The 288,358-nt window shown below is 45.7% G+C and overlaps 3 protein-coding genes and 1 non-coding gene across 11 annotated transcripts in view; 1 reads left to right on the top strand and 3 right to left on the bottom strand.

Moving 5' to 3' along the window:
• Positions 1-66,017: 66,017 nt before the first annotated feature.
• LOC124057104 (nuclear factor 7, ovary-like) lies at positions 66,018-67,660 on the bottom strand. Its single transcript, XM_046385234.1, has 2 exons — positions 67,544-67,660; positions 66,018-67,435 (listed from the first exon to the last, which is right to left on the bottom strand). The coding sequence occupies exon 2, from the start codon at positions 67,416-67,418 to the stop codon at positions 66,033-66,035; it is 1,386 nt and encodes a 461-aa protein (XP_046241190.1). The 5' UTR covers positions 67,419-67,435; positions 67,544-67,660; the 3' UTR covers positions 66,018-66,032.
• A 20,364-nt stretch (positions 67,661-88,024) lies between these two features.
• On the top strand, positions 88,025-243,191 carry LOC124057097 (metabotropic glutamate receptor 7). 3 transcript variants are annotated; one of them, XM_046385220.1, is made up of 11 exons: positions 88,025-89,255; positions 142,361-142,577; positions 168,740-168,875; positions 169,102-169,256; positions 185,814-185,951; positions 193,756-193,956; positions 199,807-199,946; positions 215,460-216,395; positions 237,191-237,437; positions 238,649-238,671; positions 242,501-243,191. In XM_046385220.1, the coding sequence occupies exons 1-10, from the start codon at positions 88,740-88,742 to the stop codon at positions 238,651-238,653; spliced, it is 2,691 nt and encodes an 896-aa protein (XP_046241176.1). In that variant the 5' UTR covers positions 88,025-88,739; the 3' UTR covers positions 238,654-238,671; positions 242,501-243,191. The 3 variants fall into 3 exon arrangements, with proteins under 3 accessions (XP_046241176.1, XP_046241175.1, XP_046241177.1); XM_046385219.1 differs by lacking the exon at positions 238,649-238,671; XM_046385221.1 differs by lacking the exons at positions 88,025-89,255; positions 238,649-238,671 and adding an exon at positions 106,035-106,329.
• Positions 243,192-261,426: 18,235 nt separating this feature from the next.
• On the bottom strand, positions 261,427-261,509 carry trnal-cag. Its single transcript has one exon. It is a non-coding gene; the product is annotated as a tRNA-Leu (tRNA).
• Positions 261,510-279,743: 18,234 nt separating this feature from the next.
• The window catches only part of LOC124057096 (E3 ubiquitin-protein ligase RNF123), an 84,984-nt gene continuing 76,369 nt past the window's right edge, over positions 279,744-288,358 (bottom strand). For 5 of the 6 annotated variants that reach the window (XM_046385216.1, XM_046385217.1, XM_046385214.1 and 2 more), the window contains one exon: positions 287,760-288,358. This exon is cut by the window's right edge and continues 804 nt beyond it. The gene's annotated coding sequence lies outside the window, so the exon portion shown is untranslated. Of the gene's footprint in view, positions 279,772-287,759 lie in introns of those variants that run through there. The other variant, XM_046385215.1, reaches the window with a different exon arrangement.

Raw genomic sequence — 288,358 nt, 5'->3', positions numbered from 1 at the left:
CATCATAAAAAGTTGCACATATTTGTCTGACTATCGGATTTAAGCCTTTAGAGCTCGTCTCAAAATTAACTTACTGATCTGTGCGGTTCTGATGCAGTTTGGTCCACATAATTAGTAGGCTGGTTTTCCACAGACTCTGGAAGCTTTTGTGGGCCTTCATCATAAACTCATGAATGAACACTCACAACTATTAAAGCCAATACAAATGCTGACTGATAGACGTCCTGTTACACTTCTGCAGCTCACGCTGTGGGAAACACACAAAAATCTATGCTCTTAAAAAAAGTTAGAAATAACATCAAAGTAACCTGCAAATATTCAGAAAGAAAAAATCTATTTTATGGGTATTTATGGACAGCAAGTGAAACAAGTTTTGTCATCTTCACAAGATGGCTCAAACAGCCAGGCAGATCACTGTGATCCCTGAACTGATCAGGGATCAGACAGTTTTGGTGCACCTTCACCAGATGTGGTGACCAGTCTGACTTTGTGTAAACCTGCACACACACTACACACAGATAAAAATACCTGCAAACAAAAAGACACACACGCAGTACACACAGCAGCAGGTGAGTCCAGCTCTGCACACTCACCTGTTGGAAACAAAATGTGTGGGTTCTGCCAAAAGAATTCTTTGGACTAATGTCTTGAACCTGAATTCTAATGTCATGAATGGGCCACAGTTGGTTCCACTAACTGCCTGACTTCCTGTCAATCCTTTTATCTAAAGTCAGTTTCTGATTGACCAACTGAACAATGATAACAACCCTCCACCAACCCTTTAGCCACCAGATTCTTTCAGCCATTGTTATTCAAACGTTTTGCCTTATTATTACACAGGCGACACATAAAGACACATGTAGGGCGAAATCCTGCCAGAGCCCCTTTTCTTTGCCCCGGTACCCAAAACCATCGGTGGATCACACAAAATACTTACTTCAACACAGAGAAAATGAAAAGACTGTCGACAGAAAGAGTCAGGACAACATACAAAACAACACTAGATTGCAGTTAAGTCAAACTATGCCTCAAACTGAAGGAACATGAAATTCAGTTTCACTCTGGTTTCAAAACATGAACTGAGTTGTTCTGTGTTGTTGTGTTACTTTGTATAATCTGTAGTGTGTGCAGATTATTGGTTTTAACCACAATGTCCTGTCATCGGAGTAGTGATCTCCTTTGGTCTTCTGTAACACTTCAACGTTTAAAACAGAGTCCACAGTTCAGCACAGTGACTGAACAATCAGCTGAACTTCAGCAGCTTGTACGAAAAAGAAGAACTACACCTGAGTGGAGCCCAAAGATGTTCCACAAAATGGTGGGCACTAAATGTCAGGCTGCTTAGTGATGCTGCATACTCACTGAAGTGGAGACTGAAAAACGTGAAATCTCCACGCAGAGTTTGGGCTGCTGTTTGCTGCTGTCTTTTCCTGTGTGGGCTTAAAACAGAAGCTGCTGCCACTTATGCAGGTTAATGAGAGAAATCCTGATTTAATCATCCTTTACAGTTCTCTTATTTCATTTGTCTGTTTAAATTAGTGAGAGCGAGTGAGAGGCATTTATTATTGTTCTCTAGTCAAATCAGAGGCAGCATTCACAGAAACACTGGAGATGCAGAGAAAACACAGGCCTCGAAAGCCGTATGGTAAACGATCCTCGGGTTTTGAGCCATAAGGATTCATTTGGTCCGGTCCAGTTTAGTTTGCCCAACACAGAGACGGTTTCGCTTTGAGTGTCACGTCAGTGTCAGCAGCCCAGCCTGCGTCTTAGGTCACCTGGATTTATGAAGAAGAAGAATCAGCTTTATAGACAGTATATATATGTTTACATACACACACTGAATTCGTCTTCTGCATTTATCCCATCCTTAGTTGAACACACACATGCAACACCCGGCAAATTACATGCAGTGAAACACACACAGGAGCAGTGGGCAGCATCAAGCGCCCGGGGGGTTAAGTGCCTTGCTCTAAGGCACATCAGCCGGCTAATGGAGGGGGGAAGGAGCATTTTTCTCATTAATCACTCCACCACACCCAAATGTTTCCTGCCCGTCCGGTGGGGGAATCGAACCGGTGACCCTCTGATCACAAGCCGCTTCTCCGACCTCTAGGCCACGGCTGCCCCCCAAGTGCTGCTTTTGGTTGATGTGTCTGGCATTGCGTAAGGCCTTCCTGTGTGATTTGAAATTGAGATCTCGATATCTCCATTTGCTTCCTGGTTTTTGTGAGGTTTGCTTTAATGTTGCTGCTTTGAGTGCAGGAATTTTTTCCTAGTGGACTGTAGTCAATCAAAGGAAACTCAAAAGTCATTAGATAACAGTCAGTCAAAAGAGGATTCTCTGGAAAGTCTATCTTGTTCAATTTTAATGCCATGAGTCAGAAGTCAGAGAATTGGTTATTAGAAATGAGCAATTTGGTGATTTACACACTTTTCTGTTTGTTGAAATAGCTCTTAATTATTTTTTAATTCCTATTTTGTTGGTAAGATGGCATCATACAAAAAAATTCAGCACTCCTTAATATTTAATCACCCAACTATCCTGAATTCATTTAAGGAAGCTAGAGAGACATGGTGCAGGAATTTTACAGTTTGTGTATTTCAAACTAACCCACCACTCTTGTCTGCTGGTCCTGCTGGATGATTTGTGTGTCTGTCCATAAGAGTCAGCGATAAAGTCCGAACTGGCAGAGTCAGAGCCATGCTCCATTACTTCAGCTCTTTAGGAGTAAGAAAACTTTTCTACTTCTGCTGCCCTCAGTCAGCAGTTGTTTTTGTCCCTTTCACACAACCGAAATGCATTCTGTCCTGTTGAAAAGATGAACATATGTCAAGCTGGTTTGTGATTCTGAATTCCTGATACATTAGTCAGACTGCATTCTTCCCAGACAACAACATATCTTCAATTTTCTTTGCTGAATTTACAAGACTGGATTATATGAGGAGGTAAAACCACATCAGCAAATTATTACTGTCAGATTTTGTGAGATTAACATATTTCATGGGGTAAAATCCAAGTGTTGTTTCAGGTTTCAAGTGAGCCCTTTGAATAAAGGCTGTCTAACAGCCTACTGAAGGCCTTATTACATGACAAAATGTTCATTTGTGTGTGTGTGTGTGTGCGAGGTGAGGGTGAGTGATCAAACCCTTAGAGAGAATGCGACAGCCATTCACAGCGGTTAAAATGAGATCTCACATTATGCATCATCTTCAGGCGCAGGATCAGAGTTGTTCTCATTTTCCTCACAAAAGCAGGGTACAAGGCAGTCTTCAACAAAACAATGTCTCCCTGCTTTCTTTTCAGTTTCACATTTCCTCTGATCAAGAGGATGTCTTAAACTCCTGCAGTTCGGCACTGTTTGTGAGGAGCGGCAGTAATTGCCGTCAGGTTGTGCAGAGCTTTCGTCAATGGGACAAATAAGACTATTGTCTGGTTTTAATGAGATGTCCCTCATTCTGTTGTTGTGGGCTGATGTAATATTTAATGGCCAATCAGAGAGTTGCTAGGCAACAGTGTGCATAGACGGACTGTTTAAAAAGATCGGTGGTGAGTGGACTGGATGATTACATTGATCTCATTAACAGGCTTGTTGGAATCATTTTGTCCGGTTTGTCTGACTAAAGTGGGATGTTTGGGACTCTGCATATTAGTCGTTCTTACTGTGAATGAGGACAAGTTTGGCTGTTCATTACATGTTAAGTCCATTTATTTAACACAAAGTCACAAATTACATATTTGCCTCAAAGGCCTTTACAATCTTTACAGCAACACCCACTGTGTTTTGAGCCTTAATTCAAATTAAGAGAAAACTCCAGATAAAAATTTTTAACAGTAAAAGAAAAAGAAACCTCACGGAGAAGACACCATTCACACAGGGGGAAAGGCAGCAAGGGCACCGTTCACACAGAGAGGACACCATTCACACAGAGGAAAAGGCAGCAAGGGCACCGTTCACACAGAGAGGACACCATTCACACAGAGGAAAAGGCAGCAAGGGCACCGTTCACACAGAGAGGACACCATTCACACAGAGGAAAAGGCAGCAAGGGAACCATTCACACAGAGAGGACACCATTCACACAGAGGAAAAGGCAGCAAGGGCACCGTTCACACAGAGAGGACACCATTCACACAGAGGAAAAGGCAGCAAGGGAACCATTCACACAGAGAGGACACCATTCACACAGAGGGAGAGAAAAGAGGTTAGACTAAGTCACTTGGAGGACAAAGATCAAGTTCATACAAGAGATGTATTGTAAAAACTGGATCATGGAATCCAAACTGGCCCTGCTTAATTTGAATTTGAAAACTCACTGCCCAGTGAATAAGCCAGATAGCTTTCTAACTCAAGGGTTTGCTTCCATGTTGCCACTGCACATGTACTTGAGCCACAGACTTTACCTTGGGATGATTTCAGAGGTCACCCAACCAAACAGGGAGAGCGAGTGAGACAACGGGATACTCTCAGCTTTTCTGTTTCCATTCCCGTGCTGCTCACAGTGTATTTATATTCAGCCTAATTAATATGTAAATGTGGTGACATTTACCACAGAATGTTGTTTATTCAAGTGCTGGCATCTAATGACTACACACATCAAATGCTGCTCTGCATTTTGTACATCAAATTCCCATATGTAAATTTTAGTGAGGCAGCAAATGAGGCGTCATGAAAATAATGTTGACTAATATCAACATGTAGATTAGAGCCTGGGCTACTTTGTTAGATGTTTTGACTTGAAAATCGAGGTGGGTATCTCATGAATATATGAATACATTCACACATGTGCATACAAACTCATATGCACAGTTGAACAGAATTAATCAGTGCCTCTGATCGTGAAGTCCACAAATAGTCTGCTGTGAAGATGTGCATGCACACCTGTGACGCATCTTTCTGACTTCTTTAATGACTCGTGATTACAGTGACACCCCCATCCATGTCTAGTTACACCTTAAGGTCCATTAAGGTACTCAATGAAACTCATCTTCAGATCTTTATGGAAGATGGTGTCGCACGGTGAACTAGCATGCTTACACAAATCAGTCAGTGTCTCAGTGTTTAATTCTCTGTGCTGTTCAGTTGACAACCCACTCCCACCTTCCCACCCCACCATTTCATTCACAGGATGCGCCTTTCACTGAATGAAGAACTAGTGATGTGAAGAAAGAAGAAGAAAAGTCTTCTAGCCTGCTGTGACTCCCCTCAAGATCTGAGGTCATGGTCCAGGTAAACTTGGCTCCAAAACAAAACAAGATCCCCAGTTAACTGAGCTAATGACAGCTCAGGCTATAGCTACATCCACAGACAGAGAAACAGCGAAGTGAGCCGCAGCTGGCACTTAGTCTGGTGATCTGCTGCCCTCTTTAAGCTTTGGAATTCAAAGCCACTTTAAGGAACAACAGTGGCAGACCATCAGTCAATAACATCAAATCATAGCTACCTGACAGAGGACGTGCATAAACTAAAAACTAGCCACATTTATATGATGTGTAGTACAGTTTGAAGTAAGTTTCATTTAACATCTGTTTGTTTAGAGAGCAGGATTCAATGTGCAACGAACAAATCAAAATACAGCCTGTCACTTAGTCATCTCAAATACTGAACAAAATAATGTTTGAGAGGATGTTAAGTGGTTTCCACCAATTCATTAAGTATGGCTCATAAAGCACCATTAAAGCTTTTATCTCACCATTAAGATTGCTTGCCCTTCACAACCCAGTCACATGTGAAATGCTGTTTAATTCCAATGCATTACATATATATTTTGACAATCTCAGACTTGCATAAGACTCAGACTCTCAGAGTGGAAATATTTGAAAAATTTTTGAAATAATTGAAGTGATCATGATCCAATGCTGGAACAAATCTTTATAGTTAAAGCAGGCAGACATCCCTGTTTGTATGTGAATGCTGAAGAATTACATTTAAAAAGTGAGATGCTGTACATTAAAATACACAACAGCTTGTTTGAATCTCTGTGCGCTAACTTTATCTGTCATGTCAGTCAGTTTGACATGGCACGTTTATATCCACTGACTTTGTGGTCTCTTAAGACTGAAAATCTTCACTTTGACTCTGTAGGACCAATGGACTTGGCTCATCCTACAAAGGACATCAGAACTCACCTATTACTGACTTCTCAAGGAGAGGCAGAGATAAAGCAGAGTCACATGGGAAACGGTGATGCAACAGGCTGGAAATGAAGAAGACAAAGAATCTCTTCATCTTTCTTTCTTTCTCTCTTCTCTATCTCTATGAGTCTGCTGGAAAATGAAAGGCTCTCTGAAGACTTGCCGTGCCATTAAAGTTAACTCAACATTGACTTTTACGAAAGAGAAGACCAATTTAGACTCAAAGTGCAGTCACATCACAAACGCCAAAGACAATTTGAATCTTGATTCCCCACTGTTGACATTCACTTGGGAACTTTGCAGTTGTAAAAGTGAGTGCAGAAAAGTCCCAGAAAAACCATCTGTTAAATTTTTTTATATCTCTCGTTTACCAGGAGTCTGAAAGTCCTTTTTGTGAAAGAAATGCTGCTTAAACACGTTGCTTTTCCATCATGAAATGGTGTGTTCGCCTTGTGTCTGCTCTGACTCGATGGGTCATGCTAACCTGGTGCCTCCATTGTGGAGATTCAAGCTGCGTGAGCCTCCAGCTTTCCAAATAAACATGAATCATTTGTCTGACCAAAGCTGAGCACAGAAAGTAGCATCCTGGAATGAAGGCTCACTGCACAGGGATCTGCATCTGGGTCACAGTTTCTGTCTGAAACACACACCACCTCACTCTGAATGTTCACAGCCAGGCGCCATGAGTTCCTCGTTTCTGAAAAACATTGAAAACATTGAACAACTGGGAACTCATATAAGCCATTAACATGCATACATTCTCATACAGTCTCAGCAAAGCTCTTCATTAGACTTTATAAAGTGCTTATTAATACCACATTGACCAACACCAGGCCACTAACCAAAAGCTTCCCTCAATAATCTCTGCTTAAAGGTAGGAAGTAGGGAAGTTATGGATCTTGTATGATTTGCTCGGGATCAAATAAAATTAAATTTAATGGTTTTCCATAAACCTTTTTTTTTCTCAAATTAGAACAATTACACCAGGCACTTAAAACAGTCGAATGCAGATTATTTAGTCTTATTGATCTGAAACCTTTTAAAGACTCCATGAAGGAAGAAGCTGCCTACACTTCAAACACATGCAGTCTCCTCTTCATGCCTCCATCGTCCCATATGAGCAGAAGTCTTTCAGTCCTGGCTTGATATGTTAATTCATTTCCTCAAGATGGGAAGCTTCAAAGACTAGGAAAAGAAAAAAAACAGCTTTGTCAGTTTTATGGAACTTTTCCCCTTTCTGGGCAAAACAACAACAAAAAACTTTAGTCTTAAAAAATAAAGCTGAGGGGGAAAATAAATATATTCAAAAGATTTCATATTTACTGTTACTTTACTGAATTAATTACTGAAGGGACGGGGGTTTTATTTCTGAACTGCCTTCAGGTTTTTGGAAGACGACTGATGTTATGTCTTATCAGCAGCTACACATTGTTATTATGAACACACTGTCATAAGCGCTCCAATACCTTCTATTCTTTTTTCTTCTTCTTGTGTTTATATTGTCACCTTCAGTGGCATCCATCAGGGATCTTGGTCTGCCAACACTGATCAGGTATCACAATATTGTGCAACTGTATCAGCCTACACCATCCTAACAACATGAAGAGTTCATTAACCCGAATCGTTCGTGATCCATCCACCGACTGTCACTGCCCTGCCGGGCCGTGGGGCGTCTGCGGCCAGCTGACAGCAGGCGACCGGCGGGTTACAGCCCGGACAGGCCACCGTTCAACACACGGCTGCCATGTGGAGACAAGCAATCAATCACAGTCACATTGACACCTACAGGTCATTTAGAGTCAGTAACCTGCATGTCTCTGGACTGTGGGAAGAGGCCGGCACACCCAGAGCAAGAACAGGGACAACCTGCAAACTCCACACAGTTTTCTTAGCTGCACAAACTTTCAAGGAAAGGAAAGGAAAGGAAAGTGACATATCTTGTCATTGGAGGGAACTCACTCCAATGAAATTTGTTCTCTGCATTTAACCCACCCAAGTGACGTGCACACACACACACAGCAAACCCGGGGCAGTGGGCGACCGCGTGCAGCGCCCGGGGAGCAGTGGGGGTTAGGTACCTTGCTCAAGGGTACCTCAGCCATGGACACCGGGACGGGGAATCGAACCAGCGATCCACCGGTTACGGGTCCGACACCCTAACCGCTGATCCACGACTGCTTGATGAGTGCCAGCTGACACCTCCAAACTGCTGTGTAATAGTATGTAACTTTTACTGGGAAGTCATAAATTAGTCATGAGTACCAGGAAGAGTTTGACAGTGCTCTGCTCAGAAATCGGCAGACAGATTTAAACACATTTAACAGCGTTTTGCCCTCTGAAACGGTTAGCTTGAAAACATTAGTACAGTTGCTAACGACTGAGCAGAGACGCGCTGTGACACAAAGTGGACACAGTGTGACACCGTTTGTCGGACCTTGTGTGCCGTCACCCGCGTCCATGTGCATTCTTGTGCACTGCGTAAACAAAACAGGGACCCAGTCACCAATACTTGGCTCCATAGTGCTACGAGTGGAATAAAGCGGACTCCTGCTAAAGCTAACGCCAGGCTTTTATTGTGGTGAAGTCACAGGAAACGCACTGTGCTGTGTACGTGTCAGTGAGGTTAAACACATATAAACACAAAGAGTATCAACGAGTGTTTGATGTTGTGTTAAATGTGTTGTTACCATGGTAACCACCAGTGTTTCCATACCAGTAGAAACTCTGAAAGTCAAATGAACAGGCTGCACCTCACACCATCTCTTACTGTTGCTAAATGCACTTCATCATCTCCGATGGTTGAAAACATTCACTGTAAGTGACTTTAGGATAAAAGCATCAGCTAAATAAATGTAATGTAAAGTACATGAGCTGCTCAAACAAGCAGCCCTTTAAAACTCTACTGTAACGTTATTGTCAGAAACTTAGCCATGGAACCCAGCTGTTAAAGCCTCTCTGAGTGCAATAAAAAGGCACTTTGTAGGATATATCATTGCTAATGTATGTGACCATGTCAGCACAATTTTATCTGCTGTACTGTATACTTTCACAAGAAGAGATCTGAATGACGAGGAGAGAAATGTGGATCAAAAACACATTCCTCATTTTGATGTCGATGTTTAATTATGGGACACAATACAGACATCTGGCACATTCTGAAACATTGTTTTCCCAGCCAAACTGATGATGCAGAATCAGCTTGCCCTGTTATGTAAACTGGCCCATTTAATCTTCTATCCCATTTCCTCCAGCGTCAGTGAGGATTCCCAGGCCCCGAATAGTCTGGTGGTGATGGCGGTGATGGGGGGAGCTAAGTGAGAGCAACACAGGAAGTGACAATGAGAAAATAACTGAAAATAGTCAGATGAAGTGAACAAAGAGCATCATCCAGTGAGAGACACACAGAGAGAAAGAAGGCTGTGGATGGAAGAGTCTGATTGATGGTCTGTCTCACAGGGCTCTGCTTGGAGGAGGGGGGTGGGGCTCTGGGCTTCAGCCACAGGCGTGTGTAATGACTGCTGAGGAATTTCAATAACCCCAAACCCCTCTGAAAAATCCACCTTCCTCGCCTCTCTCCTCCTCCTTCTATTCCACAGAATCCCACACTTCTTCCTGTCCCTCCCTCAGCTGTTCCTGCTCACCCAAAGTGATCGTCAGGGTCTCGCACTGCTTCAGAATGTGCTTTCACTGGCATCAGTCGCCTTTCACTTCACCAGGTGTCAGAGCTGAGCGCCGCAAGTCACATGACTCAAGTCAGACTCACTGTGAGACATCAGACAGACCAACAGTGATAAAAGACAAGATATTCTGGACTGAGACAGATGAATCGAAAGGACCTGGCTTGCACTGACATAGACACTGAGATGGGTTTTTTGCTGAAACATGATTGGATGATTTCCAGTGCAATGTGTGCAAACTATCACAGAGGAGGGTAGACCAAAGCGAATGACATCTGGATTACAGGATGTCGATGATGATAGTGTTTGACTTATGGACTTGACTTTCTTGATCCTCACATTATTGGGGACTGTCTTACTCCCACCTCCGCCACGTTTACAGAGCGCTCCTATTGGTCAGCGTCACAAACGCATCTTTAAATCTGTTCTACCCGGCAGGAGGAAGTCAGACCTGCTCGCCGCTCCACCGGAACACCATGAGGAGAACCAGACCGGGTCCAAAATTAGCACCTGCCAAATGTGAGCAAAAATCAGTGTTGACAAATAGAATGAATGAGGTCAGTTGCCACTGGCTGACCGGGCCACACAGGCCTTTCTATTGTGGCCAACTGCATCGTGTAAAAGTTTTTATTTTCAGATTTATTGTCAGTTCCAGTTCATGGACACTTCAGCTCTGCAGTGAACCCGACACAGAACAGAAATCTCTCAGCGTCTTCTCTTCTATAGATGCTGTCTGATTCACTCTGCCTTTATCTCCTTGTTTATTCTGTCCTTTCTGTCTTCAGTTCAGGGGAAGTAGTTAATGTCACTGTTACTGCTAATAAGAAGGCTTGGCTGGCATCAGCAGCCACACATGGTAGGAGACAAAGTATCACTGCAGCATTTTATTCACTGAACGTCCACTGACACCACTGACACCACTGACACCTGCTCCCCATTCATTCAGCTTCATGTCTGCAGTTAAATCAGCAGTGCCGCCCTGGCCTTGTTTATCCTTTCTTCTCATGTAAAAAGGACAACACAGGTATGAAAATGACAGAGGAGGAGGAGAAAACAGATGTCTCCCCAAACCAACAGCAAATGCACTGTAAATTCACACATGAAAAGCTGCACTGATGTATTTTAAGAGAAGATCAGATCTGACTGGTGTAGCGTAGCTGCTGTGGCGGCGGCTGTGTTTGTGCAGCAGCGAGCGCTCAGGAAGACGCGTTAGCGGTGACACATGCAGGGATCGTGTCTTCACATCCCGGAGGCTGCTGTCTGTTCTCATGCTTCTTTATCTCCATATGAAATGCACCATGTCTCACCACAATACAACCTCTGTCTGTGTGTCTGACAAACAGAGTTTCTCCTGATTGCCGCTTTTCACTAATGACTGAATGTAAATCGTATACACGCTGAAAACTCAGGGTTGTAACTTGACTCCGCTTGACTCCGAGTATGCATTTTCACTGAGTGAAAGGAAACGACCCAGTGGCAAGCGGCAAGAAAACATTCTGCCGTATGTAGCTGTTTGTTCCCTCACACCTCTGAGTCTCAGGTGTCCTCCTACCTGCCTGCTGTTGGTTAAACGTGTTGTTTGTTTGTTTTTAAATAACGCTGTGCTCCATGCTAGCAGCTATGTGAGGCACCACAGAGCTCTGAGCTGAACGCTAACATCAGCATTCTAACATGCTGATGTGTTGAACTTTATTTATCATCTTAGCTTAGTGTGTGGACATGCTGACATTTGACAGGAATGTCATTATTTTTCATTCTTTCATTCATCTATCTATCTGTCTTTTGTAGCACAGCTTTTGAAAAGTGCTACATAAATGAAAATATTAGTTTTGCAGGCATTTGGACATAAAGCAAAATATTTGACAAACTAAAGCGCTGACCTCTGGATGATGCTCCAGATAGCCTAAAAAGCTCAGCAGTGTTTTTACCGCTCATCCTGAAGAACTTGAATGTCTGGTGATTCTTTAACACCACAAAGACAGAGAAAAGATGACAAATTTGGCTTTGGTTTTTGAGCTCAACAACTAAATGCAGCTCAGATTCATCCTGTTGCAACCACGAATATCACAACATTTCATGACAATCCGTTCAGCAGGCAGACGCTGCTATCCCTGCAGCCTCACTGCTAGCATCACTGAAGAGGTGGGAGAGAGTGAGAGCCAAAGGAGGACAGAAGAGGAAGGTCATTCATCATCTGCCGCGATCCGGTCAAACTGTCCTTTAGAGATAAAGTGAGCCTCCACAGGCAAACCCACTGTGAAATGCTCTTAATAGCTCTCATGATTTCGAGAAGCATCTCACATCCCCCCGTCCTCCACTTCATCTAATTCACTCTCTCCACGGTGACAGCGAGCCAACGGCACAGCAGCTTCTCTTTACGAACTCTTCAGCTCTTATTTCTTTTCTCTGCAGGTCTTGGTCATGTGACCTCTGGCCACAGAAGTGCACTCGCTCGCCCTCCTCATAGGTTTGCTGCACTTCAGAGCTTTTTATTCACACATTGTGCTCATTTTCAGCCGTTTTTCATGAGAGCTCAAGCTAAATGTAAATTTAGGTGGAAAAGAAATATAGAGAATAAACATCAGCTGGCAGAACAGCACTCAAACAACTTAGTTTATCAAATTATATTAATAATTAAAGTGCTATTTTGTTTTTCTCATTTTTGAGGTATGAAAGTATTGTTTTTGTTTCATCCACAGTGTTTTCCTCATTTCCTGATAGTATTAGTTTTAATGTGTAGTTTTGATGACCATTCTGTTGAACAATGTTTGATATTGATTTAAACTGGAATTCATTTTTCTATGAATATTACTTGGATTTTCCTGTGGTCCTTGGTTTACATGTGCTGCACACGGGGCCAGTGTATCACCTGCAGCGTTTCAGTCAGTGCTGTGCCTGTAAAAACATCTGATGACTGTTAGCTTCTCAGCCTGAGGAGGAAAGGCCCCTCATGCTAATTTGTTAGCTCGGTGAGCTAAGTACAAATTCACAGTTTATTAAAAAAATGTGTTTGTCCCCATCAACTTGTGTTTTATAATTCTTAATGAACCATTTCTCTGCTGTGGAGCAGTTTACGCGTGACACAGATGATAGTCTCTGATAGTGCAATAATTCCACCGATCTTCAGTGGATTCACTATATATGACATATTTGCAAACAGTTCCGAAATGGAGCCCACACGGAAAGGAACTATATGAACACATATCTAAATATATGCAGAATATATGCAGAATACATGTAGCATGTATGCCATATTTAGGGTCATATATGTGCATGTATGTGGATATATAGGAAATAAATGTGTCATATATGACTTCTATATATCCACACATATGCCACAGTCAGGTGCATATATGTCATACATAATGCCTATATCTCACTTTATTTGCAAATGATGTAATGTGCACATATGTTCAAACAAAACGTATTTATGATTGTACTTATTTTAATTCAATGCAGATTGAGGTTTGCAGAAGAAAATTCAGTGTATAAGACAACAGCTTTTGATTGTTTTATTGCATGCAGCAGATTTTAAAGTGGCCTCACACTCTCTCATCAACTCGATCCACACTGCGTGGAAGCAAAGCCGAGGACCTCGGCTGGTCCTGGTGTCTCCATGTGACTGGCCAGCGTTCACATTCAGAACAGTTTCACATCACATCACGGCCTGACAAAACGCGTTCATTATGAATATTTTTCATAGTGTTGTCTTATATTCCCAGCAGTGTGTGATAAAGAACATTTTAAAAAATATCCCCATATGGTTGACAAAATAGAAGTATGTTCCCATATGGAAAGGAAATATATTAACATATATATTTTTTATCTGTGCCACATGTATTTTCCAACTTATGTGCACATATTCACCATTGGTCCCTTACATATATGACTTTCAACTACATGTGCATATATATCCACATATGCACACATACATTATATGTAAATATATGTATAAAAATACATATATTAATATACTTTCTTTCCATGTGGGAGGAGTCGATTGTACAAATATTAATCCTCTGAGGAGCAGTTTGTCACCCAGGCTAACAGCTAACACACTACAGTGGATTGGATTCAATGTTCTCTCAAAGCTCAGCACTTTCAACAGGGACTGTTGTCTGAGTAATCCTGCAAATCCATTGGTCAGTTCAGTAAAATTCACCTCTGTGGTTAAAATATACAAGTTTCTATGTTTTATGCTATAAACAGGAATATTTAGGTGACCTGTACACCTTTCAAGTATGTGATACAGTAAGAAACAGGAAATAACCATCAGTGTGACTTCATCCCACAAATGTCTGAAGAAGAGTGTTGCATGCACACACACATTGACATTCACAATCACAGTCATACTCCCTCCTCTGATGTATTACAAAACGTACACCCACACACACAAACACATCAACACAATGTCACTTATCTCGCAGAGGGTGAAAAAGCAGATTATTTCCTCCTACACCAGACACACATTTGTCATACCTGTTCACAAATCCATCTGCTTGTATTCAGTCTATAAAACACACTCTCTCACACACACACACACACACACACGAGCATCCATATAGTGAGTTCGTGGGTGGGGATGCGAGGCCTCCTGAAGCATGATGGGATTCACACTAAGGCACAAGCCGTCACTGTGTAGCACAGATCTATAAGCTAAATGGTGAATCACAGCAGCCGTAACATAATCCCCTGCGCGCGCACACACACACACACACACACACACACTATCTAATCACACAGGACCGCAGTGGGGAGTCCATTTTCCTTTTAATAAACCTTTAAAAGCTCCTCGATTGTCATTTATTCTCCTGCCTCTCGTCCTTTATGGCTGCATAAGCTGTCGCTGAGTGTTTTACAAAGACGTACGAGTGTCATAAAAATGTGTTTAGGTTTTCTTGTCACTCGTATTGCCTTTCATGATTGTAATGGTGCTAGTGAGACACTGCTGTGATGTTGTCTATAAAACAGGCATTAGTCAAGTCAATACCAGGCATCCCCACACACGCATGCATTCACACACACACACACACACTCACACACAAACACACACACACACACACACACACACACACACACACACACACACACTCACTCACAACACACACGGCCGTGGAAGCCGTGCTGCTCTTTTGTTCTCACCATCTGCTTTCTATCTCCTCCAATTTTCTCCCTAACACAATGTCAGAATCTGGAATATCATACACATACACAGATTATACAAATTAAACACATCTGTTCCAAGGACAGATGATGTTGAATTCACATTTCAGAAGTGAACACAATGAGTAGAGAACAGCTAAGGCTTCGTCTCAAAAGCCGACTCCATTATTGCTGTGACTCCATGCTGTTGTGTTTTACTGGGTTAGTTGTGTCGAGGTACGTTTTACAGGTGCAGGATGACACCTCCTTTGAGTCCTCCTTTGAGTCACATGAGCTGAGAACACCCTGTAATGTTCCTGACATGACAGGATTCATCATCCACAGGGAAAGTAGAAAATGTTGGCCGTCATTTAAATGATCTCACTACATGAGCTGTGAGGAGCACAGTAAAGTGCAGACGGTTAATGACTGTTTCATCCAATTGTGTCAGAAGATTTAAATAATGAAGCTACCTGCTGAGTGCAAATGATGCGCTGTGCATTAAAAATCTGGAGACTGCAAAGGCAACGTGTTGCTGCCGCGGATGGCTGCAGGTGTGTAACTAAACCAGGCTCCACCCCAGACCCACTAAACCCACATCAAAGGACTCCTGTCTCCTGTGTCAGGGACAGAAAGCTGCACCTGAACACACCACAGAGAATAAAACCGATGGCTAACGGCACATACCTTCCACACCTGAGGGAAAGGAAATGACCCTCTGTGCCAGCAGGTGGCGGTAGTCTGCATTCGTCAGCTCTCTGGCGCTTCTTTGCCAGGGCACATTGTGGGCACGAGGCCAGCGGAGTCAGTCGGGCTTCACGTCCCCTTTCTGGCGAGGAGGATGGATGTGGACGCCCCCAGAAGACGTCTTCTTCCTTTGCTCTTTCAGTTCACACTGCTTTTGCTTTTCCCTTCGTCTCTAAATCCTCTGCCATCGTCTTGCAGGTCAGCTCTCCCTCATCTTGTCACGTGATGAGTTAATCCTGAGCCTCACTAGTCTGTGCTGCGACCCTGCTGCTTCAGTTTGGAGCTGCAGCATCTGCCATCTGACTAAGCATTGATGTGAAAAAAGCAAAGCGACAGTGAGGGCAGTGGGCAGGTAACGTTATCAGCTGTTACACCGTGTAACACCTGAGCTGGCGGGAACACCAGTAAACGTGATGTGTTGACGACATGGAGGGCATCACATTGTAGGAAAGATCCTGCAGAACTCACCCTGATGCTTAACTGAGCTGAAATGAATATTAATGTGCTGTATGTTGCATTTGTAATGATCCATTTATCATTATCAAACTAAATGATACCTTGGTGTAATTACCATAAACAAATGACTGATAGCTTCTGTCTCACAGCACCGGGGCAGTCCCTTCAAGTTAAGACCAGCTCTGACATAAAGTCTGTCTCCTTGATGTCATTTTCTTTGAAAGGCCATGAAGACAGGAAACAGGAGACAACTTCTTTGTTTATAAACCAACTTCCTGCTTCATTTTCAAAAGCAGTTTGGATGGGTTTATTGTCAGATTCACAGATTTTTGACAACCAAATAAGAAACAAAATCTTTGTCAGTAAGTTTGGGTAACCTCTAAAAGATCTAAATAAAAAGCAGAGCATGTGAAGTTAGACTGACTGATGATGACAGAGTATTCATTGAGTAAATGATGCTCCCTCTACAGAGCATCTGTGTAAACAACCAGAAAATTGTGCATCAGCTTGTGATTTCTTGAATTTAGGAAAACGTATACGCTGCAAGCAATCTTTGATTTCTGATTTACTTTGTTAAACAAAATGATACTGAGGAAACTTGATTTTCTAAAGTGCAGGATGAGACAGTCGACAACTAATCCCAGTCATCAGCTGAACTTTCCAAGTGCAGCGATGTGGAAGGTTAATGCAGGCCACAGGAAGTGAAGGAAGGCGAAGGAGAACATTTCTGCTGGGACTGTTTAATCCAATGTTTGTTAGTAATGACTGAAAATAAATAATGATTGAAAACCACGTGGAAAACCTGATGGGAACTTGACACTTGACTTGACAATCCCCAGCATCTCAAACAATATCCACCTGTGTTCACATTACCAGCATTTCCACTCAGACACAAAGTGCACAAACTGAAAACGCAGACTGAAATGAGAGTCTGTAGAGTTTGTATTCAGGTTTGCAGTTCTGAGTGATTTTTTTTCGGATTACATTCATCTGAGCAAGAACCTTTGAACTGAATGTTTTCAGTGGCTTCAGTCTGCTTTATGGGGGGGCTCCGTCAGGTGAATTAGAAATAAAAAAGAAAAACACTGAGAGGTTTATGATTTGGTGGAAGTGGAAAAATGGGCATTTGTATTTTATGAGGATTGAAATTGTACCCAGCAAAGTGGAATTTGAATCTGTGTGGATGCAGAAGTCAAATGAAAGCTCTCAGTTTGTGTCACATTTCACAATAAATCGCATTCAGAAGTTGCGACCAAAAAGGGAAAAGAAATCCAGAAAGGATCCTAATACACACACACACACACGGAGCTGATTAAAGCCACCGGTGCCAGCCTGCCATCTGCACCTCTGCATGTCCACAGTCAGGAGACATCAGACAGGACACGTCAGGACCACAGCTGTGTCCAAACTTCTGTCCTCCAGAGTAAAGACAAGAAGCCTGATGAGACAACATGATCTGCTGTAATGTGTGGAAATCATCACCCTCCTCGCCCAGTGTTACCAGTTCACCACCATCACCTTGTTTGAGGCAAAGCAACTCCAGCAGGAAATGAAGGCATAGATCACAAAGCTGGTGGGGAACAACATACCGTGACAGCACTGCAGACATCTCATTTGGGTTAAACGAAACTGCAATATGGTTCAGTAGCACCGCTAATGACTAGACTGATAGCGCTGAGTTTGATGGATGGGACCAAACTTGCACTGATTGGATTGGTATGCAACAACGGCCTGGATTCCACTGGTGGGCCGACTAGGCCTCGTATCCAGTTTAACTCATCATTTCTGTGATGCACTTTCCCCCCCAAAACAAAAGAACTGGAAAATATTTGACATCTTGTTGCTCACAAGCAATTTAGAAGCAGGCTAAGAATTTGAATAAGCTAATGCTTTGTGCCACTTGCGTATGGCTGTGTGTGTGTGTGTGTGTTTCACTGAAGCTCCCGCCTACTGCCAGTGACTGAATCCAGTTAATCCAGTGGTTGTTGTGCAGCAGAGATATCTACTGAAGTTAGCACGCTAACCAGCTAGCCACGGCCTGTCCTGACTGTAATACCACTTTGTACCTCTAGATGTCCCCGTAGTTTCAGCTGGGAGGTGAATACGAGCGGTGATGTCTGAGAGTTTAGTCTTGTGAGGAAACTAAACAAACTCAGAACAGAAAATTACAGCCATACACCCTTTGAACTGGAGTTCATCTCATTCTCTGAACTAAGACGAGCTGAGGGGACAGCAGTGGTCTGGCTGGAGAAGCAGCTTGTGACCAGATCACGGTTTGATTCACCTGACCGGCAGGAAAACCAATTGAGTGGCAGGGGCTGAATAATCAACGCTTCCCCCTCTCCTTTATTATTGGCTGACTTACCCTTGAGCAAGGCGGGAGTCTGACATGCAGCCCACTGTTCCTGCGTGTGTGTGTCCACTGCATGTAATTTGATGATCGTTGCATGTGTGTTAAACCAAGGATGGCTCAAATAGAGAGGAAAGATTCAGTGTATGTAAAAAGTAAAATATCCTCGTCCCCCCGGGGTCATAGTCCTCGTCTGAGCGGCTGTAACTCACCTCCGTCCTGCATCCCTTGTCATCAAACTGCTCTCCTTTGGTGTCAGGCTAACGAAGCTAATGGTAGCTATGGCTGTAGCCAGGGAGATCCGCAGTAACGAGTTGGCAGTTGCTCTAAAGAGGCTGTGACTTTTACAAGGGCACTACTGTAAGTTTCTTCGTGGTTTAACAAAGATTTCACCTCTTGACCTTGTGGACCAGTAACTTACTGGAGTCGCTGCTGCTCAGCTGGTTTTGGCCAAAAACGTCACAGTTTGTTGTGCTTTATTGGTATATCACGTTATAGCGGTATACCGTATAGCACGAAACACAAGTGTCCTACAGCTGAGGCTGAGCTGAGACACATTAGAATGTTGACCTGAAGGTGGCGCTAGATGAAAAGTCACCAAAGGTATTACAGGTCATCCTGAGGGGAACATGAACGTCTGAACCACATTTGACCGGAGTCCAGCTGAAGGTGTCTGTCTCGACCGTCCTCTGTCCATGTTGTTTCCCCGTTCATCAGGAGCACTGGGACATATTTTAGGACCAGTAGTTTGATTCCTTGTGCTTATTTTAACCTGCTCTACAGCTTGCAGGAAGTCAGCACAACACGTTTGATGTTGGGTGTGTGCAGACTTCAGCCCACAGTGCACCATCTTCTGACTGGGGTTTCTGTGGTAGCATAGCAACAGTTGCTGCACTCAAGAAGGGAGTGCCAGCTCATCACACACACACACTCACACACACACACATGCACACACACACGCATACACACAAGCACACATGTGCACACACACTCACACGCACGCACACACACGTATACACACGTGCACACACACACGCACAGAGCTGTCTAGGTTCTCCTATAGTGGCTGGAACAAACAGCATTATATACAGCTGGTTGGACAGATGATGAAAAACATGAACTGCAGCTGGAGGGCAGGATTACAATGTTTTCATTGCATTTTCACACATCCTTCATACAACGGACCTTTGTGTGAAAACAGTCTGGATGAAAAGGCCTGCGGTGAAATGGCACCTAGTACAGAGACTCGAGGTACTTTATCGAGTACTTCCTTTTTCTACTGTCCGGCGTTTGTACGTCTGAGAGGAGAATACGACACCTCACAGCTCTGTCATTGGCCGACCACAATGACAGCAACAACAAGCCGAAATGCTCTGTGAGTACTGTGCTGCAGGGTCGCAGTGACTGTAAGCTGAAACTCCACGATAGACAAAGAGCTTTGTGCTTCACCATCTTAATTTGGAGTTTTGTTTAACAGACTTTGTAAGCCCTGAGTCGTGTCTGCAGGCGTTCCCGTCTGACTGCATACAGGACCGACTGTCTGCAGGACAACCGTCAGAAAATCAACCTGACACTGGGATCTTTCTGGATATTTTCATCCACCTCCCCATGTAGCTTGTCAAGTAACTCCTTTTATTTCCTCATTCCTGCTGTGTTCACATCCTTGTTCCCCTCTCCTTGTTCCTCCCTCCTCTCGACTCTCCTCCTTTTCGAGAAAATGATGAACCTCCCCCTCATTCTCACCTTTTACTGTGAATAAATGCTGCTTTCATTCTGGTCGTGTGTTGCAGAATGTGCATAATGTTGGCCATAGAGGGCAGTGCTTCCTGCTGAAGAAGTAGCTCTTAAAGCTTGCTCTTCCTCCTCCTCCTCCTCTTCTTCTCTCTCTGCCCTGCTTACATGATTTTATCTTCTTCAACTGGTCATGCTGGTCTGTCTGCATCTTTCCTGTCCTGAGTTTTGTCTTCTACGCATGGAGGAAGTATTTTCACATGAGTAAAAGTACTAATACTACGCTGTAAAAATACCCTGTTCCAGGTATAATGCAGTAATGCCTCATACAGCTCAACTCATACTGACACATTTCAATCTTTTCTGGTTGTTTCTGGTATAATAAACAGTGGAGTGAAAACACTGCAGACTGCTGATATTTTTTTTATTCACTTCATTCAGATTAAAAAAAAGTGAACTGGTGTTCAGTCGACAAAGTTCAGATGTTCTTCAGCAGCATCATTCCTCTCATGGCCTCCGTTGTTCCTGTGTGAAGATGATGTCAAGCAACAGAACATCAGGACCAAAGAAAATAAGTAGATAAAATTCACATTCACAAGTAAAACTTCTTGGAGATGAACCTCATCAAGCGGACGCCCCGGCTGGCCATCTTTCCTTCCTGCAGCCGGTGACCAAATCACAGAATTTTTTGCAATCTGATTTAGCAATGAGGAAAGCATGGAGATGTTTTGTCTAGGACCACATCCAGACCATCAGGAGGGAGTCGGCCTGCTGAGGAGTTCGCTAACTCACTGATTGTAAACTTGTGCACGTTTGTGTGTGTGTTCATTTGCAACTGAAGCCGTCCAGTTCATTGCAGTAAAAGTACAACATTTCCCTCCGAGGTGTGAGTGAGTTTAGGTAGAAAGTGGCATGAAAGGAAAAGGCCCAAGAAAAACACCCCAAATTTGTACTTATGTACAGTAGTCCTTGAGTAAATGTACTGCAGACTTCACATCATCTCTCGTTTTCAATCTGCTAATTCACCAACGAACACGTCATATGTCACGTCATACGAGTTTGGACGCAATTTGCTCAGTGAAATGTGATGAAATGCATGAGAGGATTGATCTTTAGTCCTTCTGTTAAAGAGTGAGGAAATCGGGAAGGTTGGACAAGCGGCTTGTGATCAGAAGGTCAGCCCACTGCTGCTGTGTGTTTCACTGCATGTTGCATGTGTGTGTGTGTTTCAATCAGTGATGGGTTAAATGCAGAGAAGTCATTTCCCAGCTTGGGATTAATAAAGTAACTTAAAAGACTACTCAGCCGGGTTCAGGACAAAAGATCATAGTTTGGGTCCAGACGTGAGGGGGTTTTCCTTGTTAAATGTACATAAGTTAAAAATGTAATGCAAGTTGAGTTGACTTTAGCTCCTTTGGTCTGTAATCCCATAATGCACCAGTTTATCACACCGAGTTGGCTCTGTGACCACGACTGTGTTTTCGTTCATTGTCACTCTTCGCGCCCCTCCTTTCCCTGAGTCGGTCCGTCCCCTGGTGTCACGTCTGTCAGATCAGCGATGTGGGTCAGATGAAAGGAGGACAGAAGCCTCCAGACAAACACATTAGCGCAGTGAATTGGGTTAACCCAGATGATCCATCATGATAGGCTGAACTAAAGCTCATCTTCAGAAGGCGCACATATTGAAATGTCCTCAGGTGCAGACACAAAAATCAGATACACTAAATCTCCTCCAGATAGCAGCCAAAAGCAGAAAAATCCCAATTCAAGCTCCTCGTGTGTTTCCTGTCACGTAGCAACTGAAAGCATCTGACAAAAACAAAATACAAAGCAAATGCTGAGGGCAGGTCCCTCCTGACGTCTTTCCTGCCACATATTCAATTAATGAAATCTGAAACAATGCTGCTAATTATGTAGAATGGTGCAGAATAACTCCTGGATCAGAGAGGCGACCGTGACGTCTTCATCGTCTTCACACTGTGTGGCAACAGGAATAATTTGAAAAGCTGCTGTGCCAATGAGACGACTTCCTTCACTTCCTTAATCGGATTTCTGTGTTCATGCAACATTTTAGCTCTTCTCACATGAATATTCCGTCTTTACTTGCATTGCTGAATACAGAGGCAGTCAGTGCAGCGTTTTGTGTTTCTGTACGAGTGCCGTCATGTTTCAGTCTTTGCCCTCTCGTCTCTGAATGACATTTTCTCTGTGACCTGGTCAGCGCAGGATGAGGACCATCGGACGAGTCGGCTCACCTCCTGCTGCAGCTCAGGCTGCTGAAACTGACGCAAACAAACAGTGAAGGGTCAGGCGGTGAAGATGATGCATGCCTTCATCAGCCTGAGTACAGCAGCATAAACAGACTCACAACAAGGACAGACAACGTCAAGAGCTGGACTAAGAGGGCCAGAGACACAGAGGAAGACAGAGACGAACCTCAGGAAGAGTATTTGTTCCATTGGCTGCAACATGAATGAATAACAGACAAGAACACAGCAGTCAAACAGGCGATTAAATGTTTCTTTGCATTTTCAAGTATTGCATTAGAAAACATAAATAGAAACAACAAAATTCACCAATTTCTTCTTTGTGCTAAACAGGCAGACATGTTTAGCACAAAGAAGAAGAAGCCGTCAGTGTCTTTCCAGATATCACCATTCACAGATTCATTTCCTCATTCCCTCGTAGGTAGCCCAGGCCACGCTGTTTCTTCTTGGTTGAGGTTTATTCGCAGATGGCAAACACCCGTTCCGTTTTGTTTTTTTTGCTGGAACATTTTTTGCATGGAAATTCAGTTTATTTGTATAGCGCCAGTTCACAACAAAAGTCATCTCATGACACTTTCCAGTTAGAGCAGGTTGAGACCAAACTGTGTAATTCAATTTTGTAATACAGAGAAGCCAACATTCCCCCATGAGCAGCGACAGGTTTTGTCTCCAGTTTGCGACCTTCTGCTCTGCTTATTACAGGTACAGTTAAACTGGACAGGATCTTAGAGCTGCAGAACTCACAGTTTTGAGGTAATCCACTGAGGGCTGTCTGTACATCTGTGGCTACACTGCTAACATTAGCTGCTAACATTAGCTGCTAACATTAGCTGCTAACATTAGCTGCTAACATTAGCTGCTAACATTAGCTGCTAACAGGAGCTGCTAACAGCTAACCCAGCAGACGTTAATATAAACAAAAGCAGGCTGAAACCTCACTGAAGCCACGGCAGGTGTCCAGTTTGATGTCCCTTTCATTGGAATTTTTTTACACGTTTTTTCTCTCTTTAAAGTGCCGACAGGAATGACTCAGAGTGATCATTGTATTCGCTGTAATGCAGCTTGTTTTTGCTCTGGATTTTGTTATTTCCTACTGGAGTGTCCTAGCCGTCCTAGCCGGCCAACCAGTCCCCGAACGCTGTGCCGAGTATGAATTGTGTGGAACAACACAAGCTGTCTGTGTGATTTCTTTATTGTGCCTTGTGTGGATGCGTGGTTCATTCGTAAGCCAGAAGGTCCTGAAACACCAACATCATCAGACTGATCATTTTCTATGACCTGGTCAGCTCAGTCCACTAGGTCCACTCGGTCTGCTCAGTCGGCTCGGTCCACCCGGTCCACCAGATCCACCTGGGCCACCAGGTCCACCAGGTCCGCTCAGTCCACCAGATCCACAATTACAATCTCACCCTTCTTGCACTGGTATGGTTATGTCTCCAGTCTCATCCTGTGCGGTTAACGGATTCGTTGTGGACGTCATGTGTCCGATGTGACGTCATACACTGCATGCAGTAAAGAAGACACCAGGATTTGTCTTCTCTGTGTTTTTTCTCCTCTTGTTGTCATACCGACTGAGTGATTTGTATCTTCCTCACATCGCACGTGATTTAAACACAGGGAACACAAACTGCATCCCCCTCTCCGCTTTCTGTCTCTCTACACAGAATGTGATGCTGCGAAGGCCCCAGAGATTCAACAGAGAGATGCAAAGAGGACATATTTTTAGCTGTCTTCTTTGAATTTCAAATGCTGCATCCATCTGGTGGCTGGTTGTTGATGATCATCAGCCTGGTGAGTCGACTGATTTAGAGACTGGATGCGGCTTTGAGCTGAGAAGGCTTAGATAGCTAGCAGTTTCTAAAAGCTTGTCACCAGACACCACAGTGCTGTTTCTAAACGGACTCAGATGTGGTCCTGATAGATGTATGAGAATCTTCTTTAATGTTGCTCTTTTTCCCTCTGTGACATATTAATGAAGTGAATCTCTGACAGCTGATGGAGGAAGCACCCAATTACATGGGGGATGTAAAGTTCAATGGAAGCAGTTATGGAAGACTTCCATGATGTTAGATGCATTTAGAAGCTATTTATTACTCTTAAATGTCAAGGAGATCCGTGATAAATCACTTTGGTGTCACGCTGAACCTGAAGTGAGATGTTTCCCTTGTGAAGGAGGTGGTCTGTAACAGCACAGGAAAACCTCTGATGAAACAAACAAAATGAGCTCTGCAATCTTTTTCTTTAGCACAACAATCAATGTCAGTCAACATTCGTGAGGTTCAGGAGAACATCCAGTGACAGGAGGATCTCATGTTGTGTCCCAGAAGGTTTCAGGCCTGAAGTGAGGATTTCTTCTGGTGCTCCTTTTGTTTCCAAAGGTGCGTCAGAAGGCCAGCATGGTGTCGCCTTGGAGCTAAAGGAGGCAATTCTTCATCCTTAAACTCAATTCAGAAAGTCGTTTTTCAGCAGTTAGATGCTCTGTGGGGCAGCACGGAGGTGCAGTGGTTAGCACTGTCACCTCACAGCCAGAGGGTTCCAGGTTCGAATCCCGGTCTGGGCCCTTCTATGTGGAGTTTGCATGTTCTCCCTGTGCCTGCGTGGGTTTTCTCCGGGTTCTCCGGCTTCCTCCCACAATACCAAAAACATGCACATTAGGTTAATTGGCTGCTCTACATTGCCCCCTAGGTGTGAGTGTGAGAGTGTGTGGTTGTCTGTCTTTGTGTGTTGGCCCTGCGACTGACTGGCGACCAGTCCAGGGTGAACCCCGCCTCTCGCCCGTAGTCAGCTGGGATAGGCTCCAGCTCCCCCGCGACCCTGACGGATAAGCGGTATAGAAAATGGATGGATGGATGGATGGATGGATGGATGCTCTGTGGTGCATGTGAAAAACTCAAGGCCTGCACTCAGAATCCAACTGAATTCAGCACTCCTGCTGTATGGGCTCATGCAGAAGTTATGCTGAAGATCCAAGTCATTTTAAGCCTGGACGTCAAAGATTCTGGCTTCCAGTGCTGTATCATATTCTCGTTATACGTCCTGCTTGGTTTGGCAAACTGAAGAGCAGCCTCACTGAGATTTTCTATGGGAGCCAAAAGTTGAAGTAAGAGTGTGAAGAAGTTTTTACTGTTAGACGTTTCTGTTCCGTGTGATCTGCTGGTTTCTGTCTTGAGGATTTAATTTGTGCATCTGGTGTAAGACCAGTCCTCATTGTCCTTACGCCACCTGAACCTGAGGAAATATCCGCCTCTTCAGGCTGTGAAGGCAGGTGCTGCGCAGGACGTGAGGCTGGGAGGGCTGAACCTAAATCGAAGCAGCAAATTCATCTGAGAGACACAAAAAGCTGCAGCTGGTGATGTTTCTCTGTGGGTTTGTCACTGTGATTGACACCTTTCACATCACACAGTCTTACCAAAAACGTTTATTTTTAAGTGCCGTTCTCAGTGAGGTGTGGTCTGTGTGATACAGTGAGAGGTGTGGATAAGGTGGGAAACTCCAGATGTCATGACTAACAAATGACACAAATCTACACGTTCGTGCATGAGTCACTGACTGCCTGCATATTCGTGACAAGTTTGTATGACTCAAAAACAGACGAGTATCTTCGAGGTCCTGTGGGGAGAGCAGGTGTGTGAGTCAGCAGAAACATCCGAACCCAGGTGATGTCACTAAGTCGCCAAGGCGGAGGAGGTGGGTGGAGGCGGGAGGAGCACGGTGGACAGGAAACCCGCATCTTGTCATCGTGTGGTGTTGGTTAGATAACGATGCCAACGGCAGAAAGAAAAATGACAACTTTTTCACAGTTTTATCAACTTAGTTTTAAAATTTTGTGCAGCAAGTAGACAGAAATATGGAATAAAAAGAAGCCAACACTGATTTCCTCAGTGCACATCAGCACTGATGCTGTATTGTTGAATTTCGTGTTACGAAACCTCAACAATTCTGCTCCAACTGGATTAGCTGCTCCACCCACTTAGCTTTGCATGTCTGACGTCTGATGTTACTGCTGGTCACACATCTTACAAAACGGTAGATGGAATAAAGTCACTTAACTGAACTCATTTCTGAGAATGGCGAAGCCTCAATTCAGCTTTTTGGCAGCCGGTAAGGACACCTGGAACAATCAGTTATCAGTAACTCTCACAGGTTGTTTTTCCCCGTTTGTCATTAATTTTGGCAGCAGTTTGGTTCAGGAGGCGATGCTGTCGGGATTTGATGGGTGATTTGTGCTGTTAACTCATCTGGTTTTGTCTCTTTGTGGGATTGTTGGCTGGGTTTGTGTGTTGATTCCCTTCATCGCTCTCAACCTCCTGCTCAGCTCCAAAATACAACAAAATTTTGCGAAACCGAAGCGCAGAAGGCTGGCTTTAGGAGCAGGAGGCACCCTGGCCCCCGTCCGCTAAGGTGGAGCTGAGGTGGAGCAGGTCGACGGCTTCAGGCCTCTGACTGTCCTGTAGCTTGAAGACAGACCTGAAAAAACTTTTTCTCTTTGTGAGCAATCATTTGCTTCTGTCTGCACTCTGTAACCTTTTATTTTCTTTCTCCTTAATATTCCCGTCTGCTGCTTTGTGCACACACACACACACACACACACACACACAGCCCATTCCCAGCACATTGTCTCCTATAATTATAACTGAATTATCGTCACAATCAAAGGCTCCATTATCACTGTTATGACTTTGGCCTCTTAATTGCTCCCTCCGTCTCTCTTTCTCGACGCCTCCCCCCGTGTTGCCTCCCCTCTGTCTTTCAGCTATTATCAGCTCAGAGTGAGGCATGGTGCTGGGAAAGATGGACGGATACAAAGATGGAGGGAGGGGGAGAGAAACAGACCCACACACACACACAGACACACACACAGACCGTGTTCTTGCCTGGCAGATTGTGGCAGTAATGAATGAATGTGATTCCACAGCACTCTGGTACTTCTGGCATTTTAATTGAATTTTTTATTTCCAGACTTCAAGAGGGCTTGGAGGGACAGGATGAGTCAGGCTGTGTGTGCGTGTGTGTGCATGTGTGTGGGGGGGTTATGACTCTGTTAAATATAGTAAATCTGGTGAGCAAGTTGAGTTGGTGTGTACACGACTCCTCTGCTTTGCTAACTGAACAGTCGCTGAGCCCCGCCCCCGAGCAGTGATTGTCCAATCAGAAGCAACAACTAACAAGCACAGCATGTGTCTAATAAATGTGTCTAAATGCTGCATTTAAGCAGTTTGAATGGTCTGTGTATTTTCCTCTTGCCTCTGGTGTAAGGAGTAAGGAGGGGGTTAAACAGCGTGTTTGTCTTCTCCAGTGTTAGCTGCACTGGCTAATCTGGCTAATTACTTCCCGTAATCATGAGTTACTTTAAAAGCCAAGGAGCAAAGTTTCACAGTCAAATGACAGCATGAAGTTTCAAGGTTGTCTTTATTATAGCAGAGTTTACGTATATAGTGCCAAATGGACGGAAACAGATTAAAAACAACAAGAACAAAGGACGACTGGGGTCAGCCTTCTTTCAGGTTCTTCAGGTTCTGTCCTCAGCCGTCTCAGGTGAGTCAGGGTTGCACCTGAAATCCCTGTACAATCCCCTGAAAGCTGTTTCTGCTTTTGAGGCTAAGTGACCCGTACCAGCTAACAATAGAAAAAGTGAGGATTGATTCAATAAAACAAGAATAAACCATTTTCATAAAAGTGCTGTCAAACAGACACTTGACGCTCCAATCACGTCAAGACACAAACACTGCCTTATCATGACAGCTCTTAGGCATGAGCAGTGAGGCCAGTGTCCTCGACACATCCACACAGAGCACCAAGAGCCATTGAAATGATGCTGGAGAGGAGAGTCTGAGATGGTGTAAAGGGAAGTGAAAGGGGAAAAGCCTGGAGGAGAGGTAAAAGAGGAGAGGAGGTGAAGAAACAAGCCCACAGAGTAAGAAAGACTGGAGACGGCAAGTACGAGGAGACGGAGAGAGATTAGAGTTTACGACGCTTTTAAAATTCCTGCCTGTTTGGCATCTCAGTGGGTCACATTGCACCCAGGTGAAATTTACTGAGTGGAATCTCAAACCCTGACTGTTGAGTTTCAAGATATTTTCCTTCAAGAGTGTGAAATGACTCGTGCTGCAAAATCTCAGCAGACTTTTCACGTCAGGCTTCATCACACTTCACACACGTCACATGAGAGTATTTTCACTTTGAATGTGGTGAATTCACGGTTTATTTCCACCAAACCAGACAGTTTGTCTGGTTTTGTCCTGTCTACCTCTTCTTCTCCTTTTTTACCCAGCCTATCAGCTGGATGGTTCTCCCGTGCGATCCGGGTCCTGCTCAGGGTTTCTTCCTGATAAAAGGGAGTTGTTCCTTGTTCGGGGGTTCAGGCTCTGGGTTTGTGTAAAGCACCTGGAGACAATTTTGATTGTAAAAGGTGCTATATAAATAAAAATAAATTGGCAGTTTTATTTTGTTTTCACTGTTTGAATGAAGTGTGTTTTGAAATGATTGTTTTTGTCACTGGAGTCTGGTGGCTTCGAGCAGAGTGACTGTTTCTGGCTGAAAATAAAGTGTCCTACGCTGTAGGAATCCTTTCCATCATGTCAGACATTCAGGACAGCAATCTGAGCCTGTAAGTGGACATATGTGAGAGGGGGAAGCCACAAAAAAGAAATGGTACAAACTGAGGTGATGCACCTCAATTGAAAAAATGGATGCGATAATTTAATTTAAAGCCAATTTGATTAGAACAGTCATGACATGATGAAAACACAGCCGTGTGTTTATCGTTTTCCTCGTCTTACATTCATCATTCACAACACAAAATTGCTATTTACCATTTGAGGAAAGTGGCCTCAAGGGTGGAAATAACAAAAACAATTTAAAAATAATCACTGTGATAAATACACGCGAAATGAAAAATTGTCAGTTGATTTGATAAACTCGCTTAATCAGTCTGCAAACTGCTCTGGTGATGCTGGACACAAAACACTTCTAATCGGCCTGCGTTTGGCCACATGCTGTCATTCACGTCACACCTCGCGTCCTCTCTCGCAGTGCGCCTGGGAACCAGTCTTTGCATGTCCGATCGGTCCTCTGCAAGAATATCAGGCGATCAGACGGGTGTTTATTTCCTGTCTGTGAACTTAACCTTGAGCTGCCGCGGCCTTTACGTCACAGTAAACCAGCAGCATTACATTCACACTGGTGCTCACAGTGTTGCAGAAATGTTACGGAAATGTTATGGAAACGTTGCCATCACAACTTCTGTGGAAAACTGACTCACTTATTCAGATAAAATGCCTTTGACATTATTCTCTTTATAGTTTTGTGTATGAGTGTCCAAACCTCAGTGTGGTCTTGAGAATTAAGCGTTTGACATTTGATCTGAATACACGCACCAGGCAGACATTTTGGGCTTTAATCCTCCTAAAAGGACATTTTTTAAAACTGTGGCCAGAATTTAAATGTGGCAGCATATCTTCAGATTAACTGTCAGCTGCTCAGTTTGCTGTGGTTATCTTTGGCTACAGCTATGGCTACCATTAGCTAAGTTAGTTACTGAGTGAGGTGTGTTTGACAAAGAGTTAACGAGGCAGTTCAGCTCGTCTCTCTTTAGTAAAAGAGAGAAACTTGAGTTCAGCAGGTCGACTTATCTTCCATTTGGTAAGGAAAATAGGTGGGAGAATATTTCCTTTCTGGACATTTTGTTAGTTTGTTTTATTTCCTTTTTAGACTAAACTCTCAGACATCTTGTGGAACTCAGTGAACTCACCGCTCGTATTCATCTCCCAGCTGAAACTACGGGGGCCTCTAGAGGTACAACGTGGTATTACAGGACAGGACAGCCGCGGCTAGCTGTTAGCATGCTAACTTCAGTGTTTGTCTCTGCTACACAACACAGAGACGTCTCTGACAGAACGTCAGCTCTGTTGTTGATGTCCTGAATGTTTTAGACTGTAATTAGGAGCATGTCTACAGAGTACATGTTTAACCTGAAACAAGATCTTCACCCGCTCTTCTGTTGTACATTTGTGGGTGTTATGAAGTCTTTTAGAAACCTCGTGAGGAAGATGTATTTTTGCGTGTGACAGAAGCGTAGTAGCTCAGAAAACCAGGACCCAGGTTCCATCGAGACCCTGCTGAGCTCTGCCAGGAACTCTGGGGACCAGGGCCACACATTTTCAATATGGGCAAGTGCAGGAGTCTTTGACCACCACGTGGTCTCGGAGGGTCAGGGCCATACAGCAAAGTCCCAGAGGAGAGAAGGTTGTCCCTCGTTAACATTGCTTTGAAGTTTATTAAGCAGCATAACAAATGGAAAGGAAGCTGAGTCGCTCCTGGAGTTTGGGTGAGCGTTGACAATCTGGTGTCCTCTTCTGTCACGTCAGCTGGAAAAGTGATGTAATGGCTTCAACTGTACAGCTGTGTGTGTTCACATGTGAGCATTCTTTACACGCCTCACTGTGTGTGTGTGTGAATAAGCAGTAATAAATGTCTGAACTGCACTTGACTGTAGCCATAGCAACACGGGTTGAGGTGGGTAATGATTTGAATCGCTCTGTATCCATCAGGGAATACGGCTTGTATTGATGTTTACGCGCAGTAACAGATCTCACATTGTTATGTTGGATGCAGGGGCAGCGGCAGGCTCAAGTGTTAAAGCAGGAGTTTTAATGGAAAAGTTTGGCCCTTCGCTGTTCTGCTCAATGTGTTGACTCTCTGCGTGGTCAGTGATGAGGCCTGTGAGACACGTCTGTGATGCGTGATGACTGCCAGAAGGAGCGAGCAGAAATGTGGTGAATTAAGTGAGTAAGACTGAGGGTCAGTCAGCCGCTGACACATTTTAGGTTGACAGGATAAACGCGGTTCATGTCTCCACTGTTTTATTGTCACTGGTCTAATCTTATGTTATTGAGGGGATGATGTATTTAAAAAATGGAATATTGTTTGTATTTTGTAAAATTAAAATTATTACCTAAACAATTCAAATCAAAAATTTTTAAATCTATGTTTTTAGTCACCAGCTTTCATTCATTTATTTTTTTTTCTGATTGTGTCCTAAAAGTTTAATCTCTGGTTCAACCAATTGAACCAAACTACTTTAGTGTGAAAAGCGCTGGAGAAGTAAACCACTGCCTCACGGTCACTTATTTATGTATTTAAACTTTACTTTTCCAGTCAGATTAAAGTCTCTCTCACAAGAGCTGATTGGACGGTTTACGTGATGTCATCCCGGATCATCGTGGACCGGCGTTGCTGCTCGTCTGTCGACTGACAGCAGGTCAGTCTACTTTACCGAACCAGACTTCACACTCTGTGGTCCTGCACTCGTTCACATTCGTTCCGGTACTGAATGTGAGCACACAGTGCTGAGCGTGAATATGCTCACATGTGGTCATCTGAATTTTCTATTCATTTTGCTCTCTGTTCAGTTATTTGTTCATCTCGCGCTCCCAGTCACACCTCCTTCTTCGGCCAATAGGATTACATTATAATAATTGTCCTCCTCTTAAAAGTGATGATGAAAAAACAAGATGGCAGCAGATGTCATCGTCTGTCTCCCACCAGTCAGAAACTAAAGGTTGGCGTCAGCAGTGTGCACTGATTGGCCAGTCCAGATTCACTTTCACTTCTGCTTTCTTTCACCCTGACACGCTGTGACCCACAGCAACAGAATCCAGTGCTATCAGTAATTATAATCCTTAAGATTTCAGTCCCAGTTGATTTGGAGACGTCTGTGGTTGCCATGGCAACAGCAAACGGTTTAACAGTGCAGTGCGGCTGGTGGCCACGCAAACTGTTCGAATAAAGAAGTTGGTGGTTGATAACAACTTCCATCTGACGTCACTCCGCACATGGAGCCTCATGCAAGTCTGGAAAATACATAAAGCGTGGGAACGGCGGACCCTGGCACCAGCCATCAAATGCAACACAGGACTGCCTCAACATATTTTTATTAGCTAAGGTGTTATTGAATTAAGTTAGAAGTTCTAAAAGCAAATCCGTATCATGAATAGATTAATTTCTGATTCTGACTACTAAAATCTTTTTGTTTGTTCTTCCTTTGACAGCAAACAAGATGCTGCTGGGAGGACACACGCTCATCAGCTGATAGAAAACTGGGAAAAGACAACAAGCTGCTGCTGAAGCTGCAGGATTTCAGTGGTTTGCTGAAGTGGAAGAAGGGACGGAGAGTGAATTGGTATGAACCGACGATGGACACCTCATCTTTTATTTAAGTTGAGCTGCTGCTGAGAAAGATGGAGCTGAAAAAAGAGGAGCAGGAGAGGAGACAACAGAGAGCAGGAGACAACATAAAGACATTTAAGAGGTTAACAAAATGAGAGAAGAAAGCAAAGGCACGATGAGGAAAAGAGAGAAAAGTAGAGCGAGCAGAAGAGGAAGAATAATGAAGGGAGGCAGTTGTGCACCACATTGACTCACCAGTGGAAAACTTTTCATGTGAAGCAGCAACAGGAGGAAAGATTAAGCTCGATATCATTAGCTTAGAATCCATTCAGCTACGTGAACTAAAGGAAGCTCAGAGGATAAAAAGACTCCAGTGCACACAGGACTTCCTGAAACAGCAGTGGACCAGGCGGGTCCGGCCCAGCGAGCCTCGTGGTCTCATCTGCTGTGAGTAAACAGATGGTTTATTAGTGACAGTGAGTCGTTCCCATGGAAACAGATGTTTCCTGGAGGATTTTCACTCAGCACTTTGACTGTCCTTATGTAGCCTTCATTAGCACGACATAAACCTTTAATAAAGGGTTCATAACTGTCAGCAGCCATAAGGACTTGGTGCTCACTTCTGTTTGTTCCATTCACAAAGTGTCTTAAACCATTTATTAAACACTTTTAAACAGTCCCCCAGGTCAATGTGTCTGAAATGTAAACTCTGTCAGTTCATGTTCAGGGCCAACATGGTAAACTCCTCAGCACTAATAAGATCCCTCCACGCAGACTACAGTCTAAAGTCTGGTTAGGCCGGGAGACTTGGCCCTGTTCTGACCGCTCAAACAAAGGGAGTGTGTGGCTCTTTGGCTGCTGAACGCTGCTTTGTGTTCACTGACGGTCTGCTGTTTGGTGTTGGCCACACAGTGAACGCCGGCTTCATCAGAGCTGGAAGCTGAACGAGCGTCTGTGCTTCTGTCACCACAGACGACACGTCCACACAGCGCAGTGTCAGAGGATCAGATGTCATAACCTTCAGGGTTCGTCCACATGGACACAAACTGTCCGTCTGATTACGTTTCTTCACTATTTCACAAACTGCCGTCATACCGCATTGTTTCCCAGCACACAGTCAATAGGTTCATTGTTAATAGATAAATATTGCTTGGAGCAGCTGGAAGCTTTGAGCTGGCTAAGGAACGAGCGGTCGAGGTTTCATTACATGCAAGCATTCAGCAGCAGATTTCATTTGTTTCATTCACGCTCAAAAACCACTGAAAAATATGAGTATGATCAGATACCAAAGTGTTAGCGGCATCAGCTGATCAGACATATCATATCAGAAAGGAGGAAAGGAATTAAACAGCTGATGGCTCATATGCTTTTTCATATGAAAGTGATGTGAGAACCGCCTTTAAGGTTTTAAAATGCTTTCCAGGAAAGACCAATAAAGACTCTTATTTTATTTTTTAGTTTATTTTTCAGGCAGAGACAGTGCACCTCAGCAGCAGTCCCCTTACATGTGATCCTACACAGATGAGTATATTTACTGCACAGCCAGCAGTGTGCTGTGCACCTCACTTATCTGTATAATGTGAAGAAAAATGCAAAAGCAGACGAGTGGAATGTTTGTCAAGTGACATGAGATTATTGTAAGCTAACCAAACAGTGGATTTCTTCATCCCTCATTCAGTGTGTTGTCTGTATTCTTGAATAAAGTGGAAATTATTCATGAAAGCAAATCAACGAAAGGCTGTTTCAAAGCTGTGTAATGTATGCATGCATCCACCCCACGCTGAGTCCAAATTCTCCTGCTGCAGCAGTTCCACACACTCCTCCCTGCACAGCAACTGACACACTCAAACGTTCAGTAACTGACATTTTGCAGGAACAAATAAAACATGTGACTTTGAAAGTATGAAGAGGTCAGCTGGTCCGCTGGTGTGGCAAAGAAATCCAGAGGGAAGATCTGCACACTGGGATCAATACCATGAAGTAAGAGATAGAAACTAATTTCAGGTTGGATCATTGGAGTGGAATGAAGGAGTTATTGTATAAATCCTTCAAAAGTGACGTTTAAATTTCACGCACTGACAGCTGAGGAGATCTTTTCTCTCAAAAATGAGTCATTAGTCTGGGAACTGGAGCCAAATGGTGCATTGAGTTGTTAGGCTTTAGGTAAACTGCACTGGCTTCCTCATCACGTCCTCAGAGCTGGGCTCCTAAAATAGAGCTTCCACAATAAGCCCTGTGCTCATTTACGTTCAGAGAGCCAGACAGTGTAATGAGGCGGGTTACGCCAGCATCACTGGACTTCTCTGTGAAGGGCTGCACTGCCTAACTGCACAGGCAAAGTTCACCCAAAATCCCACAGACGCACCCACACTCCTAACGTTTACCTTCTTAATGACCTTTGCTGTTTTAGGAGGGATGTGTTGCTTTTAGAGGCACACCATTCAGTCGGCTGCTCTGGGAACAGATGAATCTTTCAGTCTTTAGCTGTGGGTCTGTTGTCCAGCAGCGATGCTCAGCCAGGGCCATCCAGTCTCCTTCCCGCCAGCTCACCTGCACAGCTGTCACTGATCACCTCATCAACTCCACCTCCAGTCTGCAGTATGTGAAGAAGCGCTTCGTTCGTCCACTCTCATGTGGCCTTTCTCTGCACTCATGTGCAGCCACACGACTGATCCACAGTGAGCACCTGAAGGTTCAAGTAGTTCATAAACAGTGACGATAGTTGGCTCAACTAATGGATGAACAGTTGAAAAAGTTATTTAAACTGACCAGGAAAGAATCAACACTTCATTTCACACTTTGGCTTTAAGCTTTCCAGGCACTGAATGTTGATTTGTATCTAATGGCAGCTAGGAGAGATATGGACTCAATCAGAACATCCACATCTCCATCAGAACACAAATAACGTTTCAAAATGCCAAACAGGCTGTGCACTCACTTCACTTCATTCTCTCTTCTTTTTTACAAAGATGAGTTGACGTCAGAGCCATTCACCAGCAATTCACCCGACACGTTTTAATGCAAGAAAAACTTGCAGGTTGTCAGCGTGGCTGATAAATCTTGCTCTTTGTGGTGTAAGTTCCACTTCCTGTTCCTGAAAACCTCCACAGCCTACGAAGGCTGAAGCCCGAGAAAGCGAACGTGTTTTTACTCTTATGTACGAATAAATCAGGATCCCAGCTTGAGAGGTGTTACGTGAGAGGGTTACGTCGACTTTTAGTGGCTCACAAGGTCGAATAAGCTAATTAAAATTCTTACTGAGATACTTATGTGGATGTTCAACTGAGTGAAGTAAACGGGATTAAAATAGCAAGCAATTTAACAAACGAGACCTTGAGAGCATTTTATCCCCCCCATATAAACTGATGATAAGAGAAATACACATGAAAGGTTGAGCTTCATGAAATGGAAATGGCTGCCCGGGCACTCACCTGGAATTAGCATTTTGCTTGCTTTTATTAGTCATCATGAAAGTGCATCACAGTGGTTTCCCTGCCAGTACAGACGAGCTCAGTTTAAGTGCAACAATAAAGAAATGTCATCTCTGCAATCAGGAGCAGACGCCTCAGCTGATTACGTTTCCATTTTCCATTTTGAACATTTAGCGGATGTTCACATTGAGGAGTAAAAGCCCAGATGACGATATGTGATCCGCGATATGTAGATGGCTGCTGAGTGAGCAGTACAACTCTCCTTTACAGCTAATTTATCGATGTGTGTCATCATCCCGCAGGCCGCGATGCGTGACATCCGGCTTCCTGGACTGACAACAAACTTCAGTCAGTCGTGATCAAAAAGGAGGCAAAATGGAAACTTTTGAACAGAATCTTCCCCTTCATTATTCTTAGCACATCACCGTCTCTGTTGGAGCAGCTGGACCAGCTTCAGAACAGCAAGTCCAGGCTCATCAGAGGACCGTTCGACATCTGAGTAAAAACGGGGCAAACCAATTGGCTCTCACTGAATGCTGAAAAAAGTGTGTTTAAATCAGTGAAACAGACACCAACACACCTGAGCTACCTGGCAGAAGGTAATATGAGGATTTGCACATCAGTCCCTATTCGTCTGCCCCGCAGTGTTCATACTGTATTCCCAGCAATTACAGGCTGACGGGGAAAATTAGCACGTCACAATAATACAGCTTCCCTGCTGCTGATTACTGACTGTAGCTCCTACGGGAGGTGGAGGCCGACAGATTGAAACTGTACCCATCAGTCCCTCCGCCCATGTTTCTCACATGCACGTTTCCCTCCAGCCTTCCAGAGCTGCGAATCACAAGGCGTGAAGGCTCTGATTAAAGATAGTAGATGTGACATTGACAAGTTGGCACCTTTTGCTGTCTGGCATCTACCAACTCAGACTTGTATGATTCCTGATTTTAAGACGCATGCATGACTAAAAAACCCAGTGTACCTCTGCAGTTGTCCCTATTCTGTCTGTAATAAATGCAAATGAACTGCATGTTCCAGAACAACCGAAACAGTAATTGCTGCACTAACTGTGAAGTCCCAGTGTGATGTGAAATTTAAGGAACAAAACCAAAGTAAGCAAATAATCCACAGGAATAACGATAGACTTGTGCAGCTGGCTCTTTAACTGTCACAGCTCATTAAGGCCGGCTTAATCAAAATTCAGGAACCATACTGGGCTCCCAACAAATTACCAGTACTGCAGCAGCATAATGAGAGCAGAAACAAGGTGTTGCTTAAAAAGCAAGTTTTTAACAATGAACTCTAGCCGTGACTGTGGAGCTGCAGACAGCCTGGAAGTGCTGACCTGTTGGCAGGCCTGCCAGTGTGCACTGTTAGATTTGCATTGCTGGTTTTAAGCCGTTTACTCTTTTCTTCTTACAGCTCAGTGCCAGTACGTGAGTGCACTTGTTGCTCTGCGTGACCTCCCTGCGCCACACAGGAAGTGTCAGAAAACACATACACAGCATGTTTTCTTCAGAGACTCTTCAGAAACCTGTGGGGCACGAAGACGACGTCCTTCATTAAGATTTTTCTATGGTCCGTGAATGTCCACAGAATTTACTGCAGATCATGCATTCACTGCACACAGATGATGTGGATGATGAGGTCAGCTCAGCTACATGCATTAAATAAAACCACAGACCCACATTATGTTTCAGCTTGACCTGGACGGATCAAAACGTGCTCACATGCCAGACTTTGAGTGAGCATTAATGTGGGGGGGGGCTGTTGAGACTGCAGCCATGACCAGTGAGCTGAAAACACAAAAACCGTTCAGCTCTGGCTGCTCTGTGCTAAAATGCAGCCAATAATATTCACAGATGGTTCTGGGAACTGCAAAGCCAAATACAGGACTGCGATCCTAACAAGGACACACACAGAGGCTGCAGCGAATACGAGCAAACATAAATCCCAGCAGACAAAAGTAAAGGTCATCCTTGTTTTTGGAGAGAAGAAGGTGTTTTCTGAATTTACAGTAAGCTACACAAATCAAAGAGCCGTGTGATGTTGCTATAGTTACAAAGATCCCAGAGCTCCTGAGATCAGAGGGCAGATTCTTCTTCCTCTTGGACTTTATCGCACACTCCCAGCCCTGTGGGAGACGGCGCTTGCCTTGGGATGGCAGCAGAGTCCCCCTCTCTGCTTCTTGGAGACAAAAGCTGGGCTATTATATTATGTAAATGTGAGGTCCGTCTGTCGGACTGCTGCCGATGATTAATTGCCATCTACCCACGAGCCACGGAGACGCAGAGGTACGATGGGACAGGGAGCTCTTTTATTTCCTTCTTTCTCCTGGCAGTGGCAGATGGAGCGGCAGCAATAGTGTGAATGTCACTGTGCTTCAAATGTGAATAAGAGGAAGCACTTTACAGTGGACCTCAAACAAGAATCAGACTCATACATGTGGGTTAAGGCAGTGTATGTTGAATCTGAGCTGGAAAAAGAAACACAAGGAGAAATTTACTTGTCTGCATGAGCAGAGGAGAGGAAAGCACCGCGCCTCCTTCCTGTGTCTGAAATCTGATCTTTACGCACAGACGTGGACGTCCAGCTGCTTTAATGTGACATCTTTCTGTCTGTGTTGACAGAGTGAAAGCTGCAGTGCTACCTGAGAGGACACTTGCAGACAGATGTCCTATAGGACTTTCAGATGGCAACCGGACAAGATGTCCGAGTGCTGCTGCTTGGCTGCTCTCGGTGCACATGAGCATGCAGTCCTGCTCATTCTTGTGTATGTATGCACGCTAAGCAGCACAGGTGCCAACTCTTCATTCTCACATACACGTGTATTAAAGTCACCATCTAAACACATGAAGCCTGTTTTGGTCCGTGTGTTGCCTTACCTGTGCTGTACTTGTGTGGATCTTCTCATTGTGTCACTCAAACCCAAAGCGTGTCACCGGCTACTGAGCGTGGATTAAACAAAGGGACATTTGGCTTCTTGTGTTTAAACCTTAGACAACACTCTGTGGAAGCCAGCTTGTGTGCAGGGCCGCTCAGCCATTACAGCCATCCTGTGTGGATCCGTCACACTCATGACAATCATGTGTTTTCATTTTTGGACTGGTGATTTGTCTAGTTCCATTATATTTAAGAGTAGGCAGGCGTCGCTAAAGTCGATGTCTGCAGAACTCTGCAGCTCTCACCAAAACTATCTAGATGGATAAGCAGCAGTACAGGGAAGAGAAAACACATGCAGTTTGAATACATTTTTATCCTGATGGTTCACAGTCTCTGAGGATTCTGAGGATACCACCAGAACAGCATTAAGTGGGATTAAACCACCTTGTGGGACTCTCAAAGGTGGTCCATTGGAAACATTACCAGCCAATACACCCAAAACAAAACAAGCCAAAACAGGCTGCTGATGCAGCTGATGTTAATTCTCTGCAGGCTTTCTGTCACTACAAGCGACTCCTTTCACATTAGTTATTTTACTGAGTGTTTAGATATTAATGTGGTTGATTTTGTGTACCTCATACATAATCACAGATTTGTCTAGTTTTGTTTGAGAGAAGCAGGCTTGTTCTGACTTCCTCACCAAGCTTAAATGATTGCTTATTTCCATGGCAAATTATCTGTGTGCATTCAAGTGTGAGATTTTCAAATTATTGCGTGATGTTCAGGGCCAACAAGCCCTCGTGTCAGCCAACCAGACCAGGGATTCAATCTGCACTGCATGGAAATGGAGGACTAATAGCCCTGCTGGGGACAATCTTAACACGCATCTTCAGACAGTGAATGTATCACTGTACCTTTCTCTGCAGTAGCTTTTCAGTGTTTGAAGCAGAGTTTGAGAAAATAGCGCAAGCATTTCTGTTGGACAGTAAATCCTACCAACCTGTTGGTAAGTCAAACGTAAGATAAGACCATAACAAAGACGGCAATATGATTTATTTGGAACAAAGGCAGCTCAGCTAAATCTTTGACCATCAGAAGTCACTGGGTGTCCTCAAAACGAGGGGAAAAGCTGCTTTCAGGTGTATCACGCTGAGAGTATGGCAGTAAAAGTTTGATGAATGAATGGATGGTAATTTATTTGCCATGTGTGGTCGTGTTTCAGGCCACAACATGTTAACTCCACCTAATTAGTACGCAAAAAGATCTCAGTGTGATGTGATACTGCAGAGTCTGACCAGCTCACCAGAACCGTGATCTTTTCCTAGACCTATCTGAGTAGCTTTGGTGCAAAAAACTAACCAAACTGCAATCAGTCTTAACAGTCTTGAAGGGGAATTCCTGTCTTTACATATACTATATAGACAAAAGTACTGGGACAGACTTCTTTATTATTGAATTCAGGTGTGGTGTGGGGCTGTTCATCAGGGTTTGTTCTCGGCCCCTGACTTCCAGTGAAGGGAAATCTTAATGCTTCAGCACACCAAGACATTTTGGACAATGCTATGCTTCCAACTTTTCTTTTCCCCTTTTCTATTCCAGCATGACTGTGCCCCAGTGCACAAAGCAAAGCTCCATAAAGACATGGTTGGATGAGTTTGGTGTGGAAGAACTTGACTGGCCCACACAGAGCCCTGACCTCAACCCCATCCAACACCTTTGGGATGAACTGGAACGGAGATTGTGAGCCAGGCCTTTTGGTCCAACATCAGTGTGTGACCTCACAAATGCTCTACTGCATGAATGGGCACAAATTCCCACAGAAACACTTCAACATGTTGTGGAAAGCCTTCACAGAAGAGTGGAAGCTGTTAGAGCTGCAGAGCTGTCTGTGTGTGTTTACAATGAGACGTCATTAAAGTCCCTGTTGGTGTGGTGATCCAGCAGACCACCAACAACTAGGTAGTTTTTTTGCTACTGTGGATGGAATCACCATAAACTGAAACATATTCAAAGATGAAGGAAGTATCAACACATACTGCATTCTTGATTTCTTAATATGTGATTCAAACCTGTCCATTAAAGCCATCCCTCTGTTTTCTGATGCTGATCTGAGGTCAGGTTACAGTGGCAGCAGGCTGATGACAAAGTGTCCTAGTCACTGTGAAGACAAACCCCCCTTTCATCTGTCCTCAGGCCAATATGGTGAAGTGACAAAGGTTCAGGTGTAATAAAGCTCTGTGCGCTCTGCAAACACTGAAACATCTCGTGCAGCCACATTTAGACAGAAATCACACATGATTTTCATATTCAGATCCACAAACATCAGCGGGGCTTCATCTCACCTCGCTGTGCAGTCTGATACTGGGGTCGTATTTGACTTATTATCACAGGTGTTGTTTCTCTCATTAACCTGAAGGCTGAAGACGGTGTTCTCTGTTGCCTCTGGATTTAAAGATGACACTTATAACCACTGAACTGAGATCCAAGCTCGCACATGTGGTGCAGTACCAGTGTTACCAGTGTTACCAGTGTTATCAGATGTATTTTCACGGAAATAAACGTGAATCCAATGTGTACTTGCAACTTTATTAGCAGCGTCTTCGTAACATCACGCCAACAGCACAACATTAGTAACATCCTCTCTGCCCTCAACGCTGTCTGGTCGCTATGGTAACGTTTAAACGTGCCTTCGGAATAAGATACACCGCAAAAACAAAAAAAATGCATGAAAATGCAACTCACCATAACGCTGAATCAGTTTCTCTGTAACGAGACTGTCCCATCCAGGGCCTTTCCCCTTTCCAGAGACGTTTGTTTTTGACTCATTTTGCTAGCTCGTGCGTTTATTTTTAGCGGTAACGTATCACGTGACCGAGACGAGCATCTTGACATGCGTCAAGAGTGAGTCATAGATGGATGTGACGGACATTTTTCAAAATAAAACATCGTTCAGACTCAGATAATCAATAAAACAGAAATAATGGAAGTTACTTATTCTTTCTGTGCGACCCGGTACCAAATGACCCGCGGACAGTACCGGGCCGCGGCCGGGGGTTTGGGGACCCCTGCTCTATAGATCAACGTCAGCTCACTGTGTTGTGTGTGACTCAGGTAAACGGAAACTGACTCGGCCAAAATGATCATCATGAAGTGACATGACACTTATAACCACGACAAGCAAGCAGGAAACCGAGTGATGCATAGATTGTCTATCAACCATTCGATCAATCCGTCAGGAGAGAACTCTTTCGATCAGTTTGATGAATATCAAAACATCTTATTGAGACTGAGGGCAACATCAAGCGACCATGTGGGTCTCCTCCTTAGACCACAACCGCGAGGCCCAGCAATCACTTCATGTTTTCCTAACGATCAGTTTTGCAGTTTGTAGATGTGGAAACTGGTTTTGTCATGTTTGACTCAGCGTGTGAAAATCCCCAAATTCTATTTAAAGGACAACATTAAATAGAAAACAGTTGTTAAATGTTGCTAAAACATGGCTAATTAGCAGAAGTTACGTTTTCTTTTCAGAACAGGAAACCGACCGAGTCAAAGTGACTCGTAGCTGCTTTCATGTTCATCAAGTCGCAGGACATGCAGTGAAACCAGCGTGTGATCACCAGCGAAGATGTGATGTGTTGGTACATGGTGTGGTAGCCAACGTGATGCTGCTGATCATGATACTGTAATGTAATTGGTCACTGAAACTATGGATTTTAATTTGATGTTTTTATTACACGAATGCTTGACCACATATAAAAAATAAGAAGCTTTGTAAATTACTCCCCAAAAATGTACGTCAGTCTAACCACCTGACAGTACCGATGCCCCTGCTGCCCCCTAGAAGGCGCTGTGAGGCCCAGCAGGAGGCCACGGCTGGTGACAGGCTGAGGACAGCTGCCCGACATTCAGGTACAAATCATCACCTGTTACCTGTCGCTCTTCAGTTATCCGCTACCTGACCGAGTTCTTGTTTACAGCTCCTGGTCTGTGAGTGAAAAGGCAGAGAACAAGAAAGGCAACAGTGGATTCTCTGCGACACACCTTACAAGAGGATCTTTGGTCCAGCTCAGGTGAGTCTCGACACAGTTTGGAGTCGGTGTCCTTGACCGCCTTCACATTAGCTCAACGGCATTGACGGTGTGGATTACGGTGGGCTCTGCAGCCATCTGCTTCCTGCTTTACAGGGACTTTGTTCAAACCCTGATGGACCTCAGCTGACTGTTAATTAGAAAGGAAGCAAATTGTTGCCTATCAAATGGTCACAGATGGGAGCTGCAGAATCAAGAGGACGTCCAGCTGATATAATGGATTTCAATAATTGCTGGTTTTTCTTCCCCTCGACTGAAGACAATGTGGAGGAAATGGGATTTTCCAGTTTTATTTTATTTTTATCCTTCTCATCTAAATCTGCAGTTTATTTGAACTGAATGTGATTGAGTGTAATATCATCAGCTTTGTGACAACACTTTGATCAAAAAGCCTCCATGTTGTTGAAAAGAATCACTTGAATTTGTGAACATTAAATTTTCACGTTGACTGTCAGAGAGACGCAAGCTTTTCTTGATGAGATGACGTTTTCACTGTTGGACCACCTGCTCGGACCACGTAAAACTTTCCTTCCCACAGGATGATGTGAGCGATGAAGCAACGTCCACAGGAGGAGAAGGGAACTGGATCGCACCTGCTAAAGCATTAAAAGATGAAATAAAAATCAAGACTCATCTTCAAGCTCTTTTCTCCCAGACTTCTTCTCTTCAGACGTAATAAATCAAAATTGATTTTTTTGTGAGGACTGATGGAAACTAATAAGGTTTGGTGATGCCGATGGTGAATTTGTGGATAACCTCTGATCAGGTCTTTTCCACAGAGGCTAAATGTAGCTTCTAGAAACACACTTTCAGACTCCAGGTGTCAGTCGTAGGTCCTCAGGCGAGTCTGAGGTCCACCAGAGAACTGCAGGCCGAGTGAAACAAGTCGGCCAGCTCGTGTTTCATTTGCTCTGGCTCTTCCCATTCACACAGATTCTCCTCCATCCTGTTTGTGACGAGCCAATCACAAGCATTTATACAGTACTGTGTGGGTTTGATACGATGACTGACTGAGGAGCTCTGATTGGTTGGAGGTCTGTCCAACACCCATTACAAACCAGAAATGAACTGAGAGCTTCAAGACACATTTTGTCAAGCAACACGATTAACCACATGAGCAGGAACAGCTAATCAAAAAACAAGGGTTTTACCTGCTTACTTGTTGTTATGTGATATACACAACAACAGAAGTGGAACAAAATTTATTGTTTTCCTTTCCAAACATCAGATGGCAGAGAAAGAGGACTCAGCAGGGCAGTGGAAACAAAAAGAACAGTCAACAGAATACAAAACAAAAGTCACCTGGAGACAGGTAACATCACCAGGCTTCGAGCTCTCTGCTGTCTCTACTCAGCTGCGTCTGCTGTTACAACAGCCTAGTGATCCAAGTGATTCCACTTCCTTTGCAGCAGCACGGCTTTAAGCAGCAATCATAATGCAATGTTTGATGTAGTTTTAAACTCTTCCTCTTCCAGCAGCGTTTCACTGACAGCGACAACACTTGACTGTTCGGCTCATATTGTCAACATTTAAATGAATTCTGCTTTTCACATCGATGCTTCGGGCAACAGATATGCTAGATTAAGTAAGAAAATAAATGGAAATAATAAGTCATAAACTATTGCTTCTGACAATAGCTAAAGCAATCCACATGCTAAGCAAGATGTAGCCCAGAGCCCTTCAATTAACTGAAATGAGCCGTGTGCATTTAATAATGTATTTAAAGTGAGGGAGCGCCGCTCTCATTTACTTCACACTGAGTTTTAATGTCATGACGTTCAGGCCGCCGCCACTCGGTCCGCTAAACGGAGACTCTGAGACTGCAGTCAGTGTCTGACCAGAATGAGTAATGAAAAAAAACTGCAGATTGAAACTCACGCAGTCACAACCTCCATCACTTTAAGAAGAAAATGTGCTTTGTGTCACAACAGTTGAGCACAAACCATTTAAGGAAAACTAATAATAAATAATGAGAAGAATAACTTAATATCCAGAGCAACTTTAAAAGCAGCATTTACAAAACCCTAAAAGCAAATGCAGAAAACTCAGAAGCAGATTTGATGTTTGATTTGATGCATGAACACAAAAATGAACCTTCATCCTTCCTGTTTCCACACTAAAGCAGAAAAACATCCTCAAGTGCAAGACACAAATTAAAAAATTAAAAACGTCCGAATAGGATTGGAATCTCCAACCTACTGAGCTGTTGCTGACCAAACCGAACAGATTCATCACGCAGCGACCAAACGCAAAGCTCATCCTCCAGTCTGAATCAGTCTGATCTTCTTCCTCTGATGATGATAGTTCAGTGGTGAAGAATACTGAACTGAGATCCAAGCTCGCACGTGTGGTACAGTACCAGTGTTACCATGTGTACTCGCAACTTCACGCCAACAGCACAACATTAGTAACATCCTCTCTGCCCTCAACGCTGTCTGGTCGCTATGGTAACGTTTAAACGTGCCTTCGGAATAAGATACACCGCAAAAACAAAAAAAGTGCATGAAAATACAACTCACCATAACGCTGAATCAGTTTCTCTGTAACGAGACTGTCCCATCCAGGGCCTTTCCCCTTTCCAGAGACGTTTGTTTTTGACTCATTTTGCTAGCTCGTGCGTTTATTTTTAGCGGTAACGTATCACGTGACCGAGACGAGCATCTTGACATGCGTCAAGAGTGAGTCATAGACGGATGTGACGGAGAGAATCCGGTCATTTTTCAAAATAAAACATCGTTCAGACTCAGATAATCAATAAAACAGAAATAATGGAAGTTACTTATTCTTTCTGTGCGACCCGGTACCAAATGACCCGCGGACAGTACCGGGCCGCGGCCGGGGGGTTGGGGACCTCTGCTCTATAGATCAACGTCAGCTCACTGTGTTGTGTGTGACTCAGGTAAATGGAAACTGACTCGGCCAAAATGATCATCATGAAGTCATGTCTGAGATTCACAGAGCCTGAGGACATGTCTCAGATCCAGTGTCTCTCAGTCCTGGTCCTGCATGTTTCACATGTTTCCCTGATTCAGGTGAACTTCTCGTTATCAGGCTTCTGCAGCTTCTGCAGCTTCAAGACAAGCTGATCATTGGAATCAGGTGTGACACATGAAGCACAGCGAGGAGGAGGAGCCAGCACACTGACTGATTGGTTAGAAAGTGTTCATTCTGCATCAGCCAGGGCTTAAACCCACAACCTCAGACACCAAGAGCAAATCCTGAATCAGCTGAGCTTCCTGCCAAGAGAGAAGCCACAGGTGACTCCACAGTCAGCGGGGCTGCATGGAAAGGCTGAATGTGTCACATATTCAGTCATCCAGAAAATCGACGGACCTTTCGTACAAAGTTTGCTTTATTTTCATGCATGGGAGAGCAGATTTCACGCTAGGAGGAAGAAGAAGACTGGCAGGAATATATTGTATCAAATATTAAATGTACAGCAGTCAACATGACGCACAGAAAAATAAGGCAAATGCATCATTTGTTATAATAAATGTTCAACCATAAGAATATAAAGAATTAATTAGTTTGAATTACACACTCTGATCTCCGTGTCCAACCAGTCACTGCTGAAACTGAACCAAAGTCTGTCAGAGAACTGTAGAGACATGTAGACCCTGTAGAGTACCCGGTTTGAGCGACTCCAAGCTGGCGTTCTCCTCACCAACACCTTTTCCTGTGTGCTGTTCGCCTGTTGCCGTGCACGTTCTGTTCTTAGCTGTAGCAGCTTGACAGGAAGCGTCATGTGTGGGTCACCAGCTGGAACACGAAAGGCAGACAGGAAAAGTGGAAATAAAACAGTGAAAAGACCGCAACACCAACAAACTCGCTTAAAACACCAAATCACATCGACAGAACAGACGCAGTCAAGAAGAAGTAAAAGCAGATGCCCTCACGTTCACCGAGTTTCACACGTGATCTTTGGCATTGCTGTTTGTCAGTGAATCAGCTGTTGAGTGAGTGTGTGTTGAAGCATCTTTAACTTACTGTTAACTGTTCTGCTCCCGGACTGCCTGTTTCTCTGAGTCCTGACAGTCTGGTATAAATAAAACCCTCTGTTTGTACACGTAGTGCTCCACTTTCAGTTTAGGTTTGAGCACACAGAAATGAACAGAGCGTACATTTCAATACTTCAGTTTTGAGCCTGTTATATGTTGTTGAATGAACTTTGTTCTCCATCTTACACGCTCATTTCATCATGTGATATAAATAAGACGAGACGGAGAGCATCCCCCAGCAAGCGTCATAAATAAACCCAATAAAAAGAAGAGAGAAAGAAATAAACTCATGTAGCTTAATGTTAGTCACAGCCATACGAAAAGAGAAAACACACAGTGTTATTAATTTAAGCCATGTGAACATCAGTTTGTGTGGGAGCTCATGTGAGCACACTGAGAGGATTCTCAGATCAGGTTTCACCGTCATCACTGAGATGAAGCTGGACTTTCCTCGTGTCGACTGAGAAATGTTTAAGCTGACAGATGTTTAATATAATGTGACAACACATCTGTTGTTTCTGCAGCAGCAGCAGCCAAAGGCCGAGCATTTTCAATCATTTCATTACTCTGCTGCAGCAGTAATCATCCATAACTGCAGCTTACAGGTTGCGTTTCAATAACGTGGACATATTGGGACATTAGGTCTTTCACAGTTGATTATTGACAGTCTACCTGTTGTCCAGGCAGCATGTCAATGATGCTGAGCCCTGCGGAGGCTCGTGGCCGAGTCAGCCTGAAGCTGCTCGTTCTTAATCAACTGACCGACTGTGTCACCAAGGAGCAGTTATCATTCGAACGTTTTGACTGGATATTCACACCTTGATCGTAAAACCTTTCAAGGTTTCATTTCGTTCGGCTTCCTTTCATTTGATCTTTTTTCTAGTTGTTTTAGCTGCAGTGTTTCCAGCCTTATGTATCTTATATCTTATACTTTGTACTCCCTGTGCCGCTGTGGCTGGCAGTCTGTTGATTTTGCTTTAGCATTTATGCTGCTGAGGCTTTGAGTCAGCATGTGCGGACATTGGCTGCACCTCCAGTAGGTCTGATGGATTTAATGAATAAAAAGGATCATATATCACCTTCCAACCAGTCCAGGGAACGAGCATCACTGCTGCACAATGCTAAACCACGACAAGCTGAAAGCCCACCAAACCAGCATGAGAATGAAGGACATTCAGCTGCTCGGCCCCCCCAACTATGGAAGTCAGTCCCCCCCTGACCTCCATAACATCAGCTCTCTCCCACACTTTAAATCCCAACTGACAGCTCATCTGTTCAGACTTTCCTGCACTCTATGAGAGGGAGCCTGAGCAGCTGTCTGGGCAGATGATGCGGGCGGTTGATATTACCACTACTGTCCATGTTTATATGACTTTTGTTCTATTTTATTGTTTTTTTAAATTGGATTTTATTGTATTTGATTGTGTAGCTTTTATCTGTACGGTGATGTTGAGTGTGAAGAAGGGCGGACAGGACTTAGCACAGGGTGAATGAGTTATTTGGTACATGTAGATAAAGGTTTTGAAGAAGCCTCTTCATCTCCGTTGTTCTGGGTCTCATATTCGATGGTGCCAGGCAGGTTCAGGTGGGTTCACACTGCTGACAAGCTTCAAAGTCTACCACTAAATGAAGAAGACATGGCAGCAGGAGTGAAGAAAGAAGTGTATGCAATGCTAACCCTGACCCTGCTTCTTGATTTTGTAGGTTTTTCTTATTGTTTTGTCTATTTATTTTCTAATAAATTATTTTCAAGTCACAACGGCAGCTGACGTGATCTCAGGACACAAAGAATAAATTCATCCACTTTACTACCGGAGGGCCCAATTACTTGATCTGGCTCCGATCTGAGAGTCATCACATCCAGCTGACCTTCAGATCGTGCCTTCAGTCTGCTTCTCAGAGTTTACGGTGGACCCTGGGGTGTGGGTTTATATCAATACATTGACTCACATGAGCCTTGGGAAGCCCCGTTTGGCGCGCAGACAAAGCAGGAGCTCAGATGATCTGCAAAGAGTCAATAAACCATCTACCACCGAGGCTCATTCTGATGGGTGAAGCTGTGGAAGACAAACGGATGACAAAAGTCTGAGCCTCGGTGAAACGGTTCAGACATCAGATTCTGTGGTTGTCTGTGACTTTGTGTGGGGTAGAACCAGAGTCCTGCACGGATCTGTCACACAGCGGTGAGGTATTGTCTCGTTTTGGTTTTATGTCTCGTCATTTCCTGTTTTATTTTGAAAAGTAACTCTCCTCTCGTTCCAGGTCACTTGCCCTTCCTCTTGTGTCTCCGGTCTGATTGTCTTCCCGATTACCTGATTGTGTCCACCTGTTCCCCATTATCCCTTGTGTTCAAATAGTCTGCGTTTCCCTTGTCTTGTGCCAGTGTGTTATCCTCCTCGTGCGGTCACTCTAGCTCTTTCCTCGCCGCAGCCGCAGCTGCAGCCACAGCCACAGCCACAGCCACAGCCACAGCCACAGCCTTAGCCTTAGCCTTAGCCTTAGCCTTGAACGTGTTCTCTGTCTGCCTTTTTGTTCTTTCCTCTGTACAGAGTGTTTTTTGTTGTAAGTTTTTCGCCCATAGATTAGTGACAGGTTTTTTGAGTTTTTGCTTTCGTTTTCCTCCAGAAGAGTGATTCTTAGTTCGATAGCAGTTTTCCTTTTTGATAGTAGTTTTTTCCTCCTCCTTGCGAGTGATTTTTTTGTTCTCCAGTAAGTTCTTTACCTATAGTTATTCTATCCTCCTATGGGAGCGCTTTCATTTGTAGACGGAGCAGATATCCTCCTCGGTAATTTTGATAGCTCTTTTGTTTCTACCCCTAGTAAGTTTCATAGTCGCGCTTCGTCTCAGGACGACACTCGGGTAATTTGTTAGCCACTTGTTTTTTCACTCTGTTTGTAAATCTCTAGACGGAGCTTTCTAATAAAGACTGCTGTTGCGCAACTATCTCTGCATCTGAGTCCTATTGAGCCGGATCCTCACAGGATCCTCTTTTGGACACCTGCATCCGCCCACACCCACACAGTACGGCACCACACCCGAGCCCGTTAACACTTACCCCATTACCCGTCCACGCCCGTGATAAATCACACGCAAATTAAAAGCGTTCTAATTGAAGTGCTTTATTTTTCTCTTGAACATTGTGTGCTAATCTCTGAACTTGTCCTATGCCGATACATTTGAGCATTTCGCTCTATCAGAGCCGGAAATAACAATAGCTTTATGATAGTCCGTTTAACAGAAAATAAAATCAGATAAGCTATTAATATTGTCTGTCGAAATGTAACCTAACCAAGGTTACTGTGCAGGAACAGTATATCATCCTCAGTCCCAGGTTTGAGCTGCGTCCTGCATGCTTGGATAACAAATCCAGTGGAAGAAAACTCTCTCTCATTGGCAGCGCTCGATGCGGGGATTGAGAGTACACTCCGTGCGATGATTGCCGGCGTAGGGAAAGTCTTTTCATGCTCTTTCCACCACAAAAGAACGTCTATAGGGCCCCCCTTGGATGGCTTGAGTTCCATGTATGCTGAGACTTCGTCTTCAGACAGCTCGGTGTCATCGCTGGAATCCTCCATGTCGGACAAATGATCAGATGGAGCCAGGCTGGGTCTCTTCGCAGCTGGGTTCACGGCCTCCACGCTGTTGCCAGGTTGCTGAGGCCCCTCGTGTTTCTCATTGAGTTCTGTTAAAAATAGACACCAGAATAAATTTCATTAAAATGGTAATCCGCTTAGAGTTTCGTTGTTAACTAAAAATATTTCAGCTTGATTTGACAGCAGCTCTGGGTGTATGAACATGGCCAGTCTGTGCAGGGGATGCAGTTCAAATTTGTTATTGAGAAACTTGCGACATTTTCCTTCAGCGATGACAATGTCAAGCTGTCAGTGGAACACCGCAGAACGTGACGTCTGAGGTGTGGCATGCCAGACAAAGCATTAGTCCTGAGCTGAAGTCACAGTTGACCGACAGTAACGGGGCTGTTACGCTTGATATGCGGACTGATGATTTCCGAAAAATAGGTTATCTCTGTGTTTTGCAGAGAGTCTCCCTCCTTAATTGTCTCTTTCTTTTTATCTATCATTTTGTTGTTCCTCAGGGTTTGTTCTCGGCCCCTGACCTCCAGTGAAGGGAAATCTTAATGCTTCAGCACACCAAGACATTTTGGACAATGCTATGCTTCCAACTTTGTGGCAACAGTTTGTTGAAGGCCCTTTTCTATTCCAGCATGACTGTGCCCCAGTGCACAAAGCAAGGTGCATATACTTTTGTCCATATAGTGTATTTTGAATAGCAAATAGAAATTCAGTGAAGCTTACGGTGCGTATTTGTGCTGTGTTATTGTCTTTCTAAATGTGCCCCCGAGTCTTTCTTCTTTCATCCTCTCTCCAAGCCTTCGTTCTTTGTTTCGTGTCTTTCTCCTGTGGCTGTGACAGAGATGATGGCTGAGGCTTTGACAGAAGTGAATGTGAAATCATTGTGCTACATCCACATTTTAGAGACGCTGGAGCTTCTCGCTTTCTTCGCCACAGTTCCTGTCCTGCCAGAGGGGTGAAGGCAGCGATCAGGCAGACACCTCGTTAGATACATATTCCTTACCCCGCTTTGAAAATTTACAATAAAGAGACACAGATTCCCAGCTGGAGAAGTCATTGCAATTCATTGAGGCCTGAAATTAATTTCATATGTCTTTACAAGAGAATCCAGCAGGGCAGAGAGGGAGAAACTCGAGGCGAGGAACTCACTCATGCACACACATGGATGAAAATACACATTCACAACGGTGAGGATAATACTTTACTGTGTGTTATGATGAAACAGTATCATCTCTGAAGAACAAAAAACATGTCAGATCCAAACTGTAGAGGCTACACAGTAACCTCGTCAGAGAGCAGATCTACGAGTCACAGGAGCTGAACAGGACACGTCTCAAACAGCAGCATCCCGGTGGCCCCAGGGCTTTAAATCACGTCCTCACAGTGGCCCCTGGATCCATGTCATCTCCCATCAGTCTCATCCTGCTTCCTGTTAGTTTGGTACTACTATAATTATGCAACAGAAAGGCAGAAATGTCCCATAAATGCTCACCAGAAGCTGTGAATGAAGGTCCATGGATGAAGACAAAAACGAACATTAAGACTGCAGCAGCTGAACCTGAACAAGCCTCCACTGTGTTGGTGGCTCCACTCAGGTAAATGAGAAGCTGCTGCTGTTCTGAAGGCAGCCTTATGTGCGCTTCAAGCAGAAACTCAATTAGACTTTTTGCTTGGTCGGATTCTGCTCTGATCTGCAGCCGTCCACCTGCGGGAGGAGAGCTCAGAGTGTACTTTTAGCCTTTTTGGACTAAAAAGTGGCTTACATCCAATGTACAGTAAAGTATTCTGGCTGCTTGGGGCAACTGCAACCTGGCAGGAGTAAATGAATAAAAATAAACTCACTTTGCTGCCTATGAAATACAAGAGGATGTCAACAATATCCATGAATGATGATGAAGGTTCAGAATTAAAGGTTGGGTTAAGTTTCACACCAAAACATTTTCAGATCTGAAGTTTCACAAACACAAGACCTCAGGAAGACAAATGAGTGTCTACAGCACTGCACATGGCGTCCAGTCATACAGCAAATACCCGCACTGTGGCAGTGCAGGCCGTTTGCCTACTGGATGATGTACGGCTTCGCTTAAAACTGTCTGCCGGTGTGTCCCTGTGAGCACTAATCAGTTCTGTGCATAAGTAAGATGATGTGTTATGTAAGCATTATGAGGCCCTGGAAATTAAAAACCCAGTTAGAAACAACACAGAATGATATATTAAAAGCAAAGTTTATTTTGATAAATAAAGAGCACCCCATGTCCCACAAAGGCACAGGAAGTTGTCCAGTCCCAATTGTAAATTCAGTTTCCTGTAATTCAGCCACAGATCTTGTGTGCAGTACAAGCTGATGGAAATCTTCTCTGAAGTCCCACGTCGGAGACTAATGTGACACCCACAGAGGACACTGTGATGTGTCACGTTTAAAAGTGAAGTGTGAGAATTTCATCAGTCAGCAGGAAGACTCTGCAGTCATGCCAGCAGCTCTGTGAGGCTGGACTACACAGCGGTGCACCGAGCTAAACGCTAATGTTAGCATGCTAACTGTGCAGCTGTAACTGCAAATCTATATTTTTATATGTCTTCATACCTTATATGTTCATGCTTCATACTTTAAATACCTTAAATACTACTATAATGCATGCAGATTTGTGTTTTCTGTCTTTGTACTGATGCTACTGGATTTCCCTCAGGATCAATAAAGTGTCTATTGATCCATCCAGCTACCTAACAAGCTCAGATTTTTACCTGATGATGGCACTAGATGAAAGGGATAATTTATCCTCTAAGGACCACGACTGTGGTCATCCAATAGTTAACCAGGAAAGTGTACTGAAAACAGGCTCTGATTTCAGGAAAATAAAATCTAAAATAGTTTTTCAGTGTTCTGTCTCAGTTGGACTTTTGCTTTTCACCTCCACAACATTTGATGTTGTTAAGCTGCAGTTCAATCCAGATGTTAGATGTAGATGTCTGCATTTTAATTATGATTTAATCTGACAAAGGGGATCTCACCGTATATTAAAAAGGGTTACGTTAAGAGCTTTCATGCAGCCTCAGTTAAAATCCTGCCTGAGGTCATGTGGCCATCTGAAACACAGGATTAATATCATTAACCTGATTGCATCCAAATGCAAACATGACTGTTGTTCTTCAGCACAAGCGTGTGTGTGTGTGTGTGTGTGTGTGTGTGTCAGCGGACTGCATAAAACCACGACACGTCAACCCGTTGTCTTCTGTTCCCTGGAGCCCAGTCTGATACGTGTCATATGAAATGACCCACATCACGACTCGCCGCCTCCTCCCTCCCTCTCACTTCCTGCTCCCTCAGATAACAGAATGTCATCTGTTAAAGATGCCCTGTTTGGACTGAAACGGTCGGTCAGCGACTGTGTGATCTCTGTGAAGCCCCTCGACTTGCAGATCTGCTGACGTCACAGCTCAGCTGGTATCATGTTATGTGTCCGGTTTTCCTGCTTTGACTTCCTGTCCTGCTCCTGAATGAGTCCCTGACAACTAATGCAAACCATTTTAGGTGTGGCTGAACTGCCACATGAGCAACACAGATGACAAATCATTTATCATCTTCAGGTGAGGAGGACCTCATGGAGAAGTGGCCTGATGATGACAGTTTTCAGTGATTCGCTTAGTCAGGAGTGGTGGAAAAAATCCTGAGATACTTATTTTACTTAAAAACACAATTTAAAATTAGAAGTAAAAAAATATCCTGCGTATTCCACCCTGCTTCAGTCAGGAATGTGAATGTGCCACAGTGTGATGGCTGCCTCGCTGTCGTCGGTGTTAAAGTTTGTGTTGAGTGTAACTGATGCTGGCCATTCATAGCGAAGCATTTCAGACTGTTTACAGACTCGCTTAACTCGCTTTATGGTTTAATCATCTCAGACAATATTTAAGTTGCTTTTCTCCCAAATTTAAGATTTTCTTTTTCTCTGAAAATCACTCCCCCAGCCCCACCCCCTCTCAGACGTCAGTTTCTGTTTGTGCGAGAAACATCAGATCGGACGGGCTTGTTGCTGTCACAGTTAGTGAATGATGAGAGCGGAGGGTCACATTTTAAAGAGCTGAAAGTGAAAACTGAATGATTTTTAAACGGACTGCTCTTTCAGTTTAATTTTGCATTAAAAAGTCGTTAACCTGTGACCTGTGTGCTGCGTCGCTCCCTGAGAGTCACAGTGAAGGTGTGATCGGGATTTCACTGCAGGTTCAGGGAATTATGGGTATTAGTGTAAAAGCTCAGGTGTTGTATGAACGTTGATCTGGGGTCAGCTTATTAAATCCCTCCTGTAACATCAGGATTAAAGCCATGAGACCATACACACATATTAGGTACAGCAGGATAATCCAGTGTGGTGGCGTTAGTTCATGTTGCCTTGGAGGAAGCAGAAAGTAGACCCATTATACCTTCTGATTTGATTATATGGACATCATAGCTGAGGAACCACCACACACCTCAGCAAACACCCTGAGCTGTTGGCTGCATTGTGCTTTGATGGAGGCTGTGGATGTGCAAAGTGACCTGTTTGACCACAGCCAGAGAAACACAGGTGTGGCAGCTTCACTGCTGCTCCTGTGACCACTGGCTGTTTGAATGTCAGGTGTGGTGTCCAAGAGTTGAAGAACTTGGTCCACACTAATGTGGCTAACCTTTACTTTTGCACTTAGCACTGAGTTTCTGTAAATTGAAGTCTTCCAAAATGGGCCTCAGAGTCAGCAGAAACACCACAGACGACCAGATACCAGTCCTCAAGACTGAGAATACAGCGACTGTGCTCGTTCTTTTACACTCTGCTCACACACCTGCCAAGCAGCCAAAGAATCTACTCTGATTACTCTTGTAAGTAAAGTAAGATTTATTGGTGACAGTTTTAACCTTAAGAGTGCATAATAAACTGATTTGTTTTATCCATCCATCCATCCATTTTCTATACCGCTTATCCGTCAGGGTCGCGGGGGAGCTGGAGCCTATCCCAGCTGACTACGGGCGAGAGGCGGGGTTCACCCTGGACTGGTCGCCAGTCAATCGCAGGGCCAACACATAAAGACAGACAACCACACACACACATTCACACCTCAGGACAATGTAGAGCAGCCAGTTAACCTAATGTGCATGTTTTTGGTATTGTGGGAGGAAGCCGGAGAACCCGGAGAAAACCCACGCAGGCACAGGGAGAACATGCAAACTCCACACAGAAGGAAAGGAAAGGAAAGTGACATATCTTGTCATTGGAGGGAACTCACTCCAACGAAATTTGTTCTCTGCATTTAACCCACCCAAGTTACGTGCACACACACACAGCAAACCCGGGGCAGTGGGCGACCGCGTGCAGCACCCGGGGAGCAGTGGGGGTTAGGTACCTTGCTCAAGGGTACCTCAGCCATGGACACCGGGACGGGGAATCGAACCAGCGATCCACCGGTTACGGGTCCGACACCCTAACCGCTGATCCACGACTGCCCCAGAAGGACCAGACCGGGAGTCCTGTGACCTGAGACCCTCTTGTTATGAGGCAACAGTGCTAACCACCACCGGGCCGCCCCGGTTTGTTCTGCTGGTATCCAGTTTTCCATGTGTTGGACCCTTGAAACTTCAGTTGGTATTAGTTTTATACACTGGGTTTGAACCATTAAGCAGATTTCAAAATTACACCATTTCCAAGTGGTTCTCTAATATGTTTTTTAAAAAACAAATGTCAGCAAGCTGAGCTGGTTGCATACTTGAGACATAAACCAAAGTCACTTTATGTGAAAAGGCTTGAACACACATCTCCTGTGACAGAGTGTGTGTAACATAACAAAATGCATTTTAGAGTAGAATAAAGTAGAACACATGTTGTTAAGTGTGGCCAGAACACATAAAAATTATTTTTTGGAACGATTGAATTACAAAATGTCTGACAACAATATACTCTAATTATGTTTTTGTTTTTTTTTACATTTGAAAAAACAGATCAAAATGTATAGAAGTACCATCTACTGACCAATCAGCTCTCTGCAAAATGACCTCATCACTCCGTGAGCTGATGATGGACGCCCTCCTGTCTTCTTCATTTCATTATGTTTCCTTTCATGGAGCTTCACACACCGACATCATCCTGCAGCAGACTGATAGAAGCCTTGTACTTTTACTCCTAACATATGAAAGTACAACCTTGGATCATGTTTTCACCTTTTGTTTGGTCCCAAGTCTGCTGGAGTGCAGCCAAAAGAATAAACCTGTAAAACTCCATAAGAAAACATATTAACAACAAATGGATTTAATGGAACACACAAACGTGATTACAGCCTGCCTCAGCAGTGATATTATAAGTTTAGAGTAATTTATGCGGTCACACGTCTGCTGTCCTTCCTGCATTTAGCAGCTGCAGCTGTGTTGTTTTTACTCTGCTTTATGTCTTCTTCCTGTTTGTCTAATGTTATTGTGTGTAAAATGTGGTCAGATGCTGGTGACTCCTCCCCTTTCGTGTAAGCCAGCTCGTGTGTGTGTGTGTGTGTGTGGGGAAATCCTGGGTTGACTTACATGAATTACGGTGCAACAATTCGTCCATTAGTCGCTGAGATATGTCCCTCCATTGAGCCACGTTGCTAAGAGTGTCCTCTGACAGTAGTGTGAGCCGTGCAGAATAAAAATGTTCTAATGCTAACTAGCACTGATGCTAACAGGTCCTGCTCCTGTCTCCCCTCACGCCCATCTCTTATTCTGTAATTTACATCCTCAGTAAACGGCTTAGACTAATTACTTCGACATGTTTACCAACTGTGTCGGGGATTTCATTCATGTTTATATATTTATAAAGAACTCAAATAAGCTTTACAAGTGAACCACTGGGATGTGACATGTAGTCTGGTTCATAATCCTCAAACAACTGTTTACCTCTGAGAGTAAGGGAGTGATTGTCTCATCAGAGCCGTAGAGCTCATCATTGGTGTGGAATTAAGGGAAAACGGTTGCGAAACAGAGAAATCAAGAGAACCATCTGCCTGCCTGAGAGGAGAAATGAGAAGAGTTATTCAAAGGAAAACACTGTTATTGTAAGGCTCTGAATTACTCTGAATCTGAAGCTCACTGCAGATGCTGTTGTTTCCTGTGCAACCAAGAAGTGGTGACTGAAAAAACCTCCTACTTTCTGGAATAATCGGCAGCCCCTTTGGAAAATGTAAAGCGTCGTTCAAAGTCCACATTGCTTTATTTGAGCTGGATTTCGTCTCATGTTTCTGTGATTGATATGATTTGTGTTCCTGTCTATTGTGTTATTTCTGCTTAAACTGTAACTGGTTTGCTGTCTCAGCCAGGGCTTCCTTGGGAAAGAGATTCAAATCTCAAGGAACTTTCTAGTTAAATAAAAAATGCAATAATCACAGTGCATTTCCAAACACGCGGCACCTTTTAAAATGTGTCCAGAATTCAAAGTCAGCTCCAAAACTGCAGGGGGCAGCACATCACCAGAGTGACCGCCGACTGCTGCCCACGGCACTGTCTGCTGCAGGTGTCTTTTGGTGTAGCTATCGTTAGCTCAGTTAGCCACGTGGCTCCGTAAGTTTTTAACCTTATGGTCCTCATATGCTGTCGTGTAAAGTAAAAAACACCTGACAGGTTATATTTGCATAAGAACATGCAAAACATGACAGTCCAGCTGGAGCTCCATGTGATCACACGATACATGATTTCTGTTTTCATCCGTCGTTGGTTTGCTTTCAGCCTCCATGTTTTATAACATGATCTAAAAACTATCCAGCTCCTTTCATGTGTACATTTTATCTACATCATAACACCCTGAGACAGACTGGAGCTCCCTCTGAGTCACATGTGAACAGACGGGAAAAGCATATTTTTATCCTCAGCCTGTCTGTGAAGGCATCATTACGTCCACTTTCTTCACATCCATGGAGACACTGCATACAGGATCCACTAGGAGCAGCAGACTTTAACTGGTCCCAGTTTGCATTTACACTAAAAACCAGGACTGGCAGGCAGGCAGTTCGGCTGAAATTTATTGTGAAAACTGTATGCTTCTGCATCAGTACAGAAATCAGATCCCTTACACTTACAATCCAATACTTCTGTTTACCACAGACATGCTGATGTGGTAACACGGTATCTGCCGCTGAATACATCAGTGAAACAGGACTTCTTTAGACCCAACATGCAGTAAACTCCATCTGCATCAGCCCTGCATCAATAATCCATAATTCTTTTTTATTTGTCTTGCTGCATATATTTGTGTAGGGCCGCAGTTTAGGAATATTAATGTTATAATAATCTCAGCAGGGCGAACTCCTTGACCAGCACCGATCAGCTCAGAGCGCGGGGCCATCGCAGGACCCCCTGTAGCTGGCAGAGCTTCAGGGTCTTGTCCCAGGTCCTCCAGGAACTGGATCATGAACTCAGTGTCTGCGGTTTAAGACTTGGAATGTGGCCTGTGATTACACACTGAGCCATACATCTGCCCACAAACTGGATCGGCTGACGTTAGGCTGAGCGATACAGGAAGTGACGTGAGGTCACTTCGAAACTTAGAAACACTGTGGGTTCAATATACGAACAGACGGAGACTTTTTCACCGTGCCAACCACTGATGGACTGATATGTCACAAAGATCCAGTCAGAATAAAATGATGACTTTGTATGTTGCGTATCACATTCATTGCAATTATAAAACCACCGTACAAAATCAAAACAACCATCGTGTGAGGCAGCACGTCTGGACTGTACTGTGAGTATTTTGGTTAGAAATACCTGCAAAATAAATTTAGTTATTGTTTTTATAGTTATGTTAGTATAAAAAAATAAGTAAAGTACAAAGTAAATGACAACGTACAACACTACTGAAAAACAGTTCCTGGGATAGAGATCTCATACTTTATATCTTATCAGGAGGATATTAACTCTAAATAAAATACACACTAAAAGTATCTCATGGATATTTTGCCAGGTTTTTAAAATATTAAAAGCCTACAGAGAATCCCAGCCTTTGTCAGCCCTGCACAGTGTCTGCAGGTCTTCATGTGAGCCTGCCAACAAGCGGGGTGGACGTGTTAACTGCTCGCCAGCTGCTCTCTGACTGCGTCTGTCTGCTGTTTGCCGCTCAGCAGTTCGTGTGTCGTGGAGTCTTACAGATTCGTCTCTCTGTGAGGGCGCCGACAGTGAACCAGAACAGTAAAGTTTGTCTGATAGGTGAACAACGAGCTGAACGTCACTGAAGCTGAGGGCAGCTGCAGATTCAGCTGAACTCTCCGGAGGTCATGTATACGTTTATACCACCTCAGAATGCGAGGGGGCGTGTCCTCTCCATCCCCACAGGAAATGATGCCTGTGTGCTTATGGAAAGCTGGAGGATGCTGGGTGGGTCATATGACTCCAGTCACTCTGAAACATAACAGGCAAATGTGAATTAGCCTTTCTTCCATGTTATCCAGCCTCCCAAGGCTAACATCCAGCCTCACGCTTGACTTAGAGCCAGCGTGTGCGTGTTGTTGCCATGGCATCGGGCTGCAGGATGAAGGAATTCACCCACCATTGGTGGAAGTCTGCCTGGAGGCTCCTCAGGATTCTCTCATGCGTCACTTTCTGCAAGCTGCTACTCCCCTCCCTCCTCCCCCGTTCACACCTTGACAGCTCAGGCTTTGCTAGTTAGCACAACATCGGTCTTTCCCTCCTCTCTTGCACTTCTTTTCCCAGCTTCTCCTGCCTCTCACCATCACTGCCACTTTCCCTCCTCTCCTTCCTTCGATTCATCTTTCTAAAATTTGTTTTCCTCCTCTCTTTCATCCTAGAGTTGTCTTTCCCTCACAGCTCACACCATCCATCAATCCATTCACCCGCCCCGTCCTTTCTCTCTGCCCCTGCTCCTTATGCTATTCGTGCTGCCATCCCTTCATCATCTACTCTTTCTCCCCCTCGCTCGCTTTCTCTGCCGCCGCCTCCGGCCTCCTCCCATCGCGGCTAACATCCCGCTGAGGGTGGGAAGGGACTGTCACGCAGCCCAGAGCAGATGCAGCGAGAGATGTCTTGAGAGGGGCATCATGGGAAAAGCACCTCGTCCTCTATCTCGTTCCTCCTCCGTAACGCCCTTTCTGCTTCTGTTTTCTCCTCCCTCCCCCCATCCTCGGTTTATCTTTATCTTGACCATTTCACGATTTCTTAGTGTTAACCTCGTCTTTCTGTGGGAGTCTCTTCAGCAGCAGCGTGCTGTTATCTCAACATGTTGCCTTCCCACACACGCAAACTCTTCTTCTAATAAAGTCATGAAATTTTCATTCCTACACACTGCCTGGAGACAAATAACTGTGTTATCATTCAGGAGAGGCTTCAGCGCTTCAACTTCTTCTCTTGATTTTTAAATCAGATGAAATCTGGATTTACCTTCATACTGTCAGTGGAGCTCTGGGCAGGATTTGGAGTCTTTTAAAGGCACAATCGATGACCCAGCGTCTAAAACACCCTTAAAAACAGTCTGAGCTTCTATTTACATCCATTTATGTACTAAAATGTGTTCAGATTTGTACCAGAGGTGGACCGACACTGGAAGCTTCAGTGTCTGCGTTGAACTGTTTTGTCGTGAACAATCCTCATACACAGGTTTACAACATATATGCAAAACAACATGTATCAAAGTTAATCAAATAATAAAATGTTTATATTTGAGTCTTATCTTCACTAAATGAAAAACAAATCTAAATTCAGTCAGAATGAAAGCTGTGTATCTGTTACAAGTCCAGGTGGGAATGAGTCTGTGCTGGATTATATTCAATTCAGTTTATTTATATGGCACAAAACAACAAAAGTTATCTCATGACACTTTCCAATTAGAGCAGGCCGAGACCAAACTCTTTAATTAAATTGTAACACAGAGAGCCCAACATTCCCCCTTGAGCAGCACTTGGCGACAGTGGAGAAGAAAAACTGCCTTTTAGAAGGCAGAAACCTCGGAGCAGACCCCGACTCAAGATGGACGGCCAGAGAGAGAGACAGAGAGACAGACAGACAGACAGGCTGACAGACAGAGAGAGAGACAGAGAGAGAGACAGAGAGAGAGCGGGTGGGGGGTCGTAGACTGAGATGCATAACAACAGCGATAACAACAGAGTATTGGAATGACAATGACAATAATGATGATAGTTGTAGTAGTAGTAATAATGATAATAATAATGTAGAAATATAGCAGGTGAGAACTCTTGCAACCACATATATGTGCTTTATAAGTGAGGAGGAGAATTTTAAAATCTATCCTGAATTTTACAGGCAGCCAACGTAGAGAAGCCAGAACAGGAGAAATATGATCTCTCATGCTGGTTCTTGTCAGTAGTCGTGCTGCAGCGTTCTGGATTAGCTGGAGAGTCTTTATGGATTTATTGGGGCCATCTGATAAGAGAGGGAGTTACAATAATTCAGCCTGGAAGTAATAAATGATTGGACTAGTGTTTCTGCATCTTCTCTTTAAAAATGCTTGTGCATATAATGAGAGGAAGAAAAGTGTTGAGTAAATAAATGAGAAAGATGCTGACAGAAATGGACCACATTATTTTTTTTATTGATCTGTGGATGTCGTCCCGACACAATCCAGTCAGCTACAAGGCCACAGGCTCTACAGCTACCTGAGCTAATAGCAGCTGTAGCTACAGCTAAAGATAACATCAGCAACAGTCAACAGTGTTCTGAGCAGCGGCTCCTGGTTGCTCTGGTGATGTGCTGCCCCTGATGTTTTAGTTGCTACTGTTGAATTCTGGCCACATTCTACAAGTCTCCCTGTTCAAAAACAGCGTTGATTCTTCTGTCAGGATCTACGACAGCACGACAGCAAAAGAAGCCGCCTGCTGATTTGAGAGATTGGACAGTTTGCTGAAAGGTTAAACTTTCAATCCGCCATCACAGCTGTAAGATGAATTGCTCGTCCTTGACTCGGAGACTAAGCGCTTACCTTCTCGCTTGTAGTCACTCTGCTGAAGAGTGTCAGCTAAATGTCAGGAATTAAATGTTCACGTCTCACCCAGCACCACATGCTGTACTACCTTCAAGGTGTCTGGGTACCACACAGAGCACCATTACTGATGTGAAGGTCACCTGGAACCTGGGACACTTTAGCACTTCTTGGCCATGAGGGGATGTGCTCTCATTCTGAGGGCTCCAGAAATGCATCACATGAAGGTCTAAGTGAGTGCAGCTTTAAGAGAACAACACCTGGTTTACCTGATGATCCATCACAGCCCAGTTCGAGCTTCAACAGACCACACAGAGCAAACCAAACTGATCAGAAAATGAACACTTGAACATACATAAGTGTAATAAGAACTGCATAAAATGACAGAAACCATCTTTGTTACAAATTTATTTGACATGTACTTTGAGTTTTCAGTTTAGCCCATCTGCTAACATGGAGGAGGAGGATGAGCTGTACTGCAGCCAGCCACCAGGGGGCGTCCAGATGTTTTGACTTCAGTTTCAGGGAGCTCTTATGTCATCCATCTTTGTTCTTATAGTCAGTGAGCATTAAGAGACTGGGAACAACAGAATGGTGAATCACTTAAATGGACATTACACTGGATTTATCATGTGAGCTGCAGGTGGTTTAATAATTACCAACTGCAACACCAGTAGAAAGGTACAGAGTGAGCAAATGCAGATATGCCACCACCTCATTACAAATGCAAACTGTGCTGTGCAATAACTCATAATTCACTGACGGCGTGTCAGACCCGCTCCTTTAACTCTAAACTGTAAGACCAGTAAACAAATAAAAGGAAATGCACACCAGCACTGCGCTGCAAAGCAAACTTTGTAAACGTATATAATCCTGTTTCTGGCACATAATAAATCCCAAATCACTGCGGTCATGCGATCTCCATTAAAAGGTGGTCACATTCCTGCAGCGAGCCTCATATCATGAGATAACCGCTGATGCAGACCGAGCCCTGGGCTGCGTTACATGCACCTTTCCTCTGCTCACCTCTAATTTACTGCTTATCTGCTCTCCTGTGCACCTCCAGATGTCTGCACGCCATCCCATATCTGCTAGCTCGCTAACAGGAGCTACACAAGGAAGTGGAGATAAGATGCATGGCACCCTGGGGACGGTCCTCATCGGCATGGCTGGCCTTTTGCAGGCTACTGGTGTGTGTGACCCTCATGTGACCAAATGGCCTTTAGGTGTTGATGTGTTTCTGCCTGTTGTCATGATGATTGTATTTCTGTGCGTCCTTGTGTTTCAGTGAACATGACAGTGTATGCAGGTTGTATTAGACGGATTTTGTGTGTGGGTCAAGGCTCCAGCTGATCTCACTGGTTTCGCTCGATTTGTGTTGTTTACTGAGACATACACTTCTGTCAGCAACACTGATTAATTACCCAGAATGCAGAGTCTGGCGGCCATGCTGCACCCCTGACCAGGATATCAGTTCATTTCTCCGCTCCTCTGATGATTTCATGTTAGTTTGCTTTCACTACATTCAATGGATCCACACAGAAATGCAGATCATAAAGAGAACGTGTCACACCAGAGCCGAACACTCGCACACATTCTTTTCTTACTACAACTACATCAAGAACATGGTTTGATGTTGAATATTAAACTCTTTCTGCTGGACACAACATATTAAGAACAGATCACTCATAAGTTAATTTGAATGAAATAAATGATGGTTTGAAGATGGTTGAAGATGGATCTTTCTCCAGTCCAAAGTCTGTTTGTATTGTAGCATATGAGATAAGATAAGATAAGATAAGATAAGATAAGATAAGATAAGATAAGATAAGATAATCCTTTATTAGTCCCATAACTTTTTATATGCCATAAGACTACTTAACTCTACATGATCACTTCCCCTCCTCCCCCACACAAACACCACTCAGGACTACAGCCCATTTATTTACCGTGCAATATATTTATATATGTGCAATCTACAAAAGTACAGTAATTTATTACAAATACTCACTGTGCAATAATAATTACATATGTATATATGCTGACTGACTTTTTATACAAAATATCTCATTTTTCAAGTACTTTTTACTGCATATTTATTGTGTATATATTAGATTTTTTACTTTTTTCTTTTAAAAGAATATTGTCGGTAATTCCTGCTATGCTTGAGCCACTGTACTGAAATTTCGTTTGCGATGAAAATCCAAATGACAAATAAAGAAAGTCTAAGTCTAAGTCTAACTGGGAAATTGAAGTGTTACAGCAGCCAACAGAATATAGAGGGTGCAAAGCATGCAAAGATAAGAAGGATGTTCATTCCAAAAGAATAAATACACAGGTAAACACGTACCTGCAGCAGAAGTGTAACAGCAAAGAGGGGCTGGAAACGAATATTGGTCCATACATCCATCCATTTTCTATTCCACTTTAACCAACCACCAGTGGACTCCTGTAAGTACCTTGGTGTTCACCTAAACAGCAAACTGGACTGGACAGACAACTCCACTGCACTGTACAGGAAGGGCCAGAGCAGACTGTACCTGCTGAGGAGACTCAGGTCCTTTAAAGGGCAGCGGACACTCCTCAGGACATATTTTGACTCTGTGGTGGTATCGGCCCTGTTCGATGGAGTGGTCTGCTGGGGCATCAGCATCTCTCCTGCAGACAGAAATCATCAGGAAGGCCAACTCGGTCCTCAGGATCCCCTTCGATCCAATGCAGGTGGTGGGAGAGAGAAGGCTGATAGCCAAGCTGTCCTCTCTGCTGGAGAACCACTCCCACCCCCTGCATGAGACTCCCACAGCACTGGGCAGCTCCTTCAGTGGCAGGCTGCTTCACCCCAAGTGTGTGAAGGGGGGTCACCGCAGGTCCTCCTCCCCTGCTGCTGTGAGACCCCATGAGTCCACCACAAACTGAACCTCAGTAAGTCATGTGCAATAAAAGGTGTGTTGGTAAGACTTCATGTGAGACTCCAAAGCCAATAATATACAATGGTGATGCCAAGTCCCTGAAAATAAACACTGATGTTTAAACGTTTATGACCTGGATGTTGGATCTGAAAAATGACTGGCTGCTTATCAGTTGTTGGTGAATTGATTCTTGTTTCATTATTTGGATCCATCAGCTTCCACAAAGCGGTTGTTGCTCTTCGCGGCTCCACACACGAGTCAAAAATAATAAAACAGGAACAACTTAAAATAGCAGAGTGACGATAATAAAAACCAGACATAAAGACCAGAAACTAAGGGAAACAATTTGACATGAAACGGTTGACAATAGAAACAAAAAGCAAAGCACATAAGAAGAAAAAGACATGAAAAACCACAAGTGAAACAAAACTAAACATGTTTGGATTAATGGGACAGCAGGAGGAGCAGAACAGGTTCAGCTCAGTGACTTAAGACACAAACAGCATCAGACACACAATCATCCTGTTTACCCACTCTGTTTCACTGTCACACACACCTTCACTGGTAAGATCTTCAGTTTGCCCTCAATGCCAATGAATGGAAACATCCTGTCAGTGAAAGTGTGTGTGAAGGTGTGTATGTGTGTGTTAGTATCAGGATCAGAGAACCACAGCTTTCCTCCATTCCAGTCCAGATTCACTCTGATCCTCTGGAGCTTCTTCTGCACTACGAGATCAGTGTGTGGAGCTGGTGGTGACCGTGCTGAGTATTTATCTTTACTGAACCATATCATCCACAGTCCAGACTTTATGTGTCCTTTCCTCTGGACAGACTCTGAACACACACCCAGAGTCCAGTCTGGACTGTCTCCAACTTCAACATCCCAGCTGTGAGTCCCTGAGTCAAAGCCCTCAGAGCCCAGGACATACCAGTTCTTAAACCTCTCTGGATTGTCAGGAAGCTGCTGTCTCTTTCCTCCTCTCACGCTGCTCAGATCTTCAGACAGGATGAGGTTTGGAGCAGCAGCGTTTGGATCCAGAATCACAGGAGTGTAGGAGACCTTCTCCTTCATCTTGTTCCAGATGTTGAAGGTCAGGTTGCCCAGGTGTTTGGCCTTGTCTATCAGAGCTCCTGGGAGCAGCTGTGGCTCATCCAGCAGGGGGCGCTGCTGGACTCTTTCCACTGCAGCCTTGTAGTTGTTCAGGAATGAGACGTCTTCAGCTCTCAGCTCGTCCTCTGTGGCTCTGACTGTGTCTGAAAGAGCTGCTATCTGTCTGCTCAGAGCCTCCATCTTCTCCTTCATCATCTGACTCTTCTGCTCCTCTTCCTCCCTCAGTGCAGCCATCCTGGCCTCCTCTTCCTCTTTTAGAAACTGGTGGAGCTTCTTAAACTGATCCTGAATCCTCCTCTGTGTGTGTCGGGCCTGGACCTTAATGTGTTCTGCTGTTTGATCAAACTTCACTTTAACTTGTTCAAGAACCTTCAGCTTCCCCTTTAAGGACTCCAGAGTTTCCTGAAGTTTCTTCTTGTGTTGTTGTGCAGCTTCATTGATGGGTCTGAATGTGTGGTTGGTGTGTCTTTCTGAGTCTCTGCAGACGAGACACACTGGCTGCTGATGGTCCAGACAGAAGAGTTTGAGTTTCTCAAAGTGCAGACTGCAGAGACCCTCTAAAGCTCTCTGATGTCTCTCCAACAAGAAGGCCTCACACAGGTTCTTCAACACCAAACTAACAGGTGGATCTTCCCTTGAAGATCTTCTCTTACAGACTGGACACTCGCGTGTTGGTTTCTCTTTCCACCAGGTCTTCAGACAGGCTTTACAGAAGCTGTGGCTACATGACAGAACAACAGGATCTCTAAAGATCTCATGACAGACGGGACAGCAGAGATCCTCCTCTAATCTGGAAGCCATTTTGTCTCAGAGTGAAGCTGAAAACACAGCAGACAGAAAGTCCAGTCAGTCATGACTTCCCTTCCTCCTCTATGACTTCACTGAAATTTACTTTCACTTTGAGTCGTGTCTTCAGTCAAACTCACCTTCAGTGTGTGGAGAGTCGGCAGGTTGAAGCAGCAGTCATGGAGTTTTCCACGTTTCTCTCCTGGAGCTGAACTCACTCAGAGGAAGTCGTCAATTTGATCTGAAGGTCAATCAGATCGTTGGGTTTTGAATCTGCGTAAAGGGACAAAAGAACAAACTGTTTCCTGTTTTATTTCAGGTGAGTCAGGTGAGGGCGGAGCTTTGTCAGACCTCTTCTGCTGAACGCTGTTGCTTCACATGTAATACAAGATGTGTTTCAAAGTACATTGTCTGAGCTATGGACTGATTGTACGCCAAGAGTCTGTTAACACAAATGTGTTTGTGTTTAAAAGCAGTTTGACCTGAGGAAAAATGCAGTGAGGCAGTCTGATGGTTAAGTTACTCAGTGAAAGAAAGTATTAAATTTGGTTAATTTGAAGTTCACTAAGGTCAGTTTGCACGTCCTCTTCTTCATCGAGTCATCTCGACTGTTCGAGACAGCGCAGATATTTGATTGTGTTTTTCGTTCCTGTCCGTTGTGGTCTGAGTATCAGTCGAACCATCTGGAGCACTTCTGTTTGTCAGTGCAGACTGTGAGAAGCCAATCAAACTGTCAATAACTCCTCTCAGAATGTGAACTTTTTACTAAAGCAACCCATAAACAGCCAGAGGTGAACTCTTTACAGCTCATAACCATGAAGCAGTGCGGGACACAACCCAAACACCACCCATCAACACCCACCATGACAGCTCAGTGTGTTAGCCAGCATCCTGATTGGACCGATCAGAACCTAACGACAAACTCCACACTCTGTCACGTTTGCCTTTTAGCGGGTTTCTGTCTCGCTCTCTTCCAGCCTTTTAGCACCTCGGCGCCTCAAGTCCACCTCAGTGGGTCGAGTCATGCACTCGGCTGCAGCTCAACGTGAAGCACTGGGGTTCATGGAAAGAAGGCAGGCGCACACACACACACACACACTCACACACTCAGATGATTGTAAACTGCATGATAAGGTTTAATAAAAAGAAAACGATGTCTTCTTTCAGTCTCGTTTCTTCATGTCTTTCTGTCACTCTTTCCTTATTTGTCACTTTGCACCTCCTCCTCCTCCTCCTCCTCCTCCTCCCCCCTCAGCTCCTCTGTCTGGGTGAGAATTGATACATAATGGTCCTGGTGGGGCTGTGAAGTCAAAGTCTGCAAATAACAACAGGTATACTGCCCGAGTTGCCATGGTGACGGACTTTGGGCCCACAAGGTGCAATGGGAGCTGCAGGTGTAATGTCAGTCAAGCTTCCTCTGCGCAGCGAAAGTGAGTTTGTTATTTATTTAGTTTATTTGTGCACTTTAAAGTCATCACGGTGGATTATGGACCATACAGTATTTTCTGGATTAGAGACATGAACTACATCTGCCTTTGTCTTCTTTTTGTCATCAGTATAGTGAAGTCGTCCTGAATGGTGCAAACCTTTTCATGGGCGAATGTGAGTCTGACCTGCTTTGCAGTAATGATTCAGTGAGTCTGACTGGTGCTGCTTGTGATTCGTTGTGGTTTGAGGTCGCTGTTAGTGAGTTTCCTGTTTTATTCTGGAGATTTTCTCCCCTTCTGTCTGCTTCAGCTTGTCATTTCCTGTCTTTGTCTGGTTTCCCTCCTTCTTTGACTGCTTGCTTCTCCTCTTATTGGTTTCACCTGCGTCTTGTTACCTTCCCTTTTCAAACTTGTGCTTTGCGTGTGTGTTGTCAGTCAGTTATGTTCCCTGTGTTTCCTGTGTGCTCAGCCTTTCCCTGCATTCTGAGTTTCTCTGTGTTTTCTTGTTCCCTGCATTTGCTTTGCTTCCCTGATTTTCCTGTAATCCAGCTGTTCCTGCTGTGTTCACTGAATTTGTTTCTTTCTGCGTTTCTCTGTGTTGCCTGCTTTCTGATTCTGTCCTTGCGTTCTTAGCATTTTGTGTATCTGTTGTCGCTGTGTTTCCTCCCAGCCGCCTTTTGGTTGCTTCTCTTCCTTTTCCTAAGTAAATCTATTTAAGTTTCTTGTGTTCGCCCCGTCCCTGGCATCTGTCTGCACTGTGGATCCTCCTTTTTGGAACACTTTAACACATGTTCATTTGACAAAATTAACATGACTTCAGACAACTGTGAGCGAGTCACTTTTCCACTTTTCCTGGTCTCACCAGTCATTTCCTTTCCACACGTCCACGTTTCCTCGTGCTGTCTTAAAAACGGTCAGGTGAAGTAGAACAAAGAGAAAGTCCGCATGCTGAGGAGGTGATCTGACGTGCGTAAAGTAAAAACTTGTTTGAACCAAAGTCATGAACGTTTCCTAAACATAACAAAGTAGTTTATATGTAACCAAACTGAGTACTTTTACACTTTTATTGAGTATGTGAGTATGAGTAAAAGCCTCATCAGCAGTTTTCATCACATCTTCACAGTAAGTCAAAGTACAGAGGTGGTTAAGCTCTTCTCGTTCATTATTAAGGCAAAAAGTAAACTGCTGAACGGATGGAAGGAAGATGGGACTCTTGCAGGTTTTCTTTTGGCCGACACTTCACTGAGTTATGGCTTTGTCATAAATTGATTAACGTTTAAAAACAACCCACTTAAGAAGGGATTCGGGGGGTTCGAGAGGACTCCCTGTGTGATGTGATCATTAATTTGGATTACGGAGATCCTCAAATGCTGATAATTCCTCCGCTGTTGTTTTTTGACAGTGAACTCAGAGGTAATCATAAATCATACTTTTTCATATGAAGCAGGACAAGATGTGCAATCCAAAAGCAATTCATCATGCTAAGAAATGTGTCACTGCTGTGCTCTGTTTTATTCTCTTTTATTCCTCGCTGAACTCAAAGATGGAGAACGTTCATCAGGATACGTGAGATTTCTAGTGCTCAGGTTAGAACGAACAGGAAAATGAACTGTCGAACTGACTTTGAGAGAGAGAGACAGAGGCAGAGGGGGGAGGGGGGTCAGAGAAGGAGCACACAAGCAGAGATGCATAGCAGCAGTAATAATACCAGAAGTATCGATAATGACAATGAAGTATACAGAAGGTATTATGGTGATTTTGATAACAATAGTAGTAACAATAATGGTAGTAGCTGTACTGAGTCGTAACAGATTTAAATCAGATTATGACTAAACAGTAGTAACTGCAGTAGGTTTTGAGCAGGACGACAGCAGGACCGCAGCAGGAGGTCCAGTCATGATGGATAGGAATCTGTGGGACAAGAAAGCACAGGGACTCCAGGGAAGAAGTTGAGTTAGTAATATGCATTAATGGGACATGAATGCGTGCAGAAGGGGAAGGAATATGTGGGTTAGTTAGAGGTTTTGGCTTCATTGTTTCAGGTCACGGACGACTTTAATGACCTCAATTCTTAAGGACGATGTACCTGCGGGCCAAACAGTAATCTCCTGGCACCCTGCAGAGACACTGAAAGGAAGTCACTCTGAATGGAACAACTGCGACCTCTTTCTCCTGCTGCTTTTCTTCTCCCATGGACCCAACGAGCACCGTCACATTTGCAACAGAAGCTGCAATCAGGAGCGGCGGCAGCGGCGGCAGCAGCGCCGTGTTCTAACCAGATGATTATCACTCTGTCTTTCTAGGATTGTATTTAAATGCTGGAACAAGCGCCCTACAATTAAAGCCAGCCCATGTAGGATTATTCAAAGTCAAATGAATAGTGTGAATAGCAGTGACGTGCCTCCGCCTCTGCAAGCTCCTTTCTAAAGGCTTATTTCATTTCCTCTCGCTGTGGCTGTCAATGCCCAACTTCTCACTGTGCCTCGGGTGGGGGTTTCTCATTTTTAACAGGGATTTGAGGAAGGGAAGAAGCACTAAATCAAGTTAAAGTAAAAATATGGGTCCTGTTCACATTATTGCTGCAGAATTTAAGGATCCTTTTGCTATTGAAAAAACAAGTGTTTATCAGCGTTTAATTCGGCGATAAAGCAAATCTCAGAAGCTCAGAGGTCAATAGATGCAACAAAATAAACATAAAATGTGAAAAGGAATACCATTCAAAAGCTGAGAGTCCAGACTTTATTCTAATGCTAAGATCGTGCTGAGATTCAGTCAGCGACGCTTCTTCTCCATGTGAGTTTGTGGCGTTTATTGATCCGCTGATTGTTCCTGCAGCTGTTTCTGTCTTGAAATGGTTTGGAAGATGGAAGGATTTGTTTGTTAAATGTTAAGAAAGTAAACATGACTTCTCTGACGGTTAACTCTTTCAGTATTTAGCCCAGACCACAATGTTTTTCACTGTTTTCCACAGCAGCTTCCTCACTTTAACAGTTTTGAGCTGAACGCTCGTCAGACACCCTGTTTCCATTGAGAAGAACATCAGATGCAAATTTGTACTTTATCTTCCTGCCCAGCAGTGCATTGGTCCGGGCGCCATACACGACCGCAGCGAAGACGATGTCTGCTTAAACAGTCTGCTGCGTTATAAAAGGAACACCTACAAATAAAATGAAGTGCATGACATGCAAGAAACTGCTTTTTGTGCTTTTTGTACCAACAAGCTACAGAAAATCCCAGATGAAACAGGTTTTTACTGATGTTCTGCCCCTGAGCAAGGCAGTCGACCTGCAGGCTGCTTCAGTGCTGCGCTGTGTCTGGTGCTGCCCGCTGATCCGGATCAGTTTAGCAGCAGAGCTCTGCAAATGCATTCAGTGTTGCTGTGAGGAAACCACTGAGACTTTTAACTGTGCGTGTGAAGCCTTCATACTGCTGAAGAGTGTGACGCCATGTGCTTCACCAGGCAGAAAACGTGGGGTGAAACCTCCAGTGTTCAGAGTTTTGTTCAGTCTAAACCGCTGATCTTTGAACTAATGATCGACTCCTCATCTTTTGGGATCTGTGGTGCTACACAGAAAGGCATATAGACGAGGTAAAGCAGGACCGCCTACAGCCCACTGAGGCACAGAGGGGCGTTGAGCTGAACGCCAACGCCAGAGTCCATTACAGATCGTTTAACGTTCTGAGTACCTGTACTCACGATGAAGCTGACTCAAGTTTATTCTTTCAGTTAAGAACTGTGTGATCGAACACTTCAACCTGAAGCTCGGCTCATCTGAGGCTGTTCTGTAAATAGTTTCCTGATAAAGAATCAATACAGCAACTTCTGATCAACAATCAACAATTAGCAATTTCAGGCTTAAGTTGACATTTTTCAGTGTTTTTATGAAACGAATTTACACACACGTTCACTGTAAGCCCAGATGTCCCAGGTTTCCACCTGTGCTTAAACGCAGCATAAGTTTGTAGATCAGTGTTTGTGTGTAGCAGTCGTACACATAGGAAGGTTTCTGGAGGTGAAACACATGTGTGGTTTAGTGGTTCATGAAATCCGAACCGGTCAGTCTGTGTTGACGGCTGCAGCTGGCCAGTCTGACACACACTCTGACACACACTCTGACACACACTCTGAAAAGGTCACATCATCACATCACGATCCAATAGCATTGAAATAATTTATCTCTCGTTGTTAATGTGCACGTTTTACCTGCAGTCAGACAAAAGAAAAGTGCTGATCAAGTGCAGAATCTCAGATCTGATACTTGATTCAACAACCAGTCAAACCTTCATACGTACATACGCATACACGTAAATAAATTTATAATTTACTTTTATTTGTACTTCTGATGCTAAGAAGATTCCTGGCCAGAAAATGACTTCTGATTCTTGTGATCAGATACCACCTGAAGACCTGCCAACTCACCTGCACAGCTGACTGTGATCCTGTCATCAACTGCACCTCCTACCTGCAGGACAGGAGGACGGGTTCATTCTTCCAATCCACAGTCACCTGGACGCCTCTCTGTGTGTTTGTGCTCTTCCTGTTGACCTTCGAGTCATTTGTACTTCCTTGTGGCTCAGGTCGAGTCCTGCTTCCCCTCTGTTTGCCACGTCCATCTCTCCGTGTGTTTGTCCCTGAATCATCCGTCTTCCTGGATTCAGTCCTGAGCCAGACCCGTTCTGCTGCTCAGCAGACTCCTGTCACTCACCTGGCACACCTGTCCTTGTGGATCCCTGATCATCACTCCGCCGGACTCCTGCAGCTCACATTATCCTCTGTTCTCCATTGTGGGTCCATGAAACCGAGCACATAACAGGAAGAACGTAATGAAGTAGAACTGAATGAAAATAAATGTGAGCAAGTGTTCAGAAAATACAGTTTTACTGTTCATGTAAATGTACACACATTAAATGTTACAGCCTTAATAAGAGAGGCGGACTCGTCTTGTCTCAAGTGATGATGATGATTTGCAGAAAGCTGCAGTGGATCCTCGTGCCGTGAAAACCCCAGATGAGCATGTGTTGTTAATCACTGCAGGGGCTCGGGGACTTTACGTGGACATGTAACATAAACTCCTTATTATTGCACAGGTGACTCAGCATCTCAGATCAGCCCCTCATTATAACAGAAAACGTGGATTATGAGGGATCAGATCATCTGTTGGACGCGGCCGCACCTCGTCAGGGCCGCGGTGGAGGAACTTGCAGTGGGGAGATCAGTGGTGAACCTGCTGAACCAATTCACGGTGTGCTGCACGCTAAAAACTGGTTTAAATCCCAGGAGAACGACATTTAGCCAATTAGCCCAGTTTTAAATGGGTCCACTGTTAAGAATAACAACTTTGTGCTTATAATAAGTCACTGCAAATAACCCAAACTGTCATGGAGCTCGTTTTAATGTCTGACTGTCAGTCCATCATGCTGGTTCACAGCCAATCACAGTGTATCACGGCTGCAACCTTGACCTCCCTGAAAATTCCTACCATGAGCATTGTTTTCTGACAGGAACAGACTTTTCCACTCCTGTGAGAGACTTCCTGTATTTGTTTCCTGTGTGAGCGCCTCTCACGCGTTTGAAACCGGCAGGACGTGGTCGGAGAACGTTAGTATGATCCACACTGTTGGCTCAGTTATCTCTCACTCACGCTCTTACAAAATCAGGAAATGTGACCTTTTACTGAGACCTGATGCTGGACAAAGCTGAAGCACAGCATCAGGAATAAATTAGGAAGGAGTCGTGTTTTGTCTTTTTCTTGTTTTCCTCGGCCATCGGTCTCTTCCTCTTTACCTTGTGAAGAGACGTCATTGAGGTTTGCCTGCTGTGAACTTCTGTCGTTATCACTGGGGGGTATCGATGTCTTTATGCCCTTTCTGTACTCTAACCAGACTAAATTGATTTCCCAGATTGGATTCTGATCTCTGTGTTTACTTGTGCCTGCCGATGCTCCTTGCTGTATTATCTCAGCCTTCATCGCCCTCGCTGTCTGCCCTGTCTCAGCTAAATGGGTGGCAAATTAATCCTGTTTCTGTTGATCTTCTAATCAAAGGACAATCACACATCATGCCAGGTCATCATTAAAGGTCAGCGCAGTCGGCAGGTGAGCAGACGCAAAAGCAGCCGATTTGCAGATAAATAATCCAGTCTGTGATAACAGTTGTCTCATTATGACTCGTTTGACACACAAAGTCAGCAGTGATGATGCGTCCTGCTGAGGAAAGGCTGGAGTTCAGCTGCTGTGGATACCAGTTTGTCCTCACTCAAAGGCACCAGCAGTGGAAGAAGCATGAAGTAAAAGTACTGGCACCACAGTGTAAATGTACTTGAGTAGAATATTGTTTTTGTTCTGGTATTAGCAGCATCAGCTGTGAGAGTAAATTTATTATCAGCTTCATGTAGTTAAAGTAGACAAAAACTGCACAGCATTAATCAGTAAGGCCGCGAGATCTCGCCGAAGCGATTCAAGTAAAGTCTTACAATGATGTGATTATTTTTCAAACTGCATCTTGTGCTTCGAAGAGAAGCTGGAGAACGACGGTGACGTTTACTATCATGTTTAATGGCTCCTTCATCACAAACTGGGCAACACTAATGGAAGTGTTGTTGTTTATTCATTAAAATTAACATTTCAATTTGCCGAGCGTTCGTGCTGAATTTACTCACCGTTGTTCACTCAGATGGAACACTGAGAATAATATGATCAACTTTGTTTTCACAGCATTAGAATCAGCTGTGTTCCTCCTTCATGCAGTATATTTCAGTGTTTTCTACTTCCTGTTTTCCTGACTGGTATTGATGTGTGTTTTATTCTTCTGTAAAGGTGTTGGGGTGACTCATGGTGACATTTAAACCAGCAGAGTTTTCTATGGGGGATGAGGAGAAATCCTGTGACCCGTCAGCTCCAGCTAAGATCTCAGGAGGCAACAGAAAACTCCGAGCACTCGTGTTTGTGGAGAAGAAGAACACGTCAACCTCAAGGCTGTAGAACTTGAAAATGGAGTTTTGCTGCACGATTTTGTGTCTGCACGTCAGCGTGCTGTCAGCGGAAGAAACTGAGGACACGTTCACTTGACTCCATCTGTTTTTGATGTTGTGTTAAGGAAATGAATTATTAAAAATACACACTCGTTTGGAATATAATATTTTATTATCAGAATCTAATCCATTTCTTTTGTTGCTTAAATTGCATCCTTGAAAGAGACACGTCCTGCATCGTGAGAAAGCATCGTGTTCTGGTAGCGGTAATAAGGTCGAGTCCCAGGGTCCACGGGGCTGTCCAGGGTAAAGTCTAGAGGAGAACGAGGGCAGCATGCTGCAGACTCTGCCTGAGGGAATACATTAAGATTGAGTTGGACAGGAGAAGCCCAGAGACATCAGCCAAATAAATGAAGAAAAAGATAAATAAAACATGGAGGCAGCTGGTGCGAACGTTTACGTGCAGCTCAGCCCCTTATGGGAGCTGGGATGTGTGCCTGCCGTGATTCACAAGTGTCTAACTGTTTCTGTCAGACCAGTGGCGGATCTACATTGAATTACTCCTCGGGCGAGACCCCCTCCGAAAGCAATTAAGAAAAACAAAAACGTGCAGGAATTATAGGCCTGTATTTATAATATTATGAATGAAATGTGCCTTATATGGAAGAAAGTCAAGGTATGACTGACTTTAGCCATTTTATACAGTGGACTCGCCCCCCGCCCGAGACCCCCTCCCCTTTGCCTTTCTCACACACAGCTTCAGTGCACAGCACCTTCTCAGCAAGCAGGGGGCGCCAATTTTCCGATTCTCCACACGGTGATATAAAAAACAATAGAAATCCATGTAGCGGCACAGATTTTTTCTTTTTTTTCCAAGCACTCGTGCCACCCCCCTTGTGTCATGAAAAAATGCCGCCCTGGGTGGCTGCCCGGTTCGCCCGTGCCTGAAACGCTGCTGTGTCAGACGGTGGGACGAAGGACCTCGTATTGTGTATAGTGTCTCAAAGTGCCGTCCCATTCGTCCTGCGGCGTTTAGAGCCTTTACGCCCCGTCTCGCCCTCAGCAGGCTGTTCAGGTTCAGGTTCAGGTTCAACGCTTTGGGCATAGAGTGCAAGATGAGGTTTGAGTCTGCAGGATCAGCTTGCAAAGTGGCTCAGCTGATCCAGACAGAAATACTCGAGTGAACGACAGAGGAAGAGTGAGAGTGTACAAAACATATCACGCTTTAAAGGTTCTGTGTGGAGGATTAGGAGGATCTGTTGCAGCAATGGACTCTAATCTTCATGAAGATGTTTCCATCAGTGTGCAGTATGGCTGCATGCACACACACGGCTGTGACTCTAAACGACTCCTGAGCCTTCCAACCTGACAGATGTCTTCATGATTCATCACAAACACACATCCTGGGACAGCAGAGTGCAGGCTGAGGAGCATCGACAGGCAGCCTCTGCTAACATCACCGCCACGCTGAGGTAAACACTTCACTTTACTCCACACCACAAGACCTTCTGAGGATATGAGACTGTACTGAGTGATTCAACAAACGCTCCATTCAGCTCCTCTCCTGCTGTGCACGCACTTTCTGGGTATTTTATTTCTAAATTACCCAGTAGGTGGGGAAATTACTTCCACAGACGAGTTTTGTGTGGGAAGGAACTGTGGGAAAATGAAATCATCTCAGCTGTTTTTATGACTGTCTTGTTTTAATGGGACGCGCTCAGTGAGACGCAGCAGATTCAGAAGCTTCCCATAAAGATCCCTGTGTGCGACGGCGCAGATGGCGACCAAAGCAACATGTGAAAACTCTTATCAAGCTCTTCTACCACAACTTCATTAGGTTTTTGGATGTTCAAGCAGTAAGTCATTGTGACTGACTGCACGACTGCACTCACGTGGTCTCATTAGACCCCTAACCCTAACCCCTGACGCTACCCTCTGTTACATGAGGTTACATCACAGCAGGCCTCCTCCCACAGGGAAGACATCATCTCCAATGGACACCACACCTTCACTCTGAAGTGTTCAGCATGTTGTGTAGACAACTCTGCTCCTCTGAGCTGACACACATTTAATAACAGCAGAGCTTCTCTCTGGGGAAGCTGAGTTACAGGCCGACATGGGTGTTCATTCAGACTCGGGAGGATGAATAATCTGTGCGCAATTATATGCAAAAAGACGGGGAACAGCAGTAATTGGCACCTGATATTCCCCTCTTGCCCTCCTCCAACAGAGCTGAGTTGGAGTAATCTCGACAGCAGGGCACACACACACCCACAGATAAGTGCGACTCGAGGAGAAGCGCTGGGAGTCTGGAGATACGAGAGAAAATGACACAAATTCACTGTCAAACACACATTCAGGCACTGACGGACACCAAATCCTTTCTGCTGCTTTTCATGCTTATTGCTTTTCCTGCTGTTCCACACGGGGACGAGGACATTATCAGGACATTAACGTTCAGAGACTGCTTTACAGTAAAATGTTGGAGGTGAGGCTCCGTCTGCGTCGTTTGCTCCGGATGCTAAGTGCTTCAACTTCAAAGTCCACGTGTCAACACAGACACATACTTGCAGGTTACAGCGTGTTCAGTCTGTCCCCCTTAGACATTACTGCAGAAATACTCCATTCATATTTGGCTGCTACCCTAATACACGTATTGACCTACAACGGGTTCATCATGAGTCCTGATCTCAGAAAGACTTGAGATCCAAACTGTTTCCACACTTCTGATCCGTGATGACCTCATCTGTATCTCCTGGATGATCACCTGCTCGATGCTTTGAATGCTCAAAGTAAAGGTATCTCAAGCACGTATGAACGTTTTTTCATCGCGTTGCATCAGTCCTATTGGATTGTTGATCACTGAATCGATGCACTGTTCCACATGGATGTCGACCTGCTGTCCCGTCTGTAGAACCTGAGTCACAGAATGAACCAGGCCTCATCAGAGCTAAGTGGTTCTGCAAACGTTCACGGGTTAGTTTGCCCCACCAGCACATTCGGTGCTTCCTGCGTCCGTGCAGAGGGTCTGGATCGGTTTGCAAAGATTCAGCAGTCCAGTCTGAAGGTTTATGAAGCCTTAAAAGACCCCACACGAGGGACTTACTCTCCTTCACAGCCACATTGTGAAACTCTGCTGAATCCATGAAGGCAGCACAGGCCGACAAGTCGAAAGGTATTAGATTGTGCTCAGGACTCCCTGCTGTGACAGTGTAGGAGTCTCGCTGAAATGAACGTGGAAGCCTGTGATTTGAGTTATTGTCAGAATGAAAGGGCACTTCAGTGCTGAACGTGGCCTTCACGTCGAGAAGTGAAATAACTAAACCACATTACCGACAATGAGCACTTTAAACACCACATTATATGAACAGTAACTTGACACTGAAGCCGAGCTCACAGTACTTGACTTTTAAGGTCCTGACAGGTTTGAAATCAGACTGAATCACACACACACACACACACACACACACACACACAGGGTTCCTACTAGTTTTTCTCCTGGCTGTAAAACAACAATCGGTACGAGACAGTCTGAGAGAATACGAGTGTCGTCCCAGCTGTCTGTCAGACTGCTGACGAGGTGGCGTCTGTCAGAGGACCAGCAGACGAATCTGTTGTGTTGCCTTCGTTTTAGTGTCCGGACCGTCAGGGCGGGTCAGCTGTAAACTGTGGTTCCTTCACAGCTTGACTCTGTTTTTCGTATTCAGACTGTCGCTGCTCTGTGGAGTTTCATTAGAAACAGACAAGCTTTCGTTTCGTCCAGCATTTCCCACCAACATCCTCAGAACAGTTTGACAGCTGCTTTGTTTAAATCCACGCTTACTTGCTGTAGCATTCGTCTTCTTCTTCTTCTTCTTCTTCTTCTTCTTCTTCTTCTTGTTCTTCTGCTTCGTTCTTGTCTTTATCTCCTTCACTGCCTTTGCTGCTGCATTTCCATCCCTGTACATCAGCTCACAGTGTTTATGTGTGGACTCCAGTCAGTAGGAGGTGTGTCCTGTACAGCCACTGAGACCATAAAGATTTGAATTAGTAACTTAGATTAATACACGCAACATAAATGATCACACAGCAAACAAAAACTGTCAAACACAAACACAGAAAAAGAGCAAAACGAAAAGTGTTGTGTCTCAGCAGGAAGACAAATAAACCGAATTCCCAAAACTTCAGACTGTTCCTTTAGCTTTCTCTCTGAGTGAACGTGGTATGACCTTGTGCAGGACATTTCAATGACATGATGAATAATTGATGGTAAAACAAAGACTTGACGTGAAGAGTAAACAGCTTTGCTCTCGTCCTTCGCAGCAGCCTGAACTCACAGCCGTCAGGACTGAGTGTTTGGTAAAATAAAAGCTAATTAGTGACACACCTGACACACCTGTGACAGCTTCCAGCGTCTCTTTGCTTTTTGCAATCGGATTAAAGTATTTGTATTAGTATTAGTTTTTGCTGAAGTGAGTCAGACTGAAGTGGAAACCAGGACTGACCGATGCTAACGCACACATCTGCTGTATATACGTACATATCCACACGTACGGGATGCACGACAGCAGGCAAACGGCAGCTCCCTGTCCTGACGCCGACTACGCCCCCTTTAGGGTGGAAACAACAGCTGCAAGAGTTCCAGAGTCACGTTCAAAACTGCTGCTTCACATGCTGAAAGTCAAACGATTAAAAAAACCTGTGCAAACTCACTCAGCACTTTTTAGTTACTGAGGAAATGAAACGTGTGCTGATGCAGCCTGCAGGTCTGAGTCTGAGTGATGATGGAAAAATGATGTCCAGTTTGGTTTAACAGTCTGTCCACTCTGAAGACCCTGGACCGTAACCCTAATCCACGTCAGCCGAGCTGAACTAACGTCTCCTGATGAAACCTTTGAGGAAGAAAAGTAAACTGACTGTTTTCTACTTCCCTCAGCTCGTAACGTTGGCGTAAAGGTGACGTAAACAGCTGGGCGTGTCCTCCTGTCAGCCGCTCACCTGCACACCTGACTCTCATCGGTTCTGCTCTTACTTGTTCCACCGTCGCCTGGTTATAGCGTCTCCTGAGTGGTATTCAGTCAGACTCTTCTTGGATCGGACGTTTTGTTCTCTGCTCGCTCTGCCTCTGACGCCGCTCTTTTGGTTTGTCTCTGGATTGAAAGTCTTTGTTTGGACTTGTGGACCGAAGTTTTGTTTGTCTGTTTTTGGACTTTGTTTTTGCACTCACCTGTCGCCCGGACTCGGGTTGTTTTCCTTCGGATGCGTAAGAGAATTCTGGCAATCTGTTTGTGTGACAGACAGACAATCATTTCATTCAAGTCGTCATACTTTTATTCAGTCTTTGCTCATCTGTGCACCTTTGATTGAAAAGCTAACAAAGACACGTCAGGCAGGCGCAGAGGTTGGAGAAGCTGCTTGTGACCGGAGGGTTGCCGGTTCGATTCCCCCTGGACTGGCAGGAAAAATTTGGGTCTGGTGGAGTGATTAATAATGCCACCCAATTAGCCGGCCGATGTGCCCTTGAGCAAGGCACTTAACCGTGAATTTGCTCCCCGGGCGCCTGACATGGCGGCCCACTGCTGCTGTGTGTTTCACTGCGTGTTGCATGTGTGTGTGTTTCAATCAGAGATGGCTTAAATGCAGAAGTCATTTCCCAGCTTGAGATTAACAAAGTAAATAAAATTTAAAAAAGAAAAAGTACTTTAATCATAACAGTCAGTCAGTTTGTAGGACCATTTCAGGTTGTAAACCCTCATTTGGATTTCTAGCACTTATGCTGGTCACATAGAAGCAGAGTGGGTGGGAGATGGCCGGCTGTGGCTATTTCCTGGAAGCAGTACGCAGAGGATTGTTCGTTTAATCTTTTGGAGGTCTATTGGAGGGCACTGACCGTGTGTGTCTTTTGGCTGGTGTGTGTATTATCCACTCACACTACACACTCCTCAGCAAGGTGTTTAACCTTCGTGTGGCTGCTGAGCAGACAGTCCATTCTGTGCAGTTTACAGTCGGCTCAGCCATGACCAGAAATTGATTTCCGCCACTCGTGTAATATTTCTTTGTAAAACATCATGACATTAACAGTCTTCAAGTGTAAATTTGTCAGGGAGGCTGGATTTGAACGTTTCCCCAAAAGCAAACGTAACCTTCGCTGTCCTTCCTGCCACATTTATTAAAGTTCCTCTCGAGCTGTCGGCCGGCTGAAATATCTCCATCAGTATCACATTTGGCAGCAGTGAGCCAACTGGTTCGTTAAATTAGTGGCTGAGGAAGAGTGCGAGGAGCGAGAGCTCTGTGGCTGTTTGCAAGCTGGTAACCAGCAAGATTCCCAGTTTGCTTCCTGAGCATTCGACAAGCAGTTCAGCATGTTCACATGGGGTCAGAATGACAGGCTACTTTGTCTTTCTGAAAACTCAGTCTTCTTCAGTTCTCAGTTTTTCTCTGTTGTATGACGCACAGAGAGCTCAGATTTCACATCAGAGTCAGCCGTCAGATAGCCATCACACGTCATCTCCGCGATGTGTTCAAGTGCAACTTTGAAGTGAAGACTTGAGGTGATGCGAGGTGACACGAGGCGTTTGATCAGTCCGCCCGTCTGCTCTTCTTCCTTCAGGTTGGCTTGGTGTCAAAGTCCTGCCAACGTCAGTTCAAAAGAGTCAGAATTAAACGCAACATGAATTCTCCAGAGAGAAGAATACGTCTTGGATGTGACGCGTTTCAGCTGGGAGACGTAGCCTGTACGAGCGGCCAGTTTCATAAGCTCTCTGAGCGTTAAGTCTGGTTTAGCTGCCTCATTAACTCATCATAAAACACACGTTCACAGGAGTTGGAAACAAAATGAAACTCGCCCAAATCGTCTTGGTTTGTCTTTCCACCATCACTTCTGGTTTGGACCAAATAAATCCTCAGCTCACCGAGTGAGATGTGAAAATATTCCTGTCCTACACACCGTTTTCTACTGATGTCCAACTGTCCTCTGCTGCTTCACGTCTCTCGTCCCCGTGTGACCGGTCTCCTCGTCCGACTCGTCGAGTCGTAGTCCTCATCTGAGCTGCTGTAAACCACCTCCATACTGTGTCCCCTGTCCTCAAACTGGTCTCTGAGGTTGGGTCCCAGTCTGGTGTCCAGCTTTGTTCAGCAGGAGGCTGTTGAGCCCCCTGTGATCCAAGGTCACAGTCCAGTCAGCTGCAGGGCCGTTAGCTCCACAGCTAACTGAGCTAACAGCAGCTGCAGCTAAAGATAACTGCAGCGCACAGGGCAGCTGGTGGCCACTCTGCTCATCTGGACTCTGTATTTTGGAGAACATAACTGGGAATATTTTCCGAGTTTATTGTAATAAATAAATATTTGTCAGTTTTCTGAAGAAACCCGTGTCATATATATTCTGCAGAATTACATTAGAGCAAAGCATAACAAAAGTCAGTACCTGCCAAGGCACAATTTATTAGACCTGGCAACAGCTGCTCAGCATAACTTTGTTTTAAGGGAAACTTTCCTGAAGTCTAAAGCACAAACTGCAGTAAAAAGGAATCAGCTGCATCTGTAGGTGTACTTAACCTACAGCGCTGACCAACAGCAACAACGAGGACGATGTGGGCGCTTCCCGTCCAACTGCTTCAGAACTGCTGCAAAACATGCAGAAGGTGAAAACCCACTGAAGACACATTAGTCCTCCTTACGTGCAGTACAGAAACTAATGCTGTGTACTGCAGGTATTCAACCCAAAGCAGGTCGTCACTTCCTATCAGCAGAGCTTTCATCCATTCTTCCATCATGCTTCTGATTTGCAACAGCTGACAGATTGTGAAGAAACTGTGATGCTGCCCAGATAAAGTTTTCTGTTAATGCAAAGTACATTTACTCAAGTACTGCACCTAAGTACAAAACTGAGGAACTTTACTTGAGCATATCCAGATTATGCTCCATTCTCTCGCTGCTCTGAGACAAACACTGTACAACTAATACTTGAAGTACATGAGTCTGTCAATACTGTGTACTTTTAAAGGATCACAGTACTTGACCTTCTCCTGTCTCTCCCCCCCTCCTGTCTCTCCCCCCTCTCCCTCCCACGCGGTCACAGCAGAAGGTGGTCTACACTGAGTCTGGTTCTGCTGGAGGTTTCTGCCTGTTAAAGGCAGTTTTTCGTCTCCACTGTGGCCGAATGCTGACTCAGTGTGGGGTTTTGTCCTGGGACCTGATTCTCTTCTTTTTGGTTGTTGTTGTTGTTTACACCCCTGTAAAGTGTCTTGAGATGACTGTGTTATGAATTGACGCTCTAAATAAAATTGAATTGCACTGAATTGAATTGAACAAACACTTCTCTGATGTATATGTATCCATATTTACTAAACTCTTCTTCGTCGTCTTGGGGACCCCCGTGAAGAAGCACTGAGCTGTTCCTGACCAATCACGGGCCATAAACATGCGGATCGTGCACAGTTCTGGATGTTTGAACATCATTTAGCCCAGGAGGATAAGAAGTGTGTGACTCCACTGCAACGCAGCACTGCAGTCGCTTCTTCTGCCCTCTGATTACAGCCGAGGTCGGCCAGGAGCTGCTGGGTCCACCTTGAGACGTGTGCTGGTGAGGAGGTGTGGTCATTCTTTATGTTACACTTGGAAAATATCAGCTAACCAATCAGGTAACAGGTACCTAATGAGGCTCTGATGGCTTTTTATTTAGAGCAAAGTTATGCATTAAATGAGTGTGAGAGGCCAGTGGCTCCCAAAGCATCAGTGACCTTTCATTTAAGCTGTGATTGAACGCAGGCACAAGAGCCTCACAGTTAGCACAAGTTATAAACTAATTATCTTTGTTTGTTCATGAAGAATGACTCCAGCAGGTAGCCAGAGAATAAATACATAGAGGTTTTCTGCAGTTATTTATTGTGTTTAAAGCCAGCTGTCGGTGGGGATTAAAGATGTAATGTGTCACGTTTCTGCATTAAAATGTCTGCCAGAAACTCGAGCTTTGAAATGTTTTGTTGTGTTGTGTATTCGCGTCATTCCAGAGTAAATCTGTCGTTGTGTCATGCCTGGGTTTTTGATATGCCTTGTCTTTTGATTTCTGTCTATGTGCCATGTTCCATGTTTGTCTCCCATGTGTTTTTTCATGTTTTAAGTTCAGGTCATGTTACTTGTGTTTCCATGTTTTGTTTGAGTCCATGTGTCATGTTCCATGTGTGTGTCTTGTGTTTCCATGTATTATGTTAAAGGTTTTTGTCATGTCCTGTTTTATTTTGAAAGTGTCTCTTCCTCTGTGTGTCCTGTTTTCATGTAGCTTTGCTTTTAGTTTTCCTGATTGCTTTCTCCCTCCTGATGTGTGTCACCTGTGTCTCGTTGTCTTGTCTATTTAGTCCTTGTCTTCCCAGTCACTGTTGTTAGAGCGTCTGCATTTTTTTTTTCCTCCATGCTATGCCAGGATCTGCTTTCTTCCCCATGCCATGCCAGGAACATTTTGTTGTTTTTGCCTTGCCATGCCATGCCTAGTTTTTCCACAGTAAGTGTGCTTTTGTGTTTAGTTTAGTTAAATAAAAGACAAGTGTTTTTGGACCTCCACCACGCCTGCCTGCCGCCTCCTTTTTGACTCTGCATCGGGGTTCAGCTAATTTCTGCGTCAGCGACGCCAACACAATCATGACACGTTGTATTGGAGCCCACGGCGCGTTTGGTTTCCTGTCGCCGTAGCTTCCAGGAGAATCACAAAGTGAGGACGGAAGTCAGTGAAAACACCAACTCGTCTGTGAACTCATCCGACCACTTGAACGTGTGTGTGAAGCCTCCTCGTTTTAGAACCTGTAGCTTCTCTGTAGCAACAGACTTTGGGTTTTGTAGTCCAACACGAGCTCATTGGACCGGATGATGATGAGCTTCAGGTGACGAAGCTCTCTGCCAGTCAGGAGTCTGGCCTGCTTCGTCCATCTGCAGAATTAATTCATCACCGTCACGTTCTTGTTCATGGTTGTTAACTTGCTTCTTTCATATGCAAATACTTCAGGTTGAAGGAAGTTACCGTCTCCACGCAGAGACGTGAGCTCTTTGTCCCCAGCGTCTGTCTTTTAGATCTTAAGATCTTTAAGATCTTTTAGGTCTGATTTGGTATTAACGCTGTGATGTGAAGTCTTATTGTCTGTAAAGTTTGTGTGTGAAACTTGGCTCTCGTCACAGAAGTTTTTGATCTCAGTCTCAGTCGTGCGGCGGCGTTTTGAATCATTTGGAGAGAAGAGCGAGTTTTATGAATTAAACATAACAACAAGGAGAACCAGCCTTAAGTTGGAGCGCACAAAGCATCAGTTACTGTGTGAGAGGATAAAAACCGTTTTACTCGAAGTTTGAACTTCATATCCAGCTGACAAACTGGGTCAGGTTGCTTCTTTAATGTCTCCAAAGTTAGCTCGCCTGAACGCAGCATCTCCACCCTCCTCCAACTGAATCCTGTAAATCTGAATCACCGTTTCACACCACGTTTCAGGAGGCGCACACAGAAATCGTACGAGCTCGTCTGCGGGACAACAGGTGTGTGCAGGTACACAAACCCGTCCAGGACGCTCCGACAGCCAGGTGTGATGTGTGATGGTCTCTGGTATGGAACATGTGACCTGTCACGTCTCTGACGGCTGCTGTAATGACGGGGGCGGCTCTGCTCTCTGGAGCTGCGAGCGTCTGGCAGCACTGAGGGCTTCATTACGGGAAATCCAGTCACACACTTCAAATCCTGCAACATGCGTTAAGAAATTTGCAGTAACAACGTGTTCTTATGGAATCGAACGGGAACCTTTTGTGTGAGACAGAAGCAAATGTGCATCATTTATCAGTTTGGCTCAGCGAGTGTCCTCGAGTCCTGAACGCTCTACAAGTCACTCGACTTCGGCCTAAAAAGTAAAAATGAAAGAGTTTTTGTAACGCTCCAAAGTCTCGTTTTTCATTTCCCTGAAGGTCGTTTTTCCCTCTCCAGTCGCGCTGTGTGATGTAAGCATCCTGTGAAAGTGACAGGAAGGAGCTGCGACACAAACGAGGCGACATGAAGTGACAGGACATGATCTGGACCACACTGAACAACATGTCCCACACGCACGTCGGACAGCTTCAGGGCCCCGCTGCACCTGTTGGCCTCCACCAACCAGGCTGCGTGCTTTCCTGAGGTGAGTCCTGAGCAGCAGCCGGAAAGACAGACAGACAGGTCAACAGGTGCTGGGTAGACCTTCACCTTAACCACGAAGGGCCAAACCGGACAACAGGAAACATTCACACACACACACACACACTACAGAGGAAAATTATGGAAAAGAAGAGCAAACAATCCATTTGACTCACGTGTTCTCATCATCATATTATTAGTCGGGTTGTTACGAGTGACGACAGGATCAGGATTATTCAGTCCAGAATCTTTCGAGTCTCATTCTGTAAGTGGACACTAATAAGTACGACTTTGTATTCCATAAACTCCAGATGGAAGATGAAGGTTACTGATTTGTATGAAAAAGAACTTGAGAATTAAAAATGAAGAACTTTTAAAATCTTTCTGGCACGTCAGTAGCCGAGTGTTTCACCTGAATGCCACCTGCGTGAGCAGCGTTCACGTGTCCTCAGGTCTGCTGATTCAGACTTCAGCTCCATCAGCAGCGCGGTGGTCCCGTGTTTCAGACTCTCACTGATCTGTATTTATGTTCTTGTGTTTGTGTTTGTTGTTACGAGGTGACTGAAACATCCTGTCACAGTCTGGAACTGGACCTCATTTCACCGTCAGGAGCGGCATGTGGCCGCGGCTGCGTTCCAAAGCTGTGGGGACGCACCCTTTCCTGCATCTTCCTGCGTCCTCCTCCACCCCGCTCCGTCTGCCTTCCTGTGGCCTCGTGTGAAAGCTGAAATCAGTCCTGATCACGCTGGTCTCGACCCCTGCGTGTCCTGCTGACGCTCGTGTTTTCTTCTGATCTAAAAGCCAACACCTTCACGCAAACGGCTGACATACTTCATGTTTTCTACGTCACATGTTAAAAAGTGACTCCGGCTCAGACTCCTGCCTGGTGTTCAGCTGCGCGCTGTTCTCATGAATGCAGCCATTCAGAACAACACTTGTTCATAATTGAGCGGAGGAGAGGGATGTTTTTCACTGTTTGTGCACACTGTTTTGGCAGAGAGAACCTGACAATTACAAGAACGCGCGTGGGTGGAGAGTGCGCGTGTGACTGCGTGAGTGTGTGTGTGTGTGTGAGAGAGAGAGAGAGAGAGAGAGAGGAGAGAGAGGGAGGAGGAGGAGGAGGAGGGAGAGAGGGGGCATCTTGCTCTTGTTCTCGTTATTCGGACTCTGTGAGCAGCAGGGACCTGAACGCCACACAGCCACACTTTCTGGTCTTGTTCTCCGCGCAGCGTCGGGTTCCGGAGCCCGCGGAGTGCAGAGGAGCCAGTCACACACGGCTCTGTGCCTTCTCCTCTCCGTCCTCGCTCCTTGTTTCCAGGCTGGAGGAAACTGTTGGACCCTGCCTGACATGATTTATCCGCAGGTGTGACCACATTCCGTGTTTTCTCAAGTATGACATCAGGGCCGCGCGCAGTCTCCAGAGGCGGAATACCGGGCTAGCCCGTCGGAGTTAACGGGGTGCCGCTTGTCCTCCCTCGGCTGACGGTGCGCCTTTTTCTTCTCTTTCTTTTCCTCTGAATTGTCGGCATGGGTGCAACAAGCGAGCGTGGCTGCGTGCCGCGGCGGCAGCTCTGCGCACACTTCGGACGGATGAGGCACCGGTGAATCAGTGCTTTTGCTTTGTGTGTCTGCGTGTGCACCTGCGGGATTACCCAACACCTGTCTTTATCTACGACTGCTTTAATCTGCCGGATCGAGGACAACAATGAACTGGGTTGCTGGGTTCGTGGAACTCTCGTAAAAAGTGTCCTGCACCCTGCAGCGGTTCTACGTTTCGTGGCGGAGCCGCTTGGATCGAACTGTCCGTGTGGAGGAAAACAGAGCACATGATGCGCGGCCGCTCGAATCATCTCCCCGCGGTCAAACCGGGTTTTTCATTCCGGGTGCTGTGGATGCTTCAGGCGTTCGTGGATCTGGCCGGCTCCCAGGAGATTTACGCGCCGCACTCGATCCGGGTGGAGGGCGACGTGACGCTGGGGGGGCTCTTCCCCGTCCACGCCAGGGGGGTCCCGGGGATGCCGTGCGGGGACATCAAGAAGGAGAACGGCATCCACCGGCTGGAGGCGATGATGTACGCCTTGGACCAGATTAACGGCGACGACGAGCTGCTGCCCAACGTCACCCTGGGCGCCCGGATCCTGGACACCTGCTCCCGGGACACGTACGCGCTGGAACAATCGCTGACTTTCGTTCAGGCGCTCATCCAGAAGGACACGTCGGACGTCAGGTGCACCAACGGGGAGCCGCCGGTGTTCGTCAAGCCCGAGAAAGTTGTGGGGGTCATAGGAGCGTCGGCAAGCTCGGTGTCCATCATGGTGGCCAACATACTGCGCCTGTTCCAGGTAGGCTCAGTCACCTCAGCGCCCCCCTTCACACTTATCGTTAGGTTCTTATAGAATCCCCCACCCTCCCCCGTGAGCTGGTCCCTCTCGGTCCGTGTGCCGAGGCTGGATCTATAAAATCACATGCTGGAGTCTATCGGTGTGTGTGTGTGTTTGTGTGTGTGTTCTTGCTCCGCTGTGCTTGTATTTGTTACGTTGTTATGAGGACAAAGCATCTTCCAGTAAGGAGGGAGGATGAACTGCTTTCAGATTCCTGGCCGTTCATACTGACCTTTCTGATCCTGATCAGAAAATGTTAATCTGCTGTTCAAGAAGTCCTCTGAGGGCAGGATGAAGCTCAGATGGTTTCTTATCAGGCGTCTGTTGTCTGGTTTGTTGCTGCTGTCTGCTGGGCCGACTGGGAACAGGATCAACAGGTGACTGATTTGACTCCGGAGTGAGCCTGGACCAGAATCTGGACCAGTTTGATAGTTGGTTGAGCTGAGTGGCATTACAGATGCCAGTTGTATTCGTTGTTTTTAACTTCTCTGGTTTTATTTGATATTTGCTTCCTGTTTAGATGCACAGTAATGCTCAGCTGATTGATTAGCTGTGCTAAAATGTGGTTTGAATGTAGCTGTCAGTACTCCTGCTCAATCTTAGCTGTGGAGGAGGAGAAGGAGGAGGGGGAGGAGGAGGAGAAGGAGGAGGAGCAGGAGGAGGAGGAGGAGGAGGAGAAGGAGCACGAGAAGGAGAAGGAGGAGGAGGAGGATGGGGAGGATGGGGAGGAGGAGGAGGAGGAGGAGGAGAAGGAGGAGGAGAAGGAGAAGGAGGAGGAGGAGGATGGGGAGGAGGAGGAGGATGGGGAGGAGCAGTGCTGAAGAACAGCTCCTGTGCTGAAACCTGTCAGCTCAGCACAGCCCTCGTCTCTGTCACAGCTCCTCGTGTCTTATTGACTCTAGTTGTGTCTTAGTTGTTTATGTGTTTGTTTGTTTTGAGGTGGTGAACCACGTATGCCGTCACTTTGTTACTCTTTCACCTGGTCCAGGTGTTCACACTGACAACAGAAGAACAACAGAAAAGCGAGAGATAAGTGACTGTTAGTAACCACGGCGGCCGATAATCGATGTTTGTTTGCAGTAATAGTAAAACTGTTTGTGTCAAAGTTCAGAATAGCCAGTGATGGAATGTAACTGAGTACAGTTTACTTTCCTTAAGTACAATTTTGAGGTACAGCTCAGATCAGCTCAGTGCTGATAGGCTGTTACTTGTGACGTGTAGCCAATCAGATGGTGTTATGGTGGGCAGGACACCGAGGAGCTCACTCAGGTAAGGGATGGTCAGAAACACGTCACGAGTCTGACCTGATTACCAGCCCCCTCACTGGGACATCAACACCAAACGGCAGGGAAATGTCCACAGTGTGCAGGATGAGGGACTGCAGACGTGGGAGTAAAAATACTGCAGGACTACAAGTTTTACTTCAACCTAATTTATTGTGGGACTGTCACGTTGCAGCAGAGCTGGCAGGTATTAAATGGATCACCAACTTTGCGCCTCTGTGACAGTAAAGTGAACGTTTGAGGACGTCACGTAGATCAACATTTCTCACCAGTTCCTGACACTTTCTGGACCCAACAGCTGATTGTAGTTCAGTAAATGAAGAGGAGGCCTCGCAAAGCTAACGTTGAGCCAAACGGCTGCAAAAGGTCCAGCGTCCTGCGGGAGTGACGTGAGATCTTTCAGGCTTCGCGCTCTGACAGGTAAACAGCCTTCGTCTCATTGAGGACACGTCAGTCATGCAGTCCACTCTAACTTGCTTTAGATCCGCCTTCGAGACTTTGATGTTCCACCAAATGGAATCCAGACGTCCTCCCGTCACGTCTTCAGCCGCTGAAGATGTTTTTCATTTCTTTCTGAGCCATAGCTGAGTTACTTTTGTAAGAGTTTCAAAGCTTTGGCTTTCAGGCCGTGCTAAACTCTGAGCGGCTCAAAGCCGATTCTGAAAAGAATTTAATGGTCAGGATGTTTTTAATAACACACTCTGAAAGGCTGTTTCTCACCGGGAGCAGGAAGTGTTTCTTCTGTCACACAGTTTCCACACACAGCATGAAGATGCTGCCTGTGAAAGACCGTGTAGACCTCACGGCTCATGAAGGGAAAAGAAAATGAATTTTTCACAGATATTTAACTCTTTAGTTTCCTGCACACGTAACAGCAGTTACTGATCAGCTCAGGCATGAGAGACTCCCTCTCTGGAAGCAGTCACATATCTTCCATTTTTATTCACACGAGTTTCTCTGTGATTCAGATGTCTCACATTTTGTGAAGATTTCACTGCAGAGGCCATCAGAAAACCAGTAAGCTGAACTGGTTCAAGTCGACCCTCACTGGAACGAACCAGGAGGGTAATTATTTCCCCTGTGTTAGAAAACTCATCTGCTCCACAGCTGTTTTCCCTCCATTACACCCCTGATGTTCCTAAATGGCCTAATTGGCACCACAAGCACATTAAGGCTGGGCTCTCTGGACCCCTCCAGCCCCCCGGTGGATCGCGGGTCAGGCCAGAGCCAGAAAAAGATTCTTACAGTACATGTAGGGCAGGACGAGGGGGCTGCCAGGGCAGGAATTAGACCAGCGAATGGCAGATTCTCATTTTTTGTGCCAGTAAATCACAGTCTGATTTTACACGCATGTTCATCTTCGTGTTTAGAGTTTGGTCTCGGCCTGCAATAACTGGGAAGCGTCATGAGATAACTTTTGTTGTGAATTGGTGCTATATGAATAAACTGAACTGAATTGAGATCCAGATATTTTCTTAAAGATCAGGAGGTAGTTACTGTGTTATTACAGGGCTCGTTTTCTCTTGACGCTCTGCTCAAAGCAAATCATGTGAACGCTGGTATTTACACGATGGCTGATTCCTCTAAGGGACTGGTGGGTGGTGCTGAGGGTGCACCTGAGAGTGAACCTGAGAGTGCACCTGAGGGTGCACCTGAACAGGAACAGTGTGAACAGATGAAAATGCTTTAATTTTGAATCTGTGCGGTGTGAACTCAGCTGGTCGTCCTTTGGCACAGACAAGGCTGTAACTAAAAATTATTTTCTATTATATATATTCTAATTATTCTATATTATGTTCTCAATCAATCTTTTGGTCTCTGGAAGGTCACAGATTTGTGAAAAACATCAGCCACAGCATCCCGAAGCCGGAAGTGATGCCTTCAGATGTCCTGTTTGCTCTGATAGAAGCCATTTTTGAAGTGATTAATCGATAATGAAGCACACCTGTTCTCGTCACCTGCCTCTTGCTGCCTCAGTTTTCCTCCCATCCAGTTGTTTATCTTCCTCTCTGTTTGTGCTTTTGCTTCATTAGGCCAGAGCGCTGGTGGACTGAGCACAGGTGACGAGCAGATTCGGCCTCATTAAGCCCCCTCTGTCGCTGCACATTATGGACTCCGCTCACTTTGTTAGCAGGAAATCTTAGGGAGTGTGAGAGCAAAATGAAACCTGAACTTCTCTCTTCTAAAAACAAAGCAATTTGACTTGAGCGTCACTGCAGCTTTTTCTGAGCGCTGCTGTTGTTTTCAGCTGAGAGGCCACCTTCACGTGTGCCGCATAATTAGACTGGGAGGACGTGTTCTGGTCCTTACATGGCTGTTAATGGGAGTTAATGGACAGGATGTCAGCTGCAGCCCATTAGATCCACACACAATATCAGTGCACCTTATGTGACAGTATTAATGCTGATAATGGGCTTTGTGTGTCTGCTGCAGAAAACACTCGGAGTTCACAGAGAACATGAAATGTGGTTGGTCACATGGCCGTTAAAGGACAGTTACGCGTCCCATGATGAGAGAAGTAAAGATCAAACCCCAGCAGGATTATTATGGTTTTAGACAGCAGAGGATATTTGAGAGTGGATTTTCTGGAGAAATGTGGAGGAGATGACTGATTAGTTTAATTTGTTACCTCCAAGACACACTTATGAATAATTAAGCAGCTAAATACATAAATACACTTTGTGCCTTTTGTCTCACTTTGAGCCCAGATTTTAACCAGCAAAAGGGCGCTGGCACTGGTCCTAAATGCACCCGCTGCTAATGGCGGCTTCATTCACACTGAAGTGGACTGAAGCTGCGGTGAGACACTGATGGATTATCTCTCTGTTGTCTTGAGTTTGCTTTGTTGGAACTTCTTTACGCTTCTGTTTTTAGTTTTCTGTTGTGATGGCGCCGTGCCTCAGGTTTGGTTTAGTCAGAAGATCATATTTAAGCTTAAAAATCCTGGTTTGCTCGCCTCAAACACAAACTCCTCATCTCGCTAAAAAAATATCCACTTTATTGACACAAAAACAGCCACACAGAGTCCCAGCGGTCGCTGAAATGAGCCGGTTCGGTGGTTGAAACGAGCTCGGGCATTCAAGTTCATTCAAGTTAAAGTTACAGGTTGACTTTAGCTGAGCCCTGAGTCGCAGTTGCAGGAAATGAGACTGATAAGAATGTAACCGGCAGCATTTCAGACCAGCATGACAAGAAGATTGTCCATTCAGACCACAGCAAATGCTGTTAGCGGCGTGGCTGCTACTGCAGGCAGGTTAGCCTCCCTGTGAGAGACACTTTCTGCTCTGCACAGGAAAACAGGCAGCTATACTCTTTATAGGACTAAATATCAAACATAATTCTGCCTGCTGGCTAAGTCAACATGAATGTTGCCTTGCACAAAGTTTAGCCTATTATAAAGGAATCGGTACAAGATTTGGTGACTACAATTCACCTGACAGGCTTAAATGTTTCCCCCTCTGGCCTGAACGAGGCCTGTTCCCACTGACTGGTTCCCCTGAAGTTTGAACTCAAGTTTGCACTCAGAAAGCAGTTAAAACTGAGCACGGTTCGATCTCCCAGGTTAAATGTTGTGTACCTCGTCAGATTTGAAACCAATAATCACATTCCTCAAGACTCAACAGCAACAGCAAGAGATGCTGGTTCTCATAAATCGACATGTGAGTGTTTCCGTCTGTAGTTTAAACGTTAACGTTCTTCATTGTATCACATCAGAATCCATAAATGTCCATACAGACCAACATTTCACCTGTAAAACAATGCAGTGTTAGCCTAGCTGTGACTTAACGTTACTGCATGTCGCCATCAATCTGTGGCAGACTGCAAAGAAACATAAATCAAGTATATGAAAGCAGAGGCGCATCATCAGTTTGCATCATCGTCATCATCCGCAACCAACCTGCTTTGGTCAGACTGCTTAGACTTGAAAAAGGAGGAGATTGCTGAGGCCGGCAGGGCCTCAGGAAGGTCGTGCCAGTTGGACTGCACTCGTGGGTCATAGCAGCAGCAGTCACGGGTTGTCTTTGCTCAAATGACTTGTATCTACAGGGAACATGCAGGGGACGGTGCTTGTGTCGATGTTTCATCTCAGACAGGCCTTAAGTCACCTGTGCACCTGTGCAGTGTCTGCCACACCGTGAGGACGTTCCTGCCAGACAAATCTGCCAGCTCTATTTCACACAGCTCTTTCTGGGACTGCACTGTATTTTTGGCTGCCGCACAAACTCATAACTCTTGGATACACTTTTCTCTGACCTACATTCTCTAAGGAGTGCTGATTCAGGCAAGCTAGTGCTGGTTGTAGATGACCCCACCTTGTGTCTGTCTGTTATTACTTGACAAACACCCACAGGTAAAACCAGACGCAGGGAAGCTCTCAGGAACATTTCTGTGCTCGTGACGGATTTCAGCTTCTTTCACCAGGCAGGAAGCTTCTCTTTCCAGAGACTGTTTGAAAAGATTTTTGATCTTAGCTCACTTTGTTGCCTGTTGCTGTGAGAATCCTACAGTACTGAAAACAAATTACCATTAATGAATATGAATGAGTCATCTCTACAACTCATTAAAAGCCATATTGAGTATTGTTATTCCACACAACACAAAGTTTTGTTGATGATTTGCTGTTGGTCTGTGACACATCATCCATCATCTGATATCATAGTCAAAGTCCTCCTTTATTATGTTTCTGCAGTCCAGACGGAGAAGAGAAGATCAGGACTGCAGGACTTTGCATTGTATTTAGTTTCTTAACAAAGCTTTGGTGGGTAAGCAGTCGGGTTGTTATTGACAGCTTCTGGTCACCCCCAGCAGTTGGTCTATTTGTGACTGAGGACGTGTCCAGCTGCACAGAGCAGACTGAGTTGGGCGGAAGATCCAGGAAGGGCGTCAGTCATATTTAAAGACCCCAAAACAACAGACACCATTAATTGTGTCGCCTGATTAACCATCATGGAAGCACAAAAGTCGGTGAAGAATAAGGCGGCCATCAAATTCTGAGCAAGTCAATGAAACGGTGATTGGGGTGTGAACCGTGTTTCAGCCGGAGCGCCCGGTGGAATCACGAGTCTCTGGGACTGCAGGCTGGCAGGTTGGACTGTTGTGAAGGTGGACGGCTGCTGAAAGCTGCAGGAGCTATGAAGTTTGAACAACCTGCTGCTGTAAGACCCCACGAATTTCCGGAGCTCAGCTCATTGTTTGGCTGCTGTGATCGTTCCACATGATGTTAAAGACGAAAACCTAAAACCCCGCAGAGATCCTGAAGGAAGCAGCAGCATAGAAAGACCTCCCTGCCAGGTTTTCGTCTCCTTGTTTTCTCCGACCCTCGATCCTCTCACCGCCTCCTTACAAAGCTGCAGCTCTCACATTCTATTAATCCAGCACCCAGGAGAGGCCGCTTCCACTCCCGGCTGCTTCTCCCCTTGTTTTGGGCCGTCTTTGTGTTGCTCCCTGGCCTGTCACAGCTGCTTGGGAAGCCTCTTTCTCCTCGCTGTCTTTGCTAAGTGTGAAAGAATAGCTGTGGTAGTCTCAGTCGGTCCTCTGAGACACAAACCGCCACACCAGCCCATCTATTACGGGCAGAAAAGCTCCTGTGGGTCTGGACACAATTCACACTCTGTTTCCTGTGTTGGCTGCTGCAGCTTTAGACTACAAAGCCTCGTTTCAGCTCGGCGATAGTGATTTCACATCAGTGCAGGTTCGTGTCGCATTTGTTCAGTCCAGCGATTCTGACTGTCTGCCTAGATTTAGCAAGTTGTCACTTATTTAAAGTTACATTTGAGCACAATACACATTTCCATGTTTCCTCTTCAAACACATCCTGCTCCTGGCTGTGGATTTTGTCAGTGGAGAAGGTGAAGACCACATTTAATGGCAAGATGTTGAGATGTTTCTGCTGGAAGTGGTGGACCAGCAGACTGACAGCCTGTCTCGTCTTAACGCTTGCTTGACTAAATTGGTTAAACTGCGCTGAGAAATGTGACGTAAGCACGTTAATTTATGCCTTTGGGTCTAAAGTGCAAAATACTGTAGTATTACTGTAGTTATACTCAGTAGTCATACGGACTGGAACAGGCTTGTTTATTCGGAAAGAATGACATGATTTACAGATGGAGTATATGCTGTAGAAAAGAAAGAAATGAACTCTCTCTAACTCTCTGCTGCACCTCTTCTCCACCCTCCTCAGCACACAGTCCTCCTCCACCCTCCTCCTCCATCCTCCTGCGTCCTCCTCCACAGCAGTAGAGGGGTCTCCTCCCAGCATTGATGCTACGGTGACCCCATTTGTGATTTGACAAATTATAAAACAGCTCTGTTTTGCTCCACGCTGCAGTGCGCTGATCTGCACAGGAAACCTCGATGACTTCCTGTCACCGAGTTGTTCATGGCAGCAGTGCGGATACATAATAAAAAACATATAGGTAAGAACATTTTAAGCTGACGTCTCGTGAGGCCCCTGGTAGGCCTGGGGCCCGAGACTTAAGCCTCGTTAAGCCCACGCATTAAGGCACCACTGGCAGCCGTATAAATAACTTAAACCCAAACTGTTCATTTGTTGCACTGTGTATTAAAAGCAGCTCTCTGAAACCTCCACCCAAAGTCCAGGCTGCATGGAGTCTGAACTTTACTTCTGTCTGAGGTTTTTTTTTATTATTATTATTTTTTGGGGTTTTTTCCTTTTATTCAGACAGAACGGTTGAAGATATGACAGGAAGGGGGGGCAGAGAGAGGGGACGACAGGCAGGAGTCAGACCTGTGGCCACTGCAGAGGACAGACAGTCTCAGCACATGGACAACACGCTCTAACAACTGAGCTACAGGATTCAAGGGGCGTCCCTGTCTGAGGTTTTTATCCAAACGCAGCATTCGATGTGTGCAGAGGTCTCAGATGAACAGCACAGATGACACCGACAGGCTTTTCTGCCTCTTACAGATGAACCCTCATGACTCAGCAGGCCTCAAGGGGGCTGCCGTAGACTGCCACAGTCAGTTTTCTTGGAATGTTTTGACTTCTGTGCTTCTGAAACTATGGCTGCTCACCCAGAACCGAATGCAGGCCTGCACCTGCAGGGCGTACATTCATGTAGCAGTAAGATCAGAACAAACATTTAAAATGAAACAGTGAGCTTGTGTTTGTGTTGAAGGCCGGAGTGTTCGGTCTTCTCATGTTGGAAGGCAGCACGACGTGTCCACCAGCAAGATGTGGATGTCGATGAGCCGTCAGTTGCACTCGCACTTTGATTTGATCAGCCGAGGTGATTTGTTGACCAGGTGACTCTTTGGCACCGTGAGAAAAATACATAAACTACCAGAGAAAGTTCACAAGTGGTCTACAAGTGCTGGGGGACGAGAGGATGTCTGTTGCTATGGATACCAGTCAAGGGAAAGCATTTTGTGTCACTTAATCACAATTCAGTATAAAGAGTATGCGTCTACAGGACGGGGACGCATGTCCTCTGTGTTTCTCTACAGCAGTTGTTTAGTGGAAACAATGAGCAGCTCTACTGTGTAATACTGTGTACACTCCAGTGGAAGAAGTACTCAGGTTCTTTAGTGAGGTAAAAGTACCAGTACAACAATGTAAAAGTACTCAATTACAGATTAAGATCCTGCATCCGGTTAAAGTCCATTCCAAGTATTTTTAGCTCTGTGTGCTTAAAATATCAGCAGTAACTCACCAACCTACCTGAGAAATGAATTTAAACACTCAGCAGTGTGTGTGTGTGTGTGTGTGTTGTGTTTGATCAGATCTCCCTTGGACTTGTGGGTAACAGAGTTTTTGGAGGGGAAGCAGGACTGATGTTCTGCCAGTCAGTGAGTCAGGAAGTCAAGGTCGGTTCAGAGAGACTCGCTGACCGCTGGCTCGGCACGTCTGACCTGCTGCTCCGCTGCGAGGAAACTTTCTTTTGGATGTCAGCAGTGACTGTCAGACGTCTGCCTTCCCGCTGAGTCTGATTTTATATCAGCAACGTGTAAAAGCCGTGTCCTGATCAGAATAATGAGCTTTAATGAATGTGTGAGTATTTCTTGCCACACATCAGTGCCTGCAGGCAGGACTGTCTTCAGAATCAGAATCAGATTCTGATTCTTCCATGCCTGCACGCCGTTTCTCTGGATGAACGGAGCGTGACATCAGTGATGATCGACTGGCAGCTCGGGGGCCACAGCAGGCACATCACCGGTGGATGTTTGTCCCGAGACTGCTGGTCAGATAGCTCGCCAAGCCCTGGCAACAAAGCAAAAAGTCTGGAAGTCATAGTGGGCCGGAGAGGCATCACTTGGGTCCATTTTGACGAGCCTCAAACTTGTGTTTTTGTTAGATTCTGAGGAGGAGTTTTGTGCTGAGATGAGGACTCAGCCCTCAGTTGAACTGTGGATTGGGGTGAACACTGAGTGCCTCCTGTGTGAAGTATTGTGGATTTCCCATGTGTGGGTCTCTTCATGCTGACGTAGGCTAATTAAAGTAACATTAATGCGGATGAGAGTGAGGTCGGCGACCCCCGCACTACATTTCTGCTGGCCATTGTGGTCAGGGTTTGCTACCACCAGCACACTCAGATTTACAGCCAGCAGGACGTTTCCATCCAGCATCTGTTTTCTGAACATGAAGGTGATTTCCCAACAGCAACTCTGCTCTTCAGTTCTGCTCTGACTTGTGCTTCCTCCTCCTCCTCCTCCTCCCACTCTCAATCACTCTCAATCTGTCTGTGATTCACCTTCTCCGTCACTGTTATCACCACTTCCCAAACACATGAATACAAATACTACATGTTTATGTTTCTGGCTGTCTCTCCCACGAAAGAAATGAAGTAAAGTAATTAAAAATAAGTTGTTAGAAGTGGGACAACTGTTTAACAGGTGGTGAGAGACAAACTGTCACATTGCTGATATGATGAGCCCAACGTTACTGCTGGCAGACAAAGCAGACTGTAATTATCGTGGGCTCACGCTGGTGCACGAGACAATAAACAGCTCTGAGTGTTGGATTAACCCGTTATCACAGTTAAATCCAGCTTTATTTTGGAGGAGTGTTCAGTGTCTGCTGGTGGCGAAAACCGTGACACTCGTCTGATCAGCGGTAAATCAGTATCACTTCACAAAAAGGTAGAAGAGACTGAAAAGACTTCACCAAACTGACTTTCCTTGTGATTATAAAATCAGTGCTTAACTGCTTATGACAAGAATTGACTTTCAATAGCAAACATTTTGTTACCACGTCCATAAATGTCACATCACAGCACAACCCACAGCGGTTCAGATGGTCCCCTTAAAATCCCCACAATGAGCATCGCGTTGGTGCCAGAAGAAAAATGGGAGGATCACCAAGATCATCAGGATTCATCATGCAGGGACATAAACATACTTCACGGCAGTTTGTGAAGTGACGACATTTATGTGGAGAGATTGTCTAAAAAACTAGAAAATGGAAAAGTCAGAACAGAAATCAGAATCTTTCCCAACCACTGACCAATCTGAATCCCTTAGATTCAATTTCTCAACTGTTACAGAGGCGTTTTTTGTTGCCTAAACCGAACCACAGATGGGATCTGAACCCTGGATTCTGGTCCAGCACCCACTCAGCCCGCCTCCCTGTGACTCCAGTGTAGTTCATTCATTCATTCAGTCAGAGACACTTGGTGCAGGCACACAGATTCATGAGGACAATCATGAAAAGTTTTAATTCGTGTCCACGCACACACACCCTATGGATTGATTGTTTCCACAAGTGGCCATGATGCCATGTTGAAACTTCAGTCCGGACCGAAGTGGTGGCTCAAATGACTATGTGAAATATTAGCTACATATTTAAAAGCAACATAATTAAACATGTATGAGAAGAATAGTAAAAAAGTAAAAGTAAAATTATAATGACATCAGTGTATAATGAGAGAACAAGACAAAAAAAGAAACACGGGCTTCAAACACGAAAGTACTGACTCACAGAAATAATGAAATCATTAATTAGACCGTGTATCCAGGGTTCTGTCCCAGATGATTATTCTGCATATCTGCTGGGACTAACACACACGCACACACACGCACACACATACACACAAAACAATAGCTTTTGTGGTGCCCTTTCATGCTTTGTTCTTCGCCTTACATGCAGATTGGTTCACCACCCTCGCTGAGTGCACACCGAATTACTGCTGCTCTGCTGGAGAGGAAATGTTTGCAAAATTCTCAAGTATTATTCACTCCTCAGAAGGCAGAGGAAATCCGCTGTCCCGCTTCACGTGGAGGTCCAGGAGCTGTGCGACTCCAGTAGAACCAGTTCGACCTGCAGGGCCGCCGCTGAGGGGTCGGGTGGGAGCAGCTGGGACGCTGCCCGGACCCTGGACTGACGGGGACCCTCGAAATGAACATGGAACATTAAATATCAGAGGAAATGATTTATGGACCCCAACCTAATACTTTAGCCTCTTGGAGTACCAGAAATGAAACGATGGTGTGTTGCTGCTAGGGTACACTGGTGTAGTAATCTACGTGCCACGTGGTCTGTGGGGCCCAACATGTTCTATCATGGGGTAAAAAACCCTGCTGGCACCTGTATGTACCTCTCTGAAGATGATCTGATGTTGATTAGCAGTCACAGAAGAGACTACAGTAGCGCCTCTTCACAAGGTTTCTTTGGGTTATCAGTTCAGGAAGTCAACACACCATGAAGAAGTCTGAAGCAGAGCAGTGATGTACCCTGGGCAAAGAATCGGTCAAGCAGTCTGAGCAGCACTGACAGTCTGAGAGCTCAAACGCTGGCTGCTTTTATTCTTCTGTCTATAAAGCCAGGCACACTCGCAGCGTGGCCACGGGACAACAATGTCCTTTGTCTGTCAGTCAGTCAGTTGCTCGGTTTACTGCTTTCTACTACTACTAGTACTTGGACTGATTCCTATGAATTTATGTCCCTCGGAGTGTGAAATAAACTGGCTTTTCCTCCAGTGGCTCTGCTGGGCTCATAGTGATTCTGAAGAAAATATTCTAGTTTTCATCTACTGTGGTCATCAGGTCACCATTTTAATATGTCTGCTGCTATGGCTTATAACCAAAACCTGCAGAACATCAGCCTCAGCTGCACTTTGTATTTACTGCTAATTAGCAAACGCTAACGTGCTAAGCTGTGACGGTGCTTAAGTTATTATATCAGCAATGCTGTTGCGGTGCTTCTCATGAAGTACTGATATAACCATCCAGATTGAAGAGGTTTAACACTGGGTCTGTGAACGCCTCACATTAACAGATAATCTGAACATCAGTAGGTTTGTCCCCCGACTGCAGGGGTGAATCTGCACAAAACCTGTAGTGTGAGCCCGGCTTAGCAGATCTGTTAGCATATGTGTTTGCTTTGAGGGCCTGAAAATAACTCCAGGTTTAACATTAAATAATCACTTGAAGATGTTCTGTCATGTTCTGTCTGTCTGTCTGTTCAAACACTATTTTTGCTGTGTGTTCCTCACTCTGACACACACATACACACATACACAATATCAGAATTTTTCTGGTCTTGTTCTCTCTCAGTGTTTCTTCTCTTTGTCTACCACACAAACACTCATCAACCTTTCTGTGCTCTCTCTCTCGTTTCAAACAAACGCACACTTCACATAACCTCACTCGGTCTAGTCTCTTTTCTGCCGCTCATTACTGTCACAAACTGGGGCACTGGGACCGCTCGTCAGCCTGGCGTCGGCTTTGTCTTCCTCGTTGGTGCCGTAACGAGGATCCCCCCGCAGAGGGAAGCTGCCAGAAATCGTTACAGCCTTCTGATCGCTCGGCTCAATTCTCCAAGTTTCAGCCGGTGACGCGTGATGACAGCAGCGAATGATCTCTCACTCCTCGCGCTCCGCCTTGAACATGCACATGCATACACACTGTCAGATGGTGATCAATGGCAGCCTCGGCGTCTCTACAGACTCCATTCTCACTCTGACATTCATCAAGTCCAAACCAGTAATTTGCTTCAGCATTAATTCAGAATGAGGGAAACTGGCTGAGCGCGGTGAAGGCCACGCGTGGCGACAGGCGCACAGATTACTTACATTTTTCTTCTTCTTCCTGTCAAAAGGCCACTTGCTCCACATGTTCACTTCATAACGATTTCTGTGAAAGTGAAGAGTGACTTATTCTCTCATTATTGACAGACTAGTCAGATGCAGCACAGATTTCAACCATCAAAATAAAACAGGAATGAAAGCTTGTTTCTGTCCAGCCGAGCAGCTGGTGGAGTTAATTCTCCTGTTAGCGTCGTTAAAAGAGCTCCGGTCGGAGGTCAAACCGTGGCGAAGACGTCGGACACGCGTCCTTCCGGTTACTTTCATGTATTAATGTGAGGAAGGTCTCAGTCTGTTTTCCGCTTGTTCATCATTTATTCACAAGTTGTGTTTATCCACACAACAACTTTTACACCTCAGAAAACATAAAAACATTTTGTGATTTTACAGCTTTTTTCTGTATTTCTGGTATTTTCACCAAGAAATTGTTTTTATTTAAGGTAAGATAAGATAATCCTTTATTAGTCCCATAACTGGGAAATTACAGAGCAATTCTGATTCTGATTCTGAATCTGCTTATTGATCCCCAGTTTTGATTTTAAATTGGTGAAAATGAAGAGGTCGGATGTTTAGATAACAAAAATATCTTCATTCTTTTAAGAGTATGGAGTAAACGTATGATGTGATCTCACTAAGCATTTGGCCACATTTGATGTGCTGCTGAGCAGTTAGCTTCCCACGTGCACACTTTGCCTCGTGGTGTTGACAGTGGAGCATCCATCACACAACACGACGAAACAAGGCGTCACGCTGACGCACATGAGCACATGACGCGCACAGGTCCTGGTAGTTTACCGCATCCTTGCAGTTTGTTTGTGGTCATGAAGGTTTGACGAGTTTAGGAACTGATGAGCAGAACCAAAAGTCAAACTTTTACAGCCACCTGACTCTCAGCATTTTAGAATCTGTTCTAACCTGGAACCAGATTTCAGTTGTCAGCCATATTGAAAGTGCTGGTAAAAACGGGTAGACAATAAAAAAACATGTCAGGGGTTAAGGTTAGGGTTAAAGGTCTCTGAAATGATTCAGTTTAAACACTGACATCCATATTTTCTCTATGAGCTTGTTTGTTGGCCTCAGTATCACCTTAGGGTTTGATTAAAGATATAACCTGGAAAACATTCTCATCCTTCCTAATGAGCTGATGAGCTGACTGTAGATTTACTTGACCTGTGACATCAGTGAAGTAAAAACACACAGCACAGTATGTTTAAACAGTTCTGTTAGAAACACACAAATCCCACCTGATCGGGAAACCACAGATTCCACATATTAAATTATATATATACATATTAAATCGTCACCATCGTCTAAAGCTTTCCAGAACTTTCCATGTGCAGCTTTTGCAGCCAGGATTAACTTTTTTGCAACGAGTGCAACACCGTACAGTCGCCCCAGTCAAGGCAGATGATCGACGGCACAGGAAGGTGGCACAAGGCCTTCAGCGAGCACTCGAGCGCCGGCAGGGAGCCACTCGGCTCAACTCGGCCCGAACTGAATAGAAGAAGAATAGAAGAAGAAGAATCACTTTATTGACAGTATATATATTTTTACATACACACATACTGAATTTTACTACTGCATTTATCCCATCCTTAGTTGAACACACACATGCAACACCCAGCAAATTACATGCAGTGAAACACACACAGGAGCAGTGGGCAGCACCAAGCGCCCGGGGAGCAAATTGGGGGGTTACGTGCCTTGCTCAAGGGCACATCAGCCGGCTAATGGAGGGGGGGAGTATTTTTCAAATTTTTCCTGCCCGTTCTGGTGAGGGAATCGAACCGGTGACCCTCCGATCACAAGCCGCTTCTCCGACCTCTAGGCCACGGCTGCCCCCATGAATGAGCCTGGAGGAAAACGCTCTGATTATAAACTCATTAAATCAGGATTTAATGAAGTAAGTGTAATCAATTTGTTTGACATTGATTTTCTTTCCATTTCAGCTCAGTCTCACCTGAGCTTCCCAGCACGTTGGCCGACAAACAGTGACGCAACTCTAATCGACGGGCCAAAGTGGAGCCGTGTGCTTTAATGTCTGCTCGGCGAAGGCAAGAGAACGAGCCGTTTGCTAATCGCATGTCCAAGAGTCGGACCGTGAGGCTCAAGGTTCATTTGCTGCCGTTTAGCACATTTGCTGTGTGTGTGTGTGTGTGTTAGAGTGTGTTCCTGCACATCTGACTGTGAGTTTCCACACACAGACACACGAAGGCTCTCAGGGAAACGAGGAGGCAGGAGAAGCTGTGATGTTCTCATTCGCTTTTCTGCCACGCACACACACGCACACACACACACGCGCACACACACACACACACACACACACACACTGCGTCTGTAATGCTGTGGTAGAACCTCTGTGGGAGGAAGCAGAAACGAGCAGCTGGACGTGTGACGCAGAGGCAGCTGCTGTGATTCGTGTCGGCTCTGCTTTCACTGCACTCGTCCCTGAAGAAGCTGAAAAACAAACTTTGAGGTCGCTTTTCACACTGTTCAGGCTCCTCTGACGAGAGGCTAAATCGTTAAATCTGTCTGCTGATTATGGCTGGATATCAAAGCCAGCGCTCTGAAGGGGACTGACGCAGCAGTGACTCACCTTCGGTCAGAGTGAAGCTACGTCAACATACAAATACTCAACTCAGACGCCACTCGCTGTGAAACACCCAGCAGTCCAGGGCAGCACGTCTGACCTGAGGACACACCTGGTCAAACACTGAGACTGTGTGGAAGCTGAAGACCGTCCGAAGCCTCACGTTAGCAGCCGCTCAGCACTGAGCTCGTTCACCGAGAGTCGAACCCTTTAGTGAAGAAGAAACGTCCGCATCTTCATCTTCATCTTCATGTAAAGAATTAGCTGGTTGGATCAGTTGTTGCTGCAGATGACAGGACAACCGGATGACGTGGGCTGAGCATCTTTACCTGCCTTAGCCAACACTCAGACCTGACTGCGTCATTGAGTCCTGAACTTCAGTTTGAAACCAGTAATCACAACTGCAAAGAATTTACAAAGAAATATGACAGCAGTGATGACAACAACACAACAGACAGGTGAAGTTGGTGTTTCTTCTTCTGTGGTGCAAAAGGTTTGTTTCAAGTTTATAGAAAATTGAAACAAAACAAAAACACAAAACAGGAGTTAAAGAAATAAAAAGAAGATTAAAAACAGTAATGTATGAAGAAACTGTGTTCCCTGAGGTTTTACATCCCATCTAAGAGGGAGGGAAGGTCGCGTCCAACATATTAACCACCCAGACTGTGAAGGTGCATGCAGGTGAGATGTGTGCAGTGACAGGATGTCTCACTCTGTGATCACAGAGAAAAGCCACTGAGGACTCAGAACAGGAAGTGACAGGTGTGTGGGCGGGACACGTCATCATCTTTATTTAAATGTCGGTGGTCTGGACTAATACCTGCAGTGTGTTTTGCATATGACTTAGTGGTTTACAGTGGAAGCACTTGGGAGGTTAAATGTGTGCTTCTCAGGTGGTCAGGTGACCTGGTCAGGTGCTCACAGGTGTTGAGGGGTGTGGTCTGTTGAACAATGGAAGGAGACCAGTTTGAGGGAGGAGAATTTTTTGGAGGGAGACTGGGAGTTCACTAAACTGTGTACAAAAGAGAAGTGAGAAGACATTGAGCTCCTTCTGAAGGTATCCAGTGGGAGGAGGTCAGCTCTGGACCGGGTCATCAGTTCCCAGTTCTACAGTTCATCTGGTGAGTTTGATCCTGTTGGGTTTTGTGTGTTTTTGCGGTGTATTATGGTTCCTGATTTGTGTTTTTGCCTTTGGAAGGGAGAACATTTTGTGGCTGGATAAGGAGGTTTCTTTCTGAGCTTAACTAACCTTGAGGGCACTGGAGCAGACGTTAGCAGTGATTTCTTTGGAAACTTTGTCTGTGTGTATGTGTATGTATGTGTGTGTATGAGGTTGTGGGGAATCTCTTATAAATGTGCTGTGTCAGCATACTTGTAGCTTCGGTTTCTATTTAATATATTCCCTGGTTGCAGTCAGGAGAGTTTTAAATGTGTACACCAAATTTTCTCAGTTAGGCAGGTCTTCATAAAGTAAGCCCTTGAATCATCATGGTTGCTTCCTTAACTTTGTCAGCAAGCATATTTGGTGAGAGCATCATCACAGCTGATCCTCGCAGTGTGGCTTCAGGGTCGGGAATGTCAGTCCAGAAACATCAGGAGGATTAGCATGACGTTCGTGTTCCTGGTGTGTTGGAAACTGATCCCAACATCAGGTGCTGAAATAGGGTTTTAGCTTCCATTTAGTCCTCTGTGGAAGTCTTTGCAAGCCTCCCGTCTCTTCTGAAGTGTTCTAACACAAACATTTGATTGCTGTCGGCGTCCATGTTTCCCACATTTAGATTTCTGACTTCCAACTTGCTGTGTTTGCAGTGGTGGTGTCAGCATGCTAGAATTATATGTTAGCATGTTCATGGTCGTATTTAACCCAAGCCACTGTTGTGTAGCAGCAGGCCAGGAAAACAGAAATCTTAAATCTTTAGGGAAATGTTTTTGTCCTCCTGCCTGCCATCTGAAGAGACATTCATCAGGAGGTTCATGAGCTATTTACAGTAAGCAAAGTCTCACTGACTTTGTGTTTGACATTTAACAGGTTTCTCTGACCGTGATGAAGTACGGGTGAAGGATTAATAGTACTCCGTCCAGTGTACACACTTTTTCCATATGAAATATTCATGTTCCCTGCAGCCTGTATGTTGCATGTGTATTGCATTATGCAGCGCTGCATCCAGTCCTGCTGCTGTGTGAATTTCTCTTCAGGGACAATTAAGTTTGAACTTGAACTTATCTTGTGTTTTCATTAAACATGTTGGCTCAGCACCAGGTGGCCTCGTTAAATGTTAGCCTAACACTGTGGAGGGATATTCAGCTGTCTGACCAAATCTGTCACGATGTCGTGAGAGCGAATGCAGGCTGGATGGAGAGTTTGTGAAATCATTAGAAACATTTTCTTATATCTGCTGTGACCACGTTGCTCTCCAGTCTGCAACTTCCTGTCCAGTGAGTCACTGATTTATCTTCGGTGAGTTGACCTCAAATCTCACCATCCGCATGAATCATCCTGTCAGAAGCCATTTTTGTAGAGTGGATTTGTGTGAATCAGGGAAACAACAAGTTCATTCATGCAGTCAAGTCCACAGGTGCTTTGCCCTGCGCTCTGCTCTGCCGTTTGGTGGACACCTTTCACTTAGTGCAGTCTAATTACCTCCGTGATGTGCCATCACTTCCTGTCTGGCCTCCGTTCCATGTGCTCCTCATGATTTCCATTCGTGTTTCTGATGTTCACTTTCCACATTCTGAGACAAATTAGCTTCCATTACAGCTTTCAACATGTAGTACCTCGAATGTCCACTTGAGGATGAGTCCAATAGTGAGTCGATCCCCACAGACCTCCATGCTGAAATGGCCGACTTTACAACAGAAGAGTCGGTTTGGGTCTCTTTAAGCAATTTCTTCTATCATGGCGAACCCTCAAAAGACTGAATTTTTATGTTAACGGCCCTCCATATTTCATAAACTAACTGCAGTGTCTGGTCAGTGAAAGGTACTGTACTCCTGAAGAGTACAAGTATCTAGTAAGTTAGATTGGAAATACTCAAGAGTAAATGTACTTAGAGACTTTCCACCGCTGTGTTCATTTTAGTCTATCAATTAAAGAGTGAGTCGATCAATCAGTGAGATAATCAGTCCTTCAGTAACGGCTGTCGTCTCTCATTGTCTCTGCTCGCTGTGTTTTCCTCCCAGTGAATCTCATCAGTTGACTGGTCTGCCACCACACATTAGCCCTGCCAAGCCCCCGTCAGGGATGAGCTGCACACGCTCACGCACACACATCCACACACACACACACACACACACACTCACTGTACACAGACTGAATATAAACTCCTGTTGACGGAGATGTAAACAAAAATGTGAACATACATTAGAACTACGCAGAGAGCAAATGCACTCAAGTGGAACCACACACACACACACTTGTTTTGAATGCTCCTTAGCTGTTGGCTAAGGCTGTTGAACCTGCAGTGTTGTTGTCAGTGATTCCAGGTGAATATCTCTGACTGTATCTTGGCTCATCGGTACTCTCAGCAGATGTATTTGCCTTTACATGATGATGGATCTGGAAGAAAACGGTGCTAACGGTGTTAGCAGTAACAGTCCATAGAAGCAAACAGGCTAACGCCATGTTAGCTTCTTCAGCAGTAACAGTCCGCAGAAGCTAACATGCTAATGCCACCGTTAGCTTCTTCAGCAGTAGTCCGCCGAAGCTAACATGCTAATGCCACCGTTAGCTTCTTCAGCAGTAACAGTCCGCAGAAGCTAACATGCTAATACCACTGTTAGCTTCTTCCTCAGTAACAGTCCGCAGAAGCTAACAGGCTAACGCCACGTTAGCTTCTTCAGCAGTAACAGTCCGCAGAAGCTAACATGCTAATGCCAATGTTAGCTTCTTCAGCAGTAACAGTCCGCAGAAGCTAACAGGCTAACGCCACGTTAGCTTCTTCAGCAGTAACAGTCCGCAGAAGCTAACATGCTAATGCCAATGTTAGCTTCTTCAGCAGTAACAGTCCGCAGAAGCTAACATGCTAATGCCACCGTTAGCTTCTTCAGCAGTAACAGTCCGCAGAAGCTAACAGGCTAACACCACCGTTAGCTTCTTCAGCAGGATGTTCTCCATCTACAACAGCAGTGCTGTGATTCTTGTCAGTTTTTTTGGAACTTAAAGTTAACTTCACATAAATTCCTAACCTACCTGAGTTCCAGAATGCAGTTAGAACTGCTCTGTACCTTTTGAATTTTAAACACAGAATTGCAGAAATAGTATAAATTAGTTTATTTGTACTTCTGTCACTGGTGCTTTATTAAAAAATTTAAAAACTTTAACTGCACTAAACATGCCTCTGAGGCGAACATCCCAGTCTGAAGTTAGATTAAAACTATGAAGTTGAAATTGTATGAATAATTTCTTTTAGCGATCTGAGGATGTTTGTCCGTCTCCTCTACATTTACTCAACAGAGCGAAATCAAAACCGCTCTTTCCATTTGGATGGTAATTTCTGTCAGAGGAATGAAATTAACCAACACCTCCAACTGTTGAACAACTTTTTCATGGAGGGCTTCTCCCAGCCTGATAATGAGCGGGTGCTGCTGTTTTAGCTGAGGCATTAGAGAGGTGGCAGGAGGATTAGGAGGGAAGCTAACTGAATAAAACTCTTTCCAAGCTCAGCATGCTCTGTCACTGTGCCCCTGAGCAAGACGTCGAGCCCAAATGTTAAAGAGGTCTGCTCAGCGCTGAACACCAATCTTTTACAGGCTTCATTTGATTTTTCATGAGCCCCATCGGGACATTTTTATGGATTTCACAGTCTTCTGGACAACTTGATGTATGTTGAAGTTTGTCCAAAGCTGGTGATGAGGCCCAAGCAGGCCGTAACAACAACTGGGGCTGGACTGCTTGTTGTCATGTCACAGTCTGTGGCATCTCGTGCTCCTGAAGGATAGAATATTTCCCTTGTCCCAGCGCTAACCTGAGCCCTGTTAGGTGCTGATGACTCATCTCTGCAGGTGCTTCACAACACCTTGGAAAAGCGCATCAGGCTCAGTGTGCTGTACCAACCAATCAAATGTAATTAATGGAAAAGGTGAACAGTTGAACAGTTTTATATATGAACAATATTCTCACTTTCATGGACGTCTGCCACTGAGTATTTTTTGGGTGTTTTAACAACCTCACAGCCTCCGTGTGATGTGAGCTGCAAACGAAAACACTCCCTCAGGTGTTCTCTGTCCCCTCTCCTCCACAATCACGTTCCATTCGTATCGGCTTGGTTTGGTGATCGGACTTCACTGTGCTCAAACAATGCAAGTACAAGACAGGACGGGTTACAGGTCCCTTTCAGAGTTTAGCTGCCACTTACATGCACTTTGGAGGCTGGCTGATCCCCTCTGAGCAGGAGCTTCACATCCTCAGGCCAGCTGAGTCGGAAAATCTTTTGCTCCTTCTTCTTTTTTTCGTCGTATATTATTACTGTATAATTTATGTTTTTAATGTATTGTTTTTAACTGAATTATTTTAATCCTGGTTTAACCGTGTGAAAAAACTTACATGTATGAATAGTTTATTTGTATCATTTACCTAATGGAAACAAGTCAAGTATCAAACAGTCAAATGTTCCAGTGATTCTCTTTGTGACTGCAGCAAATTGAGCACATTAATAATCTGATAAACATCTTGTTTTTGGAGCATGCGAGGTTCTGCTCAGAAACTAATTAAACAGCATGAAGCAAAACATGCAAGCATATTAAAGTCTGGTAGAAAATGTTGTTGTTGTTTCAGCTCAGTCTGCAGTGTAGAAACGAGCCCAGTCCACATCCAGGTCCCCACAGTCACGCGTGTCCTCGCTCAGCCAGGCCCGTGTGCACACCAGGACCTGTCTGCTGCAATGAGGTCAGAGAGAGGATGAGGGGAGCGAGGCAGATGAAGATGGCGGGAAAGAGAGTGTGACTGAATCAGACGCAGCTCCATTACGAGTCCTGTTTCTGCTGAGTCTGACTGAAAAGATGGATTTTCAAGCTTTCAACGCTTTCCTTGTATGTTAATGTTGCGTCTGTGCGTGTTTGTGAATTCAGCATCTGTTGTTTTCAGACTGCTGGCCCTCAGGCTCAGGTCTGCATACTAATAATACTGCTAGTAATGATGGCAAGCAGGCAAACAAAGAGAGAAGAAGAAACAACGAGGGAACGATGGAGGGAAGGATACGAGGACAGACTCGGTATCAGTGAGGAAAGTCTAATGATGACGGAAACAAAAACGGGCACTAATGTTGTCTTCTCTTCTACTTTCTGTCTCCGGGTTTCCCTCTGAATGCAAATGCACTCAGTAATGTTTGCAGCTACTAACGAAGAAAAGTGTGGACTTTCTGAGCAGAGAGCAGGCAGGGCTGCAACTCCAAGGGAAGCCATCATAAACCTGGACACTCCGTCGTGCAGACGTACTGTAAACAGGTAAATACTCGCGCTGGGCCATGAAATAGATTGCTTTTTAGCATGTGTATGATGCTGGAAGTGCTGAGCCCTTTCAGCAGGGCAACAGGAGGAGGAGGAGGAAGTCCAGTGTGAAGGATGGTCCGATTATTTGTCATCTGAGGTATCTTTGAAGGCATTGGACACATTATTGATTACTGATCCTGTTGTCTGTCTCCAGGTGATGCGGTTCAAGACAGATCTTTGTGTGGAGTTAGAAAGAAGTGAGTTTGAACATTGCTGTGGCTGCTCCTCATCTCAGCTGCAGTTGGCATTGGGTGCTAGTAACATAATGTGGTGCATAATGCAGAAAAGCTAACTCTATGCTAGCGAGATTCAAAGTGGGTAACAAACTTGTTACTGTCCCCAGATCAGTCTGGAGATCTTTAACAACGCATGATGGTCCATGTGTTCCACCGGCTCAGTCTGAAGTACAGAGCTGAACAGCAAAGGAGGTGTGAGAGGATGTCTGACAGCCCGCAGAGGAAGTTCAGAGAGGCAGCGTAGGCTGATCAGATGCAGGATTAGTGCGAGTGGTTCTGCCATTTGTCCAGCTGTAAACCTGTTGTGGTCAAGTGAAGGGGGTCTGATGAGACTTCTGCCAGGGCCGGTCCCTCTCTGCCACTCTCCGTCCTCAGAGGACAAGTGGGGAAATGGAGACGTCCTTAAAGGCAGACCAGGCGGAGTCCCGGGTCAGCCGAGGAGTCTGTTCAGCTGCAGGACTTAAAGGCGTAACCTGTTTGCTTTGAGCTACAGGCTCTAAACCCTCCAAGAATCAAAGTGCCATCAAATCAAGTCTCGCTTTTGTTTGGGTTTTCTGTTTGTGTTCTCAGCAAAACAGAAAATCTTTGGCAAGAGAAAGACGGCTTTCAGCCTGAAACCTCAGTGGGCAGAGCATCCAATGGGATTATTGCATCGTCAAGGGCAGCTCTGCCTTTTGGAGATAAACCGTCAACATGAAGAGAAAGAACGAGGAGGGGGACGACAGGACGAGAAGGAGAAATACCCACTCGTGGAATGCAGTCCCTCTCTTTTTTATTATTATGCCATCAATTTTGTGTGTCAGTGCTTCCACACCCCACTTCCTGTCCACCCCCACCCCCTTATGTAATATTATCTTATTCCCTCTATTCATTTATTTATATATTTTCCCTGGTATTAAAGTGATTTATCTTCTGTGTTACATTTCTACAGATGCAAATTAATTATAGATCACAGCCGTCATCACATGGCTCTGCGCCATGGAGACGGAGGCCGTGTGTGTGTGTGTGTGTGTGTGTGTTTTCTATCATTGTCACTTAGTTCACTGCAGTGGAATCATCCAGAAAATCAGGTACACCAAGAACAAGTATATCATGTCAGAGCGGCAGCAGAGCCCAGCACACGCAGTCAAATTTAGCTCCAGCTGCATTTACATGAGCACACAAAGAACTCGTTTCCAGGCTGTACAGCACAAATCTGATCTCCGAGCTTCATGGTGGGGCTTATCAGCATTGTTTGTTAACTCAGGCTCTCTGCTTCGGGGTCACGTGTAGAGGGGGCGTTTGGTGACTCTTCTGCTGAAAATGGACCAATGGTGTGCTGCCTGCTTCAGTCCAGGAACAGGCTGTTATGATGGAGAGCTATGAAGAATTTAAAATGAAGTATTAGATCAAAAAGCTGAAATTTGGCTGTTTGAATTGAATTTGATTCGGATCCTTTTTCCTCTCGTTGCCTCCTGTTTATTTCCAGCTGTCCACTTCACTCTTCGTGAAGGAAATGTGGAAATCACTTCAGTTTTTAGACAAACGAAACTGAAATGGATTGTATTGATTGAATATTATCTGTGCCGATCAATGTTCTAACCAGAAATCAGAAAAGACTTTATTGCCATGTAAGTGAAGAGGTTTCACATTACTAGGAATTTGTCTTGGTGATTGGTGCATACACAGAACGTAACAAGTAACATATAATAGAAGAATAAAATAAAATAGAATAAGGTAACACAAAATAAAATAAGATAAGTAAAATAAATATGTTTCTGGAGGTAGTCCAAAAGTGAGGTAGTGCAGGGTGGGGTATAGTGCAAGTGGGTGAGGTAAACAGTGCAAATGGTCAGCAGGTGGATCATGACATGAGCAAAATCAATTACTAAGCAAAATCAATTATCTTATATGCTTCCTATCAGCTGCAGTACCTACACTGTAAAACACACAACAACAACTCGGCACGATGCAGCAGGTGCTACTGTAATGCATGGGTTTGTTTAGAGGCATTAATGCAAAGTAACGACTCAACAAGTTTGCACATGTAACATATTCCCTCGTCTGATGGTCTTTACCACTCATAGATGTCACTCCTTCACAATAAAAGCCACCTTTTGTTTATCCAGTTGAAGTCTTTTAATGTGAAGCAGCAGAAAATGTTGCGTTAGCATTAGCAGGAGCGTAATCCAGCTCTGGTACGACTGCAGGAAATGCTGAGTCTTATGGCTTCCTGTCTTCCTTCGTTTGTACAAAGGCAACTTGAATCCAGAGTGGGAATGGCGGACTCCACCACTAACAAAAGCCAGCACAGTCTTTCGTGTAAATCCCGCAGCGACAGGAGGTTCACGTGTCAGCACAGGCTCATAGTATGATGAGGTCAGGTTTGGTGTAACATATCAGAGACAGACAAATCGTACTTTTCACTAATGTGGCAGGAAGTGGTGAGCTGAGTGGTGCTTACCCAGCCTCCATAAAGCAGGTAATTATACTGACGTCTCATTGCCTCTGAATTTATGCTTCTGTGATGGCTCAGACACAGTGAACCATGGATGCTGGGCCCTCTTCACTTCAAAACACAATGAGTTAAAGTGACAGCTGGACCGTTGTATCCCCCGCTTTATTGTTATTCCTGCGGTTAGCTTTTGTCACGTTACAGGACTAACTGCAATGATATGCAGGATGGCTCACCTGCGCTTGATGAATGTGCTCTTTGTAAGTCAGTGCGAGTGCTCACTGAATGACTGAAATGTAAATGTGATTGCACTCACACATGCAGAGAGAACAATTGGCCCCACGGTCTGCATAAACCGCCTTCGTTTGTGGAAGCGACCGACACCCTCGGCGTCGGCAGCTGCAGGAGTAACCGTTCAGAGGCAATTCCACACGTCAGTCAGCCGGCTTTATCTTCGTTTGTACGCCATGTGTGAGGCTAGAGGGGCTGACAGAAAATCATCCGAGGTCCAGGTCAGCGCTGAGCCATGCTCATTAAAGGAGCAGTTCGCCCAAACTGTTTTAAACCAAGTCTCCAGCTTCTTCAGTCGTTTAGCAGAATGCTTCAACACTGTTTGGCTGAGAAGCTCCAGAAATGTTTTGTGAACTGAGAAACCCCACACACCTTTCCATCCTCAGGGGCTGACTAGATAACAACCGAAAGTGAAAGGAATTTCCATCCAAGAGTGCAGAGATTTATATTTTCAAAACCATATTTCTGCCAAAAAGAGTCGCTTTTGTGTTAGTCTGTGGTGTTGGAAAAGTTTTTTTTAATATCTGTTATCTGCTGTTAGCCCAGCTGTAGCCTTTTGCCGGTTGTTAGCCTGCCAGTTCAGACGGTCTGAGGAAGAACACACACTGTTGGTTGTGTTGTGAGTATTTGGAGCCTGTTTGTGTATTTGCATGTGTGTTCTTAAGCTCACCCTGTCATTGCAGGGCAACGCGTAACCAAACACACGTATTGTATTCCAGTGTCTGATCATTTAATGTTTGACTGAGACCCCACAGCTTTCCACAAACTTCCTGCCTGTCGTGTGAACAAAATAACATGAATAAACATTTTGCTGTTGTCAGGCACTTCACCTGAACCTCTCGCTGTGTTTGGGGTTCATAATAGCAAAACTGTGCTGTAGACAAGTTTGGCACAAAATGAATGCTGGCACTCAGGATCAGGAGCTCAATTATGCAGCTCTCCGACTGAAACTGAAAGGATTCTGTCATTCTGTCAGGCCGAGTTGGACATCACCGCCTCCATCTATGTGGACCACTTCACAAGAGGCTACAGGGGAGTCGCCAGAACATAAAACCGTTGCTGCTGTTTTGTTAGTCTATTGAACAAAAACGTGCTGTCAGAAATAAATACTGCACTTTGATGTATTAAATGCACTTTGTGTGATACTCCAGGGATTTTGTCTTGAGCTCCTCTTCCTCATCCTCCTCGGGTCTTTCCTGGTGCCTTTCCAGTTTTGTAAAGATGTGTTTTTGTTGTTTCGAAGCTGCACCAGAACCGTAATTTGCCAACATGTCTGGTTACTTTTATTAGACAGGTGACAATTAAGTAATGGGGTGTCAACAACCTAACCTGCTATCAGTGTCTCGGTCTTGTCTCAGCTGTCCAGCCGGAGACGCAGTGAGAGGGAGAAGAGGAGAAAATGAAGGGGTCGTGTGGAGGAGGAGAGAAAAAGTTTCTCATTTGTATGTCAGTTTCTAACAAAAGAACCACAACGGAACGGAACAGAACAGAACAACAGTCCTGCTAATAACTGCAGTAATGACAAGAACAAAGTACATTTACTCAAGTTCTGTACTCGTAATGTGCGATAAGCAGTCAAGCCCTGTACAGTTTGTACACGCATGTATGTACAATTTACTTTGGCTTGATACGTCAGTACTTTTATTAGCAGAAATACACTACATAAACAAAAGTACCCAGACACCCCTCTTCATGGGGCTGTTCCTCAGGGTTTGGTCTCGGCCCCTGACCTCCAGTGAAGGGAAATCTTAATGCTTCAGCATACCAAGACATTTTGGACAATGCTATGCTTCCAACTTTGTGGCAACAGTTTGTTGAAGGCCCTTTTCTATTCCAGCATGACTGTGCCCCAGTGCACAAAGCAAAGCTCCATAAAGACATGGTTGGATGAGTTTGGTGTGGAAGAACTTGACTGGCCCACACAGAGCCCTGACCTCAACCCCATCCAACACCTTTGGGATGAACTGGAACGGAGATTGTGAGCCAGGCCTTTTGGTCCAACATCAGTGTGTGACCTCACAAATGCTCTACTGCATGAATGGGCACAAATTCCCACAGAAACACTCCAACATGTTGTGGAAAGCCTTCACAGAAGAGTGGAAGCTGTTAGAGCTGCAAAGCTGTCTGTGTGTTTACAATGAGACGTCATTAAAGTCCCTGTTGGTGTGATGGCCAGCTGTCCCAGTACTTTTGTCTATATAGTGTATTTGTTCACCATCTCAGTTTAGCATGTTAGCATGCTAACATTTGCTAATTAGCAACAGTGGTGCAGCTGAGGCTGACATGAATGTCATTTGTTCTGTAGGTGTTCAGTATCAGACACATCAACCCTGAACCACCTCTGGACCACATTTCATCACAGTCGATCCAACAGAGTCCAGTAACCGTAGCAACAGTGTGAGAAGATGCTCTGATGGGGTCAGCGCACAGTTCAGCTTGTCCCTCGCTAAGTGATTGTATGTTTGTCCCAATCAAAATGGTGGAGAATGTATTGGCCGATAACGATCGGTGGCGGATCAGTCAGATTGCCTTTAGAAGAAAGAAAGAGATCATGTTAATGTGAGATGATGTTATGAAAGAGAACAGGAGGAGTAGGAGGAGGAGTGCAGAGTCAGAAAAATGAAGCAAAGCAGAGGAGAAGGAGAAGCTGAGGAGACATTTTGACTGGTTATTAGTGCTGGGGGAGTTTGTGTCAGAGCTGCTCTGGATTAGACATCCTCTGACACATCAGATTTTCTTCACCTTTTAATTGGACTGTCACACCTCGGCCCACCCGCCCTCAGGCGTGGGGGGCCGTGATGAGCCCCCGCTGGACGGCTGCCCGGCTGTGTTATGTCACACCATTTTCACAGGTTGACTTAGCAGAGAGGGAGGATTAGCACAGGCAAATAGAAACAACACATGTCGCATGTGCTTCCTGCCACACAGTGATAAGTGATGATTGAAAGGCTGCAAATACATCAGAGCTCGTCCAGCTGTGAATGAACGCATGAAGACGTCACTTGAAAACATCTCGTTAGCAAAGACTCGAGCTGCTAACGAGTCTGAGGTTCATCTGTGGTCCGCTGTCAGTGTCTTCTTTTAATCATCAATCAGTCATAGCTTTTTCTAACCAACCACTTTCATTTGCCTGAACTTAAAGATCCTCTTCGAGTGTACAAAGTACTCGTTTAACATACAGAAAGCTTCTGCTCACTTCTTCGACTTGTCCCTTCGTTGTTTGCTTCTTTACTAACTGTGTTCTTATGTTTGCAGTGGACACAGTGTTCTGGGTCACCAAGTCAATTGTTCTGTCTGTTTACAGGATGCGATGTGTTTACAGTGAGGCCACATGCGAGGATGAACCTGAACTTTGAAACTTGAATCTTTGAGGTGAAGTCGTGTTTCCAACGGTCATATGGTTGTTTGGTTGTTTGTTTGCTCAGAAAAGACCGCCAGTCGTTCACATACGACCACCTTTCCATTTGTGATGCAACAGATACTTTAGAAATTAAGAAGAAGAACTCTGATGGTGTTCAGTATTCTGCCATGGATGAGGTTTTATCATCACTGAGGCCTCACAGACCGGAGGGACTAATGGGATGGAGAAGGATGCCAGGTTAACGAAGAGGGCGCATTGCGGTCATTTGGCTAACGATGGGGTGTGTGTGTCCCCTCGTCTCCCCTCATCTGCTGGACATGAGGTCTGAATTCTCTTCAGGGTCTGTGTTGTGTCCTGTGATGCTGCTCTAACAGGAAACAGACTGGACTGGTTGGGTGATGACGTGAGATGTTGGTGAGATACTGAAGAATATAACAATAATCAGTTCATTTTAATTCTGGTTGTGACCCAAATTCGGCATCAGCTGCGCGGTGATGCTGTTGGTTTGTTGGGGTGTCGAGCTGACCATAGCCAGCTCTCTGGTTGGTTAGAAGAAGCTATGACTGAGCCAGGTCTCTGGGACCACTTGCCAACCAGTTAGCTGAACATGATGGGGTCTTCTGGAGTTCATCACTGACGGTCCAGACTAACACAGCATCAGATGTCACGACTGTAAAAACACACTGGGGCTCACGTACAAACTCACATTCACACACTGTCACACACCCCGACCGTCCTCATCGGCATCGCTCTGACCTGCTGGTCTACGAGGTCCCATGCAACCAAACAAATTTAAATAAAAGCTTGATTAAATGTGTGGGCTGCGTGGCACCTGCTGCACATGTGATGTGTACGAGTCCTCATTAGTGTTTTCCTGTATTGCCTAAAATAATAGCGATGCAATATTCCACTGTGCCATCTGGCAGGCTGACAAGTCATGCATCAGAAGCGGCGGGGAGGGGAACTGATTAAAAAATGCCGCCATGACGGAACCAACCAATGAATTCATTTGACAGTGACATTCATGTCAGAGCATCCAAGGCCCATGTCCAGAGTCCTCATGTCCCTCTGAAATACCTGCAGTGTGGACTGACAGGGGACATTCTGTATGTGTTCACACAACCTGATAAAGAATGAACAGTAAATGTGTAGTTCCTGAATAACTGAGTGTGACGAGTCACTGCAGATTAGGATTAGGTACCGTTCACATCCGATCTCATACCAGTACCTGGAGTTCTGGACCAGTACCACGCGGTGCCGTTTCTCTGAACTTTGCTCTCTCTGTGGAAACAACATGTACAACAACCTGTTGTAACTGTGGGGTTCACAGACCTGGGAGCAGCTGGACAAACTGTCCTCAGCCTGAGTAGCTGGACTGAGGGGACATCAGCACAGGATTGGACTGAATGAAGCAGAGAAATAACCGACGGTAGAAACAGTAAAGGACGCGGTCTTTATTAACGAGGCTTCATTAACTACACGGAGGTTTGTCATGTCTTATTGATTTAAATGAGTGTCAGAAACCAAACACGTGTCCTGTGTGTTTAACCATATTTAACATCTGTTTATTGCTGCTTCTTAAACGTCCTACGCTGTCCAGAATACAAACTGCTCATGCAGCAGTAATATAAGGACAGTCTTAACGCAGTAATAATACCCAGACGTCTGCAGCTGTGCAGTGTGTGTTTATTCACACACATCAGTGGTCGCTCGCACACATCAGCCTGCATCCATTTTGCTCTCACACTGCAGCAGAGGCCTTTGCCTCCACCACTGAGATTAAACCTCCACAGAGACCCAGAGACCCGCCGGGACGGCGAGCTGCTGCTTTATCATCACAGTGTTCATTATTGGTTATGAACTAATTGATTTACAATCAACTTATTTCTTTCTGTCGCGCTGAGGTCATGTTTTAATGTGACCTCTGAGTCAGTCTGACACTGTGGGTCCTTTTTCCGACAGAATTGTCCAGATTTTTACATTTTGGCTCCATGAAGGCCTCATTTACTGGTTTTACCTGCAGGAAGGAGAATAAATATGGACTCTGCTGTCTGTCACTGTTGACATTTCCTCAGTGTGTCCTGTCCTTTGGTCTCTGGCTGCTCTCGTTGCTGCGTGGGTTGTTTGCCACCTCGCACAGTGACCAAGCCTCTCGCCACCAGTGACGTCCACACTGACTGGAGCAGCGAAGGGCCGGCAGAGGCAGAAGGCGAATCAATTATTTAGCTCTGGTGGGCTGTGTGGCCAGGACACACGCCGCTAAACCGGTAGCCCCATCAGGCTGTCAACTGGTCAAACGGAGGTGGACCAGCCAGATCATCTTCAACACCCACTGCACAAATAAAGCACAGCCGCAGCTCTCTTGATTTACTGTATCATCCCTCTGTGGCTTCATGCCTCAGTTTAGGGATGAAGAACATAAATATGGCTGTTAAAAAGCCAAACATTAAACTTCCTAAAAATATAAAAGTGTTTTTCTCAAAATAGTTCACGTAGAGTCGTGTTTGTGTCACCCGATGAGTCTCAGTCCAGCGTTTCCTCGCTGTTAGCTCTGTGTTTGGTCTCCACCTCCTGGTGAGGCGGGCGCCTGCTCTTCGGCTGCACTGCGCTCAGCGGCTGCTCTCTGACCGAGTCGGTCTGCTGTCCGCTGTCTGCAGCCTGCAGCTCAGCAGGTTGTCTGCAGTGGCGTCTTTCGGCTTTTTCTCTCTGTGAGAGTGAACCAGAACAGTAGAGGCTTCGTAAAGCCGATGAGAGCTGCAGATGGAGCTGACCTCCCAGAGGCATTTCATTGATCTGCTGTTATTATGAGAATATTGATTAGAGCAGCTTTGAGTGGTGACTGTTTTATTTCTGCAAAAATCTTCTGCTGACATTTCAGTAACTGAGTCCTACAAACAGACTTTACAAAGCAGTGAGAATCTTTCAGCCTGTTGATTGAGTTTTGTTTGGGATAATTAGAAAGTTGACTTCCGGCACAAACACACTGAAATATTCCAAACACAATGACAGTTTGTTTTTTCACTTTTTAAAAGGAGGCCAGTCTTTACAGGGACAATTTCAGGCCTGGATTTTTCTCTGAACATTGTTTTAAAAGAGCATCATGTTTTGGATGAAAGTTAGCTTTTTTTTCCTTTTTGGTCTTTTGTCTTTTTTTTGTTTTGCTATTCGGTTTGTTTCTGTCTCATTTCTGCTGCAGCTGCACTTGAGCAAATCCACTTACTGAAAATGTGGGCACCAAATTAGCTGCTCAGGGTTAGAAGGTTCTCACCCTTTTTAGGTCGGTTGTGTTGTTTGCAGAACATTTTTGTCTCGCAGCCAAAGTGATCCATAAACAAGGCTCCAAGTTGTCATTGCCGTCCCCAGTGGGCCCCTCCAGTGGAGCCTCTGGGGCCACTAACCGATTCTCTACTGGGCTTCGTGGGTGAGAAAAAGAGAGGCTGCTTTAATCTTGAAAGGACCAAATGTGCAGCCTGAAGCAGTCCAGGCTGCAGCAGGAGAAAATGATGAACCCACATAAACCAATTCTGCCTTTACAGACACGTAAACAAACAGCATGTAGAAATGTGAACTCTGTGAGCAGAATGCGATGGAAGTTAGAGAAGATCGCCACAGCATCAGCACCTCATTGTCTAAATAAAGTGGCAGGTGCTTCAGACAAACATGGAGGACATCGTCCTGTCTGAAATATCCTGTCTGCAGGCACAACAGCCCATCCAGGTGCTGAGTAGCTGTTGGGTGGTGAGCGTTCAGTTACGGACTGAGGAGCTCACCATCGCACCAGTGATGATGATGAAGCACAGCAGAACTGCCTCCCTGGTCCGGAGAACCTTGACTTCTGTCAGTATGCACTTAAAAAAAACACAACATTGGTTCCTTTTTCTGTTAACAGAACTTAAGTCAGTCGTGAAACATTAAAATATGGAGTCATCATACAGCAATCTGAGACTCCTGTCACTGCAGCCGACACCAGTACATCAGATAGATCGTTTGTCACTTGGAGAGCATCACTTGTGGTTCATGTGGTGGAAATATGAAGGAGCGTTCCATTCGGTTGACACAGTGGCTTCATGCAGCCGTACAGTGACAGTTAACAGTACAGTACAGATCCTCTTACAGCAGAGGCAGACCGGTCGATATTGACTGGTGTGAGAGCGGGTGAATGGGTCCTGTTCTGAACTGGGAGGTCGCTGGGTCCAGTTCTTATCAGGTTCATGAAGCTGTGCATACACGTCGTCCTGTCTGCTCAGCTCAGTCGCTGCATGTGAACAGGCCTGATGTCCACTGCCACAGTAAGACAGAAACGGACAGACTTCACTCACATCAATACGTCTGCTCTGCTGGCTCTTAAAGCTGTCAATGAAAAGAACAGCAAAGACGAAAAACCTCACCGATGGATCGTTTCCCACCGTCAGACCACCTGTCACGAAATGTTAGTACTGCAAACAGCTGCGGCCATTTAAAGCTCCTGCACTGTCACTGATTCATCGTGTCATTGGCATTAAGTATCAGTTTATTGCAGCATTATCTGAGCAGACTTTTACTCAAGGGGAGATATTCACTGAGGCACGGCAAACATTTGACCGCTGAAGAACGTTGTGTAAGGCTGCAGTCTGAGAGGACGATGGACACATCAGCTCCGCAGCCGATTCGTCTGAGCAGAGAAATCTGCCGTTTCATTAGACAAATGGAGGATGAGACTATCTGTTTATTGACGTAATATCATCAGCTGAGTTTCAGGGCTGTTCAGGTTTTGTCAGAACGCTGTTTTGAGGAAGTGTTTCAGCGCCTCCAGTTCACACTGAGTCACTGCAGCACCATCAGCCAAAACCCTGTGCACGTTAGCTGTTAGCACCAGGCCGGAAAAGTAGCCTCAAAACATGAACAAATGTACTTCACGTTGTTGTTGTTGTGTTACGTTGCAATTCCCGACCAGCCACCTTACGTCACTCCCTTTGGCCAAGCGCACACAAACACAAAAGGGCCTTGAAGGAATGTGGCAGTCGGGTGGACAGTGGACGGTCGCTGTGGACAGGTGATTTCAAAGACCAAGAAGCATCTCAACATCTTCAGCAGATTCCTGTTGCTGATATGCTGACAGTGGATAATTAGCCTCAGATGAGGTTTTGCACCAGTGACAGCAGCTGAGCTTAGCCTGCTGACTCCTGATACATCAGCCCGGCTCTGCTCTCCCTGCCCGTCTCAGCTTGTTGTCATGGTCTGCGAGCCGTCGGGTCATAAATATCCAACATGTGAGACGGCTCACACCGGCCTGTTAAGATTGAATCTGCAAACCTCTCACATTGAGGTAACACTGAGGACGCTCTGAGTGCGAGTCCTGCTGAGACTGTCAGGTGTGGAGAGGCCAACCTGTAGAATCAGGGCTTCTGCACAGCACCTTGTTTCAGACAAGGGGGAGACTTGAAGGAAGCAGTGAGCTATTTCCTCTCACTACACACACACACACACACACACAAATGAAGAGTCCCCAAGTGAGCCTGTCAGCTGCTGCTAATGACTCCTGCTGCATCCCAATCCTCCAGACCCCACCGTCGATTACGCTTCGCTGGCTGAGAGAAAAGACAGAAATGGAAAACGGCAGGAAGGGAGGAAGAGATGGATGGTTGGCAGGTTGATGTGACAGAGGAAGTGATGACTGGGAGAAGTCATGGTGATGTAATGTTGTTGATGAGTACATTAAAGGGAGAGTTGGAGGCTCCCAGACGGGTTCAGAAAACCACAGTCAACATTCCTACAATCTGCATCGCGTGCATGAAACATTTCGGACAACAACATTCTGCTTCAAGTCTGGTTAGGTTTACTCACACAAACCACTTGGTGAGGGTTTTGGTCTGAAATCTCTGATGTTCTTTCTGCAAAGGCAGCTGCATGTAATCTGAACGTAATGTGATGCTGAAATGTTGATATGATACTTAATCCAACGTTTGCAGACACATACAGGGCCAGCATTTCATCCTGGCATCTCAGCTGCATTGGCAGACCCACAGTCTCACACCAAGCAGCCACAGGAAAGTTGCACTGTGGGTAATGTAGGCACAAGGGTTTAGCTTCACTTTGTTTGGCCCAAAACAAAAGGATGAGCCGGAAGATGGACGTTCTTACAAGGACACAAAGTCCACAGATGGAGCAGGTCTGACACTGTTCACTTCCTGCGTCCTACCAACAGTCAACACGTGTTCACTTTAACCACGACCGCCATCGCTGACTAACCGTGAACACACGTCGTAAACACGATACTGGAGGTCCCCCATAACCCCGTAGACCAGGAGTTGGCAACCCACGGCTCTAGATCCGCATGTGGCTCTTCAGCGCCTCCCTAGTGGCTCCCTCGAGCTTTTTCAAAAATGTATAGAAATGGGGGGGTATATATTTTGTTTTAATATGGTTTCTGTAGGAGGACAAACATGACACAAACATTCTTAATGTTTTCCAATGCTGTAAAAATGTTTATAATAAATATTAAACAACATTTCAACATTTCTGTCAACGAAGACCTGCGACACACGTTTCAGCGCGGCGCGGTGCCACGCAGGTGGCTGTTGTAAACAAACCGGCGGGTGTGTCATGGGCCATGGATGGGCCATGGATCCCAAAGGGGAAAAGGGAAAGATAGCTGATGAGAACAGAGGATTCAAGGAAGAATGGACCGAATCATTTGCTTTCATTGCCGATGCGGAAGGATTGCCTGCATGTTTGCTTTGTAATGAGAAGTTGTCAAATAACAAAAAGAGTGATTTGGAAAGACATTTCCAGGGAAGACATGCTGAATTTGCAGCAGACCACCCAGTTGGGAGTGAGAGGAAAAGTGCGATTGCTTTACTTCTGGAGAAATTAGAGGAGCGCAAAGATAGATTTAAGAGGTGGATTGCATCTCCAAACTCCACTTCTGCTGCTAGTTTTGTTGCAACCTGGGAGATAATAACGCGTGGAAAACCGTTCACAGACGGTGAGTACATGGAGGATTCATTCATCAAATTGGTCATTTGGGTAAGCTAATATAGCTAATATACACTTACAGCCTGTGTTCCCTTCATATAAGGCTTAGATAAGGCTTTTATGTTTTTGTGGCTCCAGACAGATTTGTTTTTTGTTTTTTTGGTCCAATATGGCTCTTTGAACATTTTGGGTCGCCGACCCCTGCCGTAGATGTCAGGTCCCTTCGGTGCACCCTGTCAATGGGGACACACGATCATTTTGAAAGGACTTGTTGATGCGCAGTCAAGGATAATTTAGTCTTTACGTAAGGGAACAGGAAGTGTCTGACTTGAAACCAGTTTGTCTTGGTCCTGATTATCGCTTAAACATGTCAGTTGATTGATTAATCAATAAGAGAAAACCTCTGCCTCTCTCTCTTCTTCCTCTTGATTGTGAGCTGAACATTTTCAGGTTTTGGACTGCTGGTCAGTGAAAACCATGAAGACATTTGACGACTTCATTTTGATCTTGAGGAAACTAGTGTGCATTTTTTCTCTTACAGACCAAATGATTCATTCATTCATTGATTGAGAAAATAGTTGTCAGATTACTCAGTAGTAAAAAACATTTTTTAGCCCCGGTTGTGATTCCATTGTCACAGCTGAGACTAAGATGCAAACGCAGCGTGAAGTGAAAAAGAGAAAACAAACATCTGTGAACAGCTCCACGTCCTCAGGCCTGCCAGGACCGCGTGGCAGCAGCTATTAAAGGAGCAACCGTGTCCCATAAAGACCAGAGAGGCCTGAACGCAGCCCTGAAGGCAACACCCGGTCGCAGCAGGACAGACCATCCTGCAAGAGCACATTGGTGGGAATCTTCCCCGAGCTGACTAAGTGAGGATGAGGAGACAGAGACGGCGAGGCAGGGCAGGAAAACAGCATTGAGCCCAAGGCAACATGCTGCAGCAAAGAGCGTCTCTAATGTACACGACTCTCTGACTGGAAACTCCCACGGGGAAATGTGAGAGGGACTCGGCTCGGAGCAGCACATCCGAGGGGCATTATCCCTCACATGGTCTCCTCGGCTGCATCTGTCCATCACCTCCTCCTCCCTCTCTCATTTTTATTTTCTAACAGTCTCATGCTGAGGCTCATTAATTCTTTCCAGGTCTCTGAGCAGCACAGGAGCAGTTAAGCTGCACCTTTATAATACATTTACATACAGGTTTGTTCTGCTCTCTGCAATTAAATGCTCTCTGCAGATTTCATTTGTTTGCTCTGTCTGTCTGTCTGTCTGTCTGTCTTTCTATCTGTCTGTTAGTCAGTCAGTCAGTCTGTCTGTCTGTCTGTCTTTCTTTCTATCTGTCTGTCAGTCATTCTGTCTGTCTGTCAGTCTGTGTCTGTCTGTCTGTCTCTCTATCTGTCTGTCTGTCTCTCTATCTGTCTCTCTGTCTGTCTCTCTGTCTGTCTCTCTGTCCTCTTTTCCGTCTCTCTCTCTTTGAAGGCGTCTGTATTCTGATGAGCTCCTTCACTAGCAGCCCACCAGGATTTCCATTTCCAGCCTGATATAAAATTTATTGCTTGTTGGCTGCTGAGATCAAATGCATGTTGCATGCTTGGCCTGATCTTTGTTGGGCACACAGTGATTCACACACACACACCACACACTTCACACACTGCTGTGCATTACAGCACACACTCCTATAAACACACACACTAACACCTTCCACAAACACACATGTATCATACAAACACGTGATAAAAACAGAGCTGGAATCAAAAGCTATTTTATGCCTCTGTGTGTGTGTGTGTGTGTGTGTGTGTGTGTGTGTGCATCATGATCGTGTATGTGTGAGTCTCTGTGTGTGTGTGTGTGTGTGTGTGTGTGTGTGTGTGTGTGTGTGTGTGCATCATGATCGTGTATGTGTGAGTCTCTGTGTGTGTGTGTGTGTGTGTGTGCATCATGATTGTGTATGTGTGAGTCTCTGTGTGTGTGTGTGTGTGTGTGTGTGTGTGTTCCTGTCGCTGTGGGAAGAAGAGGCAGATGTACTAAGTAGGACGTTCCTGTGTTTGTTCCTGCTGCAGCATCTCGAGACTAAATAATGTCAAAGCATCAATGGAACAATCAAAGGTTCCCTGACAGCAGCGTGGAACAGATGAAGGTTTCACACTGGGACCAGAACTGGGCTGGAGGCTCACAGGAAACAGAAACGACGGGAAAGCTCGTCAGCCATCTCTTTTTCCTGAGAAATGGAAACCCTTTAATAAAGCCGTTGCTTCTGTGGAGTTTGAACACTGGACTGCACTGGAGTCGTATGTGCATGAGCATGTATTCTGTCCGTCTTCAGGTTTGTGTAAGCGTACCGCCTTCCCTCCCTCTCGATGGCAGCCTTTTGTTCACACAACAAGCCACGAGGTTGTAAAGTGAATGTGGAGGAGAGAGATTAATATACTGTAGCGCTGAGCAGTCTTAAACTTTTGCAGCTCGGGATCTAATTATGATAAGTTATTCCCACCCAGAGATCAGGGCTCATTAAAACACACAGGTAGCCTTGTCAAGTCAAGGCCCATCACAGTAGCCCGTTTTGGGCCCCGACCCAGTGCTTAATAATTACGGCCAGAGAGCAAGGTAATTTTACAGCTTACTTGTTAGTACAGTCACCTGCTCTCGCCTTCAGCACCACTTTACAAGCCCTTCATCAGGTGTGGAGAGTGATTCATGCTGAGCTTCCAAAATCTTTTCATGAAAGAAACTCAGCTGCAGGAACCCGGATGACAATCACGCGCAGTTCGAGTTCATCTGTTCACGGTCGGCAAGATTTTTAATGTACACACACATGTGCGTTGTCAGCCTGGACCACAAAGCGAGGCTGACGACGGCTCCGGCTCCTCTTAATGAAGCTCTGCCAGACGTTCTCCAGTTAGTTCAGACGTACTGAGAAACTCGTCGCCGTGCAGGACAGACGAACCCAAACGGTGAATGTTTTCCCCAGAGAGCATTTGACTTTACTGAGGCAATGTTACACGAGTATTTCTACTGCATGATACTTTTGCTGCTGCTTCACTGCATTGCAGTGGGGGGATATTGTACGTTTTACTCTTATTTGCTCCCCCTTGACCAAATAGATCAGTAAAACGCTACACTTTAGTACATCGGTAAAGATGATCCATCAGATCTCATCTAGATGTACATACATTCCACTTGTTATGTATATTGTACATATTCACTGTTTCTTCTGCAGAAATATTTGCACAGGTGACACAACAGAACATATTATCATCTACTCTTATAATATTACTTGAACTATACAATTTTTATTCCATTTGTATTTATGTTATTCCACCTTATTGGTTGTTTTTAAACTTTAAATTTTAATTTTGGCTTGCTGATCCTCCATATAGATAGATAGATACTTTATTGATCCCAAGGGAAATTCAGTTCAATATGAGCACAGAATCATGCAGGAATCACCCTTCAAACACAAACATCACTGACGGCGACTCTCGTACGTGGAGAGCGCAGGTGGTGCTAATACACACTCTCATTATCAGCTCCACTACAAGTGTCCTTGTTAGCGCCGTCCAGGCCCTGTGTGTGTCCTGCTCTGCTGCTGGCATGGTTTATGAGCACAGTGAGTCAGGTACAGATGGTGGTCTCACCCCGGGTCACCCTCTGTTCCCATTGCTCGCCGCAGGGACTCGGAGGTAAAGATAATATAGAAGGCAGCAGAACTAGCGCTGACAGCAGAGTCCACACGGGAGTCTGCAGCGTGCAGGTAGCTGTGTGTGTGTGTGTGTGTGTGTGTGTGTGTGTGTGTGTGCATGTGCGTGTGTGTACATGTGTGAGGCAGGTGGGAGTGTAATTCCTGCATCCAGAAAGAACCATTTAAATTGCCATAACAGACCTATAGGGGGTTAATTGATTGAGGTTTGTTGATTAATGAGTCTGTGATTAGTTGGCCGGAGACTCCGTTTCCATCTGAAACGTACTGAGCGGTTTAAAACACACTCAGGACTCCTTCACGTGTTCGCAGCAGGTTCCTCAGCTGCCTGGTGATGGAGGAGGAAGCTGTGAACGGCTGACACAACGAAGGCTAACAAGCCTCAGCCTTAAAGCTAACGTGAAGTTGTGTTGGCTTATGAGCCAATTAGCACCACTTCTTCCTGTTCTCCGGTTTGTCCGACGTTCCTGCACGGGCAGTTCTCTGTCAACCCATGAGAGTGTAAATTTGTGTAAGTTTTTTCCTGGTTTCCCATCAGACTCATAATAACAGTAACAGTAATGTCCGTGGGTAAATAATGACTGTAACGGAGAAAACAAACCAGAGTGTGATTTAACCAGACTGGAGAGCTGCTGCTGGTGTGAAAACACTCTGTGTGTTAGTGTTTGAGCCAATTACAGTGAGCAATTAAAGAGAAGCTGACAGTCCACAGTCCACTTTGAGCTAAAAGCTAACTATCAGTCAAGCTAACATGCTCACAATGACAATTGGGACATGTTGAATTAGTGTGTTTTTCATGTTCATCATTGTAGTTTAGCATGCTAACGTTAGCAGTAAACACAGAGTGCAGCTGAGGCTGATGGGAAGGTCGTCAGTCCTGCAGGTATTTGCTCATAAGTCATATTCATAAAGGATATTTGAGTCACCCTCGACGCCACCACAATGCTAACATACCTGAAAACGTTTGTGGCTTCAGTTGGAGTCACCCCAAAGCTTTCACTAAACAGAGACTAACCAATCACAGCTTAGCTAATCCGAGTTATTCCATGTGCACGGATGTTCATCAATTCTTAGCTGATTTTGAAATAAACCGCTCTGATCATAAAACGTTCAACTTTAGAAATTCTGTACTTCAGAGTGGACATTACACCTGACAGACCGGACAAGGACTTTCGTGTGCTTTTACAGGCTTTTCAAAGTGCATCAATAAATACCAACAAATGAGTCCTGAGTGTTCTGAACGTGATCAAACATGTGGCTCTGCCACGGATCTCCTCCACTCCTGGGCTTGGTGATGGATGCCTCCACCTACTCCACCATCCGTTTATAAATAGATCACTTGGAGTGGAGTGGAGTAGTTCCCCGACGCCTGAGCTTCCGCCTGGGACATTCCTCATTTAACAGAGAGGAATCAGCGTATTAGTGCCATTTAAGAGTCAATCCAAAAACCCATCCTGCCAAGCCTTGTCCTCATTGAACAGGAGCTGTGCCAGTGCAGCCAGCCAAGGCAGACGGAGACAGCGATGGAGGGAGGTGAGATCCAAAGACGGAGATCAGAGAGCTTCACTTGTTCTCCGCTCACACACACCTCCACAGTGCTGCTCTTTCAGCATTTCCTCCGTCAGCGTGCTGCTCTTCCCGTCATCGTTGTGGAATTCCATTAGTGGAGACAAAGCGACAGGAAGTTTGCTGATTTAACGTCGGGCTGCAGGTTCGTCCTTGCAGCCTGATGGGCTCACAGAGAAGAGAAAAGTCATTAGTCCTGGCGGCTGACTCGTTCATTTATCAGCCAGAGTTTGGATGTGTGGTAATGTGATGAGTTGTCATTACATTTTCTCTGTGATTACAGCCAAGCTATTCATAATTCATGTTTATGTTTGAGAACAACTCGGCGAAAGTTTTGGAATGAGTTTCAGTCGGGAGCAAACAAGGGACACGTTTTAGATTTGACAGGTTATCATGTGCTTTTGTTCATTAGTCACTCTGGAAACCAATATCATATTCACTGCATGTATTATTCTGCCTCCAAGTCACTGATTGATCTGCAGATCTAACTGATCACTCACAGCCAGTAGTCTTCAGATGTCTCCGTTTGTCCAATTAACAGTCCAAGACTCAAAAATAATGGCTTTATTTGCAAATAAGAAAAAACAGCAACTCATTTGATTGGTAGAAAAACTGACTGAAGCCTTTTGTGTTTCCAGGTTTTCTTTATCATTTTGAAGTTTTGAAAACCTGCACCATGAAACACAAAAAAGAAGCTCAGAACGTTTGTAGTGAATAATAAAGTCCATCAGGAGGGATGTGTCCTGGGATTGGGTTGGGCCGGTGAGGTACAGTATGTGGATATTCAGCCTTTGAGTTGAGTATCGGACGTTTTGTTGAACTACAGTGCAGAGTCAGCGTATTTCTGTTTGAACTGTTGATCGATCAGTTTTCTGACGGTCATCTGTGTGATTCATCGACTCTAATGCGATTAAAATAATGTAGTAATCAGTAATGACAAAATGTCTGTTTCGTTATTATATCATAAGTGTTGTGATGAGCGTCGTTTTTCACATTTATTTCAGTACCTTTGACACAAAACGTTATTTCTGTGCTGCTCAGAGCTGCAGATGGATGTCATGGTGGTTGATTATAGTTTACGTAAGAACACTTTATATTTTGTTACTGGAAGAAAATATGATTGGATTTTGATCAAAGTACAAACACATCGTCTGCACGTGTATGCATTATGTATGTCTTCATGAAGCACTTTGGCACAAAAGCTGTTTTTACAGTGCAAATGTGAATGAAATACTGAGCCATGCAGGCCTCTCAGGACAACAGGATGAAAACGTCCTCTCACGAGGCCTGTAGTCTGTCTTTGTGTGCGTCCATGTGACCATCTGCTGCCTGACTGCTGCAGTCTGTGATATCGTTAACACCACCTGAAGACTGTGTCCATTTGGTCTTTGTTGGACATCTGGTCAGTTCTTCTTCACAGCTAATCCAGCGTCTGTAGGTATGAAATTCTGTTCAGCACCGAAGCTTTCTGGGCTTCACTTTGGGTGAGACATCAAAATGAGGTCGTGTCTCAGAGCTTCGTGTTCCAACAAGGCACTCATGTAAAGCGAGCTCGTTAGGCGAAAACCCGTCTTCGTGACGGGGTCTTCATTAGCCAAACGTCAGGACGAGTTTCTGCCTGTGTGTGTTTGTGCCCGTCTCTGTCTATGTGCTAATCTGTCCCAGTGCTCGTCTGTCTCGCGGTTATATTTGTCTGCTGCTCGGGGCCTCTGGTGCCGCCTCCCCACAGACGCTCAGTGGATGATTGGCCATTTAATATTTAATCTGTCTGACTCAAAGTTTGGCAGAGCTGCCGCTGCAGTGCGGGCCCTCTGCCACGGCCTTCACTGTGAACGAGAACATAAAGAAGGACGATGCCACAAAGGGGGGACTGCTTTCTTTCTGCACCTCAGTGCAGTCAGCCATCAGAGCAGGACATTCGCTCCTCATTGAGAGCAATGGAATAACAGCAAGATGAACTTTATTGTCCACTTGTGGTGGGACGAGAGTCTCATGCAGTACAAGAACAGGAAAGAGATTCGCGCTGTGGGTTAAATAAGATGGACGTACCTTATACCTTCTAATCAGGTATACCTTCAGCTCCAGGTGTTTCACTGTGATTTTCTCAGAAAGTGAAAACTGATCTGTGAACGTGAGCTCTTTATTCTGCATCACCTCACATTTTATTCTCTTTCAGATTTTTTTAGCACCTAAAATGACAGGAGAAAAGCAAAAAATGCTTTGTAAGATCAGGCGAAATGACATCGACGTGTTATTCATACGCCATCAAAGCGTGAATTTGGACAGAAGCTAACGGTTGCTTTTAGTCTGCATGTCGTCAGCCATTTGTTCTGAGCTCCATCTAACTTGCAGCATATTTCACCTTGTTCACTGATGCTAACCTAAACTGATATTCCACATTGTTGTGATTCTGTAGCAGCACTTTTTTGTATTGTATTTGTATGGTAAATCTGGTATTTCAGTGTCCACAGTTCTGAAGTTTGCCTGAGTTGATGTCAGTTTTCTCAACACATTTGCACTGAAAAAGCACTGGAGGCGTTAAGTTTTAGATGTAAGAAATCATAAACTGAATATTCTGACAGCTTAAGAAAAAGTTGGGCACCAGCCAGTCTGAAAACAGTTGAAAGCCAGAATAACACAAGAGCTGGAGCATCAAAAGGGTGAGTCACTGCGTCTTCAGCCTCTATTACCAACAGCAAGAAAAAGCTTTTCTGTCTTTGATTTCCTTTGATTCACAGTCTGTGATTTCACACAGTTTGTTTACCGGGCGACTACATTCAAGACGAGAATCGCAGGTCAAAAACAAAAGCAGCAGTGTTTTTCTGGAACATCTCTGGAGACAAAAGGCTCGTCCTCCACGTCCCCCTCCGTTGTCCCCCTGTTTTATCTGCTCATTACACCTCCTGTTTGCCTTGACTGAAGCCTCGAGGGAACCTGACAGGAGGAGTGGATGAAATTATGTAAGCCGGGGTAAAAGCTTCCTTTGCCGAGAGTCGGGCCAGGTTTGCACTGCGTTACTGTCACACTTCTTAAAAGTGGAAAATGGCTGTCACGCAGGAGTTGGGTTGATTGAGCTCAAAGGACTCTCACTTGCACAGCTGGTGTAACACACAGCTACCCCCACGGACAAGGCAGTGTGGCCTTTTTTCAAACATCACAAACTTTACTTAACCGATTTCCACCAGCGTCGGCGCAGTATATTTCATTAGACCTTTAAAACTGTTCACTAAACCTTGGAAGTGCCTCCATGTTTGTGCGACCGCTGCAGTAATGATGTTTTCATTAGGCCCTCATAAACTTGATAAAGCTCTCGGAGAGCCACAGGAGAGTACATGTTTTTTTAGCAGACGTCTATAAATCCTGGTTTATGTAGCTGTGGAGTAAAGCGCAGTGATGGTTCACTCTGATGGGCACAAATACAGCACATATGGTGGGGATAACACTCTCATAATCAGTTTAACTTACCTGCTGTCATAGAGGAGTGTGTGTGTAATTATATTCTCAGAGTCTGTGTGTGAGAATGTGTGAAGGCTCAGAGTATGTCACACTGTGTGCATGCTTAGTGCTTGTGTGTGTGTGTGTGTGTGTGTGTGTGTGTGTTCGGACTTGGTTTCAGTGCTGCTTATCCATGTGGACAGTTTTGGTGAGAGTTGCTGTGTTTTAGAGATATCAGCAATGAGAGGTCACTCAGCTTGTGGCACTGGGTCTGCATTTCTGCTGTGTTTTTATTATGGTGTGAACTGTCCCTTTAAGGTTAGATGTTAGGCACGCAGTAGTTATGAATCGGCTTCAGGTCTCCAGGACATGAATGTAAGTGGATGTAACGTCTTCTGAGGTGGCCACCGGTGCAGAAGAATGACTCATAATCAGCCTGATGTATTAAATGTATTCGGTTACACTAATGAGGTAATTACTTTGGAAAACAAATGCCTTAATTAGCAAATGTTTCTTTGTTGGCACAGAAGGTGTGTACCTCGTGGGTGGTGTTAATATCCCCGTTCAGTCCGTGATGTATGGACTGGTCTGGTCTGGTCTGGTCTGGTCTGGTCTGTAGAGGACGGCACTCACCAAACCGTCGCTCTGTATTACGCCACTTTTATCTCGCTTCTCAAATGCAAATTTCCTCAGTAAACTGTAGGAAGATTGTGGGAAATTCTCTCTGTTCTTGAATTGAAATGAATTGTGTGCAACTACAAAGCGATCAGAATAACCAGAGTGTCGAGACTTCAGAAGCAGACACAATCACTGAACGTTTCATCCAGTCATTTCCCATTTAGACTTTTTATCTGCCATTTACAATACCAGCAATTTTACACTGTCCACGTCTCAGCGCTGTGACAAGCGCAGTGCCATCCTGAACAAAGCGCCTCAGATTTCCAGGCCATCTCCGCTGTGCCTGTGAACCGGCGATGGCGTGGGAGTGTAATCTGTCTCTGCTGCAGCATCCGTCGCAGGCCGGGACCAAACTTAATCTGGCCCGCGATAGCTGGCGAGCTCGCTGCGTCGAGGACGGACCGGCATCACTACGGCAAATCACCGAGGGGAGAGTCATTGTCGGAGCTTTTGTGTGAAGCAACTATCTCTTTGAAACACGCCTGGCGCTGGGCTGAACGACATTTAAAGAGCCCACAGAGAGCTGGATGCTGTGCAGACGAGTGTGTGCGTGTGTGTTTATGCGAGGAAGCGATGCTGAGAGCCTTAAGCATCTCCACTCAACAGTCGAGTGTTTCATCGCTGCTTTTAGCAGAACGCTGCTTCTCCTGGCACATTGCTGCCGATGAACGCAGTGCATTGAGAGCATGAAACCGCAGGGTCAACACGAATGTGCGCACCTCAAAAACCAAATGAACGAACCAGCTGCCATTTTGTTTGTAATTGCTTAATGGGTTCTGGGCAGAGCACAGAGTGTTTGGCAGGAAGAGGGGGATCGGGGAGAGGCAGAGGACAAGAGGACAAGAGAGACGCTGACAGACTGAGAGACAAAGAGGTGAAGAAACGGAGCTTCTGAATGATGGACGGAGCTGCTCCGTCGGGCGGCTTTAGCGACCAGTTTGTGTTTTTGTCATTTGCTTTCTTCTCCGTCATGAAGAATCACGTTTAGCTGTTCAGCTGAATAAGATTCAAAAGTTAAGTCTTGAGTTAAGAGTTGAAAAGTGACCTCAAATTTCCCTCAATTCTCATTCGTATTTATTTCATTCAGCTCTTTATCTCTTCCTTCAAAGTCCGTCTGTGTCCTGTTTCCTCCCAGGCATCAATAAAACAGAATCCTCTCATATTAAAAACATAAAATTCGGAGGACACTGAGTCAGAGAACAGACATAAACAGTCAGCAAACTGCTGAGGTACTGACTCCAGAAGTTCCTAAAAAAGATCCCATCGGAAGTGCAGCTGAATTCAGAGAAACGTACGGATTGTGTATGCAAACACATCAGATCATGAGGAACAGCCCTCATTAATGCTCCTCTGAGTCTGAGTCAGTCCTCAGCTCTCAGGCGTCCATCGTCTCGGTCCTGTTCGCCTCCGTCTCAGCTATGACCTCCACAGATTCTACGGCTAATCATTCAACCCGTCAGACGAGGCGCGATTGGCGAGAGGCGCGACCGACCCGCTTCAGCCGGCGAAACACTCGCAGCGTATCCTGTCCTACAGTATTACCACAGACACGGCGGGCTCCTGGACAGCCCCGTGACATCGGGGCGAGACACGAGATGTCTTTTGTGATCATTTTGACTCGTGTCTCTGTGGTTATTTCACATCTTTCTGTGACACATAGCAGGTGAGGCCCCCTGACCCTTCGGGGCCCCAGACTCTTCAGGCCCCTGTGTCTGTGCCTGTTCAGTGATCCCTCCATGTCATCATCAGTGAGCCGTGAGGAGAATAAATTGACGGAGAGGAGGGTGGTCACAGTGGAGGTGAAGAAACAGGGTGGAGGCTGTCGGTTTACTTTGTCAGTAAACGTCGAGCAGCTCCAAGATAAAAGTGTGAATCTCTGAAGTGCGATTTAAATTACCTTGAAGCTAAATGATGTTGGAGACGCTTCCTCCCAGCTTCCCAAATGGGCTAAATGAAAATGTTCATTGTAACTGGAAGTGTGCCATTCAATTAAATGAGGTCATTCAAATTTTAATTGGCAGCTCGGTCATTACTTAAAAGTTTGAGTGTGTTTTGGACCCTTCGCCTCGTCTCTCCTCTTCAGTGTTCCTCCTGTCATGACCTGCTCGCCTCTCTGTCAGATTTCTCTCTCCTCTTCCTCACCTGGCGCACACTTCCCTCCTCCTCCTCCTCCTCCTCCTCCTCCTCCTCTCCTCTGTTGCAGGCGACAGCGAGGTGAGAATTGAGTGTGATGTAGGACAAATGAATTAACAGCATCAGATTAAATAGGATTACTCCACTCGGTGACAGAGAGGGGCTGGGTGCTCCTAATGAATTATGTAAGCACAAAGAGTCCTGACCAGATTTAATGGCAAGACACTGAGCTGCTGCTGCTGTGTGCGTGTGTGTGTGTGTGTGTGTGTGTGTGTGTGTGTGTAGGTGTGTGTGCGGTATGAAATATTAGAGGACAGAAATTGGACATTACACTTTGTGGAGGAGTAAGGCGGTAGATGGGGTGTCAGTGTGAGCACCCACCTGAGTCGGCATTCAGCGGGTGTAATGAGGTGTTATCGGTCTTTATGTGAGGACGTGAAGACCACATACTTCATCACACACTGACATGAGGGGCTCACACACACACACACACACACACACACACACTGAGGAGAGCTGAGTTAAAGCAGGGCTGAAGACATCGTCACAATAAAATGTGATATTTATTTTATAATGACCTTTGATAAACATCAGGAGAAGGAGGCTGGACTTCAGTGACTTTGAATCAAAATGATTTCAGTCAGTATCAGACCCCCCCAACTAAACGTCAGTATCAGACCCCCCCCCCCCCCCCAACTAAACGTCAGTATCAGACCCCCCCCCAACTAAACGTCAGTATCAGACCCCCCACCCCCCGGACCAAAGGTCTCAGTCCACACAGCAAATCAGGACCCGCGGACGTGAGCCGGTGGACGAGTTTGACCAGAGCTCGCGGATTCTGCAGGGTTTACCTGCTAACCCGAAGCTCCAGATGTGTTTTGTGGTCTGAGAAACATCACATCAGCATGAAGTGAGGAGAAACACAGCAACAACTGGACAGGCAGGGCACACATCTAAAATCTGGCCGAAAAACTGCCATGTCAGCACACACGCTCCATCACGTGCTGACAAACAGAAAACCACAGCTGCACCTCGCTGCCCTTAAATCAGACACAAACGGCACCCGGCGCTGCACCGTCGCCCCCGTCTCCCCGCCGATGACGAGCGAGACGGCAAACAGCAGGAAGCTGGGCTGGGAGGGGGGAAGAAGGACGAACGCAGAGGAAGACGTGGGGAGGGAGGATCAAAGCATAAAGAAAACGAGTCGGCCAGCAGACGAGCTTTTGTCACACTCTTCTGTTTCTTCTCGTGTGAATCGCAGTCTAACTGAATGCTGATGTACTGCTTTACAAAGACAGATAATAACAAAGTGTGCACACACACACACACACACAGAGAGAGAGAGAGAGAGAGAGAGAGAGAGAGAGAGAGAGAGTTGTGTTTCCATCACAATCCTAATCTTAACCTCATCCTAACCTCAAAGCAACTCTTCACCCAAATATTTAATGATCTACAGTGTGGGGACTTGCATTTCGTCCTCACAGTGTGACTGTGGAAACACATTTTTGTCCCCACAACTACAGAAACACACACACACACACACACACACACACACACACACAGTGTGACTCAGTCCACGGAGGACCATGCAGTAGCTTTCTGCTTCATTTAGCCGTCTGTCTGCAGGCTGGCAAAATAACAGCATGATGATGAATGCGTGCACCTACGTGTGTGTATTTGTGTTTGTGTGTTTTTGTGCCAAAATGTCAGCTCTGTGTGTGTGTGTGTGTGTGTGTGTGCGTGTGCTTCCTGAGTGAAAGAGAGGAGGAGGGTATCACAGAAAATGAGAGGTTGTAATGAAATCAGTGATTGCTGCACCGCGAGCTGCCTGGGTCACCGTAATTAAGTGTGATTAGGAGTCGATGTTTGTGCCTTTCTCTCTCACACACACACACACACACACACACACACACTCCGAGGGCTGCTGTGTGAGCTGCTTTTCTGCCAATGAACACGTGTGACTCATGTCAGTGTGAGTCTTTGAGACCGACTGAAGTCCAACTCTCTGAATCACCTCAGGGGGACGCTGGGACTCAGATCTCCCAGCACACAAACGCTGACGCAGCACTGACGTTCTGGAGACAACAGGAAGTCACTAAAGGCAGTTTGTCCCGCTGATTGGGTTCACTCGTCAACCCGGTCGGAAGTTGGAGTCGTGACACGCGGATCGTGATGCTAACAGGAGTTGTTGTCAGATAATTCAATTTAGCTGCAGACAAACTGAATGTGTGATGATATCATCCTGTTTCTATCCCCAAAGCATTATGGGAACCGTAGTTCCACAAGTTACAGTGTGATTATGTCCGAAACAGAAGAAAACAGTAATAGTAATTGGAGTGTCACGTATTTATTGAAAAAACTGCATCTGTGTACACATGATGTGATATATATATACATGTAAACACATGCAGATATGGCCCCCAACACGCACACACGCACACACGCACACACACACACACACACACACACACACACACACACACACACACACACACACGCGCGCCTGCTAACTGCTGAGTGACGTCCAGTCAGTGCAGCAGCACCAGCCTCGCTGCTCCACACCATATGTGCTGCGTCGGCCCTGTCAGCTCGATTTGGATCACAGATCACACTGAGCACTGAACCAGATGTGGCCCTCTGGACAGAGATCTGTCACGGACACACAAGACACACACAAACAGGCTGCACGCTCTTCATAGTCCTTATGTCATTGATACATGCATGGCATAAGTCTCGTTTTGATTTGTTCATTTGATATTGAATATTTGTTGTTACGCGTCCTGATACAGTAAAGTAACTCACAAAGCAGAAGTGAAAATGATTTGGTTTTCTGTTTTTGGACAGTTCAGACGGTCTCAGATTGTCCACAGAGAGACAGATACTGTAAGCTGTTGGATTCCCTCAGGCTGAACCTTTCATCCGAGTCAACGTGTTGATTTTTCCGGTCCTTCGCTTTGTGACCGAATGCGTGCAGAGCCGATGACGAGCCACACCTGAACCCTGGGCTCCGGCTTCAGGGCCGCAGGAGGCCCGCAGGACAGCCGCAGTACGGACTGTGGCAGATCACCGTCCCAGACAAACACACTCGTTTAACAGACATCAGCGTTCAGCGGGTCAGTAACTTCACGCAGATAGAAATGTCAATAACGGCGTTGGCGCTTCGCTGTGGGCGCCACACAGACTGCTCCGTCTCGCCTCCTTATTCCTCTCAGCTACGCAGAAGCTTCTGGGTCTCTCTGTCTCCTTGTCATTCCTGCTCATACTCTCTTCCTGTTTCCTTGTCCTGCTGTCCATCCCTCGGTCGTCTTTATCTACCGCTCCGTCCCTCCTCTCTCGTTCTCCTGCCGTCTGTCTGGGATCAATGCAGCTTAGCCGCCGCCCCCTTCGAGCTCGGGGTCGCGTTGGCCTCTCTCAGCCTCCCCTCCCCCTCCCGCCTCGGTGTCTCGGATCAATGCGGGGTTCAGCCATTGTCACAGTGTGGCGCAGGTTGTGTTTTATCGAGGCTGTCAAGGTGCTGACCTTTCTGTGTCCAGGGGAAGAAAGAGGGATGCCAGCAGCGGTGACGGAGGGAGAGGGGGATGACCGAGCTGCTTATGAGTCTAATCTATCATAGGGGCACAAGGTGGAGGGTTTGGTCTGCTGCCAAACACACAGCTCCTCCATTTGTTCCTCGTGTCATCCACTTATGTTTGCATTGATTTGTTTGTGTAAGCGTTATAAATGAAGCTTTACGCGAAGCTTACCTCGCTGTGCTCTCAGCAGTGTCGAGCAGCTCAGGTTTCAGAGACACGTCAGCTGCTCTGTGCAGGCCTACCAGCTAACTCAGTGTTGTTTTCATGCATCTGCAGCCTAAAATGAAGAGCAATTCATCAAAGCATTTTAGGGCTTTAGAGATGAGCGGAGGACCTGGCAAACTCCCTGGAATCTAACTGTGCATATTTCTCCTCCATCTTTAAAAACACCAACAGATCACATTTCTTCTTCCCCTCTGCTGTTGGACTGTCGCTTAGTGAAACTAGCCAATAAGAGCGCAGACATGTTTGACTGACAGCAGCATGAACCAATGGAAGGCTGTAAACTGCTTCTGTCTGGATTTAAAGCCTTTCAGTGATTAATATCTTTTGTTTACAACTTATATTTATATGCTGGTTGTTTCATTAAAGGGTTACTGTAAATTCATGTTTACTCTATATTTTTATTTTGCATACAAGTTTGTTATTGGTATGCAGGACAACTTTGATTAATGGAGTTTTCTGCTTAGTTAACTGATGGACAGAAAATTAATTGGTAACTACTCTCATGAGCAAGTGAGAGTAAAGACACTGACAACACTCAGCCTCTGCAGCCTGTGAGGCACATAAATGTGTGGGTTTACATCCACTGAGTGATCTGTGGCTTGTGGGCAGACGACCTCCACCTGCTGTGGTGGGCGGGGAAATCAGATCAGTGAATCAATAAGCAAAAGTCTTCTGTAGTAATGAATTTAATATTTCAAGGTTTTGACTTTTGAGGACACATTTGAAGATGTGAAGAAGTGTGGTGCTGGCATGAGGCCCCGTAGTTTCAGAAGAAGACGACCGTCCACTTTCTGAACTGAAAGTCTTTGATTAAATTGTAATACAGAGCAGCCAACATTCCATTCATTTCCAACATTGAACAACAACACAAACCACTTAGACAATTCTGCTTCTGATCTTCTGACCAACATTTCTTGAAAAACGCTCATTGGCGGTGAACTCCACAAGCTCAGTAAAGACGTTTTTGCCCTGCATTTCACCTGTCAGGCTGCGCACAGGTTGGCCTGTATGACTCAAAGATGGACTTCACATGTGATAAATCTGTTTACTGACAGTAAAACATCCTGCTTAGAATCCAGCATTGATGCCTCTACTGAGGAAACTGATTCCGTCATAAAACAAAAGGCCTTCAAGCCTGTGGTGTATTACACACAGAAGCCTGTTATTTATATTTAAGTAGTAGTTAGGAATTCCACCAGAAGGAGTTTGGGTGATAAAACAGAGACTTGTCTTTCAGCAGATTTTGTTTCTCCTAAAATGCCTGAATTTTTTAACAGGATTAGATCGTTTTAAACCGTTTTTCGATTAGATTTTATGTCCCCCGTGAACCCAGAATGATGCTGATCACCATAGTTTAACGTCACTGACGTCCTGTTGGGACGTTGACAGCTCGGAAAAAGTCCTGCGGTAACAGAAGACAAAACTGCAAATAAGCTGCCGATTAAGACCTAAAGTCCCACTTTGTGTTTGTTCAACTCGTTTGAATGAAAAACAAAACTAAGGAGCAGCGTGTGATCCAGGATGCTACACATCCATCCAGCCTTTAGCCTCACACAGTGTGGCGACAGATCGAAGGCTAATTGGAAGAAATATCTGTTGAAGGGATTTGCACCTTTAGGGTTTCTCAGAGATTTTCCTCAGGAATGCAGTTTAATTTTTACTGTCCGTCAGTGAAGACCTTGACGGAGAACCCCTGACCTGTAATTACCACGAACGCCTTTCACTCTGCGCTGCATCAAACTCATTTTCCAGCAAACAGAAAATCTGCTCTCATCCCCAACATTTCTGCTCACATCACATCACACCAGGCAGTTTTAAGGCAGTTTATCAGCTGCCTTTTTTACAGTTAGCTGTTGTGGTCCACGTCCAGACCAACAAATGACAGGAAGTGCTCTTGTGTAGGTTTTTCCGAGGGTTCCGGCGTTCAGTCTGAATGTCCTGTGGACCTGTGGACTCAGAGTCGTACCCACTGTGACGACAGACCTGAAGACATATGACCAAATGACTTTTGGTAACTTCCACAGGTCCACGCTGATCATCGTCCTAACGCCTGGTCCTCTTTCTTCACCTTCTCCCTCCAGATCCCTCAGATCAGCTATGCATCCACCGCCCCGGAGCTAAGCGATGACCGCCGCTACGATTTCTTCTCTCGAGTGGTCCCCCCGGACAGTTTTCAGGCCCAGGCGATGGTGGACATTGTCAAGGCCATGGGCTGGAACTACGTGTCCACCGTGGCCTCAGAGGGCAGCTATGGGGAGAAGGGGGTGGACGCCTTCATGCAGCTTTCCAGAGAAGCAGGTAAGACTGGTGATCCAAAGGTGATCAGAGGTCAGTTTCTGTTTTTGTTGTTCATGTTTACACTCTGCTGTGTCTGTGTGGTCAGTTTGGTTCTTTTGTGTCGACCGAGTGATCCATTTATTGGGGCAGTCGTGGATCAGCGGTTAGGGTGTCGGACCCGTAACCGGTGGATCGCTGGTTCGATTCCCCGTCCCGGTGTCCATGGCTGAGGTACCCTTGAGCAAGGTACCTAACCCCCACTGCTCCCCGGGCGCTGCACGCGGTCGCCCACTGCCCCGGGTTTGCTGTGTGTGTGTGCACGTCACTTGGGTGGGTTAAATGCAGAGAACAAATTTCGTTGGAGTGAGTTCCCTCCAATGACAAGATATGTCACTTTAATCTTTAATCTTTAACTTTAATCAAAAGGTGTCAACCTAACGCCTTTGTTGACGGATCAAAAGACGTCCACTGAGGAGGATGGATGAAAGATGTTTTCAGATATCTTTAATGTCCACTATTGCTGTCCATCTGACGTCCTCACGGGGTTCAGAAGTTCACCATCAGTTACAGTCCGTCCTCTTGAGTCCCTGTTGTGCTACATTTACACCAACTTTACTTTACTTTGTTTAAGCCTTTTCCTGGGCAGAAAAATGAAATTCATTATTTACACAGCGTCTCAACTGTTTTTAAAATGCAGATTGTATGATCCAGCCAGGAGATGACCTCAACATCTTGAGTCATTCCTGTATTATCACAAGGCTTTTTTTTTCTTGCTTGTCACGTGTCTGATGTTGCTCATTGGCTCCTGATTGGCTCTGGTGCCGTTAGCTTGCTTGTGGTCTGACAGCAGGTTAGTGTGAGGAATTGAAACGGTGTGTGAATGTAAAAATAAAAAAGATCTGCATAAACATGAAACAGAACACATAAGAAGTGTTGAGTCACACAATCTTGAAAGGAATTGGAGCATCCAGTGGTGTTGACTGAATAATCTCAGTGACATTTCGAGCAGGCTGATGACTCTTCACAGCTCGCCAGTTAGGACGCGTCCTGACATTTATGTGCTGCAGCTTTTAGAGGATTATTAAAGGACGCAGCTGCTGTGGTGCACACGGGACGCCCAGAAATCTTTTAACCAACGTTTCCACATGTGTAAGATGCTGCTCAGCGGCCCACGGTGGTTTTTGAACAATGATTTGATGAAATGATTTGCACAGCAGTCCTTCTCAGTGGTATTCACACTCTTTATCCCCGCAACAGGTTCTGTTTGAAAGGATATTCAGGGGAAACCTTGAGCTTCCACCACCTGCTCTGTTCTTCTCTTTAAAGATAACAAAGAGATAAATCAGTTTCAAGTTTGCACGTCTCCAGCTAAGAAATACTGCATTCATTCATTCGGAAAAGTACAAAAGTATTGTCATTACATGCAGCAGTATTTGTTATGCAGGGTAATTTATATGAGTAGATTCAAATTCCTGATGCATTAATGTGTTGTAAGGTTGAAGCTGATGGAGGCGGAGCTTATGTTGATAGACACTTTATATGTTGCAGGGTAATAAGAACCTCAAAAAGCACAGTACTTGTGTATTGATGTATTGATGTACTAATGTACTAGTAACTTCCACCAGGCGCCTAAACAGTCAGATGCAGTCATTCAAGTTTCCTGCAGTTTCCCAGCAGGCTGACAATCACACACTCATGATGAAACCAGCACAACTGAATTATTAAGAGAGTCTGTGGTAATCGATCCTAAATCCTCTTATGACTGTGTATGTAATACTACTGTGCTACGCCTCCTTAGTTAACTACTCAGCTGTGTGTGTGTGTGTGTGTGTGTGAAATGTGCTCAGATCTTCACAGGCTGAGTAATCCACCCCGTATTGATAGCAGGTGGTTCCTTCTATCAGTCGACACACATCCACACATCCACACCCCCTCACACACACCCGTAATATAATTAGACAGCATTTGTTTCCAGCAGGGTGTTCAAGATAGGAGCCTACACACACACACACACACACACACACACATCCAGGGTGATTAGTCAGGTGGTGGGAGACTGATTAGCTGGGAAAGAGTTTCTTGCTTATCTAAAGTTTTCTTCTGTCACGGCTTCCCTGTGGAGCCTGATAAACTACCTGGATGGTCTGTACAGCAGAGTCTGTAGAGTCAAATCAAAGTGTCCCACGGTGCCCACATTGTGAGGACAAACAGGACTCTCATATTCAGGCTGTCACAGACTCCCCCTCGTTCATTATGAAAGACTCAGTGTGTTGTGGCAAGAAGCGTTTTATTTTGAAAGTAAACACATCGATCATGGCTGACGCTCACCACTCCCCTGACTACATAAACTCATCATTTATTTCATCTCCTGTTACTGTAGGGCTGCACAGCGCACTGAGCTGTGACAAAGTACACTTACTCGACTGCTGTACTTAAATACATCCGACGCGTATGGCCGACGCGTCTCTGCTTCCTCCCGTAGTGAAGCCAAAGTATCCTGGATCTTGTTCCAGTGATGTCATTTGGAGCCAGAGTCTGTGCAGTGCAGGTCAGGAGGTGGAGCCTCAGTATCGAGTTCCTGTCTAACTCATCTTTAGTGCAGCAGGATCGGTCGCTGACTGAATGCATCCCAACTTGTTCGACAGACCTCAGCTGACAGGTCTCAGGTCAGTTTGGGTTCATGAGAAATAAAAGCTCAACTTATCAGGAAGAAACTCTTATTTGTTCTGCAGCTTGTAGAATCCTAACAGACCCTCAGGATGGCCCCTTGTTATCTCTGAATCAGCAGGATTCTGGAGAGAAATGCTGTGAGATATTTGCTTTCCAGCCTTCAGAGGTGGACAATGCTGACTGCCCTTTAATACCATCTGAGCTGAGTGTGGCAGCTCATAGCAGGAGAGAATAAAGTCTCCCAGCTATCTGCTGTGTGGAGAGTTTGATGAGGAGTCTGAGGGTCTGCAGGACCACCTGCAGCTGCTGTTTTCATCGTTAGCTTTCTTCCACGAGCAGTGCTGACATTCACAAAGTCAGTGTCCACAGTTTTTTGTCCTGATATCTGCGTTTTCATCACGGAGCAAATATCTGATCACTGAAAACACTATATGGACAAAAGTATTGGGCCAGCTGCCCATCACACCAACAGGGACTTTAATGGCGTCTCATTGTAAACACACAGACAGCTTTGCAGCTCTAACAGCTTCCACTCTTCTGTGAAGGCTTTCCACAACATGTTGGAGTGTTTCTGTGGGAATTTGTGCCCATTCATGCAGTAGAGCATTTGTGAGGTCACACACTGATGTTGGACCAAAAGGCCTGGCTCACAATCTCCGTTCCAGTTCATCCCAAAGGTGTTGGATGGGGTTGAGGTCAGGGCTCTGTGTGGGCCAGTCAAGTTCTTCCACACCAAACTCATCCAACCATGTCTTTATGGAGCTTTGCTTTGGCCCAACCCCTGAAAAACAGCCCCACTGCCCACCTGAATTCAGTAATACAGAGGTGTGTCCCAATACTTTTGTCTGTATAGTCGTATTTCTCCTGCTGGCTCGGTCTTCGAGTTCCCATCCAGCTTGAAGACACGGCGATGATGTCAGATCTTTTTAAACTGGAGGAAAGTTTTACAAATATAAAACCTCCATGGATCAAGTCATAACTGAGCTTGTGTGCAGTCAGACGTCTCTTTTAAAAAGATGGTGTATGGGTAAAACATCTGTGGTGATCAAACCACTCGGAGAGTTAACACGAGGGCTAAAGTGAACTTGTTGTTGGAGCAGCTGCTGGCACAAAGCAGGAAGATTCAAGGTGTGAGGAAACCCTTTCCAGGCCCTTTCCAGGCTTACTTGTGGTGGAAGCAGGCAGTGACGTAGACTCCTTGCATCCTCCACAGCCCACATGAGTGCTCAAGTCCATGGACTTGAGTCATGTGCCGTTTGGGCTCCTTCACTCGTGTTTCTTGGCTCTGCAGCTGTTTGCCTCTTCGTCCTCCTCCATCTTCTTTGTAAGCAGCCATCCCCTCAGTGTGTTTATTTATAAATTCATTAGGCTGGAGAGATATTCGCAGCAACACACCAGTTAATGCGGTGCATAATTTGCCTATTTGATTACCTGGGAGTCCCGGATGGCAGGCGTCAGCCGTTTATTAGCCTCTTTTGCTCCCGTAAACACAGAGCAGTGACACGTACTTATCACCGCCGTGGGAGCTGCAGAGAGGCTGTGGATCGGAAGGAGGGCACTAAAAATGAACAGAGAGGTGGTTTCACTTTACTTCATCAGACCACGGTGTGTTGCTCTGGGAAAGATCACCAGTCTGGAGCGATTCGGGAGGAGATCAGTCAGCTGGAGGAAACATATGGCACTCGTGTTCACTCATATAGTTCATCGCCGTACACGCTGCACTAATGTTTTCTCAGCGTATCTCAGTTCAGTGAGGCGGCCATTCATCAAAACAGCTCATCTGCTCTCCTTTAAATATTCCACTTTGTAAAACAAACCCGTCCACAGTCCGGTCATCGTCAGCTAACAGCTATCTGTCTCCATCAGGCCGACTCCGTCATGTCAAAACAAGTGTCTTAAGAGAAGCTTGATGGCTGCAGTCAAAGCAACAGTCAAATTTTAAGTCTTGAAACATGATGGGACAGGCTGTTGTCCCATCCTGAATGACCTGCAACCCGTAGTGCTCTGAGAGAGCGCTGAAGGATCACATCGTCTCCGGACTACCACCATCACTCGACCCGTTCCAGTTTGCACACCAGCCGAACCGCTTCACAGAGGATGCCATCTCCTCTGCTTTCCACCTGAGCCTGGGACATCTGGAGGGAAAACACACCCTGTTTCTAGACTTCAGCTCAGCATTCAACATGATAATCCCCCAGCATCTGGTACACAATCCAGGTCACCTTGGCACCTCCCATGCAACTGGCTAATGGACTTCCTCACCAACAGAACCCAATCTGTACGTGTGAACAACAACACCTCCAATGTCACTGAACATCTGATCCCTGACCCACTGATCCCCACAGGGCTGTGTACTCAGCCCCCTGCTGTTCACCCTGATGACACACGACCGCCGTCCCAGACACCACACCAACCACGTCCTGAAGTTTGCAGATGACACGACCGTTGTGGGCCTCAACCAGGACAATAACGAGCTGACCTACAGGGATGAGGTGAAACACCTGTTGAAATGGTGCAGTCAGCAATCTGATCCTCAATGTTGATAAGACAAAAGGGATTATAGTTGACTTTAGGAAATCACGGCATAACCGCACTCCACTGCTCTTCAGTGACAGTGCAGTGGAAGTCGTCAGCAGTACCAAGTTCCTGGGAGCACAAATCACTGACAACTTAACCTGGTCCCTCAACACCACCATGCTGACAAAAAAGGCACAGCAGCGCCTGCATTTTTGCGCCGGATTTAATGCCTGACTTTCTCTGAGCAAAGCGACAACATTTCGTTCAATATGTGCATCGTTGATGGGTTTGTTGAATGACAGTAAAGCAAGTCTAAGTTCATTCTGCTGATACACATCAGTTCAATGTCACGTGAAAGAGGGAAGAGGAAATTGAGATTGTGATTGGTGCTTAGCTTCAATACTGACTAATATTTCCCTCATCTCTCCTGTTGCTTCAGGGTTGTCTGAGGGATCTCAGCATGAACGTGTCGTCCTGTTTTAAGTAATCTGCAAACAGCTGGAAATGCTGCAACAGTCAGTCAGATGTCTTTTCATGGACCTGGAACTTCAGCCTTTGTGTCTTTTGTTAGTTTTAGACAGTGAAGAGACACTAAAGTCTCCATTTAGTCCCTGCCTTTTAAACATTTTGAGTCTCAAGCCGTCAAACACACAAACACACGAGCAAACACAGTCAGACGAGCAGCTGATCCCAGAACTGCCTCTCATGTTCTTCCATCCTGCAGAACATAAAACTGATCAGCTGTTTGATAAAGACAGTCACAACAAGCATCAGATATATCCCCACTTCCTTTGCAGACAGGAAGTTAAAACACGAGACACGTGAAGTCAGTGGAAGTGACACATAATCCTCATCATCAGGAGGTCACATGAGGTCCTTCCTCGTGGGGAGGAGTTAGAGCAGCTGCCAGAAGCCACAGGTCATCAAGAGGAAGGTGTAGTCTGTCGGTAATGACTCATTCTGTGACTCACTGTGATTCGTGACTCCTCGATGAACAACAGCAAACTAAGAACAACACTGGAGCTTATTACTTTACCATCGGAGGTTTGAATCATTTTAACGACACGACAGGTCTGCAGTGTGAGAGTCACTTTCAATCCGGACGGCCAAACCAGACAACACCTTCTAAAACAGAGCAAACACATTTCTTATTCTGCAACAGGCAGTGCTGAAGAACAGACTCTGAAGCTGTGGCCAACTTACTTCAGAAAGTCTTTCCCCGTCAGCCTTTTGGCATTCAGGAGACCCATGGCCTCAGTGCATCCAGTCGGCGGGCTGCAGACGGAGTATCAGGGCCAAAAGTTAAAACAACAGGCAGAGCAATTCGAGATTTCATGATTAATTTCATAAACACTATTTTCCCCTGTAATTTTTTGTAAGTGTTGCACTTTAATCTGAGGTTTCTCAGCATATTACCCTGCTCCCCAGCTAATGGCCCTACTCGCTGTTGTAATGTTATACATAATGTTAATAAAGGAACAGATTTCCTCCATCTGTGTATTAAAATTTCCAATAAGACCCAAACATATGTTGAAGTTCAAAGCTCCACACTGACCATGCAGTCATAACATCACATATTAGTCCATCCATCACCCTGACACACACAGCAATGCCTCCTTTACCCACAGTGCATTTCTTTTTGGGGTGGGGGTGGACACGCCTTTCCAGTGGAAAACTAAACTAAGAGTGTCGCTAATGAGACAAGAACCATGAAGTCACTCGCACTTCGCTGTGCAGTTTGTGGGACAGCATTGAAGTCAGTCTTCTGCACCACGTTTGGCAGCAAGGAACAGGATTGTTGGTACTGGAAGCATCCTGGACTCCGTCTGGACCTAAAACATCTGCAGATCACATGTTAAAGTGTGATGCTGTAAGCAGCTCCTGTTAGCAGTGTAGCCATGGATGTGCAGACGGCTGTCACCGCGTTGCTTCCTCAGGTACGCAAGAAACGTCTTAAGTGTGTGAGGGACACTGAAGAAGAAGAAGAATCAGCTTTATTGGCAGTATGTATATATTTTACATACACACACTGAATTTATCTTCTGCATTTAACCCATCCTTAGTTGAACTCATGCAACAAGATGATGAAGTTCTCAGCATTTGTACAACATGCAGATATCTAATGGTAAAAGTACCTCAAGCACCTCCCTGGGCTGCGTGCCACATCCACACGCTGCAGCTCCTGCTGTGGACGTTAGTTTGAAACTACAGCCGTTAACTTCCTGCGGTCTCAGCACACATGCAGAGGCTCCTCACAGTCTGAACGCCTCTGAAGCACCACAGCGACCAGCTGATTGTTTTTCCACCGGGCATGTAATCAAATCAAACATCGAGATTTTGCTTTCATGGCAAACCACACGAGCTGCTAGCGATGCTCACTTGTCTCAGTATAACAACCATCTGAAGCTTTCGAGAACAGTGACATCGGTTTGAGGAGTCAGCTGGTTTGTGGAAAAAGACGCATTTCTTAACATGTGGGAGAGGAAACATCTTAAAATCCAACACACGGGACCAAAAGCTTTATTAACCAAAAACAACGAAGATTAAAACCAGTGTGACACCAATGAGGACTGGAGGGAGTCAATACTTTCAGCTGCTTTTTAATGAATACATTTCACACACACACACACACACACACACACACACACACACACACACACACACTTCCTGTAGTTCTGGTGGGCTGATGAATGTGAGACTCCCATCATCCTCCCCGACGCAGAAGACCTTGTAATGGCCTCGGCGTTGCCATGTGCTTTGCACTCAATCAAAAGAAAAACCAGCGTTCTCCACGTCTCCTCCTCCTCGTACTCCGCCTGCTCCTCCATCTTCGTCCTGTTTGGATGTGTATGTGAGTCATTTTATTTGTCTCTGCTGAGTGGACGTGTCTCACTGTCTGGTGCTTGGTTCTTGTCCTCTTCCAGTCTATCCTGTTCATCCTTCATTCTGACAGGCTTGCAGTGGTGGAAGAAGCTTTCAGATCTTTTTCTTTGGTGAAAAGAGCAAATCCTGTCTGACAAAATCATGTTTCCTAAAAAATCCTGTCTTATCTCAGGACAGCAACGCCATCGTCACTGAAGAAGGACAGGATGAACCCTGTCCTACATTCCCTGTGTGAGGAAGATGAGGACAAACATAAACACTGAAACATCAGACTGTAACTGATGGAGAAGCTAACACTGATGTTAGCCTGTTAGCTTTACGTTTCCCTGAATGTTTATGGTTCCAACCCATCACAGCTAAAATTAAATTGCTGTCTTTTCTTGTCCAGCTGAGGGGAGACAGTCGTTGTCATAGACACAGAGACGTGTAGGACACGACGGCTGAATCGAGTTCACAGTCCCAGCTCGGTTTTCTTCAGATCAGTCCGTTTCCTCTGAGTTACCCGATTTGAGTGTGAAATCACTACTCAACGTGCGAGTGTGAACATCTGCGTTTAGCCAGCAGAATCTGCGAAGATTCAGAAGGAAACCGAGGAGACGCTGCTGCAGGTGCGTCCGACGGCACAGCAAAAGGCCTGACGTCTGATGGCTGCTGCTGTGCGTCCGTTTGTGTTCTCCTTCATTCTGTCTCTGCTGAGCCCCAGAGGAAATAGAAACGCAGCTTTCCGTCCGCCCTGACTGTCACCACCTCATCAAATGTCCATTTCTCTGGTCAATAATTGACTCTGGCCCCTTTATTAGCCTCCTGTTAGCACAAAGATTAGGGGAGGGATGTGCTGGGGAGCATCTCGTCTTTCATTAGGAGAGACGAGGGGCGGCACTGGGTCCACTGATCCACAGGTTTGTGAGAGTGTGTGTGTGAGTGAGTGTGTGTGTGTGTGAGTGAGTGTGTCTGTGTGTGTGCGTGTCGGACCAGTTAACTGGGTACTAAAAGTTGTGTGATATTATATAAATATTACAGCCACGTTTGAATCCAGGATGGGCTGGATGATTTGTGTTCAGGCGCATCACGTGAGGGTCCTTCCTGCAGGCCGAGTGTAAACTTATCACAGCAGACGCGTGTGACCACTGCTGTGATGAAGTCAGTCACTTCAGGTTGGAGGCTTTGATGACTAAAGACAGCCGTTTTTCACAAACTTCACCTCCCACTTTGTTGTGTGAACTGAACTGTGTGAGCAGTAATCGCTTTAGTTAGTCTGAGTATCAGTGAAGTCACATCCTACTGCAGGGAAAGGTGGAGGAAATCTGACTGCCATTATTTTCAGATCACTTTTACTTTCTGGAGACGTCACGCGTAAACGTCTGCTTGGAAATCAAAAGCATAAAAAGCTTTTTTATCGTTGTTTTCGTCGGTTCTGTTCAGGATCACAGTAATCCAGTGATTAGTCTGTGTCTGCGCTGCTCATCCACATGGTTCTGCACTCCACCTGCCCCTGGTCCCTCTGTGTGTTGGAGGTAAAGGCTGAAACACTTTCAGAGATGGGCTGGTGTGGTGTTCCTGTCGTAAACCAGCAGTTCAAAGGGTTAAAGCAGCCTTCTTTAATAATTCAAACACTCCTGTGTTATCTAAACCTGGTCATTTCCCCTCTTATCTCCTAATGCTGCCTTCACAGCACGTGTTTGCATTATTACACCATATATACTGAGTACTACATGTAGCACAGTATCTTGCGTGTGTTCAGTATTCGTTTCCATGTCAGCTCTCTTATTCCCTGTGTGTTGGTGTGCAAGCCCCTGTGAAGAAACTGTAGAAACTTCAGCTCTCATGACAAACACTCTTAATTTCCCCGAGCTGAGTCTGCCACAGGCAGGATCCCAGCTACAGTACGCAGCACAGCGCGCAGCCTTCAGCGGTACAACTGCAGCCACGGGCCAATTTTAGCTCCGATCAAACAGGACGTGTTCGTCACTGTGAGTGCTGTGAATCCATCCCCGCCTTCAAACAGGAGACTTAAAGTACACGTCAGTGAGGAACCAACCTGATGCTTTGTCTTCAGATAGCAGTGTGCCATTAGGAGGATGTTTCTCACCTGGAGAGGAGCCATCAATGCCTTTAAACAACCCTCAGCTTTATCAAATAAAAACAAGCACCATAATCCTCCCAAGAGGAAGCACAAGAGGTGAAGACGACGACGTAATGTAATTGTATGCCTGACCTCCTTATTACTAAGAAGCAATGCAGTATCTTATTTTATGCTCGTGAATTCAGTCCACAGAGAAGCTGCAAGCCCAACATGCTGCTCACACAAAATGTGGCATTGTAGAATAAACTGTCCGAATACAGACAGTCTGGACTTTCAGTGCCATATCTTAAGTGAGACCAGTTTCTCAATGTAAGGCATCAGCACATCGACTGACAACACAGAAGTCTGGAGACAAGCAGGAAGGACGTTAAGGTTGTGGGTTTTTCGGTGGCAGCTCAAAAATGCAGATCAAACTTGACATCTGCTTCCAGACTGCTGGGTTCCTGTGCAGCCTCTGCAGTGATTTATACACATTCAAGTGAGGCTGACTGAGTGCCCAACAGGAAGGCCCGCAGGTTTACCGCCACCAGCTCGCCACCCTAAAGCCTTGAACTCAGTTCAAGCTCACCAGCGAGCTCCAGGCTCGTTGTGCAGCATCCACAGAAACATCCCATGTAGCCGGACGCATCAGCTCCAACCTCTGAGTGAGTTCAAATCACCGCTTAGCCTCCAGCTTCTCACGCTAGCGTCCTCATCGGCGTCCATTCAGCTGGGGAGCGTTCAGCAAGCAGTCCGATGCTGCAAATGAAAGCTGTTATGCAGAACGTGGAAGCCACAGGAAGCTCACCGTGTCCCGCGCTGATCCACCAATCACAACGCAGCACAATTACACAGCGGTCCATTTAACACGACCTGCCTGCCGACTCGTTCATGCTGCAAACAAGCACATCGCTCAGAGCTGTTCGCACAACCTGCAGACTAAAATTAGCACCACAAATGAAGATCATCTGGAGACTGCAATGTTTGGGTCACTGAAATATGCATAAGAAGAAAAGCAGGCACGAATGAAAAATTCTTTGATTTTTAGACTCAAAAAGAACAGAAATCCACCGTAAACGACAAAGACAAGTTCCTCAGCAGATGGTGAGAACTGTCCAGTCATCACAGCAACTAAATAAAACCAGATTTTACAGTCCACAGGATAAATTAATTTACCTTTTCATTCTTCTTCTCCTTAACAACAGCAGCAGAGGCTCATGGGAATTGTAGTGTTTACCGCCAGAGTTAAAGATCACAAGAAAACTTCTCTGTTAAATGATTAAAATGCTTTTAATGTCTTGGTCACATCACGTCTCCACATCCAGCTGAAGGCATCCTGAGCACATACTGCTGTACTGTAAGGCCGCTCGCTTGTTTCCTGAATACACACGTGTGTAGATTCACAGCACAGCTCTTTGGCAGCACTTCTCCTTCAGAGTGCTTCTCACAGCCTGGAGGAGCTGAGCAGAAACATCCACCACAGAGCTGAGACTGATGGAGAACACTTGGAATGGATGGAGCCTCGGAGGGCAGCAGGAAACCCTCATCCAGCTTTAGCTCAGTGTCTCCGCCTGATCCACAACACGTGAGACCTCAGAGGGTTACGGGATGAGACGCTCCTGCTCTGCCGCTCTTCTCTGCTCTTTCTGTTTTTAACGTCAGCCAGCGTTATAATCAGCTGATCCCGGAGCCCCGGAGGACACGACTGACCGTCACATTCAAAAGCCCGTCCGTCAAACTGTGCGTCTGCAGGCGCCGCTTGGTGAACCTCGAATTCTGTCGATGCTCACATGTGAATTAAATCCTTAACATGTCGAAATAAAATGCTGTCACTTACGAACTGAACATTTTCATAAATGATTTGTTTTTTCACACATGAATGAATTGATTGGCTTCATTTCACACGTGGAATAAAAGATGATGATGTGATTTTCCTGCCTCCTTACAGTTAATCAATGTGTTGGTCTTTTCTGTTGCATGAATTGATTTTTAAAACACATGACTTACTGTGCCCTGTCACTGCTGTCAGAAAAGGTCAGAGTGTCGTTATTTAACAGGAACATTCAGCTAATGATTTCTGCTGTAATGGGCCAATCACAGCCTGAGAGGAGAAACGGCGAACAGCGCAGCTCAGACGAGGAGGACGCCGTTCGTGCTTCCGTACCGCCGCCGGCCGCCCGTCCACACTGCAGAAAATAGTCCTCTCCGTCTTTCTCTTCTCACATAACAGTCATGACACACGCGTGAGTTCAGGAGTTCAGGTCCAACCCAAACCTCCTGCACTGAGACTGGCCCAGGATCTCAGATGAAGATGAGACTTTATTGATCCCACAGCAGGCAGATTCAGGTGTCACGGCAGCTCACAACAACAGAATAGAGTGCAAAGTGAGACCTCTGTCAGCCTTCACTTCATACAACATCTCTGGGTCGTTACCTCCTCATGTGTGCGTGTGTATGTGTGTCTGTGTGTCTTTGTGCTTGTGTGTTTGTGAGAGTGTGTGAGTGCGTGTACATGTGTGAGTATGTGTATGTGTGTCTGTGTTTGTGTGTGTGTGTGTGCGTGACAGCCTGTGAGTGTATGAGTGTGTGGGGGTTTTGTGTGTGTGTGTGTGTGTGTGTAGGAGGCTCATTCTTCTCACTGGCAGTTATTGTAGTAAATTCAGTGTCAGCTGATGAGCTCCCTGAGGTGAATGGGTCTGCGAGGGGGGGGCGACCCCCCCCCCCCCCCCCGAGCTGTTTATTTCCACCCACTCATCACCAGAAGCACCGAGAGAAAGTAATAAAGGAGAGGAAGAGGAGGAGGAGGAGGACACACACAGGAAGAAATTGTGAGGAGGTAGAGGAGAAGGAAGAAGGAAGGGAGGAGAGGAGGACAGTTTTGATTTTGACCTCATTTAAATCAAATCTCGGTCGGTTTGGACCACATGAATATCTGACGAAGGTTAAGAAAGTGATGAAGTACTGCATGTGTGAGAGAACGAGGGAAACGGAGGGTAAAGAGCTGCCTGGTTCTGCTGTTACCACCAGCATTAGTTAATCCACCCCCTCAAACCTGCTGTACAACCAGAACTCGGCGTTCGGATCCGCCTGCTCGCCGTGGCGGGTTGTTCCTCCGACAGTCACAGTGATCCTCTGCTGCTTTCGTCCCAGCAGCAGGTCACCCTGTGGGACGGCGGTGATCCGACTTCTGTCGGGTCATGGTTTGGTGACTTCCTGTTTTAGTTTGGAGGCTCTCTCCTCGTGCGTTATGTTTATTGACACTTCCTGTCTCCTCTTCGTGGTTGCCTGATGAGTTTCATGTGATCGCCCTCCTGTGAATTCAGTCTTTCTTTGTTTTGTTGCTTTCTTCTGTCTCGGTTTGTGTGTTTCTCCTCAGCGTTTGAGACGTTTCCTCCAGCCTGCATCTGATTTCAGCTTTGTGGTGATGAAACTTTTCTCCTTGGCTGCTGCTGTTTTGCCTTTGGATCCTGTCTGAACTGAAACCTGACAGGCGGCAGATCAGCCGTCCACTGATCTGTGGGGAAGCTTCGCTGTCGCTTTCCAGAGTCTGAAATTAGACAGATTAGTTATTTAAGTTGGGAAACTGTGTTAAGGACGGACGTTTTCATGTGTCCTCGGTGTTGGACAACATCTTTTCAGCAACAACCGGCAGATTGAGCAGCTTTAAAAGATGTCTGTGGTGAGACATCAGGGTTGATTAGGAAACTGTGCTGGTGTTAGTAAGCACAATGCAAATCTAAAAATGTAAAACTCTAAAATTAAATTTTGTATGGAGTTAATTTCAACATACACGTTCATTTTTATTCGAATTAACTGCATGAATGTCGCCAGGCCCGAGCGAGGAGCTGCACTGGTGTGACTGGTCCTCATCCATCATCTCTAATGGGGCAAAGTCCAGAAAGATCCGCCTCAGCCGGGACGGCCTTATGGAGTCCTCCACCCCTCACCTGTGATCCATCTCTCCCGAGCATCATGGGAAATCACTGCTGACAGCATTTGCACGAACACGGTGTCTTATTCACAGGATATGGACAAAAATGTATGGACTCCATCGGCATAGTTTCCAACCAAAAACCAGAACAAAGTCACAAAGAGGTCAGAGAAGAACCAGAAGTCACAAAGAAGCATCGGAAACAACGTCTTTCAAAGTGGACCAAATGGGCTGCGGCTGAGAAAACAATAAACACACTGTTTATTGTTTTCTCAGTGATTTAATCCAACAGCCTGTAAATCATCACAACATACCATCCATCCATCTATTTTCTATACAGGCTTATCCATCCAGCAGGGGGCGACTCCACTGGTTTCAGAAAGACATCTGATTGCATGTAATATTATGGGAAAATGAGGCTACTTCTCACTGATTTATGACCTCAGTAAACAGATTTCTGATGAGTTTATGGTCTCAGCCGCTGGTTTCAAGTCTTCTTCAGTACAGCATGATGTTCATTTAGTAAATTATGTTCCCATTTAGAGTCAAACAGACCGTAAAGCTTTAGGACGGGGATCCCCACCTCCACCCTCTCGTCGTCTGGCTCAAGACTGTGGTCTGCAAACCAGTGGGCGACGTCACGGTGGATCCTTCCACGGTCCTTCCCCACATATCTAAAGTCCAGAAAATGTGTCATCTCTTCAGAATGGAGGTTTATGGGGAAAAAAACAGTGTTAAATGACACCAAAAAGCTTAAAATGCATCGACATGACAGTCAGAATGTCCTAACTGTGTTGTGCTGTTGGGATTCCATCAGATGGTATCACGAGGAGGCAGCGTGAACATCACGGCCGGGGGTCTGTAGCTCATATGCACAGCAGGAGACTGCGGCAGAGAGATGATCTTCCAGGTTATTTGTTGTTTCTGCTGACTGCAGGAAATGTGAATTCTTATTTTGAAATGTTCCTTAGTGTCGAGTTCAGGAAGAAACACGATTCCCACTGTGGCCTGTGGTTGTCTGTGGTCCCGCGTGGCAGACCCACATCTGAGAACAGCAGTAAAGTCTCAGGGGCTCAGCAGGCTCATGTAGCATCCAGGAGTCTCTGCAGTATTGTGAACTGTGGACTGTTAATTAAGACTGCTATACACAAACAAACATTTCATCTCTTCTACATACACGCTGTACACACGATCATTTACAGCAGGAAGCAAACAGAATTTGTCAGTGTGACGGCAAACCGCGACACAAACTCAGAAGTTCTGCAAAGCTAAAATCAGACAAGAGGTTGAGATTTAAAGAAACAGATGACAGACAGAAAGATGAGGGGAAAGTAAAGCCTACCATGGCTGCTGTACCTTATGGATGACAGCAAACCACTAATGATGGTGTGTGTAAAAAGAAAATGAAGGAGGGGAACCTGACGGAGGAGGAACAGGAGAACAGCAGCAGGTTCCTCGAGTTTTGTGATTTTAAAGTACATTTAAACTACAGACTCCCTGCCATTAGGAAATGTAACTGCAAAGTGGCTAAAACCAGAAATCTGTCCAGCTGGCCGACGTTATTGACACCTTTAGGACGTATCAACGACAAAGAAAAAGAAAAAAGAATACGTAGTGTACACGTAGCGTGCTTCAGTCGTTTTCCTTTTGCATCTGTTTTCCTATATGCAGCGCGCTTCTGTATTTGCAGAGCGTTTGTACTTGTCGGCCACCGTACGCTCGGGCTTTGTAACGTCCACAGGCGGACTTGAATGCTGAGAGGAGGAAGGATGCGGTCCGCTGCGGACCATCCGCTCTTCCTGCAGTTAAACACGGAGCAACTTTCTGCTCTGAACTTGATTGCGTGCACGGTCAGGTGCTTCACCAAATTAGCCGTGTTGCCGGCCTTAGCAGCGATGAATTTTTGCATATATTGCATCGCGCACTATTGGGATCAATCTCGCTAAAACGGAGCCACACTTTTGACCTCGGTGGCATTTTTTGAACTGGTTCGACAACACACACACAACTACAGTTTCCAACAGAGATGCACATGAACCCCGTCTGCATGTCGCAGTCACATGTAACGTTACAGCCAATCGCCGGCAGAATGATCGGGTCGTGATCATGTGATTAACGTCTGGGTACCGAAACTTGGCACCGAAAGACGAGACATATTTCGATACTGGATACTACCGAAGCGTTTCGGTCTGTGCCGTAAAAGAAGTGAAGTTCGGTTCCCAGCCCTACATGTGGGATACGCTGAGTGAAGACGTGCAGTGGATTTGTCGGGGCTGTACCGCCACGATGTGTGGACTTGAGATGTGCACACATGTGAACAGCAGGAGAAGCACACAGTGGGAACAGGGATGTGATGCCTTCAGCATCTCAGCAGCTCACACCAGGAAAAACGTAACGCACGCCGTTTTTTGGTGTCTTAGCATTGATTTGTTGTCACAGCACGGCTGGAGGCCTCAACTACAGAAGAAGAAGCTGCATTTACGTTCAGAAATAAAGCTGGTAATTATTTATCAGTTAGTTCGTTGTTGGTTGTTTGCTCTATGAAATGTCAAAAACTGTGAAAAGTGACGTCTTCAGATTCAGAAATCTTCGTCCCAACTGTCTTCCTTCTGTCCTCTTCTGTTCATCATACGTCTTCCTTCCGTCTTCCTCTCTGTTTCGAAGCTTCTCTTTGGATCTTCGGAGATTTTGTTACGGCCTCCGTTGTTTTTGAACATTGTGACCCGCTCTGTGATTTGCTCATGGGCTCGAGTGGTTGTTTCATTTTCTTTCCCTGCGGACACCAGAGCAGCTCAGCTCAGGAAATGTTTGTTTCCTGCACTTCGATTGCTGCAGTGAATCACACGAGCATCGGTGTGAGGAAGACTGATGCTCCTCACGCAGGACCGATGCTCGTGTTGTCACTGTTAGCATGTTAGCATGGTAACGTCAGGCACCGCGAGCTGAATGCTAACAGAGCCTCACGACTGTATGAAGTGCATTTACAGGTCAGTGGGAAGCAGAACTGCAAACAGGTTCCCATCTTGTACAGCAGACTGTGTGTCTTTGTGTGTGTGTTCTTCACGTTCGGTTGGCCTAACATGTTAGCTGCATGTCCCACAGACTTCAGATGACCCTGAAGTCCCTTCTCTCACTCTTCTGTGAGATAAAACATCTGCCCTTACAGCAGAGGCAGGAAACTCGCTGTGCTGCTCAGTCTCACCCCTCAGTGTTGTGACTCTCTGTGAGCTGTCATCAAACGCTGTGAAGCGCGTTCGACCTGCGGCCGAGCACGACGATCGGCCGCTTCACTAACGAGCTCGCTCGCTCGCTCGCTCAGCCTGTTGGTGAACACAAACGCTGCACTTTGATATTCCGCTGATGGCCTCAGAGTAAAATGGCTCCGACTGGCGTCTCTTTGTGATTCATCCTCTCTCAGAGCAAACCATTTACACTTTATTTGATCACACAGTGTAAAATATGCATGATGTTTCCACATTTATGAGGACAGGGCGCGTTGGACACAGGCTGGGATAATGTCCACGTTCTTGACCAGAATCTGTCTTAATCCAATCAGCTTCCCCAAATACGATTCAAACATGACCCCAAATCTAATTAGACCTTCTGGCTGTTTAGCTGAGTAATAATCTGATTAAAATCATTTCAGGCTGTTCTAATCCTGATCGCAGTTATTTTGCCAAGAAAAAATAAAAACTTGGTTTTAAATCTAAAATATTTCTTTTCACGTTAAACACTTTTCCACAAAAAGGAAAACATCAGCTTCACGGCGTTAAAATGAAACATCCGCACTAACCTGACATGAACATTTCTGCCAATATGGCAGGCAGATGACGACACGAGCTGCCGACCGAAGGGTCCAGTTGAATGTCAGTAAAAATCTCACCTCGATTACATATGAACCTTAATGACAATAACTTTATTGAAACAACAGAAACAAAATGTGGCTCAGTGTTTGTCTGCTTATTTAAATCCCGGTGCTTCATCACTGACTGAGTTTCAGTTCTAAGCGAATGCAACAAAAACAGAAAACCATCAAACAAGCCCAATCAGAGAACGGGTCGGTCCAGCTGGTCCGTTTACCACATCAGAGTACTCTGCAAACCTCCCGTGTGCACGTTTGGACGCTTTGCACGCTTCTTTGGAGAATCTCTTGTACTTTCTGCTTCTTTCTTTTCCCCCTCAAAGAGTTTCTCTGTTTCTCTGTCTGCTGCTCTTCATGTATTTTTGAAACATTTTTTTGGAAACTTTTGCAGGTACAGAAAGTACATCAGAGGGAAAGTTTTAAGTGCTCTCCGGCTGTCAGTGATTAGCTTCTGTGTGTGTTGGCTTGACTTTGTGTGGAACAACAGACTCAGAGCGACTGACAGAAACGCAGAGTGACACGTTCGCTTTTCCCGCTTCGGATTTGGCTGAAGTCTTCTCTCTTTTCTGCTTGTCTTTTCTCCACCGCACTGACAAAGAATCTCGCTTCTTTTGGCTGAGAAACAAAGATAAAACGACACGGCGGGAGGTCACACTCTGGCTGCTTTCAAACTGCTCCCGCGGGACCCGAGCAGCCACGACGCCGAGATCCGGTTTTCCTTCACAGGTCAGATGGCAGACGTCCACGCTGGCATTCAGAGTTCCCTCCTCGACCCGCACCGTAAAGGCTTAAATGGCTTCGCTCCGCCAGCCACTGTTTTTGAAGTAGAACTTTATTTGAACTTTGAAACGACTGTGGAGACTTTTTCAAAGACTTGAAAAGACTTACTTTAGAGAAAAGAATTTCTGATGTCCTCTAATACCAGTGGAAACACGAAGCAGGATCGATGCAGCAGACACCAAGGCTCACCGATCACATGCGACGGCGTGTAAATATCACGCCGTCATCTCACACCATTTTAACCTGTTCGTGTGTAACTTAATGCCGTCCACGTTTGAAACTTAGCAGCACTAGGACAGACGAAGTGGGCGACTGTGGCTGAGTGGCTTCTGGGTCTGGTCTGGTCTCAGAGAGGTCGCGGATTGGCTTGAACGGTTTTTTACTTCACCTGAATACTGAGTCGAATTGAGTTCAAACATTTACTAAGAAGTCATCACGACTCAAAACGAGACCTTTTCAAAGTGTCTGAATGACACGCCCAAGTCAGGTGAGGAGTGTGTGATGAGCAGGTGTTTCATTCATCCACTCCAGCCACGACGTCACATAATGTGTACATTTTTATTATTAGAAAAAAGGGATGTTTTGTGCGCGTGCATGCATTTCTCAGTTTATTAACGCCTGCCTGGCGGAGGGAAACGTCCCCGCGGGCCGCCGCCTCGTGCTGTCGTGCGGGAGACTGATGAGGTTGTGATAAGCTGCTTTGGATCCTGACGCCGTGTTCGCTTCCAGCAGTCGTTGTGACCGCTCAGCCTCGACGACACTCTGGCAGTGCCTCAAACTTCGACCTTGCAAGTTTTGACACTCGCCGCCATAACTCCAACACTCAATGGCTGGAGTGAATGAGGCCATAACTCAGCAGACTGCACGGCCCTGCTACACACACACACACACACACACGGATGTGAACATACTTTAAGTGAAGAATGATCACCCAGATCAATATTTAGTCATGGGTAATCCAGATAAATTCTGTGGTTGGCTCCCTTACCGGACCCGCCGAGGAGGCCGTAAGTCTGCGGTCTTTATGGGGGCCGTCTGCGGGACAGTCCTCCACAGCAGTAAGAGTCGGCTGCGACTCAGAGACGGACGTATGCAACTGAAGGTCATTAAAGACGCCTTCTCTGGACACGTCCATAAACTGTGAGAGACTTGCAGGGCCGAACAGATGAACTGTTGTTCACAACATTTTCTTGCATCTCGCTGCACAAAACAAAATGTCTACCAAACAGAGAAGAGAATCTCACCCGATTGTCCCTCCTGGCTCCCCTTACAGTCAAGACGCAGGCTGAGATATAAAAACGGGCATTTATTCGCCTCATATTGTGCGTCATGTCAGTGAATCACGAGCGACAGGATGTGGAATTAATCTGCAAACGCTTCAAGATGAAGCCACCTTTTCTCTGATTACTATCAGAATCAGAATTCCTTTATTTGTCCCTGAGGGGAAATTCTTTCACATTTTCTATCAGATGTTTATAGTTTTTATCGACATTTCTGAAGTTTGAAAATAACGTCTCAAATGTCCTGCTGCTAAATGCCAGCTGGTCCGCATGTGAGAACTGAAGCCAAAGGGTTTTGGTTTGGTCTGTTGTTCTTTGTCTCTGGCTGACGGATGTGGACGTGGTTTGTCCCCCTCAGGGTCCATTTGTGAAGCAGACGGTTTCTTTAACTTTGTGTCATTCGAGCTTCAGTTGCTGAGGCACATGAATCTTCCTCCCCAAGACTTTTATGTAAATTTGTATCTGCATGAAACTAAAGTAAACAGCAGCTGCAGTCGGTCCCGATTGGTCTCACAAGACTAATCAAGCAAAGATGCCAAAGTTTGCTTTTCTAAGTGAATCCTTCTCTTATGTGATTTCAGATTCCAGCATTATTGAAAACCGTTTGCTTGTCTGACTTCAACCTCATTCAGTCCACATGTGGAACGAATCCAGCAGAGTCGAGCGTCTCCGGGGAGCAGGAAAGTCTCACAGACCGGAACGTAACGCTGGGCTTCTTCAGATGAAACGCTCTGTTTGTCTCTATTTACTCTGTTTAGCTATTTAGCATTTAAATTTGGATGTTGCAAACACAAAGACAGAAATAAGCAGCAGACGTGAAAACAAGGCAGCTCAAAACTGATCTCGTGTCCAAACTGAAGCAACACCTGGACACCTGGGACTCCAGTCCCTCGCCTTCGCCAAAACGCAACCATGTGTACACGACGCTACGGCGGCTGAGGAGGACAAAAGGCCACAGCAGATCAAAAGTAAATTGAAAATGTTCAGGAAGAAAGTTTAGCAGCTGTGAGCCAAATATTAACCGTAATCTCGTCTGTTTGAGCCACTTTCACTGTGGTTTCATCAGCAACGTGAGCAAAAGGTGACTGAGGAAAACCAAATACTTTGAGCCTGTTTTATTTACTGTTGCACAGACAGAAAGAGGGTGAACTGTGAATGGTGTCAGCCCAACTGCTAAGAATTCATCTGTACATAAATGTTGATATTATAAGCTACAGCTAGTGAGGGACCTGTTAAGCAGTCACACAGTGTACTGCAAAGGCGGGAGAGTAAAGGCACAGGTCAATATTCATCCATCTCAGTCATGCTACACCTGCCTATGCTCACAGCCAGCAGATAGAGTGCATTGTGGGTAATGTAGGCGCCATATTTTCTTGAATTTCCCTCGGGATCAATAAGTATCTATCTATCTATCTATATTTTGAAAAGGAAGAAAAAAAAACATTTTATTGTTGCGTCAGCTTTGATTCTTTTATTTTTGTCTGTCATCATCATGAATGTGACTGTTTTATGGAAGCACAAGGCTAAACTACAGGTTTTGCTCTTTTTAGCATTTTAATCTAAAAGTATTGATTTATTAACAGCATTTCTGTTGTATAAATGACCTCCACTCAGGCTCCTCAATAAACATTTTTATGTGATTACACACAAACTAATACACTATGCAACACGTGCAGGTGATTCAGTCCCGATGCTGAGATGTAAATTTGAACAGCTACAGTATAAATATGAGGTGTGGGGGGGTTATGGTGGTATTGACCACAGCACGCGCGGTGCCACATGTTTTATTCATCAGGCGTTTGAGACGTGGGGTCCACACCAAACCCCCTCCCACACATCTGATCTCACACTCACACACACACACACAGTTTCTCAGTTTCAGTTGAATTTGATTTGAGGACTGATGTCACGCTGCTGGCTTCAACAGGGAGGCCTGCACACTTTCAAACATGAGTGTTACCCATTGATTAAGATTGTAAGCTAATTTGTTTGCGAATGCTGGACTTCATCAGGTGTCAAAAACGAGACTCCTAACGAATGATCGAGTCTGCTAACACGTTCATCGACTGTCGTATTAAACGGTGACGATATGTACTCACGCCGGTGTCGTTTAATTCCAAGACTCTGTTAGAACGGCCGCAGCTTCCCAGCTGAGAGCACATATATCAGCCGGTAATGATGAGAAGTATCCGGTGTCGCAAACATTTATTTCCCCAGAACCCTGTGAATGCACCGTGATAAGGCCGTACATCAACAGCCACTGAAGAACCTAATTAAGGAGGGCTGTCTATCAACTTAATGTTTGTCTCTCACTTCGCTGCGAGCCACACGAGGGTTGTAAATTTCGGTGTCTTTGCATCTGCATTAAGAGAAGCGTTCTGTTCAGTAGTGCAGCAGAGAAGTGGAGTTTGGTCTCATCAGGTGATAAAACCCGAGCCGCAACAAGACGAAACGTCACCAACGACAGCCGAACGCAAGCTGACGAAACGTCGGAGATCCTTTTGGACGTGATGGTGGCCGTGTTGGGTTGTGTGCAGGCTGACTGTTGGCTGAGGTACAAACAGGATCATGTTGAGTAACTGTCCAGCTGGAGCCTGTCCCAGCTGGCTACGGGCGAGAGGCGGGGTTCGCCCTGGACTGGCCGCCAGTCAATCACAGGATGTTGAGTAACTAAATGAATAAAAAGTCACTTTACTTGGAAACATCTGAGGGAAATGTGCAGTTTCATCCTGTTTTCTGCAGATTTTATCTGCAAAATCAGACGCATATACAAGAAAACTAAAATGTGAGGACGTTTGCTCATGACTTCGGTTTGGACACGAGGAATCAGTCGACTGTGCTGCATCAGCACTCTGAGTAACATCGACTGTTCACACACACACACAGCCAAGGACGCCATAAGACGTCATTTTAAAGCAGTTTGTGCTGAACTCGATGACGATGACGGAGCAACAGGAGGCGAAGGCCCGTTCGCTCCGACACACACACACACACACACACACACTGAAAGCGTGCAGCCGTAAACACACTGTGTTCATGCTGCCTCCAGGAGTGACACTCTCAATGCTTCACTCAATACGCACAGAGCAACAAATAACGAGTGCCGATCAATACATTGTGCTCAGGCTCCACACGGAAGCCTCGCTGCGTCGATGGCCTGTCGGATTAACAGCCTCTACAGACAGCCTGGTGAAATATGAACTGAACCGGGTTCAGCTTTTATGAAACCATCACCCCAACGAGGAAATGTTCTGTCTTCTTTATGTCCTCCACAAAATAAGAGAAGCTTTACAGTCTTTAGCTCTTTCAAAATGCCAGAACAGAGAGGAAGAAAGAAAGAAAGGAAAATGAGAACTTTGATGAAAGAAGCAGAAAGTGGGCTGACAACTCAGGTGGACTCAGGTGTTTGTGGATGTTGAAGGTGTGTTCACCTCTGGACTGAGATCCCAGCTGGTGGTTCATTACCGGGACAGTGCTGACTGAAGTGATGAGGAGGCTGCTGACTGCAACGAGGAAGTGCTCAGACATGTCTTTTAACTTCCTGTGTGGACAGGAAGTGCAGCTTGTGATCACTTTTACCCGCATTTTATTGAACGTCCGGCGTAAAGGTTAGTTACACTGTTGGAAAAGGTGGACTGATTTTTCAAATTTATGTTTTTCACTGGAAAATATTCTTTAACATATTGTGGGTGAAAGGTTTTATTCATGTGAAAGAATCAGAGTCCAGCACTCTGTTCTCACTGCAGTGCATCAACAGGAGCCTGCAGGTCCACTGAGGTCCACTGAGGTCCACTGAGGTGCACTGAGATCCACTGAGGTCCACTGAGGTCCACTGAGGTCCAGGGTCAGTATCACCACACGTGACGTGTTGAGCTAAAACACGTTTTCATCACTAAGAATGAGAGACACGGCCCTCATGTATCTCCTGCCCTTACCACAAGCTGTATGTGTCCCCTTTGTGACAGAACCGGATCTGGTTTGTGGCGTTGCCCTCGTCTCGCCTTAACGATGACAGCTCCTCTTAAAGGCCAAATTCTTCGTGCAGGGTCCTCACGTTGCTTTTCATATCCAAATGTCATCGGTGGCTGTGGGTGTTACAACTCGAACGTGAGGCTTTGAATGCAGCAGGACTGATTTCGCTGTTGGTTTTACCTTGTGTTTGTGTCAGCAGAAAAGACGCCAAGCGTGTTGGGCTAAACTCGAAGGTTTGCCGATGATCATGAGTTTATTTTCAACATGTAACAGAATCTACAGGAGCTCGGATGACAGGGACACACACAGGTCTGTGACCGATGCCTGGTCACGCCCACCTCCGTCACCACCAAAAAACCCACCATCACGGGGTTGAATGACTACAGACCCGTCGCCCTGACGTCTGTGGTCATGAAATCCTTTGAGAGGCTGGTGCTGAACCACCTGAAGTTCATCACAGGCCCCCGGCTTGACCCCCTGCAGTTTGCCTACCGGGCAAACCGGTCGGTGGATGACGCAGTCAACATGGGACTGCACTTCATCCTCCATCACCTCGACACCCCAGGGACATATGCCAGGATCCTGTTTGTGGACTTCAGCTCTGCATTCAACACCATCATCCCAGAAATCCTCCGCCAGAAGCTCTCACAGCTCACAGTGCCGACCTCCACCTCTCAGTGGATCTACAACTTCCTCACTGACAGGAGGCAGCAGGTGAGGCTGGGGAGCATCACCTCCAGCACCAGAACCATCAGTACTGGCGCCCCCCAGGGGTGTGTTCTTTCCCCGCTGCTCTTCTCCCTATACACTAACAACTGCTCCTCAGGGGACCCGTCCGTAAAACTACTTAAGTTTGCGGACGACACAACTGTAGTCGGCCTCATCAAGGATGGTGATGAGGCTGCCTACAGACGTGAAGTAGACCAGCTGGTCCTCTGGTGTGGTCAGAACAACCTGGAGCTTAACCCGCTCAAGACTGTGGAGATGACAGTGGACTTTAGGAAGAACCCACCCACCGTACCTCCTCTTACCATTCTCAACAACACAGTGTCTACTGTGGACTCCTTTAAGTTCCTGGGAACTACAATCGCCCGGGATCTCAAGTGGAAGTCCCACGTAGACCTAATCAGAAAAAAGGCCCAGCAGAGGTTGTATTTTCTGCGACAGCTGAAGAAGTTCAACCTGCCTCAGGAGCTGCTGACCATCTTCTACACCTCCATCGTCCAGTCTGTTCTCTGCACTTCCATCACTGTCTGGTTTGGATCGGCCACCAAACAGGACAGAAACAGACTGCAACGGACAATCAGGTCTGCAGAAAAAATCATCGGGGCCGACCTGCCCTCCATCCAGGACTTATACCAGTCCAGGGTCAAAAAACGGGCAGGAAGCATCACTGCAGACCCCTCACACCCTGCACACCAACTGTTTGATCTGCTTCCCTCTGGTAGGCGTTACAGAGCTCTGTATGCCAAGACCACCAGACACAAAAACAGTTTCTTCCCCCAGGCTGTCTCCCTGATCTCCCTGATCTCCCCATAAACCACCTGCCATTGTGTGAACCATCACACTGATTGCACTACCTCATTCCACTGTTTGCACTACATGTATATATATATATATTTTTTTTTTTTTTTCTTGTAAATATTTATTCTTCTTTTATTATTATTATTGCTTTTTTGTATTTTGTATGGTGCACAGGACAGAGAAAAATCCGGAGTCAAATTCCTTGTATGGTCACACATACTTGGCAAATAAAGCTGATTCTGATTCTGATTCTGATTCTGATTCACCTCGTCATGCACGTGATGTCACAACCTGTGAGGGCTTCAGTGCGATCAGAAAGTTTCAGGAGAAGAAGATGGGCCACGTAAGAACAAAGATGCAGCGTTTTGCTGCAGCTGAGTGACATTTATTGAAAGCAGCAGCGTCTCAGCCTGGAGGCCTCGCTGCCATTTTCCTCGCGCTGTGAACACGTCTGTGCAGAGAAGTCAGGAGCTTCATGAAGTGACAGGCAGCTGCTGTGCTCCAAAACAGTCTGCTGCATTTCCTCCTTCCAGACTCCTCAGTTACACAAAGTTCCACTGCTGCTTTTGACATTTTGGACAAACACGTTTAAGGTTTTTGTCTTGAACGCAGAATCGTCTTTTAACAGGAAATACACGAGGAAGCGCGGTGCTTTGTGATTCATTATGTATTCATGTCGTCCTTCATTTTGTGTCTCCTCAGGTGGAATCTGTATCGCTCAGTCACTGAAGATCCCGCATGACCACAAACCCTCAGACTTTGATAAAATCATCCGCCTGCTGCTGGACACTCGGTACGCCCGGGCAGTCGTCCTGTTCGCCTCTGATGAGGACATCAGGTGAATATCAAGCTTCATTTAGACAGCATCAGGTCGGAAGGTCAGCTCAGACGTAAACATGCACGGGATGATTGCATTGTGATTTAATTGACCTGGACTTGGTGAACTTTCAACCCAGATACACGATACGTTCAGCTCCAAGCAATGACAAAAAGGTTTTGTGAAGTTTTAAAGCTGCCACCACACACACGTGTGCGACTCTGTCATGGCGTGTGTTTGAATCCAGGGGGATCCTGAATGCCAGCAAGCGAGCGGACCAGGTGGGTCACTTCCTGTGGATCGGGTCCGACAGCTGGGGGGCCAAGAACAGTCCCATCCACCAGCTGGAGGACGCTGCCGTGGGAGCTGTCACCATTCTGCCGAAGAGAGCCACCATCAGCGGTAGGTTCACCTGAAAACCTGTCAATCAATTAATCGATCAATTAATCATGTTAATCATGTTAGAATTGGCTCGTTTGTTCTTTCCTGCCTTTCATGTTTCCTGTAACACAAAATTGCAGAGGAATCTTTTGAGGATGATGATGTATCATCATCCCAGTATGTGCTCTGTCCCCAGTATGTCCTGTGTCCTCAGTATGTGCTCTGTCCTCAGTGTGTCCTCTGTCCTCAGTATGTGCTCTGTCCCACTGTGTCCTCTGTCCTCAGTATGTCCTCTGTCACCAGTGTGTCCTCTGTCCTCAGTATGTCCTCTGTGCCCAGTATGTCCTCTGTCCCACTGTGTCCTCTGTCCTCAGTATGTGCTCTGTCCTCAGTATGTGCTCTGTCCTCAGTATGTCCTCTGTCCCCAGTGTGTCCTCTGTCCCCAGTATCCCCAGTGTGTCCTCTGTCCCCAGTATGTGCTCTGTCCTCAGTATGTCCTCTGTCCCCAGTATGTCCTCTGCCCCCAGTGTGTCCTCTGTCCTCAGTGTGTCCTCTGTCCCCAGTGTGTCCTCTGTCCTCAGTATGTCCTCTGTCCCCAGTGTGTCCTCTGTACTCAGTATGTGCTCTGTCCTCAGTATGTCCTCTGTCCCCAGTGTGTCCTCTGTCCCCAGTATCCCCAGTGTGTCCTCTGTCCCCAGTGTGTCCTCTGTCCCCAGTATCCCCAGTGTGTCCTCTGTCCTCAGTGTGTCCTCTGTCCCCAGTATGTCCTCTGTCCCAGTGTGTCCTCTGTCCTCAGTATGTGCTGTGTCCCACTGTGTCCTCTGTCCCAGTATGTCCTCTGTCCCCAGTATGTCCTCTGTCCCAGTGTGTCCTCTGTCCTCAGTATCCCCAATGTGTCCTCGGTCCCAGTGTGTCCTCTGTCCCCAGTATGTCCTCTGTCCCAGTGTGTCCTCTGTCCTCAGTATCCCCAGTATGTCCTCTGTCCCCAGTGTGTCCTCTGTCCTCAGTATCCCCAGTGTGTCCTCTGTCCCAGTGTGTCCTCTGTCCCAGTGTGAGCTCACAGCCTGGACTGTTGTAGTTTTGTTCCACCTCAGCGTTCTGTACAAAATGTTTGATGGCAGAATGTGGGCTCATTGTTGTTTCTGTAGCCGAGGTATTAACTGCATCAAATCAATATCTGTATTGACTGAGTGATGGAAAAAACGTGACTTTTTGACGACATGTGCAGCATCCAACCAGAAGATTTAAAACAAAAAACCAGCCAGCAGCAGCTAGCAGCTAACTCAATGAACTACCAAAGATGTGGGCGATGTGGGCAGACCACGTGAGGTCCGGTAGCTCCGTTCCCTCCGAGCAGAGGACGAGAGCAGTGGCTACAGCGGGGACAGTGAGTGACTCCTGCTGCCATCTGCTGACAGAGCTGTGCTGACGATCTGTGGTTTGGTGCAGTGTAAAAGAAGGCAGGGCTGGTGTAAAGAAGGCTCTTTGTTGTGGAGGTATTGTGGTGTTTCTGTGTAAAAAGGGTTGAAATGCCCTCCTCCAGTTTCCAGTCTCTATGCTACACGACGCTAACCAGCTCAGTGTTAGCCTCAGATGTATAAATGCTGTACACACCTGGCAGTGTGGTACCTTTGGCCTTTCAGACCAAACAGTACTGGGACGTGGCCACTGGGAAGCTCCTCCCAGAGCTTCACCACCAATAGGAAACACTGACGTGACGTAAGCCGGCCTGCGGTTGCTATAGCAACATCACTTCTGTGGGACATACAACAGCAACAGCGGTTTGATGAACGCGTCCGTGTTTTGTTCAGCTTTCTAAGGCCACCATTGGACAGCTAGCATGCACACTTAGCTCGCGGTGGAGCACCTCCTCTGAAACGGGAGCAAAAAGAAGCCTCTGTAAGTGGTGTTCTAAGAACTGCCGTGATTCCCAGTTCGGCCAGCGTTAAAACACCTGATATTCTCATCGAAGTGCCAGCAAGAAAGCCGAGAAAGCTCATTCATCGAAAATGTGGAGCCATTTCTGTAAGGTGCCAAAGACCTTTGAAGAAAACTGTTGTTTTGACAGTTTTTTGTGTTCGGCTGGAAAGCCGACTGGCACTGACTGCTTCATTCGTGCTAATGACAGCCTTTAGATTTAGATGCACTGGCATCACAGCACTGTTTAGTAACTACAGACAGCTCAGAGCACAGCTGTCGTATCAAACAAAGATGTTGACAAGGATATAAAACTAAATCATTTCTGCCAGTTCTGGTAAAATGAAGGTTCTGACTTCAAATAAAATCTGTACCCCTTTGTTCTTCATACACGAGTACGACAGTGTGGAGCTTAATGAGAAGCAGCCAATCTGATTTTCTTCTGAGGAATCAAAATCCTCCTGCACACATATAAAAGCCTCAGTAATCCTATTGCCAATATTTTGTCGTAACATCAGTTTCTGACCTTTTCTTCTCCTCAAAAACATATTTCCCAGACGTGTGGTGCACTGTGAGAAACCCAGCCAGGAGCGAGATCGAGATGCCGACAGGAAGAGGAGCTCAGTGAGAGTTCATGTGTAACCTTGGATGTGCCTTCAGGGGCCATTGGTGGTGCACTAAGCAACCTCGTCCCCTTCGATGTGCTCTCGTATGGTTCATCCCCACATTCTTGACACATGATTCATGGAAATGGACTTTTTCTGGGCATAAAGACAGTAGGGGAGGACACTGGGCCGTGACGGGCACTCAGGGTAGCTCAGGTATGAGGGCGACAGACCCATTCAATCAGAAGGTGGAAGGTTTTTGGACTTATGATGACAGTCATTAATCTGCTGGGTAAAGCAGGGTCGAATTCCCACTCTGAGCAGTTTGTGCAGTTTGTCTTTGCTGGTACATTACCTGCCCACATTGATTAAACTAAAAGTTTAAGACTTAAAGTCTAATTTATCAATACACACCACGTCGGCACAAAGCTGGAATGAAGACGGTTTTATAAAACCAGATCCTGAGCTGAGAGTCATCAGTCTGTCCAGGGTTTAGTGCATGTATAACATTACAAAGGAGAAATGAATTTCTCCTTACTGTCTTCAGGACAAGCCCAGAAAAATCATCTGAATGCACAGAATGTCAGAGCAGCAGCCAGCAGCCACTTAGCTTAGCATAAAGACTGCAGACAGCTAGCAAACATCTGACTTCAACTCTGCGCCCAGAAGTGAAACCTTTGCTGTGTTGTTTTGGTTCATCCAGATTATAATCCTGCTTTCGATGATTACAGACTGTGTTGATCAATCACACTGATTATTTCCAAAGCTGTTTGTCTATAAAGGAGACGTAGCTGTGGCAGTAGTTTACCAAGCAGTCAGTAAATATAATCCTTTGGGTTCATGCACATGAGCGTGAATGTTCTGTTATTTTGTGACTCTGAGTGCGACTCTCATCCTGTCTGCTCTGTGTTTCCTTGACTGAACAAAACACATCTTTTCTAAACTGCACTGGAGTCACATGGTTTTGGTACAAAGTCCAGGACGGGAACACCAGAATCCAGAACTCGGACGTGAAGAAGCCCCTGACAGGCTGTTAGTGTGGGAACGTCTGCCGTGTCTGTGCAGACGGCTTCCTGTGCACGTTCTCCGTGTTCCCCCTGTTCTCCGTGTTCCCCCTGTTCTGCGTGTTCCCCCTGTTCTCAGGCCGCGCTGCACCTGATTATAAATAAAATCTCATTTCAAATCTGCTGTGAGCTTGGTGGTTTTGATCCAAGCTGAAAAGGTCACATTTACTTTTTTGTCTCTTCAGTCCTCAGAAAATACAGCCAACTGGTGTTTGTCGTGTAAATGCAAATCACAGCTGCCTGTCAGAACAAAGACCCGCTACTGTGGCTGCTAATTAGCATAGAACAGAACAAGGATAGGAAGCAGGAGCTGAGGAATGAAAGTCTGAGGGAGAAATGTGGAGAAGAAAAGAGAGAGGGATGAAGGAGAGGAAGGTGGATCTGAACATGAGATCAGCTGCTGAGTCTGCAGGATCCCGCTGAGATGGATCCGCTTCCCAGAGTCGGAAGCCCCCTCCGGTCCACAAATCTCAGGCCACCACTGAACGAATGGATGCTAAAACGGAGCATTTAATCACATTCATTTCAAAGTACACAAACTTCTGATCCTGACGTAACAGATTTCTCTCCCTCCTCTGGGGCTCATCAGTTATCTCATGACCCCACAGCACAGTCGACAGCCTCCGATGGGTTTTTGTTCTCTGACTGTTTGGCCAACAGCCTTCAGGGATTTACTCAGCAAACAGAAAATCGAGGCCCGTCAGGCACTCGGCGCGGTTTAACTTTGAACGTGTGGTGATAACTTTTTATTCCGGAAATGACTTTTTAAATACCGAGCTTTTTAATGTCAGGACTTTGTGAGTCGTTCTTGTTAGACTCGTTGAATTTTTGTCTCGCTCTTCTGGTTGAACTCTAAGATCGGCTGCAGTCGCTATCGTTCCTGACACTGTGACGTTTGAGATTTGCTCTGACGCTGTTTGTCACCAACAAAGATCAGCGTACAAGGTCGGCCGGCCAGCCCGCCACCTGAAGCCACCTGAAGCTAAAATGCAGAAGTGTGAACTTGTCCTCAGCGTTTCAGCCCACAGAAACTGTCAGCGTAGGTCTGACTGCAGGCAGAGGCCAACAGGAAACACAGCAGAGAGCGTTCTGTGAGGATGGATGTGTGCCTCCTCGCCTCCTCCACCCACTCCTCCCATTCCGCTTTGTTTGAAACACGGAGCCGGTGGGTTCGGTGCGCCCATGTGTGCGAGGGAGATAGCAGGATTTCAACCTGGCTCTGTGTTCAAAACATGATCGCTGTCCGCCAAGATGGATGCACAGGAAGTGCCTGTGAGCTCGCAGAGAGAAGACGAATGCTCGGTATGAAAGGCACCGTCTCACAGTGTATTTTCACTGTATTCAGTGGACAAGGAGCGCAGTGACAGAACGGGTGGCCGGTTTGGTCGTGAGTCTCAGCAAACAACAAAACGTCTTTGATCAGGTTTGGTTTGCCCGCCTCTGCATGGACAACCAGGACGGCGGGGAATCTTCACAGACCTCTGAAGGCTCCTTTAGAGTCAGATGAGGGTCAGTGGTCTCACTGCTCAGAACACATGACCCTGAGCTGTGGCTTTCTGAAGCCGCACACAGCAGGGGCTTTGACGCATCTGAACTGTTTTTAAGAGGCTGACGCACTTCGGCTCTGCTGCCTTCACTGCCCGTCTGTGTGGTGCGTTCAGTGTCTGCTCAGCGGCAAACGACGGGACCTTGCAGCGCAGGGCAGCAGTGAGAAGTGAAGGTGGAGGCAGGCTGCTTCGCTTTGTGGCTGCTTAGTTCATAAAGTTCAGATGACAGTGAAAAGTGGGTGTCGCCCTTGAATCAGGATCAGAATCAGGATCAGAATCAGAATCAGAATCAGGATCAGAATCAGGATCAGGATCAGAATCAGAATTCTTTATTTATCCCCGAGGGGAAATTCTTTTTCGTACAGACTTTGCACTTGCAGTTTTCCCGACCAAGAAAGAAAAGTGAAAGATATAAAAATAAGATAAACAAAAACAAGATAAATATAAATCTAAAAAAAAATACAGGTATTTACATGTGTGGTATAAAACTAAAACTACAGGTATTTACATGTGTACCGTATATACATTGTATATATAAAGTGAGTGTGTCGGTCACAGTGCTGAGTTTAACAGTTTGATGGCAACAAACAGAATGATTTCCTGTGTCGCTCTGTGGTGCATCATGGGAGTCTGAGTCTGAACGAGCTCCTGTAGCTGATCAGCACATTGTGGAGAGGGTGAGAGGGAAAGTCCAGTATCGTCCTTATTTTGGACAACATCCTCCTCTCAGACACCACTGTCAGAGAGTCCAGTTCCTCTCCCACAACATGGTGGCCTTCTTGATGATTCTGTTGAGTCTGTTAGTGTCCCTCACCCTCAGGCAGCTGCCCCAGCAGGCAGCAGCATATGTGATGGCACTGGACACCACCGACTCACCACCGGATCATCTGTGTGCTGGAGCAGGACGCTGAGCAGGCCTCAGAGTCCTGGTTTCTGTCACAGGTTCCTCAAAGGATTTAATGTTTCCATGTTTAACCAGGATGCCAGTGAGCCTGTAAACGCACTACAGCTTCAGCTGCTGAATGAATAACTGATCAGAATTGATTATCAGTGATGGTTTCACGTTGTTCCAGCCCCCGTTGGCTTGTGTTTCCTCGACTGCTTCTCAAATTGAGTGGAGATGCTCTGTGGCAGCCTGTCACAGCGGATTCCTGCGGCGGCGGCGGCGTGCCACTGAACACCAACATGACAAACAGCAAAGAGACGCTTAGCCTCGGACACCGAGCCCGCCGCCTCCTGCGTCACACAGAAGTCGTTGATCTTCCCTCCGGGCAGCTGGACTGAGTGCTGAGCTCTTTGTCCCGGGTCACAGGTTCACATGATGTTTAAACAGTCTGACCTGCCGTGTGTTCTGTCCGGTGTCCTCACGCAGCTTCATAACCTTCAGCTCAGCGAGACGTCCCCAAACGATCAAAAGTCTGTCTCATAGTCTACTGTTTTGATAAGCTGGCATCTGAGCAACATTTTAATGTTGCAGCTTCTTAAAGGAACAGTTCACCAAAAATGAAAATTTGGTCATTATCTTCTGGTGTGACAGTCCTGGACTTTGTACGCCCAACATCCGCCCAGACCACCACCCTGTACACCCAACATCCGCCCAGACCACCACCCTGTACACCCAACATCCGCCCAGACCACCACCCTGTACGAGACACATCCACCCAGACCATCACCCTGTATGAGAGACATCCACCCAGACCACCACCCTGTATGAGAGACATCCACCCAGACCATCACCCTGTACACTCAACATCCGCCCAGACCACCACCCTGTACGAGACACATCCACCCAGACCATCACCCTGTATGAGAGACATCCACCCAGACCATCACCCTGTACACTCAACATCCGCCCAGACCACCACCCTGTACGAGACACATCCACCCAGACCACCACCCTGTACGAGACACATCCACCCAGACCATCACCCTGTACGAGACACATCCACCCAGACCATCACCCTGTATGAGACACATCCACCCAGACCATCACCCTGTACGAGACACATCCACCCAGACCATCACCCTGTATGAGAGACATCCACCCAGACCACCACCCTGTACACTCAACATCCGCCCAGACCACCACCCTGTACAAGACACATCCACCCAGACCATCACCCTGTACGAGACACATCCACCCAGACCATCACCCTGTATGAGACACATCCACCCAGACCACCAGCCTGTATGAGAGACATCCACCCAGACCATCACCCTGTATGAGACACATCCACCCAGACCACCAGCCTGTATGAGACACGTCCACCCAGACCACCACCCTTTACCCCTATCAGTGAACATTCGTCTCCAGATGACGTTTTTCGTCTGTTGCGACCATATTTTTGTGTTTCCACAAAAGCTGTTGCTGTTGTTTCAGTCCTGTAGGAAATCCTGCTTCCATTTTTGGTCGATGTGTTTCACCTCACACGCCTCTGCCTTCTCTCAGACTAAGGATCAGTCTTATCTGAAATGAGGCTGTTAAATGACTTTTTCCACTCGTTTTCCCCACTCAAGGCACAGCTAAATAAGGGCCACTGCTTGACTTTTTTCCACCTGTTTACTGGCTGTGGCCCCAGCAGCAGTTTCGGCTGTGAATTGAGCCTGTGACAGTTAGTTTTAATTTTGGCCATTAGAGTTTGGCTCCGGCTTCAGCTGTGACCCCTCATGACTTCGGTTCGGCGGGCTTCGTGCTGTCTTGTATCGTCAGGATGTTTCTGCACAGTGGAGGAGAACTTTGCATCAGTCCCACAGCAGATGATGAATGTGGGAATCTGCATCTTAAACTGCAAAAATCAAATTAAAGAGTTTGGTCTCGACCTGCTCTAACTGGAACGTGTCATGAGACAACTGTTGTGATTTGGCGAAACATAAATACGCTGAATTCAAAATTCAGTTCAATGTATTTATTGCTGAAGATTCAACATGCACACATGCAAAGACTTTAAACCCACACGGGGGTTGACTTTGTGGTCCACAGGGAGAAAAATCCTCAATGAGTAGCTGACTGAAGTTTACTGATTATTGGATGGGTGGTCAGTCCCACCCACTTCCTGTTTAAGCCCTGCCCACTCTGAGTGCAGATATGGAGAGTTTATGTTTGTTTGTCTGTTGAACGAGGAGTTCAGTGACCTCCCACACTTTGACTGAATCAGGTTCAGCTCGTCTGTCTGACTGACTTTGGTCCAGACGTGGTCGGCGTCAGGAACTGAAGATGCTGGATTTCTCTCAGTAAATTCTGCTCCAGGAAACTTGGAGTTCAGGGTCATGTAGACCCTGCAGCCTTTAACTGCCCCTCGAGCAAACACCACATTCTCCAGCGAGCACAGACGCACGTTACGTGTCTGCAAAGCACATATTTTCCTGAGAGGTTAAAGTGAACCCTGACCTGAAGCGAGCCCCTCATACAAAGAGGTTTCCCTCAGGAGCCCACAGGAGCTTCGGGTCTCTCGGTTCTTCAGCCGTGGGTAGAAATATTCCTCCGTATCTTTGGTTAACTCCCTGCTATGAACAGAAATGTCACATTCAGAGATGGTGTGTGTGTGTGATAGAATGAGAGGAGATGTAAAGCGCCCCCGAGTGAGTTGTGTTTTCATTTTAAAGACAGCGTTTGTGTAACGACTTTGGCAGCGACGTGGCTCGATTCAGCAGCTGCTGTGATACCTTCACTGAGTGCACCTTGCTGTGTATCCCCCACCACCTCACAGGTGCTCTGAATCCTGTTGCACCACATTCCCCGAGGGATCAATCACGTACCCTGCAGCCCCACAAACATGCACCCGAAACTCTTCACAAAACCTGTGAGCACGTTCAGCTCTCGTCTCACCGCCGAGCTGCTGGCCTCACACAAACTGAGCAAACGTCTGCGGATCGGGTACGAGTGCACCGGCTTGTGTGGATCTGCCTTCCTCTGATGAACAGCCGCAGAAGCTGCCCTGAAACAGCATTTACATACTTAAAGAAGGTCATGTTTAATGGTGGGTGAGGAGAGAGAGACAGGCGGGTGAGGAGACAGGCACACAGGTGAGGAGAGAGACAGGCAGACAGGTGAGGAGAGAGACAGGCAGGCAGGTGAGGAAAGAGACAGGCGGGTGAGGAGAGAGACAGGCAGACAGGTGAGGAAAGAGACAGGCGGGTGAGGAGAGAGAGACAGGTGGGTGAGGAGAGAGACAGGCGGGTGAGGAGACAGGCAGACAGGTGAGGAGAGAGACAGGCAGACAGGTGAGGAAAGAGACAGGCGGGTGAGGAGAGAGAGACAGGCGGGTGAGGAGAGAGACAGGCAGGTGAGGAGAGAGAGACAGGCGGGTGAGGAGACAGGCAGACAGGTGAGGAGAGAGACAGGCAGGCAGGTGAGGAAAGAGACAGGCGGGTGAGGAGAGAGACAGGCAGACAGGTGAGGAAAGAGACAGGCGGGTGAGGAGAGAGACGGGCAGGTGAGGAGAGAGACAGGCGGGTGAGGAGAGAGAGACAGGCGGGTGAGGAGAGATGATAAAATCATTATTTCATGGTTCTGATGTTAATGACAAACTGTGCGCAGACTTTGAACTTTGATTTATTTGTTGAAGCTTCAGCTCACAGCGACTTTGTGTGATTTTAGACGAGAGGTAAAACAAACGCCGTTCAGTTTGTGTTCTCTCCTTTTGAGTTAGCTGCACACAGAACACCTCATCGTCCCGTCCTGCTGCTTCCACCTCCAGCTTCTCCAGCCTTCAGTCACACCTGAAGTTCAGCTGAGCAGCTCAGCTTCAGCGTTTTGTCAAGCCTCAGTTTTCCTCCAGAAACCAGAGACTGATGAAGATCCTCCCACTGCACAGTGAAAGCTTCAGTGTGGGCACGTGGGCTAAGACTGAGAGAAACCATGCATTAGTGGACACATACGTACACGCACACGCACACACATGCACACGCACACATTCTCACACACACACACACACACACCACAGCCTCTGCAGTCATGCTCACACCAGAAGCACTGGGGCATGCTGGTGCTTACCGATGATTACAGCTTGTGCCTCTGGGAGTGTTTGAAGAAACGCTCACCACACACTTGAACGAGCAGAGGGCCCTCAGCACAGAGTTTCTCACATTCGTTATGATGCTCACATTCGTCACGTCCCACAAACAGTCAAGCTGCATCCTCACACAGATTAGCTTAAGAAACTGTTCTCTGAAGTTACAGCCATCGAGTGTGGAAAGCTGAGCTGCTGGGGTCTCATTGAGGTTCAGTGATTCCGCCTCCCCGTCCCTCCACGCTGTCCTCTTCCTCCTGGACCTGTAGAGTCCAGATATAAATAGAGCGGCGTCCCTCAGGGCTGCGTGCTCAGCCCTCTCCTCCACTTCCTGTCCAGGCACGACAGCACCGACACACAGCTCAGACAAAATGTTGGCTGACAACACGAGCACCATCGCCCAGGTGTGCTGCTTCCATCACTTCCTGTTGGAAGTCCAGTCAGTCAGAGTCACGTGACTGGGAATGAAGGCTGGTTGATGCTTTCATACTGAAGACAAAATCCAGATGTTAGTGGACGTAGAGGACACTCATTGTTTTTTCATTATAGGGCCCAACTTGATTCTGTAGTAAATAAGCTCCATCCTGTTAGCGAAGACAGTCTGAGTTCAGGTCAGACTGTCAGGCTGCTCTTCTGTTTCTACACACATCATTAACACTTCCACCGCTTTAATTACATTATGTAGACAAAAGTATTGGGCCAGCTGCCCATCACACCAACAGGGACTTTAATGACGTCTCATTGTAAACACACAGACAGCTTTGCAGCTCTAACAGCTTCCACTCTTCTGTGAAGGCTTTCCACAACATGTTGGAGTGTTTCTGTGGGAATTTGTGCCCATTCATGCAGTAGAGCATTTGTGAGGTCACACACTGATGTTGGACCAAAAGGCCTGGCTCACAATCTCCGTTCCAGTTCATCCCAAAGGTGTTGGATGGGGTTGAGGTCAGGGCTCTGTGTGGGCCAGTCAAGTTCTTCCACACCAAACTCATCCAACCATGTCTTTATGGAGCTTTGCTTTGTGCACTGGGGCACAGTCATGCTGGAATAGAAAAGGGCCTTCAACAAACTGTTGCCACAAAGTTGGAAGCATAGCATTGTCCAAAATGTCTTGGTGTGCTGAAGCATTAAGATTTCCCTTCACTGGAGGTCAGGGGCCGAGACCAAACCCTGAGACCCATAGAGAGGGGTGTCTGGACACTTTTGTCCGGTTGCAGAGAGCTATCGAACATACAGACACAAAACAGTGGCTTTGTGTTCGGCCATCCTCTTTCATATGGTCTGTTTCATTGTGGCTGAGAGGTGAGTCGCAGCCGCGTGTTTGGTCACCTGTTGAATCGCCGCTCGATGAAACCATCAGGTTAGGTTGGGTTTGCAGGTTGTGAAGTCATGAAGGCTGGCAGGTTGACTTCAAACAGCATCTGAGCTCCAGATGGCTCGTCATGAAGCTCACAGCAGCAAGCAGTGGGGGCTGGGATTTGATAGTGTGAGTGTGTGAGTGTGTGTGTGTCACTGTGTGTGTGTGTGTGTCAGCAGCTCACAGGTCAGAGTTCAGCTCCTCCTGGTTCTCTTCTCCTTCTTTATGCCTGTGCTGTGATTACATTGCGATCAGCTGTTGCTGTCAGAGGGTCGCAGTGGCAGCTTCACTCTTCTGTCTGGAGAAGTGATGCTAATCAGTCGTTAACGGCCTCGTCCTCCCTCTCGGGGTCACATGGTTTGACTTGATTGGTTTACTGCCTGTCAAGTTTCCTTGGTGCCAGGCATCATGTTCACTCTCGCTCAGTGACTTGGAATAGACATGTACGAGTCCTGAGTCACTTGGTTGATTCACTTGGTTCCTACAAATAACCTGACGTTCACCCAGATCTGAGGAGTCCTCGGCTGCACTTGCTGCTAGCAACCCATATAAATACAAACGTAGAAATATGCAGCATTCATATACGGATATGGATGCGGATCCACAGGACTTGGGACTGCAACCGAGAGCCAGAAAATTCTCATCCCCTAAAGTTCAGTCCAGAGCAGGATGGTCACTGACTGCCGTCCAGCCCTGGGACTGATGCTGCTTCTCACCGACCGCTAAATCATCATTCGTCATCAACTTTTAAAACAATATTTGTTTTTCTTTCTTTCCATCCCTGTGAGAAACTGATCCACATTTTAATCAGTGTCTCTTTCTATGCATATGATTGAAGCTTCTCAATATTTTTCCTCTAAAAAAATGTAATGTTCAGTTTCGTGTGACGAACGGCGTGTTGAAAACGATTCCTTTCATTTGGCTGCTAATTACCGGTTTCAGAACCTGTCAGACTTTTGTTTCGTGTTTATTTTGTCGGGTCTAAATGACTTGTTGGCTTTCTGTTTTCCAGCATTCTGTCAGCTGGAATTAATCTGCCACTTGCTCTCATGCTGGCATCTCTTTGAAACTAAAACAATCTGAACTGACATTTCCTTCAGAGTACGCTGAAAAGCAAAGCGTCACAAACGCCGCCTGACCCTGAATGTCTCAGACTCGACTCGACTCGGTGGCTGCGCTGATTCGCTGCGATAACGTGTCACAACAGTCCGACACTTCGCACTCGGGCTGAAGTCCGTGACCCAAAACCGTTAGACGTTTTCAGCGAACACGAACTGCGGAGGTGAAGCCACTGACGGCGTTTTCACGTGGCTTCGCTCCTGTCAGACATGATGAGCTGTGAGAAACTTACTGAATATTAAGTGCTTTCATAGTTTTTATCAAGGCAGAGACCAGTTTGTGTTGTTCCAGAATGTTTCCCAGGAGTAATCGTAATCAGTGACAGTTTAGTGTTGCAGTCAGACTGCTGCAGTCCTGTGTGTGGTTTGTCCCTGTGGTGTTGCCGTAACACAACAGATGCTGTTGCTCGACTGCTGTGGGTATGAAATGAAATACGCTACACGTTAGCAGACAGGAGCCAAGGAGAGGAGATGAGGGGAGGAGAATACGGGAGGAGGAGGAGGAGGAGTTTCCTCCACCTTTGTGTGAACTCGTCCTTACATAAACACATACTGCATGTTTCTGTTTGTATGATTACTGTGAAGGTTCAATTCATTCATCTCTAATCCGCCATCAAAAACAGGAAAAGAAAAAATGTATAATTAAATAATCTATGAGATATTAAAACATGAATGAAATGAATTTTCTTTTGATTGGTTGGTTGGTTGGTTGTGGGATGTTTTTGGCCAGGTTTGGTCCCCCATGTTGTCTCATGGTTCAAACACGTGATATAAACACCAGTGATGTTAGGCTCATCACGCTGAGCCGTTTGGTGAAGTTTAGGCATGAACACGTCTTGGTCAGATTGTTTTGGGGGGTTGCTGGGTGGGGGTCTGGTTGGAGCTCCGGATGGGGTGCTGGGGGGGTCTGGGTGGGCGGCTGGTTAGGGGTCTGAGTGGCGGTCTGGCTGGGGACCGTGTGAGGGTCCGGATGGGGACCATGTGAGGGTCTGGGTGGGGTCTGGGTGGAGGTCTGGATGGAGTCCAGGTGGGGGTCCTGGAGGGGGTCTCACTGGAAAGGTTATCCATGTTGAGTCGCCTGTAGGGAGCCGGACGTGGAAACCTGCACAGCTCAACCTGAGCAGGTAACCAGCACATCACTGAAACACTCGTTCTCGCGTTCGGTGGCGCTGCAGACGTTACAGGCTCCGTAAAGTAGGCTAAGTCCCATCAGGGATTCATATAAATTAAGATCAAACACTGCGTTCGCCCTTGAGGTTACATCCACATGCAATTATTGTTGAATCCCCACTTTCTCCAGTGTCTGCTCAGCATACTGTTGCACTAATGCTCCTTTCCAAAGAGTAATTACAAGGACATTTCTAATTTAGCTTCCTTTCAAGCTGCGAGGAGACGCCGCAGGAACAACCTGCCCTTCAGTCAGACACAACTTCGTGTCTGTTCATTTGTTCTGTGCAGCTCTGAGGAGAGGAAAGTCTGGCTGAAGAGCTCACGGGCAGCCAGCGCAAACACACTGCTTTCACTGTTGAAGTACAGTAAAACGGTGTGAAAATCTCGACATCACGTCGCTGCGCTTCCTTTGCTGTCGAGGCTTCGCCTTTCGTGGCATCAGCGTGAGAGCTTCCAGCTGTTTGCGCTCGTTATTCACCATCTCAAAATAAAGAAAGCTTCCAATAGGCGGCAGCAGCCCGGCCGGCCCAGGCCCAGCTGGCTCGGCCGGGACCGATCGGCATGTCGGTCAGAGCACCTCAGGAGGCGACCGTCATGGCTGCCCCAGATTCGTGATACAGCCTGAGAACTGCTGCAGGAAATGAGGAAACACTGAACATGTTGTGACCGAGAGCAGCCAGCCAGCGTAAAGGTCTGAACTGAACGTTGAGTCAGTGTGAATACATGAAATAACTTGTGTGTGGTTTGTTACACAAGGCAGAGGAACTCATTGAGCGTTTTATGAACGTGGTCTCCCGGGTTGGTTTATAAATAACACGCCGTCTTTAAGGACGTTTCACGTGTCACGTAACGCCGTCCACATTTAATGACTTTAGAGGCGCAGGACAGGATAACGTCAGGTGACTTTCACCAGGGCACCTTTGTCTTTGTCACGGTTGACTTTTGGTTAGGAGGTCACGAGATCACGGTTCATGCAGGTCAGTGTTGACTTTCACACGGGACCTGAACACCGGACTGCTGGGTCTGTTTGATCCATCCAGCAGCCAAACCTCCTCTGAGACCTCCTGTATGAGACCCAACGCGATGTGGTTCACAGTGAGACACAGTCCCAGCAGGGTGGAGGTCGGGGTTGAGTGGGGGGTCACACACGTGGTCGTTTCCTGCTGCTGGGACAGATGAGACGATGTGTTGGTGCGTGATGAGCTGAGACTTTCTGGCATCTTTTATCTGTGATATTCATGTATAAAATCACACGAGAAAAGCTTAACGACACGTATGTAATGACAACAGTCGACGTTTTGGGCAGCTTCTCGCTTTTTTGAGTGTGTGAGTGTCAGGTTAAAGAGTTTGGCTGTTTCTAACGTGGTGTGGATGAAGGTCCTGTGGCAGGTCTGTGAGGACCACCACTGATCCACGCTGGCTTTGGTGAAGCATCAGCCTGAGATCACCGAGTGGATCAGAAATGAGATCTCTCACTCTGATGGAGTCTTTTCATGTCTTATTCTCTTGTCTGTTTTTCTCTTTCATGTCTCCCTTTAACCCTTCGCCTCCTCCTCTTCCTCCTCCCTCACAAACGAACACGACGCCTTCCCCCCCATGCAGAGACACTTAAAGAGGTCAAGATCCTAATTTTAGCCTGTCAGAAATTATTAAAATTTATGCGTTGGTAGTGACATCATCTCGGGCTGTCAAGGACATCTCCCGAACATCAGTGACACGGAGGAGAGGCTGGACTGCCTGTCAGGGAGAATGATAGGGAGATGATGAAGAGCTCTCCGTAGGATAAAGGACTCCTCTCCTCATGACTCCATTTCCTGTTCTGACTGCGATGTGACGATCTGAATGATAAATCGGAGGAGACAAAGCTGTCAACAAGGAGGGAAAAAACCAGTTCTCACTGAATTTCCTGGACTTATTGGCTCAGTATTCTCAGGCTGGGTGATTATATAAGGTTCAGGTTTTAAAGCGTGCTGCTGCTTGTGATGATCACGAAGCTGCGCCGACCCCGTCACGCCTGCAGCCAGCACTCGGCCTGACAGGAGCGTCGAGCTTTTGTAGGCAGAAACAGACTTCAGCCTGCTTGTCTTTGTGACAACAAGTAAAAGATCTGAATTGATGGGGAAACCGGCTGATCAGCAGCAGAACTAATTATTATCTTTGCACTGCTTGCCGTTGTTGTGCATGAAACAAAATGATTTAAATGGTTTAAACGCGATCTTATGTTGTTATGATCTGTTTGTCGAAGGTTTTTTTCTCTTTTGCCTTCGACCTGTTTCTTGTTTTGAAGTCTGTTTATCGTCATCGTCGACGATAATCTCTTAATTTACTTAAGCGATTAGGAACCCACTCACCTCCTTCTGCGCTCCTGAGCCCATTGTGGTTTGTGCAGAGGTTATACGTTCAGAGCTATTCCTGCTCATCCACAGCTCAGCTTCTATTCATTCCTCTCCAAACATTATATGACCATATGTGGCAGTTTGCTGTCTTGGCGCATGTGGGGCAGAAACAAGCTGAGAGAGCCAGCAGCGTTTCCTAAAAATGGTTTGTTTTAACCCGAACAGCAGGTTTTCACTTTAATGATTTTGGTGTTGGTGGGAAGGCCAACGTGGCCTGAAACTCTCCTCCACCTTTGATGGTGTTGGCTCGTCCTGTTTGTCCGGATGGAGCAGGGCGAGGTCTCTCTTCTGGAACACTTCTTATTTGTTGCTGTCACATTCAGGGCTGCCTTGACTGTTTAAGCTTAATGAATAAAGCTCATTTGTTTATTGTCGACCTGCTGGTTGTCTTTCAGGCTTCGATGCGTACTTCACATCACGGACTCTGGAGAACAACAGGAGGAACGTGTGGTTTGCTGAGTACTGGGAGGAGAACTTCAACTGCAAACTGATGAGCTCCTCAAAGAAGGATGACAGCAGCAGGAAGTGTACAGGTGTGTGTGTGTGTGTGTGACATGAGTCCCTCACTTTTCAAAATCCTGTCTTTTATTGTTTGAGGCACTTTGGAGGCTTTTTGCCCTCAGTTTTGTATCTCAGGCTTCATACATGCTGCAGGCGGTACTCAGGGCTGCAGTAGAAACTTGGTTTAGTTACGTTGGTTTTCTGCCTCCTCACCTGAGCAGCTTCATATTTCCTTCTAGTTGTATTTTCAGTTTCAGATTATTTGTTGATGGAGTTAATTCCCCATCAGACCAGGACCTCTCAAAGTTCTGATGAGTGTGTGTCAGTGCAGAGAAAGCAGATCACTTTGTCTGTCTGAATGTAACGCTGCCACACCTGTGGGTCGTTGCTCACCTGACAGCAGCCTGACACATTAGCCCGGCAGTTTGTTAAATACACTGAAACTGGTTGGTTAAAATATAATGAATGCAATGCATGTCACGTTCAGGGGCCCCACAAAATGTACGTGATTGTGTCTGTAACAAGGAGACCTTCAGCCAGGAAGGTCGCTGATGTTTCTCCAGCCGAGTTTCACGGGCTTCATCATCATCAGCCTCTCGGCGCTTTGCATGCTTCACTCCGGGTGCTGATCTGACGGTCTTTATGTCGGGATACGACGTTGGAGCCGAAAATCTTGAACCGACAGCAGAAAGTGTGAGATGGAGGCCAGTTTGCGCAAACGGATGGAAATGATGCGTTTCGCAAATTGATATCCAATACAGCCCTGAGCTGGACGGAAGAACAGCTCGGAGGAAGAAGAGGCTCCTTCAGGATCCTTCAGGCGGACGCTGCTAATGAACGCCATCGCTGAATATTGACTTTTTGCGTCCAGTCTTTTCTCGTCGAGGCTGTCGGGGAAGCATAGCTGCCTTTGCAATGGTAAACAGATGCTCATAAGTCTGTCTGGTCTGCAGTCAATAATGCAACGCAATTAGTGACCCAGTAAGATGGTGTGAACGGACTGTGAACACTAATGAACCTTTTCTATTGAGATTATTGATGAAGCGGCAGAAGAACAGATTATCATGTCTTACTTATTATTATTGCATTTCTGCTGTCTTTCAGCCTCCTCTCTCACTGCCTGCTCTCACTCTGGTTTATGATACTTAAAAATGTGAATTTCCAAATTAATTTGCATCAGCTGATTTACCGTCGCGGCTCCCGTTTGCCTGGAACCCCCTGAGCCTCCTTTTCTTCTGGGATGATCTGAACTAAACCTTCTGTGAGTCCTCTAACGACTCAGACGGGGAAAATCCAACCAAACTCACTGCATGAGTGAGTGGAAGAGACCAGCTCTTCGATCAGCAGCACTGATCAGAGTCTTCCTCTGTCCACAAAGAAAGAAGAATTATAACAATGTGATGCCTTTGGCCTCATGACCTCATCGTGTTGACTGAAGTGTTTCAGCACCTTTACGAGCCTGGCTGGACCCCGTCCTGCAGTGCCAGTAATCTTTTGCGCTTGTTGAACGCACCGGTCAGACCCTGTTCAGCAGGCCCCGGGGTGTCGTCCTCGAGCTCCAGGCGTCTCTTATGGTCCGAGACGGATCTGTGACGCGTCTCTCCGATGATCTGGGATTTGGTTTGTTGTTTTCTACACTGACAGATTTTGGGTCGGTGTGCGTTTGGTGTCTCAGTCAGTCAGACTTTCTGCAGGTGAAGCAGACCTCCGCTGGACTTCAGTGTACTCACTGGACATCCTGCCTGATGGTTTGAAAAACGTTTGTTCTGTCTGCATCGGTTCTCAGACATGTTTGATACCTGATTAGATGTGTGGCTGTGTGTTAGCTGCGCCCCCACATTCCCAGTGCATGCTGGGACAGTCTCCATCCCTCTGCGAGCAGGATGACGAGTTCCCCCGTGAACGCAGCTGTAGAAAATGAAATCAGTCGTGCTGTTTGACATGTCCTCATCCTTGTTGTCCTCGTCCTCGTTGTCCTCCTCGTCCTCGTCCTCGTCATCCTCATCATCCTCGTCCTTGTTGTCCTCCTCGTCCTCGTCTTCGTCATCCTCATCGTGGTGCCTCAGTGACGTTTGACGCGTTGGCTGCTTTACGATGACTGATTCATCACGCGGTGCTGCTGACTGCAGGGCTGCTCTCCACGTGAAAACATGAGAGGGAATAAACGTGCAGATATGATGATATTCTGCACATCAGGGATTGAAGAACTGAATCTGAACCAGCTGGTGAACAACAGAAGCTCCCGCACCACACGTTATTATCGATGCTGTTTTCAGAAAGGCCGTCGTCTGTGCGTGTCCCAGGTTAAAGTCAGTCAGGTTAAAGACGGTCGCTGTGGACGAGTCGTCTCCTCACGAACAGCAGTTAGTCCCTCAGAGAGGACATGACTGATGCACAGCTGGTTGGGCCGCCGGCAGCAGCAGCAGCTGAGCTCCCCTCAACAACTGGGGCAATTATTTATGTTAGTAACCCATTTACTAAAACTGTACAGCACAGAGTGTGTGTGAGTGAGTGTGAGAGTGTGTGTGTGACTGTGTGTGTGTGTGTGAGAGAGAGAGAGAGATTGTGTGTGTGTGTATGTGAGTGTGTGTGTGCGGATTTTACTTTCTGTTTCTTCCTCAAAGAGTCAGTTTGTTGTTGGAGTAGCAGGACAGAAAAATGGTTTACAGAAAGGTTTGTAATAACGTTTATCTGAATGTGTGGACAGGATTTTCTGCAGCGTTAAACGTGGTTTCGTCATGGCGACCTGCTTACAACCCAAACTGTTTGTGACTTTCAGACGAGACACAAACGGAAAGCAGCTGCTGTCTTCAGTTTAGGACAAAACCCTCAGTACATGGAAAGTGAACAGCAGCATAAACGTGATTAACTTCAGCTGATCAGCTCGGTTTGCAGTAACGAAAAAGAGACGGCTGCTCTGATGGCTGGGCTGAAGACATTACAGGCAGCTGAGGAGGAGGATGAATATGGTGTTGTAAAAGTGAGATGCAGCACCATAATAATATTCAGTCCTGAAATGAGCTCCCTGTTGGAGCTGTGATTTGTAGCGCTAACACGCTCCTGATGTCATGCTATTAGCCGCCTGGCTAGCTGCTCCTCCGCCTCTAATGAGATTGTTTGGGAGCTGTATTGATATCGTGTCTCCTTCTGTGTTTCACTCATCCTCAGCCAAACTGCTTCTTCCATTTTATTTCCTCTCATCATTTATTTATGAGGCTGCGCACCAAAGACAAATAAAGACAAACGCTGCTCGCTGCTTCAGCCCTGCTTTTTGATTTGCTTCTTTCTCATTTTGTTTGTTGCTCATTTTGTGCTCCTCGCAAGGTCATTTTCATTCAGCCTGTGCGACGGAGGGTGAAACTTTTGAGCGAAGTTGAATTGAATGTCAGTGTTTCACTGCGAGCACTTTACTGTCACAACAGTCAGCCGGCTTTATTCTCTGAAAATGAAAAGAACGCTGAAGGTTTCAGTGGGCTGAAATAAAGCTGGGCAGAGTTTTGTCCTCCTCAGCCTGCCGTTGTTCCAAAGTCGCTCTCCTCAATGACAGCATTTCACTGAGCACGTGGGTGATATTAAAAATCATCGGGTACAAGTGAGTTGTGACCGAGGTGAGAAAAATGCACCAATCAGCTGAACTCAGCGCTGAGTGTGGAAAACATTCAGCGAGCAGCTGCTGTCGGTTAATGTCACCTCAGAAACGTGACAGCAGAACAAAAGGAAGTTTGTCTGCTGTCAGTTTGTGCGTCTGAACAAAGATCATCTGTGAGGGAAGAGGCTCCACTCTGCCCTGCTGCTGCGTCACATCTGCGTGAAGAACGGGGCCGTTGTGGACAGAACACGATAGCACATCGGTTTGTTTGGACTTTGTTGTTGTTCAGCTAAGAGTTTGAGGAAGGCACATCACATGATGATTGATGCAAAGGATCTCACAGTCTTGAGGTTGATGTAAACAGAAAACCCTGAAACAAACATCAACAGAAATCTACTGTTTTACATGCTTTGTTTGGCCTTTTGCTTGAGCTCCAAAAAGAAACGTGTAAAAAGTGACTGTCGACGGGAGTTTTCTCTGACCTCTCATCCCGGGATTTTCCAACACGGTAAACGACGTGCAGGCCACGTGGCTTCAGCTGCCTGTGATGCACGCAGGAAATAAACATGTAATTCACTTACTGGGTGACTTTGACAGGCAGAGAAAAGAAGCTCACTTTCCTCTCAGAGCAGAAAGTTAGTGAATCATCTGCCTTTGTCCTGTAGTCATTTTGCTAATATAATACGCCCTCCTCATCCTCGCCAACATTTCATAAAACTCACAAATCAGAGGTGTAACAGTGAGGTGAACACGCTGCCCCCAGGTGCCAAATGAGTTAATACCTCATATAAATCAACCTTACTGCTAAAACACCCAAAGGCTAAAAGCAGCCCTTCGGTCTGAGAGAAGCTGGAGGTCCAGAGGACTCGCTGAGCCACTGAGAGCTGCTGCGGCGGCGGCGGCGGCGGCGGCAGTGAATCGACCTCACAGAATCGAACCAAAACGTGCACCTCAGGCATACAGAAGCAAAGCTGGTTTCACAGTCTGGATTGGTCTCCCTGGATTACCAGGTAACGTCCTGCGTCAGCGTGCAGGTGGTGTTGGATGTCAGATACGACCTGCTGGAACTCCCACTGGCCCTGAGACCACAGCAGGGCTCCAATGGAAGCCCGTCTCAAAATGTGGTTCCGTCAGTCCGGGTCCCGGTTCTGGGAAAACGTGGCTCCTTCTGTGACCACAAAGACTGGCAGAGGTTAAACTTGGATTTGTTTGTTTGCAGGAGGAGGTCACATACATAATTCAGCTCACATGCGGTTATTCATCCATAGCATATTCAGCTGCAGAGTTGACACTGTCAGTTAATGAGATCCCAAGTGAGGCTCATCTCTGAACACAACACATTTAGCAGGAAGCACAGGATTCTCATTTATTCGCACGTTGTAGTTTGGTTTGCTTAAAAAAGCAGGCAGAACCTGAAGGTCTATTCTTTATTTTCTTCAACAGCGCCCCCAGATGTGAGCCGAGGAGACGTGCGGTGTCCCACAGAGGCTGGACACACACATGCAGCCGTCTCACTGTGCGTGCAAAGACTTAAAGTCAGTCGGCTGAGTGTGAGAGACAAACTGAGCGTTTTTAAACGGCCATTTTAATGCCAAACATGACATTTTCTGTCCCTAACCGAGTGTTTTTGTGCCATAAGCACTTAAAGCCAAAGTTTAAACATATCAGACCTCAAATTTTCAGCAGAGAGGCTCACAGTGAGCCTGAAGTGTAGTTTCCATGAATCCTCCTTATCCATACCTGCCATAACCTCAGTCCTTTAACCCTACAGCAGGCCAAAAATAAACAAATATAAAGTATAAAGGTAAATACATATAAATATAAATGCACATAAACCTGCTGTGCACTGTGAGTCTGTGGTTTTCATGTTTGCCATGTGAAACATCCATCCATCCATTTTCTATACCGCTTATCCGTCAGGGTCGCGGGGGAGCTGGAGCCTATCCCAGCTGACTACGGGCGAGAGGCGGGGTTCACCCTGGACTGGTCGCCAGTCAATCGCAGGGCCAACACACAAAGACAGACAACCACACACTCTCACACTCACACCTAGGGGGCAATGTAGAGCAGCCAATGAACCTAATGTGCATGTTTTTGGTATTGTGGGAGGAAGCCGGAGAACCCGGAGAAAACCCACGCAGGCACAGGGAGAACATGCAAACTCCACATAGAAGGGCCCAGACCGGGATTGGAACCTGGAACCCTCTTGCTATGAGGCGACAGTGCTAACCACTGCACCACCGTGCCGCCCCATGTGGAAACATTGTAAGGAAAAACATATTGTCATAGTGAGTCCCTCGTATGTGTGTGAGGCGGCGGGAAAGGTGGACCCCACCGCTAACATGAAACACCTATAAAGAGAGATAACTGCAGATATAAGTTGAACCGTAAAACCAGGACTGATGTAATGATTCTAAACTCAAACTCCACCCGGCTGTCCACCACATCCACCTTCTTCAGAGTCTGCTTCTGCATTTGCAAGAAAAAAGTCACATTTAAGCAGAGCAGCAGTTGTGTTTTCCACAAGCCTCTGAAGTTACATTTACATTAAAAGATTATTGATGAATGCATTTCATAAAGGCTGAGCATATTTAGGTGGAGCGCAGAAACGAAGCTCACATCAGCACTTTGACTGAATTCAATCTCTGCTGTTTACGAAGCGTGTTTAATCAGCTCGGTGTCGACATGAGAATATAGATCCAAAGTAAATATTCCTCTTTCAGATGTTCAGTCACACTTCAGCTCTGAGCACGACGAAACAACATGAGCTGAAACATTTTCACAGAAGTGTGAAAGACCTGCATGAACCACGCAGTGCTGTGATGAATCCAGCTCTGAGGCCCTGCAGCTGCTGCAGCTTTGGTTCTTTTGCATTTTGCTGCATGAAGTTTCCAGCAGATTCATGAAACAGCAGAGAAGTAACGCAGCCACGCTTCAGTCTCCCCCACTGTGTGTGATTATCCAATTTATTTGGATCTCTCCTTCTCATTGTCATCGCGGATGTATTTAGGCAACTTAATCAAGCTTCTTCGCATTTCATTGTAATCATGCTAACCCTCCTGGGCTCCGTCTCACTCTGAACACAAAGTGAAGCCGTGGTGTTCAGGTGGGCTGACAGCTGGAGATGTTCTGATGATTAAACTTGGCAGCTTCGTCCAAAGATTTCTGTTCACTTCCTGAGAGAGACCCCAAACAGAATCGTATTTTCAATCCATTTTTTCTTGTGTGAAACAGACTGAGTTGTTTCAACACGTGAATCTAACCAAACTGCAATGATCACCAAGTCACCAAGCCCTGTTTTGAACATGCTTACGAGGTACTTCATGCTTTAATATGTTAGCTTAAAAACAAAAACCATACAGTATAAGGTGACAAAACACATTGTTAAAGATTAAAGCAGCAGTGCTGAGAGTTTCAGATGTCTGTGGGTTCTCCTCTTCACGTCTGCATTCACGTCTTTATTTGTAACCGTCCAAACAGAAAGACTGAAAGTCGAGTCGGTACGCCTGACAGCAGCCTTCTCATTGTTATCTGACTGATGTTATCAGCAGGAGCTAATTAACATTAACGCTGTGAGAGAGCAAAAGTACAATCTGAAACACTCGGCTGCTGTCTCTGTAATGAGCCCTGCAAGTCGATATGTGCACCATTTACATTCAACAGAAGAGCACCAAGCAAAACACCAAACTGTATGCAGCACATTTACACAAGTACTTTGCTTAAGCACAGATCTGAAGTACCTGTGCTTTAATTGAGTTTTCATGGCACAGAGGAAAATATTGTACGTTTTACTTCACCAAGATTTTAAATGTGAGCAGATTATAAGAAATGTTTAGTGATGTATTAAACTCCCCAACAGTAAAACCATTAGCTGATCAATCAATTAGTCGATTAACAGGAAATGTTTCCTGGAACCAATGAATATTATATATATTCAAATTATTTTCAAAAATCAAACAATCAAAAAGCAGTGTAGTATCAACGTTCCTGCAACGGGGTATTTCCCCACTGGTAGCACCTGAACAGTCTGTGCTAATTAACTAATGCACTGAAACGAGTTGCACGAGTGCAAATCTGGGACATGAAACTTGAACGTTTGTTGAGATCTTCCCGTGAGGAAGAGGTGACCGACAGACCAACGCTCAGAGTGGAACGACTGGTTTCGTCTGTGCTTCCGTGGTGAGAATGTGTGGATCTCTGACTCGTGGTTTCCCTGAACTTATGGCTCGTTTCTCTCTGCGTCTCAGGTCAGGAGCGTATCGGCATCGATTCCAAGTACGAGCAGGAGGGTAAGGTCCAGTTTGTGATCGATGCGGTGTACGCCATGGCCCACGCCCTCCACAACATGCAGAGGGACCTGTGTCCAGAGAACTCCGGCATCTGTCCCGAGATGGATCTGGCTGGAGGGAAGAAACTGCTCAAGTACATCCGCAGCGTCAGCTTCAACGGTGAGTGGACGGTGCAGCAAAAAACTGTGTCCTGTATCATCGTCTCTCTGTTTTCATGCCTTTTGTTCTGAGCTTAGGTCAAAATCTGTTCTGTGTAATCAAATCAAAATCCCGAAACGCGGTGCAGGTTGTACAGGTCTGCACTGAGTGAAGCCTGAGACTCATTCCAACACATCAACCTCTCCAAGAAGCATTGTGGTCTTTACCCCGTGACTGTAAATATGTCAGTGTGGTTACTCCAGTTGTCATGACGTGTGTCCGTAAACACTCAGGACTTATCACAGGAAGTCTCAGGAGGGACAAATGAAACGTTACTGTCTGCAGAGTTGACACCTGAGAGGGAGACCATTCAGTTTGAATGTCTTCTTTCTCAGTGTTTCCCTCAGACAAGACTCAAGGTGAGCAAAGCTCCAGGTCTCCTCACAGGGAACGAGGCTTTGTGTCTCTAACATGCAGAAATTCTTCTTTTACTACTGTTTTTGTCAGTTAACAAACAGCATCAGGTGCATCAGCACCTCCTTCTGGACGGGAGGAGGTCCATCCCCTGTACACATGTTGCCCAAAAACCAAAGCTGACAATCCCAATGAACCTCCTCTCTGGGGATCAATGAAAGCTTCGCTTTTCTTGTCTTAAATCTCAGCAGACACTTGAAATGAGGACTGGAAACTGGTCGTGAGACTATTACTGTTTCAAATGCAGTATCTGATCCAAGTGTGTAGCTGCCTGGTGTTTTCTCTAAGGAGAAAAGCATTCACTGAATTTAGGTCACCATTATGCTTGAAGGAACGGGTCTGCATGGAATTTAACTCACTGAAATCATGCATGTGCACGGTGTGACCGCATGACGTTCATTCATTTACCTCCTAACATCATGAAATGGAGAACAAAAGAAAACATGTTCAGGGATATTTCCTGTGACATCATTACAGTCAGGGTGAAAAGAAGAGATGATACATGGCCTCACGGTCTTAAAGGGCAATGATTAGATTTTTATTGCTCCATAGCACTGAATGAAGACACTCGTTCAGTCTGGGGTTGCCAGGCTGTAAGATTTCTGGCTTTTCAGACTCACTTTCCATCCAGTCCACAGTTGGGAACATAAACTGCCTGCAGAGTTTCATCACCCTGCTTCTCTCTTCAAATGTCCAGTGATGGAAGACGGGCTTCTTTATGAGGGAGCAGTTAGCCTTCAAAGACATTTCATTCTGCAACTAAAATGCAAATCAAAAGCAGTGTTATTACAGCAGTATTTTGTAGTGGTTAGCCTGGCAGGCTCGATCGATGAGGTGAGTGTATGTCCAATCCTGTCACCTGCCTTTTAATGCTTCTTTTTTACAGTCAAACACACGCAGTGAGGAAGGTGATTAATAGAGTCTGTATCGACACATCTTGTAAGCTCTTGCAACTAAAGCTTCATTAAACCTTTTTATGGTTCTGTTAAGGTACTCGCAGCCGCGTCTTTAGTCATTTTGTGTGCTGTTATGATGCTTTTTTTGCTTTTCTTGGGCCATTTTGGATCAATCAGACACTCAGGAGACCAATGTTCAAGTCCCGTGTGAAACCAAACGTCAGTGTTGACCTGTTTACCCACTCGTTCTACTCCCAGAGCATACACATTACATAACGCATCACACATATGTTATTTATGAAGGTTAACGTCTCATTTTAACCCGTGTTTTACAGCGTTCGTAACCGTCCAGAAGTCATAGAATGTTGTAATATGTGAAATGTTTGTCTGCAAGCTTTATTTTGAAAGTCTAACCTGATGCAGTTTTTGGAGCTACAGATGCTGAGGTGAAGGATTAATCCTGTCTGTCCTCTTCATCATGAGATGCGTTAAGTGTCCAATTACATTCATTAATGACAAAACACCACAGCTGCTATAAAAGTGACTGTCACGGTCCATAATTTATTATCATTTTTATTATTGTTGTTGTTGTATATTGGGATATAATAATTAATTATTATAATAACAATATCAAAATCAACATCAAAGTATTTTCACAAAAAGACAACAGAAAACTAAATTATGTAAATATTCCGTGTCTCCAGGTTTACAATCAGCTTTTTGCACTTCCACCTGTTATTGATCGTAGTGTTGGCTTTATAGTTTTAATGCATGACACAGAACCTTGGAAATCTTCCCCTCCAGAGAGTTTCTTTTATCAGGTAATTAGCAAAGCCTGAAATGTGCTAATTTAAAAAGACGAACTGCTCTCTCCCGTTTATTACAGTCTTAATAATTGCAGAAAAAAAGAAATCAGCCCACAGTGTTTGAACAGGTTTGTGTCTTCAGTTCCTGAATGTTTCCTGCACGACCTTCTGTGGGAGTCCATAATATTTCAGAGATAACAATGTGCTTTGATCTGATCACAACAAATAAAGAGACTGATTACTACGAACAATGAAACTTTTCTACCAGACACAGATTTTACTGCATCCCTATTGAAAGAAACATGAGCCAAATATCGACTGAGAAACAAAATACATCTTCTGTCGAGAAGTTGCTCCGCGTTGCCTGTGGTAGCTATTAACCCAGTATTGATCGAAAGCGGTTGTCTGGTCATGGCAGGAATTGATAATCGAGTTCCCTGACACCAAACACACACCAGATAGACTCAGTCATCAGCTTTGAAACGGCTGCTCTGTTTTTCAGTCACCGTCAGTCTCTGTGCTCGACACGGTAACGAAGAGCGCTGATTAAAATCACAATGTGAACACTGGCAGAAGATACGAAGCTTCACCAAGAGTCTAAGATCCTTCATAAGACGAATTAAAACTTATTTCTCATGATAGTTGGTAGCATTTATGTTTTTCATTTTCATCAATAAACTGCCGTCAGTTTATTGAAATGGTGTGGACGACCGTGGAGAGTCGACAAAAGTCGCCACGCTTTCTCTGTATTTCCACGTGTTTCATCAGCGTGGTCTCCTCCCTCCATCTGAAATCTGAGAATAACACATATATTGACACTGTGTTGATGGAGTGGGAGACTCGACGTGGGCCATGGGATCCCAGACAAGTGCTCCACTTCTCAGAAGATAATTGCTTTCAATCTCCAGTCTGTGTTAAGTGAGATCAGGTTTGAGGATTTCATTTTTAGGTGTGTTTTACATCAGATGGCTGAAGCTGCTTTCTTATGTTTCTTTACTACCTTCACCTGTGAGCCTCTAAGTTCACAATGGTGATGTTTTTAATGAGTAATCAGATGAAAGCAACAAGAAGTGCAAGATGTAAAATTAGTACATGCAGCTGTGTGAACTGCTGGCTTTTCATGGCCGTCTCTGAGTTACTTCCTGCTGTAGTAACCTGTGACAGGAGGTGTAGCATTAGCTAACTGAGCTACATCTTTCTGTGGGGTTACAAGTGGAGCTCTCTGCTACGTTACTACGTATTGAAACAACTTGGGCTACTTTTTGTTCCATTTAATCTCACAGGGCAGTAAGTTCAGTCCTGAATGAGAACTAATGACCATCATTTCAGTTTAATACAACTGATTTTTATTTAAATGGCATTGTTATTTGGTGATAAAAGACTTAACTGTCAACATTGAATTTAACACCTTTAAAATATACAACTTTGTCCACTCTGGCAACACTTATTTAAGCTAATGTTATATTTTTATTTCGTTTGGGAAGGTTTAGCACCTCCACTCAAACTTCAGTTAGAAAGTGTTAATGTTGTATTCATTTTCGTTAGTATGATATCACAACCTGATAGCCTCAGTCTGTTAGCATGATATCATGACCTGAGACCTGTTAGCTTTAGCCTCAGTCTGTGGGCATGACATCACGACCTGAGGCCTGTTAGCTTTAGCCTCAGTCTGTGGGCATGATGTCATGACCTGAGGCCTGTTAGCTTTAGCGTCAGTCTGTGTGCATGATATCACGACCTGAGGCTTGTTAGCTTTAGCCTCAGTCTGTGGTCATGATATCACGACCTGAGGCCTGTTAGCTTTAGCCTCAGTCTGTGGTCATGATATCACGACCTGAGGCCTGTTAGCTTTAGCCTCAGTCTGTGGACATGATGTCACGACCTGAGGCCTGTTAGCTTTAGCCTCAGTCTGTGGGCATGATGTCATGACCTGAGGCCTGTTAGCTTTAGCCTCAGTCTGTGGGCATGATATCACGACCTGAGGCCTGTTAGCTTTAGCCTCAGTCTGTGGGCATGATATCACGATCTGAGGCCTGTTAGCTTTAGCCTCAGTCTGTGGGCATGATATCACGACCTGAGACCTGTTAGCTTTAGCCTCAGTCTATTAGCATGATATCACGACCTGAGGCCTGTTAGCTTTAGCCTCAGTCTGTTAGCATGATATCATGACGTGGAGCACATTTTCATTCATGCTACTAAGAAACTGCTTCACAGCTCATAGAAATCTGTGTATTGGTGTGTTGTTGGCACTTTGCTCGCTGCTGATGATGGAAACTGTGTTGATATGTGGCAGACAGAGGGCAGCTGAGTGGGTCATGCTGGTTCGATCTGCTGCTACCTTGACTGTGGTGCACGAAGTTAGTGTGTCAATAAAAACAAAATGGAACAAAGTGCAACAGAAACAGGTTTGTTCATCGTGGAATTGGCTGAGCTGGGAGCAGACTGGGGTCAACTCTTTGCTCTCAGGGTGAATTGATTCCAGTTTTATCTGAGATGGCACTTTGTCTGCATGAATACATAGTTTTCTCATTCAGTTGAGAATGTTAAGCACTTTGGCATGTTAGCCCAGCATACACAACATGCTAATGTTCTCATGCACAGTGTGTCATGCACACTCACACAACTGTGATGCACTTCTGTGTATTATTACACAGAAAGAGATCTGTTGCTGTTTGTGAAAGTATTAAAAATAAAACCGAACAAGAGAAAGCCCTGCAAACACAAATGTCTTAATGATACATGAAAAGGGAAGGTTCAAGCTTCAGAGTTAATAAAAAATCTTAATAAAGAAGCTGCAATAACCAGCAGAGTTCCCTGCCAAAACAGTTATTTTTGACCTGAGGACATCTGTGAATTCTCTTTTTATTTTATATTGAACAGAGGAAGCAACACTATCTGTCCCGTCCGTCTGTCAGCCTTTTTTTTCTCTCTCTCTCTTTTTCGCCACATTTCTATTTTTCTCTATTGGTCTCCCCCCCTTTCACTCCAAATTAAATAGAGACTTGAAAGGGAGTGCTGGCCCACACCAAAGCGAGTCCGGCCAAAGTAAATAAACACAGTGTCTCTGAACAGAAGAGTGATGAAAGCGAGAGAGAGCAGAGAGGACGGGGAGGTCAGAGAGAGAGACGGCCATCCTGAAAGACAAAGTCCCACCAAAGGCTGATATATAATCAGAATCAGAATTCCTTTATTTATCCCTGAGGGGAAATTCTTTATTCAAACTGAATTACTGTGTTTGTGCATTCACTCTGCGTAGTTTTGTTGTGTCAGTAATTTCAGCATTTTGTTCAAAAATTCAGCAGGACATTGTTTCACGTTTTCCATCCTGCTTTCCAGCATTCGACCTTTGACTGGAGTTTTTTCATTACCAAAGTCGTCCTCTTCCTCAGTGCTTTGAAGGCGCCGACTGGAGAATTAGCTCCACCTGCAGTTTATCTTCATCAAGCAGCGAATTCATACTCATATAACTGGAGCGGATGGAGACAAACATTCAGTCATGTTTCCTTTTAAAGTTTATCTGGAAATTGGGATTAAATTCACACTAAACTTGGATGACCAGTGATGGTCAGAAGGACGTTGGCTGTCATCAGTGTGTGTGAAGCTCTTTGGCTAAAAGCACTACATAAATACTGTCCATTTACTGTGATCCACTGACCAAGACACTCATTAATGAAATGGCTATTTGTCCTCCACAGGAAGTGCTGGTACTTCAGTGACATTCAACCGTAACGGCGACGCTCCTGGACGCTACGATCTGTTTCAGTACCAATGGAATAATGTCAGCGGGTCGGGCTACCGCGTGATTGGACAGTGGACTGAGACCCTGCAGCTCAATGTGAGTTAATATTACTATAACGCTGTTAGTCAGTGTTTTCTGCAATAACAGTGAATCAGAAGTGCTCATGAGCTGACAGCTGAGTGAATAAACATGAGAGGACAAATCTGTCTCCGTAAGATGAGACAAGCTGCCACTTTTGACTGATGTGACCAACTCAGCCTCAGTGATGTGGAGGAGTTTGTGATGGGGATGTGGTGTGTACAGATGCAACGCAGAGAATTCTTCAAACCACCATGTTCATCTTTTCAGGGTGATATTTTTTAAAATGGAAACAGGTGATTTTTGTGCCTAAACATAATGTATGATAATATATAACATAATATCAAATGAACACTGATTGCACAGTAATGGCTGAAGAAAATGACAGCTTCCATGTTTATACTGGTTCCCTGCTGTTTCCGTCAGCACAGCATATCATCCTGGGGGAAAAGCCATTGCACAGCCAAAACAGGAGCAGCATTTGTTTTTCCCCCGTAGCTTTTCCCCAAGTTCTGCCGAAACTCAACCCTGCGAGAAAATGGAGGAGGTAAAGAAGCGAAGAGGGAGAGTGATAAGTGATAGAAAGCGAAGTAAAGAGTTTTACCTCAAGCTGTTATTCCTACCCGACAGACGAGGACTTTCAGCCTGTTTTAAGCCGCTGAATGAAAATGATGACAGAAAAATTAAAATGTGTTTATTGCTGAAAGTCCACAGCGTACTCTGACTGAAACATGATCTATGATGCTTGCTGAAAGAAAAAATAACAAATCATCGAGAGAAAATCTTTTTAATGAATGAACAAAGTTTAACTGTGGAGTACGAAACTACTGCTATGAATATTCATGTGGGCATCTCGATCAGTAAAGAGACTCTAATGAGGTTCATCTTTACGGTCATTACATTTGTTAATTACATCAGACGTGATAACAGCAGCTTTAAAGGCGAGCGGAGCAAACATCCATCTCACCTAGGCTTTCCTGAGCGAGGATGAGATTTAGAGAATTTGCATCCAACTATATTAATAAATCCCACTGAAATACCGGCCTGGACGGTCATGTGTTTGCTTTCCATGGTAATGTGGTTTTATCAGAGCTGGGCTGGGACACACTGCAGGATTATCAAGCCAATTTACACAAGATTTGCCCACCTTCACAATCTGAGGGGAGGATTCCTAATTGGAGGCTTGTTCAGGACAGATAGTCAGAGGAGATTATCTGATAGTGCGAGAGGTCTGCAGATTTATTAGGTAGTTTGATCCGACACAAATGGACTACACTGAAGCAACATGTTCAACAGGGAGCCTGCAAACAGAGTGACTGAACACAGATTTTACTTCTTTACTTCTTCTTTGATTCCATTTATCCTCATCCCTCCATCCTCCAAACCACTCTGCTTGTTCATGGCATGGATCTGCTATAAGAACTGGATACTGGACTCCAAGATGGCACCCACAGTGAAATGTCTCAATAGCTGTTGGATGGATTGTGATGAAATGTGCTTCAGACATTCATGTTCCCCACAGGATACAGCAGAATAACTTTTCATCTTGCACCATCATCATGTCAACATTCTATGTCCATGTCCAGCTGTTCGTCTCTGCAGCGCTACATAAGATAAGATAATCCTTTATTACTCCCATAACTGGGAACTTACAGACCTGAAAAAAGGTCTCACTGCCACTGTGGAAAGCAAAGCCCCAGCTCTTTAGACCAATCTCAGCAGAGTGAGGGGGGAGGTGAGGCCCGGCACTAAAAGGTCTAAATCTCCACAAAATTAAAGCTAACAGGTGCTAACGTGTATTTGTTTGTAGTGTTAGCAACCAGGTGAGTGTCACCAACAGTCTGCATGCAGTGAGCTAACTGAAAATTAGTTTGTGCGTACTGCTAATTAACTCATGTTAGCATGCTAACATGCTAATCTAAGATGATAAACATGTTTAACATCAGCATGTTAGCACATAGCACATGAGCATGTGTTAGCACGCTGGCATTAGCTCAAAGCTGCCCAGTATGTAAGTGACTAGCGAGGCTGCTGGCTCTTCGTGTTGTTGGTCATTTGGTCAGTGTGACCTCAGAAGAGAAAACACTGTAAGTGAGCATTTAATTCTTCTGAAACGTGGTCTGAAAACTGAATTATTAACCAGATTTATCCTTCAGTAAGACATGTTGCTTTCTGGAAAGTTGAGCTAAGTCACAGTGTTGCCAAAAGAGCTTCTCCAGAGTATTAAAAATCTCCAGCATCCATTTGTGACTCTGTGAACACACTGCAGGTTTCTGCTGTGAATGTGAGTGTGTGTCTGAGTTTACACTGTGCTGAAGGAGAGGAGATCAGCAATATGTGCTGCTGCACCTACAAGACAGTCACAATGCTGCATGAAGTAACGTGACTTCAACCCAGGACACCACTGGTCTCTTGTTAGGCAGGTATACTTTGTTACAGGTTAAAGGTGCAAACCGTAAGATGTGGCCAGAACATTCATGTAATGAATTCTGTGAAGAAACAACAGAGCTAACGTTCTGAGACGTAAAACACACTTCACAACGAGGAAGTTGTTCAGCAGCACAACAACCCACAGCACAAGATAAAAATGATAGACAGGATAGTGCAGTTTGGCAGGATTTGAGTGTGTACCCACGTGTGCTGCATGGGACAAATGCAGGCTGTCATGGGTGACAAGAAAAGTTTTTAGAAAAAAAGTGTTGTAACAACGCAGACAGGATGATGTCAGTCATCTCTGTTTTGGCGAGCTGGAAACGTCAAAGGAAGGCAAACTGTCTAAGCCTGCGTAATTAAAAATGACTTTGGCCCACCAAAACCTGAATGTGGGCGCCAGGCTCAGGCGAGAACAGAGAAAGTGTCCGACAGAAAAGAGATGATATCCACGCTCTGTGACTCTGACAGAGGAAGAAAGGATAAATCAGTGCAGGATTCCTGGAAGTTAATTTCAACCCATTTTACCACTCAGTACGTTTTACCATCTCTTCCTTAAGTGCTTCCTCCATCACTGATCAACACTCACTTACCTTGCTTACCTTCCTCCCTCACTCACCACTATTTTCAGTTTTATATCATTGTTTGTTATTTCTTTATTTCTTGATGGCATCTGCTGCAGTGAAATACATCACATATGATTCAAGTGTCCCTCAGAAAATGGCTGCTTTTCAGCTGTGAAGCAGGAGTGCTTTCTAACACTGTGGTTTGATCTGCAGCATTCTTCTGCTTCTGCATTCAAGGCCGCGTCTCGGCTTCTTCACAACACTAAATTATTCACCTCAATAGCCCCCGGTAAGCCAGATGTGGCAGAGCTGTTGCTATTAGGCCTCCCATTATTGCTTCTTTCCCTCTGTCCTCACAGCTCCTTTGTGTGTAGTTTGTGGTGTGTGTGTCCGTGTGTGTGTGTGTGTGTGTGAGTCTTTGTGTGTGTGCATGTGCGTGAGTATGTGTGTCTTTGTGTGTGTCTGTTGGTCTCCAGATTACAAAGGGGAGCTATTACTGAAACTATATGTTCAAGCGTGACAGTCGAATCTAATATGATTTAGCCGAGGTACATGTGCGCTCTTTCTCTTAGGCGGTTTGAGGGTAATCAGCATATTTAGGAGATTAATAACCTTTGTTTGAACTTGCTGCATTTAGCAGAGTGAGAGAAGAAGAAAATCCACAGGCCTGAGGAGGAGGAGGGTGTAGGGGCGTCTGCCTCTTTACAGGCGTGGATCAATTATCCTAATGCGGCACACTGATCTGACCTGATGACATGTGTCATCACATGACGTGTCTGGTGATACGTTCATGGGAAGGGAAATGAGTGGGTCACATGACACTATGCTTTCTATGGTGAAAACCCTAACGAAAGACTACACTTTTTTTATTTCAATGTGTTAAAAATGACTAAAATGTTGTCAGCGTGTTTCTCCTTCGCTCTCCTCCTCGGCCTTTAGTTGTCTGCTGTCACAGGGCTTTGCTGAGGCTTAATGGGTCAATCAGACTACGTCTCGCTCCGGTGGCTCTCTGTCAGGGTTTATATAATCTGCACCGGGACGACTCTTTCACTGCACAGCCAGAATCCACCCAGGACCCCCACTCTGTAAACCCACGCCGTAAACCCCTCACCACACACACATACAGAGGCACACACACAGAGGCACACATACAGATGCACACATACACACACAGAGGCACACATACACACATAGAGACACACACACACACAGACACTCACACACACAGAGGCACACACACAGAGACACAGACACACACACACACACACACAGAGGCACACACTCACACACACACACACTTGCATACTTGCATAACTTGCAGTGTGCATCAGTGCTTCAGGATTAACACACTTAAAGAAGGAGAAGATGTGTGTGTGTTCATATTGGCATGTTAGCACAGTGAGGACATGCAGGATGGACCAGCAGGTCCCCGCAGACCTCTGACAGACAAGTCTGTCATAATGTCTTATTACTCATTTTAATGTTCATTTTCAAACGGTGATGAGACGTGTGCCGCTCAATAAGATTTCATTTAATGTACAGAAGAAACCTACCGATGAGCAGAGACGTCTGGACATTAAAACACGGCGGCCATCATGCCAGCAGACAAATAGAAATTATGCAGTTTTACAGGATTAGACGATTAGAACTAAAATATTATCATTCATTTTAAATTTGAGTCCTGAAGTGCTGATTGCTGCTTGTCCACCTTGTTGCTGTGAGGGTTCTGTCACAGACATTCACTGTGTAGGTATGAAGCATTAAAAAGAGATTCACTGAGTGGTGAGTCGCCAGTGGAGCAACAGTCCAGTAAAACCAATGAAACATGTCAAAAACCCATTGGATTAAGCCTGTGCCACGATGTAATCTCACTCAGTGTGGAAGTTATACGGGTGGATTAAAAAGCTCATGTCCATGATACAGGATTACCAGCTTCATTTGGAAAATGGCAGCTTCTGACGATGACTCTGCAAATCGCTATGACACGGCAAAATCCCCGCAAACCGCCCGCCGACTGTGGCTGCACTAACCTGCACGGGACACAGCACGCAGAGAGAAACTCGTCAGTCCCTGACCTGATCCTCAAGGCTTTGGCTCCTCCTCAGCCTCCTCCCTTCTCCCCTGACGTCTGATCCTGGTCCTCAGGCTGGACATCCTGTTTCGTCACATCGCCAGCCTCTTGTGAGATCACACAGACTGAGGGAAACACGTCTGCATCTTGTCAGCATGGTGACCGTGAGGAAAGCTGATAATGAGAGAGTGGACACAAAAGAGAAAGAGACGGGAAGGGAGAAGACTCTGATCACATGATGGGGTGTGAAGGGGGACGCTGGTGAAATGGTGGCGAGAGGCGCTGGACTCTAAAAGCTGGAATTCTTCAGCTGACGGATTTGGACGGTCCATCCTATGCGGTCCAGCAGAGCAGGAAGGAGGTGTGGTGCTGTAATGCAGGCATCACAGGATCCCACTGGCTGATGCTCTGTGGTGGAAAAGATGGAGAATAAACGCTTTGAACATTAGAGAGCAAACACACCTGTGTGTTCAGAGGACAGTCAGTGATGATGAGACATCCTGAGGGGGACAACCACACTGTAAGGTTCAGGACTGTGGTTGATGTGGCGTTTCTTCAGTGCTCGTGGACGTACAGACGCCTCACTGGTCCACTGACTGCTGTCTTTTCTGGACTTTCCACCTTCAGTTTTGAAATTCGTTGATAAAGTTTCGTTTGTGGCCTCGTTGTCCTCGTCTGAAAGCGTGATTGGCTGCTGTGTGCGTTCCCTTTGAAGTTCAGTGTTGCACTCGTTAATGTTAACATGTCGCTGTAAAGCTGTGTGGCATCGCCAGCGCGTGGCTCGGCAGCGAGAGCGTTAAGACAATGACGGAGGGATGACGGGACCTCACGGCTTTATGAACCCACACATTTCTATAATAACTGAGAGGACACGATCTGATGTCGGCGGCGAGAGCCTCCAGGCACTCGTGTCTCCATAATGTGGCCCGCGATGGAAACACGTGCTCCACACTCTTCAAAAATACATGAAACAGCTCAGTGGTCTGACAGGATGATTATGGCATCAATCAGACCGGAGCGGCGGAGCTCAGCAGGAAGAGACACAGAAGTACACAAGCACACACTTCTGTATGTACAGGAGCACACACACAAAGAATCTCATGTGCTTTTCCTGTTCTGACTGAGAAAGAGACGCTGGGTGTTTCTGCACACTCCATCTTCTCTCAGAGCACAAAACACATTATCCCTGAAATTACACAAAACCTCATTTGCTTGAAACTGCAGTTTTCCTTAAAAGGTTTTTTTTTTAGCTAATGTTGCTGCAAAAAACACTACCTGTGCGTTCTGCTTTCATAGATCACAAATATCCAAAGCAATTTTCAGAGGGAGAAATGTCTGCAGTGGAATATACTCGACAATAAGAGGTGATTGTGACCCAGCGGCGAGGGGAGAAGATAGCGTCTCTGTTCTCCTGCAGTGTTATCTGTAATGACTCCCAAATCTCCGGGCTCCACTCCGAAATCTGCTGCCGCTGCTGCTTGTCTTTCATGTCTGAAAGCCGCAGAGAGATGGAGAGATTCTGATGGGTGCTGAGCCTCATTAGGAGTAATGAAATTTGACCTTGATCTGTGCGAGAGCGATCCCTCACTCCTCTGGCTGCATTACGACTCAGATGGAGAGATCGGAGTGACAGAGGCGACCCTCCTGAGCAGATCCAGGAGCAGCCAGGAGGGTTAATGAGGCCAGCAGGAGGGCAGGATGTTGCAGGTTCAAGTCCCTTCACTGATTCACTCAGAAATCTGAGGATCAGATTAAATCATGCTGCTCCTTCCTTCTCTTCCTTCATTCATTTACCTGATAGTACAAAATGTGATACTGTCTGTCTCGCTGCCCACCCGTCTGTCTCGCTGCCCACCCGTCTGTCTCCCTACTCACCCATTTGTCAAATTTGTTGTTTGTTAAGTGAAAAGAGGGGAGGAGGAAGAAGTGGTTGAGCTGTCCTCGTGTTGTCCAGGTGGACGGACGTCTCTGCTGAGGCCGCGTGGAGACTCTGAGGACACGTGCAGATGTTGAGGCAGTCCGAGCGGCTGCACGTATCTGAGAGCCTGAGGAACTCGTGTACACGTTCAGCCCTGACGCTGTTTCCTGTCTGCTGTCTCCAGCTCTCTGGCCTCTCATACGTCCTCTATGAGCAGCAGGGGAAGCATTAGCTCCAGAGACAAATGGAGCGAGAAGTCTGTGCTCTGTGGTGTACACTGTCTCTGCTGTGTAGTGTTGTCTTGCACTGTTGTGTCTTGGGAAAGCAGCTGAAAGGAAAATGATTATTCAAATTTCCTTGTTTTTTCCCCTAACTCTAACTTTTCTTTGAAGACGGGTTAGCGTGTGTTTTATTCTGATTTGTTCAGCAGAGAACAAAGGCAGTCGATTTCTCACCTGTGGTGGGAAAACTCTGCACTTCCTCCCGGTTAATATACACAACATTTTCATTATTTCCCTTTAAATAATCAGGAGTCACAGCAGGTCATGCAAGACCGCAACATTTAAGAGTTAAATCTGAAATCACAGAAAGTTGCTGTGGTGTAACCGCACACGTTGCCTCTGGTGCTGTGATGAGGGTTAACTGAACCGCAGATGAGTTTTAATCCTCACCTCCGTCCAACCTCAACCTCCTTCTTGTTATCACTAAAGAGCAGCTTCCATCCACAGTGAGACAACCCAGCATCATTATGTCCATGTTTACCCTCTTTAACCAAAGGTAATCCTGTCGTTTTTATTAACAGATAGATAAATAGATATTTCCCCCTCTACAGTCAGGAGGGATTCTTTCAGTGGGTTCAGGTCTGACGCTGGACTTGCTTTCTTTCTACTGAGATCAGTAAGCAACAAAACCTCTGACTCTGAGGTCAGAGTTTCTGGTCCTAACTGGGGTCCTTACGTTGTTTCTTGCTTTGGACAGTAGCCAGGATGCTAGCAGGAGACATGCTGCTAACTAACACTGTAGCAGCCAGAAGAGAAAGCAGGAGAAACAAACATGCTGCATTTCCTCCAAATAAAAGCAGGGAGGGGTGTGGCTGGACCCGGTCCTGATGCCTGTCAGGTAACGTGCGGGTCCCACAAGCAAAATTTCACCAATATAAACCTGCTTTAGGTTCTGAATTATTATTATCAAGTGTTAATGTTGCGTTTCAGTCACAGCAGATGTACATGTGTTAGTGTCACAGCCAAATGTTTTGTAGTATCAAAAGCATACTTTAAAACGGGACCAGATTAGGAAACAGACCTGAAATAAGACCATGTGTCCTACAAAACAGACAGAATTAGAAGTAAAGGCATGTCTGGGTTCTGTTTGGATTACATTGAGTGATTTCAGCCTTGTGCTGTTGTGTGTGATCATTAATTCAGACAGTCTCACACTGTTTCCTCCCACACACACACTCCGTAATGAGCAAACTTTCACAGTTCATCAAAACATGACGTCTGCGTGGAGGGGAACTGAATCTGTGCCGGGCATCTGTCACATGAATGCAGCTGCTGCGTTCGGGTGTGTTGCCGAGTGTATGAGGTGATGCGGTCACACTTGTCTGATTAGTCTGTTTCTCATTTGGTTTCCTGTCACTCAGGCCTAACTGTGTACAACCCAGTGCACACGGCCTCGCAGGAATCCAGGAAGTTATTTCATTTCACTTTCAATTAATCAATTTAATCACGATGCACAGTCGCTACGTTAATGACTGAGGCGCACATTAACAGGAAGGAAGTTAGACTGTTTGTGTGAGATCTCAGTTGCCTCAGTCGAGAGATCCTTGAGTTTTGATGATTTTAATTATTAAAGCAGGCAGTTAGTCACAAGCGACAGGAGCAGGAGACACTCGTTGGTGTATTAACCAGAAAGGCCTTGAAAGAACAGTCAAACGGTGGGGTCTGACGAGGCAGAAAGACACTCGATAAAAAAAGACGCCATTAAAAGAACAGGATGAAGGGAGAAAGGAGGCAGTGATGGTGACACATTACAGCAGCAGCACAGCTCACATAGTATTAGAATATTATTATTAATATAACTACAGCATTATGATTCAATAAAATGTTCCACACATGTTTAGGTGGAAATTAAAGTGAAATCTTTATTATCCTGATCAGCTTCTGTTCCCTGTCAACAGGTCTGATTGTTCGATGTGGGCAGGAAGTGGTGGAGAGTAACTAAGTACATTTACTCAAGTTCTGTATTTAAATACACTTTTAAGGTACTTGTACATGAGTACTGACATTGATTTTATAACATTAGTTTCTTTACAAATTCAGATAAGGGGACATATAACTACTACATCTTTATATCTTTATAGACTGTACTGACATATTTACATTATATATTTGTATAAAATCCATAAAATACTGTATATTATTCCTAATATGTATAACTATACTCGCACACACTCAGACTGATAAAGTGTCTAAAACTTTAACTAAAATGCTTTGTGTCTCTGATTTTTTGACTTTTTCAGGCAGGAATATTTAATATCATATACACACATTTCAGATTAGCAATCCCCTTTTTTTCAGGGGATTTAATATGCCAAATTGTGTATATGAGTAAATGGAAACATCTGTCTGTATATAAAGATGGCCGACGTGAGAGCTCCACTTCTGTCATTTCAGGTAGTTCTTATCTCAGTGATGTTCATTTTCATGATCAGTTTGGTTTTAATTTATGATCACAGTTAAGGTTATTTGATGCTATACAAAGAGGCTGAAATGCCACGATGAGCACTACTCCTGGTAGGCTCAGACGGGTGTATGGGCTTCACCTCCCAATCACTGCTGCACAGACTCTGGCTCCAAATGATGTCACCAGAACAAGATGGCAACACTCCTATCAGGGCTATTTCAGTTTCACTTTTGTAGAGTGTGAGGAAGTGGAGATGCTTCGGCCATCTTTACATGTCAGTGATAGAAACATGCAAAAAGATTGAAATAATTAACTAAAAAAATTAATAGAATGAAAGAAAAGGTCCAGCTTCTGGTGTAAAAGCAAATCTGGACACGTCTTGAAAAGGAACCAAGCAGCTCGTGAGCAGGTTGTAAAACAGAATATACATGTTGTGATGTAAACAGGGGGTGAATAAACAGCCAGTGCAGTAGAATATGTATGTACATTACCAGTAAAGCAGGATTTTATATATAAAACCGGTTCAGCATGTGTGGACAAACAGCATGTGAGAGGCAGGAGGGAGGAAACCAATGAGCCAGAGAAGTCAGAAGGCTCATCTCTAAAACATGAACCAGCAGCAGCAGAGAGTCAGGCGGCGGTGGGCGTGTGGGCCGATGAAGACTCAAGGCCAAAATAAAAAAAAACTCAAGATGGATCCTGCATCGTATCCATGGCAACAGTGCGCAGATGCAATCTGTTTCCTCAGAGGTTTTCATGATGAGCTCGGGGACCAGGGCCCCCTAAAGGCTGCATAATGAACTGCGGCGTCGGGCAGCTGCAGTTAACTGCTGTGGGAAGGATGGGGGTGGAGGAGGTGGAGGCAGCTAATGAGCGTATGGATTAACAACTCCCAGTTAACAGTCAGTGGACGTAAAATACGCACCCGCATGCACCAAGTTTGACCCCCTTTTGGTTAGGGTGAATCCCAGGGAGCCGTATGGGAAGATTTTCTGTGTTGAGTTTCATAGACGGCTACACAAACAAAATGGAGCTGCTGGACAACATTCTGAGAAACAGAGCAGCATGAATCCATGAAGGAGACAGAAGAGGAAGTGTGTGTTTTCTCTTGTATCTGCAGAGGCAGGATGGTCTTGCTTTTCGTCCTCCTCACGGGTGTTCACTTGTTTCGTACAGTTTACGATGTCTTTACTGGGACCAGTTCAAGTGCCCCCTGACCTGCAGCCTACAGTGACATGGAAGTGGGCAGACGGCTTATCGACAGCCGAGTCTGACAGCAGAGCAGAGGAAGGCAGAGGAGCAAAGGTCTGCCAGGGACTGATAAGAATAACAGAGGGGTGGAGGTGGACAGACAGAGAGATGAGGAGGAGGAGGAGGAGGAGGAGGAGGCTTCTCTGCCACTAAAACTGCTTAATGAGAGGAGGACTCTGCTCCAGTTTGTCTGCACTCTCTCCTTCACTGAGTGAAATGATGTTTAGTAGTTTAGATCTTGTGTGTGTAACAGTAATTTGTTTCCCTGATGACATCGTGGCGAGTGACTAAATCTGTGCCTGGAACCTTTCAAGGCCTTGTTGTGAGCAGGAACTGTTTTCTTTCTGTAACATCAGCTCCTGCTTGGGTTGGTGCATTAATGACGTCAGCGGCACCTCAGCTGAGCTGTAATGTCAGCTGGTTTTAGCGGTACGTGAAGAAATTATTATTATTGATTCATGGGGGGAACTGAATGACTGGATCATGATTTGTGAGAAGAGATATTACTGTTGAGTTTTTAAATGATTTCTGTGCTTTCAGCATCACAAATAAAGTTCCATATAGTTCCCTCATATTCAAGCGTAGGCAGACATCTCTACAACTGGCATCTCCAAAACGTCGCAGCTCACACCAAAACTGTGCAGATGGATAAACAGACTACAGATAGAAGGAAACATATGTGTGCTTGATTTTAGAGTGAACTGTCCCTTTACTTAACGATGTTTGTTGATAATGATGGTGGAAACACAGTTCAGGTGGTGTTACTTGTGCATAAATGCACTTTGACAGACTGATTGATTGATGATTTGGATTCAGATCAGGTCTCAGTTGACCTCAGAGGATTTCTTCTTCAGTCGTCAGATATTCAAATCACACAGAGCAGCGTTTGAGCTCCTCACACGTTTCTTTATGAAGCTGAAGTCCATCCCACCACACGCACTTCTTATTTATTTCATCTTTCTGAGTCTGTCAGAGAGTGAGCTGAGTTCAGGACCCGGGGACTTAATCACTCGCTAAGGCTGGAGGAAAGAAGGAACATGTGGACTTTTCTGTGCTCACAGAGTCAGATTTCAGACCTCTTGTCCAGATCTCTGTACCAGCTGCGACACCTCGTCAAAGACATGAGTGAATTATTGAACGTACCGCAGTAGCTGGCAGCCCTCCCGACCCATCTCACGTTGGTGAGAAGACGGTGGACTTTACATTTAAATGACTGACCCAATGTTGCTGCTGGCATTTTCAATCCCATTTGAACCTCCAGCCTAAAATCCTTTTGGATTTGTGAAGCCGTGAGTCATCATGGTTAAGGTAACCAGGCACAAGTCTGCCACTCATCAGTTTGGCTTGTTCCTCACATGACAAGTCAGATTTTAATACACTTCACATGCCAAACGGGGGAGCATATTCACCTGCCTATTAGCTCGTACTGAGGAGGAGCAGCGGGGATTTGTGTCAGCCGGTCATGTAATTTCCACGGTCCAAGTGTGCGCCGCATTCAATAAGAAGAAAACTGAGTGTGAAGTGGATAAAATGTGGGAGTGATGGATGGACGTGTGGGAGCAAAGGCTGATGAACGTGATCAGAAAACCAGAACAGAAAAGAAATGAGGTAAGAGAAAGCATGTGAGGTGCAGGAGACGTGTGGGGAGGAAGATATTCTCCTCTTCAGCTGCCTCTGGGAGGGAGGGAGGAAGATTAGAGGACTGTTTGGAGTTTTTGTTGTGGTTCAGAATCCTCACCGTGGCCAAATACAAGCCTTCGGCTGAGTCAGGCTGTTAGCTTGATGCAGCTTTTCATCCCCAGCTATCCCAGGTTATCTACTTGGCTTTTCTGGTAGCACACTGGGAGCCTGGGGAGGGTCTGGGCGATAGAGGCTGATGATAACATCCAGTGTCATTTTTCTTTTTTATTCAAGCCTGGCCCCTGGCCCCTGGCTCCTGGCCCCTGGCTCCTGGCTCCTGGAACCAAAGACTGGTTCACACTGGTCTTTGTAGATAGTCTGTTTGAGGACGTCCTTAGCGCTATGTAACCAATCAGCTCCAAATCTTTTTACGGCTTTACACAGAAACCAGCTATCTGCCAAAATAATCAACAGCAACACACAATGACAGACTTTCTGGCCACCGTCAGTCACTGCAGCACCTTCCGAGGACTGGGCATAGTTTCAAGAAGAGCAGGATGTGAACTGCTTTCATCTTTTCACATAACACCATATTGAAAATGAAATATTCAGGATGATTAATAAGAATGTCCCCTCTCAGTGGTTTTTCCTGTAAAGACTTTTGTTCTCATCTGCTTCCAGAGATGTAGTGGTGTGTGTAGACGTTCAGCGTAAACCATCCTCCACCTGTGGACTCGACACCTTTGCTCACTGAGTTTAGTCTTTTCGGCAGTGCGGCCCTCAAATGCTCTCTGAGTGTTAAACTGTGTTATACTTTTGTCTTGTTATTAGCAATGCATCAGTGCATCGATGCATTGCTAATAACAATGATGATGACACTCACAGGCTTTAAAGGAGGACACATCTTCATAGGAGGATGATGAGATGGAGAGAATATTAACTAAACACCAGAAGCTGAGCAGCACAGCAGCATCAATCAGGAAGAAGTTTTATGACCTTGAAAGTACCGGCTAGTCATATATTAAGAATAATTCAGAAAAATGGTCTCTGAGTGTTAAACTGTATCTGCATCAATGCAGCATTTCTTGTAGCTGGTCAAAATGGAGCACATTTTATTATTATTTTTATTTATAACTGTGGGCTACAATACAGTTTATGAACTTAGACTTGTATATATAAAATTTTTTCCAATTTAAGATGCAAACAATAAACCGAAATGTTTCTTTTGTTTCTGGGTGCTAGTGTTATTTAGCAGCGGCATTAGCAACATGGCTACCACTAGCAGCCTGGTAACAGCCGTAAGAATGCTAATCTGAACTAGAATCAGAATCAGAATTCCTTTATTTATCCCCAAAGAGAAATTATTTTTCGTACAGACATTGCACTTGCAGTCTTCCCAACCAAGAAAGAAAAGTGAAAGATATAAAAATAGGATAAACAAAAACAAGATAAGTATAGATCTATAAATCTAAAAAAATACAGGTATGTGAATACAGAAAATACAGAAACTCTGATCTCAGGGCTGATAAAGTAACACGTCACATTACACAACACATGAAGCAGGTAAGTTTTGTTACCTGCTGATCTTATAGAAAGAAGCCATCACAGTGTCAGTTTTGAACTCTCTGGTGGTCAGAGGAAACACATCACTGACGGGGTAACAGACTTCAACACAACACCAGAACTCTCAGTCTCGCTCAGTCTCGTTTCTCCTCGGTTTCTATCACTGTCTCTCTCTTCACTTCCTTTCGCTCCTCCATTCTTTTGGTTTTGAAAATTTTCCATAGATACTCTGGTTGTTCCTGGGCATAGCTACCAGGGAAAACGAATCCTCTTCCTGTTTTGGTCACATGATGGCAGACAAGCTTCCTTTAGAACTCCTGCCCAGCAGCAGACAGAATGCAGATTGTGATACTCTTATATACACAATACACTTTACAGGTTTTGGTAAAGAAGTTGTCTATTTCCACTTTGAGTATAACACTTTGGTAATGTACTTAGTTAAATTCCACATTATATCGCATGACTAGCAAGTTAGTATACTGTGTGATGATACCATTGTCTGCCTCCTGATCAAAGTCAGTGAGCTATAAACTTGCTCAAGGACTCCTTGAGGAGCAGGGTGGGCCTTGAAACCCAGAGCGGTCATTAAATGCCACCTGGCTGTAGCGCTGAGCAGCAGATAACTGAGATGTCCGCTCAGCGCAGATGAGTGGACAGGTGGAATTTATCCATATTGATGTTGCACTAATAGAGTATACATTACTCATTAGCAGCAGTCAAGCTGTCAAATCAATGGGACCTTTGCTTTAGTTACAAGCCAGAGCTAAAGCATGTCTTGTTAAACAGTGCTGCTGTACACTGAAAGATAAAATCTTATTGTAGCTATAAATCTGAGAGACTGAGAGACCAGAACCTCAAAGCCAGTGAAGCACAGTGAAGTTTGAAGTTTTACAGATTATTTTTCCCCTTCTCTTACAGTTCAAGGCAAAGAAATTTCACATTTTTTAGATGTTTTAGAAATAAAGCCTCTGCAGCCACTGTTTCACACAATTTCACAGTCTAAAACCTTGCGTACAGTATGGTTCACAGCTGAGCCTGAACCCAACAGAACTGAAATCACACTGGATTATGACAGCCAACTTGGGCTTTCTCCTCCCTGGTATAAATGAACCGACTAATAACGTCAACATGCTAACATGTTCACACTGACCCTGCAACCATGTTGATGTTGCTTGTCATCTTAGTTTAGTGAGTTAACATGCTAACATCTGCTAATTATCAGTACTGTATTGTAAGTATTGGACACAATAAAATGTTGATCTGATGATGAAAAGTCAGTTAATGCAGTTCACCCTGAGCAGAACATGAATGTCTGAATCATATTTCATCACAATCCATCCAACAGCCGGCTTCATTCCATTCCATGCCCTGAAGCAGAGGTCTGGGAACCTCTGATCTAACCGTTGTCTCTCCTGCTCTCTCTCCAGATTGAGGAAATGCAGTGGCCTCGAGGGGAGCAGGACGTCCCCAGCTCCGTGTGCAGCCTTCCCTGTAAAACTGGTGAGAGGAAAAAGGTGGTGAAAGGCATGGCCTGCTGTTGGCACTGCGAGCCCTGCGACGGTTACCAGTACCAGTACGACGAGTTCACTTGCAAGCTCTGCTCCTACAACATGAGGCCCAATGCCAATCGCACATCCTGCCAGCCTATACCCATCATAAAACTGGAATGGCACTCACCCTGGGCGGTGATTCCAGTTTTCCTGGCCATGCTCGGGATCATCGCTACGATCTTTGTCATGGCTACGTTCATACGATACAACGATACACCGATCGTCCGAGCGTCCGGCAGGGAGCTGAGTTACGTCCTCCTGACGGGGATATTTTTGTGTTACATCATCACATTCCTCATGATTGCCAAGCCAGATGTTGGTGTGTGTTCATTCAGAAGGATTTTCCTCGGTCTGGGTATGTGCATCAGCTACGCCGCCCTCCTCACCAAAACCAACCGCATCTATCGAATCTTTGAGCAAGGGAAAAAGTCGGTGACGGCACCCAGGCTGATCAGTCCCACCTCCCAGCTGGCAATCACATCCAGCCTCATCTCTGTCCAGCTGCTGGGGGTGTTCATCTGGTTTGTGGTGGATCCGCCAAACACCATCATAGACTATGATGAGCAGAAGACCTTCAACCCGGATCTAGCACGCGGGGTGTTGAAATGTGACATCACGGATCTCCAGATTATCTGTTCTTTGGGTTACAGTATCTTATTGATGGTGACGTGTACTGTTTATGCCATAAAAACCCGCGGCGTCCCGGAGAATTTTAACGAGGCCAAGCCCATCGGTTTCACCATGTACACCACCTGCATTGTATGGCTGGCCTTTATACCCATCTTCTTTGGCACGGCTCAGTCTGCAGAAAAGGTAAGTGGTGACGGGCAAACGGGTGGATGAAAGATATGTTTTTAAAAATTAACCTGGAGCTCACAATTAGAGGTGAAAATAGTCACTAGCAGGAGCCCTACTCCACAAAATTGTCATTTTTTTTGTTTGTTGGTTTTTTTCATCATTTGATGCCTTTGATAGAAACAAAGTACAGGTTGGCGATAACTTACACATACAGTATTTGATTTAAACACAAGCGCTTTGTGCTCAATTACACCAAACTGCCCAAACTGAAATATGACATTTTAACAATTCCGTCAACACAAGGCCATCACATGTCAACAGTGTTTTTGTCAATTCGGCATCAACACAATCCATAAAGATAAACTTTCCATGCAGATTTAACACATTTTAGATTTTGTTGACATACCAGCCTCTCTTGGTGACTCAAGTGGGGATGACAGGCCAACAATTTAAAAAAATAAGGTTTTTCTGCCACTGGCAGCTTGGCTGTGGGATCATTCTTGCTTAAAAGTTAAATATTTTCCATGTGGTGTAAAGAACCAGAATTCATAAGAATTCAGTGGGAGAATTCACCGGGTTTGGCAGCCAAGCATCAACTCAGTAGACAAAAACAGATCAGAGCTGTTTCAATGAGTCTTATTCCACAGCTTTTACTTCACAACATTTATTATGAGGCACAGAAAAAAATCACAAAACACAAACTCTGTTACACTGCAATTACAAATCAACAACAAATCACAATACAGCAAAAATCCATGTCAAGCAGAGCATTACTGCATCATTCTAATGGGAGGCTGTCGCTGCTGTGTCCCATTTTATCAGCCTAAAGGCTTCCAGATGAGACTGATACGCTGCTAGAAAATAATCTCATTCCCATTCGTGCAGAGGGAGGAAACTCAATGATCCACATTCTGCACTGAAATGACACAGATAGACAAAAGGCAGTTATGATGTTTTGTTTCACAAGTGCAGGAATCCAGATGAAATTTAATGTGCATGTCGTCGGTTAAATATTGCATTAGATAGATAGATAGATAGATAGATACTTTATTGATCCCGAGGGAAATTCAAGAGAAATTCAAGCATTAGGAGAGTGACGTATTTTTATTTAGTATTTTATTACAACTGCAGGGCTTGTTTGTTCTCATCAGTTGCTGGTCGTGATGAAGCAATCACAGCGTGGAGATTTAATAAAGGACAGCAGCTGCAGTCCTCAGGTGTGAAGTTGAGTGTACTTACACTCGTCAGATGCTGATTGTGTTGTGATGGTGTTGTTCCTGTTCTTTAGGGGTTGTGACAGTTTATTAAACCTTCTACGAGCCAACACATTGAGCTACTTTTCACCAAAGGCTGAAACTGAGGTTTGTTATAATGTGAGGAAAGTTGAGGGAAACCTGTGAGGAAAGTTTAAAGGTTCTTACCATAATTGTGTGACCTTTACATCTTATCACAATTTTATGGAAACTTGTGCTAAACAAAATGAGTCTCAGCATTTAGGCTTTGGTGAAATGTGAAATGCAATCAGGTGAGCGGTGTTAATAAGCTTTAGAAAAACTCCGTCAGCCGCTGCAGGGATAAATAATTATTATGTGAGCTCTGTTAAACTGGTTCCTCACAGATCTTTTGTCATTTCTAGATGCTTAAAAATGTTTGGTCTCTTTGTTGTATTTTTTATTGCTCTTTGTCAGTCGTTATGTGAATCAGTCGTTATATTTTTGACTGATATGGTTTAACACTTGGTTAGGGTTAGGAAAAGAATCAGGTATTACCTTAAAATGCCTGTTGTGGTGTTGGTGTCGTCACCACAGATATGGCAGCCATTTTGTCCCGGTGAAACACCACCGCTGACCCTGACCGCGACCCTGACCCCGACCCCGACCTCGACCCCTGAACTCACACGTAATCTGAATGTGATAAAACACGTACTGTAGAAGTGTTGATGTGATACATACAAAATGAGCAAAAATAACAGAAACACGTAAATTTCTCTTTGTCGACATGCAGCTCACCTTAACAGTTAATCTCACAAAATGCAACCCAAACACACACACACACACACCTCAAGGTCGACTGTGAGCACAGGATTTTCCTCCAAACAAAAAAAATCTGTCACTCGTAGATCAAACTTACTCACAGAGCTCATTTTAAAGACTAGAGATGTTTCACCACACCAGCATTTCACCACCCAAATGAGACTGGAGATTCTGGTTTTTGGGAGTGTATGTCAGCGTGTTGTCAGCATAGCACAGATACAGGACGTCAGATTTCCTTAAACCAGAGCATAGAGTGTAAGCACAGAAAACTAGAATCAGCACATTGTGTCTGTTTGCCTTCGCACACGAGTCAAGTTTCAGTTTCCATCCCAGTCTGTCCAGATTCACATCATGTCTGTAGTGACTGACAGACAGACTTTTGACCAGCAAATGAGTCGAAGTGGACGTTTGTGCCAAATGTGAAGAAGTTGTTCCTTTGGTTTCCATAAAGCTTGATTTCAATGCAGTAAATAGAAAGATTCCTCACTGCTAAGGGGATCACAGGTGCTGCAGTATGTGTTACATCCTGCCTGCCTGTCTGTCTGCCTGCCTGCCTGCCTGCCTGCCTGTCTGTCTGTCTGCCTGCCTGTCTGCTTGTCTGTCTGTCTGCCTGCCTGCCTGCCTGTCTGCTTGTCTTCCTGCCTGCCTGTCTGTCTGTCTGCCTGCCTGTCTGCTTGTCTGTCTGCCTGTCTGCCTGCCTGCCTGTCTGCTTGTCTGTCTGCCTGTCTGTCTGTTGCCTCCTTTGCTCAGATCGAGGTGTACAATGAGGAGCTCAGAGTTGTCGTTGAAGACTGATGGTGGTTTCAGTTGGTGAAATGTGAACGATGTGGTCACATTGTGTGTCAAAGCGATGGAAGTTCAGTCCACACTGACTGCTGCTGTGCTGACAGTACTGAGAATTGTCCATGACAAACTGTAAAAATCCATGAAAAAGAAACTGTATCGGGTCAGGCTACTTCAGCATTGCCAGCAGAGGGAATTTAAATTGCATTTTGATGAAGTGCAAATATCCTTCTAATACCTAAGTTGCCAGTGATTGAAGTTTAGGTATGGAGCTGAAAACCCAGCCAGAGGCAGAGATTAAGAGGCTTGTGCTGCTGCCCACATCCCAGAGGAGGATATTTGTGTTATCAGCAGCCCAGGTGAGGGCGTCCAGCCCGACACTGTGAGCTCTGGGCTTTGAGTCATTGGAAGGACTAAGCCTCTCTGCTTGGCACTCCGCAGTACAGACAGGATTGGGGTAAACCCCTCTGATGGACTTGTGTCCTGTCCACAGGGATACACGTGTCCACCGAAACTGCTTCGGGCCTCAGAGGCAGCCGATAAGCTCCCTGCCAGCGCGGGGCGAAGGCGGTGCTGCAGCCTGTGGAAAACCTGTCCAACAGCACGCGGTCACCAAGAAACTTTTATTCCTGACTTAAACACACAGCTAAAGGAAAACACAAGTTCTTAAAGGGGACGGCGTTCTGGACAGCTTTCCTCGTTATTAATGTTATTCAGCTGCAGATCAGCCACATGAACAACGACCATGTGAGCAGAATGAAAATGGACTGTAGGATCGCTCCCACACGGTGGTGACCAGGCGGCTTGTACAGGGAAGCACTGCATCCCACAGAACAGGAAACTGCAGCTAAACCGAAAACACGTCAGTGCTGTCCTTAGCTTTCACTCGTAGTCTCGTGGGTGAAAGTCCTGCATTTCTTTGTTTATGTTTGTACTACGTCACCTGACATTTTCTCCTCGATGACGTGCATGTCTAGGACGACACGAGAAAAACCTGATGCGTACGGCGTTAAACACGATAAGATAAAGATTTGGAGTGATGACTTCAGATCTCACTCAGTCGGTTATTTACACATCAGGTAAGAAAGAAAGCGCAGCTTCCCATTTCGACCACAGAACACACACACAAAAAGTGTCATTTTAGCGACTGAAGAGACGTTTGCACCAAAACACACTCTGTTCCTAACACTAACCAGAAGATGACTTAAACTACAGTCTGATGACTTGATAGCCAGAGCTGATTGGATCTGCAGACTCTTTATACCACTCTGTTTGGTTCAGTACAACACAATTTGAAATCATTTTATCAAAATTAAAATCGTGAGCAAAATAGAAGGAACTTGCAGGAGGACAAACTAAGGTTCAGATTTCACCCGTGATGTTTGTGTGAGGTGTTTCTTCATCAGCAGGTCACATGAATGAGATGAGGAGGATAAATTCTTCCACAGTGAGGTTGGCTCTGAGAAGGAGGATGAAAGAGTCTGCAGCAGACTGAGAGAGCAGGAGGCAGATAAGATCTGTGGGGAGGAAAGCACAGACTGATCTGCTGTGTAGTAAATTGGGAGGCTGGGGAGAAAAAGGAAGGAAAACACGGCGTGATCTGTGGCGGGAGGAGAAAAGACGGGATGGAAGAGAAGAGCGTGACGAGGAGACAAACAGAGGAGACAGCAGAGAACGAGAGAGGCGCCGACTGAAAGGTTTCGTCTGATAGGACGGCTTTCAGGCTTTTCCTTCAGCCCTGCAGGAGCCGCAGACCAGCACACAGACTGACATCTTTTTCATTTCTCGTGTTCTTCATTCACATCGGCATCCAGAAATAAACAAATTCACATTTCACACAAACAAACGGAACAACCCCGGAAAAAGGAAGTACATGATCTCTGCTCTCCGTCCACAATAAAGGTCCAGACGATCACTCAGAAATCAGACAAAGCAGAAGCTGCAGAGCACAGCAAGAAATCCCAGACCGAAACGCTGTTAGTAATTCAGTTCAGCTGGAGTCAGTTCAGTTTATTTATAGCTCCAAATCATAACAAAAATGATCTCATGACACATGAAACCCAAGCTATTGGATCTAACCATTTATATGAAGTAACTGCAGCGTTTCCTGTCGAAGAGAAGACGCCGCGAGTCATCTCGCTCCTTCAGCGTTGTCCACAGGCGACACGTTCAAACGTTTCAGACTGACAGTCCGTCGCATCCGCCGCGTTCGGCTGCGGCTCACCACAGCCTGTATGGGCCTGTGGACCAATCACACGCCTTTCAGTCAAAGTGCTTTTGTGTTGATTGGCTGCAAACAGAAACAGCTGGGTTTGAGTTGCAGCTCACAGCTACTGAGAAGCTACTTCCTGTTTACATCTCCCAAAGGATTATGGGAACTGTGGCGCCAAAAGAGAGAGCAAAAACAAGAATGACAAAATCCATACTGTAACATCAGAACCTCAGAACGTGTCATCAGTGTGGTTCTCACACTCCTGACACAAATATACTGAAGACAGGGAGGTACACATGTGTGCGTGTGTGTGTGTGTGTGCGTGTGTGTTTGTGTGTGTGCGTGTGTGTGCATGTGCGTGTGTGTGTGTGTGTGTGTGTGTGTGTGTGTGTGTGTGTGTGTGTGTGTGTGTGTGTGTGTGCGTGTGCGTGCAGAGGCTTGACGTCAGCAGGCAGCCAGCAGCTGAGTGGAGCAGTGACATCCTGGCCTTTGCTGCTTGTCATTACCTACCTGGGCCAAGACGAGCAGAATACCAATGAGGGGGGAGGAAGACGCTGCTCGCCCTGCACACACACACACACACACACACACACGTGCACAGGCATGGACACACTGAAGCAGAGAGCAAAGCAGGCATGAAGGCAGGAAAAGACAGACGACATGGAAGGAAAGGCTGGAGTGATGCAGTGAAAGCATGAGGGAGGCGAGGGGGGAGGCGAGGGGGGAGGCAGGGAGGGCGGGCGGGTGAGGAGAGGAGAGGCTGTCGGTGTGTTCAAGGGGCCAGGTTGAGGAGGAGAAAAACACCAACACCGAGAGGGAAGGGAACAAATGTCCTCCCACGCAGTGAGAGTAGCAGTAAGTGACACTAATGAATGGAGAGACGAGTCGCGGCGTCCACTGAAGCACATTCACACACCGCCGTCCTCGTCACGAAGCACAGAACAGCACAGAAAGACATCAAAACAGAATGTAAAGCAGTCACACGAGTCGTAATGAAGGTGAGTTAAGACACGTAACCACAGCTCGATTATCAGTCTGCTGCATTATTTAACAACACAAAACAGAATGAGATTCAGGTGAGTGATGCTGTGCTGCAGGCGTAGCTGCCATCCGCCCACGTGCACGACGTGTGTGTGTGTGTGTGTGTGTTTGTGAAGTGGTGGTAATACTGTTACAGATCTAATTTAAACAGTAAGAAAACAGAAAAAACTGAGCACAGTCTGATCTGTCAGGTTAAACGTTGCGTACATCATTTGAAAGCAATAATCACTCAAGACTCCACAGCGACGTTCACATCAGCGAGAGATGCTGAATGAATCAGCATGTGAGTGTGAAGACATTTCAGTCTGTGGTTTCAATGTGTCCTGTAGCGGCCGAACTCAAAGCCACTGACAGGCAGCACAGACAGGCTGATAACTGACGTGCTCGCGGTCGCTCAGCAGAGACTTCTGCTTCCTGTCTGTGATGGAGGACTTGCTGCTCAGCGTTAACGTCACAATCCAGAGCCATGAGCCAAACGCACGACAGCGCAGCCTCAAGTGGCTCCAACAGGACGTTCGCAATAATAATCAGTCTAACAAACGACCAGCGAGGGGAGCAACTTTTTAACGACTGCTTGACTAATTGCGCGAATGAAAAGCAGAACAGGCTTGATGGCAGAGCCAGTCAGAAGCCGGCGTGGATGCAGCACATGTGCGTCGAGCTTTAAAACATCTTCATCCCAGCTACTGCTTGAACCGCACGACTACACAACAATAAAGCAGAGTGAAACAAACAGAACGTTTAAATAAATGATGTTGCTTCTCATCAGAAATCCCTCCGAGTAAGAAGTAAGAAAAATGTGGCTGCCAAATATTTTCTCTCACAAACAACATCTGAGCTGAAACTCTGGCTTTTAACTCCAAAGCACATTTCTGTTTTCAGATGATTTATCATTTTATTTACTGATACACAAGAAGCGAGTGGTCTGAGCTTTGCTGGAGGATGTTAAAGGGTGCCAGCTCACACACACACACACACACACACACACACACACAGGCAGCCATGTGTGTTAAACTTTGATCAGAAAGCTCGTACGCCGACGTGCATCTTTAACGTTAGTTCACAGCATCAAACAAACTTCCACACCTCATTTTCTCCACAAAAGTCAACTTGTAAAGTTGAACGCAGAAGCAGGCGGCGGCTCTCGGGCTCGCAGGCGGCGGCTCTCGGGCTCGCAGGCGGCGGCACCTGTGCGTGCTGTAGTGCAGGCTTTGTAACATCAAATGATGCAGAGGGATTAGCCTCTGTGTGCTTAACAGGCTCCCATTCTCATGCTGATAAAAGCTGCTTGCTTTGCCCTGAAAGGGATTTGCTGTATCTAAATGTAACAGGGGGTTATTGTGTGCATTGTGCTCTCTGACTCATTGAGGATTTGCTTTAAGTTGAGGGTCTCAGACACACAACACGAACGGCCCAACAGAAAGGTGAGATGAGTTTATCTTTGGCGCACAGCCGCGACGGAAAATCCTCCCACAGATCAACGTGTCCCGACGTACACGCCAGGTTTACCGCCAGTTTGTGTTTCTGTCACATGAACGCAAAGCTGCTGCCGCACGTGGACGTTCAGGTTGAAGTTCGAGTCGCCTGTGCAGAAGGTTCGGCTTTGTTCAAACGTTAATAAAACATTGTGTTTGAAGTCACTGTGGACTTTGGTATTATTGAAGCAAGAAGACGATGTTAGCTGAATCTCAGTGAAGGGCTGTGAACACTCAGGAACTTAACCGCTGAGAAGTTTGATGTTGTTGCAGGGAAACGGATGAGACTTTATAAAAGCCTCGTTTGATGGAGTTTGTTGTTTCCCTCATGACGTATTTGATTTGTATTGTATTGTATCGTATTTTGATTTGATTTGTGTAAATGTGATTTCCAGAACACCCACAGAACATCAGTGTAAACCGGTGCGACTGTCATGGAAGACTTGGTCTGTGACTCTGAAGTGCTTCCTGATTAGCAGGACGTCGTTTGTCCGTTTGACTCAAACGAGGGATGTTTGGGTTTACATTGGTACGACAATGAGGTCAGAGGACTCTCGTCGTCATGGTTACTGTAATAATGGTGGTGGTCAAATATTGCTGACTGCTGGAGGAGACAGCATTAAACTGAAGGTGAAAGCTATTCTCAGTCCGTCTTCGATGGACGATGTTCGTCCTCAGACCTCCTGAATTCATTTGTGCTGCAGTTTCCTCCCACATTCGTCGTTCTGTTTGCTGATCAAATTTACTTTCTCTTATTGTTTTCCTCCAGCTGCTCAGTTTGACTTTCTTGTCTTCTTCTGCCAAACAAACGGCCTCCATAAAAGCTGGAGAATTTCAGTTTATCAGTTGGGACCCCCGTTAGCCGACGCCCTGACGTCAGCTCGTCTTCCTGCTGCTGTCCGAACTGCCGAAAGCTGTTCAGGGTTTCCGTCAAGTCTCTCGCCACACACAAATTAAACACATCATACTCGTAACGTGTAATGTCCCCGTGTCTCGTCTCTGTCTCGTCTCCCCTTTTGCTCCTGATGGACATGACTCATTCACACGACCACCAGAGGGCGCAGTCTCAGAGGCGGACACACAGTTGTCGGTTTGTGGCGTCGGCTGAAATGACAGCTGCTGTTGCTTTGCTGTCTTTGTGCGTGTGGTCACGTGCTTCTGGCTACTGGTGGGTTTCCTGCGTTTCCGTCACACTCGTCGGCCCTCGGTGCTCTTTTTAAACATGAAGCAAGCAGACGAAGAGCCGCTTCATGAATACTGATTCACTCCTCTTTCTGCTTATTGTTTTACATAAACAAACTCGCTGCTACGAAAAATGATGTCGTGCCATCCACGCACATCAGGACGTGTTTTATCATCGCGGTTTGCCCTTTCAGCATCGGGAGCGTTTTATTGGCGTTGGTGCAGAGTTGCTCCAGTGTTGGCGTCGTGGTTTCATCTCATGCGCTGAGATGTAAACACTGAATCTGCTGTGATATGTCAGCACTCCATGAATAAATCAGCAGAGGAAAACTGATTTCTTCGTCCCACAGAACATCTCATTTCCCAGGAGAGTCGTGCTCATGCAAAATGCCAAGGTCGAACCGCAGAGACTCGATCCCATCATTAAGGCTTAAACTGCCAGCATCCAGCTGATTTAACTGGAGGTTTTCCAGGTAGATCCGCTGGTACAAAGAGACGCAGGGCGGAGGAGGACGGAGGAGGACGGAGCCGAGGGCAGGGAAATATTTGCAATGCTAATATCATCTCTTCATGCAGCGTGCGTTTTATGGCATCCGTTAATGTTTGTGTTTTCCACCTGTCATCACTTCCTGTTTTCAGTCTTCTCCCGTGTTTTACTCCCTCTCTCCTTCAACGCGCTCAGACAAGCAAAGTAATGTTGTCCACCAGAACAAAATCTCTCAAACTCCACTGAGCGGGTTTTTACTGATGACACGCGACTCGTGGATTATCCACAGCGACAACTCAGGGTGCAGTGACCCTTTACCTGTGTTCTGAAGTCATGCTGAGCTTTCAAGGCCACACACACACACACACACACGCAGAGGCCACACACACACACACACACACACACACACAGGCTGCACACACACACACAGGCTACAGACACACACACACACACACACAGGCTGCACACACACACACAGGCTACAGACACACACACACACACACACACACAGAGGCCACACACACACACACACACACACACACACACACACACACACACACAGCTGCTGTCTGTGTTCTCAGCTTGTGTTATTGTTTGTGAGCAGAGGAACTCGGCCTCCTGTTGGGGTCCAGCTGTGCAGCAGCCTCACATGAGGCACCCAGTCTGGACTCTTTACTGTACGTCTGCTGGACTTCGTGCTTTCTGTTTTTCTAGTCTCTGGGTGTGCGTTCAGATCAACACCTGGACGGGAACTGGAAATCGGTCGAACTTTCACAACTAGAAGTAAAAAGGTCTTTATTTGATTCAGTTTGTCAAATGTGTGAGCTGACTTTTACTTTACAGAATCAGGTTTTGAACCGACTTCAGTCACATGTTTTTTCAGGGAGTTTGCACAAACTGGCTGATCTTACAGAAATAAAGAATACGTGTTGGTCAGTTAACTTCAGCCGGGACCTGAACGTACGAACGCTGCTGTCCTCACCTGAGAGGAGGGCGTCCATCCTGAAGCTCTCTGGCCATTTGTGATTTTCACCTGTGGAGATTAAGTTGACGGTTGTGCATGTAAAAACGTAGCATGTTGGACGCCTGCAGCATGTTGGACGCCTGCTGAGGGTTGGACGCCTGCTGAGGGTTGGACGCCTGCTGCATGTTGGACGCCTGCTGCATGTTGGACGCCTGCTGAGGGTTGGACGCCTGCTGCATGTTGGACGTCTGCTGCATGTTGGACACCTGCTGCGTGTTGGACGCCTGCAGCATGTTGGACGCCTGCTGCATGTTGGACACCTGCTGCAGGTTGGACGCCTGCTGCATGTTGGACGCCTGCTGAGGGTTGGACGCCTGCTGCGTGTTGAAGCAGATCAGATTTTGGTGGCTTAAGGACGAGACGCAGCGAGAGACCGGAGAAGACGAGGCAGCTCAGAGAGCAGCTGCAGAGAAATCGTTTGTGATGTAAGTCAGTGAAGAGATGAGGACATGAAGGGAGGCAGACACATGGACGGAGATCTGGTTGTGGCCTTTATGCACTCGGGTGTCGGTTTCCAAAGTCGACTTCTAACGCAGTCAGTCTTCCAAACGCAGACGCCGAGTCTTCCAGTGAAGGTCCGTTAAGGTGAACGTCACTCTTTATTCCTGATCTGGACTCCCGTCAGGTCCTGCAAAGTGTCCTCGGGTCTCCCCGAGCATCAATAACTTAACTCGACAATTCAAACCACATCGGGAGAACAAGATACGGCAAAATAAACCAAAATAAGTGCAATGAGAGCAGCTCACAGCGGAGACAAGATGGCCGCCGATAAATCACAACAAAAATGAGCACACGAAAACTGACTTTGTTGAAAGAAAATCTAAGAAAATCTCATCATTCACACAAAGTTTCATAGAAAATTCTAATGGGAAAATTTATAAGGCAATGAGACAAATGGACGCCTCGCAGTTTGTCATGTTTTCTGAGGTGAAATACAGGCAGGGCCAGTATGGAACCGTGTTAGATCCCGATCCAGCCCGGCCACCAAGATCCCATGATGCACTGTGTCAAACTCGAACACGAGTTTATAGTCCCTGGCGATCTTTATTTCATTAATCCAGACATGACCTCATCACACATTAAAGGACGCATTCAGGCCACTGACACGCAGCTAGCAGCTAGCAGCTAGCAGCCAGCAGCTAGCAGCTAGCAGCTAGCAGCCAGCAGCTAGCAACCAGCAGCCAGCAGCCAGCAACCAGCAGCCAGCAGCTAGCAGCCAGCAGCCAGCAGCCAGCAGCCAGCAACTAGCAGCTAGCAGCTAGCTGTCCCTCGAAGTGGTCATGCTCTTAATGATGCAGAATTTTAAGCCTTAGTGAGGCACAACATGAGCCTCCAGTCCCATCCAGGACAGCAGCTGTAGCATCAGGGGTCGCACCAACTCCTCCACCTCCACGATTCAGGCTCATATGTGTGTAATCAGAAACTGATGTAGCAGAAATGTTTCTATGATACGTACGAAACATGTTTGTAACCGTGACGATGACTCGTGTGCCACCTGAAGGTCACCTGTTTTGACATGAGGCCTTTTGATCAAAGCTCACACTTTGCTCCACTTAGTGGCAAATTACAGAAAAAAGACCTTTTAAAATGTAAATGTGAGCGAGCTGCGTCAGGAAGTTTGAGCCCCCAATCAGATCAGCTGCAGTCGTAAGACGGGCGGAGGTCAGCTCCACCTGCCATCCAACACGGTGTAATCCGGTTAAACAGGCCATCAACATCATCCTCCTGACTTCCTCTAACGAAGCTCTATTGATTATATGCCACCACGTGTGTGTGTGTGTGTGTGTGTGTGTGTGTGTGTCCTCTGTTTCCCCTGGGCTCACTGTTTAATGCAGGTAATAAGCACAGTTTACAACACAACACACATTTATTTACATCATATACTTTTACTGCTGAAATACTGCAGGTGTTTCAGCTGAAAAGTATTTTCACATTGCTGTACTGGTACTTTTACTTCAGTAAAGGATCTGAGTGCTTCTTACAGTGCTGATGTGTGCAAATAGACACACATGCATACAGTCACACACGCGCGCACACACACACACACACACACACATACATACACACACACACACACACACACATACAGACACACGCACACACACATACAGTCACTCACGCACGCACACACACACACACACACACACGGCTTGACACACTGTGTGAGCTGCAGTATGATTAATGACATGGTTGAATATAGCTGCTGAGTGTGCGTGTGTGTGTGCGTGTGACTGTGTGTGTGCGTGTGTGCTTGTGTGTCTGTATGTGTGTGTGTGTGTGTGTATGTATGTGTGTGTGTGTGCGTGTGTGTCTGTGTGTGTGTCTGTATGTGTGTGTGCGTGTGTCTGTATGTGTGTGTGTGTGTGTGTGTGTATGTATGTGTGTGTGTGTGCGTGTGTGTCTGTGTGTGTGTCTGTATGTGTGTGTGCGTGTGTCTGTATGTGTGTGTGTGTGTGTGTGCGTGTGTGTCTGTGTGTGTGTCTGTATGTGTGTGTGCGTGTGTCTGTATGTGTGTGTGTGTGTGTGTGTATGTATGTGTGTGTGTGTGCGTGTGTGTCTGTGTGTGTGTCTGTATGTGTGTGTCTGTATGTGTGTGTCTGTCTGTGTGTGTGTGTGTGTGTGTGTGTATGTGTGTGTGTGTGTGTGTGTGTGTGTGTGTGTGTGTGTGTGTCTGTATGTGTGTGTGTGTGTGTGTGTGTGTGTGTGTGTGTGTGTGTGTGTGTGTTGTGCGGGTGGAGGAGGTGGTGGGAGGAAAACAGGAGACTTAAAGACTGTAATTGTAAGTGTCCCCCTCCAGCTGCAGCTGAGGGTGGAGGAGGGAGGAGGTCAGCAGGAAGTAATAAACATCTGTTATTTTGTTCTTCACTGCTGCTCCGCTGAGGGACGGCGGCCATGTTTTGCAGCTTCACAGAAACAGAAAATGTGGCGGAGCGGCGTGGGATCGTGGGGGTTGTTGAATAATGTTAAGGTTGACGTCTGACCAACATTACGTCTTGTCACGACTTCCTTCCTCTGTCTGTCTCCGCTGGAGTCTCTGCGCTGTGATATGGACAGGAAATGAAAGTCTGTTTGAATAAAACGTAAACACAACTCAGCATGCCTATCAAAAGTCTGCTTGTTTTTAATGTGGAAACGTTCCGTGTTGGTCTCCAAACCAAAGCGTCGTGTTGCTTACGGCACAAACATTAAAATGACAAAACAAACCTCCGCCTTTCTTCTTCATTAGCTCTCTTTGCCGTCAGCGCGTGACCGTTCTCACGCCTCATTTTGTGCTCCCTTAATGAAAGCAGATTCGTCGTCCGGTGGAGCCGTGAACTGCAGCCCGTCAACACGTCCAGCACGAGTCGTTACAGTCTGCTTCCTGTTCGTGTGGCTGACACCTGCCCAGGTGTGCTGATGCTGATGCGCTCAGGTGTTGTGCCCTCACTTTACTCACACGGCAGACCCTCCGCCACGAACTGAAAAGCTGATCACAGAGTGAGAAAACTGTTGACAGCATAAATCTTTACAAACAGACTCGTGAACAGTTTCAAATCGGTGACACGGCGAGCAAAATGTTGCTTATTCACCGACAATAATCAGCTGAAAGAGCGACTGTAAACTCACTTCCTGTCACGCTCACTGAAGGTTTTTAAAAGCGCTCGTGTCCTCCTCCGTTTGGCCGCCGCTCATCCCTCAGCTCACCTGTCGTCCCTCAGCTCACCTGTCATCCCTCAGCTCACCTGTCGTCCCTCAGCTCACCTGTCGTCCCTCAGCTCACCTGTCGTCCCTCAGCTCACCTGTCGTCCCTCAGATCCCACATCTTTTCTTATCATAATCGACGCTCTCTGACGTTGCCGTCGCTCTTCCTCTGCTGTCCGAACCCTCTTAAAAACTTTCCCACCCCTCCTCTGCCTTTCTTTCACTCCTCCCCTCTTCCCTCTTTCATTCATCATTCACACCTGCTCTGGCTGTTCTGCTGCCGTCTCAGCCCACTTAACCTTTTCTGTCTTCTCCTTCGTCTTTCTCCTGTTCTCTCACTCTTTTCTCCTCCTTTCTTACTCTCTCTCCTCTCACTTGTCTTTCTTTCCACTCAGCCTTCAGTCACGACTTTAAGTTACGTGCCGTTTTCATTTCCTGTCCCTGCTGATGGCTCGTCCGTGTCTCCCAGCATCTTCATTTGTTTTTATTTGTCATGTTTACAGCAGGCTGCACTGAATGGCACCTTAGACTTTCATCAGTTATTTTTAACTTGTTTTTCTGTTTGGACTTTGTGTCCTGAATGTCCCGCGACTCTCGGTGAGAAGGAGGAGAAGACGGGGAGTGTCTTTCATTTTCAGTTTTGTTCTAAACAAATGGAGCAAAAGTTAAAGGAGGACATCTGCCCGTCACAGGAAACAGCTCCGTCCCCTGAGTCCACCTGCGTCTCTGAAGTCTTTAATGACATCAGACCTAAAGGTTCTGCGCGTGATATTCACTGCCTCTGGATGTCACACTGAAACACCAGCTTCTTAACTGACAGCCGCATGGTGCACCAGAAAGGACACCAAACTCCATTCACAAAACAGTCATTTTAGGGGACGGTTCACTGAAACTCAACAGAAACAAAATGAAATCTTGGTTAGACTTTAGACTTTAATTCATCAGCTCTTTATTCTGTTTGGTAAGGAAACATTTCTTCTGCCAAGTGAGTCCATGCGACATAATTATCAGCGTGCCAGTTGTCCTAACACTTTGAAAAATATGCTTTAAATATGCCCATTAGAACAAACTGAATCATGCAATGGTTTTACAAACTGAATTACACATTTTTACAAAATGAACCAAACCACATCTGTAGGTGGTTTGAAATGTGATTCCTATCAGATTTCTACAGCAGGGACGTGCAGAGACCTCTGGTGGGGCAGGGGCTCAGTTTAGCAACCCAACGCAAAAAACAGCCCTAAACAATGTATTAACTTGTCCTTTCACGAATCATACAACATGAATGGTCAGAAAAGGAATGAACACTGTGATTCACTGCGACCTTACCATGCGCCTCTCCTTCTTGCATCGTCTCACTTGATGGCCGCATGCACACGCTTTCGATGGGTTCGCTGACCATGTGACGTCATGAATCGTGGCCGCAAGGTATTTAGGTGTAAAACGTTTCCCCCCCCCCATGTATAACTTCGCATATGATTTAGGAGACATTGTGGAGAACTTAGCTGTTGGAACTCATTTATTTATTAAAAAAAAATAATAATAAAAAAAACCAAAACCAAAACCAAAAAAAAACAGCCCTGTGAAAAGGGCACTTTGAATGTCCATCAGGAAAAGGGCAGGTGCCTGAGCCCCTGTAGCCCCCCTTATCTGCACGTGCCTGTTCTACAGACAGTCTCAGTGTGGACAAGCCGGTCTCTCAGATCAGGTCTCAGAGTGTCTTTTGAGTCCCTCAAAACACATCACAAAGTCCAGAGTCATGAAGAGCATCAGAGCAGCTGAGCAGAATCCAGAGACGTCTCACTGTGTGAGACAGCAAGACGTGTCCAGGCCAGCTGTGACTCGTGGGGACAATGTCATATTACCCATGAGCCTCAGCTGCTGGCAGCTGTGGAGAAGAAGACAGTCAGTTGCCCGACAGCTGCTGAATTCATCCAAATAGAAAATAATAAAACTTGAAAACAGAAGCCCGGACGGATCATACGGAACAGGAAGAGAAAAGGAAACTGTACAGAGAACATGTTCATGTGTCGTGATGACGAGGATGATGATGATGATGATGATGATGGAGTCCTGACGCCGAGTGGATTGACACATTCGATGGACACATTTTAATGTGTGACGTTGCTGCCTTGCTGTTAGTTTGACGTTCACTTTAAAGTTCTGCAGTTTAGTTTGTTTCTGCTTCCTGTTCTCACGCAGACTCTCACCGATTACCTCAGTTTGGATCAGAAGGCTGCGTCATTTGATATGCAGACTTCATGTTACGTGTCAGAGGAGTAGAAAGGGTCTGCTATCCTAAGAGCCTGCAATAAATCCAAACTCAGGTGCCGTAACGCTGCTGGTGTCGTCTCCTCAGGGACCTTAACTATAGCTGAATAATGAGCTGGGGGCCACAGAGGGCCTGTGGGATGAACAGGAACAATAAACGCCTCACGGGGACAGTCAACATTTGTCAGAGACGGCCCGTGGGGGCAACCTCTACGGCCCGTGTGGCCTTCAGGGACATTCTCCCACTGTTAGTCTCCGTCAGGGAGGACATGGTCATTCCACTTACTGCCCATGAGGGACAGCGTTCAGAGCTCAGTTAGGAGCTGAGGGGCAGTCAGCAGTGACGTATAAAACACACTGAAATCTACTCCAATGAGCTTAAAGTAAGTGATGCTGGTCGGAAGTCAGTTTTTTTACAACATAAAGAGGACATTCAGTGCTGAAAACACTGCGACTTACTTAATACTGATAATTTACTGGCATAAAAACAGAAAATAGGCCCTTTGAAAAACAGAAATATGAAGCATCTGCTGAAAAACTGACCTGAAAGTCAAACTTGAGCAGTTATTTCCTGTTTTATTTTGAAAAGTTCCTCTTTCTGTTTCTGTTTTTGTTGTCTGATTTCAGCTTGACATTATTAAACATCACTGATAGTCTTTTTAACTTAGCTGCTGCTCTTTTGTCCTTTTAAAGTGCTAAAACCTCAGAGTGAAAAGCAGATGCCAAAGTCCTAAACAACATTAGCTCCATAAAGCAGAGGAGCAGCAGAACATGGAAAGTAAACCAGAAATACCTCAAAACTGTATTTTTAGGTTTTTACAAACAAACTGATGTACAAGGCACATGATAACATACTTCTAGTGTTTAAACTTTTACCACAAACAGCAATTTGTTTGTAAATGAAATGCACAAATGAAAAGCAACAGGAACAGTGAAAACTCCATCAACACTTTGTTTAACAGGTTATCCTCAGGGTTAACACACCTTTTGTTTTTGTCTCTTAAAACCCTCACGTGACCCTCACATGCGTGTGTCCACTCGAATATTAAAGCCGTCTTCCTTTATGTGAATTCGGCTCAGCGTCGTCACAGTCGAAGGCTCCGACCGGCGGGTCCAAAGACAACAATAAAATCCTGCTCTGCTGCAGCTGGAAGGATGTGATCCAGTTCTACAGAGACGCTGCAGCACTCAGAGCAACACGACACGAGATCGACACCCGGATCACGAAATAATCCTGTCAAACCACGGGAACACAGTTAGACCATCAGCAGAAAGCACACGGCAGGTGTGAGCTGATCTTCACCTGTGAGCTGATCTTCACCTGTGCTGATCTTCACCTGTGCTGATCTTCACCTGTGAGCTGATCTTCACCTGTGCTGATCTTCACCTGTGAGCTGATCTTCACCTGTGAGCTGTGCTGATCTTCACCTGTGAGCTGATCTTCACCTGTGCTGATCTTCACCTGTGAGCTGATCTTCACCTGTGAGCTGATCTTCGCCTGTGCTGATCTTCACCTGTGCTGATCTTCACCTGTGAGCTGATCTTCACCTGTGCTGATCTTCACCTGTGAGCTGATCTTCACCTGTGCTGATCTTCACCTGTGAGCTGATCTTCACCTGTGCTGATCTTCACCTGTGAGCTGTGCTGATCTTCACCTGTGAGCTGATCTTCACCTGTGAGCTGATCTTCGCCTGTGCTGATCTTCACCTGTGAGCTGATCTTCGCCTGTGCTGATCTTCACCTGTGAGCTGATCTTCACCTGTGAGCTGTGCTGATCTTCACCTGTGCTGATCTTCACCTGTGAGCTGTGCTGATCTTCACCTGTGCTGCAGGTGGTTGGAGAGGAGAGATTAGTGTACAGCTCCACTCAGTGTGAACTTCTGTGGGAATAATCTGCAATCATAGTAACTGTTGGTGTATTGATTAGATGAATCATGAACTAAATTTAAACGTGTCCCAACACGGGGGACACTTTGACTGTTTCGTGTTAACTGTAATCGTTACCATGTGGACAGGTGACCATGACGACGGTTACATGGCTAAAGTCACCTGACTTTGTGCTTTCTCTCGATGGTCGGGACCTTTAACGAGACGAAACAGAAAAGTCTGATGTTTGCTGTGAACGTGCTGACGTAGTAAACGACTGTTCATCAGCTGAGTGTGTTGATGTTTCCTGCTACGTTCTTCTTCTTCTTGTTCTTCACACCACAGCTGATCTCCCTACGTTCACATCACATCTGGCTCCTCTTTCTCTCCTCTTTCTGTCCTTCCTTTCTTTCATCTGGCATTTTCTCCTTTTATCCAAATTGTTTTAACTGTTTTTCACATCTAAAATTCAAACACAGCCAGCATCACACTGTTTGTTAAGTGCCAAATTAAAATGAAGGCCACGGGGCTCCTGAGGCCGTCGATGGAATATTTAGTCTGTCACGTTTTGTTGTTGCTGGAGTTTGTCTGGCTCCACATGGGGCCCAAAGCTCTGCAGCTCCTTTTGTTTTCATCAGATGACACATTTTAAATAATTCACTTCATTCATTTCAAACTGGCCACAAACAGGAAGTGGAATGACACAAATGAGACACTTTCAACCTCCTTTAAAATACACACAAATAACCTGAAGTTGTCGGGGAGAAAGAAGAAACTGTTAAAGTAAAGGTGTAATCTGTGTTTAATTGGCCTCGGACCAAACTTTCACCTCAGTCTTTATTTGGAACTAAATTATTTTGAACGGCTGAGGCTTTCTGCTTGTTCTGACGAAGAGCGACTCGGGTCCACTTTCCCAGCAGGCTCCAAACAAACCTCCTCCCACACGGATCCGCCACCGGGTCCTAATGAGTCCTGCAGCCTGTTCAGGGAGGCCTGATTAACGCACTTTGTCGTTGGCTTCCTGCTGACACAAACCGTTTGACTCTGTGGGATGCGTACAGACTTTAAGTCAGGAAAACCTTTTGCTCTGTGAAATCAGATCAAAGATGTCCCTCTGAGACGAGTCCTGCTTTTGTCAACAGAGCTTCACTGAGTCTATCATTTGAACACGTTGACCTGTGTTAACTTCCACAAGTAACATTTTTGAATTATGTCACAAAAATAAACTTATTTTAACTAGAACCAAGAGATCGTTTTCCTAAACCAAACTGAGGTCACATAACAACAGTCAGCTGACTTCATCTTTTCTGCACATCTGGAGGTCATAAAATGCAGACGCCTTTAAATGACACATGAAATGTCCTTCAAACTGGCATGTTGTTTATTCACCATCTCCCAAGCTTTGTGGGTTTATTTTTAATGTAAAATCTGTACACACTGCTTCATCTCAGTATTTACTTCATTCTGCTGTTCCACTGCAGTTCAGAGGAAAACTTTGTACCTTTTGGTCCTGAATGTTTCTGACAGCTTCAGTTACTTTACAGTTGTGTGCTGGGGAAACACAGCAGCTCCATGCAGGGACAACAGAGCTGCTGGGACAGAAGACCAATTAACATATTCACCAAATAAAACAAATAAAAAGAAACTGAAACATTCACCAAAAGCTGTGCAGACACCAAGAGGGAGAGAGCTGCATTTCTGCTGCATTTTTAATTCCCACATCCTCTTTCCCTCCCTGCTCTGAGCTCATCCCTCGCTCGTCTCCTCCCTCTCTACCTCCTGAACCTGTAAATGGCATACATCAGACTGTGACAGCAGGGCCATAACACATAAAGACGGTGGGGCTGAACTCTATGAAACCCGCTCTGGGAAGCCCATCACAGCGCGGCCGAGCCTCTTTCTGCAGCATTCATCCCGGGCCGACATTGGCCCTCTATTGGGTTCAGAGGGCCACGGCTTAGCGTGCGAGCGCAATATACACAGCGCATAAAACATTAATGCAGCAGCCCAGCTGTCTGCTGTTGTTCTCAGCTGTAGGTGAGGAGCGAGAACACAGGATAATAAAAAACAATCCTTCACCAGCTCATAAAAAGTGTCAAGAATTTGGTTCTCCGTCCAAGCTTTTTACAGGCTGTGTTTCCTGAGTCAGTCAGGAAACACAGCCTTTATTCCTCTGGTCATGACCAAAAAAATGGAGTTCGTTAAAACAAGTCTTAACGCAGAGAGAGACAGTCCTGTTGAAAAAGCAGGCTGGAATACTAATACTAATGCCAGGGATGAGTACACCATCATCTCTATCTCTCCAGCCAGTCAGATTATCTGTATCCGTATCTCATTATGTGTTTTCCCAACCTGAAGCAAAGTGTTTTTGTTGTATAACCAGGGATGGGATTCAATCCCTGCACTCTGGGGTGACAGTGCTGGACTCCACTTAGACCACCAGTGCAGTGCAGTTTATAAATGTGGCATTTCATTCAGTCAAAGAAGCATGGAGCAGACATGAAGGACAGTCATGCCAAGTCACCAAAGAAATTTAAAATTAGCATCCATGTACATGAATCTTCTGCTTCATGTGTCATCTGGCCTGAGAACATCAATGTTGTTGTCTATTGGAAGCTCTTGTCTTCTTTTGCATCGTCTGTATCATCCTCCTCTTCGACAGCCAAGTGTCCACAGGTGGTAACACTGCAAAAAACCTGCACTGGTCAGGTTTCCTTTGTTGCTAAGCGACCTTTATTCTCCCTGTTCCCCTCAGCTGTACATCCAGACGACCACGCTGACCATCTCCATGAACCTGAGTGCGTCCGTGGCCCTCGGGATGCTCTACATGCCCAAAGTCTACGTCATCATCTTCCACCCAGAGCTCAACGTGCAGAAGAGGAAACGTTCCTTCAAAGCTGTCGTCACAGCCGCCACCATGTCGTCCCGTCTGTCCCACAAGGCCAGCGACAGACCCAACGGAGAGGCCAAGACGGAGCTGTGTGAGAACGTCGACCCAAACAGTGAGTACTGACGCAGACGTCTGGTAGTCAGTCAGAACAAAGAAAACTGCCTTTTCATGAGGAATTTGAAACTGAATTGAAATGAAAGTATAAAATGCAGCATATTGGCTCCTCCGAGTTCCCACATTCACTTATAGACTGGATTAAATGAGCTGTAGAACTGGACCTGAAATCAATTGAAACGTAATAAAGCATGTTATTATTTTACTCATCCAACCATACATTTATTTCACCTCCTGGACTGACTGGATTTTAATGTGGTCGGCTGTTAGAAGGATGAGAACGATTTAATGGCTCCTGCTTCCTGGAATGAGAAGCTGAAAACACCTTTCAAATACCTAAAAATAAAAAGAAGTCAAGTAGTGAGTTAGTTTTTTGGAAACACAATGTCTTTGTCCTCAAAGGGGACCGTTTGAGTCCAGCTCAGGAAGTCCACCACACTTTTCCTTTAGGAAGAGTTCGACATGCTGGGAAACTGAGTCACACACGCTGTGCAGCCTGTGCAGCATCAGCTGGTTAGCTTAGCTTAGCATTAAGAAATAAGCTAAGAAATCTGAATTTGTTGAGTACATAACATAGCGAGAAGATGAGGTTTTCCCAAAATGGCAGACTTCGTTCAAAAAGTCAGTTTTCCATGTTTGCATTATTCATGCATGACTTTGTAGATTAATATTTAAATAAGCTGCTTCATTTGTCTTTGACAAATATGTTCTTACAACCCTTCAGGATGTAAAACAAATTATATGAACAGAATTTTTATGGGAAGCCATCACTGATGTTAGTCTGTGCACAAGCTGAAGGAGCTGAGAGGCGTTTGGAAGATGCAGGACGGCCACCATCATGGTGTCGTCCCTGGACTCCGTGTCTCTGTGGGCTGTGAACAGGATCACATGACCGCAGCACATCTGGGACAGGGATCTCATTTTGTCATATTTTGTATCTATAAACCTTTATATTCAGCTGCCATTTGCAGCTTGTCATCTTGTCATCATTTTCTTCAAAAAGACCAAAACAAATGACAAAAGTCGCTCTCTCGTTCCACCAGAACTCAGAGCTGTAATTCAAAGAGCTTCAGCCCAAATGTTCTCAGAAATATGAAGTGCACAAATTGAAATTACATGGCAGTGTGATCACATTACCGCCTCAGTGTGGGATTCCCTGTGGGTTTCTCAGGGACAACTCACCAAATAATGTTTTTCTCCCCCTGACAGGCTAATTTCATAATTTATCGGAGGTAAGAGCAAATTAATCTTCTTCTTCTGCTTTGCTGTCCTGACCTTGATCCATTTTCTTCTGGAGGTTTGAGGAGATGAGGTGACAGCAGAGAGAGAGAGATAAGGGGAATACAGTGGGACAGAGGAGGGAGTGTGAAGTATTATTCCACAGCGCTTTATCGCCGCCTTTCAATTGACTCATAACTTTTACATGAGGAGAGCATAATATGGCTGTTTGAGCGGCAGATTTACCGTCTGTCTCTGGTGCTGCATGCAGGCTATTTTGGGTGGCACTTGAACAACAGGTTTGACCCCTGAGACCCTGAATTTCACTGCACTGCTGCTCCTGCACTCATCACGGTGCATGTGGCATGATGGGAAATCCCTTATTCAACACATCATGAGAGCAGAGGAACATCTGCTAAAATCTCTGGACACTGGGATCACCTGGGCAGGTTCACGCGAAGAGACACTTAGTAAAGTGTAATGGGTCATTTCACCATCAAACAAAGACTAATGAAAATGAGATCGTGAAGGCAAACAGAGAAGTGGGGGATCTGCAGCAGGCCACAGCAGCTCCTCTGATGTTAGCTGCCGATTAGCAACAGTAGCCAGATGTTAGCCAGTAGACGGCAATGTTAGCAAAATGTTATCCAACTCTTATTTTAACGAGCTGTTAGTGATGTTAGCAGGATGTTAGCAGGATGTTAGGCAGTTGCCATCGCTGTTAGCCGCATGTTAGCGAGTTGTTAGTAATGTTTATTTATGTGTAAGTTATGTTTATTTGTAGGCTTGTCACTGACTAGGCCAATGGTGTTTGTTTATTCTGAGCTAAGTCACTGTTTAAAAGCATTTATTGTCTTTTGGGTTCAGTCTGTTGTTAGTCCGTGCTGTCAGGCTGTCTGTGTCTCTGTCTTTACCCCTTCTGTCTGGTTTTATGAGCCCAGATATCTCTGTTTCATTTTGTATGAGGTGTGAAAGGGATGAGGACACTCAAAGCTTCCTCACATTAGTACATGACAATAATGTCATAGTTCCACCACTTGTTTTGTGGTTTTTAGTTATTTGATGTTTTTAAAGACTGACATCACCTTAAAGTCTCCTCTTCTTCTTCAGTGGTTTAATGGCATCGGCTGGAAAATTGGCTCCACCTGCCGTTTTTCTTCATCAGCCAGAGAACCAGTCTCAATTTGGGTTAAAAGCTACACTTTTACAAAAAGCTTTTTTAAGAAAAAAAACAAACAGAAAAGCTGTTTTTGTTCAGGTGTTAAAAATCTGCACCTAGTCCTGTTCAACTGTGTTTTTAAGTCCTTCTTTAATCCATCCCAATAAATAAACAAGACCTGGAAAGAGGAGCTCTCTGCTGCCCCCTGTGGGAGCTTGCTAATCGTGGCTCATCGATCAGCCCCTTTGTTATGGCGCAGTGGGTGGGCTGGTTTCCAGCAGGGACTGTGGACCCCAGTCTGTTTTACTGTTTGCAGTGGGTTCATGGTGGAGAAGGCACAGCAGTACCGGAGCTTCGGCTCAGTCATGACTCCCTGAAGACCGCAGAGCCATCTGTTGGCCCGGGTCGATCCAGTTGCACGACTCCCCCCTCGTTTCTCACTCCATTTGTCTCTCTCTGCAGCCTTCACTTGTTCAGCCTCAGGTTTACTGGTTTCACTCGATTTTTAAATCCTCTCTCTTTCCAATCTCTCTCTCGCCTCCCCTCACCTTCTGCCCCCTCCTGCCTCCCCCCTCTCTTTCTCCACACTGTAATAGCCCTCAGTCACTTAAGATGGCTTCATTTCTTCTTCTCTGCACTTATGGCCCTCTCTCTTTCTCCTTCCTCTCTGCTCCTGCAGCTGATTCCCCGACAACAAAGACGTCTATCTCTTGCCGTTCGTCTGGCTTCAGACGCTCTTCAAAGGCCAAATCACTCTGATTCTACTCTTATAAGGCCTCTCTGCCTTTCTCCAAAAGCTGATTCCTTATACAACAAAGACTTCTATATCTCTTAAAACTCATATAGCCTTGGCTGCACTCAAAGAGAAGCCTTACAAATCTCACCCTCTTTCTTGGCATTGCCCTGGGTGTCTGCATGAGTGAAGCATTTCTACTGCTTTCATTTCTTTGGGGATTAGCCCCTCTAACACGTCCCTGCAACACCTTTTAAATCTTATTTTCAGGAGTGAAATCCAGCATTGAGCTTCAGATATCAACAAATGTATTCATGTGAAACTTCAACCGTGATCCCATTTAATTTCAAAGCCTAATAACAGAGCAACAAGTTACGACAAAAGTCTTTCAAATGTTCCACCTGTTCGGGAGGTTGGTCTCCTCAGAACACGACGTGTCTGAATGTGGTTTCAGTTTGCGAAGTGTGATTATTCATGAGCCAACCAGATGTCAGTCTGATGCTGGAATCATTTGGCTTTTAGGATCTGCAGATTTTATAATTTACGTAATGAATATTATTTCACCTATTGAGGACATTCTGAAAAACAACAGGCCACATTAATTTAAATATCAGGATACATAAAGAGTAGCACAGCAGTGTAAAAACACTCCGGAGGTCTCCATCTGCCAGGCGACGTTTTTCAGCTAAAATCAATTTTATATTTCACCCTGAACAAATGAATGGTTCCTCCTAACCGATTCACCAAAATGTTTCTTCCTTTACTGAAACATACAGAACGAACATACTTTGATGCAGCTTATTGTAAATCTTATGAAACAGAAGAAAGTCACCTGGACAGCTGTTCACCACATGTCGGGTGGAGGGCGTCTTCCTCCATTCCAGAACATTCGTCCAAAACACGTGAAGAGAAAAGGCGTGTTGTTTTAATCTTATGACGTCCACACCTGAGGTCCTCTTCATGTCAGTGGACAGAAATGGCTGTCAAACAGAAACGCCGTCCTGATTGAACAGTCGAATCCTGTCAGACTCAGAACCGACTGCTTCCTGTATGAAGACGACACGTGAGGAAAAGTCGCTCGGGTCCTCGTCACTTTCAGACTGTAATATGCATATTATCCCATTTTGTCTTTTATCTGCCTGGCGTGATTGATGATGGCCTGTTGGCTTGAAGCCATCTGTCAGCGGATGAACGCCGGGGGCCAAGTGGTCGCCCGTGGAGGGGAGCGAGGAGGAGCAGCTGCAGGAGCGAGATAGGGAGGTGGTCATAACTAAAGGGAACGCATGACGCTTGTTCTGTCCTCTCCATTAATATCTGAGGGCCAAGTTTTCACCTCAACGCGACGACCAGCACGACACTTGACCTTGAAATTCTCATTCTGTGGTGTTTTGGTGCTCAGGCGGGAGGTCCGTTCAAACGAGCAAAAGTAAAGCAATTTTCTTAAGAAATTCTTATTTTGTGTGGTTCAAACTCTGTTACAGTTAATTCATTCTCAGGACTGCCAAATTAATGTACACAAACCCCACAGGTGATGATGACTGTGGGACAAACGTGGAGACACGATGTTGACGACTGGCTGATTTATTGACTGATCACCTGCAGCCAGCCTTGTAGCACTGCTGCACCTGAGTGAGCAGTCGGTGCTGGTCGTCGCTCCTCAGCCAGGAAAATAAGGCCCTGAACAAAAGGGACTCACAGGCTTCAGGCTTCTTATTCTGCAGAATGTCATATTTGTCTGAGTTACCTTTAAAGTTTCTTTTTCTTCTGCTGCACAAGCTTTCGCTTTTGAGTTATGACCTCTCAACACCTCGGAAACCTTGTGTCCGAGAGAGCGAGAGAGAGTTCATAATTCAAGGCTTATTTTTAAAATGTAATTTAATTCACCTCAGTCATAACGCTCACCATTAACCTTCACCTAAATGAACTGAAGCTGATTTCTGTCCACTTTCAGGTCCAGCAGCAAAGAAAAAATATGTGAGCTACGACGAGTTAGTGATCTGAGAGGCGAGACTGGAGAGGGAAAAGAGCTGCAGACGCCTGGTCTCCTGCCCAGGACGGAGAGAACAATGTGTTTCCTTTTCTTTTGTTCTTTATTTTGTTGGTCTCATGTGCTTCATTGCCCACCGCAGACGTTCAGATGCTAAAGCAAAGCATTGTGGGACTTTCCTTTGGGCACATAAATGGGTCAAAGAGAAGACAGAAAACAGAGACGTACCAAAAAAAGACATGTTGGGCGATTGTAAGAAAATAAAAAATCTTTTAGTCAGCGATGATGGCGATGATGGCGAAGGACATCTTGCGGCCTCTGGGCTGTGAAGCGGCGCTCTCGGAGCTCCACGCTGCGCCGCTCTCTGCTGTTGATGTCAAACAAAGCAGCCGTCCGGGCCTGACGTGACCTTTCGGCAGAGCCCGCCTCCTCTCGTCTTTTAATGTACTTCCAAACTGCAAGTTTTCCAACCTTCGTCCACCCGTGTGTCGTCCCGTATGGCTTCTATGTTGGCCTTCTTTGGTTGTTGTTTTTCTTTCTTTCTTTCTTTTTCTTTGAAGACAACAATGTTTATGATGATGATGTTTTGCTCTTGCTTCTTGGATGCACATTGTTTGTTTGTTTGTTTTTAATAAAGCCATATTCTCCACTTTGAGATTTCGAGGGCTTTGCTCATGCTGCCATCGGGAATCTGACTTTTGCAGCTGAAAGGTCACAAAAATCCTGATGTCAAAAATGTTTTCTCAGTCAACCTCATACTATGAGTGATGGGATCCAATACGATAACAACAAACACAAACAACAGAAACAGACAAACACACCACAGCCGAGCGAACACAAACATCCAGTTATTAGCACAGGATTTCTGTTACTGACACTTTTATCTTTTCTTTGGAGGGAAATCAACTACAGTTCCCATCATGCTCCGGGAGATGTATAGCATTTCCATGGATTCAGTGAGTTGCACTGTGGGTTACAACTGATTTAACAGCAGGCCAAATTAGCTGCTAGCAGCTCATGTTAGCAGCGTAGCCGTCGCTGCATTACTGTGATACTGAAGGAATCTTAACAATGTGATGATTCTCAGGCAAGTTCAGAATTAAAAGTGTCTTTTTCCTTTGATTTTTAGGCGGAGTTATTGATGCTCATAAAGACATCTTTGGAAAGTGAATGTTATCTAACCCTGACTGGGTTATGACTCCGCGTAGGAGTGGGATTTCTGATGCAGATTTGGCAGTTGGGTGCCAAGTGTGTTAAGCACACAGGAAATGCAAACTCAACACAAACATAAACCTTGACTTTGACAAACTAAAGGCGGAAGCCATTGTCACCCAGGTGTGCATAGCAAAAATGCTTCTTGCACCTGTAGCACCTTCAGATGTTGAAGCATGTAGCAGATTAAGATGTTCAGCTGTGCTCCTCGCAGGTGTCGGCGTACATCATGAAGTGACGTGCAGGGTTACCTTTTCCTGCTCCCACCTCACTGTACTGTGATTGGTTCGGTACCTTGACCCGTCCTGGAAGTCTTTCTAATGCCGTAAATATGAAATCGTCTGTTTTAATCTAAACAGAGACCTTCTTTCTCAACCTATCCAAGTAGTCATGTTGCCTAAATCTAACCAGTCGAAAAGTGAAAATCACAGCAAAAACTGAAGGTGACAGTCCATCCTAAAATCAAAATACATTTTTCCTCCTACCTGCTGCTCACAACACCAAGGTCTGTGGGTTATGTAGAGTAAGCAGGTCATGAGTTCTGTAAGGAGAATTTGTTGTTCAGTTTATCAAATGTATTCTTTTTTTCTGGTGCTTTGGAGCTTAGGACTGTGGACCTAAGGACTGATTATGTGACTGGGAAAGAGATCTGATGTCACCTGCTTTCTCAGAATCGTGTAAATAAGCAGAGCTGTGAACCTCTCGTGGTCATAAACTGGACGGAACAGCAAACAAAACAAGCCATCAGAGGTTTGATCAAAGCTCTGTTGTCTGAGAGTCCTTGAACCTGTACTTCAGTCACCTGAGGTGGTCAAAATCAGATTCCTTAGCCGGCGGCGGACGCAAAGTCAAAAAAAAAATAAATAAAATTAAAAAATGAAGATAAGGCGTGTTTTTAAAGGCCTTTTTGTTTGAACTGTTTGTGGTCCCATGATGACAGCCCTCCCATCCCAACATGTGTGTTCCCTCTCTACAAACATGATGACTTCTCCAGTATTTTGTAGGTGTATGATGATGATGATGATGATGATGATGATGATGATGACCCTTATCTGTGTTGTAGCCGACTCAACCCTTTGGTCCAGGCGTCGCTAGACATCTGCTGATACAACAAAAGGTGTTGATGTCGAGGTTGACGGTGCATGCCTGATATGTTCGATGTTGAATCCAAAAAAAGAAAAGAAAAAAAACATTTAAGATGAAGAACTTGTCTCCACACGGCTGATTCCACCTGTCTGCTCTGAACTGTATTGTTTTTATTTCTCTTTCTTTACCGTTTGGCTCCACTCATACGTTCTCACACAGCAGAATATGGCTTTGGTAGGTTTCTTATTTTCCTGGAAACTATGGGAAAAGGAGAAAAAGATGAGTATATATTTAAAAAAGCAAAATACTTGTTAAAAAAAGGAGCATGTATGTTTTCTACTGTTTGTACTTGGTATATTCATGTTGCCCTTGCTGCTTATGTGCCAATGTTGTGGGAGAGATTTACATTTGGCCACTCATGCAACTATTCTGTGGTGTTGTCCAAGAATGTATCAACATGAAATAAAAAAATGTTTGGTTATTTTTTTATATATATTCCCCGAGGAAACTGTGCTCATGTCTTAACTCTGAGAAGCTTTTATTGTTTTATTTCTCACATGAACTGCCCTTTTTGAGAGTCAACGTCATTCTTTTTGTGGGGAAAAAGGGCCCAGAAAACAGACAAAAGAAATTATCTGAAGCACATGAGAGAAAAAAACCACTCCGTCTCAGATCGTAAGAAGCTTGTTTTTCGTTCATAATCAGTTTATTTAAATTGCACCAAATCACAGCTAAACTTTGCTGCTGACACTTTCCAAACAGAGCAGGTCTCAACCAAACTCTTTAATTTAGTCTTTGCAGAGACACCAAACACTGCAGACACAAAACTTCCTCCTTCATGAATCAGTTTTTCCAAATTCCGCTGCTCTCGGGCATCAGAGCGCAAACCCAGACGATAGATAATGACTGAATTATCATTTTAGGTGAACTATTCCTTTAAACGCATTAACGCAAAAATACTTTCCCAACAGTCTTTTCTAATGTGGTACTATAAAATAGGATTATTGATATGACAGTCGCAGCTGAAATCTTGAGCTGTTTGTTGATTTTATATTTTAATGAATTAATGACCCAACAGCAAGACTGAAAAAACACACACTCACCCACAGGTACTGAGTAGAGTTGACCCAATACTGCAGTACTGAGTACATTGTGGTGTTTTCCTGCAGTCAAACCGCCATAAAGACAAACGACCGCAAACCCAGCTGGAGCTGAACAGTCGACCCACTGAGTGTTTAAAACAATGGAGTCATTCGCCTTACTGTGACACGCTGCTTCTCCTTTCCTGCTGGCTTTTGCTTACAGCTCTTGTTTTCTCAGGAACAGAAATGCACCCAGGAGTTTTTTCAGATTCTCTGACTAATTAATGCCAAAGTTTGCTCTTTTAGCCAAATTTCCTCTACACGGTATTTTCATTCCAACTTCAGGAACTTTTTTCTATTATTATGCTCGCGAAGAAAAGACTGCATTTTCCACTGCAGTGGAGACTGAAGAGCTTCGTCAGCATGTTGTGCTGCTGCAGGGATATCAGAGCTCTAATACAACTGCTGGCATCTCGGCCTCCCTCCCAGAAACACTAATTGGTTTGGCGGCGACTAATCTAATTGGACACTGAAGGTTAGTTATGTGAATCCACACAGAGCCGACCTTCCCAAAAAAACGCTCCTTATCTGGAGCTCAGAAAAGGCTCAGAGAGTACCATTATTTCCAGAGGATTCAGTGAGAGACGGAGGCGAGACAGTCGGGAGAGAGAGACAGTTTATGGCGGCTTTTCATTAACACAACTGATTTGAACTGATCTCACAGGTTCTTGTTAGGGTTAGGGTTAGCTAACCCTCCAGTCTATCCATATTACCTGGAGCGAATTATTAAGTGAACCAATAATCACCAATAATCAATTGGTTTCCAACCTTTATAGCAGTTCCTCTCACAGACCTTCAGCACAGGCTGTGTGATGTAACCAAACAGTTTTTGTGATGAGTCCTTAAAGTGCAAATAGACAACTTTTTTGCTTAAACTGAATATTATAAAATATTTCATACTGCGGTGTAATGGTTAGAGAAAAATGATACCATCTCCGCTGATATTCATTCTCTATAAGCCACCCTGTTCTGTCTTCCATCAGGCACAAAAGTGAACACAGGAAGCTCATCTGCCATTACACAACCGAAACAGGAAGAGGAATTGTTTTCCCTGATAGCAGTGGAACAACTAGAGTATCTGTGAAAACGACAAGAAGCCCGATGACGGAGGAGGCGGAGAAGGTAAAGAGTGAGAGAAGCCGAGGTGAAACCAGAGAAGACAGCCGTTCGCTCAGGTGTTGTGTTGAGGTGTGTTACCTCTGACCACCTGGACCTGACAAGGTTCAAAACCGACTCTCGGCTTCTTTCTATGAGATCAGAAAGTGACAGGACCTGCCAACTTGACCAGAACTTTATCAGGGGACTGAGATCAGAATCTCAGGTTTGAAGTGTGAATCTTAAGAATCCAAACAGATAAATTCTTAGAGGTGTTGATCAAACCAACCACTCACTGACCACTTTGCCAAGAGCTCGTTCAAAAAATGAGACACAGATTCTCTGTTCCACTGAAGAAACAAGACGGTGGGACAGAATCAAACCCGCGTCCTGAACCACATGCTGTTGTTGGGCCTCGCGTGCTGTCCTGTCCTGTCCTCTCAGTCTGAACTGTCAGAGACGGATTCGATTGGATCTCAGGGTGAGAAACAGCAGAAGTGAGGGCAAAATGTTGAGGTCTCCCCAGCCTGTTGCCTTGAGGTTGTGCTGATGTGGCACACTGCAGCTCTCTGCACGTTTGTCTTTCTGTCTTTCACACCCACACATTCACTTTCTTTCTCCTCCATCTTCCTTCCATACTTATGAGGTCCATCCTCTTCATGAAGGACGTTCCAAAGGCCTTATTTGTGCTCTGAGGAGAGAGGAAACATGAGAAGGCTGCATTTGAAGGAACCCTCCATGCGGGAAAGTCGCGCTGCTGTGATGCGTTCAAATCGCATCACGTCTTCAGATGCAGCCTTTAAAGGATGAGACACAGCCTCATAAAGACGTACCCTGTGTGAAACACATTTACAATTAAACATCAAATATCAACTCATAATGCGCGTCAGAAACATCAGGCTGCATTCTGTGCTTGTCTTTGGCTGTAGCTATAGCTACAGTTAGCTCAGTTAGCCATGAGCTAGAGGCCCTGTAGCTGACTGGACGGTGCCTGGGTGGCGAGCTCAGACCTCAGGGTTCAGTCCCGACTGGACACCAGGCCGGGACAGGACACTGGCCTGTGGAGCAGGAATATCTCCACATCTTACTCTGTGAAGTGGACCAAACCAGAACTGGTGAGTCTTATTTCTGCCTCATTTGAATGAAGTGTTTTTTACGACGAGTTAACGAGGAAGTTCAGCTCGTCTTTGTTTGGTAAAAGAGAGAAACTGGAGTTCAGAAGGTGTACGGTTGTATTTCTCTGTTTAGTAAGGCAAATAGGTATTATTTTATTTTGTTTTACCTTATTCTATTCTATTTTATTTTATTCTACTATTATATGTTACTTACGTTCTATGTATGCACCAATCACCAAGACAAAAGCCTAGTAATGTGAAACCTCTTCACTTACATGGCAATAAAAGCGATTCTGATTCTGATTGCGATTCTGAGGTGTAGGCAGGTGTCAGCGGTGGAGCAGCGTTTGTATTGACGTCTTTTCTGTGTGATGAAACTGCTGATCTGGCTGAAAACCCAGCGTCTGAATCAAGATGTTAAAATGTGGTAAAGAAGCAACATAGAAGATATTCACAGCGACTCACAATGACGTTTCGAAAAGATGATGACATAATTAACGCCTATTAAACTACAATATCCTCTACCTTTTGATTTTTAATTACTTTACTTCACTCCTCACTCTCAGCAGACGTCCGGCGTTTCTTCTGCTGCCCTGCGCTGGATTATCTTCCCTTTCAGACAAAAAAGAAGCCCGGTAATGACAAGTATTTCAATATGTGAATGTCTAATTTGAGATAAGCCCAACTCCTGGCAAGGCAATTAAAAAGCATGAATAGAGATAAATAGTTTATCTTCACGAGGCATCGAGGGCGGCTGAAAAGTGACAAAAGCATCATCGCCAGAGGAGGAACAAAACTCGACCATAAAAGCTGTGTATACACAGACTGGAAGTTATCGCTCTATAGTGGGTTATTTGGCTCCCCACCATCAGCGTCTTCACACTTGATGAGGTCCTCTCTGCTATCAGCTGAGAGATAGCAGGTGTCAATGGAAACCAATTTAAGGCGTCCAGAGCAAAGCAAGTTATTAACCCGCCTGCCAGAGAACTGTATCTCCTCCCGGCTCTGCGCTGTGCTTTGGGAGACAGACAGCAGAGCGAGACTGAGGAGCTCAAACAGCAGTTTGAGAAGTAGATTAGTCGTTTTGACATTTTGCATTTCTAAACGCTCCAGTTAAAGACTGAAGAAGAGCTAAAAAGCTCCCAGAGGAGACGGGTACAGCAGGAGGGGAGTGAAAGACAGGGAGGACAGGGAGACATGTGTGTCCTCCAGAAGGCCTTGACAAGTCTCAAGCAATAATTCCTCTTGAATCAGGAATAGAAGTCCGATAGCGTTTCCTAACAATATAGCACATATTTAATGTCTGAGGAGCAGCCAGCGATGCACCTTCTGGGCCACCAGACAGCAAACACTGACGTGACGATTTATACTTTATTACGCTCCCAAAGCTGTAGCTAATGAAGCGGTGCAAGACTGTTCACGGTAAACACTTCATGGTTTTATTTGTGCACATGAGGATGAAGAATCACCAAAGTCACCTCCTTTTTGATTATTGAAATTGGAAGCTCACTTTGATCACTTTTTCATGCTGCTGTCAGGTCAAAAAGAGCATATAGAAAGACCAGGGACCACATGTCAATGTGGTCATGTTACTTTACACGCACTGAAACACTGAACCAGCCAAATAAATGCTCTTCATGTGAGACGCAGGTGGAGAGCTGAGTATTTGTTTCCTCTGTTGAACCCGTTAATGTTAATGACTTACAGGTGTATTGTGTGCGTATGAAAATGTCAGACAACCTGCTGCTCTCGTGCCTTATTGTCTCAATATGTCTCAATTAGTCTCTGTCAGGAGGAAAGAGACGGGACGGCCGGCGATGAGTCAGCGCCTAATAAAATCCAGCCAATCATCTCCTGCAGGTCCTTTGTCACCCAGTCTGGGGGTCTGAAGGAACACTCATCTCCACTTTCACGCCTGTTTCATGTTCTTTATGTCTTTTACTCTGCTCTGTTTCACCTTCACACTAACCTTTCACATGGAAACCAAAAGCTGTAAACAGGAAGTCACATGGACTGACAGGTGAGTCGTTACTGAACCTGATGTTTACTGATCTCCAAGAGGTCAGTGAGCATCAGCTTTATCAGTTCAGACTGTCTGTGAACTTCACACATCATAAACTGTGGCAAAGAGGATAAAAAGGTAGGAGGACACGAACTCAACACTCAACAGGTGATCACCAGCACAGGACAAAAGTCCCTTTGATCAGGACGTGATGAAAGACATCATCAGCAGGACGATTTAACAGCAGTTTAATGTCACAAAACCCTGTGATTGCGCAGCTCTGCTTTCAGGACTCGGACAAAGCGAACCAGACCTCAGCTGGATGTGGCAAACCAAACACACCAGAGTGCAAATGGAGGAAACTCAACGGGTTGGCAGTGACGGCGCTGGGGGGGCGGGAGGGGGGGGGGGGGGGTATTCAGATCCTGGGATCAGTGTTTTCCTCTTTAAATCGCACTGCAACATTTGGAAATGCTGTGATAACAGAATGATTACAGTAATGCTTCTGACCTTGGAACACCTTTAAGTTCATGTTACTGTGAGCTAAACAAACTCAGTCAGTCTTTAAATGTACAATATGAAACAGTCATTTTTACATCAGCCTCAGCAGTCTGTTGTGTCTTTTTCCGTCTCCCCAAAAGCCTTAAAAACGGCAAACAAACCCCACAACACAGTGAAGCAGCACGCAGCCACATTTCATTCCACACACTCCACTCTTTCTCTTATCAACATTAATATTGACAGATTCTCCCACAGTGCAATATTAAGCAAACCAGCGGCGCACAGTCCCTGCAAAAGCCTCTAAATCTTCCAACAAAGCCACAGCATCAGCCATTTCGTCCAAACACTCCATTTTTTGTCGTTGTTATTAACATGAATATCGACGGATTGTCCCAGCGAGGTGCATCCAGCCTGCCGCCGGCCGCGGCCGCCTCATCCATCCTCCTATCCTCCCAGCGCACACATCATCTGTTTTGGGCTCCTGGGTGATACATCACTGTGGCGGGGCAGAGAAAAGCTCTTTAAGTTGCATAAACACAATGTCGCCCGGGCACCCACCGGCTGCTGGTGATGGATGGGGACCGCACACAGAAAAAAGAGAGCCGGATTCTTCCAGGAGCTGATCGAGACCAACCGACTGTCACTGCTGTACACTTTAACTGGGAGGGCCGCTGTGGTGGCTGCTGATGCGGGGGCTCGTCGGCATGACGAGGTCTGAGTGGAGCCACAGAGCCGTGGTCATTAGCCACTTTACAGCTGGATGTGACTGGAACGAGTCCCTGGTCTGACGCCGCAAACCTTCATCATATGCAAACCCGGTGCTGGAAGAATCATTAATATTACTTCTAATAATACCACACAGTAGAAATACTGTTAAAAATCCACTTTAAAAGTACAAAAGTATCAGCATTAAAGTATATTCAAAGTACAGGAGGTAAAAGTACTCATTATGTACTACTGTGTTCATCACTGCTAAAGGAGGAGTTCGCTCTTTATCGCCTACATTGCCGGTTAGTTTGTGGATTTCACCACAGAAAGCAGAAACAGAAACATAAAAAAACAACAAATAACGGCTAACAAAGCGAATTGATTAAATGACAAATAAATAGTGTGGATGAGGATAACACACAATAACAGTTCAGCTCAGGTCAGGGTCTGAAAGGACCTGCTCACCAACAGATCCTTTCCTCTCAGCCGGGTCATTCAGAACTATGGAGGCTGCTGTGTCACTGAGTGTTGTGGGCGGGAGACAAAGTGACATCACACCAAAGATTGATGACCGAAAAGATGCTGAATATCACATCCGGTAAGCGATCGACCAAGCAGATAATCGGTCTGTCCCAGCTATTTAAGATTATTAGACACTTGAAGCTGTCGGTTAAGGTTAGTCATTGTGGTCAGGTTAAAGCAATAAAAATCTGCAGTGAAGTAAGAGACTTATTCACATCAAAGTGAAAACATCGTCTTTTACGAACTTGAACCAAAGCTGCTTGACTCAGGAATCAGAGGCCCAAATTCAAGCCCACACGCCTCCCTGTGACTTAGTGCATAAGCTCAGCCAGAAATGACATGTCCGAGAAATGGAGGCAAAAATCAGACACAATGCAGCAGAATTCTTTACGTAACAAATGGATTTTTATCCTAAAGTGAAGCTGGCATCAAGCGTGAAAAGTGTTATTAATTCAAAAGCAAAAAAGGGCTTTAAACAACAGGTCCTCCTTCCTGTGAATAAACTGAAATCACACAAGCATGTTGGACTTCATGATGAAGCCAGCAGTGTGACACGTTCCACAGTGTGATTTAATGCCGGGAGCCCTGAAGTCAATATTTTCAGAATAAAGCACCAATTCAGAGCACACACAAACATTCATAGGTCAGTATGTCGCCCTCCTCTCTTCTTCAGTCTCCAAGATGCAGTTACCATGACAACAGAAGCCAGGCGGGTGTGCAGTATGTGGTTTTGTAACATATGGGATTCTGGCCCATATGAAGTGTGTATATGTATGACTATATATGTGCAAGAGAGGGACGGTGCAGCAATCCATAAAGGACTTTATTATGTAGTTAACGTGAGTGTGCTGGCGGCCATACGAGGTGCAAACAACGTGACTTATGGTTGGATGGTGGAGGTGAACATCGAGCAGATTACCGAATCAACATTGTTTTTATGTTGTTTAATTTTCCACACGAGATGCTAGCAAACATTTGATGCATTAGATGACGACATGCTGTGACTCCAGGCTGGCGAGGAAAGTCGTGGGAGTAGAAGAAAACATTAGGAGAAGGAGCGTGAGCTTATTTGTTCCTTTACACTCTAATGGAAACATGAAAGCAGATCGGGTTGCGCTGTGGGTTGAGTCTTTACTTTCTCTGGAGACTTTGCACCCAGCAGCAGACTGAATTAGTGAAAGTGAGATTAGTAGAGAATCAACCTAAACTTCAGTGTTGTCATTATTGACAGCCAATAAACTGTGCAATCAATGTTTCTTGGATGGGTGGATGAATGGATGGGTGGATGGATGGATGGGTGGGTGGATGGATGGATGGGTGGATGGATGGGTGGGTGGATGGATGGGTGGGTGGATGGATGGATGGATGGATGGATGGATGGATGGATGGATGGGTGGGTGGATGGGTGGATGGATGGGTGGGTGGGTGGGTGGATGGATGGATGGGTGGATGGATGGATGGATGGATGGATGGGTGGGTGGATGGATGGATGGGTGGATGGATGGATGGATGGATGGGTGGGTGGATGGATGGGTGGATGGATGGATGGATGGATGGGTGGGTGGATGGATGGGTGGATGGGTGGGTAGTTGATTTTATTCATCTCTGCAGGGAAATCACAGGTTGTCACAGCGCTTCAGTACGTTTACATGCCAACACAACAATATATAAATAACATAAAACACTTATATAAATAAGATAGAATAAAATACTTAAACGTTAGGTGAAGAGACAGAGAACGATCTGGTTCAGGCTCACAGGTCTGACATGAGCACATGTGGGCAGAGTGAGGGGCTGAAAGAGCCTGATGATGAAGCTGCTTGTCCAGAGTCTCATGGAGGCTTGAGAGGCCAGCAGTTCAGCCAGCATTTTATGAGTTTTAGACATGCAGGAAAGGACAAAGTCAGTGACCTTTGTTCTCTTAGTCATGTGACCTGCAGTCGCATACGAATGTGACACAGGTTAACAACGTCACGTAAATGAACTTACAGACAGCGCTGGCTCTTGGACTTGAATGCTGTTGTGTTTGCTTCCGGTTTTCTGTCTCCACACCACATCACCTGGTAATGTTTCTGTCTGACCTTTGGGCCTAAAATACCACAAGAAAAGCAACAAAGTCATTGGGTTAACATGCAAAAAGGTCTTCAGAGACTGATGTGTTATTCACACGCCATGAGGCCAGGCTGAATACGTCTTGTTAATAAATAAGTTTGTTTCCTAAGTGAGGACATGTGAGGCCATGCTGAGGTTCCGCCTGGTTCCTCGCTGTCTGCTGGTAACTGGCTTAGAGACTCTGCAGTTTTCCCTCAGACAGGCTCAGGGGGTATTACAGAGTATTACTAACTGGTAAGTACTTTGAATCCAGCCGCTGTTATTGCAGGATGGGGAAACGACACGTATTAAGAAACTGAAAGTCCGCGTCCTCGGGGTGTCCGTCCTCATAGGCCCCTGGAGGACAGACTGCTGACTGACTGCATCACTGTCGTAGTGTGTTGTGTTCTGCTGCTTCTGCTCGATGGATCGCAGGCTCGTCCAGTAACCACACTGGAAGCAGGTCTCCGAAACCCCTTTCTGACCTGCACCCTCCGTGTTTATGTTCTTATTTTTAGAAGACAGAACTTCATTTGAAGTTGCATTACAAAACAGGAAAAACTGTAAATATAAATGATTAATAACATGCAAACCCAAAATAAACACAATACCAAAAATACATAACATAAGGACCATCGTTGGTGTGGATATGGATGACAAGTACTTATGAACTTTGTATGAGCTTTTCTCTGTTTATCTGTACTTATTATACCCAGTTTCCCCAAATTTATTTGTTGACAGCAAACACCTGTATGGGAGCTAAGGAGTGCAGGTGAATGAATGCAGGCATCAAAAAACAGTTGCTCTTTGGATCCAGGTCTCAAAATGACACCAGGATCAGAAGGAAGAAGTCAGACTTTGAGATCAATTGATCATAACCAAAACACCAAGACTTTGAAAAGCCTTTAAGAAATCGGCTCCCAGTATTCATGAATAAAAAGTGCAGCAACAAATGAATTCTTTTGCTGCAGTTTGTTGTCTGTTTCCTGCTTTATTTTGAAACACTTAACTCACTGCTTGTTTTGGTACTTCACTTCCTGTCTGTGCTTCCTCATGTTTTTAGATCTGGTTTTGGACCCTGCCAGACTCTCAGTTTTGATGGACTGTTTTCTTTGGGTTTTACCCCGTCTCTCCTGGGTCCAGTTCTTCATGTTGTTGTCACCCCAAGCGTAACGAATAGAAGTGTAATCAGGAAAATATTCTTACTTGTGCTAACATACATCACAATTATTCAAAAAAAAAAAAAAATAGTTCAAAAGCAGCACTTTCCTTCACAACAAAGGAAAAGCCTCAAACAAAGTACAAGTACCTCGGGTTTGTACCTGCCACTACGGGCTCAGCTGTATTAAATGTGGAGTAAATCCTGCTTTTCATCCGTTGTGGAGTCAGCTCTAATGATCGCACTGTTCTCCACGGTGCTGCATCATGTCTTGTTTTGCAGTCTGTCAGCAGCGTTCACACGGGCTGGATTGACAGGTTCGGGGTGGATTCTGTTTTCCCCGCGGACTCAGATTTATCAGGAGACTGTGAATCATCTGAGTTCTTGCTGAAGTCAGTGGAGTCGCTCTGGCACTGAAACACTGACTGGAGCAGAGCTGTCGGTCCCGGCGGGATCGTCTGTCATCCCCACAAACAACATGTTTCTAACACACGCAAACACACGGCCATAAGTGGATTACGTTCCAGCTGCACAAATGTGAAGATTTTCCTTTAAAGTAGTAACAGAATAACATTAAGGTTTGGACTGTTGGTCGGATAAAAAAAAACAAATATTGTGAAGGTGGCACTTTGGGCTCATTTCGACATGAAGAAATTCCAAACCACGTGAAAAAAAGCCAATCACATAAGAACCATCAGCTGGATATGAAGGTGAGACATGACATGACATGAGAACTCCCAAAAAGTCCAAACATCTGGATGCCCCCTGGTGGCTGGCTGCAGTACAGCTCACAAACCCTCCCACACATGTCAGCAGATGGGCCAAACTAAAAACTCAAACTACACCAATTACAACAAAGTACCTCCAACAGCTTTCACATTAACGCAGGAGTCAGAATAATCCAACAAGATCGGATATAAAGAACGACAGTCACAGGGGACTCTGTACTACACTGAGTACTTTTATTTGGATATACATTACACACTTACCCTCCTCAAGTAACATTTTTTTGTTTCTGGAAAGACAAATGTAGATCAGTGTACTAATGTAAATGGAAATCTAACTCATGTTTCCCCTCATGAAGGACTACGTGAGGCACTGAACCAAACCAACAGCACGAATCTGTTATTTAGATGCTGAACCCGAAGCACAGCTTGATGGTGATGGATGAATGAGTGGAGACACTGACAGACAGAATGACAGCTGATGAAAGAAAACCTTTGTGACATTTGAATGTGACCGGTTTCCCTCCACATTAACATTTGAAGGACTCGCTCTTTGTCACAGTGGCGTATTGTTGGCTGAATAACACTGATGGATGCATCTTTGACTCAGAGAACCTTTCTCATCCTAAAGGAGTCGTTTGTGCACGCCGTCATCATGGCTTCCTTGAACGTATGAGCTGCTGGAGCCATAAAACATTTGTGTGACAGAGGAGAAAGAAACATGACATAAGCCATAAACATTGCGGAGGTTTGCTGCAGTCCAAGGTCAGGTGCATCAGCCCAGCCGGAGGTGCAGCTTCACGTTTGTCATGCTGAATGGAAAACATGGAGGCTGCTTGACAGCAGTCGCTCTGTCAGACCAGCGCGGTGACAGAACTGTGGCCCAGTGGTCTCTTTCAGCTTTCTTTTAACGCTGCTGCCGAAATGAGATCATTCATTTGACTGACACACAGCTGTGTGAAATAAGTTTCACAGTTTCTACTTCTTTTTCAGACCAACAGGAAACTGCAGCATCACCATTAAAACGACGTGTTTACGTTCCTGTTGTCATATATCTTTAGATTATTATTACTCATTCACTGACTCAGTGTAACATATTAGAAGCTGAAAGTGAAGTCTCTGAAGATCTTTTTCTAGTCAGAATTCCTCATACATTCATTCTGTCTGAGAGATCAGCGATCGATCAGCGAGTGGACGGAGACAGAGAGGGTTTACCCGTCTGGTGTTACGACTGTACAAGCTGCTCCTCTCGCCGTGAAGTCGTTCTCTGGCAGTAGTTTACAGTAGCTGTGCAGCAAAACGAGACTCAAACTAAGTCAGAAACACATCATCCTTCAGCCATGATCCAACGTTCTCCTCCTCCGCCTGTCACCTCAGTCTCTGCAGATGAGTTCTGCCATTCAGCTTCAACCACAGAGACCACATTCCTGACTGAGCAGCCTGAGTGATGACTGGATCTCAGTTTGAAACCAAACCCAGGAGGTTTGTCTGTGCTGTGGTTTGTCTGTGCTGAGGAGGTTTGTCTGTGCTGTGGTTTGTCTGTGCTGTGGTTTGTCTGTGCTGTGGTCTGTCTGTGCTGTGGTTTGTCTGTGCTGTGGAGGTCTGTCTGTGCTGTGGTTTGTCTGTGATGTGGAGGTTTGTCTGTGCTGAGGAGGTTTGCCTGTGCTGTGGTTTGTCTGTGCTGTGGTTTGTCTGTGCTGTGGAGGTTTGTCTGTGCTGTGGTTTGTCTGTGCTGTGGTTTGTCTGTGCTGTGGAGGTCTGTCTGTGCTGTGGTTTGTCTGTGCTGTGGTTTGTCTGTGCTGTGGAGGTTTGTCTGTGCTGTGGTTTGTCTGTGCTGTGGAGGTTTGTCTGTGCTGAGGAGGTTTGTCTGTGCTGTGGTTTGTCTGTGCTGTGGTTTGTCTGTGATGTGGTTTGTCTGTGCTGTGGAGGTCTGTCTGTGCTGTGGTTTGTCTGTGCTGTGGAGGTCTGTCTGTGCTGTGGTTTGTCTGTGCTGTGGAGGTTTGTCTGTGCTGAGGAGGTTTGTCTGTGCTGTGGTTTGTCTGTGCTGTGGTTTGTCTGTGCTGTGGTTTGTCTGTGATGTGGTTTGTCTGTGCTGAGGAGGTTTGCCTGTGCTGTGGTTTGTCTGTGCTGTGGTTTGTCTGTGCTGTGGTTTGTCTGTGCTGTGGAGGTCTGTCTGTGCTGTGGTTTGTCTGTGCTGTGGTTTGTCTGTGCTGTGGAGGTCTGTCTGTGCTGTGGTTTGTCTGTGCTGTGGTTTGTCTGTGCTGTGGTCTGTCTGTGCTGTGGAGGTCTGTCTGTGCTGTGGTTTGTCTGTGATGTGGAGGTTTGTCTGTGCTGAGGAGGTTTGCCTGTGCTGTGGTTTGTCTGTGCTGTGGTTTGTCTGTGCTGTGGTTTGTCTGTGCTGTGGTTTGTCTGTGCTGTGGAGGTCTGTCTGTGCTGTGGTTTGTCTGTGCTGTGGTTTGTCTGTGCTGTGGAGGTTTGTCTGTGCTGAGGAGGTTTGTCTGTGCTGTGGAGGTTTGTCTGTGCTGAGGAGGTTTGTCTGTGCTGTGGTTTGTCTGTGCTGTGGTTTGTCTGTGCTGTGGTTTGTCTGTGATGTGGTTTGTCTGTGCTGTGGAGGTCTGTCTGTGCTGTGGTTTGTCTGTGCTGTGGAGGTCTGTCTGTGCTGTGGTTTGTCTGTGCTGTGGAGGTTTGTCTGTGCTGAGGAGGTTTGTCTGTGCTGTGGTTTGTCTGTGCTGTGGTTTGTCTGTGCTGTGGTTTGTCTGTGATGTGGTTTGTCTGTGCTGAGGAGGTTTGCCTGTGCTGTGGTTTGTCTGTGCTGTGGAGGTCTGTCTGTGCTGTGGTTTGTCTGTGCTGTGGTTTGTCTGTGCTGTGGAGGTCTGTCTGTGCTGTGGTTTGTCTGTGCTGTGGTTTGTCTGTGCTGTGGAGGTCTGTCTGTGCTGTGGTTTGTCTGTGCTGTGGTTTGTCTGTGCTGTGGTCTGTCTGTGCTGTGGTTTGTCTGTGCTGTGGAGGTCTGTCTGTGCTGTGGTTTGTCTGTGATGTGGAGGTTTGTCTGTGCTGAGGAGGTTTGCCTGTGCTGTGGTTTGTCTGTGCTGTGGTTTGTCTGTGCTGTGGAGGTTTGTCTGTGCTGTGGTTTGTCTGTGCTGTGGTTTGTCTGTGCTGTGGAGGTCTGTCTGTGCTGTGGTTTGTCTGTGCTGTGGTTTGTCTGTGCTGTGGAGGTTTGTCTGTGCTGTGGTTTGTCTGTGCTGTGGAGGTTTGTCTGTGCTGAGGAGGTTTGTCTGTGCTGTGGAGGTCTGTCTGTGCTGTGGTTTGTCTGTGCTGTGGAGGTTTGTCTGTGCTGTGGTTTGTCTGTGCTGTGGAGGTCTGTCTGTGCTGTGGTTTGTCTGTGCTGTGGAGGTTTGTCTGTGCTGAGGAGGTTTGTCTGTGCTGTGGTTTGTCTGTGCTGTGGTTTGTCTGTGCTGTGGAGGTCTGTCTGTGCTGTGGTTTGTCTGTGCTGTGGTTTGTCTGTGCTGTGGAGGTCTGTCTGTGCTGTGGTTTGTCTGTGCTGTGGTTTGTCTGTGCTGTGGAGGTCTGTCTGTGCTGTGGTTTGTCTGTGCTGTGGAGGTCTGTCTGTGCTGTGGTTTGTCTGTGCTGTGGTTTGTCTGTGCTGTGGAGGTCTGTCTGTGCTGTGGTTTGTCTGTGCTGAGGAGGTTTGTCTGTGCTGTGGTTTGTCTGTGCTGTGGAGGTTTGTCTGTGCTGTGGTTTGTCTGTGCTGTGGTTTGTCTGTGCTGTGGAGGTCTGTCTGTGCTGTGGTTTGTCTGTGCTGTGGTTTGTCTGTGCTGTGGTTTGTCTGTGCTGTGGAGATCTCCTCCGTTCTCTCTGAGTAAATATGTTTATATGTGAGGAGGCAAAGGGAGGCAGCCAGACGACTGCTGCTGCAGTTATTTTGGGTAACAGATGGCCTGAGCAGCTTAGACGTTTGATAGCACTTTTTGCTCATAGCTTTACGATTGGAGGGGATTTTTCTTGGCTGAATTAAAATAAGATTTACACAACAAGAGAATAACATATAAAGCAGCCTGGGTTGGCTGCTGGCTTTAGACTTATTTACAGGCTTGTGAGTGATGGTGGAATCAAATGTTGTGAAAAACGTTGGAGGTGAATGGCATTCGTTTGCCTGCACTTTGATCTGCAGTGTTTCTGGCATTTATAATGAATCTCATTTATGTGAACGTACATGTACATTTATATGTGTCGGGTGAGAGTAAGAAGGAGGAGGAGGAGGTTTCGGTGGTCAGACAAACACAGGAATTCAACCCGTGTCTCATGTGAAACCAGCATTGATCTAACTTCACGTATGTGATGGAACCGTAGATCACGTGAACAAAGTCATCTTTCCTGCACGTCTACAACTCGATACGTGACTCGACGCTCAAAATGCTTCGCTATCTCCACACGATCCCACGAGACCATCATCATCGCCTCATTAGAAAACACGAGCCAGTCGTGACAGTTTTCTCTAATCGTGACTGCTACTTCATATTTCTAATGGTTGGTTTCTTTGCCATCAAAGGCAAACGCCATCCGTATGAATAAATAATAGATGTCAAATGTCCTTAGTTTGAAGAGCACAGACCACAGCTCTGTTGTGGTCTGGTCTGTTCTGATCTCTCTTCCCGTCAAGTCTCCTGCCTCCGCACTACATTCAATCATACAGGCTTTGGAGCACCTCAGTGAGCTGCTACTGAGGATTCATCATGCAGCTGCCAACCATCAACAGAAAAATATTCTTGTATTTCCTTGCACAGCTTCGGCTGCAGCTCACAAGGAGGAAACAACTTTTCCCTGCTCGGCCCAGATAAGGCCCAGATAAGGCGCCACACTGAGCCGCTGCATGGGGGACAGCAGCTGATGTATTTCAGTTCAGGCTTTGATCACCGGCATCCCCATGTTCAGACTACAAAACAGGGTCCATATATTCTCAGCTGGATGACTGCAGCACTGGGCGATATACAAGGACAGCAACATTAAAACATCAAATAAAATAAATCATTCAAAACTGAAATAAATTATTTTTCCCCAAATATGTTGCTACATTATTTGTACGAATCATGATGAATCACGATAATCAGGTCAACATTTTAATGCGTAAAATACTTTGGTTTATGACTAAATACATGCAGAACTGATGATGTTCACGTCAGCCTCAGCTGCACTTTGTGTTTACTGCTGATTAGCTAATGTTAGCATGCTAACACAGAAGAAGAACCAGAAGAATCAGCTTTATTGACAGTATATATATATTTTTACATACACACACTGAATTCGGCTTCTGCATTTGACCCATCCATGCCCGGGGAGCATATTGAGGGGTTAAGTGCTTTGCTCAAGGGCACATCAGCCAGCTAATGAAGGGGGGGAGTATTTTTCACATTAATCACTCCACCACACCCAAATTTTTCCTGCCCGTCTGGTGGGAATCGAACCACATCGAACCCTCCGATCACAAGCCGCTTCTCCAACCTCAAGGCCACGGCTGCCCCCAAAATGAAAATGTCTTGTCAGAAGTGGGATTCGAACCCACGCCTCCAGGGGAGACTGCGACCTGAACGCAGCGCCTTAGACCGCTCGGCCATCCTGACTAAGACAGTGAAGATAAGCCCTACAGCTGCTAACGTCAGTACGTTAGCATTGTCACTGTGACCATGTTATTACACTGATGCAGAAGTATCAGTATGCGTATGTAAAAATATAGATACGGCAATAAAGTGATTCTTCTTCTTCTGTTAGCGTTTAGCACAGTGGAACCTAAGAGTTCGCAGTCGTGCTGCTCCATCACTAAACTGACTTCTGTGAATTCCTGGGGGAAGAAATCAGTAGATTTCCAGTTCTGAAGAATGTAGTACATTCTATGTTTTTCTGCTTTTAATACAGTATGAAACAGTTTGATCAGTTTATTTTGCAGTATGTCATGCAAGGTTTAGCCATTTTTCTGTGTTGTAAAGTGGTTTTAAACAAGCTAACAGCAAACCACCACTACTGTAGCATCCCCTGATACTCACAAATAGAATTTTCACAAATATGAACATTTACCTGACAGACGGTTTAAAGGCTGCGTGATGACTGGAAGGAATCAGATTCACCAGCGTTTTTCTCATTTCTGCATTATAAATGTAACATGAGTTGAAGCTAACATAAGTTCTGTTGCTTTGGGACGATAACTTTCACTACCTTAATCAAACTGTACTCCTTTTCCTTTTTTTAATGAAACACGGTAGCTTTTGGAAAACTGCCAGTATATTTATTCCTTTTATTTAAACCATTCAGTTATGCTTTGTTCGCTAGGATTTAGCAGCCACATCTCACTGTGGCCTTAAAGGTCCTCAGCTCTGATCATCTTCTCGCCTTTGTCTCCCTCAGATAGTTTCACGGTTGAGAGAGTGTTGTATTGTAAATAAATGTGGCTTTTGTTTTGGAACTGTACACTGGACTGGTTTATATGTCACAAACGGTTTTTGATGTCATAAAAGCCTGTAAAGCATAGCGCGCGCTGCTGAGGAGAAGAGATGAAACGATGCCGATGAACCAGCGGTTTCTCATTTAACACACTGAATTAAAGGCCACTTGTTTACAGGGCTGTGCGTTTTACAAACTCCCATTTTTCACACTCACTCCACAAAGCAGGCGTGTATACAAGCTCTCGAGCCCCTGAACTCAGACAGGAAACAGTTTTCCCTCTCAAGTGGAGGTTTGCCGTGAGGTTACACTAACCTGTAGTTTTGTCGTAAGAGGGGTCAGAGGCCTTGAAATTATTTCTTTCATTTACTTACAAAAGGCTCACAAACTCGCCTGCACATCAAGCAGCGTGTGAGTGCTTATCACGAGCTGCTGCACTCTGACACAGGATTGTGTTTTTCTTTGAGGACACTGAGTGAACTTCATTATCCCAGCTGCAGTCTGCTGCTTCATGCTAAAAACATCCCAAAGACATGAGAAGCATTTGACACGATTATTTGCCTCTTAAACAAGAGAAGGCACACATTTGAACTGAGACTCGACAGCACTGACACTTCACGACACACGACATCAGTCAGACAGCAAGCTGTCCAGCGTATTTTTCCTTTCAATAACTTAAAATTCACTCTTGATTCAAACTGATCGATGATTACGAATACTCGGAGGAGTCACTGTTGTTCGCTCAACTACATACAGTCCACAATATCAAAGTTAGCTTTTTCAGGATGTTTTATCTCAGCTGGAAGCATCTGAGCTCTTGCTGTAGACATGAACCTGGTATTTACCTCAGAGGCTGGCTGTGTCCATCAAACACCTTAAAGCTGGTCTGGGCCGCATGGCGTCCTTCAGTTTCACACTCTTCCTCTGATCCGCCGCTGATGATCAGGAAAAGGCAGCGAACACGGAGGTTTCGTCCACCAGACCAGCAGATATTTTCAAGAGCCATCAGGGCTGCATTTGTGGTGACAAAGCCAGGTATTGTAAGGCAGGTGTTTTAGTGCCTAAGCCTAATCAGACCTTCAGCACACCAACATTTATTGGTATATAAGGTAAATGAATATGTGCATCTGCAGTTCAAATATGAAACCAAAATCAATCAAAATAAACTCTGCCCTTCATATCAACAAATTCTCGACTCGTAGCTGCCAACTTACTGCGACGCGTCTCAGAATTTACTGGTACATTTTAGCAGAATGTGCTTCAGTAGGGAACTTTTCTACCTCTGACAGCTGCCTCGGGGTTTGTATGCAGGTGTGCCCAGTGTCATCCTCTGCTATGACACCTGACAGGTGTAACTTCACCTGCTCTGTGACGGCTCCTCGTCCATCAGGAACGGCCGCCTCATCCCCTCGACTGCCTGCCATCTAAGTCACGCACTGCTTTGTTGTTAACGATGTCAAACTGTTGCCTCGCTTCTAATTATCTGAGCTCCTGTAACGCGACTCCTGACTGCTGAATGTGTTGTGTTTGCTCATTTCCTGTCAGCAGGACTCGAAGCTCTGCAGTGTGTGAAAGTGAACAGGTGACATCCTTCAGGTTGAGGGCTTCAAGTCAACCTCGTGCAGAGTCTGCTGAATCCAACTTCGAACAAAAACCTGACAGGGAAGTCAGAGTTTCCGGAGAGGAACATGAAAATGTTCTTGCTTGAGGTTTCAGAAAACCTGAATGTAAACATCACAGTTTGTTTACAGGGAAACAGACGGTCGGAGCGACGCCTCTGAACACCAGCTGCTTCGTCTCGGGCCTGACCGCTGATTAGTCATCGTACTCGTGAGTGCGATCAGCGCCGTGTCGGGGCGTTGGTGGTGCAGAGCGAGGAGAGAGGAAAGCCCTGAGGTGTTTCCTGGCTGTCAGAGAGTCAGCCATCCACCGACAGATCAGGTCAGAGACGATGAGGTGGGAGAAGTCGGCCAGCGGGAGCTTATCAGGGCCGTGAAGAGGGATGAAGTGAAGGCTGCGTCGGCGCAGGAGGCCTCTTGCTCCTCTTAGTTCATAACTCAGAAACTTTTAACTCTGCTGTCGTTAAAAGGTGACTTCAAACTAAATTTGTGTTTGGCAGGAGAAAATAGAGAAGAAGAATATGGAGATTCCAGCGTCACCTCGACACAGCTGATAAACCACAGCCTGAGCTGTACGTGACGTCAGTGCTGGGACATTTTGTTGGATTTTGTTAGAAATATGTGGGCTCGTAAGACACAGCTAGATGTAAGTCCAACAGCAGCAGGATCAGCAGAATTCATCTTCTCTTATTCTGACATAGTTTTTACTACACTTGATGTTTTATTCCCACATGAAAACACACGGCGATACACAAAGGTATTCTCAGTCCTGTCATTCCCTTCATATCTCAGACGCACCTTATCTCCGTTCCACCCGCTCCATCACTCCATCTGGCTTTTGTGTTAAACCTTTACAATTACATATGAGAGGCCAGCTCATGTTATCTGTGAAGGCCTGCAGTGTGGGGGATGATGGATTCATGATGGATTCCCCGGATAAAGAACAAAGAGGCTGACACACTTCACTGAGAGGAAGGTGAGGAGGATTATTGTAGCTGGAGATCTGGATCTGTTTGAACTGGGGACACCTGACATGTCTGTGATTCAAGGTTTCATGTGAGCAGCTGTAGTCTGTTCCAACATGTCCTGGACAAACAGCAGAACAGCAGGCCTTCGATGTCCCAGCACCCATAAACCTGCAGGTCTGCGAACAGCGACAGTCAGTGATGCACTCTAACTGTAAGAACAGTAGACAAAGTAACGTCGTTCTGACTGTTATCATAACGTCAGGGTTCAGTTCGGGGTTCAGTTTGGAGCACGTCAGCGTTTTGACGCAGTCCGAGCACGAGCATCAGGCTGCTGGCTGGCGTTCGCTTATGGGCCACCGGAAAGGCCCCCATAGGACCTTTAAACACCAGAAACATCATTTTACTCACTTCTTTGTATAAAGTTAATTACTGAGCAGGAAAACACACACTCCTGACAACAAAGCAACCTTTGAATGTTTTCACAGAAGATGACTGTTGATTCTGTTTTCTGCACTCCCATTAAAAACGTGCTATGAATCCATCAGTTAATATCCCAGATGAACACAGCAGACAGCTACAACCGTGTCAGGCTTGAGTTAGAGAGTTAGAGAGACTTTCTGATTATGGTGGACGAGCTGGGTGGAGCCATTTTATGATTATATTCAGCTGTTTTCACATTTTAAAACAAGCCAGCTTCTTCAGCTGTTTAGCCGAGTGCTGCGATGCTGTTTTACTGTGAAGCTTCCGAGACGTTTTGTGGATGGAGAAACTTATCGCGACTGTAGGAGATCATTTTGGGTGGCAGCAGGTGGCGTACAGAAATAAATAAAAGCCATTAAAAGCTGAACCTTGCAAGAACTGAATCACTGCTGAACATGTGGAAGCTTTAATACCACTGCATTTATAGCTCTGAAAAGTTTTACTCTGAAAAGCCTCCAACTGAGTTTATGGGGTCTGAAGTTGGATATTCTTTAAAATATTAAAGAAAAAGACAAAATCTAATCATTCCCAGATCCTGAGAACAATCACAACAAAACTGTCTCCTCAGTTAACTGCACTTTTTAGTTATTTTTAGTTATACGTATCCCAAATATGGAAAAAGAAATTAGGAATAAAATCAGCTTTGTTTGTGCTGCTGTTGTTGTGTTTATGTTGTAGAAAATTCTCCTCCTCCTTCAGCTAAATAAACTCCTTAAAAAGCCTCTGAGATGAGCATCAGAGCTCCAACACACGAGGATCCGATGGAGATTGAAGCAGCCCAGAGGAGCTCAAACACCCAGACGGACACTCGAATGCAGCACGGATATGAACCCAAAGACATGAGATACAACAGTAACACTTACTGCACCGCGAGGCTCTGAACGCTTCCTCCGCTGCTGTGCACTCAGGCTGTAAAGGTAAACCCCACACACGTCCCTCACCACAGGCAGGACTCACCTGAGCTCCGCCTCGCCGCTGCTCCACGCCACATTGACGAGGGAGTGAACACAACCAACAGCAGCCATCAAAAAGTCAGCCAGCAGTGAAATCGTCTTCATCTGCTCACTGGCTGCTTTGTTAGGCGAGTAAATGAACCCGTGAGCCGAAACACTTTCACGCTGCAACTGAAATCAGCTTTTCATAATGCAGTGCAGTTCACGTTAGCATATTAAAAGAATTAAAGTTCAGCGCTGAGTGCAGGATAAGTGACGTGAGTCTCTCAGTGGTCGCTGGTGGTATTTAGAGAGCAGGACATCACCTGTTCCCACCTGCCGCCTCCTAAAGCTTATTTAGAGTCACAGAAAGCCACACACGTGAACCAGTCGTGTCCTGAGGTGTTGACGTGCGTCCACTCACAGACACAACGACAGCAGACCCCCTTCACATGTCAAAGCACAGAGATGTCTGAGTCCAGGGTTTCCACAGCTGTTGTCCTGTCCTCAGAAGCATGACTCAGCTGTAGCCCTTTCTCATGAGTCGCTGTACAGTGAGCTATGTGCTTCCTGCGGTCCTGTTGGAACAACACTGGAGTCACCTGATGTTACTGTTAATATTTTATGGCACAGTTTATCCCCCTCAGAGCTTCACGCTGCGACGTACGAGCAGGAGTTCGTCTCCATCAGCTGCTGAATTTCAAGAGTTTGCCCTCGGGGATAAATAAAGGAATTCTGATTCTGATGAACGTTCATAAGAGAGAGCAGCGATTGGCCCGCAGAGGACGAAGCTCCGCTGGTCAAAGCTGCTGCGAAGACGCTGGACTTCAGTCGGGTTACAGAAGCTTTATTTTCTCACTTTCTGTCATATCAGCTGATGAAAACATGAAGTCTAATGCTTCAGGTGGATCTACTGCACACGAGCTCTGCTTAATTGAAGACATTTTATGTCCTGCTGAGGCACGTCTCAGTGAATTTTGGCCCTCTGTGTTTGGTTGGTTTGGATGATGGACAAAAAGCTGCCTGCTGTCTTCAAACGTGTCCACACTTTTGTCAAACATCATCAGGCTGCAGCCGGCTTGACAAAACGCTGCACAAAGCACCGACCCAGAGCTGCCGCCCCAACAGGCTCCATCTGCGTCTCCGTCCTTCAGACAACCAGCAGGACATCCGTCTCTGTCGCTGTGCAGGCGATCACCGGGAATGTCCCTGCCAATGTTTTAAGTCATTTTGCATTTTATCACATTGAATGTTTGACGGTCAAACAAATGCGGGACCCAGAAGACCAGCTGCATCACTGCCTGGTTTGGTGACTGCAGCAGCGGACCGCGAGGACCTGCAGCCGGTAGTGAGACCAGCTGAGCACATTATCGGGGTGTCTCTCCTCCCCATCAAGGACATCTACACCACACGCTGCATCCGCAGAGCCCTCAGCGTTGTGGACGACCCCGCACACCCATCACACACACTGCTCACTCTTCTGCCGCCATTCGGGCTCTTACAAGCAGATTGTGCAACAGCTTGTTCCCCTGAGCCACGAGACGCCGCGGTTCTCAGAGGCTGGACGGAGCTCACTACACAACTCAACAACGCACAACACCACACCACACCTCACAGCTTCTTTACTCTTCAGACTTCTTTTGGATAATAAAATACGCACAGCTGACTATATCATCACAGGAGGGTTAAGTTACGTCACGTACGCAAGTCGTGTAAGTAACGTAAGTAAACGCAACCCAAACCATCATCTTTTCCTAAACCTGACAAAGTCGTTTGTGTGTTGTTGTTAAAGTGCAGCATTAAAGTGAAATACTAAGTGTTGAGCAGCCAAAGGAAAAGAAAAGAAGAACTTACTTTGGACCTCTGATGCACAGTTTTAAGTGAAGTCTTTCTCAGCTCAGGAGGCCACAGGTTGTAAAATGGGTTCAGAGTGCAGCAGCTGGATGTGGAGACTGAAGAGCCCTGCTGAGGAAGAGGAGCAAACAGAAATGAGTACAGGTACAGGGAGAAAATCTTACAATATTTATACTGTAGGTGAAGTCTAACGAATGTGGAGCATTTAATAATTAATTCACTTGTTTGAGCCCAAAGTTTCACTTCTAAACTAATATGTAAGACCTGCTGTGCAGCCGCCGAGCTCCTGGAGGAACATTTCAGCCCTGACTTCCAGCTCATTTGTTCAGAGAGCTGAAGGGAAGCGAACACGAGAGATTCGGGGGTTATTAACAAACAGCTCAGGTGAAAAGAAGGATATAAGGAAACAGGAAGTTCAGTCTTTGGCAGGAGACTTTACCTGAGCTCGTCAGGTGAAGGAGTTTCTGCTGACTCTGGGTTTGAGAAGAGTTTAAAGAACTGTGGAAGGCAGTGAGGCAAGACGTCCGAATGAAATATTTACTGAATACATCAGTGCTCTCTCTGAAAGTGAGGAATGGAGGAGGAAATGCATGTATTAAAAACTTATTTACTGTAAATATTTACAAAAGTGCAAAATGCTGCAGTGAGGTGATCTCAGGAGGAAGAGATAAACATTTACTGATAAACCTGCTGAGAGTTTTAATATTTATGATAGCAGCCACTCATTGCTTGGAGCATTTTATGTTTTCCTTCCTCATCTGTGCAGTTTGCTTCTGCAGACTCACGACTCTGCTGTTATCAGTTCAGTCTGTTCTGACTGCACTTTCCAGCTACGTTACAAATGATCCGTACGTTCACGATCTGATGTGCCATTAAACACGACAGGTGCAGTTTGCAAGATGCGTCCAGAAGTTCAGTCTAAAACGTTAAAAAGGAACAATGAACAGTTTAGTCTAATGAGGAAACTAAACAAACTCAAACAAAACGTCCACAAAGGAAATATTCTCGTACTTGTTTTCCGTACTGAACAGAAATGCATTCAGATACGTGCAGCCGTTGGGCCACTAGCTCCACAGCTAACAGAGCTAACAGTAGCTACAGTCAGACTTAGCAACGGCACACGGTACAAGCAACAGTTTGCAGTTACTCTGCTGCCTCCCGTACTTTTCTCTTGGAGTTTATGGACGTGTTGCAGAGTTTCAAACTGTCGACGGCAGCACAGTTGAACCAAGACAGGAAACAGACCTACAATCAAATATGTTCTGCCACAACAGCCCACATATTCATGGCAAAATACATGAATCATAAAAAGAAGGTCCACTGGACCCACGACTTTTCCTTTGAGTCAGTAAAGTCAGTCAGAGCTGACTCACACTTTGGGACTTTGTCAAACTGGTCAAACTCTTTATTTGTCCAACTTGTTCATCCCCGCAGGGCATTTCTCTCATTTACAAAGGCAACAGAAATACTTGAAGATAAAATCTTCCCCAGAACTTCCTCTCAGTCTGCTGAGGAGGCTCTTTTCCACCATCTTCCTCCTCCTCCTCCTCGTCCTCTTCTGCTCTTCTTTGGTTTTCTGTGCTTTGACTCTAAAGTGTCTGACTTTGTGTTTGCGTTCGTGTGTGTGGGTGGAGGAGATGAGTTGTTTGTGTCATGCTCCTTTAAATCAAAGGCGAGGGGAAGGCTGTGCTTTAATCACATTTCATGCCGACCTCACTTATCTTCCTCGCCTGTTGTTTAAAGCCTGTCACTGCAGATACATCGGCCTCGTTTGACTGCTACAGTATGGGGAGGCTGCACACTCAGCATATGCATATTCTGGATTCACAGAGAACAAACGGTGAAAAAAGTCCAACTGCAAAATGGCCGACAGTCTGGTAAAGTCTACCGTGGGACTGCGGGACGTATGAAAGTCCTTTAACATTTTCTTTGGAAATGCCAAGGTCTAACATTTGTCATATTTCTGAAGTGCGCAGGAGGCCTGCGGTTCATTAAGTGTTTCTGTGACAGCAAGAGGAAGCAGCAGCCTGAAGGTCACGGCGAGCGGCGACTTTCCGTCCTGAAAGCTGCTGATTCAAATTTCTCTGAACATCCTTGAAAGTGTTGTCCTCGGTGGTGGAGAGCAGACTGTTTTTGTCTGAAAATCCACAGGTGTTCAACACAGAGTAAATGTCAGGGTGCTAACGTGCAGGCGAGGGCGCTCACACACACAAGCAGCACGCTGACTCAGAGGGAACACCGCACAACAGGAAGTGAAGAACGACACAATCCTGCTGCTCAGGAAACACACGGCAGCATTACTGCGTTCACAGAGTGTGTGGATTCACCATACACTCCGTATGAATGCATTACTGTGTGTCACGTGAAAATAAATGACTTTGACATCCATATGTTTTCACAGATGATTATTATAAAACTTCACCACATCAGTTTCTGCAGCTCAGTGATGCACTTCACATTCAGGTAACTGCAGTGGATTTTCAGATCAATCATCTGTTATCTGTTATCGATCTGTTAATGTTCTGCTCCTATAAAACGTGCAGAAGGCCAAAGCATCGGACAGAGAATGAAGGAGGCAGCACCTGAGCTGCCGGAGCCCAAACTGCACCATCAGTACGCTGACGTGCAGGAGGTTCACGCCCACCTGGGCAGGTTCGCCATCTGTCACACCTGGACTGAAAAGTCATAGCAAGAAAATCAAAATACAAAAACTCCAGATATGAAAACTTTGTGTCTGAGCTGAGCTGCAGTTTCCTCTCATTGGCCGAAACCTTCTGTCACCTTTTAAAGTTTTCTTTCTCCCACAGTAAGTCAGCCTGGCTCACCTGAGTCACGACGGCCCGTGTGAAGTCGACCAATCGTTTTTCTCTGTTTTGGCCGAGTGGGCAGATTGTCCCTGTGAGGAAAGTCCACTCAGTATTCAGTGCTGCTTCACACCTGCTGGTGAACTGACCTTTAATAAGAAGGAAAACCCTAAATATTTCATTTGTGCTCAGCGCTGATTTATTTACTGTACGTTTCATGTGGTGCATGAAGGCCACCGTGTTTGTGATTTACAACACGGCTCGTTAATTATTTTGTTGATTGTTCTCAGCTGTTCATTAATTTACAGCAAATTAATTGACAGCAGCAATTAATTTCAAGGATGTCAGTAAATGTTGTTTCTGCTTTTATCTGCTACTCCACTCAGCGTGTCGGCACACACACACAGACACACACACACACACACACACACACACACACACACAGACAGACACACACACACACACACAGACACACACACACACACACACACACACAGACACACACACACACACAGACAGACACACACACACACACACAGACAGTGAGCATCATGTGACCCCCCCACACACACACACACACACAGACACACACACACACACACATACACACACAGCACTAGTTGACAACAGTAAGACGCCTCTTTAGGACATCAGACAGAACAAAAACTAAAGATGACTTCAGCTGATGAAAGTTGAATCTACAGGTTGGGAAAGATTCTGCTTATATGATAAAAACGTCTTTGTATCTTCTTAGTATTACAGTGAACTGAGTACAATATTTTGTTGTGTTAGTTATGCTCAGTGAATTAAAGTCGAGGTTTCTCCTCCTCCTTAACCACGCAGCCACCTCTGCTTCGCCACTTATCGAACGCTGGGGTTTCCTGTGTTGCTTGTAATGGCGGTGGGGGCCATTTGTCACAACAAGTTCACCTTCGCCGGAGGAAGGCTGAGGGGGAAGAAGGATGTCGGGAAATAAATGATTGCCGCCTTGATCCCAGCTGGCCACCAATCTTCCCTTCAACGCTTTCTGAAAAGCGGCGGCACAGGCAGGCCACCGGATTCCATACATTTCAAATGAAACGGTCATTGTTCCCTCAGATTAATACGTCCCGCCGGCGGTAAGACAGGAAAGCCTGATGTACCTGTCAAAGGTGGGCAGAAAAATAAATGACAGAGGAAAGAAACACAAGTCTGAAAATTATCTTTGAGTGCAAAGTGCAGAGACGGCGTTGAAGAGCCTCTGAGCCTGATGTGTGGAGCCGTGGAGGGAAACGCGTTGGGTTTACAGCGCTGCTCTTCACCAGCCGCACCAGCACAAAACTTCCAGGCTTTCAAAGAAAAATCTGAAACACTATTTTACTGGTTCAGACAACTGCAGCAGTAAATATTATCAACCCACGCCAGCGGCTGCTGACACACTGACGCCATTAAAACCATCAGTCACAGACCAGAGAGGCGGACTGACGCCAGCAGGTGGACAGACAGCCTGTCAGATGTGATGGAAGCTGGTTAACAGCAGACTACATGCCTGGTCGCCGATTCAGCAGTGTGTGTGTGAGAGTGTGTGTGTGTGTGTGTGTGTGTGTGTGTGTCCATTTCCATTTCCAAAGACAATTCATGGTCAAGAACACAAAGCCTGTGATTTGTACAAACTGCTGTGATACTCATGAATGAAGAAAACGTCAGCAGTCTTCAGAAGGAGTGAGAAGTCTGTTTGTTTTGAAGATGTTTTGTGCTGATTTTTCTTTTTTATTTCTGACTGATTGTTTCCTGCTCTGTGATGACTTGCTGTTTGCATCTCTAAAGCTTTCAGAGCTAAAGCTGCCGACTGGATCTTGATGTGACCTGCGAAGATCTGTGAGTCACACTGCATGTTGTGCCCAAACAGGAAGTGGTTTTGCTTAATGTTCTCCAAAGCAAAGTTGGGGCTTCTTGGTTGCTGGTTCTCCCCCTGGAACACATTAAACAGAGACGCCATCATCATAACTCACCATCTACTGATAGAATGTCCTTCAACAACACATTTAACCTCCAACTAAACCAGTGAAACATCTCAGTGCCAAACCAAATGACTGTTATTAATAACCATCTCTGTGAAAACCTTTGCTCCGCGGCAACTCGTCTCCCAGGACACTTTTGCTTTAATGAGAATTTATTTTTAGTTAACGTACAAGTTAAAGTGAGGGCTGTAAGAAACCACACTGTGTCGCCAAGGTCAGAAGAAGACAAGTTTTTGTACAAAAGCCTTTCAAAGTCAACTGCATTTAAACTGGTTGAGACGAGGTGAGTTTAACGAACGGCGATCGAGGACAGAAACGATGGGAGTTGCTTTGGTGTGATGCTCTTCCCAGCAGCTCTGAGGTTTTTACAGGAGACCTCCTGGTGCTCGCAGCAGACCTGCATGCTTTGGCCAGGAAGACATTTTATTCCAATTTTCCCAGTCAGCAGGCACAGTAATTAGAAATCAACCTCCTCTTTTTACTGTATTTAAAAGCACGACAATGGAGCCGCTGATTTCCTCCTTTAGAGAACACATTTCATTCGTTATTGTCTGTAGTCTCACGGCGACATGATGATCAGAGCAAAGTGTTCTGCTGCCACGTTTCCTGCACTGGAATAATAAAACTCTGATTCAGGCACAAATCTCTGTTGGGATAATTTGCACATAAAATCAGATAAAGTGATGTCATGGTGTGTAATGGACCTCGGCCACCGAGTGCACAACAGCAAGAAACTAAACTCGAGTCACATTAGGTTCCGTGATTTCAGTTGCTAACAGCTCCACATCGAGCCGAGACAAAGAAAGTTATTTAGGCATCAAACCGAACTAATGAACTGGACCTTCTGAAGAAAACTTTATGTCAACTCATTAAAAGAATCCTAAACACTAAATACTATCAAAGCAAATACCAAAGCTGTCAGCTACCGTGGCTAATATTAGCTAAAGTCAGCTAACAAAGCTAATGTGTGCTAATCTTCCCTTCTTCTTCTTGGGTTTGGTTTTCAGTGTTTGAGGTCACTGCTGTAGCCCCACACAGTTCACATTCAGGATCCAACCATCCACTTCCTGTTATCAGGGCTCGTTTCCCAGCTCGCCTGAGGTGTTCCTGTGCCAGCCGAGATACGAGCCCTGAATAAGTCCCGTCTCTCTCTGGATGTTCAGGGCTCAGAACTTCAGCCACAGGTGTGTGTTGATCTGCTGATAATCTGAGATGAGTTGCTGTAGTAACGTTTGTGCCTCTTATTGAAAGATTTGGGTCCACCAAGCTAAGTCAGTCCAGTTCATGAAGCTATCGGGCTGAATAAACTCTGGAAGAACAAATTTGTTAGCTGCGGTTTGGTGGTTGTTGTTGTTACTAACTGAATGAGCATCTGGTCCAGCTTATGTGTTTTAGTTATTATGCAAAATGTCTTTCCTTCAGATGGCTTTTGTGCCTTTTCACAACAACCCGGCGACAGACGGCAGGTGTTGAGCTCTCCTGTGTTTCACCTCTGCAACAAGTGTAATCTGCAGACGCTGCTGCACCGCTGCGACGCTCAGCTCTGTTATTTTGAACATTTTCCAATGCAAATATTGAGCCTCTCGCTGCCAAAACTGCTTCTTCTTTTCCACTGAAAATGGAACATAAACTCTCAGCTCCAGCGGGGCTTTTCTGGCCCATTTTTCCTGCCCTCTCCTCAGCAGTTGTTTGAGACAGCACAGCATCCTGAGGAATTAGCATCGTGAAGACCAGACGCTGCTGGCAGACCGTCAAGGTGCATCACACAGCTGACAAACAGCCTGCAGGTCGGTCAAAACTCCAGTGTTTCTGCGGAAAGGATTTCAGTTTTAAGGGCTGGGTTTAGATGTTTTAATCCGTTAAAAGTGCTGTTCTCCCTCCTCCTCATCACCCTCTCTCTCTCTCCATCTCCTGCTCTTTGTTCCTCCACCTTTCTGTCTTATTTCTCTCTCCGTCCTCCACCTCCTCCCTCCTCTCAGCGTGTCCCTGGTGAAGAGACGGTCACAGCAGATCGATGACTCGGACGGGGGACAGAAACAAGAGGACGGCCAGACGACTGCAGGCCGAGGACAGACGGCCGGCAGGAGATAAAAGCGACAGAGAGGTGAAGGAGGGATGGAGTGGGGGAGGAAGGTGAAGTAAAGGACAAAAAGCCTGTCTTCTAAAAATTATATTCATACATTATTTCTTCTGACGACAGCTGTTTCATGGAACACTTAAAAATGTTTTCAGGATTATGTTGAGTTCAGTTTTTCCGAGTTTTCCAGGTGAAGGCTGACAGCCGGAGTCCAGTCGGCTTCAGGTGTGGGCGACAGCAGACGACCACATGCACAGAGTTCAAACAAATGCTGGACGGCGTGGACACGTGTTGACGCGTGTGTCGGACAGCCGTGTGCTGTTTCCAGTTTGCATTAAGATCTCAGATATGAGATTTACTGCTGAGGAACTGAACTTCACCCCTGAGGGTTACAAGTAAGACAAAGAACTGAAGATTTTCATTCTTCATCACATCCGAAAAACTGTAAAATAAATAAATAAAAATAAATCCACTGTGTGCTGTGGACAAACTCATAAAAATATGTTTATGTTCTGGGCTTCGGGAGAAAATCAAACCTCATCAAGGAAGAGAAGACGGAGAGGACGGCAGCTGAGGGACACGAAGAGGAGGAAAGACAAAAAGACGCTTTTCTGTTGGGCTTCCTGCTGCAGATGGATGTTGAGGTCGGCGGGGTCCGCAGAGCCTCACAGCAGTTCCTGGGCGAGAAGCCTCCATAATAGGCACCAAAGGGAGAAGCAGCCGCCATCACGCACACGTTGGCGCCAATCACCCCGCGCCCACAGACGGGCAGTTATCAGCCGTCCTCCTATTGATTTCTGTCGCAGAGGTATTTACGGCGAGAGAAGAAATACAGTTAGTGACCACAGGACAGCGAGCGCATTTATCTCCTTTAACTGGCCCGCGGCTCCTTTTAACCACTTCAGCGCCAGGCGGCTCATCACAGGTGTCGGGGAGAGCTAATGATCCGTGTGAGGACCTGTTCACGTGAGAGGACCTGTCCATGTGAAGACCTGTCCATGTGAGAGGACCTGTCCACGTGAAGACCAGTCCATGTGAGGACCTGTTCACGTGAGAGGACCTGTCCATGTGAGAACCTGTCCATGTGAAGACCTGTCCATGTGAAGACCTGTCCATGTGAAGACCTGTCCATGTGAAGACCTGTCCATGTGAGAGGACCTGTCCACGTGAGAGGACCTGTCCATGTGAGGACCTGTCCATGTGAAGACCTGTCCATGTGAGGACCTGTCCATGTGAGGACCTGTCCACGTGAGGACCTGTCCATGTGAAGACCTGTCCACGTGAGAGGACCACTTTGAAAAATGTCCTCCACTCTGTGGACTGATGTCCTGCGTTTGTCGGTTGGACACTGGACTGTTCAGGCTGATTTCCAACATTGTTAGTTTTGTGTACTTAAGCACTTTAGTTTTTCTTTCTCTGTTACCCTGACACACACTGAGTGTGATGTTTTACAGTACAGAAACCAACTTTTCTCTGCTCTCCAGTGTGCAATGCTGCTTCTGCATTCCTGTAGCGGTCCACAACTCGGCCAGGGTCCGGTCCACAACTCGGCCAGGGTCCGGTCCACAACTCGTCCACGACGCCAGGTGGATCAGCTCATCTTTACATTTTAAACAGGGTGACTTTGTGTTCTGCTCCGTACGGAGCAGAGAGGGATGGCAGTAATTTCACTGCAGTTAATAATCCCAGTAGCGCCCGCCGCCTGCCCACAGTCTGAACAGGAGTGTCATCTGTTTCACCTGTGTGTATGTTCACACTGCTCAGGTGTGTGGACCGTGGAGCATCAGCGGATTGGACCGTGACCCCGTGCTGTTCCCGTCAGCCTCCCAAACACGATAAAGTGGAGATTTGTTCAAGGAGGGATGGTGACACTGTAAGTCGCCCCCACAGACCTCCACCCTGCTGTCAGGCTGACGCTGCTGTGCCAGGAAACGTCGTGCAGCCAGACGCCAGTGACATCACTTCCCTTGTCACGTCAGTCTGCAGGGCCTGTAGACAACTCGTCTTCGACACACAGCAGCAGACTCGGTGGGAGGAAATCCTGCTGTCCAAGATGGAGAATTTGTGAGGTTTTTGCCAGCTGAAGGACTTGAGGCGGCTGATTGGGTCTCTGTACACCTCGTTCCACCTGCACTCACACCTGAACGAGTGACTTTTATCTCCATTCATCTGCTTGTCACCAACTGAAGCCCACCTGCAGCATCATGTCAGACATTAATATCACCACTTGCATCACAACTAATTAAATCTTGAATTAATTACAGTTTAATTAGAAATTAGTTCACCAAGAAACACAAACTTAACTTTTTCACATAACAACTCAGCCAGCTCCAAACACTAAACTTGATGAGGTCAAAGTGGTTGGATGAGCTGACGGAGGCTGTAATGGGTTTGTAGGCAGCAGACACTGAGGTCCCGAAACAGAAGGAGGATCTGCTGGTCTTCTTCTGCAGCGGATCAATGAGCTGATCCAGGAAACAGATACCACGTCTGCAGAGCGAGACGGACACTTATCTGCACCGTCAGACCTTACTGTTCCTCACACACTCAGACACACACACAGACACACACACACACACACACACACACACACACACACACACTCAGACACTCACACACACTCAGACACGCACACACACACACACACACACACACACACACACACACACACACACACTCAGACACACACACACTCAGACACGCACACACACACACACACACACACACACACACACCTCGCAGCTCGGAGTCACCAGACCCCACAGGTTTCTGACTTTCTCACAGCTCCTGGTTTGTTTTCTGATTGCTAGCATTAGTTAGCGTTAGCAGCCTGGCTGCTGTCCAAAGCAAGAAACAACCGCAGGAATCCCAGTTTGAACTACAAACTCTGATCTCAGTGCTGCCATAAAGTAAAACTCCTCATGAAGGCAGGTTGTGTTGCTCTCAGGTCCCTCTCAGACCCTCTCAGGTCCCTCTCAGGCCTCTCTCAGACCCCCCTCTCAGGACCCGTTCAGGTCCCTCTCAGGCCTCTCTCAGACCCCCCTCTCAGGACCCTCTGGGGATCCATTCAGGACAGAGGAAAAACACGAACGTGGTTGACAGTCCTGTCAGGATGAACCATAACAGCTTGGGTGGTCCTCCACCCGTTCAGCAGTGAGACGTGGAACATCTGAAAGGTAAAAGCGAAAGCAACGAGGCTCCGCGTCCTTCACCACAGGCAAAGGGGGCGAGCAGCCGAATCCCTGCAGGCAACAATCAACACGTCATTTAGACCTCCAGCCGCGTGAACAAACACACGAGGTAACCAAACCGGTCTGAAGGGGCTGACTGACGGTCGGTTCAGTGTTTGGGACTCAGCACTCAGTACAGCTAATGTCTCACGAGTCTCGGTTCTCCTTAGGGAGAAACAACATGTGTTCCAGTGCGTCTGATTAAATTTAACGCCGACTCAGGGTTTCTGGTTCATGTTGTTGTACAGCAGAGGACCACATCAGACCATAAACCAACTCGGATCCCAGTCCTTCCATAAACTGCTCTGAGGACATCAGGTGTGTCAGATACTTTGCCCAAGTGTTTGTGTGTGAGTGTGTGTGTGAGTGTGTGTGTGTGTGTGTGTGAGTGCGTGTGTGTGTCTGTGTGTGTGTGTGTGTGTGTGTGTGTGTGCTCTCAGATCCTGCATCAGGTGTGAATGTCAGGGCATCAAAGCTCCAGTGAAATGAAAGTCAAATTTCAGGTTGGGCGTGGAGGACTTTGAGTCCAGGCGGGAACGACTTCCTGCTGTCGAGGTCAGAGGAACGCAGGGAGGTGTTTCCTAACCGAATGAAGCAGGACGGAGCAATTATGTTTACCTTCACATGAAAGCGAAGGTCAGCGTTAAAGACGAATCGCAGGAAGCTGACGGATTCCCGAGCTCGCGCTGAACAGGATGTTTGGTATTCTGTCAACATAAGAGCTCCATTTCTCGCTTTAAACTTGTCAAAGTGATTGAGTTTCCTGATGGTTAATGTAGTCGGCCGAGCCGAGAGATGAAACCTGCAGGAGGACCACAGGTGGGATGAGTTTCCCGGGGATGAAGATAAGCTCTGCGCACTTCAGTGACATTAAGTCCAACCCGGAGATTAAAGAAAATCAATTTTAAGAGTGACTTCTGAGACGTCAGGCTTCAGTTTGACCTTCAAATAAACCAACACACACGACCGATTCGCTCGCCGCCTTAAAACAGCTTGAAATCGATGTTTGATCGCGTTGGAACACAACCCGACTTAAAATCAGTGCACACAAAGGGAAACACACTGAAGCGTGTGAACCCGCAGCCGCTGAGAAAGACAGGAAGTGACCTCAGAAGTGACGCACTGCAAACACATCACACACTCCACTAACATGTCGGCTGCAGTACAGCAGCTCCTCAGGCCACGAGGGGGCGCTGTGCTCGGGCCCAGTGCTGAACGTGTCCTGAGACTGAGGCAGACTGAAGCACCAGGTGGACGTCACCTGACCGACCACCGGACGGGTTCAGTCGGGTTCCCCTGAGGAAGAACTGCAATCACTGTGACCCTCTGACTCTCAGCGCCACCATCAGGTCAGCGTGTGCCAACACGCGAACCGCCCACACTCGTCAAGTTGTTTCTGAAGTGGGTTCAAGATGTTTTGAGACAGCAGTCCTGTGTGTCCATCGTGTGTGTGTGTGTGTGTGTGTGTGTGTGTGTGTGTGCGCCCTAAACATATGATGTACAAGTGTGTGTTTGTTCTGTGGCAGGCTGTGATTAACCTCTCACTGTGGAGAAGGAGCACTCAGCACAACACACACTGTCACTGTGTGTGTGTGTGTGTGTGTGTGTGTGTGTGTGTGTGTGTGTGTGTGTCCAACGTGGGAACCAAAACAAACAGTGAGGAGTGAGGAGGAGTGGGAGGGCGAAAACGGGGGACAAGAGGAGCATTGTGGGACATCTGAGGCCACCTGACAGTCGGCGCTCACCTGTGAGCCACACGTTGACTCCACATCATCACTGCAGCGCCACCTACTGAGTGGTTCAAGCTACCACAACTTAGCTCCTGTTGCTTTAGAACACCTGCTATGGGACACACACACAGGCCCAGGTGACAACTTTGTTGCTATGGTAACGACAAGTCAATCCCTCTGCTTCTCTTTTCCTGTCCCTCTCTGCCTCTGATTGGCTCTCCATGATGTTCTAACCAGTTTAGATGAAACCACGACGAAGGTGTGAAGGAGGAGGAGGAGGAGGAGCAGGAGGAGGAGGAGGAGGTGAAGGAGGTTCAGGAGGTGCAGGAGGAGGAGGAGGTGCAGGAGGTGCAGGAGGAGGAGGTGCAGGAGGAGGAGGAGGAGGAGGAGGAGCAGGAGGAGGAGGAGGTTCAGGAGGTTCAGGAGGTTCAGGAGGTTCAGGAGGTTCAGGAGGTGCAGGAGGTGCAGGAGGTGCAGGAGGTGCAGGAGGAGGAGGTGCAGGAGGTGCAGGAGCAGCAGCCACATTCGTGTGTTTCCTGAGAGCAAACCACACTCGCCGGCTCTTGCAGACCATTTAAATGTGTTCCTCAGTGGTGTTTTAATGATGTTTTAACTTAATGAATTTGTATTTTCAGTTTCTATGTGCCGTTTTGCACTGCTGAAGATAATTTGTGTAGAAAGTTGCTGTTGACTGGTATGTTATGCAGCTGTTTTCATGTTTGAACTTCTGTGTCTGAGTTTGTGTGTCAGCTGCTGTTCTGTTGTTCCCCCAGCAGGTGTCACTGGTTCCCCTTCTGGTTCCCCTTCTGGTTCCCCTTCTGGTTCCCCTTCTGTACGTCGGCTCTCACGTCTGATTTCCTGTTGGGTAAACGTGTTCCTGGCTGGTTACTAACGTGTGCGCTGAGCTGGATGAAAACTGTAATGTGAAAGTTGTGTATCTTGAAGTGTTTTAAGACAAAAGGCCCGAAGGCAGCCGGCGAGGCGTTTGGTCGTCTGCAGAGGAAGTAAAGTTCTGTGACCCGCCGCTCGCTGTAGCTGCTTCTGTTACAGACAGGCCGACACGAAGGACGCCACGTCCACCGAAGTCTGCTTCCTCTGCAGTGTCTCACGTCACACAGGATCAGTGAGGTGATTATGGACCATCGGAGTCCGACTGAGCTCAGACCGTCTGTGGTTTGGACACGACAGGTGACTTACTGAACCGCCACGGGTGGCGCCCGTCACGCCAAGTTCACCCTCTCACACCAAACAGGAAGCTGGTTGAATTTTCTTCAGCCGAACGTGCACCTGCAGGCGGGAGACGCCACATACACCAGAGACAAACACACAAGTACCCACATATACACACAAAACACACACACAAACTGAGACCCTCCTCCACCTCCTCCTCCACCCACTGACCCACAGATCCTGAAGAGGGCGCAGCAGGAACGTGTGAGCGTGTGTGTGTCACTGCGTGTGTGTATGTGTGTGTCACTGTGTGTGTGTGTGTCACTGTGTGTGTGTGTGTGTGTCACTGTGTGTGTGTGTGTCACTGTGTGTGTGTGTGTCTGCGTTACTGTGTGTGTGTGTGTGTGTGTGTGTCACTGTGTGTGTGTGTCACTGTGTGTGTGTGAGTGGGTGTGTCACTGTGTGTGTGTGTCACTGTGTGTGTCACTGTGTGTGTGTGTGTCACTGTGTGTGTGTGTGTGTGTGTGTCACTGTGTGTGTTACTGTGTGTGTGTCACTGTGTGTGTGTGTGTGTCACTGTGTGTGTGTGTGTGTGTGTGTCACTGTGTGTGTGTGTCACTGTGTGTGTCACTGTGTGTGTGTGTGTCACTGTGTGTGTGTGTGTGTGTGTGTCACTGTGTGTGTGTGTGTGTGTGTGTGTGTGTGTGTGTCACTGTGTGTGTGTGTCACTGTGTGTGTGTGTGTGTGTGTGTCACTGTGTGTGTGTGTGTCACTGTGTGTGTGTGTGTTACTGTGTGTGTGTCACTGTGTGTGTGCCTCACTGTGATGAAATTAAAAGTTGATCAGGCTGATGTGTGAGGGTTGAAATCCCGTCATGGCAGCGACCAGAGTCCTCTGCTGTGTGTCAGCCCCACTTCCTGTCACCCTCGAGCTGCTGGGGGGATGAGCCAATCCCAGCTGACTACAGGTGAGAGGCGGGTTCACCCTGGACGGGTCACCGGCCAATCACAGGGCTGACACACACACACACACACACACTCATTCAGATTCACAGGCTGCACCTGAAAGTAAACAGTTGGAATATTTAAGTACATTTTGCTGCTAATGTTTTGTTCCGTCAGCAGGTGTGAGTGTTTCTCCCACCTGTCAGAGTCCGTCCACGTCTCCATGGAGACAACACGCAGATCCGCCTCTCAAAGCTGCAAACACACACACACGTTAGTCAGCGCGTACGTTAACGTCGAGAATAAAAACTGATGCAAACGATAAACTTTTACTTCAGTTAAGGATCAGAATACTTTCTCCACCGCGGCCAAAACCTCTGGGCACAACATGTGAAGATTCACACACACACACACACACACACACACACACACTAACCTTGGTCTGGCAAACTCTGCAGTAGCAAATCAGAGCTCAGCCGTCCAATCATCCTCCAGCTCTCAGCTTTGTGTGTGTGTGTGTGTGTATGAGTGTGTGTGTGTGTCTCATTACTTCAGTGGCCTTGGTGAACATAATCAGAATTCAGAACTGAAAATGAATCACAAACTGTCTCACACAAACACACAGTCTCACAGTCACACACACACACACACACAATCCAGCCATATAAGGAGTGAGTGCATGTGTGTGTGTGTGTGTGTGTGTGTGTGTGTGTCCTTTTTAAAACAGAATGAAATGAGCTGTCAATATGTCATTTTAAGGTGTGAGGCGAAGTGAAGGAAGCAGTGCAGAACACACACACACACACACACAGAGAAGAGGGAGGTCCACCCACCCATACGTCATCGAGCAGAAGAAGAGGAGTCTTTGTGCCTCAGTGAAGCTCAACACTGCCCCCTGCTGTCAGGACGGAGAACAGAAGCAACAGAAGCAGGAAGTCCTGCACGGATGTGATGTGATGTTCCAGTGAAGGGAAATCTTAATGCTTCAGCACACCAAGACATTTTGGACAATGCTATGCTTCCAACTTTGTGGCAACAGTTTGTTGAAGGCCCTTTTCTATTCCAGCATGACTGTGCCCCAGTGCACAAAGCAAAGCTCCATAAAGACATGGTTGGATGAGTTTGGTGTGGAAGAACTTGACTGGCCCACACAGAGCCCTGACCTCAACCCCATCCAACACCTTTGGGATGAACTGGAACGGAGATTGTGAGCCAGGCCTTTTGGTCCAACTCCAGTTCCACCACATCCCAAAGGTGCTCTATTGGATTGAGATCTGGTGACTGTGGAGGCCATTTGAGTACAGTGAACTCATCGTCATGTTCAAGAAAGCAGTCTGAGATGATTCTAGCTTTATGACATGGTGCGTTATCCTGCTGGAAGTAGCCTTCAGAAGATGGGTACACCGTGGTCATAAAGGGAGGGACATGGTCAGAAACAATACTCAGGTAGGCTGTGGCGTTGCATCGTTGGTACTAAGGGGCCCAAAGAGTGCCAAGAAAATATCCCCCGCACCATTACACCACCACACCAGCCTGAACCGTTGATACAAGGCAGGATGGATCCATGCTTTCATGTTGTTGACGCCAAATTGTGACCCTAACATCCGAATGTCACAGCAGAAATCGAGACTCATCAGACCAGGCAACGTTTTTCCAGTCTTCTATTGTCCAATGTCGGTAAGTCTGTGCGAATTGTAACCTCAGTTTCCTGTTCTTAGCTGACAGGAGTGGCACCTGGTGTGGTCTTCTGCTGCTGTAGCCCATCTACCTCAAGGTTCGAAGTGTTGTGCGTTCAGAGAAGCTCCTCTGCATACCTTGGTTGTAACGAGTGGTTATTTGAGTTACTGTTGCCTTCCTATCAGCTCAAACCAGTCTGGCCATTCTCCTCTGACCTCTGACCTCTGACCTCAGACCATTCTCTGTAAAGCCTAGAGATGGTTGTGCGTGAAAATCCCAGTAGATCAGCAGTTTCTGAAATACTCAGACCAGCCCGTCTGGCACCAACAACCGTGCCACATTCAAAGTCACTTAAATCACCTTTCCTCCCCATTCTGATGCTCGGTTTGAACTGCAGCAGATCGTCTTGACCATGTCTACATGCCTAAATGCATTGAGTTGCTGCCATGTGATTGGCTGATTAGAAATTTGCGTTAACGAGCATCTGGACAGGTGTGCCTAATAAAGTGGCCAGTGAGTGTATATATACATTTTACTTCACTATCTGACAGCTGTAGTTGCTTTGCTGATGAGGATTTTTAAGTCTCTTTGAGTCTCACTGGGTTGAAATTTGCACTGAACATCCAGCAAACCCTGAGGAAACCCTGAGGAAACGCTGAGGAAACGCTGAGGAAACGCTGAGGGCAGTTTACAACATCACTTATCTAAATATCTGTTTAAGAATGTTTGACAGAAATCAAATTAATAAAAATCAGTCAGTCAGTCAGACATTACTTCAGTTTAACTGAAACTTAATTTCAGTGTGTTAATATCCATTGCAAGTTTATATATACATAAAAAGATGTTTTATTACTCCATCATTTGATATTTTTTGAAAACAAGAAATTTAAGTTTTTCATCTTTTATTTCAAGTGTTTCTTTATATGTAACACTTAATAATTAACAATGTAAGTTATTATAATAATTTTCAGCCAGTAGTTTTGTCAGTTTAATATTTTGGTCTAATTTAAAGATCTTTTCCTTCAAACTCTGCAGACCTTTGACTCCTCCGATCCTGTCGTAATCTGACGTAATCTGAGGATTATAAACTGTTCTCAGATCAGATCAGCCTACTTGTTGTACAGGCAAGAGTCCTGTAGGGGGCAGCAGCACTCTGTCACACAGACAGAGCTGCTCTGAAACACCACAGAAGATGAAAGAAGTTTTCTTTTCACTCTTTCACTGTTGAACTTTGTTTGTGTTTTAATCTTAGAACGTCGCCTGACTCGAACATCTTTGTTCCTCAGGTTGGTGAAGCAGATCAGGTCAGATCCTTCACCACAGTAAAAGCACCACACTTTCGAAGTCCACTAGTACAAAAGTCCTGCATTCCAAGTCCTACATAAGTAAAAGTACAGCAAAATGTGAAGTATCAGCAGTAAAATGTCTCTGTGTGACTGATTCAGTGCTGTCAGCTTTATGCAGTAAAAGTACAGCAGTATACAAAGTTAATATACTGTATACACTATTGTTAAGTGATTACTAGACACATTAGTTTACTGTTAATTAACGTTCAGTTCAAGTTTCATTAATAAATATTAAATGAGGGAGAGTGAATGGATGGATGGATTGGATGGATGGATGGTGGGTGGGTGGACGGATGGATGGAAGAGTGGATGGGTGGATGGATGGTTGGACGGATGGAAGAGTGGATGAGTGGGTGGATGGATGGATGGATGGATGGATGGATGGAAGAGTGGATGGATGGATGGATGGATGGATGGAAGAGTGGATGGGTGGATGGATGGTTGGACGGATGGAAGAGTGGATGAGTGGGTGGATGGATGGATGGATGGATGGATGGATGGAAGAGTGGATGGATGGGTGGATGGATGGATGGAAGAGTGGGAACAAACACTTGTCTTTCACTGTGATACTGCAGACGTTCAGTGGTTCTTCTGTTTGGGTCTTGTGTGACGTCCTCACAGCTGGAGGTGAGCTCACCTGCTCGTGTCAGGTGTGTTTACTGCAGTCACCTGACGTGTCAAAGCAACGAGGGACGACTTTCAGCCGGTGCTCATCAGACATGTAATTCAAGTTTATGTCCCATAGAAACAGAAAACAAAGAGTTCATGAGTCCAGAGCCTCAAGTCCAAGTCGAGTCTCAAGTCATCGCGTGTTTGTCTGAAGTCCAACTTTTCATATGAAGTCAGTCTGAAGCCGTTACAGAATGATGAATCCGAACGCACCAAACGCACTCTGAACAAATCCTGAAAGTCAACATTTCAGGTGTCATTTTCAGCAACACAAATTTCAACTTCAGTTTATTCCAAGTGAAGCATCACTCAGAGAGTTGGACTGAGGTCAGGAAATGAAAAATAATTTCAACAGTTCAGTCTGACAGTCGATTTTCCTTTAGTTCCTTCATAATAATGGAACTCGCTCTCGTTGGCGGGCCGTGAAACGCCTGAACCAAACCAAAGTTAAGGTTCAGGTGTGAGCTGGTAAAGTCTGTGAGGGATTGACTTGGCTGTGGACATGTCCTGTCCTGTCCTGTCCTGCTCCTCCATCGATCAGAGGAAAGCAGCTCCTGTTCCACTATAAATACTCTGTGTGCTGCTATCAGTGTCCTTGTGCAGTCCTCCTCCATCTTAGCCTGCTCCTCCTCTTCCTCCTCCATCTTTCTGTCCCTCTGCTGCAGTTATTTCTGTCTCGATCTATAACCTCTGGCCACTCAGGCTGGTGTCAGGTGGCAAAACCACACAATCTGCTGCACGTGTCATGTTTGTGTTTCGTCTTAAAGGTGCAGTTTGTAAGACCGGCATTTTATTTTTAAAAGTTCAGGAAATGAAGTCAGATCAACGGCAGACTGAGGAAACAACAGAGCTGACGTTCTGCCAGACGTCTCCGTGTGAGGAGAAAGATTCCAGAAGGGAAACATTCTCACACCAATTTTCCCAAGAAAACTGAAAAGGCTGCAGGCCGTTAGCTCCCCAGCTAACTGAGCTAATGGCAGCTGCAGCTAAGCAGACGCGGCAGGAAGCAGCAGCTGCTGGTCACATGACAAGCAGATCCTCTAAATAAGCGTCACATGATCTCTTTTCTCGCTGCGCTCATGTTCATCGGTCAGGCTGTGGGCTCTGGTTTCTGGTCTGTCTGTCATTCAGTCCATCACTTCACCAGCTTGTGTGTGAAAGGTCTTTAGTCACCACACACACACACACACACACAGACACACACACACACACACACACACACACCCCTTCCCGCCCTCCTGTCTCACATTCAGCTCTTCTTCTGTGGTGTCTTCCTCTTTACAAAAAGCACACAGAGCAGCTTGTCGCTTTGGGATAAATAATTTAATGCAGTTACTTTGTCAATATATGCACACTCGCACTCACAGAAGAGAAACAATAAGCCGCCCATCCCCCGACGTCTCGCCTTCCCTCCCTCGTCCCAACACAAGACAAACGAGTAAACAACAAATAAAACAGTCAGTGTGATATTGCTCAGTGCACAATAAACACTCTGTGCACGCAGACATGCTCTGAATGTAAGTACCGCATCCGTTCATATGGAGAGGAAACACACACACACACACACACACACGCACGCAAGTGAAGAACGTCAGCGTCCTCGTCAGCCCTTCAGATGTGACTTTCATCCATCTGATTATCATCACCTTTATGGGCAAATAAACGTGAACAGAACCGTGAAACAGTTTCAGAATCAGCAGATCCAAAACGCTCTGAAGAAGTGAGAACAGGAAGTGAACTTTTTTCAAGCAGGGTGTAAATCATAACATCAAATCTGTCACTTCAACATCCAGTTTGTCCTCTTCATCATGTGAGCGCGACCTGATTAACAGTTAGGATTATCCTCCAGAGCTCAGGCCAGGATGAAACGTTGAAAAGGACAAAAGACTTTGGATTTTAAAATAACAAAAGAAAAATCTAACAAGAACTTAGCATGTTATTAATTCATTTTTAAATTCAGGCTTTTAATCGAGCTTTTCACGTCTGATTAAACTCTCTCCAATAACAAATTAAACATGCACACACCAACAGGAAACTGAACAAATCGGGATTGAAAAGTATGTTGTTGTTTTTTATCCGACACACACTTTGATTACAGTGTAGGCAGCCAGGGAGGTTAAAGTTTTAAACGTACACATTCCTAACGATCACAACACGTTCTGTGATAAAGATAACGGAAAACGTTTTGTTTTAGGTGAACTGTCCCTTTAGTTTGTAGAAAAGTCGTGCTCAGAGAGACGGATGATGACCCTTAGCCGATTCACGCAGTGGAAAGTTTAATACTTTAGCTCCAGTCTGCAGCCAGTTAGCCGTTTCCTGTCCCGATGCTAAGCTAACTGGCTGCTGACTGCAGCTTCTGTCTGTGTGTGTGTTGTGTCTCCACAGAGGTAGAGGTGATGTGTGTGTGTGTGTGTGTGTGTGTGTGTGTGTGAGAGTACCTGTGCTGACAGGTGGAGGTGAGCTGTTGTGCTAATGTGACAGCAAGTTCTCACACTGAAGGAAGCTGCTGTCCTCCCACCGAGGGCCTCATTTTGA

The sequence above is a fragment of the Scatophagus argus genome, chromosome 3 (assembly GCF_020382885.2).
Source record: "Scatophagus argus isolate fScaArg1 chromosome 3, fScaArg1.pri, whole genome shotgun sequence".
Lineage (NCBI taxonomy): Eukaryota > Metazoa > Chordata > Actinopteri > Scatophagidae > Scatophagus > Scatophagus argus.
Note: the sequence above shows the minus strand (reverse complement) of the source record. Positions and strands in the feature narration are given on the sequence as shown.

What these genes read in the sequence shown, in the direction of transcription:
- LOC124057104 (XM_046385234.1), bottom strand. Translation starts at nt 67,418, where the DNA reads ATGGCTTCCAGATTAGAGGAGGATCTCTGCTGTCCCGTCTGTCATGAG.
- LOC124057097 (XM_046385219.1), top strand. Translation starts at nt 88,740, where the DNA reads ATGATGCGCGGCCGCTCGAATCATCTCCCCGCGGTCAAACCGGGTTTT. An exon ending in ACATACTGCGCCTGTTCCAG is followed by an intron (nt 89,256 to 142,360) that starts GTAGGCTCAGTC and finishes TTCTCCCTCCAG; the next exon opens with ATCCCTCAGATCAGCTATGC. An exon ending in CCGCAGCGTCAGCTTCAACG is followed by an intron (nt 193,957 to 199,806) that starts GTGAGTGGACGG and finishes TGTCCTCCACAG; the next exon opens with GAAGTGCTGGTACTTCAGTG.